The 259,936-nt window shown below is 42.7% G+C and overlaps 1 protein-coding gene, 1 long non-coding RNA gene, 1 other non-coding gene and 1 pseudogene across 3 annotated transcripts; 3 read left to right on the top strand and 1 right to left on the bottom strand.

Annotated features, from left to right (window-relative positions):
- Nucleotides 1-899: 899 nt before the first annotated feature.
- Nucleotides 900-218,959, bottom strand: PITPNC1 (phosphatidylinositol transfer protein cytoplasmic 1). The gene is made up of 10 exons (XM_070773829.1): nt 212,309-218,959; nt 133,017-133,165; nt 115,091-115,179; nt 114,035-114,042; nt 87,582-87,653; nt 41,087-41,182; nt 17,581-17,736; nt 14,253-14,316; nt 4,740-4,858; nt 900-1,092 (listed from the first exon to the last, which is right to left on the bottom strand). The coding sequence occupies exons 1-10, from the start codon at nt 212,384-212,386 to the stop codon at nt 1,087-1,089; spliced, it is 837 nt and encodes a 278-aa protein (XP_070629930.1). The 5' UTR covers nt 212,387-218,959; the 3' UTR covers nt 900-1,086.
- Nucleotides 169,995-170,741, top strand: LOC109573795 (coiled-coil-helix-coiled-coil-helix domain-containing protein 2 pseudogene; annotated as a pseudogene).
- A 175-nt stretch (nt 218,960-219,134) lies between the features above and the next one.
- Nucleotides 219,135-232,745, top strand: LOC109573796 (uncharacterized). Its single transcript, XR_002182979.2, has 2 exons — nt 219,135-219,203; nt 232,518-232,745. It is a non-coding gene; the product is annotated as an uncharacterized lncRNA (long non-coding RNA).
- Nucleotides 232,746-239,813: 7,068 nt separating this feature from the next.
- On the top strand, nt 239,814-239,931 carry LOC139177794 (5S ribosomal RNA). The gene has a single exon (XR_011562263.1). It is a non-coding gene; the product is annotated as a 5S ribosomal RNA (ribosomal RNA).
- The last annotated feature ends 20,005 nt before the right edge of the window (nt 239,932-259,936 follow it).

Genomic DNA, 259,936 nt, shown 5'->3' on the forward strand with positions numbered 1-259,936 from the left:
AAAAAAAGACATTTGCCTCACCTGGGTCTCTTGGTTCCTAAACCAAACCATTCAATGTCAGTCTGTTATGGTCATATTTATCCATGTAATTCTTAAAGATTTCTGAGGCCACAAGGGCACAAAGGGGAAGTTATTAAAAGACAGAAACAAGTGGCATTTTTATTAAATTCTATGAAAGGTATCAATAAGTTATTGTTAATTGCACTTGGAGCCTCTACAAGTTGATAATTAAAATTTCCAAAAAATTTAAAGAGTTAATTAGGCCCCAAATCCTGAGTCAGACTAACCAAAATAGGAATCTTAGTAACTTCTGGTATTCAAGTATTGATAAGGAGCAGTTCAAAATTTAACAATTAGGTGTGTTATGCCTGAGAAAATTTTTGAGAATTCCACGTTTGATGGGAGGAAACTTAACTTCATTATTTTACTGTACCTTGTAACACAGTGGTGTAAAGTTTTCATTTATTTACCCTTGAAGTCCATGCCAACCTCATCAAACGCCCAATAAACAAGGCTTCCTCCCTGGCGACCAGCTGCGGCCACAGATCTCTTCTGTCCTTCGCAAGTCTTGCATTTTACATCTAACGTGACACCCTGTGGCAGACTTAGGCAGTCATATTCTATGTGAAATTACTTAATCACATGCACACTCAAGAGATCAAAGGGACATGTCTGAGTGACAAAGCAGTCTTTTTCTATATCAGAAGATCCTTAAAAACAAACAAACAAGACCCAAAACCGAAAATATAAAACCCCATGAAATATTCATGTGAAGTTACTCTGATTTGGGCCGACATGGCTTATCTGAAGAGTGGATGCCAGGTAAATTCAGGGTGGCTTTTTTCTCAGGGTCTGGAAGTGTGAGAGTTTCTGGGGCAGACTTTTTCCGGGGCCGATCTCTGGGAACTGACAGGAATTCTGGTGCGTCAGTGGACAGAGGAGTGGATGGAGCGCTCGAAGGGGCACTGCGGACTGAAGACGGCAGCAGGGGGATGCTGGAGATAGAAATGGCAGGTGGGAAAACGCCAATTTTCTTATTGGTGGCTTCCTGAGTGGCTCGTTCAAATTCTCGGACTTCATCCATTGTCATGTCTTAAAGGCAAAAAATAGAAAGAAAAAAAAATGAGCACGTATTTGGAAGAGACACAAATGGATTCATCTCTCTGCCTTTTTAAAGGAGCTATTAGAATCCTATGATTAAGGGGGCTCTCCAGATTATTAGCCCAAATTAGCATTGAAATGCTAAACCCTGAATTTTTCCTTTTTACTGAGGCTGACCTCTGAAACAATATTCCTTTATGAACATCCATCCAAGATTTTCCAAAGCACTTTCAATGAGTACTTTAAGTATTCTGAAGACGAGTTTATCAGGCGAGCACAAAACCACACCAAGCTGTGTGTGTCTGTACATCCCTGTGCTGTGGACAAGGCTGGTATATGGAGCTATTATTAGACCTGGCCATCTTTTCTACAAAAGGAAGGTAATTAAAGCAATCAGTGGCCCCAAATGATACATATTAACAACTACTTTAGATCATGAAAAGACAAGTTTACCTTTACAGGGTAAACAGACAGATGATCAGAATTTCTCAACATGTTATCCTCTTGTTCAATAAATATACTTTTTGCATTCTAGGAGTTACTTGTTTCCTAACTATGCATCCATCCTGAGATCTTTGCAGGTGAAAAAACAAGTAAGATGGGACAGCAACAACAAACTTTTCTAATTATCCACAAACCAAGGAAACAAAACAGTTTCTCAAGGAAACATAAGAAGAAAAAGAGCAGAGAAGAAAAAGAGAGCAACACAAAATCAGTGCGAATTTCATTTAAAAGAAAAAAGAACGTTATTTGGCATCCAAGAAATAAATTCAGTAACGCCTTATTTAACGGGCATTGTCAGATGATACAGACTTGCCAAATGTCCGAAATGTTCTTATGTGAGAAAGTTAAAAAAAAATTCTTTCAAAGGCAAAGCCTTCCCTAATGTAAATACATTAAATAATGTATTACACACACTTACTACCAATTAGACATAATATATGGAAAGAATATCACTGTGCTCCAGTACAGTGGTGACTCATTTCTTAGGACTGATTTGCTTTATATAGTGCGGCATTTCTTCTCTCATTCTTAGGCACTCTATTATTACTCTCAGTCTGGCTATCCTTGGTATCCTTTGCCAATTTTGTTACTGGTAACTGGGAAACTAGGTAACTGGTCTTATTAAAAAAGCTCTGAGTGAAGGCCGACAAGCTTGTCCTGGTGTAAAAGGTGAAACCTGCTGACCATGGGCTTCTGTACCTGTTTTATCTTCCCAGAGACCCATGTTTTCACTTGTGTCCTTTCCCATGAACTTAGCTGGTGAGCTTTCATTGGATGACACTACACAAACCAGTATGAAGCATGCAGGCACTTTGGAAATATTAACTATGGAGTGAATATTCATAACATAGTATTAGTCATTAAGATAAATGACCTATAGTCATATCATAACATAAAGCAAACCAGAAATGTGTTTAAAAAAATCCTTAAGAGTATTTATTGGGAACAATTATTAAAATCTTCTGGAAGGGAAAAGTTTTTACAAAGGAAATTAAAAAATTATGCCCATGTTGATAGAATATAAAATTCAGAATATAGCAAGAACTGTACCTGTAAACTTACCACTTAGAACACTAAGGCTACTAGATAAGCTAAGAAATAAGATTAAGTTCTTTAAAGAGAGGTATTTCAAAATAAAACTGAGACTCAGAAAAGTTTCAGTGAATTTCAGCAAAGTTTATCTTTGAAAAATCAGGTTTTCTTTACAAGTGGCTGAATGGTGCGCTACTCCACACATCCAGCAGGGGGCAGAAATCCCCCAAAGTACAGAATTTTGATTCTACACTCCTGTTCAGTCTCTTAGAAGTTCTCTCCCTTGAAATGTGTTGAAACTGCTCAGTTGAAAAGGAGACTATTTCCTTATTGCTGGGGCCATGGATGTTCATTTTGCCCAGTTTCAATATAGTTTGTCTCTGCTCAGAAAGTACATCTAAATTTATTGAGCACCCATGTAATTTTGTGATGGACAGCAGCCTCTTGATTTCAACTTTTTCATTATGATAGAGAAGAAAAATATGGAAAAATCAATGACCCTTCCCAATTTAATGGAATTTCAAAGAATAAGGCAAGTGTGGTATGCATTTAAAGATAACCACATTGTGTAACTTCTGAGGAGATGGGCATTTCTGACACTGAAGTTATGGGAAGGGCTCTGAGTTGCAGCCAGAGAATGCACGGGCTTTCCCGTGGGGAGACCCATTCCAGGTATCACCATCTAAACGGTAAACTGACTTTCCAACAGTAATAATCAGAGTAAAATGGAAAGAAAACCAAACTAAGAGTCTTAAGCTGTAAGCTGTAAAAACTTAGGCTGAGGAAAGCGCTGTGTAGTATCCTTCGCTACGTGGCATCTTCCCCCTTCCTCTGGTTTCCTTTGTCATGCTTATATAGGGAGCAGCTTTCAGACAGCGGCTGAGAGGGGACAGGTATCAACATTCCTGAAGAAAAGGTAACCGAGAGTGATGGAAATTTAAGGACGGTTTCCTTACGAGCACTTCTAACTTTAGAACGGGAGAGAGAAAGGGGGAAGCCCTATAGGAACTGGCCAGCGTCTCCAGAGGAACACTTCAGTTTTAAGTCTGATCCAAACAGCTTCTGCAAATCCAATCACGGCATGCAAGAAGAGTTAGGGCCATTTCAGCCTCAAGGGCTGCCACATGCAGCCAGAAGCAGCACATAATGCCTGACACGGCACACTCCCAAGACATGCTCTCAGTTCACTCAACATTTCCAAGGTGCAGCCAGAGGTCTTCACAAATCTAGAGCATTCACAACAAGAGCCAGCTCTCAATTTTCTGAAACTACCCTGTCAATTTCTTACATAGCTGATATGCATTATTCTGGGGCTGACAGACAAGCGGGCTCAAGCTGGCACCCAAAGAGACCACAGCTCTGGCCAAAGATACATGAAAATGACTTGGTGATTACATTTTCTTTGTTATCTGTAATTCTTCCTCATAAGCGTGGATGACTGATGGAACTATATTTAAGATGCTGGCATGTAGACAGCACACTGTCGGCTCCCAGTCACCAACGTGCCATTAAATACCCTTGGGCTCTCTGAGGCTTAGGCCCCAGCTGGACCTAGCTCACCCCACCTCACTGCTCAGCCAGTGTGTATGCGTGGGCAGCAGCCCCATCTGGACAGGAACCTAAGTAAAAAGGAACCAAGGGTAAGACAGCCATAAAGAGCCGTGGAAAGCATTTCAAAGCAAATGCAAAGAAACTGAAAATACCAGATGAGCCAATAGCCCTCCCTGAAACGAAGGACTGAACGTTAACTATGTCTTTAAAAGTTACTGGCACTGATGTTCTAGCTTTCGTGTGACATCCGTTTCTAGCCCTCTGTTCTTCTGTGGTGCAGGCCACAAAATGTTTCCATTCTCTATACTCTTGGTTTTATGACCAAGACAACGTAACCTCTGAGTCAAGCGGCTTTAAAGAATAGAAATGTCTGGAAGCAAGAGGTAACATCGTCCAGTTAAGACCCAGCTCAGGTTCTTCGCCGACAGCCTCTGGGCTACAACGCTTTTTTGTGGAAGTTTGAGAACTGATGCGTTTGAAGTCATTTCAAAGATCGGTTTATGGGTACGTTTGGTAAAGAGTGGGCAACATGTTTTAAAAATTCTACATACACTTGTTTGGGCCTGGCTCTCTATGTCATCCACAGTGGAGGAATGCTGATTGCAAACTTTTATGTTGGTTTGTTCATGCATGTTTTTCTCGTATTCCCGAACATCATCCATTGTCATATCTGAAAGAAGGTCAAGACGTTGGCAACTTCCGTTATTAAAGGTGAACTTTCAATGGGGGAGACTTTAGGGGACGATGGCAGCTTAGCAGAAGCCAAAGAGAGGAGTAAAAAAGCGGGGAACTCACTAACTTTATGAAGAGTTAATCATAAAGTTAGCTAAACCAGCCAAAGGCGGAGTGAATACAAGGGAGTTAAGTCAAAACAGTCTTAGAGCTGAGAAGAATGGAGATTATTTAGGGGTGATTCTTGTACAGTGAGTTAGGTGGGTAGGAAGTATTAGCTAGGGTTACAGCCTGAGATCTCCTAAAAGCATGGTTAGAAGATCCCTGTAAGGGACAGGGTCAAGCTTGTGTGGTTTAATACTTACCTTTCATATACCTTTCAAAATAGATCTGGAGATTCTTTACAGCAATGCGTTCAACAACAGAAAGGACACTTTCATTGCTATTGTAAGAGACATGGCATTAAGGGCAGAGAAACGATGCCCACTGCTCCTGGTGAGATTTGGGTGCAGTGCTCACACGGAGATGTATTTTTGCACAGAACACATGGTGCCAGAGAGTGCAAGTCTACCCCGAACTTCAAGTCTAGCCTAACAGCATGAAAAGGGCTGCCACTACTTCCACCCACACAGTTCTATAAATAAAATGGCACATGACATTATGACTTTTTGGCCTGATTCTGCAGATTTTTCAGGATTTCAGAATAATAATTTCTTAAATCCTGTGGTTCTAAACAGGGGACAGTTCTGGTTGTCACGACAGAGGTGGAGGTGCTACTGGCATGTGGCCGGGAGGTGCCAGGGATGTGGTAGCACAGGCCTCCTCCCTCCCCGACAAAGAATTATCTGGCCCAGAATGTCCGTGGTGCCGAGAAGGTTGAGAAACCTTGTCTAAATCCAAGGGATAAAAAAACTTCAACAAAGAACCTGTTATCTTCGGTATGTGCAATGCATAAAAATAATAATTAGTGTCACTTTAAATGTTTCTGTTGCTTTATCCTGCACTCCCCACTCCACTCCTTGGAAATTTTACAACAATTCATTAGCAGTTTCCCCAGATGGGGATTCCTCTGCCACTCTCCTGGCAGAATTTAACTTCATGCCTCTTTACAATGAATGGTACACGCTCAACAATAGGTTAATCAAGCTACCATCTTGATCACTAATTAGCTTGGTGGGGATTTAGAGCGAGTATTTACAGCTGGAATTTTTCCCTTAGTATTTTCTGCATCATGTGGTCTGCTGTCTTTTTATATCAGCCCTTGTGTGTCACGTGAGAGTCTCTTCAATTCCAAAGGGCAGACTTGCGAGAAGTTTATGAATTAATTCAGTGTGGTCTGGGGCCAAGACGGAGGGCAGCTCTAAATCCAGACCTGGGTGATATTATTTAGATGGTGACACCCCCACACCCTGAAACCGTTAATTAAAAATGCCATCCATAAGCAATGTAGGTATCAAGAATGCTAAGCAACAGTCTGGCCAAGCGAAGAGCATGCTTTTCTTTTAGAAAATCAAGGTAACTGCAAAGCAGTAAAGAGATGCTGCTTTGTGAATAGAACAAAACATCTTTGTTAACAATAGTAACATCCTTTCAATACAACCACTTTAATTTCAATGCCCGGTTATCAAAAGTTCTTAAACCCAAATATACCTGGAATGAATACTGAGATCATTTTAAATTAAGAGTTCAAAATTAAAGAAATTTCTTTATACATACATTCATTAGACACTTTATTTCCCCCCTCACTGGCATGCTAGTGATTTTAAAAACAAAAACAAAGGAGGCTTCATTTCTTTGTTCTAGTGAATCTCAACGGAAATCATTCTTTACCTTTAATTAGCTCAATGTTAACAGGGGCTTAAACTGTGTGACTAGGGACTTTCAAAGATTTTTATGGATGTGAAGAAAGATTTAATAATGAAGATACTCATTATTAGCTTGTTCATAATAGTGAAAAATTGAAAACAACTCTGGGGCCTGATAGTATTATGCAGCAATTAAAAATGATGCATAAGAATATTGAACACTATAAAGAAATGGCTTTGGTATATTGTTAAATAAAATATTGGAGGTAAAAGAAATCATTTTTGCCAGAAAAAAAACAAAAGGATACACTTCTAAATGTTAACAGTGATTGTTTTGAGGAGTTGAAATTTTAATTTTCTCCTTTCGCTTATCTATATTTTCTAAATTTTCTACATCAAATCTGAATTATTTCTGTAAGAAAGAAAGAGTGTTAAAGAAAAAAAAAAGGAAAGAGAATGTTATTTCAAAATCAATTATTTGGGGTCCTTAGAAGATGGATACCATCAATTTGCACTTGTATAAGAAGATACACTTTAGAAAAGAGTACTTGCCGATTTTAGAATCATGATCCCCCCCTTTTTAAAATGAAGAGTTAAGAAACAGTTGCAGAAAACTTCATCTTAAAGAAAAAAAATCTCTCAATTAGACCACATAATAATGAACATTTCTAGGGAGTTTCCTGGTGATCTACTGGTTAGGATTCAGTGTTTTCACTGCCACGAACAGACAAAAAACAGAAAAAAGAATGAACCTTCTAGTACAGGGTGTTCTCTAAAAGATAATGATAATTTGGTCCCAGCCAATGCTGAAGGAAAATGTTTGTCTAAATCGTGAACTATCCTCTCATACCATGCATGCTTATGGAAATGATGTCAATATTCCTCAATAATTTATGGAAAGCCTAATCAAGTGAAAATGTTCGTATTCAGGTTATCTGATAGAATGCACTACATCTTGCTTCAGCAAAGTGTATTACCTTGAAATCTATAAATGAGTCAATTTTTTAGTAAATTCAATTACACATGCCCGATGATGGATTATACTTTTGGAGTTGATTCATCTTCATTACTAATTGATTTTCAAGGATCAGAGCGACTTCTCACAGTTTAGGTTCAGATCTCTTTGTCCCCAGCAAAACAGTGCTTATGTATATCAGATAAACTCTTAAAGGAATCCTATGTCAATTATTTTGCAAATAACTGAATTTAATTATCCCTTAATTTACAGATCTGAAAGGTCATATTTACTTTTTTCAAGTAGAGTTTCTTAAATGAAGTCTTCTTAAACACGTAATACTGGCCTAATGGCCTGATTTAAGAGACTACTGGACCTAGTTCCAAAGTTCTTCTGGTAAGGAAGCTGTATCCCAGTATCTCTGACACTTGGCCATCAGAGGGTGACTGATCATCTGGCGGCATAAATATTCTCTTTGTTGCAAGATTTCCTGTCTTTGTCCTCTTGCAAGATCGTTTCTGTCCTTCTTTTTCTCACTCTCTTTCAGGTGAGAGAATAAGCAGACCCCAGTCTTCTATTCCAGCATGTGAAAGTGAAAGTGAAGTCGCTCAGCCATGTCCGACTCTTTGCGACCCCGTGGACTGTAGCTCACCAGGCTCCTCCGTCCATGGGATTCTCCAGGCAAGAGTACTGGAGTGGGTTGTGACAGTCACACTAAATTGGCCTGGGTAGAACCCTCTCCTCTACCACCAGCCCAGCTTTATTATAGAAGCTCTGGACTCAGAGGATTTGTTAAGAAGCTCCTTCAATTTCTTAAACCATGAACTAAGCAAAATATACCTCTGTATGAGTCTTGGTCTGCTTCAACTATTTTCTGTTTTGTTATAAAATGTGGATTTCAATTATTATTTACTTACTGAATCACTCAACTAATGTGTGAATTATATTCCATAGAAATAATTCAAATAGTACTGGATTATATAGAGAAAAGAGTTTGATCTCTTTTAACTTCCTGTATCCTATTCCTTCTGGATATAACCACTGACAGGTTTTTTCCTATGAATTTGCATGTGTTACACATGCACATTACACACACACATACAGTCTCATTTATTTTCACATTTATGGAATCATACTATAGTCTACTATATGACACAAGTTGATCTGGCTTACTTTTTCCACTAATGGAAAATGAACATATTTCCATACCAGTACATATAGAACTACCTCATTCTTTTTAACACACAATACTTATCATATGAGTGGTATCATAATTTACTTGACCATATTTCTGTTGAAGGACATTTACATGGAGACTAGATTTTAGCTCTTATCAGCAACACTACACTGAATAGCTTTGTATTTATATTCAGGAACATGTATGTGCATTCCTTAAGAATGCGTATCTAGAGCTGGTATTACTGGGCCACAGATTATTTATATTTCCCATCATCAGTTTTTATGGAAACTGTTAGTGTGTTCTCCCACCTATACAAAACTGGATTATTATCGCTCGTTTTAAATTTTGCTATCAGATGGGCAAATGTCATATCTTCTTGCTATTTTCATTTCTTGTGATTAGTAGAGAAGACACTGGTTATTTGCATTTCTTCTTCCATGGTTTACCTATTCAGGTTGTTTACCTTTTTTCTAGTGAGTGCTGGATTTTTAATTTATAGGACCTCTCTGTATATTGTGGATATTAGTCCTCCGTTGGCTACATATATCACAAATAGCTTCTCTTAATCATTCAGCTTTGTTTATGGTGGCAATTTTCTTTCAATCATTTTATTAAAGATTTCACTGGAAGTGGAGGCAAGATTGTATATCTGAAAGGCCTTTAGGGTAGAAGTCAGCTGAATGTACAGAGATGCTCCAAATGCCACCAAACAAAATGTCTGCAGTCAGAAATTTTCCTTCATTATACAGTTTTAATAGAGAGTCAGATTCATGTTGATGTATGGCAAAACCAATACAATACTGTAAAGTAATTAACCTCCAATTAAAATAAATAAATTTATATTTTAAAAAATTAAAAAGAATTATATAATTTTCAAAAAAAGAGTCATATAGCTTAATTCAATGACCTAGCCAATGGCATATTATATTTTATTTCCTTCTACAAATATTTTCTCTCCATTTCCAGGCCTGTCAGCCTAAACAGAAGTAACTTTTTCTTTTGTTGTTGTTCTAGTCAAAATGGAAGTCTTAAACAAGTGGCTGGGTTAGAGGAAGCTCCAGCAATCAAGAATTATGTCTGATACCCCTTTGACTTCAACAAAATGGTGGCCCATCCTTTGGGAAGCGCTTTTTTTTTTTTTTTTAAAAAGGCTATAAATTCAACAGGTGCTTATTACAAACAATTTACTTTTTTTTTTTCCTGTAGTGAAAGTAGCTAATCCTCAAGGCTTGGTGTATACCCTTTCCTTGTAATTCAGATCACAAGATCTAGAATTGTAATCTACAGTTATGATTTTTCTGCAGTTCTTAATCTGGGGAAGTGGAGAGCAGAGTCACAGATCCCTTTGAAAATGTGATGGAGTACAACGGGTTCTTTCCAGAAAAATGAATGTAAGCAGATACACATAAAATGCTGCCTAAGAGACATGGGACTTAAATTCATGATTCAGGAAACCTGCAACCATTAAAAAACGCTGGCTTGGTGAAATCAACCAGCTAATGCTAGCCTTTGAGTCAGCTTCTTTCTCCAACTTCAGCTTGATTCTTTCACTGTTAGATTGCTCTTGGGACTCCAGAATGATCTCTAAGTCATTTTTGTGAGGGAGTTTCATCTGTACTAGCCAGAACAACCCCCTATTTTTTGGGAGGGTCAGGATTCATGAAATTCCACTCAATCACAGCCTCCCTTGGGCAACCCTCTGTGTTCCTCTCAAAATACTGTCAGATTTGTGAAGCAAAACCAAGCTTTGGTGAAGCTGGGCTGCCTATTTTTATTCACCTTTTCTTTTACCCCATCTTCTAAAATATGCAGTTGTTTTTTTCTGATTAGTGTTCCAGTCATGCAGGAGACACCCAAGGCTCATGGATAAAGACCAATCAAGGCTTTGAAAACCAAACCCAACTACTCCAACAGTAGAAACGGTTGTACTTTAGGACAAACAAGAGCAGAATAAAATCTGTTTAGGGAAATAGTTACTGGGACAGTCAAATGCTAAAATTCAGGAAGGATACAAAATTAATGCTTGGGCAAGAAATGATTACTGTCATTTATAGTGTCCTTTTTAAAAAAAACAAAACAAAATACAACTCAGTTAAGCACATGCACTGGAGAAGGAAATGGCAACCCACTCCAGTATTCTTGCCTGGAGAATCCCAGGGACGGGGGAGCCTGGTGGGCTGCCGTCTATGGGGTCACACAGAGTCGACACGACTGAAGCGACTTAGCAGCAGCAGCAGCAAGCACTGGAGGTGGTGAGTCTAATTAGGGAGAAAGACATCATACAGGGCTGCCAGTGTATAAAGATATATAGTTTGGGCACTGTAGGAGCACAGCCCAGGGTCAACAGAACTAAAATTCAGCGCTCAGCCGACAGCACCTGCTGAATCTGCTTGGAAGGGGTGCCTTTTTGTAAGGCTTACAAGGCACCAGAGTTTAGCAGTTGGCCCTGAAGACATCTACCATTTTCTAGTCTAATTAAATTTGGACTGAATTAATTAAACTGTCCTTTCAATCTGATTTAAAGTTGTTCTTAAAACTTTTGGGACTTCCCTGGCGGTCCAGCGGTTAAGACTCTGCGTTTCCAATGCAGGGGGCTCGGGCTCAATGCCTGATTGGAGAACTAGTGCTGTGGCCAAAAAACGAAAACAAAAACCAAAAACCGAAAAACAAAAAAACCTTTGGGATTCACCTGGAGGGCTTGTTAAAACACAAGGGGGTGTGCCAGGCTACACCCCCAGAATATCTGATTCAGCAGGTTTGGGGTGGAGTCTGATAATCTGAAACAAGTACCCCAGGGATGCTGACGTTGCAGGCCCAGGACCTCACTGGGAGAGTAAGTGCCATAAGCTATAGGAAAGGGTTTCTTTACTTTGAAGCCTTTCCATGTTTACTAGTGAAAGCCTCACTGAGCCTGTATAGACCAAAGAAAAATAAACAACTTCAGGTACCCAAAACTGAAGGGCTGTGCTGGTGGGCGATGACACACCCGTTTACCTGAAAGGCTTGCAGTACACAGCATTACCTTGAATAAGGAAGAGGTTGTGGGCAGGGTTCTTAGCATTTAGTTGATTGAGTATCTGCATCTGTGTAATGAAGAAGCTACCACTTTCCTGGCAAGCCACTCAGCTGGGGACAAGGATGCCAGTAATTTACATGAAATTGATGGGGCAGGTCTCAGACCCTTTGCAGAGTGAAAAGGCTGCTTGTTTTGGTTGGGGCTAGGACTGTATATACAGCGGGTGGAGGCCTTCTCCGGGGAGTACACGGCGCCCCTGATGATCTACATCCACTAAACCACATGCTGTTTTTCTGCACTCAGATACAGAAAGGGCTTTTTGTCAGTAGGCTCCTTGAGTTAATTCCTGTCTCCACCTCTCCATCTTAAGTAGGTGTTCTCTTTTTAAAGGCCTTCCTTTGATGCGTTATTCTAGCTTTGGGCCCTTGTAATAGTCTGAGATTTTTTTTTTTTTGGACTAAAAGTCTTTAAGTCTCTTGGTTGCTGAGGGCTTGGTTGAGATGGAAAAAAAATCGGTCCTTGTCCTCTGCACCCCAGCTGTTCCTTTACTAGAGGCCTGCCCACATTTTCTCGTCCTTTATCCTGCCTCTACTCAGACTCTCTTTTCTGGTCAATAGGCTTGCAGTGTTTTGTCTTCTTGGTTAGGGTGCAGCTACCCTTTTCCATGCTGCCTTTTCTGAAAAGTCCTCGAAGGCCTCATGGTATTCCAGAGAAATCTATTACGTTGCCCTGTCTCCTGGTCTTCAAGATGGTCGAGGTTTGGCTCTTCAGGCTTCAGTTCACTGACCAAACTTCTCACCAGTTTGAGCCTATTATTCTTTGACTATCCTTTTGAAATTCCCTTAGGACGCCAAGAGCGTGGACGAGTGCAAGTTGGGGGAGACCAGCAGTTGTTAACCTTTGGGGTGTCCCTCTAAGAATCTGTGAAAAGCTCCCCAGAAAAAACAACCAGAAAGATCTGTTTAGTGATCTGGGGAAGTAATCATGGGAGACTCTCCCTCCTCCCATCTCACAACAGACAACCACAAAGAAGTGCTGGGGAGACTTGTGACAGTGTGGCCAGTCGGTGTAGAGCTGCCTGTGAACAGCATCCCGGGTCCTGGGGAGGTGTGATTATTGTTCTCTGGTTGCTGAGTTGTGTCCAGCTCTTTGTGACCCTATGGACTGTAGCCCGCCAGGCTCCTCTGTCCATAGGATTTCCAAGGAAGAATACTGGAGGGGGTTGCCGTTTCCTTCTCCAGGGGATCTTTCCAACCCAGGAATCGAACCCAAGTCTCCTGGATTGGCAGGTGGATTCTTTACCACTGAGTCACTAGGGAAGCCCAGGGGCATGTGATTAAGAGAAAGCAAATGGTGATCTTTCAAAAGCATCTCTTCTAGAGGTCTGCATTTGGGCAAGCCAAGGAAGAGGCAAAGATGTATTTGCTTTTCAGCAAATCTGGGAAAACTGTGCAAAAAAAGAAAAAAAAAAAAAGCACACCCATAGCCTACAAAACCCTATTTTGGAAAATATGGTTCAGAAACAGCTAACGGTCACTGTCTTTGTCTGTTCAGTCCACTGTAACTTTTCACTTTAAATTTGATGCCTTCAGCTAAGGAGAGGGCATTGGTGAAACAATGATACAAAGGCACCAAAATGCAATCGAGGTTATGCTGAGAACAAATTCAATGTGACTTAGGAAAAGGCCAAAGAGAAGAGCATTTTCATTAGGCAATCAGATCTGACCCAAGTCACCAACTGGGTGTGTTTGTTTCTTTTTATAGTCAAGGACTCAAGCCTCTGATGACTGATTCTGGGAATGTAGGGGATTCACGTGGACAAAATGATAGCACTGCAGATATGGAAAGTGTGGTTCATCCATCATGGGATGAAACAAACCTTGTTTCTTTTCACTTACTGGAAATATACAGAACTGGTTTAATTCTTCTCAACTCATTTTTTAAAAAGCTAGAACAACAGTCTCAGTTAGAATTAAGGGGTCACCAATTTCTTTGCCCTTGAATCCCTGCAGAGTCCTTATATTTTTGGTGAGGGAGTGTTTCAAAGGACTCAAGTCAAAGGACTGCTTTCACCTGATATGGTGCTTAATGACAAGATCAAGGCAGCATTGATCTTGAGGTCTGGGATAAATTAGAGGGGTTTGAAGCCAATCCAACAGAGGATCATAGAACCCTGCACTATCAAGCATGCAGGCATCAAACATATTGAGGTCCTACTTAGTCAATAATTAAGTGCTGTGGTTATTTTAGACCAAGCTTCTATCATTACATTCTTCTTCATTATGTCCCATGGACAATGCTATTTTCAATACAGGAAGCAATAGCTCTGCCTTTGTTGTTGAATTTCTAGGTAGCAGTTGAAGCCAGATGGACTGAAAGTCCAAGCCAATGTGTTATGAAGTTGTTCTATAACTGATTTTGTGGGAGTTGACTTACCATACCACTCATCAACCCAAGCAAAAGCCTGTCTATGTCCAATCAGAAGAATATCTCGAACCACCTAAAAAAGCAAAAGAAGGAAGTTGACAGAATACCAGGTTTGATTAAAACGATCTGGAAAAGGAATGGTTTCCAATTCTAGGAAACCTGACAGTTACAAATTTCTGCATCCCTCTGTCCATATGGGATGACAATTAGAGGAAGACATACTTACTCTCAGCCCTTTCCCATGGTGTACACATACACTTGCTGTAAATTAATCTCTTTATCTTATTTGAAAGTTGGGCTGGAAGCTGTTCAAAATAATGACAACCACTTGGCAGTCACACAACAGTGACTGGAACGAGTCTCCAGGGCTGATCACCCTCGGATTTTTCTCTTCATTTATCTTTACCTAAAACAGGTTCTACTTTCCATTTGTGGAAGGGTGCATCTCACAGGCGCCAGGAGGTCATAAATGTTGGAAATCAAGCGCATTTGTTTGGATAGAAAAATCACTTCCAAGACCAAAGCACTTAGAACTCTCTCTTCTCTAGTGAAGTATCCTATATATTGGTAATTTTTTTTTTTTTAAGTAATTGAAGGTGTGGGATTCAAGATAAGTAAATATCTTTCTAAGCTTGGCTTTCATGTAGTAGAAGTCACGGGAGGGAGCAGTTTAGTCAGCTATTATGTTAACTATTATTGAAAGTCATGAAATAAGAAACCTGAACCAGAGTAGAACCTAATGGGAATGATGAGCTTGATTGGAGATGAAAGGAATGAAATTATTTCTTATGGTGGCACATAATGGCAATAGAAGATTAAGAAAAATAACTGTAAAGAGTTTGTGTGTTATACCATTTATGTGCTTTTATTTCATGGCATTCTTTTTTCGGCCTTCTATGGCTATAAATACAGCATGCCTTTTTACCTTTCTTAAATACTCAGTACTGTCCTTCCAACATTTCCTTCCTCCTGACAAACAAATCTAGCAATTGTCAAAAACCTCTTGTAGAAGGTTCGAGCATGTTTCAAGAAATGAAGGATTTTAATTCAGTGAATTTGCAGAAACAAGGGAAGCCTTCATAATGAAGTGTTTATTATTCCAGGCCTATGGATATCTAGTGAGGCTTTTATGATTTGGAAGGAGGAAACATATAATGAAACTAAGAAATAACATGAAGCCATGCACACTTGAGTGCTGAGTGTGTCAAATTCATGGGAATTAAAAGAACAGCATTGAGGCGTCAGTAAATACGCCCTATTGCATTAAGCACAACACAGCTGTCTGCTGGAAACAAGAATCCAATGATGTGCTAATGGCTCGCTTTCGAACATTTTTTCCCCCGTGAACTGTGACTAGATTCTTCAAAAACAAAAGGTGTTCCGAGAAAGGCATCCCTGGCACTTGAAACCCACGCAAATACGAGCCTCAGACTCTCATTAGTAGCTCGTGTGCCACAGCAGGTGTGTTTCGGGGGTGTTGATGACACTTCATTATATTTGGAAATGGGCGATGGGAATGCCTATTGCTAGAGCGTAATTCTTACAGGTATTTTAAAGAAACGGATTCTCAAAACTAGAAACACAATGACCCCTGTGGCAATCTGAATATGTTTTGTGAGAAGACGAGATAATGAAACATACTATGGTAGTGGCCCCAGTAAGAGGAGATCTTTCGGGGTTTTTTAAAAACAGGTGGGATGTTGTAGGAAGTCAAGAATATACTGCCAGAGACAGTCGCAGAGCTGAGGCTGGAAAATATTTACTCTTGGAGTCTGGACTTTCTTTCTTCTTAATAACTGGGACACAGCAGGAAAACAGCAGGTCCCAGAACTTGATTTCTATGCATGCCACTTGGCTCTCACCCCTGGCTGGGCAAAAACGGATTCTGGAGCTCAGCAGATTAGTACATTTCTCTGTCTCAAATTTGCTCCAGGCCCTGCTATTATCAGGAAAGCAAGTTCAATCTATTTCTTGGACCCAAATTCAAGATTTACACATTTTACTATCAATTGGCTCCCTAAGCTCAGTAGACAAATCCATCTAAGTAACAAACAGCTCAGTGCATTAAGGTTAAATTCCAGTGCCCCCAAAAGAATTTCAGAAAGCTATTCTTTATCAGTTTTTAAATGGAAAAATAAACAGATATCTAGCCTATCTGGAATGTAGAGACAACTTGGATAGTACTTATTCTCATGAAAATAGGAGTTACAAAGGGCAGTGCTCAGCACTGCATTTCCAATTAATTTCCATGAGGATAAGAGTTATGTTCAGTTCAGTTCAGTGCAGTCGCTCAGTCGTGTCCGGCTCTGCGACCCCATGAACCGCAGCACGCCAGGCCTCCCTGTCCATCACCAACTCCTGGAGTTTACCCAAACTCATGTCCACAGAGTCAGTGATGCCATTCAACCATCTCATCCTCTGTCATCCCCCTTTCCTCCTGCCCTCAATCTTTCCCAGCATCAGGGTCTTTTCGAATGAGTCAGCTCTTCCCATCAGGTGGCCAAAGTATTGGAGTTTCAGCTTCAACATCAGTCCTTCCAATGAACACCCAGGACTGATCTCCTTTAGAATGGACTGGTTGGATCTCCTTGCAGTCCAAGGGACTCTCAAGAGTCTTCTCCAACACCACAGTTCAAAAGCATCAATTCTTCTGCTCTCAGCTTTCTTTATAGTCCAACTCTCACATCCATACATGACTACTGGAAGAGTTATGTTACAAGCACCCAATAAACTTAAATCATCGCTAAATGGGTTCCTGCTACAAAATTAACATGTTTAGCCAAAGGAGGTATACAACTAAAACCTGTGTTTTGAGCTTGCCAATAATTCTTTGGTAACAGAGTTATTAAAAGGGCAGAAATGCTGGGGTACATCATCTAATGGGACCACTGGGGTTTCTTCTGTCTCTTGGGGCATCTTTTACTTCAGGTGTCTACATTTGCAGGATCTTTTGAGTGAGGGCTATCCTTGAGGGGACAGTGCACACGGATAAACCCTGTGCCTCTGCCTGGAACCTGAGTGCCCAAGCACCAAGTACAAGAACCTCTCTTTGAAACTAGGAGAGCCCAAGAGAACCATACTTTGAGAGCCCAACTTCCTGAGCATACTCACCCAGTAGACATGGAAGTCACAAAATGAGGGATGAAGTGTAAGATATCTGTTAGTAGAAGAAAGTTAAACAGTAGGCAAAATTCACTTTTATGGAAACAGTGTTTTCTAGATGCAGGTAACTTGTGTTGGTTCAGTGCCTATACATCTGTTGGGCACTGGGCACTCCGGCTCACAACAAAGACAGTTACTTTGCCCACAGCCCGGAAACTGCCAACCATTCACTTACCTTGTGTACAAATTGTTCCACTCTGGTTTGAAGCCCCCAGACCTCGAACTTCACGGTCACCAGCTTATAGGAACACATGATGGGCTGATGACTATCTCTCCAACCTTCCCTTAACTGTCCTCGTCCTGTCTTCTCTGACTTGAAGTGTTTAGGATCCTGGAGGAAAAAATATATCAAAGAAATGAAAACTTAAAAGTTCAACCATCATTTTTATGAAATAAATGAATACAGAAAGCTAAGTGAAAGAAACCAGTCACCATAATAAGTATCTCAAGGAAATGAGTGCTTCTGGGGAGGAAAGGGTGGTGATCTCGAGTGTGGCTCTGTAGCCATTTTTGAATCTTCAGTACCAACTGTGCCATGCTATCACCTGAACCAACCCAGGAACTGCCATTGAAATTATAGGTATAGGCCTGGGAAGATTACGAGGATAACGTTATATATGAAAAAAGCATAAGCATAGAGTTTGGTCCATAGCAAGTGCTCAACTGATGTTGGCTATTATTGTACTTCCCAAGGCAGTCAGTGAAGCCTCTGATGCTCAGCCCTACAGTCCAGGGAACAGACAGCAATGCCTTTCCAAAGCACCCTGGAATTGCTGGTAAAAGCTGATGTTTAAGACGATGGGACTATTTCCTGCCTGACTTGTGTTCTTACACCACAAAATGCCAGCAGGAACAAAGAGAGGAGACCAATAAATCAAAAGAATACCACGAGATTATAGGAGATAACCTCCAAAGATGGCCCCCACTCACTCCCTCCCTCACTGTGCCTGCGTGTTGTTTCTCTCACCAAGTTGTGGAGGGTACTTCCTCTCCTCATGAATCTAGACTGGTCTGTGACTTGCTTTGACCAAAAGAATGTGGCAGAAGAGACACTGTGTCAGTTTGGGTCTTTAAGAGAAGCTGGAAACCAGAAGTCTGCCACAATGCAAAATGTCTTGTTTGATTATCCTGAGACCATGATGGAGTGAGGAAGCCCAAGCCAAGCTTGCCACATGGAGGGCCATGTGGAGAGAGGCTCACTCATTCTGGCTGAGAAGCCATGCACATGAGCGATAAAGCCATCTTTAATATTTTAGCTCAAGCCTATACCATGAGGAACAGGAGATCCTGTCCAGCTAAGCCCAGTTGAGATGGCAGAATTGTGAGAACTACCACACTGTTGTTTTAAATCACTAAAGTCTGTTTTCCTAAATGGCTAGTCAGTCATCCTATTACTGGCTTATATATTCCTTCTTTTTTTTCCCCACACCAGGCTGCTTGTGAGATCTTAATTCCCCAACCAGAGATTGAACCCAGGCAGTGAAAGCACGGAGGCCTAACCACTGGACCGCCAGGGAATTCCCATAAGCTGCTAAATTCTGGGATGAACTGTTACTTAGCAAGAGAACAAAACAGAAACATCATGTGGATTCCAAGCAGATGTAATAACTGGATCTCCAAAGACAAAAGGGAAGGAATGCTGCTTTGTTCTTTCCCAGCACTCTCCAAAAGTTCGTACCATTAGCTACATCCACAAAAACTATACACAAGGAAATGCACACCTGCCAAGCCATTCCTGCAACTTCAAACACAAAAGCTGGAGTTAAACAGGGGACGCTGGTTTCTTTCCCCATCTGCCCTTTACTTTCCCACAAGAGGGACATGATGGTGAATAATGAGCTCACCACCAACTATCTGGAGGCTCAGAAGACATGGCTGCCACATGGTGGCCGAGCAGAATATACAAAGGCAAACCCTCATGAACCTGAGTGACGGTTGTCCTACTCCAGTTAGCAACTGGGTAAACAAAGGATAGTTGCAGAGCCAGCAAGCAGTTGGAAGCCAGAGGCCAAAGCTCCTGGCAACCCAGACATGTAAGGGACAAAGGACCCGCAAACAAAGCAAGTGCGGCTGTGGCTGGAGCTGCCTTCATTTGTCTTGGGTCCTGTGCAGTGGGCCTGAGAAAGGCCTGCAGGTGGAGGCCCCCGGGTCAGCTGGGTGCACCCCCACACTCGCCTTCCCAACACTAGTACCTGACTCATGGACTGGCCCCAGCTTGTTCCTTCAGCTGACCACTGCGGAACTTGAAACGATACCTATTGTGGAATCTTCGTGTAGATTCCAGACATCTCAAGAATAAAATAAGGCTCTGCTGTATTAAATGTGAAACACTGGTAGACTGCATTTCCAAAGTCGTTAAAACTTGTGGGGCCTCACAGCAAACTTCGGATCTGAGAAAGACCAGAAAAGTACTGCCTGCAGTGTGAAAACTATGGAGACACTTAAATTTGTGTGTGGTTCCTTTTCCTCGTGGAACTACAAAAGTGTACAATGATATCAGGCTATCATGAAATAAAGCTTCGGGCAAAGGTTAGAAGAGTGTATTGTATTTTCAAGATGCAGAATGGGATTTTTCAGTTGGAAGTGGTAATTTGACTTCATACCCTTGGTTTTATGGATAAGGATACTGAGGCCTCAAAGAAAGAAATGTTTTTTGTCCTCAAACCATAGGCGCTTAGTAACAGGTTTGGGACAAGAATACTAGCCTCCCCTAGTTCTAGCCCAATGTTCTTTCCACTACATTGAGTTTTAATGTTAAACAGAAAAAGAGTGTTTTTGTTACAGCCAGATGCCAAAGAAGCAATTAACAATTGGGCTTTTTATGGCAACAGTGTGTTGATTTTTTGAGAGTCTGGTGTCACATCCACAGCCGCTGATTTCATCTAGTAAATCTCATACATGGCCTATAATTAGGGATTCACTTTCAAAGAGCTGGAGGGAAGTAAGGGAGAAGGATTTACCAGAGGACTGCATTAATTCAAAACTCAAGATCAGAAATGAACATCCAGCTGAATGCCTCTGGATGACAATAAGCAAAATAAATAAATATACAAATAAAAAATTTTAAAATCCAGTCCAAACACTAGGTATTTGAAGTATTCTGGTCACTGCAAATGTCCCCCTTTACACAGTTTTCCTACCTTTCCCCTAAGTACTCATTTCTCTTGAAATATTACCTTCGAATCTCATTCTCTCACTTGGGTTTGCGAACATGAATACCTAAACTGTCCCACTCATACAGCAGTTGACCTTTCTTACAACTTAACAAATTTTTTTATTTTTAAAATTTCTAGTTTGTTTCTTTCCATGGCTATAGTATTTTGTATTCTGATTGTATTTCGTATCATATAGTAAAGTATTTCGTATAGTATTTTGATTCTGATTCAAGCTCAGTTATATCATTTATTTTTTAATAAAATAACTGGATTGTTTTATGTTTTAAACTTTCATTTCCAGGTTTTTAAATTTTAAAATAAAATTTATAAATCTCCAGCTTCATCTTGATGCCGAAAAGTTGGCCTCTGTGAGACGGTGCTGAATCAAATCTTGCAGATAGTTTTGGGTGAAGTAGAAAAGAACAGCTTTATTGCTTTGCCAGGCAGAGGGGAGCAAAGTGGGCTTGTGCCTCAAAAATTGTGAGTTTCCAAGGTGGGAGGATTTGGTGAGGAGTTTTATAGCAATGCTTTAAGGGTGGAGTTGCAATAAGGATGGGGTGTATGCAGAGCCCATAGTCCTTTAATCTGACCTTAGATAGTCTCCTGATGAGTTTCTTCAGTTCCTTTAATCTGGCCTCAGGTGGTCTTCTCCCTTGTTTCTGCATCCCCTCCCATTCCAGACTGTTGTTGTTCAGTCACTCAGTTGTGTCTGACTCTTTGTGACCCCATGGTCTGCAGCACGCCAGGCTTCCCTGTCCGTCACCATCTCCTGGAGCTTGCTCAAATTCATGTTCACTGAGTCGGTGATGTGACCCAACCATCTCATCCACTGTTGTCTCCTTCTCCTCCTGCCTTCAATCTTGCCCAGGATCAGGGTCTTTTCCAGTGAGTCGGCTCTTCACATCAGGTGGCCAAAATGTATTGAGCTTCAGCATTAGTCCTTCCAATGAATATTCAGGGTTGATTCCCTTTAGGATTGACTGCTTCCCCATCTATTGGCCATGAAGTGATAGGACTAGATGCTATCATCTTAGTTTTTTTGAATGATTTGCAATGGTTAGAATCTGCCCTTTGGGACTCAGGGAAGGTAATGGAGGTTGGAGTCTATTCCTTACACACAAGAAAAGGGGACAGAAAAAGGCCCCTCAAACCACAGAACTCCTGGAGCCAAGAGAAGCTAGAAGAGGCAAGAGGATTTTCCCCTAGAGCCCCACTGTCACTAAGAACTTCTGTTGTCCAGAAGTGTGAGAGAAACCTCGGAGGATGAGGAGTAAGGTTAAATCCCCATTGCCTCTGATCAAATTTGTCTTGGGTGGGGTCTCTGCATCCAGCATTTCAGAAGCTTCCCAGGTGCCGAGTTTAACCACTACTCTCAGGTACAAATGTCATCTCTGTGCTCCAAACAAGGAGCCTGAAGTTCAGAGATAACAGCTGACATATCCACAGTCTAGGACTTAAGCTCAGGTCAAATTGACTCCCAGACCTGGGCTCCCTGCATCTAGACTATGAAGATTCTCATCTGAAATTCTGGCACAATCTGTCAGAGGGGAGCTTCAGTCTCCTCATCTGCATGAAGGTGTTAATACTAACTCCGCTGTGGGACTGCTGCAGGGCTTAAGTTGGATAATGTCAGGAAGTCCACAGCCCAATACCCAACAGGTGACGCATGAGACACAGGAGATGTCCCAGAGTGATAAGAAGCATATGATACTGAAACATCCTTGAGAAATAACACAATTCAATTTCCTCAAATCTCATGAAGCTCCTCAGAAGAAAGGAAACAGGAATATCTTCAGTGCTGTACGATTACTTCATTGTTATCCTGTGGTTGAGTGTATAGAAAAATGATTGCCAAAAAATATGGCTGTCCACCATCATGCTGGTGTCTTTGTGCCAGTGAGAGGCAGTTGGGCATTTCCATTTTCTGGAAGCTGTTGCCCATTAGTGTCCATAACAATGGTGGTGGAAGAAATCCCAAGAAAAGGGTTTTTGCTTATTGAATGCTTATGACTAGGTTCTGGGCCAAGTACAAATGACAGTCTTCAATATTAGAATCAATTCCTTTCCCTCTTTCTCTTATGTTTCAGGAACAAAGTTGACAAAGCAGACAGCAAGGGAGATTGCTCCACTGTAGGCTGCTCCCTTAGAGGAAGGGATTGTACTGATGGCACCAGGCTCTGAAACTACATGAGGGCACACACAGGAGATGGTCTATCCAAACTGGGAGCTTCCCTGGCAGGTGGACACCCTCGGCGGCTATCTCCCCATGTCGGGATGGGCCAGCCTTGCATCAGACAATCTGAGCATCCTCGGGGTTATTAATAGCTTTCCTCCTGAAGAGCTGAGAGCTACACAGAGATAAATGCAATCCTTTCCTTTCAGTAATCTTCCAGGTAGGGTGGAGCTTGTTTCCCTAACGGGGAACCCAGCTGTATGTAAGTTTGCTAAGGTGGCCGTTCAAAGTACCACAAACGGGCTGGGTTGAACAGCAGAAATGTACTCTCTCAGGATTCTGGAGGCCAGAGGTCTGAGATCAAGGTGTTGGTGAGGTCGGTTCCCACCGGGGGCTGTGAAGAGGAATCTGTCCTGCCCCTGTGCGCTAGCTCTGGTGGTTTGGTTTGCTGAGAAGTTTGGTGTCTCTTGACTGGCAGATGTATACTCTGGTCACATGGTGTTCACCCCGTTCGTCTCCACATCGTCTTCCTTCTGTGCACGCCTGGCTCTGCATCTAAACTGGCCCCTTTCCTAAGGACGCAGTCGTATTGGATAGGCACAGCGAACCTCACTTTCACTTGATTATCTCTGTAAAGACCCTATTTCCACATAAGGTCACACTCTCAGGTATTGAGGGTCAGGACTTCAACATATCTTTTTTGGGGGGCACCCAGGTCAACCTCTTAACACCGTCAGAGAGGTTTTCACAAGGGAAATCTAGGTTCCCCTCTGACTCCTCCGTAGCGTGTTCATCCACTTGGTCAATGCTCTTGCTTTGAGGGCTCCGCCCCACAGTTGGCTAGCTGGGAATGTGCCAGTCTGCAAGTTCCTCTGGGTGGGGGCTTCTAAATTCATCCACAGCAAGAGCCCTGGCTCTGAATCTCATCTGCGCTCCCTAGGCCTGGCAGATGGCAAATTGGACGCTTGCTGTTAAAGCCCATCTGTATGGAGGGACCTGAGCTGGTGCCAGGGCTTCTCCCCGGGGCCAGATGGACCATACTGGCCATGCTTTCTTCAGCGCGGGTGCATCTTCTTTAGAAGGCTTCCTCCTTCCTCACCCCGGAGGTCAGTCACACCTTCAGGTTTCATCTATCTCGCACTTGGACAAAGCAGAACAAAGATGACGCTAAGGGCTTTGATTAGTGCAGCCAACATGAAACTGTGTCCCTGCGTTTGTCAGGATCTGTCTCATACCTGGGAGGTGCAAGGAGAAACCCGCAGGAGGTCTCAGCCTGGATGGAGCACAGCTTGCATCTCCAAGGCAATATTATTGGCCGACATTCACTGAGATATAAAGTCTCTGTGATTAATTACTCTTTCAATCTGAACCACAAAGGACTATAGCCAACAGGGGCTTGCCCTGTTAATTGAAATTAGAAGTCTTTGATAAATGTTAAATGAAAAAGGGCTAAGCAGTCACTGGCTAGGAAATGCTACATTATGTAACTACAATGCTCAGCCCTCAAGTAAGGATGAACTAACCCATCTGAAAGACATCAGATTTTTTTCCTGCATTTGGGGAACTTTTCTTGAAGACTCCAAGGTGGTGTTATTTTCATTCCCCTTTAGTGAATGGCCCTTCAATCAGGTTAAGATTTAGCCCCTAATTTGGACCAACATTTTTTTTGCACAGCTTGCAGGATCTTAGTTACCCCACCAGGGACTGAACCCCGGGCTCTTGGTAGTGAAAGCGTGGAGTTCTAACCACTGGACTGCCAGGGGATTCCCTGGACCAACATTTCTTGAATTTGAATCCTAAAAGGGATGCACAGAAAAATTAAAGAGCTTTCAAAGAAGTTAGTCCCCAAAGACCACATATTAAAGGCTTCTATTCATATGAAGTGTCCAGAACAGGGAAATCCAGAGACAGGAAAATTAGTGACTGCCTAGGGCTGGGTTGGGATTGAGGCTAAAAGAGTAGGGGGTGTGACAGCTAAAGCATACAGCGTTTCTTTATTGGGCTGGTGAACATGTTTACAATTTGATTGTGATGATGGTTACCCACATCTGTGAATACGCTAAAATCCACTGAATTCTATACTTTAAATGGGTGAGTTGTATGGTACATGCGCTGGATCTCATAAAGGTATTTAAAAGAAAAAAAAAAACCCAACAGAACTAAGGAACTTTCAGTGCACTTGAGAATTGACCAAAAACTTTACTGAAAGGTCACCTGCTATGCATCAGTTTAAAAAAATAAAACCCTAAATGCAAATTGTGGCCAGAAGCAGCCACTTCTTGCTTTGTTAGCAGTTAATACCTAAAGTGCTATTTTTAAAGCATTTGCTCTTGGCACTAGCGCGCACAGCACACACACAGTGATCTGTGCTAGTCCTCTGCAGAGCGACTCTCTTAAAGGAACTTGACTCAGAAGGTGTGTCTGACATGCAGAAAGGCAGAGAAAAAGGTGGCTGTGGTGGTGGGGGGAGTGTTTTGGTGGGTGTTGTGAGCCCTTCTCGGTTCTAATTCAGGGCCAGAAAAACTCAAGACTCTCTACTTGAAGAAGAGGAAGAGTGAGAATGGAAAATTTGAGCAAACCACAAAACCATTGAGTAGTCAAAGGCCTCTAGCCTTGAGGGTGATGCCTTTTAGGGGCTATGGAAAAGACGAAGGCAAAAGAGACTCCTGAGAGAGGTGGTCAGGAGAAAGTGGAGGATGGAAGGAGGGAAAAGTCACGAAACTAGTTAATGCTCATCAAATACTTGCTGGGAACCAGAGTCTGGATCCAGCACTTTGGGTACACTCTCTTATTTAATCTTTGTGATAGAAGAAATACATGTGAGGTGACTCAGGGTGCGGTCCCTAGATGGCCTCAGGATAGGGCTGGGTCTCAGAAAGATTGTTTAGTCGGCTGTCATGTGGGGTGGGGAGAAGAGAGAGGCTGGCGACTGAAATATACAAATGCTTGACAATGAGATCTGGAGAGCTTCCGGGTTGGTGAACACATCTCTGCTGGGGCCGCGGGTGGTGGGGGGCATGCCTGGAGAGGGCATGCAAGCTTGTACCTCCCTCCCTTATACTTGCTTGCCCTATGCATTTTATCCACGTGGCTGCTCCTGAACTGTAGTCTTTCTGAAAAAATGAGTAAATGTAAATCAACTGTTCTCCTGAGTTCTGTAAGCCTTCCCAGCAAATTCTCGAATGTGAGGATGATGCTGTGGGAGGAAGGGAAAAATAACCATAATGTGGTGGCCTTGGGCTTGTGACTGGCATCTGAAGTGCAAGTGGTCTTGTAGGACTGAGTCCTTGAACTTGTGCTACATGATGCTAAAGCCAGGAAGTGTCAGAACTGAACTGAATTATTGACACCTGGTTGGTATCAGAGAATTGGAGAATTTGTGGGTCTCAGAGCAAAGAGAAATTCCCTCACTACAAAACCTCTAAAGTAGTATGTTATTATCTTCATTTTGTATAATGTCCAAAAGAATGCCCCCTTCCTATTTCTAGACTCACTCTCCACAGCTCTGTCTCAGCGTCCTTGCCACAGGCTCCTTCCACAAGCCTCCTCCTTCAGAAATCTCCTGATGGGAAGCAGGCATCAATCAGTCTCTACATTCCCCTACAATCTTCTAGGGCCACTTTGCAGCCTTGCCCCAGACTCATGAGATGGCAGAGTTGCATGTGGATCTGCAGGTCCCCAGCTTGGCAAATAGCACCCCCTTTTTTTTTTTCCCCACCAGATACTCCATGGGGTTGCAAAGAGTCGAACATGACTGAGTGACTTTCACTTTCACTCCAATTTCTGTAATTAATTCTCTTGGAATACTCCCTTCACATGGCTTTGGGGTTAGGCAAGGATGCCCCAAATGACTCTGAGAATTCCCCTCCCCCATCTCCAAATACGGACTGGGAATGGGGGAGAGATGCAAGACAGGCGCCATGGCAAGAAGGCCAGCTGAGCCACCTGGGCCAGTCCTGGGTACCTGACCTCAGTGACAAGCAGCTGCTGGGGAATGTGGAATTACAATTTCTCCTTGGCCCCAGCTTTGGGCCTGGTTCCCAATTCCAGAGCAACAAGAGATGGCTCCCTATTATCCTGTTACACAAAGCGAATCTGCTCCTTCAGGCAGAGATGACTTTTTATGTATAAGATCACCTCTAAGCAAAACCAGTAAAGTTATTCAAGGGCCCACCGGGTGAGGATCCCCTGCCTCACTACATGTGACAGTGAGAGGCCAGGCACCAGCTCTCCTAATAGCCTGGAAGCCAAACTCTTCCCAGAAAGGAGTGCCGTTAGGACCTGGCTCTGTTTGCAGACTTTGAGCTGGGACTGCATGTTGTGGACTGTCCGCGCTCACTTTCATCTTAGCTGTGCTCTTTGGACACATGGTATGAACATAACTAACCGTATCATCTATCCATACTGAGGATACACAATTTGGCCCATAGAGAGCATAAGTTCCTGAAATCAAAAGCTGATGATAGACTAACAAATATTCTTGATGAGTTGCAACATGGCAACAGTGATCAGCACTGGATTAACTGTCCCTGAATCTAAGCTTGTTCCTCATACACGGTATTATTTTGGGAAACCTGGACCTCCAACTTGTTGAACAGAAACTGGGGTAGAGATAGTGAATAAGCTCTGTATTTGGAGGCAATAAAAGATTCCCATTTTTAAAGCTGGAACAGATTTCAAACTTATTTTAGCTTTGGAACTCATTTTGTTTTTCAAAATATCATATTATTTAGGGGACTGCCCTAGTGGTCCAAGGGTTAAGAATATGCCTTCCAATGCAGGGGATGCGGGTTCGATCCCTGGTTGGGGAACTAATATCCCACATGTTGTGGGGCAACTAAGCTCATACACTGCAACGACAGAGCCCATGGGGTCTGGAGCCCACACACGACAGCTAGTGAGAGGCCCATATGCTGCAACCAGGACCGGAGGCAACCGAAACTAATTAGCTAACTAAACAAAAAGCTACAAGCTGCAGCTTATACAAAACACTATTTGGAATCCCAATATATCAAGTAAAATCCCAATATATCAGGTAAAAATGAAGAGTGGATTCCTTGTACTATTTCAACCTTCATTATTTGAATTCCCTGGCGGCTCAGATGGTAAAGAATCTGCCTGGAATGCAGCAGACCCAGATTTAATCCCTGGGTCGGGAAGATCCCCAGGAGAAGGGAATGGCAGCCCACTCCAGTATTCTTGCCTGGAGAATCCCGTGGACAGAGGAGCCTGGCGGGCTACAGTCCAGGAGGTCGCAGAGTTGGGCACGACTGCGTGCCCACCACTTTCACTTTCACGGCATTGTTTCCTGGGCTCAAGAAGCCCCTTATGGGGCCCTAGGTTCTGTGGAGCAGAACTGAATGGGGGACCAGAAGAGCTGTGGAATGAGACACCCATGGGGGAATTTCTGATTCAGCAACTACTACCTGGGTGAACCTGGGCAAATTATTTAACTACAGGACTGCTGTGGGGATGATAAAAATAAGAAGAGGAATGCTGCCCAAACTGGAAGTTGGTGGGTGTTTTCTTGAGGGGCTATGACTTTTATTTTGTCTTTAATGGGCTCCTGTATTATTCAATTGTGGGATGGCCAGGTTTTTTTTTTTTCCCCAGACAAGGTCTGCTTTAATCACTATTATTTACCTATAAGATGGGGAGTCAACTTTCATGAAATCATTAAAGCTAAGGAGGGGGACTTCTCTGGTGGTCCAGTGGCTAAGACTCCATGATCCCAGTGCAGGGGGCCCAGATTTGACCCCTCGTCAGGGAAATTGATCCCATATGCCACAACTAAAGATCCCGAGTGATGCAACCAAGACCCTGCATAGCCAAAATAAATAAATAAATATTAAAAAAAAATTAAAGAGGATAACCAAGGGACTGGAAAGGCCCTTCCTCTTACTTTGTCTTTCCCAGCGATTCCCTACTCACTGGGTCGTTGAGATTTGGGGTTAGTGAATTACATTTCAGAAGGAAACAAATATCTAGAGTGTTTTTTAAAGACAGACAACAGTGTCTGTACCTTCAACTTTGCCTGAAGGAGCCAGCTTGGTGGGGCAGGAGGAGCACAATCTTTGACATTTGAATCAAGGCTTCCTGAAACATTGGCAAACTACTGAGACTTTCTGAGCCTCAGTTTCCCTATCTGTAAAATGGAAACAATATCTATTCTATTTTGTAGTTAGCATTAAAAGATATAATTGAATAAAACAACTTAGCAAGGACTTTTCTTTTTCTCGAAAGTTAGTTCCTGTCCCTCTGAAGTCGGGTTTAGCAATTCGGTGAGAAATCCATTAAAACTTCTAAGGCCCAAGTTAATGAGCTGGTAATTGTATGTCTTTCTTTGGGTCCCTTAACAGTAAAAGATGAAGACAAGCAACTTAATAGCACCTATTCTTTCCTGGATATTTTTGGAGCAGAAGCTGAACAGTTGTACTTGGAGTCTGCAAAAAAATTAGAAGTGGAGGAGGCAATCACTGGGTCAGGTCTTATTTCTCAAGGGAAAAAAATACCACTTCCATCATCCCAGTCACAGCTCTAGATTCTTAGAGCTAGTTGGGAAATGGCTTGGGCTAGACCTAGCCAGAGGATCTGATGGACACTGACTGTTGTTTTTAATTAAAGAAAATAAATTTGGATGATCCGAAGACGGCCCCCAACTCAGAAGCAACTTAGGAGAAAACTGCACAAATGCATATTATAAAAACACTATTGGCTGGCAAGGAAGGCATTGAGTATGACTCTACAGATGACAGATGGGATCAGATTCTCAACAGATGGAATGAAATTCAAAGGTACTGACCCCTCCCTCGGTAGGGGAATGGGCAGTCTTCCAGGCTTACGTTGCTGTTTCCTTTTGCCTCTACAAAATTAAGTAACGATAAAATGCTGTTAAAATGTGAGCATGGTAAATGCGTCTCTTCTAGGCAGAATTTCCTTACCTTGAATGGATAATAGATGTGACAAGGTACTGGTTCCCTTGGTCCCTGGGTGAGAAGACTGGGCTTCCTGACCCTGCGGGTGGTCCTCTGTGATGAGGAGCTCCCGACATGCCAGTCAAAACTGATCATTTTCTATGTGCATCATGCCATGAAAAAGGCTGGGATGCTCTGCTCAGAGGGTTTCTTCCCCCCTAAACCTGGTGCATTATCCTTGTTTCCCATCTTACTGCATCTGGTTAGGTAGGTCCAGAGAGGGTTCTGGGTATCTACATTTTTTGGAAGCTCCTAAGGGGATTCTAATCTGATTTGGGAACTCTGCTCTAAGGGTCAAGAAATTCTGGTGTTTTAATAAGACAAAAAAATAGCAGGGGCTGATGTAGGTGACCCAAGTTCTGAGCAAGGTGTGGATTTAATGTCTGCTTTCTTGAAAGACTTCCCTGGTGGCTCAGACAATAAAGCGTCTCCCTACAATGCCGGAGACTTGGGTTCAATCCCTGGGTCTGGAAAATCCTCTGGAGAAGGAAATGGCAACCCACTCCAGTACTCTTGCCTGGAAAATCCCATGGACGGAGGGGCATAGTAGGCTCCTACAGCCCATGGGGTCGCAAAGAGTCGGACACGACTGAGCGACTTCACTCTTCTTGAAAGTACTCAGGCAGGTTCTCCGTGAGATGGGACTGAGGAAGAGCCTGGTTGCATCTGTTCACTTTTGGTTGAAAGCCTTGGGCCCTTTGGACTCTGCTTCCTTCTTTTAAAGTCTTAACTCTTATTCTCCTAAAATACACTCGGGGACTTCCCTGGTGGTTCAGTGGTTAAGAGTCCACCTGCCAACGCAGGGGGCATGGGTTTGATCTCTGGTCCAGGAAGATTCCACATGCCGCAACTACTGAAGACTTCACACCCTAGAGTCCATGCTCCGCAACAAGAGAAGCCACCACAATGAGAAGCCCATGCACTGCACCTAGGGAGAGTAGCCCCTGCTCGCTGCAACTGGAGAAAGCTCACGTGCAGCAACTAAGACCCAGTGCAGCCATAATTAATTAATTTTAAAAAATTAAGTAAAACACACCTGGTAAAAGGCTTATGGCAATCAGTTGATAAAATGCTCAAACTGCCTTGGGAAGCATCCTGGACCCCAGGGCCACAGAGTGTCCTAATTTGGCACAACAAACAGTAAATGTAACCTCTAAAGCTTCTTAGGGGGTGAACTATCAGAGGCACATGCCAGTCTGAATTCAGGTTAAACAATAACAGAAGTAATAATAACACATTTTAAAAACAGCTGTACAAATGGCTGTACAAATGGCTCTATTTCCTGAAGGATCTTGCTATACATGCAGCAAACTCTGTCATCTTGTGAACTGGAGTGACTGACATCAACTCTCTGCTTCTGTTCTCCATTCATGCCAACAGGTAAAAAGCAACATGCAAACTGATGTCCACAGCCCCGCTCATGGCAGCCACTTTCCAAAGACACTTGGTTTCTGCTGAGCAACCACACCAGCAACACACCTGCAGATCTCAACGCCAGCGTCAAAACAGGGAGAAGGGAACACATTCGTTAAATGTTAACTATGTGCCGGGACTGGGTATGTTAATGCCTTGCCTTTCACATCATCTCACTGCATCTCATCTCATCTCTCCATCCATCCACTCATTTGAATGGAAGAAGAGATTCAAAATGGTGAATGATGAAGCCCAGTGGCTGTGATCACCTGGGAGGCCTCCCTAAGTGCATACCCACGGATACAACAATTTCACTTTTAGAAAGTATCCTACAGAAATATTAATACCAAAAAAAATATAGCATGAGGATGTTGCTGCAGTACTGTTAACAGCGAAAGGATGGAAACACTCTGAATGGCAATCAAACAGAGTATGGCATAATTGTATACTGGCACATTATACAGTTGTTACAAAGCCTGCCAGAGAGATGTGTGCTGCCCCAGAAAGACAGAAAGCTTATATCATTACTGAGAAAATGAATGTTGCAAAGTTGCATCCTATGAGCTCAATTTTATAAAATAGTGTTATGTTTAAGTATGAACACCACAAATACCAACTTCAACAACACCTAACTCTGTGATTAGGACACAGGACATTTGCTTTTCTGATGTTACACATTTATGTCATGTTCGGCTTTTTTTTTTGGCTGCACCCTGCAACTTGTGGGATTTTAGTTCCCCGACCAGGGATCAAACCTGTACCCCCTGCACTGGAAGCATGGAGTCTTAACTGGACTGTTAAGGAAATCCTGGACTTTTTTTTTTTTAAACAAGGATCATGAATTATTTTGTGAACAGATAAACGATAAAAGTAGACATTGTTTAAAGGCCCAGTTCAGATTTCATTACTCCTATAAAGTCCCTCTTGACCACTTCTGTTTATGGGGCTGCCCCCTTCTTGATTCACACAGAGATGGCAGAGCAGAGGAATTTTCAGGGCGTGAATCCCACATGGTGAGAAGGCCTTTCTCCTGCTGCCTGAGGCTAGGCTGTCATTTAGCCTCTTCAGCCTTTATCCTCCCAACCAGATCACGGGCTTCTTAAAGGTGAGGGTGTCCTACTTTTCACTGATTGTGTCAACACCCAAGGTCTCACATTGCGTCTTCACAGAGGATATGTTCTCGAAGATCATGGGAATGGCAGACTTCTCTGCAGCCTTGCTGGGACCAAGTCTTCCTGGCTAAGGTGATGGGATCACCACTCCCACACACAAAGGGAGCCACTCAAATATCATCGAAGCCTCCCACTGGGTGGGCTACCCATTGCTTTTCCAGTGCCATCCACCTGGATTAATGAGCAGGACATCATCCAACTTGCAAAAGGGAGGGCAGGGGGAAGGAAAGGCAGTTGCCCAGGAGACGACTCACACTGTCCTGCACGATCAGGAGGGCCTTTGTAATGACAACATGGTCAACACGTTGTTCTCCTCCTGGGACCACTGGAGGCATTTGTGCTGTCACCCAGGCTTCGGAGGAAGCAGGTTAAAAGAAGCTCCACTGAAGAATGTTCTTTTCCCAGGGCTTTCCTTCTCATCTACTGCTCTGGCCACTTTCAGAGGCCTCCACAAGCTTCCATCTCTAATGGAACTGGCCTTATGGAGACCCTGTGATGCAGCAGCTCTGGGTGACCCTTACCCTGACCCTTTCCTTGCAGACTTCCTGCCCCAGCGTTGGTGGCTGGCATCAGGGAGCACTTTGGTGGCAGGGGCTTTGCCCCACACCAGCGAGGGCAGCCAGCTCTTATTCTCCCAGAGGCACCCAGCACTGGTAAATTGGAGCCCATCACCAAACAGCTGTGTTATATTCTCAGAAAGAAACAGATGAACGGAGGGAAAAGAGAAAAAATGATAATAACAATACAACAACAAACTGAACTGCACCATGCACCCCAGCGGGAGGCAGCTGTGTTAAATCTGCCCATTTGGAGATAACTGAAAACTCTGACCACCCTCAACCGCCAAGATGCAGACTGACATGAAAGTATTTTTAATTTGAGGGAGCAGAGTTATTCGAAAGAAGCACTTTGCACTGTAGGGTACAGCTATGTATGACAGTATTTGCTCATTTCAACTCTTTGTTCCCTTCTGGGGGCCCGTTGTACCCAGCAAAAAGCATTTAATCTCTCACCCTTGACAGTTATTGGAAAAGTTAGACACATCTCTGTTCCCTTCTCTCTCCCTTAAGAGACAACCCAGCAGATAAATAATTTACACCGGTGAGACCAATGAGCTGGCTGCCAAGGATTTCTTAGTTCAGAAAAACTCTAACCTAGGGGCCTGGAGGCTGAGTTCCAAAGAGCCCCCCAGTTAACCAACTCAAAGGGAAAGCTCTAAATCAAATCCTGCCTAAGACTCCCTGTAGCCTCCTACCTCCAATTATACCAGGGCTGCTTGCTTCTCAGACAGTCTCACATTCTCCTTCACTGATACCCAAGTTTAAAACACTGTGAGTTCCTTTAATTTCTCCATTAGAATTATGGTGCTCTTTATCACTGGTAAATGGAGACTTCTTTTACATCTTCCAAAAGGAATGAGAAATTTCCTTTTTCTATTAAAAAAAAGGAAGATCAAATTCAAACGGTGGTGGAGACTGGTGAGATTATGGCCTTTGTAGCCTCAGTGCCTAGCACAGAGCCTGGCACACAGTAAGCACTTAATAAATGCAAACGAGGGACTTCCCTGATGGTCCAGTGGTTAGGACTCTGCACTCCCAATGCAGGGGGCTTGGATTTGACCTCCGGTTGGGGGAAACTAAGATTCCTGCATGCCATGGGACAAGGCCAAAAAAATCAAAAATCAAATCAAATCAAAGTAAAAACAATTGCCGTGAATCGAGGAGGAAGAGGGTTGGATTTGAGCCAACACAAAAGCCTCTGAGTCAGAGCTCCGTAAGCCTGACTTTTGGAGATTGTCTAGGCTCAACCAGTGCTGGAGGCTGGTTGTCGAGATTTGCTCCCTCATCCCAAACGGCAGCTCAGCTTAGCAGGTGTGGGCTCGCTGTCCGTGTCCTCCGAGCGCGTGCTATGACTTATCGTCTCCAGTTCCTCCTTCCTGGGCTGGGATCTTCACCTTGAAATCTTGGCAGAGCATCAAAGGGATGGACATCTTGGCAGAGGAAAGAACCCACGTGTCAACCACATAACAAGTACAACCTACTCAGATGTTGGCTTCACTTCGTCTTTGCTGCTTGGGTGTGCGGAAGTGACTTGATCCAAAGAGTTTTATGATTCTAATGGGCTCAGGGCCTTGGCGGGGCTGCGTGGAGACTCATAGAGGTGCCCTCTGTGCCTGAGAAGTCACACTGATTTTTTAACAATGCAGCGCTGCCCTGCAAAGTCCTGCTACATGTAGGAGAGCAAAAAACTTGAGATTGAGAGGCTCTTGGGAGCTGCAGTTCAGGTCCCTGATGTGGCTGGGAGACAGTGGCACAATGATAATAAAGACAGAGCTGGGCTGGGCTCTCAGCGGATTCTGAGTCTCAAGTTCTGCTAAAACTCTGGTCAGTGGGGGCTCTTATGCCACCAGACAGAAGGCACCCTGTGGAAAATTTCCAGCTCCGGTCACCTTAATGAGAGAGGCATTCTTGCCTCTCATGTGGTTTGGAGGTTTCCAGGGACAAATGGAAAAAGAAGAGAAAATGCTTCAATCCCCTGCTTAGTCCTGGGTGGCACTGTGTATGTGAGAGAGAGAGAGGGACACACGGGAGCTGAGTGGTGACCCATATAACCCTGGTCTGAATGGATAAACCTCAAAAATCTCAGAACAGATTGAGTCCACCAGCATTTCAGCCTTTTCTGCAGAAAATGTGTTTCCTATTTATGATGCTGACATAGTCAACTTATAAAGATGGATTGGAAGAAAAAGCTCATAAAGCTGTAGACTTCAGATTAAAATATATATATATATGGAACTGATGCACAACTGTTAGCTTAATGGTTACAAATGCATTTTCTTTGATAGCACTCATTCTGAGATTGTCACTGCTAGAAGAAAAAAAAATAAAGCCCATGGTTTTCACTCATTCATTCAACAACTGTTCTGTGAGCAGCTGCTATGCGCTGGTGCTATCCTATCTGCTGGGGTACAGTGATAAGGAAGACAGCCCTTGTTTTTGTGGAGCTAGCATTATCCAGAAACCACAGACCAAAGCTCTTGCTCCAATGGGTAGCGAGTGGGGTGCCCAGGAAGCCCACAGAGTAGAAGTCACGTTTGATGGAACTCTAAACACTAATGACTAGAAGATTTCCAATTGAGAGGCACAGAGGTGGTGAGGGTCAGAAAGGGGAGAAGGCAGAGGTCCATACTAAGGGATGGAGCTTTTAAGCAGAAAATGACAAGGTTTGATTTCATTTTAGAAGGAAACTCTTGTGGTGGGGAGAAGGATGTTAATTATTTACAGTGTACAGAGGAGAAATTTGTTTGGATATGGTTTGACTTCTAAACCAGTTGTTTCCCTCATTCTCAGTTCAGTTCAGTCACTTAGTCGTGTCCGACTCTTTGCGACCCCATGGACTGCAGCATGCCAGGGTTCCCTGTCCATCACCAACTCTCGGAGCTTGTTCAAACTCACGTCCTTTGAGTCAGTAATGCCATCCAACCACCTCATCCCTGTCGTCCCCTTCTCCTCCTGACTTCCATCTTTCCCAGCATCAGGGTCTTTTCCAATCAGTCAGTTCTTTGCATCAGGTGGCCAAAGTATTGGAGTTTCAGCTTCAGCATCAGTCTTTCCAATGAATATTCAGGGCTGATTTCCTTTAGGATTGACTGGTATGATCTCCTTGCAGTCCAAGGGACTCTCAAGAGTCTTCTCCAACATCACAGTCCAAAAGCATTGATTCTTTGGTGCTCAGCTTTCCTTATAGTCCCACTCTCACATCCACACATGACTACTGGGAAAACCATAGCTTTGACTAGATGGACCTTTGTCAGCAAAGTAATGTCTCCGCTTTTAAATATGCTGTCTAGGATGGTCACAGCTTTTCTTCCAAGGAGAAAGCGTCTTTTAATGTCATGGCTGTAGTCACCACCTGCAGTGATTTTGAAGCCCAAGAAAATAAAGTCTGTCACTGTTTCCATTGTTTCCCCATCTATTCGCCAGAAGTGACGGGACTGGATGCCATGATCTTAGTTTTCTGAATGTTGAGTTTTAAGCCAACTTTCACTTTCATCAAGAAGCTCTTTAGTTCTTCTTCGCTTTCTGCCATAAGGGTGGTGTCATCTGCATATCTGAGGTTATCGATATTTCTCCTGGCAATTTTGATTCCAGCCTGTGCTTCTTCCAGCCCGGCATTTCACATGATGCATTCTGCATAGAAGTTAAATAAGTATGGTGATAATATACAGCCTTGACGTGCTCCTTTCCCAATTTGGAACCAGTCTGTTGTTCCATGTCCAGTTCTAACTGTTGCTTCCTGACCTGCATACAGATTTCTCAGGAGGCAGGTAATGTGGTCTGGTATTCCCATCTCTTGAAGAATTTTCCACAGTTTGTTGTGATCCACACAGTCAAAGGCTTTGGTATAGTCAATAAAGAAGAAATGTATCTTTTTCTGGAACTCTCTTACTTTTTCGATGATCCAATGGATGTTGGCAATTTAATCTCTGGTTCCTCTGCCTTTTCTAAATCCAGTTTGAACATCTGGAAATTCTTGGTTCATGTACTATTGAAGCCTCGCTTGGAGAATTTTGAGCATTACTTTGCTAGCATGTGAGATGAGTGCAATTGTGCGGTAGTTTGAGCATTCTTTGGCATTGCCTTTCTTTGGGACTGGAATAAAAACTGACCTTTTCCAGTCCTGTGGCCACTGCTGAGTTTTCCAAATTTGTTGGCATATTGAGTGCATCACTTTAACAGCATCATCTTTTAGGATTTTAAATAGCTCAACTGGAATTCCATCACCTCCACTAGTTTTATTTGTAGTGATGCTTCCTAAGGCCAACTTGACTTTGCATTCCAGGATGTCTGGCTCTAGGTGAGTGATCACACCACTGTAGTTATCTGGGTCATGAAGATCATTTTTGTATAGTTCTTCTGTGTATTCTTGCCACCTCTTCTTAATATCTTCTGCTTCTATTAGGTCCATGCCATTTCTGTGTTTTATTGTGTCCATTTTTTCATGAAATGTTCCCTTGGTATCTCGATCCCTCATTCTCAGTCCCTGGCTAATGATACACAACCCAACAGCCTTGGAAACTCACTCTCCCCCTTCTGGTTGGTTTATACAGCAATCTGGATTCTAGAAGTCGAATGATGGTGGCTTTGGGTTGCAAGGGAATCCCACGGAACACACTTTTCCCATAGTTTTATTGCAGTTCCCAATTATGCTCTTTATTTTGTGGTCTAACTGCCAGAGAGAGTGAGAAGAAATTCTATGTGTAATATAGGTTGGTGACTGTTTGGGAACCAGTGCTTGATAGAATCTGCAGGGTCGAGCCTTCTGGGGCCCCTTTTCTCCCACATCCATTAAGTAACCCTAAGATTCCAGGACAGGCAGGGGTGGCTCTGGGTGTGAGAGCAAAATCCAGATCACCAATGAATGAATGAATGAGCAAAATCCAGACCTCCAATGAATGAAATCCAATTCATCTCCAATGACCTTTACTCTCAGGGCAGGATTTTCCAGCCTTGGCTTACTGAGGGTTGGGATTCTCTGGTGGCTCAGAGGTAAAGAATCTGGTTGCCTGCAGGGCAGGAGACTCGGGTTCGATCCTTGGGTTGGGAGGATCCCCTGGAGAAGGAAATGGCAACCTATTCCAGTATTCTTGCCTGGAAAATTCCATGGACAGAGGAGCCTGGCGGGCTACAGACCATGGGGTCAGAAAAGAGTTGGACACAAGTTAGTGACTAAACCACTCTTGTTGTGGGGGCTGTCCTGTTCATTCTAGAATGTGGTTAGTGGTTGGTAGCACTCCCAAGTTGTGACAACCAAAAATGTCTCCAGACATTGTAAGCATCCTTGTGGGGTAAGGATGCTTTCAGTTTAGAGCCACTGCTCTTGGAGACAGTTTTCCATTCTTATCTTATTTGATTTCTCAGCAGCACTAAGCATAACCATTCACTCTCTTCTCTTGAAACTTGCATTCCTTGGTGCTCTCTTCTTGTTTTCCGTCTAATTCTCTGCCCAGTTCTTTCCAGATTCCTGGGGCCTCTCCATCCTCTCCCTGATCTCCAAACACTACTGTCCTAATGTTGATACCAGGACCTGAACTCCCTTCCCATTTTACTTTATGCTTGTTCACTCTCATTCATCCTCAGAACTCTAAATTCTTCTATTTCCAAAATACTCCCCAATTTGTCTCCAGCCCAGATCTCTTATCTAAGCTCATTTCTGTTTGTTCTAGATGTCTCACTGGCATCACAATATCCATTCGTCTTTCTCCAAAACCCATTCCTTTTCTTCTCTCACCCCCATCCATCTGTTGTCCACGCAGTAAACCTTAAGGTCATCCTGCCTCTTCCTTTTCTCTTATCTTCATACCCAGTTTATGACCAATCCCTGTCAATTCTATCTTCAATAGATTCCTCAGAACCCTCTGTTCCCAGCCGTCCAGCTCAAGTTACCATATAACCTAAATAACCAACAAAGTAGATAATTCCGATGACCTCAGTGGTTTCCTGACTTCCACTCTGCTCCTGGACAGTCCATTCTCCGCCCAGAGCAAACTTGAAAAAGCATAAATCAGAGCATATGATGCCCCAGCTTTAATTTCTTCAGAGGCATTCTACTGCAGGCGAATAAAATCTAAGCATCTTAACGTGGCCTCATCCTCTTTCCCAACCTCCCGTCCTTCCCTTCTTCCTTCTGCTGCTGCTGCCACACTGCTCTCTTTCGCTCCCTCACAGATGTCACAGTGGGACTCCCATGCACGCTGTCACCTCCACCTGGAGCACTGACCCCAGCTCTTTTCTTCCTGCAGGTCACGTCTTCCGAGCATCTTTCCTGATCCCATCATCTTATGTTCAGTTTCCTTATCATGGTCTCTCCCTGCAAACTTCCTTAACTCCACATGTTTATTATGGAATTAGTTCTTTATTGTCTGGCTCCCATGCTAGACTGGAAGTGCTGTAAGGGAAGAGACCCTCTGTGTCTCTTTTGTTCATTCATTGCCACGTCCCCATCTAAATATTGTCTGTGACACGCAGTGAGTACTCAGTACATATTCACTGGATGAATGACTATTCCTCTCTCATTTCCTTGGTCAAACTGTATCTTGAAAAGAATACTTTATGGCCTGGGAAAATGAATGACAATGAAGCCTGAAAAAAATGTTCCTCGAATATCTGTGTCAATGAGGAAAAGCTTTCCAGTGGTGGTTCTTGGGAGCACAAAGCACAGGGAGATGAGTCAGGCACTGGCTGACTAGAAATGAGTCTTGCTGATTTTGTCATTAGTATTCTGTATCTGTGCTAAGACTTTCCACTGAATCAGGGGATCCCCGATGCCAGGCAGGACCACACTGAAGCCATCTAAGAGGAAGAGCTGAAATCAGTTCAGAGTGTTCTGGCAACACTGCCTTTCTAGAAGGCTTGAGCTACCAAAGGGACCAGGATGTTCAGGTAAGACAACAGCCCCCCAGGCTCAGGAAGCCACAGAGGCGACAAGGCAGTGGCTTCACCCAGCGCACTGCCTGATGCTTTCCCCATCACTGAAGCCCCGGGAGTACTGGTGGCCTTGAGATGAAACCACAGAAAAGGAAGACAAGGGGAGGCCAAATTTCTCTTCTTGAGCAGGTCCACAGTTATGCAGAGAGCACTTTTCTTTGTTTTTCTGAAATTTCATGAGTGTGGCTGGCTGCAACGTATAATGTAAATGGATGACGTTCAAAGGCTCAGCCTTTGAGTCCCACCAAGAGTCATTCCCATCAGCCTCTCTCAAGATTTGAAGGGACAGCAGCTGCAGAGCACATGCCTGCAATTAAGCAGCTAAGCATTCGCTAAGACTGGGTTAGACTCTGACATCCAAATGAATCCCAAAAGGTGGAGGCAAAAAAAGTCTGAACCACACTCAGAGCCCAGCATCTGTCACGGTGGAATTCATTCTTACCGGGTTTATTTATTACATCTTAAATCAGCCTTAATGAAGCCGAGGAAAGAGTTTCAAGGTCCATGTGTTCCCGCTCAAGGACGAGAAGAGGGCCACGAGTCCAAACATACTGTGACTGGCTGCATGTTGCTCAACAACAAAACAGCCCAGCATCTGTCGTTGCAGGGCTGGGATGTTACTTACACGGGGTCACCCAAGCTCCATCAGCAGCCGTTAATAAAAATGCTAACAGGCCGTAAGTGGGGACATACACTAACAGGATAAACGTTTGCACCGAGGCAAACAGTGGATTCTGGTAGGTGGGAATCATATAGAAAGATATTCTCTTAAATCTATTCTCAGTCAAGATTAAAAAAAGAGAGGGCTTTATGCAGGTCCTTTCAGTTTTGAGACAAAGCTTCTGTGCAGACACAAGCTGCCCAAGTTTCAAAATTCACTCAGGGATGACTCATTGAGCGTTATCTTTGTGTTAGACCCCAAAGATATATATAAAACACAGCCCCTGCAGAGGGGAAGACAGGCTAGCCCCAGGCCTGGCCAAACAGGAAGCCAGAGGTGGCCACTGTGTTTTATAGCCCAGTTATCAGTTGGGTGGTTCAGCCTTGCGAGTTATTTTGCTGCCGAGAATGATGGCAGAGGTGGGGAGACTGAAGACTTCACTGAAACTGAGTGGCAGCTGGGGTTAATGATGGGCTCCAAGAAGTAGGAACTCCACTCTGAGACTCGCAGTAAAGAATTCAGTAAGAGGTAACAGCAAATTTAATCAACAGAAAGACAGATGGATGTGCCCTGGGTCAGGGTGGACTTAGTAAAAGTTTGTTGAAAGAATAACTCTCTTCCACCTGACACCCCGTCTATTGCTCACCTCAGATTCTTTGTAGTAACGTTCTGGAATTTCATCACAGGCAATATCGATAAAGCAAACTTCTCTCTCCAGATCTTTGGCTTCGTTGTCAAAAATCTGAAAGAGCAGAGCAACAAATCAAAGGTTAGTGACGGTGGGTGAGATCCTCAAGGTGCCCGCAAGTTGGCCCAATGGTGCGTGAGGCAGAATAACTCCCCGCAGAGCATCTTCACATGGCTCAGTGCCCCTGGTGAGAGCTTTCCGCTGCCTCAGAATGTGCAAGAATCATGCGAAGCTTTTATTCATCGCTTACACTTTGTCACATCAGAGGCAGGTGTAGCATCAATCACCGCTTGGTGAGGGGAAGAAGATAAAACAAGCTGTTTTTAGAAGTTCAAGAGTGAAGAAATAAATCTCTTCCAAAAGTCTCTTCCAAAAAGGAAGTCTGCTGATTTTTGGCAGTTAATCTAAACAGGGAGAGGGAAGAGGCTAAAAAGGTTCTGGGTAGATAGGAGACAAAAAGCAGCGATACAGCCTGAGATTTAGAGAAGAAAAATAAGGTTTTTTTTTCCATTAAAGTGTTTACATATATTTAATTTTGGAAATAACATACACTCATTGCAGAAAATACAGATAAACAAAAAGAAGAAAATAAAGACTGTCCACAATTCCATTACCCAGTGTATTATTCTTGATCATTTAAAAGCACGATTTCTTTGGTACATACAGGGGTATGAAGGTGGAGCTTGAAAAAGTATTGAGATGCCTTCTTGTCAATCTAGGCTTGGTTCTGCTGGCCCAGAATGCCCAACACTTGCAAAGAAATAGGTAAGAGAGCCACGTATAGATATACACTCTGGTTCCTCTACTTTTCCCCACTGCCATTTTTTTCTGACCTTACAGGGATATCTTCTCATCACTTCTGAAGGATAGTAAAAAGTTCGCAAATCACTTCATCCTTGGAGAAAGTCTTAACCGTACCCCAATCTCACTGTTTAGCTGATTCCTACAAGGGAATCATCTGCTAACACTAATTAAACCTGACTCTCCAGAAGAGAACGAAATATTTTGGAAGAAGAGGGTGGTTGATGCCTAAGAACATTGTCTTGACACAAATTTGGAGCCTATTAATAACACGTTCTCCCCCAGGATAGCATCTGGAGGGCTCTTTGCAAGTTGAAACTGCTAGTCCTTTCCAAATGCTTTCTGAATAATATTTGTGCTGGTAATTATCTGCCCAGGCTGCTGTTTGCTCTGCCACCAGTTTCCTTCTATAATGGTCAGATACTGGACTCTTCAGATCTGGTCAAGGAGACTGACTCTCCAGTCTGAACTGAGGAGGCCACTGCATTTTCCTAAAGGCAGAGGAAGACTGGTTCCTGGATCAGCTCTGATTCTGACCACGGCCCAGTGAAGTCAAGTGCATGTAGACACTCGCAAAGTGTTTGGGAGGGATAGGTAGATTGCTTTGAAATGAAATGGGGAAATGGTGGGAAAATAAGTTCGAGTGGAGAAATAAAACACGAAATGAAACACCGGGTCTCAGGGTGTTTGTGTGTTTCACTCTCTCTCTTTTTGCTTGAGTCTCTTAAGTGTGTGCGAGAGAAGACGTGCCTCATTAAGAAAACCAAACAGAACGGAACACCCCAGAGGCAAATGAGCTGCTAGAGAGTAAATTACAAGAGAAGTTAGAGAGCTTTGACATTTATTGGTGGTAAAATTTATGGGACTGAAAGAAGGGGAAATGAACAGGGGTTAAGGGAGTTATTGACAGATTAGGTGGCTTTTCCTAATTTAATTCACATAGTTTTGGATCACCCATTATCACATTATTACATTATTGCCCTTCTGCTCCAAATTCACCCTTTAGTCTCTGCTCTAACAGACCAGACCCTGTAAGCACTTCTTGACAGCGAGGATGACACTAAGCCCGTGTATTAGAGGAACCCTGCAGGAAGAAGGGGGCTTCTCTTCCTGGTGTGAATCTTATTCCTGCTATACAATCTGTTGGGGGGAGAGGGGAATGAAGTGCCGCTCTGTCCCAGTTGCATGTCCAGAGTGCACAGCTGCTTGGTGACTTTGGAGTCCTGGCCTTCACTGTGGCCCTTCTGATGTAGGCACCCCTCTGCTCCAGCCGCACATTGCCAATGGTGCTCTGACTCTACATTCTTGCCCACTAGTCTCATCTCACTTGTACCCAGAGGGAACTTTTCTGCCACCCAGCAACTGTGGACCACCTCTGATCCAGGAAACACAGCAAACTTCTCTGCCATCCAGTGGGCTATGATCACAATCTCTGCAAGGAGGTCAAGCTCCAGCCATGGAGATGGGCCCTTTCTGAGTTTGTTCTTCCTAGTGTCCACTTCCTCAGCCTTAGGTATGCTTTAGACTTCTCTTTACATCTTTATAATTACTCTTATCAAAGTTTCAGTTCAGTCGCTCAGTCGTGTCCGACTCTTTGCGACCCCATGGATTGCAGCACACCAGACCTCCCTGTCAATCATCAACTCCTGGAGTTTACTAAAACTCATATCCATCTTGTCAGTGATACCATCCAACCATCTCATCCTCTGTCATCCCCTTCTCCTCCTGACTTCAATCTTTCCCAGCATAAGGGTCTTTTCCAATCAGTCAGTTCTTCGCATCAGGTGGCCCAAGTATTGGAGTTTCAGCTTCAGCATCAGTCCTTCCAATGAATATTCAGGATTGATTTCCTTTAGGATTGACTGGTTTGATTGCCTTGCAGTCCAAGGGACTCTCAAGAGTCTTCCTCAACACCACAGTTCAGAAGCATCAATTCTTGGGCACTCAGCTTTCCTTATAGTCCAACTCTCACATCCATACGTGACTACTGGAAAAACCACAGCTTTGACTAGACGGACCTTTGTTGGCAAAGTAATGTCTCTGATTTTTAATATGCTGTCTAGGTTGGTCATAACTTTTCTTCCAAGGAGAAAGCATCTTTTAATTTCATGGCTGCAGTCACCATCAGCAGTGATTTTGGAGCCCACGAAAATAAAATCTGTCATTGTTTCCATTGCTTTCCCATCTATTTGCCATGAAGTGATGAGACTGGATGCCATGATCTTAGTTTTCTGAATGTTGAGTTTTAAGCCAACTTTTTCACTCTCCTCTTTCACCTTCATCAAGAGGCTCTTTAGTTCTTCTTTGCTTTCTGCCATAAGGGTGGTGTCATCTGCATGTGTGAGGTTATTGATATTTCTCCCGGCAATCTTGATTCCAGTTGTGCTTCATCCGGCCCAATGTTTCTCATGATGTACTCTGCATATAAGTTAAATAAGCAGGGTGACAATATACAGGCTTGATGTACTCCTTTCCCAATTTGGAACCAGTCTGTTGTTCCATGTCCAGTTCTAACTGTTGCTTCCTGACCTGCCTACAGATTTCTCAGGAGGAAGGTAAGGTGGTCTGGTATTCCCATCTCTTTCAGAATTTTCCACAGTTTGTTGTGATTCACACAGTCAAAGGCTTTGGCGTAGACAATAAAGCAGAAGTAGTTTTTCTGGAACTCTCTTGCTTTTTCGATGATCCAACAGATGTTAGCAATTTGATCTCTGGTTCCTCTGCCTTTTCTGAAACCAGCTTGAACATCTGGAAGTTCACGGTTCATGTACTGTTGAAGCCTCACTTGGATAATTTTGAGCATTACTTTGCTAGCATGTGAGATGAGTGCGATTGTGTGGTAGTCTGAATATTCTTTGGCATTGCCTTTCTTTGGGATTGGGATGAAAACTGACCTTTTCAGGTCCTGTGGCCACTGCTGAGTTTTCCAAATTTGCTGGCATATTGAGTGCAGCCCTTTAACAGCATCATCTTTCAGGATTTGAAATAGCTCAACTGGAATTCCATCACCTCCACTAGCTTTGTTCATAGTGATGCTTCCTAAGGCCCACTTGACTTCACATTCCAGGATGTCTGGCTCTAGGTGAGTGATCACACCAATGTGATTATCTGCACTGTGAAGATCTTTTTTGTATAGTTCTTCTGTGTATTCTTGCCACCTCTTCTTAATATCTTCTGCTTCTGTTTAGGTCCATACCATGTCTGTCCTTTATTGTGCCCATCTTTGCATGAAATGTTCCCTTGGTATCTCTAATTTTCTTGAAGAGAACTCCAGTCTTTCTCATTCTACTGTTTTCCTCTATTTCTTTGCATTGATCCCTGAGGAAGGCTTTCTTATCTCTCCTTGCTATTCTTTGGAACTCTGCATTCAAATGGGTATATCTTTCCTTTTCTCCTTTGCCTTTCACTTCTCTTCACAGCTATTTGTAAGGCCTCAGACAACCATTTTGCCTTTTTGCATTTCTTTTTCTTGGGGATGGTCTTGATCCCTGCCTCCTGTACAGTGTCACAAACCTCTGTCCATAGTTCTTCAGGCACTCTGTCTATCAGATCCAATCCCTTGAATCTATTTCTCACTTCCACTGTATAGTCATAAGGGATTTGATTTAGGTCACACCTGAATGGTCTAGTGGTTTTCTACTTTCTTCAATTTAAGTCTGAATTTGGCAATAAGGAGTTCATGATCTGAGCCACAGTCAGCTCCCGGTTTTGTTTTTGCTGACTGTATAGAGCTTCTCCATCTTTGGACACAAAGAATATAATCAATCTGATTTTGGTATTGACCATCTGGTGATGTCCATGTGTAGAGTCTTCTCTTGTGTTGCTATGACAAGTGCTATGGCCATGCTCAGTAAATCTTTAATCCAATTTTCTGTTGATGGGTGGGGCCCGATTCCCTCCCTGTTATTTACCTGGGGCCAAACTATGGTGGAGGTAATGAAGATAATGGCAACCTCCTTCAAAAGGTCCTATGCATGCACTGCTACCTTCAGTGCCCCCAACCCTGCTGCAGGCCACCACCGACCCAGACCTCTGCCGGAGACTCTGGACACTCATGGGCAAGTCTGGGTCAGTCTCTTGTGGGGTCACTGCTCCCTTCTCCTGAGTCCTGGTGTGCACAAGGTTCTCTGTTTGTACCCTCTAAGAGTCTGTTTCCCTAGTCCTGTGTAAGTCTGGTGGCTCTATGGTGGGGTTAATGACGACCTCCTCCAAGAGGGCTCATGCCATCCCCAGGTCTGCTGCACCCAGAGCCCCTGCCCCTGCGGCAGTCCACTGCTGACCTGTACCTCCATAGGAGACACTCAAACACAGTTCGGTCTCAGTCTCTGTGGGGTCTCTGGGTCCTGGTGTGCACAAGGTTTGTTTGAGCCCTCTGAGCGTCTCTGGCGGGTATGGGGTATGATTCTAAACGTGATTTCGTCCTTCCTACCATCTTACTGGGGCTTCTCCTTTGCCCTCGGATATGTCCTCAAAGTCACTCCAGCACTGCACAGCTGCTGCTCCAGTGCCCATCAAATAATTCTAATTAATAATTAGAATAAATTAATAATTCCTTATATTACACCCTTCCTGTTCAAATTTTTTGTGGTGTAGGCCTCCTAATGAGGCCCTGATTTATACACTCAATTGCATATGAAATACTGCCCTTGGCTTTGAGGGCTGCAAAAATAAGGGTTGAGTTCCTGTTCTTCACAAATTATCATCTAGTGAGAGAGACAGACTGGGAAGCTATTCCCCAAAATACAAGGTGAATTAAATATTTGTTACAAAAGAAAGGACAGACTGTCAGGCGAGAAGAGGAGTCATTTATGTTGACTCCACAACTGTATGGTCAGGATAGTATTATTATTTCCACTTTTCAGATGAGAAAACTAAGGCTCAGGAGACGCAGGAGACGTGGGTTCGATCCCTGGGTTGGGAAGATCCAATGGAGGAGGAAATGGCAACCCATTCCAGTACTCTTGCCTGGAGAATCCCATGGGCAGAGGAGACTAGTGGACTATAGTCCACAGGGTCACAAAGAGTTGGACACGTCTGAATGACTGAGCACGCACGCACAGGAAGTAAAGTGCCTTGCCCGAGGTCACACTGCCTGTTGGCAGAGAGGCTCAGAGTCAGAGCAAGCCTCCAGACTTCCTGATAAGACTCCTCCAGTGATAAAAAGGCTGCCTCTTGGCACCCGACTGAGAAGATAAATATCAATCAAAAGTGCTTCCTATTTCTTTCCAGAAAGATGAAACTAGAATCTGGTTCTCCTCCTGCAACTGAAAAATGTATGTCCTGAGTAACTGTTATTGGGAACTCCCCAATGACTTCGAGCTTTTCTGTTGAGACTGCAGTAGAATCTACTTAGGTAGTTTTTAAGTTCCAACTCTGGACTCTTTCTTTAATATGACACTTATTCTCACACCCAAGTCCATGAAATAACAAGCACTTCTGAAGTCAATGTTTCAGGGTGCGGTTCTCACCACCTGAACAAAGCTACAAAAAAATCACTTTGAGGACCTCAACATTCTCTTCAGGCTTGAGATTACAAAGTATCTTAATTTCCAATAAATAATTAATCTCCCAATGATTAGAGCTTTTAGAAGATGCTCATAGGTGCTCAATACATGCTGCTGAATGACTGGAAGACATTTAGCTTCTATCTTCCAGAGAATAATCTATGGCAGGAATATTGCTTAGTAATTGATGTTAGGTTCTTTTCATAAGTCCCAGTTCTATCTGCTGGTAAGCACCCTAACTTTCCATAATTCCCAATATAGACCTCAATGGAGAGTGGAAACCTCTTAGTATTGGCTGACAGGTCCCACAGTGGAAATCAGGAGAGCTGAATCTGAACTGAGTTATCTCCCCTATGTGACCCTGGGCAAGACCCTGCATCTCCTTCGACTAGATGGATGGGTATCAGGGAACTGTGAAATATCCTGGAGCTGTACCCAACATCTGGGGAGATGCTTTCTTTCTGGCAACAGAGTTTGACCTCTTTCACCTGATTTCAGAGAGATCTGTGGCTCTAATGAGGTTGAGAGCAAGTGACCTAGATGACCACTAGAGTTCTTTGCAGTTAACATGTCAGTGATATTGAGTGACTTCCAGGTTTTGTTAGGCTCCTACATCCTGTTCTTTGCTCCTTCACCCCATATCTAGCTGATTTGGGTGGTGCACAGAGGGGAAGCAGGAAGTGGCCATGACATAATGTAATCAGAGGCCATGGCAGGGGTGAAACACTCTCATCTTCATGCTTAGCTTAGGGCACCATCCAGAATTAAGCCAACGCTGTTGCAAACAGAGGCTTAGCAAGGTCTCAAAGAAAAACAGCAAGAGTAACTATTCACTGGGGCTTCCTCAGTGGCAGCCGCCACAGCAGAAGCTGTCAGAACTCTGGTCCAACCACCAGCTCTTTGAGGTGGAATAAGAGCTCTGCTGAGACAGCTTAGGACCAAGACACATCCTCATGTTGGTGTGCATGTGTGCTACGTCACTTCAGTTATGTCGGAGTCTTTGTGACCCAATGAATGTGGCCGCCAGGATCCTCTGTCCATGGGATTCTCCAGGTGAGAATACTGGAGTGGGTTGCCATGCCCTCCTCCAGCAGATCTTTCTGACCCAGGGATGGAACTCGCATCTCTGAGGTCTCCTGTACTGGCGAGTGGGTTCCTTACCACTAGCACCAACTGGGAAGAAGCCCCTTAATGTTGGAACATTAAGCCAAAGCTCCACCAGGCTGTCACCTGACACAGGTGCTAAGCACCTTCACGTCCTTGGGAGGTTCTTGGGCAGCATTTGTCCCTTTCTGAGATGGGAGTTGGGTGTGGGACTCAAATGTGGTACCTTCTCTATACCTCCAATAATAATGCTCCCCTCTGTGGTTACTTATCAGACATATCCACCCACAAGTCATCTGTAGTGGGTTTCAGTGCCAATCTGACTGACTCTTCTGACCTCTGCCCCCTTCCTCCCCAACTAGGCAATGAGCACTCAGTAAACTCCTTCTTTTAATCTGAACTAAGCAATATTACCCAGAAGGCAAATTTCCTGAGTAAATACTATCTTACAGATTCCAAAATGAAAAGGGGGTAATTTTCTCTTTTTTGTAAAGCCTTATGAACATTAAATATCAAGTATTTTTAAAGTCTTCACATACTTTGATCTGGTGAACTTAAGCTTTGATAATTCATCTTAAGGATCTTAAATAAATGAAAAGCTTAACGCACAAAGATTTTCATTGCAACATTAATGTAATGGCAAGAAAAAACAGAGGGAAAGAGGGAGGAAAAAAGCAAACAGCCAAATTATTCCAGTATGGGAGAATGGCCAAGGAAATTATGATAAATCCATTCGATGAACCATTATGTGGCCATTAATAGCTCCATTCTTAAAAAAGATTTTCCCAGGAGGGTAAACATGGGTGTGGGTGGGATGGAGAAGGGGAGATGCCCCGTATTTAATACAGACAGATGCTGAGTCATGTGGTCATAACTCACACAACTCAGAAGGGAAAGGTACGCTGATAAATGTGGAATGTGTTTTAAGGACGCACTATATTTCTTCCTTGAACTGCAGTCTCTTTCTAGATTTATTTATTTCTCATTTTGCTTTTAGGCGTTTCTAGATTTTGTGGTCTCTCTTGTGACTGTCCAGACAGGGAGAGCACTGTGTACAGCAGCTTTTCAGAAATCCATGGTCCTGAGGATGATGGGTTTGTAGCCCCTTTTAGCCCCTTTCTCTATAACAGTAAGTTCTGTGGTTTATGATCCAAGTTTAGATGGGAACTGTCTGTACTTTCTGCACTATTTTTCCATAAACTTAAAACTGCTTTAAAAAATAAAGTCTAATATTAAAAAAAAATTGAGGTGGGGAGGGGGGGCAACCCAAGCTTCTTCCTGCCATCTGTCTGAGCTACCAAGGATGCAAGGTAGGGGTGGCTAATCAGTCATCCTGTTTTATGCTTCACATATGATTTAAGGGACGAAGAATCCCAGTTAAGCCACTGTTCTGCTCTTTTTTCAATATACTTGGGAGGTTTCAGGGGGAGGCAATTGACTAAGACACACTAACAAAGAATAGGTTCAGTAAGGAGGAACACTGGAAGCAGAATTATTGTTTTAACATTGCTTTCAATGCTCTGGATTTGCAAAGTGGCCAGTTGGTTTGGTGCAGAGGATGTGGGTCCCTGGTTAATACGTTAGGCATATGGGGCTAGAGTTGGTTCATGATTTTTTTATTGATTATTCTCTAATGGCAGCATACCTGTAGGGAGAGCCTGAAAAACACTTATGGCCAGGAAAAAAAATAGTCCCAGTTATTGATGAAGACAACCATCATTTCATTACCCCATCTCTACTCATATTCCTACTAAGAACATTTTCATGCCCACGCAATTCAGTGGTGACCATTTCATGAATGTGTAAGCTAGATGATCCAACCTCAGAATATGCAACTTGTCTTCCCCATTGCCATTAACATACAAATTAAAAAAAAGGATGGTTTTCTTCCATCTCTTTAAAAACATTTCTGCTTCTTTCCAACTCCCAGAATAAAGAGCTGTTGTTTATTCTATTTTGTTATAGTGGAAAAAATAATTGCTGAAGGTGGACATACTTAATAACAGTTTTCTGAAGAGAAGAGACTAGGCTTCAGCAATCAACAAATCAGCAAATAATTACCAAGCATCTGCTATGTGGTCAACAGGGCTTCCCTGGTGGTTCAGATGGTAAAGAATCTGTCTGCAATTCAGGAGACTTGGGTTTGATTCCTGGGTTGGGAAGATCCCCGGAGAAGGAAATGGCAACCCAATCCAGTATTCTTGTCTGGAAAATTCCATGGACAGAGAAGCCTGGCATACTACAGTCCATGGGGTTGCAAAGAGTCAGACATGACTGAGTAACTAACACACATGTATGTGGTCAACAATGTGCCTCTTAATGTGTGAGATAAGGTCCACTCTCAAGCAGGCTTATGATTTTGCAGCAAAGACTTGATTTGTTGCAAGATTTAATTAACAGCATCATGAAAGTGAAAGAAAAAGTGAAAGTGAAGTCGCTCAGTAGTGTCCAACTCTTTGAGATCCCCTGGACTGTAGCCTACCATGCTCTTCCGTTCATGGGATTTTCCAGGCAAGAGTACTGGAGTGGGTTGCCATTTCCTTCTCCAGAGGATCTTCCCGACCCAGGGATCAAACCTGGGTCTCCCATGTTGTAGGCAGAAGCTTTACCATCTGAGCCACCAGGGAAGCCTTAACAGCATCATATAAGATATTATATCTGTTACTAAGTAATAAGTACTAAAAGCTACGTATTATCAGACAAGAAGTACTTCACTCCGAATCCAGCAAGGGAGAATATATGTATATATATATGTGTGTGTGTGTGCATGACATTCTTTTTCAGATTCTTTTTCATTATAGGTTGTTACAGGATATTAGATATACACCATTCCCTGTGCTATGTAGCAGGTCCTTGTCGGTTATCTATTTTATATATAGTAGTGTGTATATGTTAATCCCAAACTCCCAATTTATCCCTCTCTTCCCCTTTCCCTCTGGTAACCATAAGTGTTTTTTTCTATGAGGAGAGACAAAATTTTAAAAATAAACTTTATAGAAAAGCTAGAGCTTCCCTGGTGGCTCTGACAGTAAAGAATCTGCCTGGAATGTGGGAGACCCAGGTTCAATCTCTGGGTTGGGAAGATTTCCCTGGAGAAGGGAATGGCAACCCACACCAGTATTCTTGCCTGGAGAATCCTATGGATAGAGGAGGCTGGCGGGCTACAGTCCATGGGATCACAGAAAGTCGGATACGACTGAGCAACTAACATTTCATTTCAGGGCCATCTCGTCATTCACACACACAGATACACACACACACAAAGACAACTCAGCACCTTTAGTAAGATGTTGGTCCTTGTTTTTTCAGACTCCCTGCCCCTGAAACCATCTTTTTTTAAATTGATTTCTGGGGGAATGCATAGTTCTATGAATTTTAACACATGTATAGATTCTTGTAACCACCACTCCAATTGAAGACTCAGATCAGTTTCACCACCCCAAGAAACTAATTTTTCATCACAATCTCCCTACACCCCAACTCCAGGCAACCACTCCTGTGTTCTCTAACCCTACAGTTTTTGTCTTTTCAAGACTGTCATACAAATGGAATCATGTAGGTTTTAACCCTGTGAGACTAGGTCTTTTTACTCAGGACAGTGCCTTTGAGATTTATCCTGTGGTTGTGGAAATCCAAGTGCATTCCTTTTTCTTGCTAAGTAGTATTCCACTGTATGAATGTATAGCAATTTGTTTATTCCCCTGTTTAAAGTTTGGGACAATTATGAAGAGAGCTGTTAAAAGTATTTGTGAATACATTTTTGTGTAAATACAAGTTTTCACTTCTTTAGGGTACATATTCAGAAGTGGGATGGCTGGGTTATAGGATGTTATGTTAATTTTTCTTTACGAGCAGATGAATCAATACTCCTGAAACGAATTGACTAGTATCTCCCCCAAATTCCTGCCCACCCCAAACCTCAGACTGTGACCTTATTTGGAAATAGATTCTTTGCAGATGTTGTTAGTTAAAGATTGGTATGGACTTAATGTTTGTATCTCCCTGTCCCAAATCCATTGAAAACTAATGTCCAGTGTGACAGTATCAAGAGATGCAGCCTTTGGGAGAATGAGGGTAGAGCTCTCATAATGGGATTAGCACTCTATAAAAAAGATCCCTCAGAAAAAAAAGACTCCATAGAGGTCCCCAGTGGAGAAGGAAATGGCAACTTACTCCAGGTATTCTTGCCTGGGAAATCCCATGGACAGAGGAGGCTGATGGACTACAGTCCATGGGGTCGCAAAGAGTCGGACACGACTGAGCGACTGAACAGCAGTAGCGTGGAAGTGCCTAGACCCTTCTTCCATGTGAGGACAGAGGGAGAAGTTGCAGTCTGCAACCCAGAACCCAACCATGCCAACACCCTGAAGTCAGCCTGTCTTCACCAAGTGTCATGAACAACTGTTTTTTTAACATCGACCAGTGGTGGAGATTTGTCCTTTTCCTCTCTCCACCTATCTCAAAGGTTGCAGAAAATTCAAAACCAACAGGCAGAAATCTGACGACAACAGTGGAAATGAAGGAAAGGGTAATGTAGGGCGTTGCTCATCAGGGAAGTTCAAAGCCAAAAGCTGCTGATAAACACACCTGAGGCTGAGAACACAGAGAGATGTAAGAGGAAAGGATGCCTGGGGAAGGGGCTGGGCAGAGGCCTAAGGGTCAGAGGACATAACACAGTGGACAGGAACTCACAGTGTGCTCCCTTTGAATACAAGAACACTTCTTTCTGTCCTAGGACATGCATCTAGAAACAGTGCCAGCAAAACTAGTAGAGAGTTGAGAGCCATTTGGTTTTGTGACCTGAAGTCCCACGCAGGAAACAATGGTGACCCCTGGTTCATCTGGGTGAGACAAAGGGTGAAGACAGTTTAAGAGACAGTAATCAAAGTGACACGGTGACTGCTGAGAAAAAGATTTGGACTGGCAAGACAGTGTTCTCATAAGGTGCTCTGATCACGGTAACTAATTAAGAAAGGAACAAAAAAGTACATTAAAACAACCCAGAAGGGTCACAAACGCTATGACTCAATTCATTTACTGAAAAGGCTTTAACGGCACAGAAACGCTTCTAAGTTACGGTTCCCAGGGCAGCTGTAACAAGGCTCTTTTTATAAGCTCCGTCTGATTTCAGCACAGAACAGGCTCAACCTGAATTCCTTCTATGGCCACAGCCCCCTTTGGACCCACAGGCTGTGTCATGAGATCAAACCAGGACTTCACACGGGCACACATGGATGCTGGCTCCTGGCACCTGAGCACACACACGGGTTCCCTGCAGTATGATCAATAATGCTTCCTAAAACAAGTCCCAGAAGCCGGGCTTAAAATAGCTTCAATTTCTCCTTGTTCCTTCCGATTTTAATTCACAGGGTGGTCTCCGGGAACTAGAACTGCTGGTTTTCCCACAAGTTGAAGTATGGCTATTTCATCTGGAAACACTCTGGGGCTCAAGATGGGCCAGCCTTCACTAGCCTCAGTGTTTGTCAAGGTGATGTTGATTCTGTCCTTCTTGAAACCTTTCTGAGCCAAACAACGAATCCTATGCACAGAGAGGTAACATTCCTGATACGCAAAAACCACCTGTACTTCTTTTTTTTCACTGAGAAGCTACTAACTCAGCCTGGAGGGAAGGGACTGAAATGCTGAGGTAGATGGCTTGCTGAGGCCTTGTCTGGTCTGGCAGCCATACCCGGAAGTCAAAAAACAATGCCGAGAGTCCCAAGAAGGCTGCCAGGACTCTTACTCTTTAGAGGCCACAGTTTCCTTCTCTTGTTCCCAAAATGAGCGTCCTGAGGTACTTCAGGACCTTGTGTCTCTTTCTAGCTCATTCCTGGCATGCCTTTCTGGAGGCACAATGAAATGGGCACCAGCCCAAACACACTGAGCAATCCTGATAGATCGCATCTACTGTCAGAAAAAACAAAATCGAGGAACAAACGGTTACATTTTCCTGGTAGGTTGTGTTGTTTGGTTTTTCCTTTTGCCTGGACTGGTGTTAAATACCTCCCCCAAGGCAAAGTCGGGGTACGAGGCAAGGCTTCTGGCTGAGCTCCACAGACTTGCCCTGGGCGGCTGACCGGGAGGCTCCAGAAGGAGCTCACGAGGCGTGGGTAAGGCAGACAGGGGCCAGCAGAGCGGAGGGGGCTGCTTCCTGAGCACTGTTCCAGCTCATGGCGTAATTAGACCAGAGGCCCTCGATAGGGCCTGTCGTTCCTGTGTGCTCCTTTATTATGGAATACAGAATCAGAAAATGGTGGCGAGAGAAAATACATTGCAGTGGCGATAAGCCCAGACTCCAGAGTCGGTGGACTGGGCTCCATGGCTCGGCTGGGCGACCTGGGGGCGCTGCTGAGGGTGACCTGACCTTACTCTCCTCAACTGTGAAGGAAGGGCAGTGTTGGCTCCTGCCTCACCCGGCTGCAGCGAGGACACGATGACATAGAGCAGTGATGACAAATGGAAATTAAAATGGAATAACCACAGTTAAGGCGGAGAAAATGGAGCCTGGTGGCCATGGAGAATCCGGTCTCAGACATGTCTCTGTACCACTGAGAACCTGAACTTTCTTTGAACTGTACCTGACCCAAGGACACTGCCAGCCATACTCAAAACAACACCTGCCAGCTGCAACCTTATGGTCTCAAGGTCTCCCTTTCCACCCATGCAACAATTCAGATCTCAACCAATCTGTCCTTACCAAACATGCTTACTCCTTGCCGGCTCCAATTACAATTCTTGAGAAACAATTCATGTAAACTCACTGTAACCTTGCAGCTTTTTGCTTTCATAAGCCTTCCCCGTTTCGTAGTCTGGCGGAATACAATTCAAATACTTCTTTGAATCTGTGACTCCCAGGCTGAACTCCAATACATACCTTTTTATTTCAATCAGGTCTCTATTTCTGGAATTTTGGTTAATGGCAGGTAACACCCACTTTATTTTGACCTGGTGGTAAGTACCCTGGTGGTGTTAGATGTTCGTATCACTAAGAGGGGAAAAAAAAAATCACAAGGCTAGTACTCATTTTTAAGGTATGAATCACTTTTCACTATGCAGGTGTGGCATAAATGAACACTCTTTCACTATTAAGTGTTTAAGACGTTCCCTTTTTTGTCTTTTCTCTTTTTTTTCACACTGTTTATATTACAGTAAACACTTGTAATAAAATGTTAACCTTTGATTGCTAATGACCTAACAAATCTCTTGTATACCCCAGACACTATTACTGAATTCCAGACCTTTGGTATCAACTGACTATTGGGTACCAGTCTCTGGTTTTACTCAAAATTAATATATTCAAAATTATGAACTTATGGTTACCAAAACTCCAGGAGATAGTTCAGGAGAGAGAAGCATGGTGTGCTGCAGCCCGCAAGGTCACAAAGAGGCAGACATGACTTAGTGACTAAACAACAATGGTTACCAAAGACGAAATGTGTGTGTGTGTGTGTGCGTGTAGGGTAAATCAGGAACTTGGGGTGGACACGCACATGCAGCTATCACTACTATATATAAGACTGACAACCAACAAGGACTTACTATGTAGCACAGGGAATTCAACTCAACATTTTGGGATAATCTATATGAGAGAAGACTCTAAAAAAGAATGAATATATATATATATTTTATATATATATATATAAAACTGAATCACTTTGCTGTATACCTGAAACTAACCACATTGTAAATCGACCACATGCCAATAAAATTAAAATTACCAAAAAATTAACGCAGTCAAAGTTACACTTATTGTCTTCATCACTACCCCCTTGGCTCCAAGATTTGAATCTGCCCTTCCTCTCTTCCTCTGATGGTCCTTGAATTATCCAAGGTAAAAACCTGGGTGCCATCCTAGGCTCTTCTTTCTTTCATATTCTTGCATCTAGTCAGGTAGTACGTGCTCAGAATTCTTCTATATCTGCCTCCATATCTCACCAATCCATCTCCCTGACAGACCTTTGTTCTCTATCTCACCTGGACAACTGCAGAATCCCTAATATCCTTTCTCTTGAGATTCAGGTTTCCATCATCCATCCATCTACGTATATCTACCCTTGAGTTTTCTTCCCATTATGCTAGCATGGTTTCTTTGTTGCCCCTGGAACATATCAGTTTATTGTGGGAAGGGCAGACCCTAAGAATCAAAATATCTGGGTCTAATCCTGTTTTCATGAGTTGTGTCAGCCCAGAAGCTGCTTCAGACCTCCATTTCGTCATCCAGAAGTGAGCTCTCTCTGTGTCCTGCCCCTTCACTGAGCAGTCAGCACCAGTTAAGAGAAACAGGCATGAAAGTACTTTGCAAACTCCAAAATGTTACACAAATGTACGGAGTTGGTATACCTGCCTCAACCTGTCAACTCATGTTGTCTGGTGTTCCTCCTTTCTCTCATCTTTGCTCCAGGCGTGCCCCACTCACCCCTGAGTGTTAAACTTCCTAACAACTCACTATTTCAACTTTCCACACCCTGGCTTTTGCTCATCTTTTTGCCCTAAGGCTCTTCCCCACCCTATCTGCCTGACTCACATCAACTCATCTTTCAAGGTCGTGCCAAGCCATACCAAGCCTTTCTTGATAATATTTTAGTAAAGCAATCACATGTATAATTCACTATTCTGCATAACATTTGGTTATGGTTAAATTCTAGGGCTCCCAGAAATCACGATGCATATCTCCCTGACGGACCTGTCAGGGGAAACACTACTTCTAGTAAGCGGTTTGTCTCAGCTGTTGCTACTTTGGTTAAATTAGAAGCTCATAAGTCATTAACACTCAGGGTTGAACAATTATCTTTCAGCTCCTGGCTTTTGAAATCTCTCCAAGGAAAGCGAAATCAAGCAAGTGGCAACAGATTCGTTGTGATTTTTGTTTTAAAAAACCATTAAATCGGAGAATCCGGAGGAATGTCCTGGCTGCACTGTTTTAGATAGCTGTCTGGACATGGAAGATGAAATAAACTTGACAGGTGACAGCAAAAGGCTTTTATTTCACTGAATTCTACAAATAAGGATAGGTAGCACTCCAAAGACTCTGGTCCCTCTAACTGTCCCGGCACTATGAGCCTATGTGGTCTCCAAGTAGGCAAAAGGCTGCGGCAAATTGTATCTCATTCATCAGTGCATCCCTCAGTCTTTCAATGTCTCATATATCATCAAAGCTCAACAGTTAAGTTTTTTCTTATTATTTTCTCCTGCTGTGGAACTGAACTGTTGGTCTAAATACCACCAACGTTGAGTTTTAACGTTAGCATTTGTTTGCTGGTACTTGGTTCATTTTGTTGACTGCTAGCAGATCACATCATTTTAGCCAACGAGTAGTAGCAGATGTCAAAGTTTAGAAAAAAAAAATTGTGCGAGGAAAAAGAAAAATTGAGAAAAAGCCCATCCATGAAATTTCCTTCTTTCTTGCGAATTGGAAAAAATAATTGCAAAATTTAATTTTAGACACTGAATCCCTTGATGAAAGAACAGTTTGAGATTCATGCCTCAAAACCAACAACAGCAAGAGCCTGAGGGGCAACAGTAAGATCTTTCCAGCATATTCTAAATAGCACTTCCTGATGTGCATGTAAATTACCCGGGGAAACTTGCTAAAATGCAGGTCTGGTTCAGAAAGTCTGGGGTAGGGTCTGAGGTTCTAACAAACTCCCAGGTGATGCTGAAGATTCTATAAACATCTGATACTTGGGAAATAGTTTGAGACAGGGAGTATGAAATTAAGAAACCGTAGTGGTGAGATGGAATTCCATCCTGGCAGTGGAGGCCACTGCGACATGATCACATTTGGGGTCTAAATGGATCTTCCCTCAGGCAGCTTTGTGGGAGATGGCTTTAGTGAGAGACTGTTCTAGAAAGAGGTAAGAAGCTAAATTAGGGTAACAGCAGGTAAAAAGGAGAAGATAGGGTGGACATACTATTTAGGAAGAAAAGCATCCAAACGGAATTCTCCAGCTCAGCAGCTTGGGTACAAAAGACAAATGGAGGGAAAGAATTTGGCCTCTGTTCCCTCAAAAACCATCAGATCCACTTCTGCTCTGAAGGAGCCTATTAGGGCTTCATCAGCGTTTGCAGAAGGTAGAGGTCAGCTCAGAAGTCCGTTGTTGCCCCTGCTGTGGGATTTTCCTGCTCTCTCTCTTGGGTCAGGCAGCCACAATTTCTTCTCCAGTCCTAGAAGGCATTAGCCTGAGCCTCGACCAATGAAGACCCCACACAGTTGCCCCCCAACTCCAGCTCCGTGATAAATACAGGCTGGAAAACTGAAAGAGGCCATAGTCTCCTCAAAGGCCAGAAAATAAAACAGGAAAATCACACATGTCAGGGAAGGACATTTTGAAAGTCCACCAAGACCCAACGTTGCTTCTATAGAATTTTCAAAAATACAAGTCCGAATTTAATCATGAGACCACAACTAGGAAAACCCAAGAAAGAAGGACATCCCCTAAAATGGCCTGTGTTTTTTCAAGATGCCAGTGTCATGAAAGACAAAGAAAAGTAGAGAAACTGCTCCAGGTTAAAGAAGTCCAAAGAAAATAACAACTAAAAGTAATGGGTGTGCTTGGATGAACACACAAATAGTGAAGGTTTTCTATGGTTGTTCACTATAAAACACATGACCAGGGCAATTGGCAGAATTGATGCTTTCGAGCTGTGGTGTTGGGAGTCCCTTGGACTGCAAGGAGATCAAACCAGTCAATCCTAAAGGAAATAAATCCTGAATATTCATTAGAAGGACTGATGCTGAAGCTGAAGCTCCAATACTTTGCTCACCTGATGCAAAGAGCCAACTCATTAGAAAAGACCTTGATGTTGGGAAAGACTGAAGGCAGGAGAGGAAGGGGACGACAGAGGATGAGATGGTTGGATGGCATCACTGACTCAATGGACATGAGTTTGAACAAGCTCTGGGAGATGGTGAAGGACAGGGAAGCCTGGTGTGCTACAGTCCATGGGGATGCAAAGAGTCAGACACAACTGAGCAACTGAACAACAACAAAAATATGACTCAATATCAGATAATAGTATTGCATCAATGCTAAATTTCCAGAATTTACTGCAGAGTGACCATGTAAGAGAAAGTCCCTGTTCTTAGGACATGCACACTGAAGTCCTTAAAGGTGAGTGACGTTTGCAACTTAATCTCAGAGAATTCTGGAAAAAATAATAATAATGTGTTAATATTTAGGGAGAGAGACAAAGTAGATGTAGAAAAGCTTAACCATGGGTGAATATCTAGAATCGTTGTGCTATTCTTGCAACTTCTCTGCAGATCTGACATTTTTTAAAATAAAAAGTTTAAAAGAAAGTCATAACCAATCAATCATTTTGCTAGTTTGGAGAAAGCTGCTAAAATGCCAGAAGCAACTGCCAACAGGAAAACTGAGCACAGCACCCACTCTCAAGAGTTACTGTACTTGCAAAAGAGAACACCGGCCTGCCTGTCTGCATGCCCTGGATGGGGCTGGCCAGCCAGTCCCATGGATCTCTTAGAAAACGCTACCTCAGCTCTGCGGCATCATGAAACCCCAGGGCTGGCTCCATCTCCTAAAATCTCAAAAGGCGGCACCCCACAGGAAGCAGCTTGTTAGGAAAAAAGCTGTCTTACAAGTGATCTTACTGGGCCCCATGATTGAGGCTCACCCTTCTGGGGAGTCGCTTCCATCTCCTTCACATTTCTTACTTAGAGCTCTGCAGGGCAAGAAGGTAGCAACTCTGAATTTTTGCTCAAATGGAGCTTCCTCCAGCTCCAAGTGGAAAGTGGACCTTGCTGACCACTACTTCCCTCTGTTGGAGATAACATACCCCATCCTGCACACGGGCCAACCGAGGACAGCCAAGGGGGGCTGGTTGGAAGGGTTTCCGCCAAGACCATTTTAAGGTCAAGCAACTGCCAAGTTTTCAAACAAGATAGCGGTTTGTTTTTATGCTTATCTGGATACTGCAGGAGAACCACCTGAGAAAGGATTGCTAAATAAGAATTCTCCTGTATCCTTCCTCTTTTTTTTTTTTTTCCTTTTGGTTCTTTCTCTTTTTATTATTATTTAATGAAAAAAAAAAAAAAAAAAAAAACCTCTCCTGGCCCAGAGCCTAAAATCTCTTACTCGTGATGCTAATCTCTCCTCCCTGGCTCCAAGCCACTGCTGCTGGCTCGGTGCCTGTTTAATATCGTGGTTGCTGATAGCACGTTGTGTCAGCGTTTCCATTATGAAGCTCAGCTTCAAAAATATTTTTGAAATGGACATATAGTCTTCCAGGCAAAGGGTCCTTATTCTACACCTGGTCTTCCAAGTCCAGCCTGCATTTACATACCTTTTCTCTTCATGGCCACTTGGCAAAATATAAGGGTGCTTCGTTGAGCTTTTTAGAAAAGATGGTTTTCAATGCAATGCTTCATTCTTTAAACATCTCTTTGAAGGTATTTAAATTTGGTTATAAAAGGGTCACTTGTCTTAGCAATTAGAAAAGGAGAGAGAGAAATACCAAGTTGGGTGTTTGAGGAAAGAGTGTTTTTCTCCAAGGCTTGATAAAGAAAACATTTTTATCTCTTTACTCTCTTCTCTCATTTCTCTCAACCCCATTTTTCATGGCTTACGTAAGATCTGTTTACATATTGAAGACTTTTTTAACCAACTACTAAATAATTCCCTCATTTATCCCCCATCGTCCATTGTTCCATTAATTCAGAGGAGCCTGCTTAGGGCAGAAAGCTTCCATCTGATGCTTTCCCACTGAGGTCCACTCTGGCCCTAGGATCTGCTTCTTGGCAGCTGAGGTGGAGTGTGGAAAGAGCAAAGAACACACAATCAAAAGACTTGGGGGGACCTCAGTCTTGTCGGTTATTAATTGTGTGGCCTTGAGCAATTTATTTAAACTTCTCTCGGCAGCAGTGCCCTCATCTGCAAACTGATTATAACCATACCTACCCTTGAGATGTTGTGAATGTTCACTGAGATAATACCCTTTAAATGTCAGGTACCATGCCTGGGTGCTGGTACCTAATAGGAGCCCTATGAATGCCAACTGAACTCACTTGATTTCCTGGTAACTGCCAAAGCCATTTTTCTGTCTAGTGCTGGAGGAGTTTTCCGACCTGGTTTTAAGAGCTGTTTTCCTGCCCATTACTTATTGTTTTATTGTCCATTATGACTCCCAGGCACAGCCCAAAACAAACACAAGGACTTACTGTACTACCTTCATAACCATTAACATAATAGAGAAGGAATGACAGAAATACATGAGCCCACTAATGCAATTTCTCCTAAATAAAATCTTCATTAAGAAAAGACTGGGAGGTTTTCAGGATGAATATGCAAAACAGGGGAAAGTCACAATAAACCCAATGAAGACTCTCCAGCCTGGAGGGCAAGGTCTGTCCCCAGGCTGGATGGCGGCTGCCAGCTGGCAGGCGGCATATATCCAAAGTATCACACAGACTATGGAAAATCCATAAACAATTCAGGACAAAGGCTTTTGCAGAGCAGTCTCTCTCTCCACGTGGTGAGATATGCTGAGTAGGTTTGGCTGTGGGTATTTTGAGATGTCCTTTGGCACTTGATCTCAGCTGAGAAAGGCACGTGACTAAGGTAGGGACAATAAATTGTTCAGACACTGGGCTCTAGGAATAGAGTTCTTGGTTCAACTGTGCTTCTTCAAGGAGCCCTTGAGTTTATCTTTAACTGGTTTCCTTTGCCTTTGTCTCTAGGGCTGGTCTCTTTCCCACCTAGATCTTCTTTTTCTCAGAATCTAGTCATTTTTATCCCTTTCTGTATGTGCCACCAGCATCTTTCTACTGGCTGGACATCCTGACCTTCTAATCCCAACGTAACTGATTGGCATGGCCCCTTTACAAGGATGACGTGCAAATTAGTGAAGCATTCCATAATTATTTTGGAGAAGGAAATGGCAACCCACTCTAGTATTCTTGCTGGGAAAATCCCATGGACAGAAGAACCTGGTAGGCTACAATCTGTGGGGTTACAGAGTCGGACATGACTGAGCATGCATGCACATCTGACTGGCACCAGATTCGAGATGACCCAGCTCTGTCCCACCACTCATATTAGAAGATATTTTATACAAAAACTGAAGATAGGGTTGGAAAGCAATCTCTCTGACTATCCCAGCTGATAAACATGCCTTATTAGGCTCTAAACCTCTGAGAAAATTCCTACTAATAGAGTTTTTTAAAAAACTGAGATGACAAAGGATATCATTAACATGACAATTCCTTTCAGGAAAATCTACTGTTCTGAAAAACTTAGAAAGAGAAAAAAAGTTGTTTTTGGACACTGCTTCTGTAACATGGGAACTACTATTTCCCTTTCCTCACAGTGAAAATTTAAACCTTTAACCAGGCTTTAAAAACTCAGGGAGCAGATTCCACACACACAGTCTCCTAACTTATTTTTAGAGCCAAAGAGAGTATATTCATTATATGAGAGCTTTGAGACCAAACCAACCTAGAATCAAGTTCCAGGTCTGGCATTTGCTAGCTCTTATCGTGTGCAGACCACTTGCTCTCGCGAAGCCTAAGTTCTCAGCTGTAAAATGGGGATAATAACACTTCTGAGGATTTAATAAGATCATGGGAGGTGTCCCAGGTGGCTTAGTGGTAAAGAATCTGCTTGCTAATGTAGGACACACAGGCGATGTGGTTTTGATCCCTGATTTGGGAAGGAGGAAATGGCAACCCACCCTAGTATTCTTGCCTGGAAAATCCCAGGGATGAAGGAGCCTGGAGCGTTGAAGTCCACGTGGTCACAAAGTCAGACATGACTGAGCACGCACACAGGCATCAGGACTCCTGGTCCAGTGCTCCCTTGACAGTAGGCCCTCTGCCTGAAGAATCTGCCTGAAGAACTGTGGATGGAGGATTGTGCTATCGTACAGGAGGCAGTAATCAAGACCACCCCCAAGAAAAAGAAACGCAAAAAGGCAAAATGGTTGTCTGAGGAGGCCTTACAAATAGCTGAGAAAAGAAGAGAAGCTAAAGGCAAAGGAGAAAAGGAAAGACATAACCATTTGAATGCAGAATTCCAAAGAATAACAAGGAGAGATAAGAAAGGTTTCCTAAGTGATCAATGCAAAGAAATAGAGGAAAACAATAGAATGGGAAAGACTAGCGATTTCTTCAAGAAAGTTAGAGATACCAAGGGAACATTTCATGCAAAGATGGGCTCAATAAAGGACAGAAATGGTAGGGACCTAACAGAAGCAGAAGATATTAAGAAGAGGTGGTAAGAATACACAGATCAGATCAGATCAGTCGCTCAGTCGTGTCCGACTCTTTGAGACCCCATGAATCGCAGCACGCCAGGCCTCCCTGTCCATCACCAACTCCCGGAGTTCACTCAGACTCACGTCCATCGAGTCAGTGATGCCATCTAGCCATCTCATCCTCTGTCGTCCCCTTCTCCTCCTGCCCCCAATCCCTCCCAGCATCAGAGTCTTTTCCAATGAGTCAACTCTTCACATGAGGTGGCCAAAGTACTGGAGTTTCAGCTTTAGCATCATTCCTTCCAAAGAAATCCCAGGGCTGATTTCCTTCAGAATGGACTGATTGGACCTCCTTGCAGTCCAAGGGACTCTCAAGAGTCTTCTCCAACACCACAGTTCAAAAGTATCAATTCTTTGGCACTCAGCCTTCTTCACAGTCCAACTCTCACATCCATACATGACCACAGGAAAAACCATAGCCTTGACTAGACGAACCTTTGTTGGCAAAGGAATGTCTCTGCTTTTCAATATGCTATCTAGGTTGGTCATAACTTTGCTTCCAAGGAGTAAGCATCTTTTAATCTCATGGCTGCAGTTACCATCTGTAGTGATTTTAGAGCCCAGAAAAATAAAGTCTGACACTGTTTCCACTGTTTCCCCATCTATTTCCCATGAAGTGATGGGACCGGATGCCATGATCTTCGTTTTCTGAATGTTGAGCTTTAAGCCAACTTTTTCACTCTCCACTTTCACTTTCATCAAGAGGCTTTTGAGTTCCTCTTCACTTTCTGCCATAAGGGTGGTGTCATCTGCATATCTGAGGTTATTGATATTTCTCCCGGCAATCTTGATTCCAGCTTGTGTTTCTTCCAGTCCAGTGTTTCTCATGATGTACTCTGCATATAAGTTAAATAAACAGGGTGACAATATACACCCTTGACGAACTCCTTTTCCTATTTGGAACCAGTCTGTTGTTCCATGTCCAGTTCTAACTGTTGCTTCCTGAAATGCATGCAAATTTCTCAAGAGGCAGATCAGGTGGTCTGGTATTCCCATCTCTTGAAGAATTTTCCACAGTTTACTGTGGTCCACACAGTCAAAGGCTAACAGAAGCAGAAGATATTAAGAAGAGGTGGCAAGAATACACAGAAGAACTGTACAAAAAAGATCTTCACGATCCAGATAATCACGATGGTGTGATCACTCACCTAGAGCCAGACATCCTAGAGTCCAAAGTCAAATGGGCCTTAGGAAGCATCACTATGAACAAAGTTAGTGAAGTTAGAAATTCCAGCTAAGCTATTTCAAGACCTAAAAGATGATGCTGTGAAAGTGCTGCACTCAATATGCCAGCAAATTTGGAAAACTCAGCAGTGGCCACAAGACTGGAAAAGGTCAGTTTTCATTCCAATCCCAAAGAAAGGCAATGCCAAAGAATATTCAAAGTACCACAACTGCATCTCACATGTGAGCAAACTAATGCTCAAAATTCTCCAAGCAAGGCTTCAACATTACATGAACCGAGAACTTCCAGATGCTCAAGCTGGATGTAGAAAAGGCAGAGGAACCAGAGATCAAATTGCTAACATCCATTGGATCATAGAAAAAGCAAGAGAGTTCCAGAAAAAATCTACTTCTGCTTTATTGACTATGCCAAAGCCTTTATGTGGATCACAATAAAATGTGGAAAATTCTTCAAGAGATGGGAATACCAGACCACCTTACCTGCCTCCTGAGAAATTTGTATGCAGGTTCAGAAGCAACAGTTAGAACCAGACCAGGAACAACAGACTGGTTCCAAATTGGGAGAGGAGTATGCCAAGGTTGTATATTTAACTTATATGCAGAATACCTCATGCGAAATGCCGGGCTGGATGAAGCACAAGCTGGATCAAGGCTGCTGGGAGAAATATCAATAACCTCAGATATGCAGATGACACCACCCTTATGGCAACAAAGTGAAGAGGAACTAAAGAGCCTCTTGATGAAGGTGAAAGAGGAGAGTGAAACAGCTGGCTTAAAACTCAACATTCAAAAAACTAAGATCATGGCACCCAGTCCAATCACTTCATGGCAAATAGATGGGCAAACAATGGAAACAGTGACAGGCTTTATATTCTTAGGCTCCAAAATCACTGCAGATGTTGACTGCAGCCATGAAATAAAAGATGCTTGCTCCTTGGAAGAAAAGCTATGATCAACCTAGACAGAATACTAAAAAGAAGAGACATTATTTAGCCGACAAAGGTCCGTCTAGGCAAAGCTATGGTTTTCCCAGTAGTCACGTATGGACATGAGAGCTGGACCACGAAGAAAGCTGAGCGCAGAAGAATTCATGCTTTTGAACTGTAGTGTTGGAGAAGACTCTTGAGAGTCCCTTGGACTGCAAGGAGATCAAACCAGTCAATGCTAAAGGAAACAGTCCTTAATATTCATTGGAAAGATTGATGCTGAAGCTGAAGCTCCAATACTTTGACCACCTGATGCGAAGAACAGACTCACTGGAAAAGACCCTGATGCTGGGCAAGACTGAAGGCAGGAGGAGAAGGGGACGACAGAGGATGAGATGGTTGGATGGCATCACCGACTTGATGGACATGAGTTTGAGCAAGCTCTGGGAGTTGGTGATGGACAGGGAAGCCTGGCGTGCTGTAATCCATGGGGTCAAAAAGAGTTGGACATGACTGAACGACTGAACAGAACTGAAGATGATCATGGTTATAACAGGTTAGCAGGATGCTAGGTTCATGCTCAGTAATATTCCTGAGAATACACACAGAACTATCATCATCATCATCATCACTAGCCATTATCCACATGACTTACCTCACGATGATGAAGGTGACAATGATTACTATTACCACTACAGCCATTCATTCTTGAAGAAGTTATTTCCTAGTTGGGGTCTGCTGGTTAACCCTCCACCCTCTTTGCCTTCCTTCTGCTGGGCAAAGGGGCATCAAAGAGCTGCTTTGTTCCACCTGTACTTTGCAAACGGGCCATTAGGTGGGGCCCTCCCATCACCCCCCCAAGTCAGCAAGTGGCTCTGATTCTAGACTTTGGAGCCTGAGGAAAAGGTTAAGAGGGCTACTGAATTCTGTGATTATTGCTTAGATTGGCCAAAGGAACCCACAGGCTCTGGTGGCTCAGACGGTAAAGAATCAGCCCGCAATATAGGAGATCTGGGTTCACTCAGTCCCTGGGTTGGGAAGAGCCCCTGGAGGAGGGCATGGCAACCCACTCCAGTATTATTGCCTGGAGAATCCCCATGGACAGAGAAGCCTGGTGGGCTACAGTCCATGGGGTCTCAAAGAGTCAGACATGGCTGAGCGACTAAGCACAATACAGCACAGGATCTGTCACCCAGCAAACACCACAGCCCCTGTGGGTTGGCACATGTCTGTAATAAGCTGGGTCACCAGCCTGAAGTACAAGAGATGTGCTCCCTCAGGATACAGAGCTCAGTATTGAGGCAGTGTATTTAGAATCGCTAATACAGTCACTTTCAGAAGATGCTTGAGAGAAAAGTCAAAAGCACATTAAAATTTCTAGAGATTATAGTGGTCACTTGTAGAATGATTGGTGCTTTGTGTGTGGGGGTCCCCTCCTCCTTTCTAGCCACATGGTCCTGCTGACCGGTGTTAGTTATAGACCACTGATCTGAACACCCCAGGCCCCTCATGTCAGAGAACATCATGGACCACATTCCAAGTTCTGCTTTACCCCAACTCATGCCCACATCTATAATCTCAGTGTCCACATGGACAACCCATGCAACACCACAGGCTCAGCCTCCTAATTCCTCTTCCACTTCTCCTCCAATGACCTTTACCTCCCTTCGATCTCCTCCCCCACTTCCTCTCCCTCCCCAAGTCCCACTCTGGACTTGAATCGTCTGGAATTAGTTCACTTCTGAAATCTGAAAACTCTAGGTACCGCTTTCTTAAACTCAAGACTCAATCTTTTCATTCCCAGGACCCTTCCTTCTTGACCTGGTTTAGTTCTCTGATCCCTGAGAGCCCCCACTGGACTCATGGCTCACAATGACCTTCACTTTCTCACTCCACTTTTCCATACCCTGCTGAACCCTCCCTGAAAGCAAACCTTGAGTCAATTTCACCATTTCCTCTGCCCTGACATGCAGGCTGCAAAGCACAGCTGGGAAAATAACACCAGTACTTAGGCTGGTGGCACAGCTTACTCAGAATTTCCCAGATCACCAGACTGCCAAACTTTCAAGTGATCCTTTTTCTCTTCTGGAGTTGGCTCCTTTATCCACTTCCCTTTAAGGTTATCTTTGACCTTCATCCTCTTCTCTGAGTCCTTTTCCCTGTCTCCTTCCCTTTCCATAGATGACCTTTCTTCTCACATCACTGGAAACTGGAGCCCATCAAGTGTGAGGCCACTGACTTTCCCTTCCCTGTAGACATAGCCTTACCTGCCCTTTGCCTGCCCTGCTCTCTGCCCTCTGCTTTTTATTTTCTTTTTAGGGGCTCATGAAGACCATCCACCCTCTGACTTCTGGGAACAGGCCCTTCCTCTTCTACTTCTAAACTCTTATTCACCTTCTGGCTCCTTCCTCTTAGTATTCCACAGTCACGAGTTAATTTATAATATTTTATCAATATTGTTCTCCATAGTGATTGCACTGTTCGCTATTTATTTTTTAGAACTCTTTTATGTTTCTGTGCTATAAACTAGGCTGTATTCCTAAATACCATCTTCCAATTTATACTAATTATGTCTTTAGTTGTGTCTAGAGTTTATGTTATCTATGGAGCCTTTCATTTCAGTAACTGAGCTCCTAAATTTCTAATCGCTTCTTTTTCAAATCTTCATTTCTTTTTTGGTAAGTTTTGTTTCTTAATTTCTCTTTTATTTTTGTTTTTGGCCACCACATGGATTGCTTGTGGGATCTTAGTTCCCCAACCAGGGGTTGAACCCAGGCCCTTGGCAGTGAATGCAGAGTTCTACCCATTGAACTGCCAGGGAATTCCCTCATCCTTTTAAAATGGACATTAATTCCTTATTTTCTTCTTTGAGCAGCACAAACATATTATTTTAATCAGAGCCATCTAGAAAGTTTTAAAATTTGCACTCAATTCGTGTTTTGATTATTGATTATAGTGGCTATCTTACTTTAAAAAAATATATAGATGCATATTTCTTAAAAAAAAAAAAATTATTTGGCTTCACTGGGTCTTCATTGAGGCGTGCAGGATCTTGGAGTCTTTAATTGTGCTTTAATAGCACACGGGATCTGGTTCCCTGAAGAGGGATTGAACCTGAGCCTCCAGCATTAGGATCCCAGAGTCTTAGCCACTGGACCAACAGGGAAGTCTCTGGCTATCTTTCTTAACAGTTGGTTTGGGGGTCTTTTTGAGTGGGAAGCTTCTTTTCTTCTTTTTTTTTCTGGTTGGTGCTACTATCTTTCTCCATCTCCAACTCATCTCCCACTCTTCACATCAGTTGTTAGGTTTTACCATCGCCTTTTAAGCTGTGGCCCAGGAAGCAATCATAGAAATGCTTTCAGCCTCCCTTTTACCAAGAGAGATGCTTTCAGCCTCTTCAAACACTGAATCTGGCTCTCATTCCTTGTTTGTATGAAGCACTTTTCATCCCATTGTCTTATAAGATCCATAAACATCTGCCCCCAGACTCAGAGTCCAGCCACTCCAGGCATTCCAACCCTCCTGAATCTCTGTCCTGTTTCCATGACTTAAGTGTTTAGAACAGAGGAGAGGCATTTGAACATGAACATGACTTTCCACCAAGATGGGCTTCTCCCCTCAATCCTGAGTCTCATTCTGATTCAATTTCTTTTCTTCTTTCCACAGCTAACCATTTCAGAATTCCTCTTTGGTACAATGCAAGCTGGGTTCTGCTCTACCATTTCACTCATTTTCATAAAAGTCACTAATGACTGGCTTATTTCTCAATCTCAAAGTGCCTTTAAATTCTATCTTCCTGAACTCTGCTGCTACTATCATTGATGACACTTTCTTTCTTGACTCTCTCTTTCCTGGGCCTTTGTGACTTCCTGGCATCCCAATTCTCCTCCTCTATCTCAGGGACCCCTCTTCTTACCCATCTTTATGGGATGCTCTTCCACTTCCTTCCCCTTACATGTCAATACTCCCACAAGCTCCATCCTTACCCCTCACATATCCTTTGGGTAATATTCTCTATTTCTATGGTTTTGAACTACCTCTGCTTTATGACTTTCAAATCTGTATCTCTCTGGATTTATAGGTCCAATTTCTTTCTCTCTCTCTCTCTCTCTCTCTATATATATATATATATATTTTTTTTTTTTTCCGCTGCTCTGGGTCTTCGTTGCTGCCCTTGGGCTTTCTCTAGTTGTGGTGAGCGGGGGCCACTCTCTAGTTGCAGTGCTCGGGCTTCTGACTGTGGTGGCTTCACTTGATGGGGAGCATGGGCTCTGAGCATGTGGGCTTCAGGAGCTGCAGCACATGGGCTCAGTAAATGCAGCTCTTGGGCTTAGTTGCCCCAAAGCATGTGGAATCTTCCCAAACCAGGGATTGAACCTGTGTCCCCTACACATTGGCAGGCAGATTCCTAACCACTGAACCATTAGGCAAGTCCTAGATCCAATTTCTTGTTATTTTCAAATTTTCCATAAGCACTTTAGACTCAACTGGACCAAAACTGAACTCACCAACCTCTCCCAAACCACTTAAAACAATTCCTTGTCTTAGTTGGCGACACCACCACTGATCCATGACAAAACCTTGAATCGCCAGACCCCAGAGCCAGCTGTCCCCAACCCATTCCTATTCCCTCTTCCTCTTCCTAATTAATCCTCTCCTATTTCTTCTCCCTCTTCCTAATTAATCCTCTCCTATTTCTTCTGTCAGTGCTTTAAATTTTGGGCTGCATTCTCCCTCTTCCTAATTAATCCTCTCCTATTTCTTCTGTCAGTGCTTTAAATTTTGGGCTGCATTCTCTCTCATCTGACCTATTGCGAATCTCCTGTTTTCTCAACTAGTCCCTCCTGGCACGACAATCCTGCCTTTCTTTTCAGTCTCATCCTCCACCCTGTGTTCTCTGGAGCACCTATCACATCACGCTGCTATGATAGTATTTGTCTCCCCAAACTGACAACTCCTGGTACAAAATAGATGCTCGATAAATGTTTCTTGTATGATGAATTAATGCGCTATTGAGATCATCCTTTCCTTTCAATGCAGAATAAAGGTCGTCTCGGGTTCCTGCTGGGAGGTTACGATGAAAGGATGGAGGAAGAGAATTGGTATTTACTAAACATCTATTACCTGGAGGAACTGGGATAGGTGGCTTATATCAAGTATTTGGTTCAGAACATTCATTGTCTTTCTTATAACTGTTCCAAGGGAATAAGGAAAAGCCAAGGGCAAGAATCTTTAAAACATAAGAATTTACTAGACCTCTAGGGAATAAGGAACACCCAAGGGAACAGTCTTTAAACCAGAAGACTACACGTCCTTGTCAGTTTAGAATAATGACTGGGAACAACAAGAGTAAATCCAGATCTGTTGAAAACAGCCACAGCTCCTCTGTCTCTCGAGGCTGTTGCAGATTGTCCCCGAGACTCTTCAAGTTCATTACCCCACCTGTGCAGCAGGAAAAACCTGTTGAAGTCTCTGAATGTTTTGACCCAAGAATCACTTTTTGACTTTGTCCAGTGTTACTCAACAACTGTTATCTGTAGGGCAATGGCTTGGTACAAGATAAAGCAAACAGATGGAAATGTGCTTTATGCTGGACATTCCTTTTTGTACACTGAGTAACGATACGTGGCACCCATTGTACATTCTGCCCCTCAACACCCCATGGTGCAAACTCACAAAGTGGGTACTAGAAGGCTGTGTTCAGGGCAGCTAGAGAACAAATCCGGCATAAAAACATAACTCTCAAAAATCTGTACCCAAAAGGAGTCACTAATTAATTTTTATCCTTAACTGAATGAAAGAGTATTTTTCCCAGTAGTAAGATTTTTTTGAATAAAATGTTAGAAACTTTAGAAACAAGAAGCAATGGAATGATATGAACTCTTAGCCAAAACAGAATATTGAAGTTATCCTAGATATCCTAGTTTGTTTTTTTTTTTTTTAGAAAAGCAGTGTTTTCTATTTCAAACTATTACAAAAAGTCTCAACAAAAGCACCATGTGTGCAACTGGTGTAGCTGGTTTAACATCATCTATTTCAAGAGACCCAGATGGTTCTAAACAAATTTAGCTGGATGCTTAAAACAAGGCTTCACCCATAGATCAAAATTAAGTTGCTAGAAAAATCAATCTTTCCCGTGTCCTTCATTGCTGAGGTCCTTCCCTAATATGTTTCATATTTCATTTCAATATTTCACTCTGGTTTTGACATGCCAACCAAGGTGAAGTTGAATTAATAACAAACTCAAACTCATGACAGATTTCTGATTTCCTCTGAACTTAGGTATACCTGAGTGATAATAAAAGATTTCAGCACCAAAAAGTCAATTATTTGGTTCCACTCCCGAGTATCCACCCCATGATGTGGCATTTAGTTGATGCTTTTCAACATCTACTTAATAATCTGATGGGCATAGCCAAAGAAGATTAAAATTACTCCATTTAATGGTCTGCATATTCCAAAGGTATTTATGACTGTCTCCTTAAAGGGCTGGAAATAAGATGAAAGATTTTCAGATGCAGCTCCATGAAGTTTTTATTTACTAAGTTTATGTCCCAAATGGCTGTAAAGCCTGATGGACTATAAACAAGTCTTCAATAGGTATTAGTCGGGAAATGTGATTTAAATTTAATTTAACAGCTTAGTATTGTTCAGACAGAAGTACTATCAGTCTCAGAAGATCAAGTACAGAATTTGGTGGGCAACAGCTGACACACTGCTTGATTCAAATACCGAGTCTGTGTACACACGGAGGAGCAGATGGAAGCAATGCTTTTGCTGCATCAAAAGGAAAAAATTGCTTTGAAATCATGTCCACTGGAAATCATTAACTTCTTTTCTATAAGGTCAGCTCCTATCATCATCCCCTTGCAACACTTTTTTCCCCTAAAGGCTAAAATACTAGTGGAGATTTAGTTCTAGAAGGTATTTATCAGATAGATGACATCCAGGGATTTTAGAGAGAAATCTGTTTTATAAACATGACGGCTCTGAACCTAAAAGTGGGAAGATTCAAGTGCTCCTTTTTTGGATCTCTATCAAGTCCTTTGCATCATAAGGAAGCAGATCGGTGCCCTGGAAAAAGTTAACAAACAACCTTCCAGGCCTGGATGACTGAAGAGCTTATTTATTCAATGACTTTTCTTTGGCAGAATCTGGTACTGTGTTCACACTTTACATGCAAACACTCTTCATGGCTTAACTTCGCTCACCAGACATCTCAACATCCTGTGCAAGAAGAGGTCTCACGCTGAATTCATTGATTCTAAGACACAACCAGTTACATTTTCAAAAAAGAAAACTGCTGCCGCTGATCGTTGTATGATGCCATTGACAGTTACACGTTTCATTTTTAGAGTTGTTAAAACATAAAAAATAATGGCCACCTTGGAGTTGATATCAGTTAACAATAACACACTGAGTAGGACTGGGTGGACTACAGCACTGTTTTGAGTGCTTTTGAAGATTAATACATTCAATCTTCACAAGTACCCAATGAGTAAGGACTGTTTTTAAATCCATTTACAGGGGCACGAAGAGCTGAGGAACATGCTGAACTAGCTGCTAAGTGGCTGGCCCAGGAATCAAACCCAACTAGTCTGACTCCAGTGCCTGCAGCCTTCATCTCTTCACCATTGTGCCTCTATCCTGCTGGAAACACTGATGACCACTGTGAAACAACAGGACAGGTGGCGGTCACCTCTTGGGGCCAAGATGTGCCCATCAGGATTTCTTTAGGTGAGTGAGAGCCAAGGAAGGATGGTTTCTGAAATCAGAACTTCCAGGCAGGAGGCTAACTGGTGGAGGGTCCAGAGCTCCAGCCAGTGAAGGCCCCTCCCAAGTAAACTCAAAAGCCCCCAGAAATATGTGCCTTCCCAACTTATGTCTGAGGATGCCCCATTCCTGGATGATGGAAAAGGAGTAGAAACTACAGGCTCTGGAAATGAGAACTTAGCACCTTCCTTCCAAAAGAACTCCCCTGATTAACCTGCCCCCTTGCAGATCTTGCACTTGCAAGCATCTAACTCTTAAGTAGTCTCCACAAAGCATAACAGAAGTTAAAGAGAAGAAAAGAACGACTGTTATGGAGTATTTGACATGCACCATCTCAATGAATTCTCCCAATCATCCACTGAATGGGCACTGTTCTCCGTTTCACTGTCGGGAGGGAGTTCAGAACAATGAAGTCCTATTATCATTGAATTCCCAAGTTCTGCTTTGGACCCTGTTTGGTCTGAGGCTGGTGAGTTCTCTGAATCTAGTACAGCATCCTGCTAAATGGGCCTGGCCAGCTGCAAGCTTTTGGCAGGTTCCTAAGGTGTCCTCATTCAAATGGCTCCAAGATCCAAAGGTTGTTGGTCATCATCTGTTGTGAGCAATCCATTCTCTGAGGTACCAAAACTGGGCTCAACAAATGTCAACACAAAACTCTAGGTAAATAAATAGGAAAGCTGTGCCTTTTTTTAAAGTGAAGTACATGGTTTCCCCACAGTAATTAGGTATCTTATGAGGGGGAAGAAAAGCCAAACATTTAGGAAACAATTGCAAAGTGACGTGAACTGAGGATGGATTACAAAAAGAGAAGAGGTTTGAGTCTCATAGAAGAGTTGGATGATATAAACCATAATGTAAAAGAATATGAAAAAGAATATACATGTATACGTATAACTGAATCAACTTGTTGTACAGCAGAAATTAACACAACATTGTAAATGTATCCTGGGCTCTAACCCTTTGGAGGGTTGTGCACTTAGAAATCTAGTCTGAATCATGTCCACCTGCCTTTTCAAAACTTCACAACACAACCTAGAGTGTGAAATTACAAGAGAGAAACTAGGGTTTCTGCAATTCAAAAAGTCCCCTCTTTATAAACATCTTTTGGGTGAATGGACTCAGTGTTGATGCTGACATGGTGACAATATTTATGACTAGGCTAATTATTTTGCTATTTCACTAATGAAATCGGGATACTACCAAAAGAGAGAAGACTGAAAGCTTCTGCTTCATGACTACAAAACAACAACAACAACACACAACTCATTGTGTAACTTCGAAGTAAGTTATTTGACATTTCATTGCAACATGTGAATAGTTTCTTAATTTTATAAGATTTTTTTAAAGAAGGAAAAACATACACATATAAATGTCTTTTTTGGCTGAACCATACGAGAGTTAGAGTATATTGCATGGTACTTCATAAATATGTCAGCATGCATCTCCTAAAAACAAGGAGATTCTCCTACATATCTGCAATATAATGATCGAAGGCAGGACATTCAATACTGACTCAATACCACACTGCACTAGTATCGAATGTATGGTCCAGACTAAAACGTCCCCAGTTGTCCTATCTTTTCTGTGTCCTGCACAAGCTACCCCTTTCCTTAATCCAGAATCTAAGCAAGGATTAGATGTTAAATGTACTTGTCAAATTACTTTAGTCTCCTTTAATCTAGAACAGTCCCCCAGGTTTTTGTTTTGTTTTGGTCTTTGGTGACATTCTTCTTTGAAGAATTTTGGCTAGTTGCTTTGTGAAGTGTCCCTCGATTTGGATTTGTCTGATTGCTTTCTTCCCTGGTGTCTCAGACGGTAAAGCATCTGCCTGTAATACAGGAGACCGGGGTTCGATCCCTGGCTCGGGACAATCCCCTGGAGAAGGAAATGGCAACCTACTCCAGTACTCTTGCCTGGAAAATCCCATGGATGGAGGAGCCTGGTGGGCTACAGTCCACAGGGTAGCAAAGAGTCGTCGGACACGACTAAATGACTTCACTTTCTTTTCTCCTGATTGGATTCAGGTTAAATATTTTTGGCAAGGATGATCCATATCATGATTTGTGATGCTGCATCCTCAGATCAGATCAGATCAGTAGCTCAGTCGTGTCTGACTCTTTGCGACCCCATGAATCGCAGCACTCCAGGCCTCCCTGTCCATCACCAACTCCCAGAGTTCACTCAGACTCACATCCATCGAGTCAGTGATGCCACCCAGCCATCTCATCCTCTGTCGTCCCTTCTCCTCCTGCCCCCAATCCCTCCCAGCATCAGAGTCTTTTCCAATGAGTCAACTCTTTGCATGACGTGGCTGAAGTACTGGAGTTTCAGCTTTAGCATCATTCCTTCCAAAGAAATCCCAGGGCTGATCTCCTTCAGAATGGACTGGTTGGACCTCCTTGCAGTCCAAGGGACTCTTCAAGAGTCTTCTCCAACACCACAGTTCAAAAGCATCAATTCTTCGGTGCTCAGCCTTCTTCACAGTCCAACTCTCACATCCATACATGACCACAGGAAAAACCATAGCCTTGACTAGACGAACCTTTGTTGGCAAAGGAATGTCTCTGCTTTTCAATATGCTATCTAGGATGGTCATAACTTCCCTTCCAAGGAGTAAACGTCTTTTAATTTCATGGCTGCAGTCACCATCTGTAGTGATTTTGGAGCCCAGAAAAATAAAGTCTGACACTGTTTCCACTGTTTCCCCATCTGTTTTCCATGAAGTGGTGGGACCGGATGCCATGATCTTCGTTTTCTGAATGTTGAGCTTTGAGCCAACTTTTTCACTCTCCACTTTCACTTTCATCAAGAGGCTTTTGAGTTCCTCTTCACTTTCTGCCATAAGGGTGGTGTCATCTGCATATCTGAGGTTATTGATATTTCTCCCGGCAATCTTGATTCCAGCTTGTGTTTCTTCCAGTCCAGTGTTTCTCATGATGTACTCTGCATATAAGTTAAATAAACAGGGTGACAATATACAGCCTTGACGAACTCCTTTTCCTATTTGGAACCAGTCTGTTGTTCCATGTCCAGTTCTAACTGTTGCTTCCTGACCTGCATGCAAATTTCTCAAGAGGCAGATCAGGTGGTCTGGTATTCCCATCTCTTTCAGAATTTCCCACAGTTTATTGTGATCGACACAGTCAAAGGCTTTGGCATAGTCAATAAAGCAGAAATAGATGTTTTTCTGGAACTCTCTTGCTTTTTCCATGATCCAGAGGATGTTGGCAATTTGATCTCTGGTTCCTCTGCCTTTTCTAAAACCAGCTTGAACATCAGGAAGTTCACGGTTCACATATTGCTGAAGCCTGGCTTGGAGAATTTTGAGCATTACTTTACTAGCGTGTGAGATGAGTGCAATTGTGCGGTAGTTTGAGCATTCTTTGGCATTGCCTTTCTTTGGGATTGCCATGAAAACTGACCTTTTCCAGTCCTGTGGCCACTGCTGAGTTTTCCAAATTTGCTGGCATATTGAGTGCAGCACTTTAACAGCATCATCTTTCAGGATTTGGAATAGCTCAACTGGAATTCCATCACCTCCACTAGCTTTGTTCGTAGTGATGCTTTCTAAGGCCCACTTGACTTCACATTCCAGGATGTCTGGCTCTAGGTCAGTGATCACACCATCGTGATTATCTAGGTCGTGAAGCTCTTTTTTGTACAGTTCTTCTGTGTATTCTTGCCATCTCTTCTTAATATCTTCTGCTTCTGTTAGGTCCATACCATTTCTGTCCTTTATCGAGCTCATCTTTGCATGAAATGTTCCTTTGGTATCTCTGATTTTCTTGAAGAGATCCCTAGTCTTTCCCATTCTGTTGTTTTCCTCTATTTCTTTGCATTGATCGCTGAAGAAGGCTTTCTTATCTTTTCTTGCTATTCTTTGGAACTCTGCATTCAGATGTTTATATCTTTCCTTTTCTCCTTTGCTTTTCGCTTCTCTTCTTTTCACAGCTATTTGTAAGGCCTCCCCAGACAGCCATTTTGCTTTTTTGCATTTCTTTTGTATGGGAATGGTGTTGATCCCTGTCTCCTGTACAATGTCACGAACCTCATTCCATAGTTCATCAGGCACTCTATCTATCAGATCTAGGCCCTTAAATCTATTTCTCGCTCCCACTGTATAATCATAAGGGATTTGATTTAGGTCATACCTGAATGGTCTAGTGGTTTTCCCTACTTTCTTCAATTTAAGTCTGAATTTGGCAATAAGGAGTTCATGGTCTGAGCCACAGTCAGCTCCTGGTCTTGTTTTTGCTGACTGTATAGAGCTTCTCCATCTTTGGCTGCAAAGAATATAATCAATCTGATTTCGGTGTTGACCATCTGGTGATGTCCATGTATAGAGTCTTCTCTTGTGTGTTAAGGGAAGCACATGATATCATTTGTAAAACTTTCTACTGCTTGTAATTAATACATAATGTCTGTAGTGACACTTTGAGGCAGTGTGAATTCCTGTTCCCTAGTATTGTTTCACACTCAATGGTTTGGTATCCACTGACGACTCCTGCTTGAATGAACTGTTACTCAGGTAGCTATGAAATGGTCATCTAGATCTTGATACTTGGTACTGCTTTTCTGGCTCTGCCCACTGGTTTCTTAACCATGGGATTCAACCTTGTCCCTCTGATTATGCTGCTTTTGACCAGTTTGGTTAACTGTCTTCCGAAACCATTAGTACCAATAGGTCAGCACAGCCTGGCTGTTTTTAGATATACCACAGCACCAATGAGCCAGGCCTAGACAGAAAGCAAATACTACTTTAAGCTATACCTATTAATAATAATGATTATTACCAATAGCTCTAGCTATCCAGAATGTAGAGATAACCTGCATAGTGACTCTCCTCAACCTGAAAGCTAGTCCTCATGCTGGATAGATGCTCTTCTTACCCACTTTTCCCCCCCACTACATCCAACTCTCAGATGGCAAACTGTACTACAAAGAGCAAAGACAACATCTTAAGGAATCAAATATGATCTGTTTTCCACTGTCCTCAAAATGATACATTAGACACAGACTGAGTAAGGACACTGAATTTCCATTTCATGGGCCATCGTGGATAATAATCCTTTAAAACTGCAAATGGGGGTGTTTTGTGCAAACTTCTTAGCATTACCGACTACCTATTAGAGAAAATTGCAGATTTTGTAGGTGGCTGGTTGTAACAATCTTAAGGTTAAAAACAGAACAGTACATCAGACATGTCTAAAAATAAAGCAAATGCTTTTTTCTTTTTATAATCCTCAATTAGAAACCATTTAAAGAAAGGATAATCAGCTTGAGAGGCTTGTAAATATGGATTCTACGGTTCTCACTGGCACCCCTGCTTTACAAATTAATTTTAGAACATTTCAAAATGTGTAAATAAATTATTTTATCCTACATCTACCCATATTGCCCTCTTGATGTTCAAAATACTAATATCGCTAATGAAAGGAACTTCATGATGACTATAGCAATAACAAATCCTCAATAAATAGAGCTCTCCTTAGATGGTAAAATTCCCTCTTTGTTGGTTGTCGGTTGGTAACATCCAGCGGGAACTATTTGTGGTCAGGAGGAGAACTCTTGGCCATGTCTCCAAGGCAATGCAAGTTGAGACAAGTCAAAATACTGAAATTTTCACTCAATTCATCCAAAGAAGGCACCTATCCAGGGGAAGAGACTCAGTTTCTCAGGTGGACCTATGTAGTTGACTAAATGATTTAATCTAACTCCCTAAAACCAAGCACAACTCAGTGATTGAAAGTGACTTGGTCTTAACCAAGGTGACAAGAAAATAATCAGAAGCTAGATTGAAAGCCATGGGAAGGTCCTTCTCAGGACCAGGGTGCTCTCCATCCTGGAGCAACCAGAAGTTTCTTTTCTCTGTCATTCCTCTTCTTAGATAACCACACTTATTTCCATCTCTGAACCATGACTTGACACCTCTCCCTGAACTCCATATCCATATATCCAACTCCTTACCTACCATCCGCTTGGAAGTCTCCCTGGTACCTCAAACTGACTGTGCCCTAATGGGGCTCTTGACTTCTTGCTTCTCCTGCACTATTCCCCACTCCCCACTAGGGTCCATGGACAAATCTAGAAAGCCTGCTGCTCCCTGCTAAGTTGCTTCAGTCATGTGCAACTCTTTGCACCTCTATGGATTATGGCCTGCTGGGCTCCTCTTTCCATGGGATTCTCCAGGCAAGAATTCTGGAGTGGGTTGCCATGCCCTCCTCCAGGGGATCTTCCTGACCCAGGGATCATCTGGATGCATCTCTTACATCTCCTGCATTTGCAGGTGGGTTCTTTACCACTAGCACCACCGGGGAAGCCCAGAAATCCTGAGGTCACCCTTACTTTGCTCCCATCTAATGCATCAATACCTAGTCAGTCTGCTTCCAAAACACACTGATCTTTATCCATTGCCCTCTCTCCAGATGAAGCCACATCATCTGTGAACTGGATTCTTGCCCTTGCTGCCAGCTGGAATACCTGCTTCTATTCCTTCTGTCCTCCCATCACTCTTGACAGAGTGGCCAGAGCAAACACTGAAAAACATAAGTCACCCAGTGTGATATGGTATCCTAAAATGGACACTGGGGGACTTCTCTTCCCAGTCCAGTGGCTGGGACTCTGTGCTCTCAGTGAAGGGGCCTGGGTTTGATCCCTGGTCAGGAAACTAGATCCCATATGCTGCAACTAAAGATCCCGCATGCCGCGACGAAGATGGAAGATCCCTGTGTGCCACAACTAAGACCTGGCACAAATAAAAAAAAATTTTTTTAAGTGGTAAACTGAATGCTGGAATAGAAAAAGGATTTTGGTCATCCTCATGTGGTTTGTTCTCTGTGTGTGCACATCCCTAGTTTTGGGTATTCAAGTTTTCTCTTCTTTGAAGGATACCAATCAGCTTAGATTTGGCCCCAGCTTCACAGCCTCCTTTTAACCTGGCGGTTTAGTTGCTAATCATGTCTGACTCTTGCAACCCCACAGAATGTAGCCCACCAGGCTCCTTTGTCCATGGAATTCTCCAGGCAAGAATACTGGAATGGGTTGCCATTTCCTTCTCAAGGGGATCTTCCCCACCCAGGAATTGAACCCTGGTCTCCTGCATTGCAGGCAGATTCTTTACCGATGAAGCTACAAGAGACTCCCCTTTTAACTTAATCACCTCTTTAAAAGCCTTATCTTCAAACATAGTTATAGTCTCAGGTACTCCAACATATGAATTTGGGGGGATACAACTAAGCTTACAACAGTCCCCTTGCCTGGACAACCCTTCAGAGGGTCGGCTCCTTCCCAGCCTCAGGTCTCACCAGATTTGTCACCTCTCGTGAGAGGCCTTCCTGATCATATGGCTTCTAGCTGAGCTCTCCTCCACCCTATTTATTGCCTTTTCAGCACTTCCCACAGTTGGAATTCCTTGTTTTCTTTCTTATTATGTGCTTTTCCCCATTCCATGAGTAGTGGAGACTTGTCTATCTGATTCCTGCATCCTCATTGCCTCTTGCAATGCCTGACACATAGTAGGTACTCAAAATTTGCTGACAAGAAATGATTTATTGACAATTCAGACAAAAGAAGAGTCTCATTAGAAAATCCTCCATAATGCAGTTAATCCCAAGGTAGGACCGTAACTGAAGCAAAACCTACAATTTGTATAGCACTTACAGTTTATGAAGTGCTTCCAGGTTATGAATTAACCTGGATGAATCCTCCACACTGTGATGCAGACATTATTTACTCTGTTTTCTTGATAGAGAAGCCAAGACCCCATTGCTTAAGTCATAGAGCTGGAGATTCAATATGAATCTTTTCATTTCACAAAGAACAACTCTGTGTTTTCCCATTATAACATAACTGAACTAGAAACTAAATTATCAATACTTCTTCTAGGCAACTTCGAAGGAGAGTTCTGTGAAGAACAGAACCTCGCTCTTCAAGGAATTAAACTGGACATTCTTTCCATCTGATCAGAGAAGTTTTGTTGCTGAGGAATAATGGCTAATGAGAAGAAATATGGTTCGCTCAGGCCCCTTCATTGTGTGTGTGGGGTGGTGGTGGTCGTTATAAATATGCTTTTTTGTAAACTTTTATGTTTTCAGAGGTATGAAGAAATGAAGAAATTTGGAGAACCTGATTTCCTAAGGGTTCACTTTGTTAGGTAGGCAGAATAGGGAAAAGGAGTACAAAATGGCGGTGGCTAAAAGACAAAGAAGAGAAAAGCCCATGAAAATAGAACAAAAGAAGGTCCATGGACTGGAGTGAGGACCTCAGGCAAAACAAACAACACTCCTGGCTGGCCCAATTTACATAGGACAGGCCCAGGGAGAGATAAACATATAAAAAGAGGAGCCAAAGCTAGCTCTCTCTCTCTCTCTCTTTCCCGTGCACTGGGGCGCTCTTCTCTTTGCATCTTTGGATCAATGTGCCCTCACGCCTCAGAGGTGGATTTTTCTGCTATCTTCTAAATAAAATAGAGCTGTAACACTGAGCTGTAACACTGATTTGTCTAAGAGCTATAACATGGTCCTTTCGAGACCTGAGAGCTATAACACGGTCTATCCAAGACCTGAGAGCTGTGACACGCCGAGGGGGCTTTAACGTCCGTCACTCCAAATCTTTGTTGTGACGAGACAAAGAACCGAGGAACATACACTTGCGTGACAACTTGGTTTGGTTTTACATAGCACTTCATATGGAGAAGGCAATGGCACCCCACTCCAGTACTCTTGCCTGGAAAATCCCATGGATGAAGGAACCTGGTACGCTGCAGTCCATGGGGTCGCTAAGAGTCGAACAACTGAGCAACTTCACTTTCACTTTTCACTTTCATGCATTGGAGAAGGAAATGGCAACCCACTCCAGTGTTCTTGCCTGGAGAATCCCAGGGACGGGGGAGCCTGGTGGGCTGCCGTCTCTGGGGTCACACAGAGTCGGACACGACTGAAGCGACTTAGCAGCAGCACTTCATATTTTCTTTAAATCTGTAGTTCTCAGCCTTAATGGCTCTTAGGTTACCCTGAGGAAGTGCAACAAATCCCAGTGACTGGACCCCCATCCCAGATAAATGAAATCAGAATCCCGGGGAGTGGGATAGTGGCATCAGGGAATCTAAAGCTTCCCAGGTAACTTTACTCTGCAGGCAGGACTGAGAACCAGTGGCCTAGATCCTCAAGTGGGGTGGGGATGGCCTATCTTATACCCTCCAAAGAGAATGAATCAGGTTTGACCAGAGGGTAGACTCTACAAGTCCACACACTTGCGACTGGCAAACTCTGTATTCCTAGAGACACAGTGTAGGAAGCACTGCCCTAGACCAGTCTGCTCCCAGGACCAATTAAATCAGAATCCCAGGATGGGCAGAAATCAGGCAGGAGCTAGGGTTAGAGTTTCTGAGTCCAAGATGCAGCCAAGGCTGAGCACCACTGCTTTAAGTGGTACCTGCTTTGTTTGGAGGAGGAAGTGAAGGCAGGCCTGCCCCCCCCCCCCCGTTAACTGCAGGGAGTGACAGTAACCTGGCAGCGGCCGACACTTGAATGATAAGCACTGACTCTCCCAGATCTAGATTTATGGCCTTGGACAAACAACAGAGCCTTACTTTGGCATGGTGCCGTCCTCCCAGCACTAATTAAAGCCTAAATAGTTCTCATCAGCGGGTGCATAAAATAAATGGGCCTCAATTTAAGACAAGTTCCCCATTGTGTCCTGGTTAATTTAAGCACGGTTTATAGGTTTTCACATTCATAAATATACTAGCTTTATTTTAACAAGGAGAAATTATTTAAATCTAGATATACCGATTTCTATTTTTTTTTACCTGCGGTATTGGGTCACGTAAAAAGATGACATAGGTGGTGATTGATAAGAGGATAACAACATGGACTCTATTCAATCAGTAATCAATATGATTATCAGTAGTGTTTCCAATTTAATTATTGCTTCTTATCGTCATCCATTTCATTAAAGTTCTGGCAGGTAGGGAGAGGAACAGGATGCAGATAGCAGTATGAAGGATGGTAGCTGAATGATAAGACTATATACCCAGAAAATGCAAAGAAATGGCCTGAGTTTATTAAATACTTTGGCAAAGCAGTGAGACAAGAGAAACATCCACCACTGCACTGCTTTCTTTAGCAATTCTGCCTCCCACCAGAAACTCTATACTCATCCCTGGACAGAAAAGAGCATGCCAGCACACGCCATCTGCTTAAGGCTCTAGCTTTGAACCCCTGGACAAAGCGATCTTTTAATAAAGTATTATTACATAAATACATATTCCTCATGTTCTGATTTGGAAACGTTAACAAGTGTGAATGAAAACCAATGAAGTCTTCCTTTTCTGCCTCCAGGGACCAAGCTTGAACCATCTGGGTGACCAACAGCTGCTGCTGAATATGGAAATTAGAAGGCGGCAAACTGGCAAAGAAGTCTAATTGAGCTGGAGCTGGCTTGTTTGGTCCAATGGCTCAGAAGCGAGACCTGGGGATATATGGATCAGAGCCAGGCCGAAGCTGGGCAAAAACACTTAGTGAACTTGGACTTGGGCAAGGTGGGTGCCATGACAGAGATACAGAGCTGGCTGCATGGGCAGTCTCAGCCAGCAAGTTGGGGAGAAGGAGGCAACACAGGGTGCGATAGCTGGCATTTCTCCCAGAGGAAGCAAACTGTGCTGACAAGGACTGCTCACAAGTGCTCCGGGGTTCACTGCTTTTCTTGCAGGCTGGCCTAAGTCTCAGAGAGAATTGGGCTTTGGCTTGGGTAGAGAATGCTGGCTCCAGGCATAGCTCCTAACTTTAGGATGGCTCACTTGGTATTTTAAATTCCTAGGAGAGTAGTGACAAAGCTAAATTCCTAGGAGAGTAGTAAAAAAAAGACCTTAGCGCCTGCCAAAAATGGGACACAAGACAATAAACGATAACCATGTGATTTTTTTTTTTTTTGGTTAGACTTGAGCAGAGGATAAACCAGATCACACTGTTCCTACCAACCTATCAGGCTCATGGTGGGGCCACACATCCATTCCAAACCTCTACAAAGGGAGTGGGTTATAACTATCTGTGAAGACAGGGCAGCACCATAGAGAAAAAGAGAAAGCAAGACAATCTGTCTAGAAAGACTAAAAGATGTTTTCACCCCTACTGCTTCCCTCAACCCCATGTTTTTTAGATTGTGCCAAGAAAAGCAATTAAGGCATGTTTGATCTCTATCATCCTTTTCTTGATGGTCTATGCTGCTACTGCTGCTGCTGCTAGGTCACTTCAGTCGTGTCCGACTCTGTGCGACCCCATAGATGGCAGCCCACCAGGCTCACCCATCCCTGGGATTCTCCAGGCAAGAACATTGGAGTGGATTGCCATTTCCTTCTCCAGTGCAAGCAAGTGAAAAGTGAAAGTGAAGTTGCTCAGTTGTGTCTGACTTTTAGCGACCCCGTGGACTGCAGCCTACCAGGCTCCTCCATCCATGGGATTTTCCAGGCAAGAGTACTGGAGTGGGCTGCCATATGGTCTACAGATACATCAAAATGGTCATACCCACTCCCATATTCAGTGACTGGCAATTGTTTAAAGAAATACATTTAAGTAGGGAATGCAGGGTAGCTATTAAAAATTACTGGGAAGGATATTTTGTGACATGTTAAAAACAGGATGTTGTATGATTCAATTTTAGTGAAATTGGTTGAAAAGTAAATTCATTAATATTTTGCAGGATGAACCAAAATGCTAACAGCAGTCATCTCTGAAGCATGAGATTACTACTGGTTTTGCTTTACTTTTTTTTTTTTCCAAGTTTTAAGAATCATGTGTTAATTTTCCAATCAGAAAGAGTCATTACTTTACAAGAGTTCAAGTTACACTGTGCAACACTACTTTAGACCACAAGACTTTGCTGGAGTTGGCCCCAGTGAAAGTGAAAATCGCTCAGTTGTGTCTGACTCTTTGTGACCCCATAGTCCATGGAATTCTCCAGGCTAGAATACTGGAGTGGGTCACCTTTTCCTTCTCCAGGGGATCTTCCCAACCCAGGGATCAAACCCAGGTCTCCCGCATTGCAGGCGGATTCTTTACCAGCTGAGCCACAAGGCAAGCCCAAGAATACTGGAGTGGGTAGCCTATTCCTTCTCCAGGGGATCGTCCAGACTCAGGAATTGAACTGGGGTCTCCTGCATTGCAGGTGGATTCTTTACCAACTGAGCCATCAGGGAAGCTTGATTTCAGGCTACAGACAAGGAGATGGGACTAAACGTTTCCTCTGAGGTCACCCATCACCAGGGGACGCTACGCACTGACGCTCCTGAACTCATGGGGGGACAAGCACCCTTGAGGGGAGCAGTCTTTTCTTCTCTGGATAGTTTCAGGAACTCTGGAGTTGGCATTCACCTGGGACAGATCTATCATGTGGTCAAATTTGGAGACCCGGTGGGTGCTGTTCTGATCTGAGTCTCTCTAACCAGGCAGGGGTTAGAAAACTTTTTTTCTGTAAAGGGCCAGGTAGTAAATACTCTAGGCTTTGTGAAGCACATGAGTTCTGTTTTAAGTACCCGTTCTGCCACAGACGAATGAATGTAGCTGTGTTCCAAAATACTGAGTGGATGAACCAGTGTCCTCTTTCCCACGCTGGTGTGAATTGTATCAATAGATGTCGGGTGACCCCTCCTGGGAACCACTCAAGCTCTGGTCCAGCAGACTCCACCTTGATTGGGACCATCTGAGTGCTGCACAAATGCATCCATGTCTTCTAGAAGAATCTGTTCTTGCCAAGGGGAGGAACCTCCTGGAAGATGTTTCTAGAAGCTGTTAACATGATGAAACACAAAGTAGGCCTGGCCAAAGCTGTAAACTGACAATGTTTATGTCGGACATGACTGAGCGACTTCACTTTCTCTTTTCACCTTCATGCATTGGAGAAGGAAATGGCAACCCACTCCAGTGTTCTTGCCTGGAGAATCCCAGGGATGGGGGAGCCTGGTGGGCTGCCGTCTATGGGGTCGCACAGAGTCAGACACGACTGAAGTGACTTAGCATAGCATAGCATGAGCCCTTAGATACTTCTTTCTGGCACTTAGGCACCTCCACAACCTCCTGCATCTTGTTTTGTATTTCCTTAGCTCAGTGAAGGCACCAAAGGGGTCACTTTGTCTGGAGACTCTCTCTCATTCATTTCGATACAGCCTCAATTTTCATTCACTCTCCACAAATGCAAAACGTGTAATTGAGGCAGAAATAAACAGGTGAAGCCTTGCAGCTTCTAGATACAGAGTCTTCCCTCATGGGTCCTGACTGAACCCACAGCTCAAGGTCAGGGTGAGGTTGCTGTAGGTCACATCATCCACTCATAAAAGGAAGGGAATTTAGAAATGTATTGTTCTGACAGAAAGAGGTGGGGTAAAAGCCAGGTCAGAAGTGAAGTTTAAGCAATACTAATCAACAAAGTTTTTGACTGAAATTTAGCGACAGTCAGAATGCTTCATGAGGAAAACATTCTTGCAGGAGGGTTACACTGATTTTTAAAGTGGGATTCGTGGGCACGTCTGAGTGTGTGTATGTGAACATATGCATAGCCCAGAAAATACGTACAGCATGCACACACACATCTGATCGTATTCATCCTTCTAAGTAAACGTCAATTGCCATGGAGAAAATGTGTGTTCAATCCAATGGCCAGAAATCAAATTCTAGACTCTGAGGTCCCCCTCATCCCTCTTGATCCCCGACAACAATCACTCCAGGTGACAGAGATTTCTGCATAGAGGCCCAGAGAAAGCACATAAAAATGAGAAGAAAAGCCAGAGGTTCTCTGAGGTCCCAGGCACAGATGGTGGGGCTGGCTCCGTCCAGGGGGGGGGAGAACACAGTGTGGACTGGGGCGGGGGCGGGTGGGGAGAGCAAGGGGGCTACTCACGCTGTCGTTGCTTCCTTTGTTGTCCTCATACTTCGTTTCTATGTGAATGGAGAATTTCGGCAGAAAGGAGCACTATGGGAAAAGAGAAAGGTTTCATCAGCATACGGGTTTTTTCTCTCTTCACATCTTCAGCCTAGCCTCTGCATGCTCTCCTGGCCTTCTGGTTGTGACCACTGTCCGAAACCAGAGATGTTAAGACACTAAGTCCATATCCAAATGTAAGCAAAGCTACTTTTGGCGATGTGAACACAATTTCACCCAGGAATCAGGCCAGAGAGAATAACTAGGCAATGAGATAAGTTGGCTGGAGAAGGCAATGGCACCCTACTCCAGTACTTTTGCCTAGAAAATCCCATGGATGGAGGAGCCTGGTGGGCTGCAGTCCATGGGGTTGCGAAGAGTTGGACTCTACTGAGAGACTTCACTTTCACTTTTCACTTTCATGCACTGGAGAAGGAAATGGCAACCCACTCCAGTGTTCTTGCCTGGAGAATCCCAGGGATGGGGGAGCCTGGTGGGCTGCCATCTATGGGGTCGCACAGAGTCGGACACGACTGAAGTGACTTAGCAGCAGCAGCAAGAGAAGTTGGCAAAGAGGACATTTCCTAAAGGAGTATATTCTGTGAGTCCGACCACAGGCTTTATAGAAAACCAACCCCCTGAAACAGAGACAGTCCCAGTTCCAGGGTGCTTCCCTTTAGGGAGCAGCTACTATGGCTGGATACCTGGGGGCCAGCCTTAACCATTATATAAATATTCATAATAAGCTGGAGGTGGTAGAGTAGAGCTTTACGGTTATAAATTATTCAATTCAGACAGACCTGGCTTTTAGTTTGGGGTTTATCACTTGATAGCCATGTGACTTTGGACAAGTCATTGAACTTATCTGAACCCCAGCAATATTGAAACAGAGACAGCAATGATTACTTAACAGTGACATTGTGAGGGTTAAATGAAACCATGTGCGTAAAACATATCAGTTCTGCATATCGAGCAAACATTTAACCAATCAGTATAAGGCTGCATGTGAACTTGACATGAAAGAGTCTGTCTTTCTGCCGGGGGAGAAAAACCCCAAATGCACATCACCCTGACACCCGCATCTCACTGAGCCCATTCCACGTATTCAGTAGATGAAGGGTTAGCATAGCTTGAGAAGAGGATTTTGATGGACGTCGATGTGGCCTTCCTCCTGCTGGCATTGGCCCTGAGCTGGGCATTAACCTTCCTGACCTCCAGAGATAGGATCGCAGACTACAAACTAAAAGGACCCAGCAACCCCACTGGGAGCTGCAGGTATTGGAGGAGTGAGGCTTGGGTCCACATGCTCCCAGTTCCAAGAAGTTGCCTCTTTTATTTATCCAATGTACATAGACCCGGCACTGGTCTCAGTGCTTCCAAGTTCTAATTCATTTATTCCTTCTAACTATCCCATGAAAGAGGAACCATTATCATTATCTTTTTTAAAAAAAAAATTGGAATATAATTGCTTTGCAATGTTTTGGTTTCTGCTGTACAACAATGCAAGGCAGCCATAATTATTTGTATATCCCCTCCTTCCAGAACCTCCCTCAGCCCTCCCATCCCACCCCTCTAGGCCATCATCACAGAGCACCAAGCTGAGCTCCTGGTGCCATACAGTAGCTTCCTGCTAGCTCTCGATTTTACACATGGTAGGATACAGACGTTAATGCGACTCTCAATTCAATCTCCCGGCTATGTCCCCAAGTCTGTTCTCCATGTTTGCACCTCTCTTCCTGCCCTGCAAACAGGTTCATCAATGCCATTTTAATAGATTTCGTATATGTTTTAATATACATTTGTTTTGCTCTTTCTGACTTACTTCACTCTGTATTGACAGGCTCAACTTTCATCCACCTCACTACAACTGACTCAACTTCATTCTTTTTATGGCTGAGTAATAGTCCATTGTATATATGTGCCACCTCTTCTTTATCCATTCTTCTGCCACTGGACATCTAGGTTGCTTCTATGTCCTGGCTACTGCTTAAGTACATGGCCCACGACCACACGGCTAGTAAAAAGTAAAGTCGTGATTCAAAGTCTGGTGGCCTGATCAGTGTTTATGCTCTTGATGAAGACCTCACTGGTTTTCAGGATGAGATTGCTGAACCTGTAGCAGCAGCACCCTGGAACTTCTAAGAAAGGCAAATTTCTGGGCCCAGTGCCAGACCCACTGAATCAGAAACTCAGGGGATGGGGCTCAAGCATTTTTCTTTGTCAAGCCTTGCAGCATGCTACTGCAGGTGTAAGCTGGAAGACCACCCCACTATATCACGTATGGGAAGGAAAGAGAGAAGATGCATTATCTAAAATCCCGTGGTCCACCATGCACACCCCTGCCCCACTTGGTCATCTCATGGTGGCCGTGATCCCCTTTCAGCTCCACTGAGTTCCCCCAAGTGGCATCTGTTCAAGAAAGCAGAGGCCTTCGATGTACCATTGATAATTCTCCTGACATCACACGTCTGTGTGCATTCAGCGTTCATCTGTCTTAATCCGAGTGAAACAAGCAAGCTGAACCGTGACTAAGGAAACATGGAAACAATCAATCCCAGTAATTGCCTTTATGGAGAACGAAGCCGTGCGATCATTCATTAACACCTTCTTTGCTGTCTCCTCTCAAACCTCTCGCTGCACAACTGCTGCCCTCACATTCAGACCCAGGGAGTTCTAAGGAGGGGCCGCCTGTCATGAGCCAAGAGCCCCACCACAGAGCTCTCAATAGCCTTGTGAACTTGAGAACATGAACCTGCAGAGACTTTTCAAAATAACAAGCTTCAGGTGAACCGATTTGTCCTTTTTTAACCCATCATTTGGCTTCTCCGGTGGCTCAGCCAGGGAAAGAATCCGCCTGCAACACAGGAGCCACAGGTGACAGGGGTTTGATCCCTGGGTCAGGAAGATTTCTTGGAGGAGAGCATGGCAATTCACTCTAGTATTCTTGCATGGAGAATCCCACAGGCAGAAGAGCCTGGCAGGCTACAGTCCATAGGGTCCCAAAGAGTTGGACACGACTGAAGTGACTTAGCATGCCTGCAACCCAAAATTCATGAGGCTCAATCCAACGTGTGCACAGTACCAAGCAGCAAAAGAACGGAGCTGTCCAGGGTGGGAGGTGGGTCTAGGTGAGTCAGAGTGGAACCCGTAAAGAGTTTTTAATCAGCTGAATCTCTAAACCACTTAACTAAGGTCAAACAAGTGAATTTTAGCATTCAAAATTCAAACAAGTGAATTTTGGATATTAAACCCAAAATACGAAATGCAAAACTCCTATGCAAATTAACAGATGTTGTTATTTTTGAGTCAAGGGACTTAGGTTATTTTCATGTCAGAATGGCAATCCTGCAAGAGGCTTGAAGGGTACTTGGTTTTGGCAAGGCAATGGGAAGACACGGACAGGCCAGCCCCAGGCTGCTCAGCTCTATCTCCTTCAGCAGTGGTTTGGGACTGATAATCCCCTTAGGATATCAACGGCTGATTCTCAGAGCCCTGTAGTATACGTTGCTTCATGTTAAAATCTGAAGCGTCTCTGGCTTGGGGCATTTTTGACACTATCACTAAAATCTTTCCAACTAGATGTCCATCTTGAGATCAACTCCCGCTTCTCCCAAGTAGGTTAGCTTCCCTAAAAATCCTAATCCTCAGTCAGTCAGTTCAGTCGCTTAAGTCACGTCCGACTCTTTGCGACCCCATGGACTGTAGCATGCCAGGCTTCCCTGTCCATCACCAACTCCCGGAGCTTGCTCAAACTCATGTCCATTAAGTCGGTGATGCCATCCAACCATCTCATCCTCTGTCATCCCCTTCTCCTCCTGCCTTCAATCTTGACCAGCATCAGGGTCTTTTCCAATCAGTCAGTTCTTTGCATCAGGTAGCCGAAGTATTGGAGTTTCAACTTCAGCATCAGCCCTTCCAATGACTATTAAGGGTTGATTTCCTTTAGGATTGACTGGTTGGATCTCCTTGCAGTCTAAGGGATTCTCAAAAGTCTTCTCCAACACCACAGTTCAAAAGCATCGATTCTTCGGTGTTCAGCTGTCTTTATAGTTCAACTCTCACATCCACACATGGCTACTGGAGAAACCATAGCTTTGACTAGACGGACCTTTGTCAGCAAAGTAATGTCTCTGCTTTTTAATTCACTACCTAGGTTGGTCATAGCTTTTCTTCCAAGGAGCAAGTGTCTCTTAATTTCATGGCTGCAGTCCCCATCCACAGTGATTTTGGAGCCCCCCCAAAATAAGTATCTCATTGTTTCCATTGTTTCCCCATCTATTTGCCATGAAGTGATGGGACTGGATGCCATGATCTTAGTTTTCTGAATGTTGAGTTTTTTTTTTTTTTGAATGTTGAGTTTTAAGCCAATTTTTCACTCTCCACTTTCACTTTCATCAAGAGGCTCTTTAGTTCTTCGCTTTCTACCATAAGGGTGGTGTCATCTGCATATCTGAGGTTATTAATATTTCTCCCAGCAATCTTGATTCCAGCTTGTGCTTCATCCAGCCTGGCATTTCACATGATGTGCTCTGCATATAAGTTAAATAAGCAGGGTGACAATATACAGCCTTGACATATTCCTTTCCTGATTTGGAAGCAGTCTGTTGTTCCTCTAATCCTAATCAAGTTTAAACTGTTGAGTAAGGCTTTTTTTTCCTTTCTCCCTAGCTGGCTCCCTATTGTATGTCACCACTGAGGTTATCTTAAACCCCTTCCCTTCTCAAGACCCGTGCTTGGCTTCACTCTTCCTTCCTTGCAGTTGATAATTTTGGTTCATTGTTTAACAATGACACAGATCAAGTGACAGGAACACCTACTTTTTCCCTCTCCTCCATTGTCGCAAATCTTCTTCTTTATGCTGCTTCCTATTCTTTGTGAATCAGAGAAAGATGCTGCCTTCTGTATCCCAGTGGGGAAAAAAAATAATATAATGATCAGAACTGAGACACAGAGGAGTCATCAGACCTGAGACGTATTGACTTGGGCAAATTATTTTCCCATCCCCAGCAGGGACAATTTTTTTCTACTCTGTAGGTGTGCTTAGAAGATCAGTGAGGATCATTCAGGTAAACCCAGCACAGTACCTGGCACAGAGTAGGTGCATGGTTAAATATATTTGTAAGTTTCTTCTCTGGAAACTTGTTTCATTCATTATTTGCATCCTCTCCCTGCTTCCTTCCTACTGCCTAAACATATAATGAAAAAGGTCATACTCTTAAAAAACAAACAAGCATCAAATAACCTCAGTTATGTTTCTTCTGATCTAAAACCAATCCCACTCCTCCTTGTCTTCACAACCAAACTCTATTGAAAGAATAGTTGATGCTTGCTGGCTCTACTTTTCCACCTCCTATCTTTTTTCTCAAGCAGCGCAATATGGTATGGAAGGACTGATTACCAGAGAATTTTCAAAGCAGCACTGCTTCTCCATCTACACCCCGTAGGCCTCCCTAAACTGTTTTCTGTGTGTGTGTGTGTGTGTGTGTGTGTGTTAAGTTGCTTCAGTCATGTCTGACTCTTTGCGACTCCATGGACTATAGCCCTTCAGGCTCCTCTGTCCACGGGATTCTCCAGGCAAGAATACTGGATTGCCATTTCCTCCACCAGGGGATCTTCCTGACCCCGGGAACGAATTCGTGTTTCTTATGTCTCCTGCACTGGCAGGCAGGTTCTTTACCACCAGTGCCACCTGAGAAGCCCACTGTTTTATACGACTCAGCAATTCCTCCAGTGACAGCAGCTCTCTTCCCTCCTCTGGTCCTTCAGTGAAAGTGGTCCCTCAGGTTCTGCCCTCCACCCTATTACTTGCTCCAATTGAGCTCATCTGTTCCTGACTTTTCCATGACCCATTTTTATGAATCCTCCGTAATTGACATGTCTCACCCGGCTGCCCTTCTCACAGGTCCAGATGCGCACTGGCTGTCCCCGACAAGGGTCCTCTAGGCACATCAAACTTGAAACATCCATACTGAATCTGAATGTTCTGCACTGTACAAGTTTCCGAGAGCTGTCGAATTACCATGAATCTAGCGGCTTAAAACAACAGAAATGTATCTTCACATGGTCCTAGAGTCCAGAAGTCTGAAATCAAGATGTTGGCAATGTTGTGCTCCCTCTGAAGGCTCTAGGCTTCCAGTGGCCTAGCTTCTCCCACCTCTCCCAGCTTCCAGTGGCCCCAGGGGCTCCTTGGTCTGTGGCTGCAACTCCAATCTCTGCCTCTGTCTCCATATCACCTTCTTCCCTCCATATGTCCCTCTGTGTCTTCTTATAAGACAACAGTTATTGGATTTATCCTACCTTAAATCTAGTGTGATTTCATCTCTCATCTCAAGGTGCTTAACTAATAACACCTGCAAAGATTCTACTTCCAAATAAGGTCACACTTGAGGTTTTGGTGGACATGAATATTAAGGGGGGCATTATTCCACCTACTATTTGATACACTCACCCATCACAAACAGTGAACTTCTGGGTCCTGCTGACTCAGTTTCTCTCCTTGAGGGGAAGACCTGGAGTCTTCTGCTTCTGACCTGAATCTTCTTTTCTGGCTTTGCCTGGTATTCATCCCATAGCCCGTCACAGAAGATCACTTCCCATTTCATTAAACACTCTGGCTCCCATGTTTTTTGCCCACTATGCCCTTAGCTTGATATTTCTTTCCTAAATCTTACCATTTCAAACACCACTTCAGAATGATTATCTGGTGTACACAGGTAGCATCCTGTTTGTATTTTTGTCACAGCATTTACCTCCTTTTCCATCACCACATTGAGCTGTCTGTTTGTCCGGCTCACCAACCAAATGACAAGCTCCAATGCTATTCCAGTAGAAGGATCCCTCCCCTACAACCCGCTGCATTAGCAATGGTGGGAGTCCCTGTCTCCTCAGTTATTCAGGCATCAAAGCATCTATTTTACTTCCAGGTTGCCTGCATCTGCTTTCTGCGACAAAGGGCTTTGCTTCAGCTGGGAAGATACCACCTAACCTAGTCATTTTCAAATATCTAGGGGGGTGGGGAAGGGAGCACCCCATCTTCCAACCATGGACTTTCTCAAAATACATGCTATCCCCTAGGGATTTGGACACATTTCCCAGAGAGGGGGATTCCATATCACTGAGGCAACTGTCAGAAGTGTGGGAGTGGGAAAAAAGTTGGGAATCCTGACATAACCAAACTTGCATGATGCAAGAAGAGAGATTATCAGGAGTGTCACTCATTGGCTAAAACTGTCTATCAGATCAGATCAGTTGCTCAGTCGTGTCCGACTCTTAGCGACCCCATGAATCGCAGCACGCCAGGCCTCCCTGTCCATCACCAACTCCCGGAGTTCACTCAGACTCATGTCCATCGAGTCAGTGATGCCATCCAGCCATCTCATCCTCTGTCATCCCTTTCTCCTCCTGCCCCCAATCCCTCCCAACATCAGAGTCTTTTCCAATGAGTCAACTCTTTGCATGAGGTGGCCAAAGTACTGGAGTTTCAGCTTTAGTATCATTCCTTCCAAAGAAATCCCAGGGCTGATCTCCTTCAGGATGGACTGGTTGGATCTCCTTGCAGTCCAAGGGACTCTCAAGAGTCTTCTCCAACACCACAGTTCAAAAGCATCAAAAACTGTCTAAGGGATTCAGAATACTCCTATGTTCTCCATGTCACTTGGTTGGCCCACAGCAACATGGTGGTTGTTGTTCAGCTGCTAAGTCATGTCTGACTCTTTGTGACTCCATGGACTACATGTAGCACACCAGGCTTCCCTGTCCTTCACTATCTTCCAGAGTTTGCTCAGATTCATGTCCAATGAGTTGGTGATGCTATGGAACCATCTCATCCTCTGTCACCCGATTCTCCTTTCACCTTCAATCTTTCCTAGCATCGTGGAGAAAAGACTAAAATACTCATGGTAGACAGAGTTCTAAGACGGTCTCCAAGATTCCCAGCGCCTGGTATAACTGCACATCTTGCATAATCCCTCCCCTTAAGTGTAGATGAGACCTATGAATAGAGACTTCCCTGGTGGCTCAGACAGTAAAGAATCTGCCTCCAACAGGGGAGATCTGGGTTTGATCCCTTGGTCAGGAAGATCCCCCGGAGAAGGGCATGGCAACCCACTCCAGTATTCTTGCCTGGAGAATTCCATGGATGGGGTAGGCTGGCTGATTACAGTCCACTGGATCCCAAAGAGTTGGACATGACTGAGTGACTAACACTTTCACTACTCTTCTGAACAGATTACCATGGGGATCAGATAGTGTGGAGTGGAAGTCGCTCAGTCATGTCTGACTCTTTGTGACCCCCTGGACTATAGAGTCCTTGGAATTCTCCAGGCCAGAATACTGGAATGGGTAGCCATTTCCTTCTGCAGGGGATTTTCCCAACCCAGGGATCGAACCCAGGTCTCCCACAATGCAGGCAGATTCTTTACCAGCTGAGCCATCAGGGAAGCCCCCTGGGAATCAGATAATGTTGTATTATATAAGACTTCATTTTAGAAGCAGATCTTTTATTTTTTTTGCTATTCTGGGTCTTCACTGCTGCGCCTGGCTTTCCCTAGTTGAGGTGAGTGGGGGTCACTCTTCATCGTGGTGTGTGGTCTTATCTTGTGGCGCATCGGCTCTAGGGCATTCAAGCTTCAGTAGATGCAGCTCGCAGGTCTAGCTGCTCCACAGCATGTGGAATCTCTTGGACCAGGCATCGAACCCACATCCTCTGCACTGGCAGGTGGACTCTTATCCACTGTACCAACAGGGAAGTCCAAAGCAGCTTGGTTTTGAGGAAGTAAGCTGCTATGTCCTAGAGTGCCATGTGGCTAGAACCTGAGGGAAGTGTCTAAGAGCCAAGAGTGATGCCTGGAGGCCAGCCAACTAGAAAACCAGACTTCAGTCCTACAACCACAAGAAACGGAATTCTGCCGAAAACCAGTAAGCTTGGAAGAGGACCTTGAGAGTCAGATGACATTACAACTATGGCTGAGATTTTGATTTCGGCCTGATGAGACTCTGAACCAAGGACTCAGTTAACCTGAGCCCCAGTGGAAACACTGAGAAAATAAATTTGTGAAGTTTTAAGTCACCACATTTGTGGGGCATTTATTATACAGCAATAGAAAACCAATATAACACACAACCTCAAGAATACAACCACTGCTTCCCTTCCTAATCACTCATTTGGCTCTCATCTAAGTAAAGTGTCACGGACTTTGAGATTTGAACATATCTAGGAAAACGGGATTGGGGAATTTGTACTCTTTCTAACTTAGTTCCATCTGTAACGTCATCCCCTCTGTCAATGGCCACTGCTAACTGCCCAGGGTGATATTTGCTAGAAACTGATGCCATGAAACTTGCCACTGATTGTTGTCCAGATGCAGCAGTGTGCACCTAGCCCACAGGGGGCAAGTGCGGTTGCTCAGTAGAAAGAATACAGGTTTTGGAGTGAAACAACATTTAATTCAAACTCCGGCTTCTTTTCAGAAGAAACTGAGACCTTCGGCGAATTCCTTAATCACTCTGAGCTTAAGTTTTCTCGTCTGTAAAATGGATACGATACCAATCTCTTAGCTGTGGAGTGAGATAATGAATGTCCAAAGCCAGGCCAAGGTCTGGCTGAACAGATACTACAGAAACGTTGGTGTGCCTCATTGTACTCCTCTGCATGAAATCCCACGGCCCAGATGGGGACTAAATAGAGATGGCATGTGTGTAGGGAGACTCCTCCACTGTGTGTGTGTGTGTAAGGATGCCTTGGGAGGCTGTGAATTTGTTGAAGTGGCAGCAACAGTGTTCACCTGATCAGTCCTTCCTGTGACATGGATGGCGGCAGCTAAGCCAAGGAGCAGGCTTGGGTCCTTCCAGCCTTGCTCTGACCCCTAACTTGTTGTATTTTGAGGACACATCAACACATCTTCCAGGTCCATCCTCTTTACTGTCTTCCTTTTCCTAAAGCAACTCCTCTTTCTGCACAGGGGCCCTTTCCTTTCACCTCTTCTCAGACTTCCTTGACCCCTTTGCCAATTTCACACAGGGAAACAAGAATACTACCAGAATTTCCATGAGTTACTAGATCTTAAAGCTTTATGCCTGCTGGTTCACTTAGCCTTATTTTAAAAAACTGAGGCTGAGAGAAGCTAAGAAATAGCATCAAAAGACAGCATTTGGGAGCCCCAGAGGGTCCCATGAGATGAGCCTGCTCACAGGCAGAGGGCTGCGGCAATGACTGCAGAGCAGCACAATGAAGCAGAGAGAGGGCCGTGAAATAGCCTCATCCCTCAGAGTCTAGGGGACATTAATGAGTTCATTTCAGCCCCTCCTCTGCCCTCTTCCTCCCCTGGGCCCATTCAAGATCTAGAACCTTCTCCCTCATGAAAAATCTCTTTCTTTCTCTTGTTGACTAGAAAAGCAGCTTGGCCAGAGGATCGTTAACAAATATTCCCTTTATTAGATCCAGGGTTTATTTTGCCTCTGCTGCTGCTGCTGCTGCTAAGTTGCGTCAGTCATGTCTGACTCTGTGTGACCTCACAGACGGCAGCCCAATAGGCAACTCTGTCCCTGGGATTCTCCAGGCAAGAATACTGGAGTGGGTTGACTGGAGTGGGTTGCCATTTCCTTCTCCATTGCATGAAAGTGAAAAGTGAAAGTGAAGTCGCTCAGTCGTATCCGACTCTTAGCGACCCCATGGACTGTAGCCTACCAGGCTCCTCTGTCCATGGGCCCCTAAAAATAACAAAGGTATCATGGAGAAATCGGGGAAAGGAGGAAAAAAAACTCTTGTCATCTCCTCTTTGATTTTCTAGCTTAGATCCTCCTAAGCCAGAAGAATCTTACTAGTGTTGCTCTCATCTGCTCCCCGCCAGGACTAACTTCCTTTGTACCCAGCATCTGAGCATCCTTAATTTGCCTTCCAAACACAATGTGATCCACTGGAATGAATCTCTTATTGGAAAGTGATCATCAGGTAGCTGTGAAATCTCCAGCATCTGAAACCGAATGTGCAGGAAAGTGATGTTCCCTGTTAACATTAAAAACATGTACTTGTATCTCTTGGAAGTGATAGGGGGGAATCTGCAGTCAGGAAGAAGAAATCCAGGAAAGATGAGTGAAGTACCTGGGCTCCTTGCAAGAATAATTCCCAGACACAGACACACCCCAGTTCAGTGTCAGGAAAGGAAAGCAGCATATGCAAAATGCACGGCAGAGCTCAATTTTCTATTCACTACAGACATGCTTTGGAAAAAAAAAAACGAAAGAGCTATTTTTAGTCCAGTGATTGATTAGGGTTGCTATGGCAATAAGAATCACTTACAAGAAGGAAAGTGAATGTAAGCGAGTCTTAAAGTGAAACAGGCAAGTGCACTGGAAATTTTATAGTCGGTTTCTGGGTGGTGCTGGGAGCCTGGCTGCATTGTCCACACCTGCCGAGGGAGAGAAGGGATGGTGGTTGCAGAGAACAGGCCAGGGAGACAAGTCTGAGGCTCTCTGGGGGCTCCATACTTCAAAAACATGCAGACGTGAAACTTCTGGAAGACCTGCATTATCCACTTTGAGATCATCATTATTGTCATACTATACCCCCACACTGCCCAGTACATGGTGGAAACTGCAAGCTAAAGGGTACTAATCCCTCCCATACCAGTGAAGCAAAAATCGTATTCTAAAAGTATGTTTCTAAAACTTCACCTCGTCTGGTGGGGTTGTTAAAAACAGATCCCAGACTCCTTTCCTAATGACTTGCTTTCAGAAAGTTGGGAGTCCCAGAGCCCAGACCTGAACCTAGAACTTGATTTTTCTTTTTTAAAACAGCTTTATTCACTCCCATATTATTCTCTCATTTCAAGTGTACAGATCAGTGGTTCTTAGTCTATTCATAGAGGTGTGCAACCGTAACTACAATCTAATCTTAGACTATTCCATCACCTTAAATAGAAGCCCCATACCCATTAGCAGTCACTCCAACCTCCTCCCCTACCTCACACCTGAAGCAACCACTAATCTACTTTCTGTCTCCGATTTGTCTATTCTGGACATTTCATATAAATGGAATAACATAGTACGTGGTCTTTTGTGTTTGGATTCTCTCAGCGTCCTTTTTATGGCAGAATAATATTCCATTGTATGGATATACCATTTTAAATGTACCCATTCATCAGTTGATGCGCACTTGTGTCCACTCTTTGGTTATTATGAATAACGCTGCCACGGACATTCTTGTAGATGCTTGGTGTGAACATGTCTTTTTGTTTCTCCTGGGTATATACTTAGAGTGGAACTGTTCATCATATGGTTATGTTTAACTTTTTGAGGACCTGCCAGATGCCATGGCTGCACCATTTTGCATTCCCACCAGTCGTGTCCAAGAGTGCCAGGCTCTCCATAACCTTGTCAGCACTTGTAACTGCCCAGTGTTTCTCAATCCCAGGAAGTTCTGGAATAACTTTGGGTCAAAATGATGATCCGAGGTAACCATTCCTCAGTCCAATCTGAGACACACAGACATGACTCAACACTGAGGTAATAATGTCAAAACTATGGATACTGTACTATCATCAGGCGCTGTCTCAAGTATTTGGTATATAATAATTCATTTATTCACTCCTTAACCCTCTCATACAACTCTGTGAGGGTCATTTTACAGACAAGAAAACGAAGGCAGGGAAAGGTTGAATAGTATGCCCCAAATCATACATTTACATGATGGCTCTGGAATGGACTAACTCAGGCTGTCTGGCTCTGAGTTCAAGCTCATGACTCCACATCCTGCTGCCTGTTGAGTATTAGGAAGGCACATGAGTGTTTCCATTAGAGTTTAGGTGCTCAGCTGCGGGTAAGGGTGGTTAAGGTCCCTCAGTATGTCCTGTGGCCAATGACAGCAGATAAAACATGTGTGTGTGTGCATCCATCTAATGTTCAGTTCAGTTCAGTTGCTCAGTCATTCTGACTCTTTGTGATCCCGTGGACTGCAGCATGCCAGGCTTCCCTGCCCATCATCAACTCGAGGAGCTAGCTCAAACTCATGTCCATCGAGCCAGTGATGCCATCTAACCATCTAATGATAGATGTGCCTACTTTAAATAAGCCCAAAGAGGCTTATTCAAATAGGAGGCACACAAAAGATATACTGGGGAAATAATTAATAATTTAAGAAATTTACAGTGGTACTCCTTTAAAATGTCAAATATCCTAGTACCTTTAAAATACAATCATTTTAAAAAATTCAAATGTCAATTTGATGACTTAAGATAACTCCTACTGTGGAAGTGCTCTTATTTTAAAAAATTCTTTTTTGGCCATGTGGCTTGCAGGATCTTAGTTCCCTGACCAGGGACTGAATCCAGGCCATGACAGTGAACACACCAAGTCCTAACCACTGGACCTCCAGGGAACTCCCCTGGAAGTACTTCAAAACTACTTGCCCAGAACCAGGAAGGGCATGAATTCTCAGGTGTGAAAAAAATATTACAGGTGAACAAATGTTCATTACTGCACCGCCGGTCCTATAAAGGACAAGGAAACAACCCCAAAGTCCACCAGTAGAATGCTGGTTAAGTACATTGCCGTGAACTCTAAAGGTTTTTAAAAAGCAAAGAGCAAAACAGAACAACCTCATTTTTGCAAAAAGCCGGGGAAAAAAGCATGTTAGCATATGCACAGAAACAACAGAGGAATAGATATCAAAATATTTTCATAGAGGAGAAAAGTTAAATTATGGGGCCCTTTAATTTTCTGTGATACAGTTTCTTGTAGGACTTGAATTTTATAATAAATATCTACTTTTTCAGTAAGCAGAAAAAAATCAAATCCAATTAAAAAAGTACATAAACACATCCATGATATCCCAAAGTGACTATATTATCTCTAATGGAAGTCACAAGATGACTAAAAATTTTCACTGTTTCAAGTGGTTCCTGTATCACACTTTTATGGAGTCTTAGAACGAAGTGGATCTGAGAGGTGATACAGTTCAGTAGTTCAAACCACTTTTTAAATGGCATCGAGTTCTTCCTTCAAATAATATGTTAGGTAAGTATCCGGTGGCTAGTGAGGCATATTCATGGAACTTCCTGGACCAAAAGAAGAAAAGTCTGGAAATCGCTGACCGAGCCCAGTAACACAATGCTTTATTTCTGGTTACCAGCCGAAATTCTTCCATGTCTGACAGCCAGCATTTTACAAGGAGGCTTGGAGTCAAGAAAATTAAATGTAAGAGTTGAGACTCTGGCTTGGGGCAGATAAAGTACTTATAGGCTTTTAAAAGATCATTTCCTTTTAGCATTTATCTGGAATTCAATGCATTCCTCTCTGACCATCTTGTTCCGAAACTCTATCAGACTTGATCTTCTCTCTAATGGAACCCCCATGAAGACATTGATTCTCTGGTACTATATTCTGTATTATCATATTAAATATACTCCAAGGCCATAAAGGGAATTTCAGCTTGAGAAGGGATCATTCAAAAAACTGAACTTGCAAATGCCTCGTCCTTTCAATAACAGGAGACTTACGTTCAGATTGTTCCAGTGAACCTAGTGAAATAAGCCTAATGGTTAAGATTTATTATCTTCTAGGAATTCAGAGCTGGAGCCTGTGCTATTTGTAAAACAGCAGACTGTGGGTGGTGAATCTGTATGTAGAGGCAGTAGACAACCTAGATTTTAAAGTACCTTTCAACTTTTAAAATTCTTCATGGGAAAATTTTTACCCTTTCATTTTGACTGAAGATTTGTCCCATAGTTGGAAGGTAATATAAACTCTTCTGTGCATAGAAAATCTTTAATAGACACAACAGTTTCAAGAAGGTGTATGTCTGGCTGTCCCACATCTATTCAGAATCTCAGTCATCCTGCAGGGACTGATATAAATAAAATAAGGGAGATATTTGAGCTTTCTTGGCTGTTCTGGGTTCCCAGGGTCATGTATGACTATACAATCTAGGTGGGTGGCCCTAATGACAGAGTAGTTAGAAAAAAAAATTGCAAAGAAGATAGGTCCAGAAAAATGAGAAGGGGAACCCAAGTGGAGAAAAAAGTAGAAGAACTTTAAAGCAAAGAGAAGGCAAAAAGGAACAGTATGTAAGTAAGACAGATGAGGATGAATTGGAGAGTGGTTTCCCCAATATAGGCTGCATCAGAAGAAAAATGTGGCCAAGAGGAGCAGTGGGACCTGAAAGAGAAGTGGGGGAGGGTGAGAGAGAAAGGGGGTGTGTGGACGGCAGAGCATGGAAGTACAGCAGGAAAACTGCTGTTTGTATTCCAGCCCACAGTGAGGAAACGAACACCAGCCTCTCCGCGGCTTTTCACTAGCCTGCACCCTACACCGAGGCTTCTGTTCATTCATTAGTTCCTCCATTGATGGAGCCCTGTCCCTCTTCTGATATGCTGAGTAACAGCCACTCACTGGAGAAGCAAGGCCAAGAGGGAGAGGGAGCAAATGCATGAATGAAAGTAAGTTTTCTCAATGGGGAATGGTTTGCTGCTGGCACTTCTATGAAATTGAGGAGGGAAACTAAATTCAGGCTCATTCAATCTACAGTTGGACCTGCCAAGGCAGAAATAAGCAGAGGATGATGGTGAATACCAAGAGCTACACATGATAAAGGCAGGACAAGGAGCTAAGGAGCAGGTGGAAAGAAACTGCATGTAAATGAAAAAGAACTGTATGTAAATAAGAGATTGGAACAAATCCGTGACTCCCCATATACAGGCTGGCATACGGCCAGGTAGGAAGCTTTCATATTACAAGCCTTCCCAGTTAAAAATGGTTAACAATCACCCGCTCTTAACCAACTGGGCACATTCCTCACCTAAATACATACTGTCATGTAGTTCAGGGTATCTTAGTGATTAGAAAGGCCGAAAGATGTGGGGACAATTTTGATTCACTTTATTTAACCACTGAAATGTACTACTTCAGTTTATCCATACTTATATGTGTTTAATTTTATTTTTGCAGAAAGAAATCTGCCCACAAAATCTTCCCGGCTGTATTATTCTGATCGCACCAACTTGAACTGAACACAACTCCATAGACATCAATAAACTGTATTAGAAGAGAAATCTGATTTTCAGTATAAGTAGAAAATAGAAAAGAAGGAAAAGAGTATGTCTTAGGGAAGTCTTCTTTGGAAAATGCCTTTCAACAAATATTTTTTCCTTTGGTGATTGCCCTCTGTTAAGTCATTCTTCTGGACCTAGCGATTACCATACCAAGTAAAGTAAGTCAGAGAAAGATAAATATCATATGATACTGCTTACATGTATAATCTAAAACAAAAATAAAAACAAAAAACTTATTTACAAAACAGACTCACAGACACAGAAAACAAAATTATGAGGACTTCCCTGGTGGTGCGGTGGATAACAATAGGCCTGCCAATGCAGAGGACACTGGTTCAATCCCCGGTCTGGGGAGATTCCACATGCCAAGGAGCAGCTAACCCTGTGTGCCAAACTACTGGGCCTCTGCTCTAGAGTTCGTGAGCCCCAACTACCAAGCCTGCGTGATGCAACTGCTGAAGCCTGAGAGCCTAGAGCCTGTGCTCTGCAACAAGAGAAGCCACCAAAATGAGAAGCCCATGATCCGCAATGAAAAGTAGCCTCCATTCACCATTTCTTTTAGAGAAAGCCCACACAAAAGCAACAAAGACTCAGAGCACTCAAAAGTAAAATAATAAATAAAAATTAAAAAAGAAAACAAAATTATGGTCACCAAAGGGGAAAGGGGGGGATAAATTAGAAGTCTGGAATTAACAGATATACAATAGTATATGTAAAATAGATTAACAACAAGGTTCTACTGTATAGCACAGGGAATTATATTCAATACCTTGCAATAACCTATAATGGAAAAGAATCTGAAAAAGAATATATATATATACACACATATATATGGGAATCATTTTGCTGTACACCTGAAAGTAACACAACGTTGTAAATGAACTATGCTTCAATTTTTTAAAAAATGCAAATAACTTTAAAACCCTACCTTATGGTAAAGAAGCATATTTTAGTTTCTGCTCTCCCCCCACCGCCCCATACCCAAAAGTAGCTGAATCAATTTTTGTACAAAGAAGAGACTGGGAGAGCTAGAGAAAATGGAAATGGGATAAACTGGACAACAACGCTGGTTGTTCCAACGTGCCTGCTTCCCCAGGCGCCAACTGATTGGGGTGCTGAGATGAGGAGACAAGTATGAACCCTGAGCAAGGACTGTAGCACATCTGCGAATAAAGCTGGTTTGTAACGGGGTCACTCGTACAACCAGCTCATTTTCTAAATTGAAATAAATCAGAATGCATAAACTCACTGTCATCCCCACGTACTGCTGCCTTGGCTGTTTGGTCTAACAGAACTGATTTAGCTTGAAAAGGAAACTTGCAGGTTCTGTGTTGCTTGATTCTTCAAAAATCCATTACAGTTGGGAGCTCTTAAAAAAACCTCTGGTGTTTTAGTCACAGTAATCTTTAGACAACATATTAACCCACTAAAACTTAAGAGAAAAGTAACATTTACTGAAATAGAATTAATCCAGTAGTCTATTTCAGTTCAGTTCAGTTCAGTCACTCAGTCGTGTCTGACTCTTTGAGACTAGTCTATTTAGTGGGCACATAATAGCTCTGACCCTGAGGGAAGCTTCTGGAGCATCTCTAAGTTTTAGAAGACTGGCTTTGCAAAATCCAAGGTCCTATGGATAAATAAGTGTGGGAAGTATTATATACTACGGCTCCCTTTTGGAGATTCACAATGTAGCTATTCTGTAATGACAAGATCTATTAAAATCTGTATAACCAGGTGTTTCCCTTACTTAAATGGCTATGAACCATCTTAGTGGTGGTTATGAATGGTTCTAGACTGTATCCAGCTAAGCTGAAGCTCCAATACTTTGGGCACCTGATGTGAAGACCCAACTCATTGGAAAAGTACCTGATGCTGGGAATATTGAAGGCAAAAGGAGAAGGGGGCGGCAGAGGATGAGATGGTTAGACAGCATCACTGATTGAATGGACATGAATTTGAGCAAACTCTGGGAGATAGTGAAGGACAGAGGAGCCTGGCGTGCTGCAGTCCAAGAGGCCGCAGAGTCGGACATGACTTAGCGACTGAACAACAATAACAATTCTATCTTAGCTTACATAGTAGCTTAGATGGCCAGATTGTCTTCTAATTGCCTTCCAAACAAGACCAATCCCAGGGTTCAGGTATAATAATGTACCTTCCTTAGACTTGTAACTATTTCCTAGTTATGTAATTTTGGGGTTTCTACTACCCTTGGCTGGGACTCAGTGAAAGGTGGGGGAGGAGAAGCTTAAGATGGATGAGAGGACTTGAGAGGAATGTACACACAGCACCCATCAGCTCTTTCATTTACTGGAGAAACTGATGAGGTCAAGATAGAAAGTGAAACTCCTATCCAAGACAGTTTGCTGCTTTCAGAAAAATCCCTCAGTCTCCCTAGTGCTACACCTGGGAAGATAGGAGTTCATCCTGGGTGACTGATGACCCAATTATGAGTAGCCCAACTCTCTTCCCTGGCTGGACTAACCCAACTTGAACAACTCTATTTCTCATTGTGGCTCAGTGCTATTGGAGGTTCTCATGCAACACTCATTTCCTACTCCCTGGTCTGTTATAATTGACTTTTTCTACCTCTTCAACTAAATAAGTAAAATGTTGGGTAGCACCGGACAGCCCATTATTATCTTTGGGGAACAGTCAGCCCTTCCAACTAAGAGAAAAGGTGCTTTGCATTTGTCATCACCTCTTCTTCAGATTCTTATTAAAAGATGTTTTGGTGGAGTGGGTGGTCACAGTAGCAAAATATATACAGCAACTGTATATTCTAGGTCACGGCTATTGACTTACTATAGGCTTAAGTTTTCAATTTCTTACAAATGAGAAGAAAGTCCTTTTTTCCCCCTGCTTCATTACTACCAAGGTTGAATTGATGCTGCTGAGCTATGTTCATACTCTAGAGTGGCCTTTTTTTAGCCCTAGAAAAACAAAATCGGCCACTTTGGAGAGCAGCCAGTCTCCTCGGGCACCTTCCTCTGTGACTTTATAAACTTCAGAAGAACCGGCAGGTTTTGAAGAACTGGTTAGATGATCTGTCTTCTGGAAAATTGTCGTCATGTCATTCTTTGTTTACTGTATAATTAAGATTTCTTTTTCCTATAACTGAGCTAAAGATATTTTTTTCCACTTCCTGTGCAAACGGCATTTTCACATAATCCTAAACACACACAGTCACTCATAGTGATGAAAAAGCTTTTACGTCTTAATTACTGTGATAATACTGAGGCCCGAGATGACCCTAAAGAGAAAGTTCTCTTGGCTGGATTTCTCACAAATGAGGGCAGCGTGAGCTCTCAATAATAGGCTGGGCAGTCAGAAATAAGACCCAGGGGATCCTAGGAATAGACATACACTGCTCTGGACTAATCCTATGAGGAAAGACACCTGTCTGGAGTATTATCAAGAGCCCCTCTGCCTCCCTGAGCAAGGGTGGAGTGTGGTGACCCCAGTTGGGAGTTTGGCTTTGGGGTAGCTTTGCTTTGGGGCACAGACAGGAAATATGGGTCTTGGAATGACATTAAGAAAAGATATTCAGGATTAAAAGATCAGGGGATAAAGAGCCCACTGAAAACGCATTTAAAACAGGCGAAAAGATGAAGACAACTGAAAGCATCTGTCCTAAATCCTGGGAGCAGACCCTGTCATTAGAGAGAAGAGTGGGCTCTTCCTCCCAGGCAGAGAGCGTGAGAACATGGCTGAGTCTTAGTCAGGAGGAGGGAGGCAGCTTCAAAATCAGAACTGCGGGCCTAAAAGTATGCACCTGCAGCCAGAGAGGAAAAAAGCCAGAGATCCTCACTGGGGAGATGGAAAGAAAAGCTGTGCTATATTTGGGATGGAAAATAAAAGTGGACTAGCCGGGAACAATGCTGCTTCCCTATGGGGAACTAAACCCAGACCTTGCCCTGAGACTCAAAGCTACCCTGACCTGCCCTCCATGTGTCTGGGCAGCCAGGATCCAGAAAGATCACTTGTCCACTGAGCCTGGAAAGACCAGGTGGTGGACTGAATGTTTGTGCCTTCCCTATATATGTTGAATCCCTAATTCCCAAATGTGATGGTGTTTGGAGGTGGGGCCTTTGGGAGGTAATGGGATTTAGATGAGGTCATAAGGATGGGGCCCTAACGATAGGATTAGTGTCCTTCTAAGAAGGGACCAAAGAGCTTGCTTTCACTCTCTCTCTGCCATATGAGGACACAGCAAGATGCCTGTCAGCAAATCAGGAAGAGAACTCTCATCAGGAAATGAACCAGCTGATATCTTGATAATGAACTTCCCAGACTCCAGATCTATGTAAAATAAATGTCTGTTGTTTAAGCCACCCAGTATACGGTGTTCTGTGATGCAGCCCAGGCAGACTAAGAGCAGGTGTCTGCAGGTGGGGTTCCACTCTCCCCATGGTCCAGCTCAAAGTGCACCTGCTCCATGAAATCTTCCCACCTTTCTCCCAGGCAGAATTTCTCTCTTTTTTGCACAACTCTCTGTTTGCACTTTGACTCTAACACTTAGCCGTAGTCTTCCTTGAAATACTGACAGCTATGTATTAATTTGTTCTCACCTTATTTTCCCCTGCTCAAGTCGCTTCAGTCGTGTCTGACTCTTTGTGACCCCATGGACTGCAGCCTGCCAGGCTCCTCTGACAACGGGATTTTCCAGGCAACAACACTGGAGTGGGTTGCCATTTCCTTCTCCAGGGGATCTTCCTGACTCAGGGATCAAACCTGTGGCTCCTGCAGCTCCTACTCTGCACCATTTAGTCCATTTCACTCCCTGAGCCAATCCTAACTGAGGCAGGAAGTACTAACGTTGTCCTAATGAGTCACTTAATTGGCCCTAACATGAACGTGGCCTGTCAGCTGCAGGATAGCTTCCGGGTTTCAGAACTCTCTCTCCTCTCTTTTCCTTGGTTTATCAATGTGCCCCTGTTCTTATAACCTGAGTTTTGTATATTAGTTTCTGAGACCACTTCTGCCCCACTGTCAGCCCCGCCCCATAACAGGTCTGCCAGATAAAATATGAGATGAGCCCTCTTTTAGTATAAGTATAGCCCATGCAATATTTGAGACATACCAAAAGTTTACTTGCTGTTAATCTGAAAATTCAAACAACTGGACATTCTGTATTTTTCCTTGCTAAGCCAGCAACTTTCTCACCCTAGCAGCTCATGACCAAGTAACCTGTGTAAGAGGGGAATGTTGTCTTCTTGCCTGTACATCTTCTTGAGGACCACAGTCCTGTCTATGAAGCTTATGGCCCCACTCCAGGGGCCAGGACTCTCCTTTTCACTCTGTAGTTGCTTGTCTGGCTGGATCCCAGTGCCATTCATTCTGCCTGTTGGTCTGAACCTCTGCCGTGAGCCCAGTTCAGAGCTCATCCAGGTCTGAGCGTCAGCCTGTCCTCTGAGCTGTTGCGATGGCCTGTCCCATTTTGCCTTCAGAAAACTCCACGACTTCCAAATGATTCCCAGGATTTAACTGGAATATCTAACTATTTCCCACCAGACTGTGACTCCCCCAACGGGCCAGGGATTACTGTTTAATGAAACCTAGCATATGGCATGATGCTTTACACATTGTTGGTACTTCATGATACATTACTGTTAATCTAAAGTTAAAAGATGGTGTTATAGGTTAAATTGTGTCCCCCCTAAATATATGTTGAATTCCTAACCCCAGTTCCTCAAAATGTGATCTTATTGGGAATTAGAGTTGTAGCAGATGTAATTAGTTAAGATGAGGTCAAACTGGCATAAGGCAGGTCCTTAATCCAATATGACTGATTCCAAAGAAGAAAGACTTCCCTGGTGGTACAGAAAATAGGAGTCCATCTGTCAATGCAGTGAACACAGGTTCGACCCCTGGTCCAGGAAGATTCCACATGTCACAGAGCAACTAAGCCCATGGGCCACAACTACTGAGCTCGAGCACCTAGAGCCTGTGCTCTTCAACAAGAGAAACCACCACAAGGAGAAGCCAGCACCCCGCAACAGAGAGCTGCCCCCGCCCGCCTCCACTAGACAAAGTCCACACACAGCAACACAGACCCAGTGCAACTAACAGTGAAGAAATACAATTACACAGGATGCTCGGGGCTGGTGCACTGGGATGGCCCAGAGGGATGGTATGGGGAGGAAGGTGGGAGGGGGGTTCAGGATGGGGAACACGTGTACACCCGTGGCGGATTCATGTTGATGTATGACAAAACCAATACAATATTGTAAAGTAATTAGCCTCTAATTAAAATAAATAAATTAAAATTAAAAAAAAACCAAAACAACCTAAGTTAATAATAATAACAAATACAATTATAAAAAAGAAGAGAGACACACAGCCAAGAGGATGCTAGCGAAGACACGGTCACACAGAGGGAAGACAGCTATGTGAAAATGGAGGCAGAGATTGGAGTCGTGCTTCCACAAGCCGAGGAATGCCAGAGGCCACCAGAAGTTAATAAGAGACAAAGAAGGACTCCTTCCCTACAGGTTGGAGAGGGAGCACTGCCTTGCTGACAACTTGATTCAGACTTCTAGTCTTCAGAACTGTTATAAATTTCTGTTGTTTTAAGTGACCCAATTTGTGATACTTTGCTACGACAGCTCTAGGGAACTACCTTAAGGATTACATTATGGACCCAAAAAATGAGAATCTAGAAGAAATCAAATAATACTAGAGAGTTAGAAGGGGCTGACTATGAGATTATACAACTATAACTTCTTTATGCGTTGTCTCCAAATTTCCTCAAACAGAAACATCATAATTTGTGTTCCTTTAAAAATCTGAACCATATGATTAGAACTGCATGAGTACTATGGGTCAGAGGTTGGGCAGAAGTAAAGGCTATGAGTCCCTCAGAAATCCTCTGTGGTCTGCACAGAGGTGGGCACAAGAGACCAAGATCCACGGTGAGAGAAACTGGCAAGAAAGGTTTGGGAGGTATATCCCTGTGGGGTGGCTTTGTCAGGAACCACGGTTTCCATTCTGTTGCCTTCTGTTTTCAGAACCTCAGGACTTTAATATACACACTTAAAAAATGAAGACAATATCACTAAACATTTTTCATACTTCATTTCTTTGTTAATTATTCCCACATTTCATTAGCAGTGTCATGAGTTTATGAAGAATAAGTGCTACTGGTTGGGTCAAGCCAGAGTGACCAAATTCTAAGGCAGCAAATAACTATCTCTGTGTAGTTATAGGGACAAGAATTCTCTTGGCCATGCAACTATGGATTACATTTCAAATGAGAAGTCCATGCACAAGCTTTTGGAGATGTAGGAAGTGGAATAACACCAGCTACCAATCAAATCAAATCAAATCTTAGACAATCCTAATGAGCCCAGTCTGCACTGAGACACACCAAGATATAGTCCAATTTATTTGTCCATAGAACTTCCACAGACCTTTCATTCTAGCACTGTATGATATATGATAATTTGTGCATCTTCAGTCATGTCCAACTCTTTGCAACCCTATGAACTACAGCCTGCCAGGCTCCTCTGTCCATGGGATTTTCCAGGCAAGAATACTGGAGTAGGTTATAATTTCCTGCTCCAAGGGATTTTCCTGACCCAGGGATAGAACCTACGTCTCCTGCATTGGTAGGCAGGTTATTTACCACTGCGTCACCTGGGAAGCCCCATGTTATATAATAATAATGATGTTTATGGCACCCCACTCCAGTACTCTTGCCTGGAAACTCCCATGGATGGAGGAGCCTGGTGGGCTGCAGTACATGGGGTTGTGAAGAGTCAGACACAACTGAGCGACTTCACTTTCACTTTTCACTTTCATGCATTGGAGAAGGAAATGGCAACCCACTCCAGCGTTCTTGCCTGGAGAATCCCAAGGATGGAGGAGCCTGGTAGGCTGCCATCTACGGGGTTGCACAGAGTCGGACACGACTGAAGTGACTTAGCAGCGGCAGCAGCAGTGAGTAGTCACCATGCACCAAGGACTAGGCTGAGAGTTCATATGGATTATTTGATAAAATCTTCCTATCACCCTCATGAGACAGGAAAGAGAGACTTAAAAGGAATTAATCTGCACAACTGTTAAAAGGAGGCAGGATTCAAAAGTTTCCAAAGTCTTCCTCTTGAAGACTGTACAATTGATGGCACTGGGAGTCCTGCTGGCGGGGAACCATTTAATTTCCTGCTCTTTACAGGCAATATGCTAACAGTCTTCCATCTGCTAGATCAGGGGTTGATAAACTATAGCCTGGGGACCAAATATGGCCTGCTGCCTGGGCAAATATGCCCATGCCTATATCTCTACATATAGTCTCTGGCTGCTTTCTCAAGGACAGAGACTGTTCAGCCCACAGACAGAAAGCATTTACTATATGACTCTTTACAGAAAAAGTTTTCTGATCACTGTGTTAGATCATTGAATCGTTTTATTAATACTAACAGATCTATTAAAACGGGATTATCTCAGTTTTAGAGATGAAGAAACTTAGGTTCACAGAAGTTAAGCTCTTGTTCTAGAACAGTGTTTCTCTGATTTCCAAAATATAAAAGTTGTATTTTTCCATAGAATTGCCTTTTGTCTGCCAAAGATTGGAGATGGTGCTAAATGTGTATTCCTCCATTTCATGAAAGAAAAGACATTTTAATATCCAAGAATGAGCATTCTAATTACCAACAGTTCTTTTAGTGGAATAAATTTAATTTTATGAAAAGCTTTTTCTCACCCCATTTTGTAAAGGGTGGGTGAGAGTGCAGTCATGGACCAGCATGAGTTCAAGAACTGGCAATTGAGGGTGACTTCCTTAAGAAATTCATCTAGTAAGTGGCAGAGCCAGAGGTCTCAAAACAGGTGACACTTTCGTATCCGTTGGGACTGTCCATCTACCTCTGACCCATGCATTTCTTCTGTCTTCACTAGAGTGGGGAACCATGCTCACGCCAAGGGAGTCATGCATCATTTTTCTCCATGTCTTTCTTACCATCTCTCTTTCCTCTGGCTGATTTTTGTTTGTTTTTGTTTTTGGCTGTACTACACTGCATGTAAGATCTTACTCCCCCATCCAGGGATGTGTGGAAGTGTAGGGTCTTAACCATTGGATTGTCAGGGAAATCTCAACCTTTGGCTGTTTTGATTAAAACTAAACACTCAGGACTTCCCTGGTGGTCTAGTGGTTAAGAATCCTCCTGCCACTGCAAGGGACATGGACTTGATCCCTGGTCCAGGAAGATTCCCACATGCCTTGGGGCAACTAAGCCCCTGTGCCACAAGTACCAAAGCCTTTGCTCTACAGCCCGTGCTCCACGACAAGAGCAGCCCCCGCAGTGAGAAGCCTGTGCGCCGCAACTAGAGAGCAGCCCTCACTCTCCACAACTAGAGAAAGCCTGAAAGCAGCCAATGAAGACCCAGCACAGCCAAAAATAAGATAAATAAGAAAATATGAATCTTTAAAAGAGACTCAGTCTTTTTAAAATTAAAGTAAAAAATACTCAGTCTTTGTTCTTTAATAAAACAAATAAAAAATATCCCCCTGCTTATTTTTTATCTTGCTTTTCCCCACTTTTTAAACTTTTTATTTTGTATTGGGGTATAACTGATTAACAATGTTACAATTTCAGGTGAACAGTGAAGGGACTCAGCTGTACATACACATGGATCCATTCTCCTCTAATCTCCCATCCCATCCAGCCTGCCACATAACATTGAGGAGAGCTCCATGTGCTATACAGGAGGTCCTTGTTGGTTATCCATTTTAAATATAGCAGTGTGAACACTCTGGAACCTGACTGAGCTCAGTTAACCATTTTCTTTTTATGACAGTTTGATCTGTTTGCCATTGAGGAAAATGATCCATATGAAAATACCAACACAATGACATTACAGACTTCTTTTTTAGTGTAAGCCACGATGCTAGAGGCTCTTAGGACAGGAAGAAATTAAATGACTTTATCAAGCCACTGAGACTGTCCAATCTGAGTAAAATAGTTTGAATGTATGTCTTTCTAGTTTCAAGGTCTTTCTATAAGGGATCAGATCACAGACTATAAGGAAAAGCCTCGCCCTCCATCGATAATTACCATCATCTCTTTAATACCACATTGCTAGAAATTGTTCTATTATAGTGAACTACCACAAGTAGAGCAGTCAAGCTATTTAAAAATACAAGCAAAAGTTAATAATGTAAAGTGACTATGAAGGCATTTTAAATTACATTCATATTCTTGAACAAATGAGAACATTCAAATTATTGCACTGTATATAACTATATAATGGCATATATTTAAATATTTCTGATTCTGAACTATTCCTCTATTTTTTAAATTACATTAATAAGATGAGAAGTACAAGGGAAGTTCCAATTACTCCTCTGATCTTAGGCTGAATATCTTTAAATGATTAAATGAAACTTACTGTGTATTCTGGTCCCAGACGTTCATTTGGGCAAGACGGAAAAGAAAAAAGAGAAAATGATGATTAAGACCACACTTATATCCAATATAAAGCCACAGAACTAACAAATATTGCTGAATTATAATTATTAAAACTGTGGCAAAGAAACCTTCTGAGAATTAAACTTTCACAAACACTAAGTGTCTCCATGTTTGCTCTTGAAACTCTTTCATATGATACTTCTGCGGTTGGGTAGATAAGGAGTGTAAGACAAGATTCAATTAGCCTATAGGTTTGTGGCTAATTAAAAACTAAAGAGTTGGCCTTAGAAAAGCAGAATTAAAGACTAATAATTCCAGTAGAGCATTTCATTAACCACAAAGGAAATCTTTTAAGTGGAAAAGCAGCTTTTAAAACCAATAAAAATAGCTTGTTAGGCTGATATTCAAATGGGACCTTGAATTTTCATGTGTTTGAGGTCAGGAACCAAACCTTTTAAATTTTTTGGCCAGTTTTTAGCTCAGTATCAATATTTTGAGTGTCGTTATTACTCCACTACAAGTTGAGGAGGAAACTGATTTTCATATTATCTGATTGCAAAGGAAGTGGTTTGGAGCAGAGGGACCCAACAGAACCTTTTATATAAATTATAAAAATAGTCAAGTTTTGTTCTGTGTGTGTGTGAGGGGGAGGGTGTCTGTAAAGCAAAGAAGTCAAAATAAACAACTTGATTGTGAACAAACCACACCTTAAAATTACTTAGGGATTATTGAGAAAAGAAGGAGAAATAAGGATAATGAAACCTCTAGAAATGTCACTAAGTAGAGCTTCCTTTTTCTTCTCTATATGCTATTTACAATGATCACTTCAAGAAGGAAGATAGAATGGTTTAGCTTAACCCCTACAACCTCCTGCTAGGAAGAGTGTTGACTTAAAAGTATGGAGACAAAGGGTCAGGGAGCTGTCACAGGGCTCCTGTGAGTCCCTGCTGGGATAATCCATGCTCAATCAGTGAATCTGAATCCCCCTATGTCCTTGCATGGATGCTTGTAACATATTGGGTGTACAAGGACTTACCCGTAATTGTGTAGGGATAATAGTTCCACGCCTTCTCTGTTACATAAAATATTTTGGGAACAACAGCTCTAGCCCAACTAGGCAGTTTGCTAGGAGGAAAGAAAGAAAACGACAATTAGAGTCTGTCCAGTGCCTCACCCTGCTACCTTATCTTTCCAGAGAAATTGACTGCTAGAGAAATCAGAGGACTTTTATTTCTGCTCTTCTCTCCACAGCAACTTGGTCCCTATCTCCCTGGTCTTCATCACTGTTAACCTGTCCTCTGTTGGTATTAGTATTTAGGCCACGTAGGATGACCATAGACAATAGAAGGCAGGAAAGAGGTTCAGAACAGATTGGTTCCCCAGAAGGAACCAACACTGCCAATACCTTGATTTCAGACTTCTGACCTCCATCCTGGGAGAGGATTAACGTGTGTTGTCTTAAAGCCATCCAGTTCACCGCATTTGTTACTGCAGCCCCACGAAACTAAGGAAACGACAGAGCCATTTCTCTGGAACAGGGACCCGGGCAGCCATTTGCAAAAAACATTCTCAAAACAAGGAAAACCCTAGGGCACAGGTCCCAAGACCATTAGTAACCGAGGACTAATTAAGTTTTGCTTTGCTTCATTCTGTTTTCCTTCTGAGGCAAACTTCACAGCTTTCTGCAGGCCCAGAAAATTCCTTATATATCCCTGTAATATGTTTGCATGATTTCACTGCGCCCCACACTCCACTCTGGGGCTTTCTCTTTTTCCGGCTGCTACTATCTGGTTTTTCTCCTGTGCTGGTGCCCACAGCTAAGTGTCTGGGACACCAACGTCTAGCAGTACGTCAGACCCAGAGAGAGGACGCAGACTCTTGGCAGTTGACAATAAAAAACATCAAGAAGCAGTTGTGAATTGCAGGCTGATCTAGCTAAGAGAGTGGGGACCCCAAGGTAACAAACCCCATATCCCCTTCTTGGACACGGGGTTTAAATGACATCCAGAGCCAGTAAAATACTGTGCACCTTGTATGTCTTCCCAAATTGCTTCTCTTCTTTCTGACAGTACCCAGGACCTGCTTTTTAAAACACAAATACATATCTCTGATGGTTGGCCAGACCTAACTCAAAGAAAGCTCTGAGCCGTTTATCATGGTTAAAATAAATGGGGAAATCAGAGGCCCCCCCTGAAGCCGGGTGGGCATCAGTTGAAGGACACTGTTCATAGGTGCGCTGTGAGAGGCATGCAGAGCAGTATTATAATTCACAGGCGAGTTCTTTTTGCTGCTGTAATGCAGAATGTCTCACTCTCATAAAATCGTTTCTGCAGTAAATGCTCATTTACCTTCCCTTTGCTCCACTAGGAAGGAAGAGACGTGCTTCCCAACAGAGGATTTTATAGCTTTTGCCTAGGATTTATTCTTTCAGTCACTGAAGCTGGAGGGTAACTGGGATTGACGTTGAGAGTGGGAAAGTAGCGCTGGGCTGGCTTGTGGGAAGTGGTCACGATCACCAGGTCCCCGGGTCCCCTCCTGCTTGCCTCCACACACCAGTGTGATATGCCATTGTGTCAATCAAGGAGATGTTGATTCTACTCATAGGCAAATTGGTTTCTCATGCTTTCAATGGATTGAAATGGGATTGTAGAAGCTCCCCACGGTAAGCTAGGCATTGTTCAGCTTAGACCAAGTACTTTTGTCTCCCTTCAAGCGTTAGAAACCATTCTCCACTGTTCTGTCTACACTGCACACCCCCCACACCCCGGACTCATCAGCCTCTTGATAGTACTTTGGGGTCCAAGTCTTCCTCCCTTCATAACTCATTCCCTGTATCATTTAAAAAGCCTCCCAGCAGAACCATATTCCTAAGCAACAATCATTTTCTGGAAGGAAGATGACAAACACCAGTCATTTTCCATTCATGTTGAGACTTGTCCTATTTGTAAATGATCAGGACTACAGGCTGTAGAATCTTTATCTTAGCTGTCTCATCTGCCAACGCGTGCAGAATATGCCACACTATCATCAAATACCCTTTCTAAGGCACCCTGAAACAACATTTAGCCAAGATGGCTGATATGATTTTATATGACTCTTCTACATAGTCTGGGAAGCAGGCCCTTCTGGAATAAGCCATTTATTAGGGCAGGCACAGGAGGCATTGGAACAAATTCCACGATATGTCATTTAAATATTTTTAAGCCTACTACAGACCTTCTCTTAGCCCCTGACTTCCCCAGAGCACATCATTACTCAAATCGTTTTTGTCTGAGAAAGTAAAATTCATTTTTCCCTGCAGCAATGATTTATCAGGGCTGCAAAGGAAATGGAATTAAATTAGACTCCACTGCTGCTGTCACTTTTATGATGTATACTGCCACACAGCCTACAATTCCAAGGAGAAGCCTGTCACTCAAACTTGCTACCTGGCGTCAAACAAGAATCTCTCTGCTGGAAAGCCGGCATGACTTGAATCACGTTCTGTTCGTCTACTGGCAGAGATCAAACCCCCCAAAATCATCTCACCATGGCTCAGGCTTGAGACACTGAGTAAAAACACAAAACTCTAAAATACTGCGTTTCTCTAAAACCTTTTCCTTGTCTCCCAAGGATAGACTTTTTATATTGTTTCATTTCTTATATCTTTATTTTGCATGAAATAGAACATATCAATGACAGCCAAGTGGTCAACTCGCCCCGGGTTACACGGGACTGTCCTGGTTTTAGCAGTAAAAGGTCCTACATGTCAAATTCCTTGATCATGAGCAAAATGGGAAGCTGGTCATTCTAGAGCAGTGGTTCTCATTTCAACAGGAAAGAGGTGAGGGAATTTCCCCCGCCAGGGGCTATTTGGCAAAGTCTGGAGACATCCTCAGCCGTGAGAGCTGGGGGGGTGGGGATGGGGAGCGATGCTGGCCTGGCATCTAGTAAGAAGAGGCCAAGGATGCCCCAAGGCAGGCATAATCTGAATTTGCCTCAGGTTAAGAATGTTTATCTACTTCATAAAGAGTTTTTGGAACTGAATCCTAAACCATCTCTCCCTTCTATGGTTTTACAATCCAGATTATCACCAAATTCTCCAGCATATCTAACCTCATTTTGCAATTTATGTTCATTTGGGAATATTTTTTGGCTTCAGGGGTTCTTGAACATCATCAGGCCAAATGTGGTCCAAATGGAGTCTAATTTCATTTTCTCAACAGGGGTCAGAATTATGACAGTCTCAACTAGACACTTTGAACTTAAACATTCCGGGCAGGGAGTCCTTCTGAGTTCACAAAATAACAGTGCTTTGGGAAGAACTTCCTGGGGTCCAGTGGTTGGGATTCAGCATGTTCACTGCCAGGCCTGGGTTCAATCCCTGGTTGGAGAACTGAGATCTTGAAAGTCACGTGATGCAGCCAAAACCCCCACCCCAAAACCAACCAACACACAAACAAAAAAACTGTGCGTCACACAAGATTTTCTGCCGAACCGCATATCTGAAACTAGCCACTATCTATGCTAAGATTAGGCTCAAAGAACTGCAGTTCATTTAAGTGACTTTTAAAAAATAATTTTATTTATTTATGGTTGCACTGGGTCTTCACTGCTGCGTGCGGGCTTTCTCTAGTTGCAGTGAGCCAGGGCTCCTCTTCGTTATGGCTGCTCTTGTGGTGGAGTGCAGGCTCTAGGCTCGCTGCTTCAGTAGCTGTGACGCACCAGCTTAGTTGTGATGCGGCATGTGGATTCTTCTTGGACCAGCAATCGAACCCATGTCCCCTGCATTGGCACGTGGATTCTTATCCACTCTACCATCAGGGAAGTCCCATTTAAGTGTTTCTTAAAAGGTCTTAGCTACCTTCATACCTCCATTTCCCACTGGTCCAAGACGGATATTCTGATCTTTTCTTTTTTGTGCCCAAATCTGACATTTAACAGTCGTTTGATAATAATCAATTGTCCCTCTCCAGTTGTGTATAAAGTGATTTCTGAGGTCTTTAAAATTCTTTTCCGCTGCTATGACTTACTCATTTGCTCCTTAATACATTGGTTTCTGGCTGGTCTTTTCGTTCTGATCTTAATGTAATTCTTTATACTGCAGCAAAGAGATGAACAGAGTTTCTGGACTACAGCCATTACCTGTGGGAGATAAGGCTGCTGGGGCATCACCCACAGAAGTTCCTTGAACTTGGACACTGCTGCCACTCTTCCTATAAAAGGACGGTATGTTCTGGATTCTGGGAAAAGAAGCCTACCTTGTGTCAGTTCTTGGAAGGCTCCGTGTGTGAACAGTGGGAGGCTAATGTGGCAGGGGTGCTGGGGAGCACCTAGGGGAGTCGACCACATGTGTCGGCATCACTGGGTAGGAGCGTGGCAGAATCACGGTGGAAACTGCTTGACAGAATGACCCTGAAGACCCCAACCAGGCCGAGACATCCCGCTTCTGTGGCTTTTCCATGGGAGTAATCAAAGGGACAGAAGGCATGGGGCCCGGCAGCATGAGAATGCCTGATGTGTTCTTAAGGATTGAGATGGGGACCAAATGAAGAGCGTGGACTGAAAGGTACATCTGAAAGAGGGCCCTCACGTGTTCTATTTTTTCTAATGTATATTAAAAATACTATTAATTTATTTAATATTATATGCAATAGACATGAATTGAATATTTATTTAGGATATATGACTAAGCATTCTAAAATATATAATGTTCTTGTACAGATGGCTATTGTGTACTGCCTGTTACCCATAACTAGAATGCAAGTCACACCAGGGTACAGATCTTTGTCCTCTTCACTGCTGCTCCCCCAGCCAGCACCTAAAATGATGACTGGCACACAGTAGGTGCTTAATAAATATTCTCTGAATTAATGAAGATCATCTCTGGATATTCAGAAATCAATAATAACCATGAGGAGTCTTTCAAAATAGCGTGGGAATAAGCTCTTAGGTCAGAATCTCTGGCTCCAACACTTCCTCTATGACCTGTTGCCTGGGAGGTCAGAATCTCTGGCTCCAACACTTCCTCTATGACCTGTTGCCTGGGCAGTGGGCTCTCCCACTGCCACATGAACTGTGGCTCTAGGCTCTTACTTTGGGGGAAGATCTGGGAGAACAGGAAGAAAAAATGAGAAAGAAAGACCCAAGCCACAGCATCAAGGCTCTACCAATGAGCTGGTAGGTAAAGTGACCATCTGGTGGCTTTGCTTATCCAGGTAAACAAGATTCATGGCATAGGGAAGCTGTCCCCTTTTCTACCCAGAGCCACTAGAAGCCAGGAGAGGTTGCCCTGGAAGGCAAGAGCCATGTAGTGGGAGAAAGGTCTTCGCCATGCAAATCATTTCAGGCATTAGGCGGAATCACCGTTAGAAGCTGGCAACCCTCCCTGACTGGCAGCTGCCAGCACAGCCTAATTAATCCAGCAGCCATAGTGGAGAAGAACATGACACTTCATGACTGATAAACAAGCCTAAAAATAGGCTCCATCTTTTCTCCAATTCCCCTCCGCCCCCATCTGCTTCTCTCGTGAGTTTCAGTGAGAGGGGACAGGAGTGAAGCTAGGAATGAGGTGAAAATGAAAGGGGACAAAAGAAAAGCTCCATCCTCGTAAGATTCTGGATGACAGGTTTTATTTAGAATCACTATTCCAGATTTGTATCTTGACTCTTTTCCCCAGACGCCAGTTGAAATCAGGATTTTTGCAGACAAGCCAAGAAACACCACTTATTTGGTTGACTGAACTGGACTGAAGGCCCAAGGACAACCACCAGATGTACTAATGTATTAGTACTAATGTAATGTTCTAAATGCATTAGGGCAGCCACCCAAATGTACTGCGCACAACAGTGTATAAGACACTATAGGAAGGGCCAGAGAATGGAGTAACCCCACAATCCAGGGAGCTAAGCGACAAGAACTAAAAGGATAAATGGCATTTGAAAAAGACACTACACTCAATTTAAAAATGGGCAAAGGATTTCAATAGACATGTCTTCAAAGAAGACATATAAATGGCTAATGAGCACATGAAAAGATGCTCAATATCATTAGTCATTAGGAAAACGCCAATCAAAACCCAAACAAGATACCACTTCAAACCCACTAGGATGGCTGTAATCAAAAAGACAGACAATAACAAGTGTTGGTGATTATACAGAGACATTGGAACCCTCATACATTGCTGGAGGGAGTATAAAATAGTACAGTCACTTTGGAAAACAGTCTGGAAGTCCCTCTCCCCACTCACTAGCAGCCAGGCTTGACCTGGGAACTCAGTGGGATGTTTATGCCTGGAATTTTATTTTATTTGGCCATACTGTGCATCTTGTCAGAGAAGGCAATGGCACCCCACTCTAGTATTCTTGCCTGGAGAATCCCAGGGATGGGGGAGCCTGGTGGGCTGCTGTCTATGGGGTCGCACAGAGTCAGACACGACTGAAGTGACTTAGCAGCGGCAGCAGTGCATCTTGTGGGATCTCAGTTCACCAACCAGGGATTGAACCTGGTCCATGGCAGTGAAAGCCTAGAATCCTAACCACTAGACCACCAGAGTTATTCCCTATGTTTGGCATTTTAGAACAAAGGCTAGAAAGAAAAAATGGACAGCTCAGGCCTACCCACGGCAGCCATGATGGTAATGGCAAAATGAAAAGGTCAGTTTCACTGAAGATGGTTCATCATTGTTGTTCTTGGCTTCTTGGAGCTGCCCTGACCTGATAGCTATCCAATCTCAAGCTTCCAGATAATTCTGTGGACCACTAACATCGTTCCATGAAATGTCCTTTCTGATCAAGAGAGACCTGGGGAGGAGGCCCTGATGACACAGCCATTGAGTACTTCCAGTGCTCCAGATAGTTGCTCTGGGTAATAAATCGATAAAGCAGTTTCTGAATGTGATTTGCCTTGCCATACAAATTGATGTAAAGAAGGGAATCTATTACTTTTGCCAGATCATGAGTTCAGGTCCATAGGACATCGATATTTCTGAGCACCAGAACAACTTAGTAACTTCCAGTCCAACTGTTAGAACCCACTTACCTGTGGTCAGTGAGGGGGTCCACAACACGCTGCAGTGACATCAGCATTATTTTGAGCTGAAGACATTTGAGAATCCAACAGTTGCAGGAAGACATTTTTTCTGAATTCTGCTTATCCTCATAAAAACAGAGCCTCCCAAAAGAATTCAACTGTTATAAATCCCCTCTCCAGGAGTTTTGCAACCAGAGAAGATTGACTCCTATCACCAGAGACAAGAAGTAAGCACCAGGACAAGAAAGCACCTAAACAGACATTGTCACAAACCTATCTTCTCTCTCCTGTTCTCCTGAGGCCCCATTTATTTTTCATACAAGACACTTCTTTTCCCATAAGTCCCTTTTCTCTCCCTCCCCTATTAAAATGGTATATAAGCCCCAAATTCTAACCACTCCTTTGAGTCATATTTTTCTGGATGCTCTTGCCTGTGTACACGGATAAAAACGTGTCTTTTCTCCTGTTAATCCATCAGTTTCAGTTTAATTTGCAGGACCCGAACCATCAATATGAAATGGATTACAAACAGCTGAGAAAAGAGAATTGAAAGGCCAAGGAGAAAAGGAAATTCCCATTTGAATGCAGAGTTCCAAAGAATAGCAAGGAGAGATAAGAAAGCCTTTCTACGTGAACAATGCAAAGAAATAGAGGAAAACAACAGAATGGGAAAGACTAGAGATCTCTTCAAGAAAATTAGAGATACCAAGGGAACATTTCATGCAAAGATAGGCACAATAAAAGAAAGAAACAGTTTGGACCTAACAGAAGCAGAAGATATTAAGAAGAGGTGGGAAGAATAAACAGAAGAACTGTACAAAAAAAAGTCTTAATGACTCAGATAATCATGATGGTGTGATCACTCACTGAGAGTCAGACATCCTGGAATGCATCCTGGAAGTCAAGTGGGCCTTAGGAAGCATCACTACGAACAAAGCTAGCAGAGGTGATGAAATTCCAGCTGAGCTATTTCAAATCATAAAAGACGATGCTGTTAAAGTGCTGTAGAAGGGAAGGGCAATCCACTCCAGTGTTCTTGCCTGGAGAATCCCACGGATGGAGGGGCCTGGAGGGCTACTGTCCATGGGGTTGCACACAGTTGGACACAACTGAAGTGACCTAACACAATATGCCAGCAAATTTGGAAAACTCAGTAGCGGCCACAGGATTGGAAAAGGTCAGTTTTCATTCCAATGCCAAAGAATGTTCAAACTACCGCAAAATTGTACTCATTTCAAGTGCTAGCAAGGTCATGCTCAAAATCCTACAAGCTACGTTTCAACAGTACGTGAACTGAGAACCTCCAGATGTACAACCTGGATTTAGAAAAGGCAGAGGAACCAGAGATCAAATTGCCAACATCCACTGGATCATAGAAAAAGCAAGAGAATTCCAGAAAAACATCTACTTTTGCTTCATTGACTAGGCTAAAGCCTTTGACTGTGTGGATCACAACAAACTGTGGCAAATTCTTAAAGAGATGGGAATACCATACCACCTTACCTGCCTCCTGAGAAATCTGTATGCAGGTCAAGAAGCATCAGTTAGAACCAGACATGGAACAACAGATTGGTTCAAAATTGGGAAAGGAGTGCATCAAGGCTGTGTATTGTCACCCTGTTTATTTAACTTATATACAGAGTACATCAAGCAAAATGCCAGGCTGGATGAAGCAAAAGCTGGAATCAAGATTGCTGGGAGAAATATCAATAACCTCAGATATGCAGATGATACCACCCTTATGGCAGAAAATGAAGAGGAAATAAAAAGCCTCTTGAGGAAGGTGAAATAGGAGAGTGAAAAAGTTGGCTTAAAACTCAACATTTAAAAACTAAGATCAAGGCATCTGCTCTCATCACTTCAGGGCATATAGATGGGGAAACAATACAAACAGTGACAGATTTTATTTTCTTGGGCTCCAAAATCACTGCGGATGGTGACTGCAGCCACGAAATTAAAAGACGCTTGCTCCTTGGAAGAAAAGCTATGACAGACCTAGACAGCGTATTAAAAAGCAGAGACATTACTTTGCTGACAAAGGTTCGTCTGGTCAAAGCTATGGTTTTTCCAATAGACATGTATGGATGTAAGAGTTGGACCATAAAGTAAGCTTAGCGTCCAAGAACTGATGCCTTCAAACTGTGGTGTTGGAAAAGACTCTTGAGTCCCTTGGACTGCAAGGAAATTGAACCAGTCAATCCTAAAGAAATCCACCCTTAATATTCATTGGAAGGACTGATGCTGAAGCTGAAGCTCCAATACTTTGGCCACCTGATTCGAAGAACTGACTCACTGGAAAAGACCCTGATGCTGGGAAAGACTGAAGGCAGGAGGAGAAGGGGACGACAGTGGATGAGATGTTTGGATGGCACCAAACATTACCAACTCAATGTCCATCACCAACTCAATGGACATGAGTTTGAGCAAGTTCCAGGAGACGGTGAAGAACACGGAAGCCTGGTGTGCTGCAGTCCATGGGGTCGCAAGGAGTCAAGACGTGACTGAGCAACTGAACAACAAAAAGTGGATGGAAGAAAAGTTTTTCCTCCTTGACACCACTCATAAGATGGACAGCTGGACTTACAAATAATGAAATCAGTTGACCTAGGCCCTACTTTGATCAGAATACAAGGACCATGTCTTACTTATTAAGAGATTCTTAATACCAGAACAATTTGTTACATATTGTCAATTTCAATAAATATTCAATTAATGAATTACAATTATAAAGCAGCCTCACCATAATGAGAGTCCCAAGATCTCTGCCTGCAGGATATGTGTTAGCCTGAGGTGGGTTAACTCTAGTTCGTAACTACAAAGTAGTGAAAAGTGTTCGTTGCTCAGTCATGTCCTATTCTTTGAGACCCTGTGGACTGTAGCCCGCCAGGTTCCTCTGTCCATGGGATTTCCCAGGCAAGAATACTGGAGTGGGTTGCCATTTCCTCCTCCAGGGGATCTTCCCGACCCAGGGATTGAACTTGGCTCTCCTCCATTGCATGGATTCTTTACAGTCTGAGCCACCAGGGAAGACAGTTTACTTTTATGATTACGAAAATAGGTATTTTATAGTTATGTCAAGCATCAATTTTTTTCTTTTTTGTTACTAAACCATAATCTTCCTGGTTCTGAGATAAAATAACGGACTTACTTAGATTTGTGCAAAAGGAGCTAAAAGTACTTTTTCCTGTGCTTTGTTGGTTACTCATTTATGTATGCTGGAGGAGAGTTGGAGTAATGTCTGAAACATACTTCAAGCGTAGAAAATTAGGATTCAAAAGGATCTGAAACGCTATTTTAACTGCCTACTTGATGTCTGAAACTGCCTGAGAAGTGAGTATTCTACTATGCTCAAACACTCCCAGCAACAGCACAATGTACTATATAAATCACCCTACTATGTTTTCTGATGGCTTGAATACTTAGATTTCTTCCTTAAACTGAGCCTAAATCTTTCTCCTGGCATTCTCACCCACTGGTCTTAGTCTAATTGGTCCTCTTGAGGTCATACAGAATACATGGGCCTAATTATTCTTCCACCTGATCACACCATTATATGCCCTAATATAGCTTTTCCAGGTTAAATGTCCTTGGCTTCGTCCAGTATTCTTCACATCACTGGGGTTTCTAATCCTAAGATTCATATGAAGAATTTTGGAAAAGTTCAGTAAGTAGGAGAGACTTACCCTACCAGACATCAAGACTATTTATAAAGCTATAGTAACTGGGAATTTTAGGATTATATCCTTAAATTCTATCTAAAAACAACCTTGTTGGCATTTTAATTAGATCTACTTTAAATTTATAACGGACCTGAAAATTGATTGGAACTTTATAATGCAGCATGTCCCATTCATGAATACTCTCATTTGTGCAGGTTTTTAAAAAATGTCCTCTGTTAATTGTTCATATTTTCTCCAAAAAGATTTTGTGTATCTGTAGATTTTTTTACTGGGTACCTTAAGTTTCCTTTTCTCTTATAAACGGAATTTTTAAAACTTATTTTTTCCACTTATTGCTCCCATTGTGTAATAGTGCTATTGATTTTTCTATTATGAATTTTATACCCAGCAATCTTGTCAAATTCTCATATTAATATTAATGAACAAAATCTGATCAAGTAATGAATTATTATTACTATTATGCTGCTAAGGCTCTTCAGTCGTGTCCAACTCTGTCCCATAGATGGCAGCCCACCAGGCTCTGCCCTCCCTGGGATTCTCTAGGCAAGAACACTGGAGTGGGCTGCCATTTCCTTCTCCAATACATGAAAGTGAAAAATGAAAGTGAAGTCGCTCAGTCCTGTCCGACTCTATGTGACCCCATAGACAGCAGCCTACCAGGTTCCTCTGTCCATGGGATTTTTCAGGCAAGAGTACTATACTCTGAAGTATTTGATTAGCTAAAGTTTCATGTAGGATTTTCATGTCTACATTCTTAATTGAAATTGATCTGTAAGTTTCTCTTTGTAATGTTATTGCTCAGTTTTGTTATCAAGATTCATGTAGTAGGCACTACTTGTTGCCTTCTCAGCCATCACCATGTGTTCCTCATCCCCTTTCTTAGAAACACCTTGAATATCTTACCCTTTTTAATCATGGAGGAAAATCTCACATCTCATTGGCTGAACTAGGTTACATGTCATCCCTAGCTGCAAAGGTGGCTGGGAAATTAAGTATCTTATCTGACATTTTCAACCCATTAAATGCTTAGAAACGTTTATATTTCTATATGTTGTGGGAGTTCACTTATTGTTTTTAGTTCAGTTCAGTCGCTCAGTCGTGTCCGACTCGTTGAGACCCCATGAACCGCAGCACACCAGGCCTCCCTGTCCATCACCAACTCCCAGAGTCCACCCAAACCCATGTCCATTGAGTTGATGATGCCATCCAATCATCTCATCCTCTGTCGTCTCCTTCTCCTCCTGCCCTCAATCTTTCCCAGCATCAGGGTCTTTTCCAATGAGTCAGCTCTTTGCATCAGGTGGCCAAAGTAGTGGAGTTTCAGCTTCAACATCAGTCCTTTCAATGAACACCCAGGACTGATTTCCTTTAAGATGGACTGGTTGGATCTCCTTGCAGTCCAAGGGACTCTCAAGAGTCTCTTCCAACACCATAGTTCAAAAGCATCAATTCTTTGGCACTCAGCTTTCTTCACAGTCCAACTCTCACATCCATACCTGACCACTGGAAAAACCATAGCTTTGACTAGATGGACCTTTGTTGGCAAAGTAATGTCTGTTTTTTTAATACGCTGTCTAGGTTGGTCATAACTTTCCTTCTAAGGAGTAAGCATCTTTTAATTTCATGGCTGCAATCACCATCTGCAGTGATTTTGGAGCCCCCCAAAATAAAGTCAGCCACTGTTTCCGCATCTATCTGCCATGAAGTGATGGGACAGGATGCCATGATCTTAGTTTTCTTAATGTTGAGCTTTAAGCCAACTTTTTCACTCTCCTCTTTCACTTTCATCGAGAGGCTTTTCAGTTCTTCTTCACTTTCTGCCATAAGGGTGGTGTCATCTGCATATCTGAGGTTATTAATATTTCTCCCAGCAATCTTGATTCCAGCTTGTGCTTCCTCCAGCCCAGCATTTCTCATGATGTACTCTGCATATAAGTTAAATAATCAGGGTGACAATATACAGCCTTTTCCTATTTGGAACCAGTCTGTTGTTCCATGTCCAATTCTAACTGTTGCTTCCTGACCTGCATACAGGTTTCTCAAGAGGCAGGTCAGGTGGTCTGGTATTCCCATCTCTTTCAGAATTTTCCAGTTTATTGTGATCCACACAGTCAAAGGCTTTGGCATAGTCAATAAAGCAGAAATAGATGTTTTCTGGAATTCTCTTGCTTTTGATGATCCATTGGATTTGGGAATTTGATCTCTGGTTCCTCTGCCATTTCTAAAACCAGCTTGAACATCTCGAAGTTCACAGTTCACGTATTGCTGATGCCTGGCTTGGTGAGATGAGTGCAATTGTGCGGTAGTTTGAGCATTCTTTGGCATCGCCTTTCTTTGGGATTGGAATGAAAACTGACCTTTTCCAGTCCTGTGGCCACTGCTGAGTTTTCCACTCATATGCTGGCATATTGAGTGCAGTACTTTCACAGCATCATCTTTCAGGATTTGAAATAGCTCAGCTGGAATTCTGTCACCTCCACTAGCTTTGTTTGTTGTGATGCTTCCTAAGGCCCACTTGACTTCACATTCCAGGATGTCTGGCTCTAGGTCAGTGATCACACCATCGTGATTATCTGGGTCGTGAAGCTCTTTTTTGTACAGTTCTTCTGTGTATTCTTGCCACCTCTTCTTAATATCTTCTGCTTCTCTGTTAGGTCCCTACCATTTCTGTCCTTCACTGAGCCCATCTTTGCATGAAACGTTCCCTTGGTATCTCTAATTTTCTTGAAGAGATTGCTAGTCTTTCCCATTCTATTGTTTTCCTCTATTTCTTTGCATTGATCACTGAGGAAGGCTTTTTTATCTCTCCTTGCTAATCTTCAGAACTGTGCATTCAAATGGGTATACCTTTCCTTTTCTCCTTTGCTTTTCACTTCCCGTCTTTTCACAGCTATTTGTAAGGCCTCCTCAGACAGCCATTTTGCTTTTTTGCATTTCTTTTTCTTGGGGATGGTCTTGATTGCTGTCTCCTGTACAATGTCATGAACCTCTATCCATAGTTCATCAGGCACTCTGTCTGTCAGATCTAGTCCCTTAAATCTATTTCTCACTTCCACTGTATAGTCATAAGGGATTTGATTTAGGTCATACACTTATTGTTTTAGCAATTTCTTATTGTCATGCTTTGAAATCAGCCAATAGCACCTACATGATATCAATTTTCTAGTATTTGAGACTGGTTTCTGGCCTACTTTGTATTCAGTTTTTATATACTTTCATGTGTGTTTGAAAGGCATGTTGGTTCCATGGTCTATTAATATCCACTAGGTCAAGCTTGTAATTCAGTTGTTTATATCTTCTTTATGCTTGTTATTAGTAAGTTGTCTACTTGCTCTATCAGTTTATTAAAGAAGTAGGTTAAAATCTCCCATTATAACTTCAGGGCACTTGTGATTTTGTTAGTGTTGCCATATCTTTTTTGAGCTAGGTTCAGGTTTAGGATTTAACACATTATTGTGATTAGTGATATATTTTGATTTATCATCTGACAAACACAACTTATGTTTTCTATTTACCATACGTTTTTGTAGACTTCTCTTTGTTCTTCCTCTGCCTTCTATTGGATTGATCATGCTTTCTAAAACCGTGCATGACCAAAACATATTATTTTACTATTCTTTTAGAGGTTACTTTTACATTTTGAATAGGCATATTTGCTTTACATTTTTAAAATTAATAAGCATGTCTTTCCTCTTTCTAGATAATATTAGCAAATAACAGCATTTCGTTTTTACTATGCCTACCGACTCAATGGACATGAGTTTGGGTAAACTCCAGGAGCTGGTTATGGACAGGGAGGCCTGGCATGCTGCAGTCCATGGGGTTGCAAAGAGTCGGACACGACTGAGCAACTGAACTGAACTGAACCGAACATCTTCTGTTATTGTTATCTGAATTATTTAAATTCCATGCGTATATTTCCAATTACTTGTTATTCATATATTTGCAACATTCTATGCTTATTCGGATTTGTCCAGATATTTACTATCTCTTCTAGATTCCCTCCTCATTCTTCTTGGTTTCAACTTCCTTTTACTTAAAAATACAGCCTTCATTAGTACTTTTTGTGGCTACACTGGGTCTTCACTGCTGCGTTCAGGCTTTCTCTAGTTGTAGCAAGCAGGCGCTACTCTTCACTGTGGTGCGTGGGCTTCCCATTGCAGTGGCTTCTCCTGCTGTAGAGCACAGGCTCTAGGACACACCAGCTCACCAGTTGCAGCTTGAGGGCTCAGTAGTTGCAACTCGCTGGCTCTAGAGCACAGATGGGCTCAGTATCTGTGGTGCACGGGCTTAGTTGCTCCACAGCATGTGGAATCTTCATGGACCAGAGATTGAACCTGTGTCCCCTGCATTGGAAGGCTGATTCTTATCCACTGTACCACCAGGGAAGTCCAGTAGTACTTTCAATTACTTAATTATTTGGTTTCAGTATGCAGAATCTTTGATCTTCATTGAAGCATGTGGGATCTAGTTTTCTGACCAGAAATTGAACCCGGGCCCCTTGCACTGGGGGAGAAGGCGGTGGCACCCCACTCCAGTACTCTTGCCTGGAGGGTCCCATGGACGGAGGAGCCTGGTGGGCTGCAGTCCATGGGGTTGTGAAGAGTCGGACACGACTGAGCAACTTCACTTTCACTTTTCACTTTCATGCATTGGAGAAGGAAATGGCAACCCACTCCAGTGTTCTTGCCTGGAGAATCCCAGGGAGCCTGGTGGGCTGCCGTCTATGGGGTCGCACAGAGTCAGACACGACTGAAGTGACTTAGCAGCAGCCCCTGCACTGGGAGCAGAGACTCAGCCACTGGACCACCAGGGAAGTCCTAGTAGTTCTTTCAGGGTGCATCTGTGAGTAGTAAGTTTTCTCAGTCTTTGTCAAAAACTTTTTTCTTTTGCATGATTGTTAATCAAATGCCCCATTTACAGGCACTGAGGCCTCACTTCCTGTCCCTTTATGGGAGGTAAAGGATCTGCCTGCAATGTGGGAGACCCGGGTTGAATCCTTGGGTCGGGAAGATCCCCAGAGAAGGGAATGGCTACCACTCTACTATTCTTGCCTGGGAAATCCTATGGACAGAGGAGCCTGGTGGGCTACAGTCCATGGGGTCACAAAGAGTTGGATACGACTAAGCAACTAACCCTATGAGCATTACACCCCCGACCCCTGGATGGCAGGGCCCACACTCAGTTCTGACATCCGCAAGCTTCCCTAGCATTAGCTCATCTGCTTTCCACTCCTGTTAGAGTCTCTTTATTTGTAGTATCTGAGGATTTTCCTTTCTTTGGTTTGAATTCAGTTTTATATGGTTATATTTCACCCTGTGTTTGTCATACGAGGTGCAGGGGGAAGGTCTATATTAATCTTTTTAGTTATTATTACTGGAAGTCCAGATATTCTATTTATAACAAGTTTCCCTCCTACTAATGGTTATTATTCTCCTTTAAAATAAATGTCATATATTTTGATAAAGAAAACACACATGACAGAGACAGCTGGACACCTCTTGTTCTGTTTCAGGAAAAGTTATAAAGTTTTCTAATTTCTTAAATTTCGTACATAGGGAACATTCCCCAGGCAATAACTTGGGAAAATGCAATTGTCTGGTGAGAAATGGAATTTTCTGTAGGTTTCTATCTATTTTCTCGCACTCTCCTCACTTCTCTTTGCTCTACAGAGGTGAGTGATGCTCAATATTTTATTTACACCCTTAGCACTAAGAATGTCAAAGCAGCATATTGAGAAACCTCTCTGTGAAGGAAGCCATCCTCAGACTAGACTTGGAGCTCAGCTACTCCTGCAAATCAACGGCTGATTGCAGGCTGAACTGGTTCCAAATCCTGGGAACTCACAGCTACTAATAGGTGAACAGGATAGATCTCATTTGCATTTCATCATGACTCAGGAATTCCCTGGTACTACATCCTTGGGCTGATTAAAATGTGTTGGTTAATCAGCCCAAGGCCTTCAGTGTCAGGATATTGACCTGAGAGATTTCCAAACACTCTACTGACAGAACACAAACACTCCCGTCAAGAAGAAATAGTCCCCTTCAGCCTGTTGGAGGGTGGAGGTCATGCAAGAATGTGAGACTCCAAATATGGCTCTCTCAGGAACATCTGTTTGTGGTCAAAGCACTGAGAATGGAGAAATATTCACAAGTGTCAGTGGATAAAATGGGGACACAGTCCAACTATTATGTTGGTAGTGCTTTCTGAATAATGAGAAATGGGCTAACAGGGAGGCCATAGATGGTAGTAGAGTATTCATGGAGAGGATAGCAAAGACCAGAATGGTCACACACTGGTTCACTAATATAGACTGTTAGTTTTAAGAAAATATACCCCATATGGCATGTGACTACAAATGTTCTGACCCAGTAAAGTAAAAGGAAGAAAATGACCTAGAAGGGAGTGTAAGGTAGGGAGAAGATCAGACAAGCCCCAGTAATCAATTATGTCATTAGTGATGAGAAAACAGAAAAGATTAAAAAATGTATTTTGCAAAACAGAAATGGCAGTCCTGATCAGTGCTGGTTGATCATCCTTGAATTTTTACCCTTCCAAAGGAGAGATGACATCCTTCACCTTGGGAAGAATGGAATTATTACTGAAAGTCCAGATATCCTATTAATAACAAATTTCCCTCTTACTCATGTTTATTACTCTCCATTAAGATAAATATGAATATTTTGATAGAGAAAACAGACATGACTGAGACAGCTGGCCACTTCTAATTCTGCTGCAGGAAAAGTTATAAAGTTTCTCAAGTGGTTGAGAGATAGAAACCACCCACACACTGTATCTTACTTAGGTCACAGGTGACTGTTAGTTTTGTCAATTCCCTTTGGGGACACTTCCACCAACAGGAAGTGGAGATCTTACTGAGTTAAGACCCCATTGGTACACGACTATCTTCAGCACTTACTTCTCTACAACTTACAGGCAAAGCTGCCTCTTTCCTTCTGCTAATCCCAGATCCAAGGGAGAAGACAATCCTTTAATCCTTAAGATCTGATTTCATCCTAACATGTGGTGGAAGGGTTGCGAATGGTAAGAGGAAAGTTTCTCCTGATGAAAATGCATTTGAGGACTATTTTGCAGAATGCAGGGGGAAGCAACTAGACTGGTGGTTTTGGAGGGCGGATATGAAGACTTTCTAACTCACCTTTTCATCCCAGACAGTCACAGCCTCTACTGAGTGCCATGAGGCCAGATGGGAGGGATTCCTGGGCAGGGAGGGTGCCTGGAGGTGGAGCGCCAGCTGCCAGGACTTACCTGTTGAGATATACTCGCTTCTCTGTGAACTGTCCATTGCCATGGTGAGGGTCCTCGAAGGGTTCATTCTGGACGACCTCCACCCCTTCTCCTCGGTCACTCTGTTCGTGGCTGTGCTTGCTGATCATGTACAGCTGTCCGATTCTGTACTACAAAACACACCGATGCAGACAGGTCAGCCCCACTACTCACTTTTAATGACAACCCCTCCCAACGACGGTGCTGCAAGCAACTCATGGCATCAGCACTTTCTGTTGAGAAAAGCAAGCAAGCACGTGGGCCTGATGTTACTTTTCCTCAGGAATAAGGAGGAGAACTAATTGTGAGTAGAATGCAGAAACGGCTTGTTCCTGTGAACATTTTGCATCACCTTGGCGAATGTTCACCAGGGGAGTGACGGTCTTCAAGGTTTGGCAGCCAATCAACCAACCATAGTTAGTAGCAGGGAGGTGGGCACGCTGGAATCTCCCTTTTCACACTGGCCTTACAGGGTTAGGTGGAGCTAAATTCCTATTTTGCTTGGCACAAGACAGACAAGGGTGTGTTATTTCTGTCCATTCTTTCTGCCTAATTAACTGCATTGCTGGGCACAGAGGATTAGATGTCACCTGTTTCTTTTGCTGCCTCTCTCAAAGTGTTAAAACTCTTCTGGAGGTCTCTGTCCTCTAGAATAGTGGTTCTCAAAGTTGGATGGACATTAGAATGACCTGGAAGCTTAAAAAAAAAAATCCAGATGCCCAGACTCCCCCTTGAGTGGAAACTGTGAACCCACCATTAGGCTCGTCCACAAGGGAGAAAATCTATACAGTATAAATCCTTTTCAACCAATTCCACTAACAGTGTGTGGCCTTCTAGCCTGAGGGCCCTGGAGCCACATGTGCGTATATGAAAGTGATAAAATAGAACAACACGTAATGTGAATATTTTCCATGCTGTCTGCTGTTTTGAGCTGTTCCAGTCTCTTTCTTGCCTCTCTGAAAACCCTGGAGCCAGCATGCATCTCTTCACCCAGTGAACTTCCGAAGTGACAAAAGCTAATTTAATGGAGGGGAAAAGAAGAGAAAGAGAGAGAGAGGCGAAGGAGGGAGTAAAACAACTTTTGCATGAAGTCTGCTCAGAATCAGAAGGCAGGGTGATGGGACCCTGCTGTGGTCCTTCTTGCAGATTCGGTGTGAAACAACACAGTGTCAGCATCATCGAGGCCCATGGGATGGGGGGAAGGGACCTGAGTCTGCAGCTAGCTAATGATGGCTCTGGGTTATCCCCAAAGAGCCAAGGTCAGCAGGGATGCAGGTCTCCTGTCTATGTGCATAAGAGAAATAGATTTTAAATTAAGGGGGCAAGGTGAAATGTACAAACCAACAGTGCAGTCAGTTCTAAAGCTGAGAGGACTCACATGTCTGAAGGTCCCTGTTTTATTCTGAGGCAGGTGCAGGGAGGGGAGTGTGAAGAGAATGGAAAAGACTCTGGTGTGAGGTCAGCCCAAGGGACCAGGCCCAGTCACCATGACAATGGAAAGAGCAGTCAGAGTCTGGCTCTTCTCAAAGGGCAGAGCTTCCTGTGCCACGCTCCTCCCCAGAAGGGTGTGCATTTAAAATGCTTTTAATGTATCTATGTCTGTGCTGAGGATGAAGGGAGTGAGAGGAGAAAGGAAATCAAAGATAAAATGTATTTTTAAACACATTTTGGGATTAGAAGCTTGTCTTAGCTTCCCCTTAGTAAGTCCTCTTTCCTTTGCTCATAAAGACTAACTAACCCTCTTTCCAGGAGGAAGACAGTGAGAAAAAGGTTACACCTGTGAGATCAACACTCCACCTTATGTGGATAGGCACACAAGCCTAGGACACAATGCCCAGCTGCCCGGGGGATGGAGATTTCACTAGAAGTTGCTTTGTACTTGGTGTTCAAAGAAAACATGTTTACTTTCAAAGGAATATTACTCTGCCATAAAAAGGAAGGAAGTACTGATACTGCTTCATGGCTGTTAACCAGTTGAATAGTGTTTCCCAAAAGTCAAATGTTAAGTCCCAGTACTTCAGAATATGACCTTATTTGGAGACAGGCTCCTCACAGAGGCAATCAAATTAAAATGAGGTCACTGGGATGGGCACCAATCCAACAGGGCTGGTTTCCTTATGTGCGTGCTAAGTTGCTTTGGTCGTGTCTGACCCTTTGTGACCCTATGGACTGTAGCCTGGCAGGCTCTGCTGTCCATGGGATTCTCCAGGCAAAGAGTACTGGAGTGGGCTGTTATTTCCTCCTTCAGGGGATCTTCCTGACCCAGGGACTGAACCCAGGTCTCTTACGTTTTCTGCATTGGCAGATGGGTTCTTTACCACTAGTGCCACCTAGGAAGCCCCCAAGGGGCAAGATGGACATAGAGACCCTCAGGGAAGAAGATGTGGTGAAGTGATGCAGGAGGATGGCCATTTACAAGCCAAGGACTGACCCAGAAGAGATCCTTCCCTCCCAGCCTTCCCAGAGGGAACCAACCCTGACTATTGACACTTGATCTTTGATTTCCACCATCCACAACTGTCAGCCCTTACAATGCTGGTTGGTTAAGCCACCCATCCTGTGGTGTTTGCTATGGCAGCCCGAGCCAACCAATTCAGTGAGTACGAGGTTTCCATCTGGGGTGATGAAAGGTCTGGATCTGGTTAGAGGTGGTGGTCGTACAACGTGGTGAATGTACTTGATGCTGCTGAATTGACTTTAAAATGGTTAACTCTGTGTTATCTGATTTCCACCTTGTGGAAAGAGAACGTTGCTGCCATTACAGTAAACAAAGACTATTTGTCTGCCATCATGCCATAAGCCACTGTAGCCTCTTGACTCCAACCCACAACAAGCCTCAGTGTTGAGCCCTGAGCAGAATTCAGGATGGAGAAAAACAGGTAACATTCTGTGTTTTGGACACTGGCCCTGATGCATACCTAAGGAAACATTTCAGAGAACCTAGACTCATGAACCTTCCCATTCATGGAAAAAAAAAAAAAGCACTAAAATCATTACCTTGAGATGTATGGTTTTTGTGTGTGTGTGTGATTAACATATCTTTTACTGCTACATGGTATTTTTTTTTTTTTTTTTTTACTGTTTGACTATGTGGTGTTTTTTCCCCCAGCCAAAACTCCTATATATCCTGGCTCCTCCCTTCTCAGAGCTCTCTCTAGTTCTCAGTAAGCTCCGCAAATACAATTTAACACATCTTTTAGGTTGCGAATTTTTCTTGAGTTGACAACTTCAATGTTTTTTTTAAAGTGTTGACCCCACTTCTGAAGCGGATACCCTTAAACCAAAATGCTGTCCAGGGCTTTAGTCAGGGGCGGGGATGCAGAAGGGATATCTATTCCTGGACCATCTCCAGGAGCTCCAACCCACTCACGCATGGAAATGCATGGGACCAAGGACAATGCATGACACAGAAAAGCCATTAGCCAGACTCGAGTCAGCCTGGCTGTGCTCAGCTCAAGTGCTTCCTGCTCTGTGTTGAAAGCAAAGGGCCAAGGCAGCCAGAGGCTGATTCACCGGCAGCCGGAGGAGGGCCTGGCTGCCCAGCCTCATTGATCATTCCAGCAGCTCCTGAATGAGCCATCGCAGGGCAGACACCAGAGTTAGCTCACTAAGATAGCGTCAGCCTGTGGGCGACCGACAGACGCTGGATTCAGTCACGTGGGTGATGGTGCTGGGGGTGGCGGGACACTCAAGCCCAGACACCGAGATGATCAAGGGCTCTGCAGCTGTCGCTTTCTTTGCTCTCAAGCAAATCAGGACTGTTCTGCTTGTTGTGGCCATCTGAGAAGGGCCATCCAGAAGTGGAGGTTTTAAAACACAAATTCACTCAAAGACACATACATCCAAAAGTTTCTCAACTGGAGGGGACAGGACAAAACAGAGAGTCTTTGAACCATATCTCAGAATCACCAGAGATGCTCCTAAAAATGCTAAATCCTGGGTCAATTCCAGCCCATGTTACACTCGCACTGTGACATACAGGGAGTTTGGGATCTTACTCAAACACAAGCTAAAACCTGAGAACCACTTCAGCAGAGGGTGAGGAAGGTATTCATTCACTTGCTCAGGACCAGATGGAGCCAAGACCAGAATGTTCCATTTTTAGAGGGCCTGTTTCTTCTTTCCTCTTTAACACGGCTGCTGCTGCTAAGTCGCTTCAGTCGTGTCCGACTCTGTGCAATCCCACAGACGGCAGCCCATCGGGCTCCCCCGTCCCTGCACTTCTCCAGGCAAGAACACTGGAGTGGGTTGCCATTTCCTTCTCCAATGCATGGAAGTGAAAAGTGAAAGGGAAGTCGCTCAGTCATGTCCAACCCTCAGCAACCCCATGGACTGCAGCCTACCAGGCTCCTCTGTCCATGGGATTTTCCAGGGAAGAGTACTGGAGTGGGGTGCCATTGCCTTCTCCGTCTTTAACACTAATTTCTCATAAAGCTTCATCCTTAAGTTAGATGAAGACCACCAGCTTCAAACTAACTTTTATGTAAAGTGAAGGCTGCAAAATCCATAGACTCAGAAGGACTGTGAAGATGTTAAAGCCAGAGAATCAATAACAGGATTGATGATGGTGGTGAAGGTGATGACAATGATGGTGGTGGTGAAAACGCTTCACTGACTGCCTATCGGTGTGAGGCACCAATTAGGTGCTTTATATTCATTTCTAAGACTCACAACAATTCAGCCAGGTAGGTGTTTACAGATAAGGGATCTGAGTCTCTGAGAGGCTAGAGACTTTCTCCTGCCATGTGGCTTCCAGGTGGCAGAACTGGGATCTGAACACCACAAGCCTGTACTCTTTCTTCTCCACCCAAGTTCAGCCCTTATTTCTCTAACAGGTGAACTGCTTTAATAAACCTGACCTCACTATGAAGAACAAAGAGGGATGGTTTGGAGCCACTGCCTTTGAACTTCACTATTTCAGAAGATGAAGAACAAAAGTCTGATATCATTCAAAAGATCAAAGATGTTTAAACTGTGTTCACATATGGAACGGCGGAGTAATTATGCTCTAACTTTGTAAAATCTATTGTTATAATTCCAGAGTTTGGGGTAATCATCATTACAGGCAATCACGATTAGAGACAGCTCTGCGCTGCAGGGCTGAGCCTCTGTGTGAGCCATCATCAGAATAGCTACCCCAAATAATTATCTCTGTAGTCAAAAAAAAAAAAAAAAACCCATCATGGGGATGCAGATCTTTCCCACTTGCTCGCAGCACTGAACATTTAATAGAGCCGCAGAACTTGAGGCAAGGCAGAGTTGCATAATGTGCCTGGAAAAACCAAGGAGTTTCATCACCTTGTACTTTGCAAATGTGACCACTCATGATCAAGATACTTAATTCAGTTCAGCCTCAAACCCTGATTTTAGAAAAGGTAACCCCCAAGTCAAAACTCCTGAGTATGTTAAGGGATTATTAAATGACCACCACCACCACCTGAACATCATTCTTGCCGGAGAAAGTTTTGGACCTGAAGAGTTAGGTTCAACAGAACTCCAAACTATGACTGATTTTCACTTAACTGCCCCTTCCCCCAGTTGCTGAGCTTCAGAGATCCCTGCAAGGCCAGACTCCTGTATTTCCCCCTCCCTAAAGAACCATGGGGTGTTATCTTTCTTCTAACCCCTCCCTTCCTGTCCCTTTCTCTTCTCCATTAGTACCGATACCATTTTCAAACATCATGATGTGAAAGGTGGGGACCATTGCTTTGCAATAAGTATTACCTAGTCTGGATGGATTTATTCCCTGATGATATGACTACTTCTGCCTTTAACATCAAAATGAATGCATGCCACATAATATCATAACCATGGAGAAATATCTGTCCATCTGATTTAACATGATTATTGTATATGTTTCCACCTGTGAAGTGGGCATGATTCCTGCCTCTCTCTGGCTGTGTGGAGAGAGCATAGAGGGTGGTATACCCTGGTGTTCCTGGGAGTTTCACACATTATTCACATCACCCATAATGCTTTTATTGGCTTTTTTTACCCCAAGTTTTCTCCATTGTCAATACACAGACCTCAAAGCACTGTGAAGCAATTGCCTCCCTATGCACAAGGAGCCCCCCGAAGAGTGTGTCTCAAAGATGAAACATCACCCAGGACTCCGGTGCATTGCAGTCTTCACACCAAGTGATGCCAAAGTTGTAATTACACACTGGAAAGGGGATACAATGGAGCCAGGTTTTAACAACCTCATCTCAGAAAACTAGAGGCTAGAGCAAGCTGTGTTCTAGACTCTCACAGCATGGGTGAAGCAGCAGAACAAATGCTTTAGTCCAGCAGTGGGCAAACTATGTGGCCTGGGGCTTGTTCTGTAAAATAAAATTTTATTGGAACAGTCATACTCATTCACTCTGTGGCTGCTCTCATGATATCAGAGTAGACTTGGGTAGTTTCAACAGACACCATGTGGTTTGCAGAGGTGAAAATATTTGCTATCTGGCCTTTTAGGGAAAAGGCTGCTGACCCCTGTCTAGTCCAGTGCTTCTGGGCCCAGTCTGGGGCAGCCTTAGCTGCTCACCTAACCAGTGCTGTCCAGGGTGGTGGCCACTCGCCACATGTAGCTTATGAGCATTTGAAATGTGGCCTGTGCAATGGAGGGACTGAATTTTAAATTTTCCTTCTTTTTAATTAAATTTTAAAACTGATACTCAATTCAGCTATAAGAAAACTTTTCCATATATGTGAGACACCTTCAGCTACAACAATCTACTGTTTCAACTGGAAATTTTTATGAAATCTCAATTCACATCAGATACCTCTGATAAAATTTTAGCATCTGGCTTGAGATTGCTTAAAAGTGTAAAATGGGTACTTAGTAACAACAACAAAAAACTTGACAATAACAAAAAAGTAATATAGCTCATTAATTTTTAAACTGATTGCATATTGAAATAATTTGAAGATATGAGATTAAGTAAAATGCATTTTTTTTTTTGGCTGCACCCCATGGCATGTAGAATCTTTGTTCCCCAACTAGGGATTGAACCCAAACCCAATGCATTGGAAGTGTGGGGTCTTAACCCACCAGACTGCCAGTGAAGTCCCTAAAATGTATTCTTAAGTAACTTCACCTGTTTCTTTTACATATGTGGCTTACATTTGTGGCTCACATATTTCTATTGGACGGTGCTGGACGAAGCCCTAAACTGGGCCATCAGTGACAGAGAGTCAGGCCTTCAGTCCACACCAAGACTTTGGAGGCTGGTTTGTCAGGCCAAGGGTTTCCATGTGTTTCCAAGCTAGTGAGGGAGAGCATGGACAGTCAGGGATACATTTGGAGGAGCCTCTCTTTTCTGAGGGCTGGTATTGCGTGGACCTCCAGAGAGGTGATAATTGTGCACAGTGTGTTATGGTGGAAGGCACTGCACTTTTAAAATTGAAAACTGGCGGCCAAAGTCCCGATTCTGCTGTTGATGAGTTTTGTAGCCCTATACAATTTGAACTGAGCCACAGTTTCTCATCATTAAAATGGGACTAAGCAAATACCTCATAGGACGGTGAGAATCAAGTGAGAAAAAAACTTACAAATTAATATGCTTCATTAAAATGTAAAACTACACTTAAGTAGTTATAGCTCCTGTTTGGCAACACATCTGACTGGGAGGTGAAGATCTGTTTCATTTGTTTCCACTTGGCTATAGTTCTATGAAGGCTAAAGAACAAGGCATCCGCCATACACACCACTATGATGCAAAATAGTGGAAAACCTGACAATCAGGAAAACTGTTTGTGACAATCAGCCCAAGACCATCGTTTCCTCCTGTAAAAGTTTTCTTAGATGGAAGTCAGATCAAACATCTCCCAAAATATTATAAAAAGCTAGGGAACATCCACTTATATGACATCCCTAGTCAAATTCACAGAGACTGAAAGTAGAATGGTGGTTGCCAGGGGTAGGGAGTTAGCGCTCAGCAGGACAGAGTTTCCCTTTGGGATGATGAAAAAGTTCTGGGGATGGATGGATGCTGTTGATGGTTATGTAACAATGTGAATGCACTCACTGCCACTGAACAGTACACTTAAAAATGGTTAGAATGGTAAATTTTATGTGATGTATATTTCATCACAATTCTTTAAAAAACCTGGAACATGTCATGTTGTCCCTGAGTGCGACTTACTTCACACCTCAAGGTGGCCATCTATCAGTGATTCTATTTTTATGATTATGCAAAAGTTTTTTCTTTCTTTCTTTTTTTTTTTTTTTTAAGGCCAGGGACTTTTATATTTGCTGGATCTTTGGTTTAGAAGCTTATTTGAAGGTATTAAGCCCAGGGGACAGAATTATAAAATGACTTCCTCTAGAGACAATGCTCTGCAAGATGCCAGATTTCTGCCACGCAGGAAGAGATGTCTGGCTCGCTCTGCCCTAAACCTAAATGTCTTTAACATTAGCATTCCGGAGGATTCTTGTTGCTGATGTTCCCAAGCAACACAGTACTGACAAAGACCCTGACAGAAGGGAAAGAGTGATTAACCGAATACAAACTCACTCTAATCCTGCCGACCTTGACGCAGGTCACTGAGGACACCAGCTTCTTATTGAACAGGACTGTCACAGTTCAGAGCCCAACTCCTCCATTTGCCTGGGAGCGACTCTGCAACAAGCCCAATTGCAATTCCTTTTTTCCATTGGGAAGGTGAGGTGTGTATTTTTACTTCTGAGGGCTGAATCTGATTTGGGCTCTGCAAAGACATGAGTGGCTAGCCCCATCAGTCTTTCTGGCTCTGTGATTCAATGTTCAGATTTCTCCATGTAGACAGAGAGGTTTAAAAGAAAAAAAAGTGTAAAGTTCTTCGGTGTTTCATCAGCTCTCTCCCTGCCAGGTCAATAAAGCACGAAAACCAATATCCGATGCCACAAAGAAAATACAAACCTGCAGCTCATATTTCAGGATATCAGTGCATCATCACATATTTATCTTTTCTCCCGGATCTTTATAAGCAGCCCTCAGAGGTGCCATGTTTACGTAATACCTGTGTCATTATGCCAGGGTGCAGGAATGAAAAAGCTGATAAAAAGATTTAAGAAGGAGCTGGGTTATCGACATTTAATTCAAAAATCCCCTTTTCATGACAAACTAATATAAACAGCATCATATGCTGGTGCTTAACCCATCCTAAGTTTTGGACTGAACTGGATAGAAATAGAGCAACTTAATGCCAGGGGAAGGGCTCAGGGTATGCTTTGTGCTGGTGCAAGCAAGCAGAACTCTATGCTTATAACTGTGCAAAACTGCAAATCGTTTCCAGTACACTGGGAGGTCCAGGAGCATGATCCACTTGACTGAGTACAGGAGAGTATAGTATATGAAAAATAAAAGCGCATACTTTAACTGCTCCTTCCAACACAGACTTATCCTTGGGGGAGGTATTCTAGCCTTGAGAACTCACTTAATGCACAGATTTAAAAGCCAAAATGATAACTATCAGCACATAGAGGCTATTTTATAAGCATTAGCTCAAGTGAGAGGTATCATTCCCCAGTATTGATAAATGAGAAGCTGAACACATTAGCTTTTAGAGAGCAGCATGTGAAACCACAGAGCAAAGACAGGAACTGCCAGGACTCAGTTCAAAACCACAAGGGTAGTCTGCCCTTGGGGCAGAACATGGGATTTCTCCAGGCATGGGTTGGGGGACACTCTGGGTGTAGAGTCCAGTTCCTTCTGGTTCATGCATTGAACTAACAGAGTACACTAGGCCCTATAGACACTGGAGGTAGAGCTATAAACAAGGTTGACCTGGTCTCCACCAAAGAGGAGCGTTTCCTGAGTTCCATCTCAAAGACACAAGGCTGATAAGCCCAAGAAACTTGAGGCTGACATCATAGCCATTGAACCATTTTTCAACAAACATGAAATCAAATGCAACTCAAGTAAATGGAGAGGTTTGGTGACAGGGCTGACCTTTACAAAGCAATCAAGTCTCTTTGTTTACTACCAAGCAGAAACCCACAGCCAATCACAAGACCAAAAAGGGAGAAAACTAAGATAGTACTTTCCTGGGAAATGTATCCTGTGCCATCTTCTTGCCACACCCCCTGTGTCACTGCTTAGCTCCTTAACCTTGGCCTCTCCAGAAGCGATTCTAGGAGAGAGGTCTATCCTTATGGAGGTAACAGGCTCTTTCCAGAACTGGAAAAGCCCCTGTTTCTGAAGCCTACTGCACCCACCCAGTGGCATCAAAGGATGCTATTGTTTTGGTTAAAGCTAGAAATACTTGTAGGAATGACAGCAATTAGTTTCAGTGTCTTTGAGACCTTCTGAGAACAGAAGGGCACTCTGAATGCAAAGAGTAGCCCTTATTGCTTCATGTACAACTGAACAATGAACAACTTAATGTTTTGAAAGAATTATTCAAGCCACTTCAAGCCTAGAACAACACGATCTCAGTAATATTTGAAGGTCACTGAACCTCTTTGCTTGCTTAAGTGCTAGCTGGCACGGCAAGTGGTTTCAGCACTCTGCTAACTATCTAGCAATGAGGAGAGAGAGTTATGACCAAATTAGACATGTGGATCAAAGTTGGGAAAATTCTAGCATCCGTCTTCACCCCACTTTGGGGGACTGGCCCCAGGTTTCACTTGCCTGCAATGGCGCCTGTAGCCCATAGATGCTCATAGGGTATGTGGTTGGCTGCAGGGAAGGTACCATTTTCCTAAGCAATCGCATCCTATAGGTGTTTCCTCCTTGGTAAAAGGAAGCAGATGACTGATGGAGAAAAGTATATGGTCGTTAACTCCTGCTCTCCACAGACAGTTAATGAAGAGAGGCAAAACGGAGTAAATTGGGTATATTTCCAGAAATTACTACATTTAAAAATCTATCATTCTGAGATACACACACCCCAATGTTCATAGCATCACTATTCACAATAGCCAAGATACAGAAGCAACCTAAATGCCCATCGACAGATGACTGGATGATGATACGGTATACACACAGACACACACACAAATACTACTCAGCCATAAAGATTGCTGGGAGAAATATCAATAACCTCAGATATGCAGATGACACCACACTTATGGCAGAAAGTGAAGAGGATCTAAAGAGACTCTTGATGAAGGTGAAAGAGTAGAGTGAAAAAGCTGGCTTAAAACTCAATATTCAAAAAATTAAGATCATGGCATCCAGTCCCATCACTTCATGGCATATAGATGGGGAAACAATGGAAACAGTGACAGACTTTATTTTCTTGGGCTCCAAAATCACTGCAGATGGTGACTACAGCCATGAAATTAAAAGACACTTGCTCATTAGAAGAAAAGCTATGACAAACCTAGATAGCATATTAAAAAGCACAGACATTACTTTGCTGACAAAGGTCCATCTAGACAAAGCTATGGTTTCTCCAGTGGTCATGTATGGATGTGAGAGTTGGACCATAAAGAAGGCTGAATGCCGAAGAATTGATGCTTTTGAGCTGTGGTGCTGGAGAAGACTCTTGAGAGTCTCTTGGACTGCAAGGAGATCAAACCAGTCAATCCTAAAGGAAATCAACCCCGAATATTCACTGGAAGGACTGATGCTGAATCTGAAGCTCCAATACCTTGGCCACCTGATGCGAAGAGCCGACTCACTGGAAAAGACCCTGCGAAAGATTGAAGGCAGGAGGAGAAGGGGACGACAGAGGAATGAGATGGTTGGATGGCATCACTGACTTGATGGACATGAGTCTGAGCAAGCTCCAGGAGATGGTGAAGGACAGGGAAGCCTGGTGTGCTGCAGTCCATGGGGTCGCAAAGAGTCAGACGTGACTGAGTGACTAGACGACAACAACAAATAAAGACTGAAATGCTGCCATCTGCAGCAACACGGGTGGATCAGGACATGATCCTACTAAGTGAAGTAAGTCAGAAAGAGAAAGGCTTTAAAGACAGAGACTGTATTTGCCTTTCTCAAACATATATCGCTCATGAGATCTATGAAACTAAAACAGACTCATGGATGGAGAACAGACTTGTGTTTGCCAACGGGGGACGGTGGTAGAGGAGGGATGGATTGGGAGTTTGGGATCAGCCATTGCAAACTCTTATATTTAAAATGGATTAAAAAAACAAGGCCCTACTGTATAGCATAGGGAACTATATTCAATATCCTGTAATAAACTGTAATGGAAAAGAATATGAAAAAAATATGTATGTGTGTAACTGAATTACTTTGCTGTACATCAGAAACTAACAGAACATTATAAATCAACTACACTGCAATAAAATTATAAATAAATAAATAACTTTCTGACACATCTCAGGCTTATTCTAGTGACCTGGAGAGAGATTCTATCAACTGGTATTTTAAGGCTGAGTGGTGGCCCTGCTCTTGCTCTCTAGGCAGTTGGTAATCCTTTCGTCTCTCTGCATATCCTGCTAAGGGAGGCAATGCCACGATAAAATATAGTTCACCGTGTATTCAAAGACTGGGGAGAAAAAAGGACGTAGAGACAAAATGATGAACCAGAATGTTATTCTTCACAGGATTCTTTTTTTCATCTTTTTAAATTGTGGTATATAAATACTTAACAAAATTTACCATTTTAGCAATTTTTAAATGTACAATTCAGGGGCAGCAAGTGCATTCACAATGTTTGTGCAACCATCACTACCGTCCATTTCTGAATTTTTTCATCATTTCAAAAAGAAACTCCATCCCTATTAGAATAGCAATTTTCATCCTCCACCCAGTTCCTAGTAACCTCTAATCTACTTCCTGTCTATGAATGTGTCTATTCTAGACACCTCATATAAATGAAATCATACAATGGGTGTCCTTTTTTGATTGGTTTACTTCACTTTAGCATCATGTTTTCAAGGTTCATCTATGCTGTAGCATGTGTCAGAATGTTATTCATTTTTAAGGCTGAAAAACATTCCATTGTATGTGTATACCATGGATACTTCTTCATTCATCTACTGATGGGTATTTGGGTTGCTTCCACCCTCTGGCTATTATTGTGACTAATGCTGCTATGAACAGTGCTGTACAAGTATCTGAGTCCCCGCTTTCAATTCTTTTGAGTTCACACTTATACGGGGAATTGCTGAGTCATATGAAAAGTTGGCTTAAAGCTCAACATTCAGAAAACGAAGATCATGGCATCCGGTTCCATCACTTCATGGGAAACAGACGGGGAAACAGTGGAAACAGTATCAGACTTTATTTTTCTGGGCTCCAAAATCACTGCACATGGCGACTGCAGCCATGAAATTAAAAGACGCTTACTCCTTGGAAGGAAAGTTATGACCAACCTAGATAGCATATTGAAAAGCAGAGACATTACTTTGCCAACAAAGGTCCGTCTAGTCAAGGCTATGGTTTTTCTTGTGGCCATGTATGGATGTGAGAGTTGGACTGTGAAGAAGGCTGAGCGCCAAAGAATTGATGCTTTTGAACTGTGGTGTTGGAGAAGACTCTTGAGAGTCCCTTGGACTGCAAGGAGATCCAACTAGTCCGTTCTGAAGGAGATCAGCCCTGGGATTTCTTTGGAAGGAATGATGCTAAAGCTGAAACGCCAGTACTTTGGCCACCTCATGTGGAGAGTTGACTCATTGGAAAAGACTCTGATGCTGGGAGGGATTGGAGGCAAGAAGAAAAGGGGACGACAGAGGATGAGATGGCTGGATGGCATCACTGACTTGATGGACATGAGTCTGGGTGAACTCCGGGAGTCGGTGATGGACAGGGAGGCCTGGCATGCTGTGATTCATGGGGTCACAAAGAGTCGGACATGACTGAAAGACAGATCTGATCTGATCTGATCTGATGATAATTCTATGTTTAACTTTTTAAGGAACCACAAAACTGTTTTCCACAGCAGCTGCACCATTTTATTTCCAGCAGCAATGCACAAGGATTCCAATTTCTCTGCATCCTTGCCAACACTGGTCACTTTCTGTTTTTTGTTTGTTTGTTTTTCAATAATAGCCATCCTAATGGGTGTGATGTGGTCACATGACATTTTAAAGTCAATGCTCATTTCTTTCTTGTATCTCACTCTTGAAAGGCTCATTTTAAGTGGTGCTTGGGCATGTCAAATCGGTCTTCCAAAAAAAAGCACTGAGCCAGCCCTAGGAGAGATTTCAACTCTACCATTTATTTACGTCAGAAGACCTTTCTGATAAAGCACTGATGAACTGAGATGGTTACTTTTCAGGGGGTTGGAGGGTGTCCCTTTGAAATGCTCTGTCTGCAAACAGAAGATGAAAATGCAACAAATCCCTTTAAGTCAAAAAGGCCCCAACATATTCACAATAGTTACATCACTCTACAAGGGCACCACAGAGAAGCAGCTATGAATTATTACCTTAGGGAGTCTGGGTGTGGGGGTGGTAGGCATGACCTGAAAAGGCACTTCTATTTCTGTTATAGAAGCTGCATACAGCATTATTTAGATGGCCCAGCCAGGAATGCAGCAAATTACAGAATCACAGTTTAGAAGGCAGCAAACAGTCCTGTAGAACTTACTTACGAATCAGATGTGTATGACTTATAGTCAAAGATTTGACGCAAGAAAAAAGCCATTCTTGGTAATTTGCCTTTTTTGTGTTTTTCTTACAGTTTAAGTCACTCTTTATTTTATTCTAGGTGACAGCTACTCTTGAAAAAGTAATCCTGGAAATGACTTTAAACTCTGCAGTAGATTTAAGTAGTTTTGTGTACTTGCTAGTTGTTTTTTTTAAGTACACAATTCAGTAGTTTTTAGTTTATTCACAAGGTTGTGCAACCGTTGCCGCTATCTCATTCCAGAGTATTTTCATCATCCCCAAAAGAAACTCCACACCCATTATTGCTAACTCCCCATCCTCCCCTCCTCCCAGCTCCTGCAACCACTAATCTACTTTTGGTCACTACAGATGTGTCCATTCTGGACAGTTCATATAAATGGAATCGTACAATATGTGTGACCTTTTGTGACTGACTTCCTTCACTTGGCGTACTCTTTCTTTCTAAATTGAAGGATAGTTGAGTTGGGCTTCCCCCGTGGCTCAGTGGTAAAAAATCCACCTGCAATGCAGGAGACACAGGAAACAGTGGGTTCGATCCTTTGGTCAGGAAGATTCCCTGGAAGAGGGTATGGCAACCCCCTCCAGCATTCTTGCCGGGAAAATCCCATTGACGGAGGAGCCTGGTAGGCTGCAGTTCATGGGGTCGCTAGAGTCGGACACGACTGAGCAACTTCACTTTCACTTTTCACTTTCATGCAATGGAGAAGGAAATGGCAACCCACTCCAGTGTTCTTGCCTGGAGAATCCCAGGGACAGCGGAGCCTGATGGGCTGCCGTCTATGGGGTCGCACAGAGTCGGACACGACTGAAGCAACTTAGCAGCAGCAGCAGCAGTATTCCATATAGTGCATTTGCTTTATCTATTCATCTGTCAATGGACATTGAGGTTGTTTCCATGTCTCGGCTATTGTAAACAGTGCTGGCATAATGCTTTTGCGATTCATCCATGTTGTACCATGTATCAGTATTTCCTTCCTTTTTAACTACCAAATAATATTCCACATGTGTTCATTTATCACTTGACAGACATTTGGGTTATTTCCACTTTTGGGCTATTAATGAGGAATGCTGCAATGAATGTATGTGTACGAGTCTTTGTGTGGACTTGTTTCCATGTCTTAGGTAGATACCTAGGGGTGGACTTGCTTGGCCATATCTATGTTTAACCTTTTGAGGAACTGCCAGACGTCCAAAGCAGGTGCACCATTTTACATTCTCACCAATAATGTCTCATACTTACGTTAAATAATTTTAAGTTACTTGTGGAAATAAGAAAATCAAACAATTGACTTCAAAAACCAAGAGTAAATTATGGGACAAGTATGGCCTTGCTTGCTCATGTCACCACATTTGACACCTGGGCACATTCAATCAACAGATACCCTGGGCAACTCTCCAGCCTGACGGTGTCTTTTCATTACTCTGGTGGGACAACAAAGAGCCAAACACGACACTACAGACGATTAGGAGCTAAGATAGCAGATCAAAGCACTAATTATATGACACACGTGGAAAGCGTGTGAGGGTCAGAAAGGGAGTGGCATGGGCTATAGATATCCAGGAGGGCGTCACACAGAAAATGGGGCTTGGCCTGTATGTGGAGAGACATTAGCCTGTTAAGAAGGAAGCAGGAGGAAGTCACAGCCTGCAAATAAATTCTGGACATTTACTTGCTCACAGCAAAACTTCACTATGTTCCAGGACCTTTGAAGACAGATCACAGAAAAATAAATCTAATTCAAAAAGATACATGCACCTCTATTTTCATAGTAGCACTATTTACAATAGCCAAGACATGGAAGCAACCTAACTGTCCATTAACTGATGAATGGATAAAGATGTGGTGTGTATACACACACACACACACACACACACACACACACACACACACACAGAGGAATACTACTCAGCCATGAAAAAGAATGAAATGCCATTCATAGCAACATGAATGAACCTAGAGATTATCATACTAAGTGAAGTAAATCAGACAAAGACAAATATCATACAATATATGTGGAATCTAAAAAAATGATACAAATGAAGTTATTGATGAAACAGAAATAAACTCACATAGAAAACACACTTGTGGTTACCAAAGGGGAAAGGTGGGGGATAAATTAGGAGTTTGGGATTAACAGATACACAGCTAATACATGTAAGATAACTAAGCAACAAGGATTTACTAGTGTAGCACAGGGAACTATATATTCAATATCATGTAATATTCCTGTAAGAAAGAATCAGAAAAAACTGAATCACAGAAATGAACACAACATTGCAAATCAACTAAAAAGGTGGTTGTTTGGGGAAAAAAAGAGAGAAAATGCTGCTACACAGTGCTAGCTAAGGCTGGGTAAAAGGACCCTGGGAAGTAAAGTGACTTTCCTCACTCCTTCATGCTGCTGACAGTTTTAGGTAGATGTTAGGAGTCCCCCCCGCCCCCCCCCCCCCCCAAAGATGTGGGAGATAGCAGTCTCAACAAGAGCAAGCAGAGAGGAAGAGGTCTCGGGGGAAGCTACCAGGGGGTACAAAATTAGAAGCTAAGAGTGCAAGGGTTCTCACTCTACTCCTGGAAACTCTTCCTCCTACACAAATTCTGACACATGGCAATTAAAGGAAGCACACACACCCCTACAAGTCCTTGAGGTTTTAAAGTAAAAATTAACGAGTCCACCTAATTTGGACTCAGAAAACAGGTGGGTGGAAGAAATTCCTGCAGCTGACAGCTGATGTGACAGTTATTTCATGAAAAGGAAAAGAACTTCCCTGCCTGCCTTCGGATCTGAATGTTTCCAAAAGTGATTCTAAACCTTAGCCTGAAACTGATACACAGGACAGGCGCTGAATATAGATATTCTGTGGAGAAAATCCCTTCAGCTTCCCCAGTGAAGATGATGTGAGGGAAAAGGAGATGAAACATCCCCTTCTCTTCAACCTTCTTGAGAGCCCAAGAAAAGCAGCAGGCTCCTTCTCTGCTCAGGCACTCTTATCAATTGAAATCAGACTTGTAAAGGCATTGTGGAAAATAAGAATCGCATACTGAAAGGTTTCATTAAGCTACTGCAATTATCTGAATCTAAATACACTAAAGTAGTAAATGCTACCCTACCCTGTTGGCTCCCTCTCTGCCCAAGAAATGCAAAATCTACGACCTCCACGTATATCCTTAGTGGACTACCTTAAAGGACAACATAAGGCAAACCACAAACTCCTGTGCTCCCTCCTAGAGTGAGGTGGACTGTAACATTGAAAAATTGCATCTTTTCTGGTTTTCCTCCTCTCTGGCGAGCCTCCTCTCCATTCCCAGAGGAAGACATTTCCAGAACTGCTGACAACCCCCAGAGGAGGAAGGCCTTCCTTCCTCCTCTTGGGCAGATGGTATTTGCATACTGACATATTGTAAATCTAGTCACCCAGGTAACCGGCTCCGGTTAGCAACAGCGCGATGAAGGTCAGCTTGATTCCTTCTAAAATTAGAAGTCAGACCAATTGGATTTTTAACTGTTCAAGGTAGGATGCCCAGTTAGATGGCAAATCTGATTCTGAAAGTGAATTTTTCAATTGGGAGATTCAGCACTAGTTAATAAAGGTAAGTTGGGGGAGGGAGAGGAAAAAAGGCAAGTTCGAGCATTTCAACATGATAATAACATAGGTTTGACATGTAGAAGATTTCAGTTCTGTGATTTTGCTGTTTCTGTGAATAATTCTTCTGACTCCAGACTCTGTTAGTAGAGCTGTTCGTGGCCTTGGATCTCCCTTAACCGTCATAGGCGATTGGTCATTAACGACTGGTAATTCCATGCCTGCCCTCTCAGGCCTTCTACAGTTGGCTGCCCCCAACTGCACTCTGGTCCCTTCTCTCTCTGCCCCATCTGTTCTTCCTTCAAAGTCAAACAAACCCTTTTTTCCCAATCTCTTTTTTTTTCTGCCCACATGGATCCCTCCTAGCTGGGATTTGCCCCCTTCTCTTCTTGTGCTCCCTTCTCTTCAACAATATGTGAACCGAGAACTTCCAGATGTTCAAGCTGGATTTAGAAAAGGCAGAGGAACCAGAGATAAATTGCCAACATCCACTGGATCATTGAAAAAGCAAGAGAGTTCCAGAAAAACATCTACTCCTTCTTTATTGACAATGCCAAAGCCTTTGACTGTGTGGATCACAAAAAAGTGTGGGAAATTCTTCAAGAGATGGGAATACCAGACCACCTTACCTGCCTCCTGAGAAATCTGTATGCAGGTCAAGAAGCAACAGTTAGAACCTAACATGGAACAACGGACTGGTTCCAAATTGGAAAAGGAGTACATCAAGGCTGTATATTGTCACCCTGCTTACTTAACATCTATGCAGAGTACATCATGCGAAATACCGGGCTGAATGAAGCAAAGCTGGAATCAAGATTGCCTGGAGAAATATCAGTAACCTCAGATATGCTGATGACACCACCCTTAGGGCAGAAAGCAAAGAAGAACTGAAGAGTCTCTTGATGAAAGTGAAAGAGGAGAGTGAAAAAGTTGGCTTAAAATTCAACATTCAAAAAACTAAGATCATGGCATCTGGTCCCATCTCTTTATGGCAAATAGATGGGGAAACAATGCAAACAGTGAGACTTTATTTTCTGGGCTCCAAAATCACTGCAGATGGTGACTGCAGCCATGAAACTAAAAGACACTTGCTCCTTGGAAGAAAAGCTATGACAACCTAGACAGCGTATTAATAAGCAGAGACATTACTTTTCCAACAAAGATCCATCTAGTCAAAGCTATGGTTTCTCCAGTAGTCATGTATGGATGTGAGAGGTGGACCATAAAGAAAGCTGAGCGCTGAAGAATTGATGCTTTTGAACTGTGGTGTTGGAGAAGACTCTTGAGAGTCCCTTGGACTGCAAGGAGATTAAACCAGTCAATCCTAAAGGAAATCAACCCTGAATATTAAATGGAAGGACTGATGCTGAAGCTGAAGCTCCAATACTTTGGACACCTGATGGGAAGAACTGACTCATTGGAAAAGATCCTGATGCTAGGAAAGATTGAAGGCAGGAAGAGAAGGGGACAACAGAGGATGAGATGGTTAGATGGCATCATCGACTTGATGGACAAGAGTTTGAGCAAGCTCTGGGAGTTGGTGACGGACAGGGAGGTCTGGCATGCTGCAGCCCATGGAGTCGCAAAGAGTTGGACCCCACTGAGCAACTGAACTGAACTGACCATGGAGAGCGATGCTGGATGGGCTTCAAGGAATGCATGAAGTGTTCACAATTTTCCCCATCCCCCACTATTAACTTCTCAAAGGATCCACATCTCCTAAAATGTTAAGAGTCACTAGCTATCTAATTACAGATGGTGGGAATTCCCTGGTGGTCCAGGGGTTAAGACTTTGCACTTCTACTTGCAAGGGAGTACAAATTCAATCCCAGGTCAGGGAAGTAAGATCCAACATTCTGTGTGGCGAGGCCAAAAAAACAGTAATAATAATTACAGATGGTATCTACATCAGTATTTCCCAGAACGACTTCAAGGAATGTCAGTTCCATAGGATGCTAAACAGTGGGGAGAAAAAGAGTTTCACACTCACAAAAGCTTGGGAAACACTAGGCCAAGCAAAGTGGAACAGGTGTTTCTAACATGGGCTTTCTTTGCACCTTAGCTGTACTGATGTGTACTGCAAACCACTGATTTCAGAGAAAACTCTTTCTCAGCAGACACTTCTCAATGCCCGCTCGGTGGACCCAGGAAACCCGGGCTTTTCTTCTAATCACAACTACCAAGTCATGCACTGCTTTGTGTTGGGTCTTTCATTACTCTTTTGAGCTCTTTATTTTTTATTCCATGTTTTTAACAATCTTTAGAAATCCTATCACTGTACTTATCACCTTATGCTGTACTCACTTTATATCATTTTATATCCATCTCTCCTTAACTGAAAGCCACCTACGAGTGGAGTACACACCTGGATATCATATCCCCAATGCCAAGCTCCAGACTTAGACACTCACTATATGCAAATGACTGACGATGAATGAATGACTGATTGAGCTTATCTGCCCAACTGGATAACAAGCTCCTTTAGAATATAAGCTACACTTTAGACCTCCCTGTGTTGCATTTAGAAAACAACTTTTCATATGGCAAAAGAGTCAATAAAATTATGAAAATTTAAATCCATTCGAGAATATTTATCAAACTTATGCCCTGGGCACGAAGGATATTAAAGTGATAAAGTACAGCCCCTGCAATCAAGGCGCTTACATTCTGGTAAGGGAAATAGATATATAAACAAAAAAATGATGATAAAATATAAATGCTCAAAAAGGAAGTGCAAGCTGCCTGGAACACAGGATGGAGCCCTCAGATACATGTCTGCCTGTGGGAAGCCAGGAGGGGTCAGCACTGTGATGAGGAATCTGTCATCCAGGCCTGACCACCCAGGTCCTTGTCTGGTCATTTTGGGGGGAAATTGGCCAAGAGGCTGCTCAAGTTGAGGTAGCGTTCACCCTAGCTATGGTCTCAAGTACAAGAGGGGTTCCAACTCGCCTCCTCAATTGAAACTGGTGGGCCCTGTTGCCCAGGGGGAGCTGTACGAGAGCCAGGCAGGCAGTCTGCCTTCACTGTCCGCAACTCCACAGTCCATCAGGGTCTTTTCCAATGAGCCGGCTCTTCGCATCAGGTGGCCAAAGTACTATAGCTTCAGCATCAGTCCTTCTAATGAATATTCAGGGTTGATTTCCTTTAGGATTGACTGGTTTGATCTCCTTGCAGTCCAAGGGACTCTCAAGAGTCTTCTCCAGCACCATAGCTTGAAACCATCAGTTCTTCAGCACTCAGCCTTCTTTATGGTCCAACTCTCACATCCGTACACGACTACTGGAAAAACCAGAGCTTTGACTATATGGACTTTTGTCGGCTTTTTAATACGCTGTCCAGGTATGTCACAGTTTTCCTTCCAAGGAGCAAGCGTCTTTTGATTTCCTGGCTACAGTCACTGTCTGCACTGATTCTGGAGCCCAAGAAAATAAAATCTGTCACTGTTTCTACTTTTTCCTCTTCTATTTGCCATAAAGTGATGGGACTGGAGGCCATGATCTTAGTTTTAATGCTGAGTTTAAGCCAGCCTTTTCATTCTCTCTTTCATCCTCCTAAGAGGTTTTCTAGCTCTTCTTCCCTTTCTGTCACTAGAGAGGTACTATCTGCATATCTGAGATTGTTGCTATTTCTCTAAGTAATCTTGACTCCAGCTTGTGCTTCCTCCAGCCCAGCATTTCGCATGATGTACTCTGCATAGAAGTTAAATAAGCAGGGTGACAATGTACAGCCTTGACGTACTCCTTTGCCCATTTGGAACCAGTCCATTATCTGATGCCCAGTTCTGTTGATTCTTGACCTGCATACAGGTTTCTCAGGTGACAGGTAAGGTGGCCTGGTATTCTTATCTCTTTAAGAATTTTCCACAGTTTGTTGTAATCCACACAGTCAAAGACCATGGACTGCAGTCCACCAGACTCGCCTGTTCATGGAATTCTCCAGGCAAGAATACTGGAGTGGGTAGCCATTCCTTTCTCCAAGGAATCTGCCAGACCCAGGGATAGAACCTGGGTCTCCCATACTGCAGGCAGATTCTGTACCATATGAGCCACCAGGGAGGCCCAGATGCCTGTTAACATTTCCATTACTCAAGAAAAGCTGGAAATCTAGATTTTTATATTAACATCCTAACTTCTAAATGCTGGCTGAAATAAAAAACAACAACAACCTACAACACTCTATAAATATGAGAAATTGAAATATTTATCCACATTAGGTTGTAACCTCTGATTATGTGTAACTCAGTTACAATAAAGAGAGAAAACAGATGTGCACAGAATAATATTGGCAAATGTTATCTTCAGAGCCAAGCTGTCTCATTCATGTTTGAGTCCCAGGACAATCATGGCAATAGAGAAGGTATAAGAACACAGTAAATGTTTTAGCATAGCTCCATTTTCAAAGGCTTTCTCCATATCCTTCACCGTCTCAGTAGTGATACTGGCCAGAAAGCACAAATCAGAAAACAATGAGTACACTTTATTAGAGCAATAATAATACTAGTGTTTCCTGAATGTTTAGACTAAGAGCTTTACATAACAACTATACCATTTAATCCTGAAGGCAACCCTTTGTTGTAGACAATTTTACCAACTCAGTTTTCAAATGAGGAATCTGGGGCATAGAGAAGTTAGGAAAATTATCAGAGGTCACACAAATACATGGAGCAATTGGGAGTCACCCCAGGTCTTTGCCACCAAGAGTCCTGGGCTGGGCATCACTCTAACTCTGAGGCAGGAAGGGGTGGTCAGCACAGGGTCTGGAGGGAAGCAACAGATTCTCCATCCTGGCAGGTAGAGCTCAGAAATGAGGAATTAAAGTGCACAACCAAGTAGAAGTCTGGGAAAGAATTCAAAGAAATACAAATGGCTGATAAACAAGTGAAAAATGTTCAACTGCAAGTATTCGGTATGACTCCAGAATTTTGCAATGGGAAGACAGGTAAAAAAATTTTTTTTCACACAAACTAATACATTTCACCTATTAGATTAGTAAAGATGAAAAAGGCTTGCCAGTGTTGGTGAGGTGGAGGGGACAGATCCTTGACCACACTAGTGGGAGAGCAAAGGGAGAAGATGATTTTGTCTGTTAAATTTTAAGATGTTTGTTATCATTTGACCGAGTTACTCTATCTAGGAATATATCCTAGAGAAACTCTTTTGCATTTGTGCAAAGATTTACATGCTTCAGATTATTCATTGCTCCATTTATGCAATAGCACAAAGCTGGAAAAACTCCAATTGTCTATCAATGGGACCAGTTAGATAAATCAAGGTAGATCCAAATAGTGAAATACAATACAGCCATTAAATCATGAAATAGATCTCTATTTGCCAAAATGGAAAGAGGCCCCAGATGCATACTTAAGTGAAGAAAAAACAAAGTGAGCTGCAAACAGCAGGTAAAGCAGAAGTTTCAGTAAAATGCACGTGCATGTACTAGTATATGAATTGGTAAGAAAAATTTAAAAAATTATCTGTCAGTTGTTAATGATAATTACCCAACAGGGGATTGTGGGAAATGTACTTCTGGTAAGGTTTGAAGTTTTTATAAAAAGCATGTCTTTTTCAATTAAAGAAAGAAGTTAGTATGGAAAGGGTGACCCTATGTTCAAATTTTGAGGCAGGATTCCAATTCCTGGGGTGGACAATAGAAAAAGGAAGCGACTTGAGGGTGTTTCTGGGAAAGGGCAGCTGCACAGGGTGTGCACTGCACAAGAACACCCTCTTGAGTTGTACAGGGCTTGGGGCTTTAGATAGGCTCTTAGTGGCTCAGATGGTAAGGAGTCTGCCTGCAATGCAGAAGACCCGAGTTCAATCTCTGTGTGAGGAATATCCCCTGGAGAAGGGAATGGCAACCCACTCTAGTATTCTTGCCTGGAGAATTCCACGGACAGAGAAGCCTGGCAGGCTACACTCCATGGGGTCGCAAAGAGTCCGACATGACCGAGCAACTAACTGTTAACTGAAACAAGAACTCAGAAAGGTAACCAAAGCAAAAGTCTTGATATCTATTCAGGACAGGTTATTAAAAGGTGGCCCAGAGAAGAGAGGGTAGAAGTTGCCCCAAATAGGCAGAACCTCCTATCTTTTCAAAGTAATTTGCAAAGTTCTGCATAAAGTGTGATTGTGTCTTATTGAAGTAAATCTACCTTCAATTTGAGTGGATTGGGTTCTAGAATTTCCTTTTCAGGTTAAAGTGTTTTAAAGCTCCCACAGAAATAACGTCACTAGGTCAGGCTGGGAAAGACTAACTGATCCATAATTTTCCTAAATAAAAGCCCAACCACCATTCTAATAATGTTTTTAAAGAAATGTACTGAGTTACAACAGGGTGTGAGGAAATGAGGAACTTAATTCCTCTTCCCTGCCCCCAGGTAAGTGTGAATGTTCCCCAAAGTATGTTCTTCTTACAACTAAAGGATGTGAATATATGTTCTACTTTAAAATATTTTTTCTTTTGATCAGAGAGCTCCATAATCAAACAAGTCTGGGAAAAATTGGTTCAAACCAAGTTGAATAGGTTTTATTTACTTTTTTTAGTTCTTAATTGTGGTAAAATATTCATCACAGAAATGCATTTCCTGCATTGGCAGGCAGATTCTTTAACCAATGTGCCACCCGGGAAGCCCACGTGTCGTTCTTTCTGTGTATCTGCTATTGATATTTTGCCCTCCGTTCAAGGCCCCGCTTCCATTCCACCTTTTCTGGGAGGTGAAAATAGATCTTTGAAATGGGGATGATTGGGCCCATCCCCTTGAATCCTACAGAGCTGGGCTATATCCTTAAAAAAACAACGAAATCATATTATCATCTAGTTATTAAGTTGATTTGTTTTTCCTATAAAAAAATTAGAATATGTAAAAGGTTTTTTTTTTTTAACTCATCTAGAAGTAAACAATAGTAACATTTAGGGACATATTCTTTTTAGTCTTTTGAAATCTTTTTAAGCTAAATTAAATTGAATATATCACTTTGTAAAGTGTTTTCTAACTTAATATATTATTGTCAGCATTTCCTATATCTTTAAATATTCTTCAAAATATTTTTGGAGAAGGAAATGGCAACCCACTCCAGTATTCTTGCCTGGAAAATCCCAGGCAGGCTACAGTCCAAAGGCTCACAAAAACACAACTGAGCACAGCATGCATTCTCCAAAAATTATTAATGGCTGCATAAGGTAGCCCCCTGTACGGACATAATTTAATGAATTCCCAACTACCAAAAAAGAATTTAAAATTTGTTTACTCCAGTGCATTACACATAGTAAGTATTCAGAAGATATTTGTTGAATTGAATTTTATTATCAATAGCAATAGCCAATTCCTCTGAATTTACTCCAGCATTCAAATAGCAAATAAATTATTTATTTATTGGCCGCAATGTGAAAGCTTGTAGTCCTAACCACTGGGAAACCAGGGAATTCCTGAAAATAAATTATTGAAGTGGAAAAAAGTTGTTTTAAGCTTCTTTGATAACATGGACTCACAGAATTTATAAACTTTAGTCTGAAAAGCAAATTAGAACTGAAGAAAGCACTGCTTTCCCCAGCCCACGATGGCCACCACATCTTCTTCCAAAGACTGAAACCCATAAGTAAGGCAGTGATGTGAACAAAACCAACAATATAGTAAATCTACAGAGAGAATGCATGTTCAGAAAACGTCTATAGATCTTCAGTATCGCCTCATCTAGAAATTTGTGAAAATCCTACTTCATTTTTTTTCATTTATCCTTTCTTCAGTATATCTCATCACATTAAAATATACTGACTTTTTTCAGTTGGTAAAAGCTAGTTAAATTGCATTTATTTACCTGCTCACAATCAAGTGAACTTTCAGTATCACTAATTAATCCACCTGTCACTTAGTTGTATCTCCCAAGCACGATGATTTAAGGAAGGAAGGAGAGGAAATGGAAAGGAACTGAATGGGACTGAGATCAGCCCAGTGCCCATGAGGGCAGGAAAGGGGCTTCAAGGATGGGGTAACAACAGAGGGCCAACGACTGGACAAGGCAAAGGGCCAAACAAGCCTTGAGGGACGCCCCAGTGCTAATTAGGCAAGGAAGTCGCGTTGCTGGCCAGAATACAAAGAAACAACAGCAAATAAATTTGGGAAGAAACGTTACTCCACAAGTTTACACATGGCCCAGCTGACATTTGTGTGAAAAGGTACATATGCAGAGGTTCAACCATATCCTTTTCTTCAACTACTATTTGAAGATCTCCTCTAGAAGCCTAAGAAGCACCAAAATTAAGAGCTCAAAACAGGATAAATCAAGGTAGAAAAGATCTAATGGTATACATGGAAACCAGCAAAATAGTTATGTCTAAATAATGGAAGTACAAAATACTGCCTGAAAATAAAAATTGTAGCAGACAATGCCAAAAGTACTAATAATTTTCTGAGTGCTACATATTATAGTAGGTGATAGTGGCTTGAAGAAACATAAATGAAGAAGGGGAGGAAGAAAAAACGTACTGCTCCACGTACTGATTACACTGACTTTGGTAATCAAAAAAAGCAAAGGTTGAGAATGCTTTTGCAAAATTTAAAGGCAGAATTAAAACAGGATGTGAATTTTCAAGTCACCAGAGAAAATATAGTGCATAGAGCAAATAGCCAATGTTAAAGGATAAGTAAAAATAAAATAAGATGAACTAAGATCATACTATTAATTTTAAGAAGATACTATACTTCCATATTTAAAGGAAATAACTTTCATACCGGGTTGAAAAAACACAATCCAGTGACACTTTGCTTATAAGAGACAGGACTAAAAGAAAAATGGTTTCTAGACAGAAATGGTCACAGTAAAAGGATGATCAAAGATTTGGCAAACAACGAACAAAATGAACTGACTTCGATTCATTATAACAGAGGCTATATTTTCTTTTTATGTGCTCATGGAACATTTATAAAAAACTAACCATATAGTAAACCACAATAAAACCTAAATAAATTCCAAATGGAACTACATTGGACTCACTGTCACACCTTCCCTCATCCTCTAAAAAACTCACTTAAAACAGCAGAAGTCTAAATCAAAACCGTAATTCTTGGAAACTTAACAAAATCCTTTTTGATAAACTTTCGGTTATGGTAGAAATGAAAACTACAGCCAAGAACAATTAAAAAATAGAAAATAACAATGAGAACACTACATATTAAATATTAGGTGATACAGGAAAAGTTGTTATCAGAGGCAAGATAAACCGATGGGAACATGACTATTATCTAACTCTTAGGTTGCTTAAAGCAACCTAAATCCAAATTCAGATGCCATTTAAATACTGTATGTATTCACTGTGTGTACATACAAACATATACACATTAGTGAGAGAGGGGAAGGAAGGGAGGAAGGGAGGGAGGAGGAAGAAAAGACGCTCCAAAATATTGAGTGAAAAAAAATTTAAAGAGTAGCATCTCTGGGTTGTGGAATTTCTTGCTTTCTGAGTTTCCTAAATATTCTCAATGAGAATGTATCACTTTTATAATCAGAACAAAATTAAACAAAAGCACAACAGAACATAATTTAGTCACTGGAGGGTAGGAACAAAACAAAACATCTTGCCAAAATAATCAAGGCACTTAAAATTATCTCCTTTTCTTTGACTTTTAAGCACTAGCCTGTTGATGGTTATTACTAGCCTGGTTTTATTGTTTCAGCACAATTCCATCCTCCGGTCTTGTGCCTGAACCTGTATGGTGTGCACAGGTTGACAACTCCTAACCACTGCTACCTATTTAAGGGAAGTCAAGTGTTCAGAAAAGTGGGAAACCACAGACAGTCCACTGACTGCTATGTTTTAAGGTTAACAGTGTGACAGGACAGCACCTGCATTACAGAATTGATGGGAAAAAAATAAATGGCTGAAGAGAATTTCCTCTTTTGTTGTGTGTTGTTTTGGGGTTTTTCGGTTGCTTGTTTGTTTTAAAAAAACAAATAGATGGGAGTTAATGTAAATGACACTTCAAATATCAGAAGCAACCCCAGGCAGCAATTCAAATCCACATAAAAAAAAGTGTCAGTAAAGGTAATAATGTAATTTAAAAAACAGTACAAACACATATTTTTCCTTTCTTAACTGATTTAGTGCAGGATATAGATACAGATATAGATATAGGTATAGTTACAGATATCTTCTCAGGTGGCAGAGCGGTATAGAATCTGCCTGCCAATGCAGGAGACACAAGAGACACAGGGTTGATCCCTGGGCGGAGAAGATCCCCTGAAAAAGGAAATGGCAACCCACTCTAGTACTCTTGTCTGGAAAATTCCATGGACAGAAGAAACTGGTGGGCTACAGTCCTTGGGGTCTCAAAGAGATGCACATAACTGAGCAAGCACTCATGCATAGAGATATACATACAGATAGACAGACAGACAGATAAAAGATAGATGTGTGTGAGTTCAGAAGTATCGAACCCACTGCAACCCTCTGGACTGTAGCCTACTAGGCTCCTCTGTCCTTAGGATTTTCCTGGCAAGAATCCTGGAGTGGGTTGCCATTCCTTCTTCCAGGGGATCCTCCCAACCCAGGGGTCAAACCCACATCTCCTGCATCTCCTGCGTTGCAGGCCGATTCTTTACCACTGAGCCACCAGGGAAGCCGTGTGTGTGTGTGTGTGTGTGTGTGTGTGTGTGTGTGTGTGTGTGTATACTTTGCTTTGCTGTATACCTGAAACTAATACAACATTGTAAATCAACTACACCTCAATAAATTTTTTTCAGAGAAAAGCAGTAGTATAAAACAGTATATCTAGAAGTGTACTATGTTGGGTCTATAACAGAAATGTAGTATATTTGACAATAAGTGCACAGAGGAGATGAGTATGAACAAAGCTATATGAGAGTAAGGAAATGGTACCAGATGGTAACTCATATCCAAGACACCAATGAAGAGAGCCAGAAACAGTAAATAAGTAGGTTACTATCAGATCAGATCAGTCGCTCAGTCATGTCCGACTCTTTGCGACCCCATGAATCACAGCACGCCAGGCCTCCCTGTCCATCACCAACTCCCAGAGTTCACCCAGACTCATGTCCATCAAGTCAGTGATGCCATCCAGCCATCTCATCTTCTGGCGTCCCCTTCTCCTCCTGCCCCCAATCCCTCCCAGCATCAGAGTCTTTTCCAATGAGTCAACTCTTCGCATGAGGTGGCCAAAGTACTGGCGTTTCAGCTTTAGCATCATTCCTTCCAAAGAAATCCCAGGGCTGATCTCCTTCAGAATGGACTGGTTGGATCTCCTTGCAGTCCAAGGGACTCTCAAGAGTCTTCTCCAACACCACAGTTCAAAAGCATCAATTCTCCGGCACTCAGCCTTCTTCACAGTCCAACTCTCACATCCATACATGACCATAGGAAAAACCATAGCCTTGACTAGACCAACCTCTGTTGGCAAAGTAATGTCTCTGCTTTTGAATATGCTATCTAGGTTGGTCATAACTTTCCTTCAAAAACGTTTTTATTGAAGAATGGTTTATCTACAATATTGTATTAGTTTCTGTTGTACAACAAAGTGAATCAGTTATACATATTTATATATCCATTCTTTTTTTTAAGATTTTTTCCCATATAGGTCATTACAGAGTATTGAGTAGAGTTCCCTGTGCTATACAGTAGGTTATTCTTTTATACGTCAATTTTATATAGTAGTATGCATATGTCAATCCCAATCTCCCAATTTATCCTTCCCCACATTTCCCCCTGATAACCATGCTTGTCTTCTACATCTGTGACTCTATTTCTGCTTTGCTGTAAGTTCATTTGTATCATTTTTTAGATTTCACATATAAATTATATCATCTGGTATTTGTCTTTGTCAGAATTACTTCACTTATATGATCATCTCTGTGTCCATCCATGTTGCTGCCAATGGCATTATTTCAATCTTTTTTATGGCTGAGTAACATTCCATCATATATAAGTACCATATCTTTATCCATTCATCTGTCAATGGACATTTTGGTTACTTGCACGTTTTGCTTATTGTAAATAGTGCTGCTATGAATACTGGAGTGCATGTATCTTTTCGAATTAAAGTTTTTTCCACTTATATGCCCAGGAGTGGGACTGCTGGATCATATGGCAGTTCTAGTTATAGTTTTTTTAAAGGAAAAAACTATACAGTTTTTTTTTTCCATACAGTTACCCATAATGATTGCACCAATTTACATTCCCACCAACAGTGTAAGAGGCCCTTTTCTCCACACAAAGAGGGACAATTTATAATGAGAAAAGGGCCAACTTCTCAGGAACATACAATTATAAATATGTATGCACCTAAAAGAGCTCTGAAATACATAAAGCAAAAATTAATTGGAGAAATAGATTAATATTTGGAGACTTCGAAACTCCATCTCAATAATGGACAGAATCGTTAGGCAGAAGTTCAGCAAGGAAACAAAAGACTTGAACACCAAAAATCTACCAGACCTAACATAACCACAGAACATTCCATTCAACACAGCAGAATACATTCTTTTCAGTGCAGAAGGAACAGTCTCCAGAAAAGACCAAATGGTAGACCACAAAACAAGCTTCAATACATTTAAAAGGACTGAATTCATTCAAAGCATGTTATCTGACAACAATGGAATGAAATTAGAAATTTGAGAAATTCACAAATAGGTATGAATAAAACAACTCACTCTTAAGCAACCAATGGGTCAAAGAAGAAATCACAAGGGAAATTAGAAATAAAAATTAAGACAAAACATATCAAAAAGTATAAGATATAGTTAAAATAGAGAAAAGCAGCAGAGAAAAATCAATGAATCCAAAAGTCGGTGCTTTGAAAAGATCAACAAAATTGACACTCTTTTAGCTAGATTGACCCAGAAAATAGATGACTTAAATTACTAATATCATTAAACACTGCTTTGCTAGAATATGTTTTCCAGGTCCTTTTGCCCCAGGGTGGAGAATGAGTTCTAGAAAGATTTTTAACTATTTCCTTATAACTTTTTAGCAGAGGCTTAAAATTGTGTTCTTCAATAGTTTTGCGCATGTAGCTGCCAGTTCCTGGAACAGCAAAACAATTATTACCTCTGTGCCTTTTTAGTTGCTTTAGAAAAGACCTGTTTGGCACCAACCTCAGAAAACAGGAAGAGACAAGTGACTTTTTTGTGTTTTGTTTATACTGTGTTGTCATGTTTTCATTTCTGTAAACTTCCAGGCAGATACAAAGTAAAATAAAAACAACTTATGTTGAATAGAGTGGTCAAGTGGTCCTATTCCTCTGGGGACAGATGCTCCACAGACTCCTAGATTGAAGAAAATACCAGGGTTGTAAAAAAGTTACCAGAAACCCTTTTCCTTTCAAATCAGAGTCCATTCCCTTTGCTAAGCTTTCGTACACTCCTGAGTGAGAGGAAGTGGTTCAATGTATGATAATTTCTCCCAGTTCCTGCCACCTTCTGTCCAGTTCTACAAATGGGAAATCCAAGGTGTCATCTTTTATACCTCCCTACTCCCCAGCAAATCCCAGAGATTTATTTCTCAATAACTCTCACCTCCACTGATTCTCTTCATCCCACAGCTGTCGCCCTGGTCAAAGATACAACCATTTCTGGACCCCATAATAGCTTCCAGAAAGGAGTGCTTGAATCCACTCCTGTCCCTCTCCATTTCTTTCCCCTCACTATAAATCTGTTTCTTTTTTTTACCACTCCTGTCCCTCTCCATTTCTTTCTCCTCACTATAAATCTGTTTCTTTTTTTAAAAATTTTTATTTATTTATTTTAATTGGAGGCTAATTACCTCACAATATTGTAGTGGTTTTTGCCATACATTGACATGAATCAGCCATGGGTGTACATGTGCTTCCTATCCTGAACCCCTCACCCACCTCCCTCCCCGTCCCATCCCTCAGGGTCATCCCAGGGTTGCTTCCCAAGACTAAACCCTTCAACTGCTCTTGGAATCAATCCCCAGGCTTCAGCATGGCCCATGACAGATGCCCACCCTGATGGACTGGGTACCTCCTCTAACTGGAGCCTGTACCCTCCTCTCCTTTATAGTTTTGTGTTTGATATACTGGCTTACTCCCCTCCTCCTAGGGGCTTCTGAATGCGTGGTTCTCTCAATCTCCTTCCCTTTGAATAGTTAACATTATCTGACTGAGCTCACCAAACTTCTCCCTGAGTGCCTAAGACTAGATCCATTCTCCCAGTCACAGCCTCCTTACAACCTACTGTCCCTTCCTTCTTGAGAAAAGGTTAAGGTGGGACCAGGATTGACAAATGCACCAGCTCTCCAGTGGCAGACATCACTTACTGGTCAACAGCCAAACTGCCCCCAGAATCCTCTTCAATGGCCCCTAAAGATTGACCAGCCTGATGGTTTTATGTTTTAGTGCTTTTGTACCTGAGCCAATCTACTCCTTAAATATTCAATGTCCTAAATTTTTCAAACTCCTTAAGTAGTTTGCATTGTTACTCTCTCAAGCTACTTTCATAGATTTAAACCAAATTTGCATTACAATTTAAAGCCGGTTCCTGGAAAAGATTGTACTTTACTAAATTCCAGAGAGCTGAGAACAGCCTAGCGACTCTTAAAAAAAAAAAAAAGCACAAAATAAATCCTACAACACTGATTATGAGTTCATAAAAAAAAAAAGAAAAACACTAAGGAATAAATATTAATAATTCATAAGCCTATGATGCAGCTATGGTAATAGGATTATTTACTTAATCACACAAACTTTCATCTTATTACTTTACTGTTAGTCCATACAGTGTTTTCAGAGTGCTGAACGCTATGGTTCATCTAAGGGCTTCAATTACAACATTAAGGGCTAATGTTTACTGAACAAATTTCTTAATGTGCCAAAGACTGTCTAACAGCTTTCTGCACACTAATTCATTTAATCCTCCTTAATAACTCTGAGACAGGTGCAATTATGATCACCCCTACTGCACAGATGAGAGAACTGAGGCACAGGCAAAGCAGAAGACCAAAATTAGGATATTTTTAGACATGCTAGGATTCAAAAAGTTTCTCTCTCTTACACATTTTCTTACGAGGAACTTCCAAGAGGATATACCTGTTAGGGGAAGCACACTGACTGAAACTGCCCACCCTGGCCAGGCACCATAGTAATTATTTGCAAGAGTTGTTCTACAACAGGAGGTCCTGGTAAGGAACACGGAACTAATAAGCCACCACCAACCGGAAGAGTTCAGGAAAGGTCAAAAGGAGGCTCCACATGTCCGACCACCTCCCAGAATCCTTCTCTCTGGCATCCATCTTGGCTGAACAAGGCGTGCACCACCAGGAAGGACTCTGAGTCAGAATGATTGGCTAAAGACACCCCGGAAACTAATCCCATCACCATAAAACCGAGACTTCGAGCCACGTGGCAGAGCTATTCTTCTCGGTTCCCTCACCCTACTGCTCTCCACCCTGGTGTCCTTTCCCAATAAAATCTCTTGCTTTGTCAGCACATGTGTGTCTCAGACAATTCATTTCTGAGTGTTAGACAAGAGTCCAGTTTTGGGCCCTGGAAGCAGTCCCCCTTCCTGCAACATACCCGTTCAAGAAGCTACAAAATAAGGGAATGGAACAAAAAGAGGACAAGAAATTCAATAAAATGATGAGCCAAGGCAATGAAATGATAAGGACACTGACTAGTGACTTGGGACAAAACGATGAGGACTCTGGGAAGTAAGAGGATGTCCTTTAATCACATAATGTGATGGAAATACATTAGTTTTTGCCCACATGAAAAAGAAAGATAAGTAGAAACTCCAGGAAAACAAAAAAGCTGTAGTGGATAGTACAGAAAAGAGAATTCATTTGGACCCTGATACATGAATACTGATTTTTTTAGGTGGTCAGTGCATTGTGGTTTTAATGACATAGAGAAAATAATATAGCCCTTGTGCCTGGATCTGCAGTGAAAATGTTTACACAGAAATAATCATATAAATGTTACTTACTGGTGTTCAAGTTTTAGAAGCAACCTAAAGCTACTTTAATTGAGACAGAATTCACAGATGATAAAATAACTCTGCTCCCTCCCGCCTCCAGCTGAGGGATCTTAGTTCCCTGACCAGGGACTGAACCCAGGAACCGCGACAGTGAAAGTGCGGTATCCTAACCACTGGACCACCAGGGAATTCCCAAAACTAACTCTTTTAAAATACTAATTTCACTAGTTTTGAATACACATACACAATGTTGTATAACCATGACCCCTGTCTAATTTCAGAACGTTCTCATCACTCCCAAAAGAAGTCCCACACCCATGAGCACTTAATTCTTACTCTCCCTAGCCTATGGAAACCAGTAATCAGTCTCTGTCTCTTTGGATGTGCCTGTTCTAGACATTTCATTTAAATGGAATCACACAGTGTGTGACCTTTTTTTTTTTAACATGTGGCCTTTTGGGTCTGTTTTCTTACACTCAGCATGATATTTTCAAGTTTCTCCCATCTTAGAGCATGTATCAGTACTTCATATGTTTTCATGGCCAAATAATATTCCACTGTATGGATATGCCATATTTATCCAGAATGTCAGCAGGTAAAAATGAGAGAAAAGGTACTCAACATTACTAACCATCAGGAAAATGAAAATCAAAATCACAATGAGACATCATCTCAAACCCTTAGGATGGTTACTATCAAAAACACAGAAAGTGACGAGTATTCACAAGAATGTGAAGAAACTGGAATCCTTGCGGTGGGAATGTAAAATGGTACAGCTGCTATGGGAAACAGTATAGAAGAGAGGTTCCTCAAAAAATTAAAACGACCATATTCAGAAGCAATCTCACTTCTAGGTATATATCTAAGAGAACTGAAAATACAATCTCAAAGAAAAAAAAAATTATTTCGGCTATGCTGTGTGGCTTGTGGGATATTCGTTCCCCAATCTGGGGTCAGACCTGGGCCCCCTGCGGTAGAAGTGCAGAGCCTTAACCACTGGACTGCTAGGGACTTCCTTCAAAGAAATATCTTACACCATGTTCACTGAAGCATTATTCACAACAGTCAAGACATGGAAGCATCCATCCAGCAATCCATGGATGAAGAAAATGTGTGAACATACAATGGAGTTCTATTCAGCCTTAAAAAAGCAATTTTGCCATATGCTATAATATGGATGAATCTGAGGACATTATGTTAAGTGAAATAAACCAATCACAAACTAGATAAATACTGCATAATTCCACTTAAATAAGGTATGTGAAGTAATCAAACTCATAGAAGCAGGAAGTAGAATGGTGGACACCAGGGTTACCAGAAAATTAGTTATCGTTTAGTAGCACAGTCATGTCCAACTCTTTTGTGACCCACACACTGTAGCCTGCCAGGTTCCGCTGTCCACGGGATTTCCTATGGATCTTCTCTAAGGGATCTTCCCCACCCAGGGATCAAACCTATATCTCCAACATTGGCAGGTAGATTCTTTACCACTGAACTAACCACCAGGAAAGCCCACCCAAGAATGAGTACAGAGTTTTAACCATGCAAGATAAAAAAGTTCTAGAATTGTTGTACAACAACGTGCATAAAGTTAGTAATAGTATGCTGCTGCTGCTGCTGCTGCTAAGTCGCTTCAGTCATGTCCGACTCTGTGCGACCCCATAGACAGCAGCCCACTAGGCTCCTCTGTCCCTGGGATTCTCCAGGCAAGAGTACTGGAGTGGGTTGCCATTGCCTTCTCCGTAGTAATAGTATACTATATACTTAAAAAAAAAAACAAAAACCCTTTTTAAGAGGGTAAATTCAGGTTGTGTGCTTTTTTACCACAATTAAAAAAAAAGCTGACAGAGGGGAGGACATATAGGGCTGAAGCAGGCATGGCTGTTAGTGGTGGGGAAATGGGCCTCGTGCTCAGCAGGGGGGCAGATCTTAGAGATTAGGATCTTGTCAAAAGGATCCTTCTGGCCGCCATAAGGAAAACAGAGTTTCCCAATAGTCTTTCTCAATCACCAGAAGGTAAGTTCCTTGAGGAGCAAGTGGGGTCTTGTCTCTGGTATTAGCTAAGCTGGAGTTGTCAGGTTCAATGAAGAAAACTACAGGACATCCAATTAAATCTGAGTTTCAGACAAACAACACAAATTTGTTTAGAATCAGTATCTCTCATGCAACACTTGGGGCATATTTTTACTAAAAAAAATTATTTTTTCTCTGTAATTCAAATTTAACTGGGCATCCTATGCTTCATCTGACAAATCTATGGATAGCCAGTACATAGGGCGAATGAAAGAGAAGGAAACAGAAACAACTGGGAAAAAACAGCTCATGGAACACTGCTGGTAGGACTATGAGGTGTAAAGTCTTCTGGGAAGGCACGAAGGCAGTGTCTTCCCAGACTGAAGATATGCGTATTATGGAACAGCAATTCCACTTTAGGAATCCATCCTGGGAAAATGTTCACAACTGCACCAAAGACATAAAGAAACACACAAATGAATTTATGGAAATAGAGATTTATCTTATTTGCAATAAGCAAAAAACGGAAACTTCTAAAATGTTCATCATTAAGGGAAGAGTTACATTTTGTCATCTACCTGATGAACTGCTGCAAAAAATAAAGTGGCAGATAAAAGTGTACCTGCAAAAAGACTTCCATTATAAATAAAGTTTTTTAAAAAATGAGTTTATCACAATGTGTCTTGTGTGGACATTCACATTAAAAAAAAAAAAAAACAAACCTAGGTAAGTCTTTACTCCCAAGTTTGTAAATGCACAGAATAAAGTCTGAAAGGATAAACAGCACGTTTTTGATGTCAATAAACTCTGCAGAGAGGGACAGAATTGGTAAGGTTGAAAGAAGACTTTAAATATACATGGGAGCTCCCAACTTCCGCTCTTGCTCTTCGCAGAATCCGCCAGGGTCTCAGAGTCTCCCGCCTGTCGACGCTGTTTGGCAGTGCAGTCAAGATGCCTCGTGGAAGCCGAAGCCGCACTTCCCACGTGGCCCCTCCTGCCAGCCGCGCGCCTCAGATGAGAGCAGCGCCCAGGTCAGCGCCCGCAGCTCAGTCACCAGCAATGGCTCCACCATCTGCCGTCGGCTCCCCTGCTGCTGCTCCCCGGCAGTCAGATCTGATGGCCCAGGTCTGCTGCTGGTGTGGCTGTGGGTTCTGCTGTCGGCCACACTCTGGGTCACGCCATCACTGGGGGCTTCGGTGGAGGAAGCAGTGCTGAACCCTCAAGGCCTGACATCACTTACCAGGAGCCTCAGGGAACCCAGCCGGCACAACTGCAGCAGAATGGCCCCTGCTTCTATGAGGTCAAACAGTTTTTGGAGTGTGCCCAGAGCCAGGGTGACCTTAAACTTTGCGAGGGTTTCAGCGAGGTGCTGAAACAGTGCAGATTGGCCAACGGATTAGCTTAATCAAGAAGTTCCAGTTGAAGACATGAAAAATCACCTCTCGGACCATGTTGATTTAGCATTTAAAGTATAATTAGTAGTGAAGATGTGAAGTGTGAGACCACCCGTTAAACCTCTCCTTAATCATTAATAGCTTTTGTGCTTCATGATCGCAGTGGAAGAGAGCATTGTCACTATATAGAAGTTCACTGAGATGGTATTGAGTTTGGGATTGGGCAGAAGAGGCGGTTGTGGCCTCTTAAGTATGCTTTTCTGATGTTATTGTTTGTGAAATGATTAGAATAAAATGATTTTCTTTCTAAAAAAAATAAATAAATATACATGGGCTATTTGTGTTTCACTTTCAAATTTAAAAAAAAAAAATTACCCACTCATCCACTTTTGACATTATCACCCTCAACCTTCTCTTCTTTGTTCTAAACAGAAATAATTCTGCTAATCTCCTATGAAACACAAATTCTTCCAATCACCATGTATGAGTCTGGGTTAAAATCACTCAAGAAGTCTAACAGAAGTGAAAATGTTTTTTTTCCTAGAATGAATTGCACCTAACACTTTCAGGAGGGCTCAACCAGAGGGGAACAGTGAGCATTTTCCAAGTATCTTGCTGCTGCTGCTGCTTGGTCGCTTCAGTCGTGTCTGACTCTGTGCGACCCCATAGACGGCAGCCCACCAGGCTGCCCTGTACCTGGGATTCTCCAGGCAAGAACACTGGAGTGGGTTGCCATTTCCTTCTCCAATGCATGAAAGTGAAAAGTGAAAGTGAAGTCGCTCAGTCATGTCCGACTCTTAGCGACCCCATGGACTGCAGCTCACCAGGCTCCTCCGTCCATGGGATTTTCCAGGCAAGGGTACTGGAGTGGGGTGCCATTGCCTTGTCCATCCAAGTATCTTAGTGAACTGGAATTCAAAGGCTGACTCAGAAATTCCACAGTAAACTGGGGGAGATTAAGGCTCAATATTGGGGTAAGACTAGTCAAGAATGGACCCAATCTATCTTGGTTTTTGCAAAAACAAGCAATAACCTTTATATGACTCAACTCAAAGCAAGCAAGGAATGGGACTTAGATGCCTCATGGAACTAGTTAAAAACCGACATATTTGATTATGTAGTTAGAGGACTGAAAATATTTTTTTGTATAATTTTCATGGGGAAATTACCACATGCAAAAATCTGTAGTTCAATAGTAGGAGGAAATAGAGAAGAAAAATAACGGGGAAGGGGAAAGGTCTCCCTCAGAAAAGTATTTGTTAGAGGGGTGGTATTTTGAAAATTTGTTCTTTTTTTTCTCCCCCAATTTAGGTTGTGCTCTTTGGTATTTTTTTCTCTATGCTTGGCAGGACTCCAAAAACACTCTCTATAATTCCTACAATGTTTTCTTCTCAGAATTCAACTCCCCCACAACACCAACAATTCATTTGTATTTCAGAATTTCCAAATCTGAAGCATAATAATTAAATGAAAGATGGTCAATACACCAACAGGCAGATGAAAAGATGCTCAATCATTAATTATTAGAGAAATGCAAATAAAAAATACAATGAAGTACCATCTCATACCGGTTAAAATGACCATCAGTTAAAAAGCCTACAAATAATGAATGCTGGAGATGATGTGGAGAAAAGGGAACCCTCCTATGGTGTTGGTGGGTCTGTAAATTGGTGTAGCCCCTATGGACAACAGTATAGAAGTTCCTCAAAAAACTACAAGTAGAGTTGCCACATGATTCAGCAATCCCACTCCTAGGCGTGTATCTAGAAAAGACAAAAACCCTAACTTGAAAAGACACATGCACCCCAACATTCATAGCAGCACTGTTTACAAAAGCCCAGACATGGAACCCATCAACAGATGAATGGATGGAGAAGATGTGGAATATGTAATCAACAGAATACCACTCAACTGTAAAAAAGAGTGAAATAATGTCATTTGCAGCAACGTTGACGGGCCTAGAGATTATCATACTAAGTGAAGCAAGTCAGACAGAGGAAGACAAACACCACGTGTATCAGTTGCACGTGGAATCTAAAATGTGACGCAAATGAACTTACTGATGAAACAGAAACAGACTCATGGACACAGAAAACAAACTTATGGTCACTAAAGAGGTAAGGGGGTGGGGGAGGGACAAATTAGGAGTTTGGGATGAGCAGACACAAATGACTACATAAAAATAGATAAATCACAAGGTCCTACTGTATAGCACAGGAAACTATATTCAATATTCTGTAATAAATCATAACAGAGAATAACATGTATATAAATGTAAACTTCAATTTAAAAAAAATGGCTGATACAGAAAAAACTATCCCATATCCAAAGACATTCATGTCTTTTTTTTTTTTTTTAGACATTCATTTCTAAATGCTGATTATATGTGTCCAGTTTTTTAAAATACCAACAAAAACTCTACATCAATGTCACTTTGACAACATAATAGAATTAGCTAGAAGGGTTCTCCCTGAAGGTTGCTGTATGTTACGCCTATAGCTGCATCAGTCAGGGTTGGTTTGTAACTTGACTGACCAACAGTCAGGGTTGTCTGTAATCCTGTGGTAACAAAGAATCCTAGTATCTCCATGGCTCAAAACAGCCGACGTTTCCTTCTTGCTCAAGAAGGTCAACAAAGCTGCTCTGATCCTCCTCATCACCAGGACAGGGCAGTCACCTCCTTGAACTTTGCTGGTGACCATACAAAAGGGAAACAGAATTCTTCAAGCGCCCACACCAGTAAGGAAACATAGAATGTGACACTATGTCGCTCTTGTTACAGCTCATTGTCCAGAACGAGTCACATCGCCTTACTCAGCCACAAAAGACCAGGAACACGGTTCTCTTGTATGTCCAGAAAGAGAGTACTAGAAATATTTGAAGAATAGCAACAAACAATATGGAGAAGGCAATGGCACCCCACTCCAGTACTTTTGCCTGGAAAATCCCATGGACAGAGGAGCCTGGTAGGCTGCAGTCCATGGGGTCGCTAGAGTCGGACACGACTGAGCGACTTCACTTTCACTTTTCACTTTCATGCATTGAAGAAGGAAATGGCAACCCACTCCAGTGTTCTTGCCTGGAGAATCCCAGGGAGGGGAAGCCTGGTGGGCTGCTGTCTCTGGGGTCGCACAGAGTTGGACACGACTGAAGCGACTTAGCAGCAGCAGCAGCAGCAACAAACAATAACTGATAGCTTTTCAAAAACACTAGAAATAAAACTATAAGATAGGCTTGGATTTTTTTGTTTTGGTTTTTTGTTTAATGTAATTCTGTTGTCAAAGTGGATGTAATGTTCTGGAATTCCATTTGGGTGACAATACCAAAATGTCAGCCTCTAGGCTGAGAAAGCTTTATCCCCCATCGAGGTTGTCTTTACAAGTTCAGGTTTGCAGCCCAGCTCCACATATCATTCTATCTTTTGTAAGCATTTCTTGAGGCCTAATAAGTAAAAAAAAAATAAACTTTCACTATTTGATTTTTGATAGAAGTTTGCTTTTTAAGAAGGAAATGTGACTAATTATTAGGATCTGCTGCATTAGTAGTAGTACCAACCTTTTCCTGTTTTATCTCATTATTTTGGCATAACAGGATATCAAGCCAGAGAAATGTCTAGCTTTTCAGATTATCTAAAACAATCTGAGCTAAAATCCAGATGCATTTAGCCATTAATTTTTTTTAAATTAGAAATGTGATTTGCCAGTTCAGTCAAATGTCTAAATGGAAAGCAGGCAGCTGTTGCCTGCTGTTATCTAAGATATCATTCTTGCTTTCTTAAGACAGAGTTTATGTTGATCAATATATAGTTACAAACTTCTAACTCACATTTAATTACATATCAGTGTATGCAATGTACAGTCCCCCAAGTCATTGGTCAAGACAGTCACTAAAAACAGGTCACATCATTCTAGACTTGAGTTCCCTCATGTTGGAAGAATTCTATAGATATATGTCATTAGATTGTCTTCTCCTTTTTCATTTGTCTTGAGCAGCTAAATGACGGGACCAGTCATCTATCTGACTAATCACTATGAGTAAAAGTCAAGGTCATAGCCTTGATTCTGACATGGGCTAGAGCTTAACATGTGTTCTCCCCAGTAGTCGATGATAAAATAAGAACTCAAGTGCAAGCAATTTATTTGGGAGGTGAAAAGAATGGAAAAGTGATATATGGAAGGGAAGATATAAGATAAATGGTGTGTTTCAAGCCAATTACTACCCTGGGCAACTGAGTTGAACCTCACTAGCAGAACCTGCAAAAACTACGTAGATGCACACCTTAGACTCACCCACTCCAGAGGTGAGGGAGCTGGGGTATTTATATACCAGTCCCTGTCCGTCATTGTCTGGGCTGCTCCTGGGAAGCAAGTATTGCTTCAGGGGCAAGGCCAGAAAAATCCTCAGGCCAAGAAATGCAAGTTCTGTAATTCAGAAGTCAGGCCAATGAGCATTGAAGTGGTAAAGATGAAAGAATATGGGCCAGGTACCAATCACATCTGCTATAGGACAGTATTAACCCATCAGGCAATGCCCACCAACTCTGAGTCTAACTCCAGGCAAATGCCTTGTTATTGGTCACTAGAAGCATCAGTATTGAGTCATACATGCCTGCATTTCCAAAGGTCAACTTGTAATGTTAAAATAGTGGCAGTCCAAGATGAAGATATTTGTAATACACTTTGTAGTAATAAAATTAATGGTGAACCATCAAGAAGGGCTTCCCAGGTGGCTCAGCAGTAAAAGATCCAAATGCCAATGTAGGAGATCCCTGGGTCAGGAAGATTCCCTGGAGAAGGAAATGGCAACCCACTCCAGTATTCTTGCCTGGGAAATCCCATGAACAGAGGAGCCTGGTGGGCTATAGTCCATGGGTTCGCCAAAGAGTCAGACACAACTTTGCAACTAAACAACAACAGCAAGAAAGAGTTAAAATGCACAAAGAGCAAATTGCCAACATCCGCTGGATCATCGAAAAAGCAAGAGAGTTCCAGAAAAACATCTATTTCTGCTTTATTGACTATGCCAAAGCCTTTGACTGTGTGGATCACAATAAACTGTGGGAAATTCTGAAAGAGATGGGAATACCAGACCACCTGACCTGCCTCTTGAGAAATCTGTATGCAGGTCAGGAAGCAACAGTTAGAACTGGACATGGAACAACAGACTGGTTCCAAATAGGAAAACGAGTACGTCCAGGCTGTATACTGTCACCCTGCTTATTTAATTTATATGCAGAGTACATCATGAGAAACGCTGGACTGGAAGAAACACAGCTGGAATCAAGATTGCCGGGAGAAATATCAATAACCTCAGATATGCAGATGACACCACCCTTATGGCAGAAAGTGAAGAGGAACTCAAAAGCCTCTTGATGAAAGTGAAAGTGGAGAGTGAAAAAGTTGGCTTAAAGCTCAATACTCAGAAAACGAAGATCATGGCATCCGGTCCCATCACTTCATGGGAAATAGATGGGGAAACAGTGTCAGACTTTATTTTTGGGGGCTCCAAAATCACTGCAGATGGTGACCACAGCCATGAAATTAAAAGACGCTTACTCCTTGGAAGGAAAGTTATGACCAACCTAGATAGCATATTGAAAAGCAGAGACATTACTTTGCCAACAAAGGTTCGTCTAGTCAAGGCTATGGTTTTTCCTGTGGTCATGTATGGATGTGAGAGTTGGACTGTGAAGAAGGCTGAGTGCCGAAGGATTGATGCTTTTGAACTGTGGTGTTGGAGAAGACTCTTGAGAGACTCTTGAGAGTCCCTTGGACTGCAAGGAGATCCAACCGGTCCATTCTGAAGGAGATCAGACCTGGGATTTCTTTGGAAGGAATGATGCTAAAGCTGAAACTCCAGTACTTTGGCCACCTCATGCGAAGAGTTGACTCATTGGAAAAGACTCTGATGCTGGGAGGGATTGGGGGCAGGAGGAGAAGGGGACGCCAGAGGATGAGATGGCTGGATGGCATCACTGACTCGATGGATGTGAGTCTGGGTGAACTCTGGGAGTTGGTGATGGACAGGGAGGCCTGGCATGCTGCAATTCATGGGGTCACAAAGAGTCGGACACGACTGAGTGACTGAACTGAACTGAGCTGTTTTATATCAAAAGCAACATTTCCCAAAGTCAAAACACTCAAACCCCACTCTATCACATCATCGTTTTACTATCTTTTCAGCTTTTATCACTATCAGAAATTACTTACTCATTTATTTCATGTATGGATTTACTTGTTTGCAGTTGTTTCAACCACTTAGATGTGAAAAGAGAGACCTTGTCTGTCCTGTTCACTAGTATAATCCCAGGATCAACCAGCACGTGTATGTAAATGTGTGTTAGTCGCTCAGTCGTGTTCAACTCTTTGCAAATTTAGCCCGCCAGGCTTCTCTGTTCATGGAATTCTCCAGGCAAGAAAACTCAAGTGGGTAGTCATTCCCTTCTCCAGGGGATTTTCCTGACCCAGGAAATTGAACCTGGGTCTCCTGCATTGCAGGCAGATTCTTTACCTTCTGAGCCACCAGGGAAGCCCTGGACCCTCAATAAACAGTAGTTAAATGAATAAAAGATTGCCTTTCCAGAGAGATCCCAAAGCCCACAGGCATAGCATAGGCTCTGAAAAGTTCTTTATCATAGGACATAGTTATTTAACCTAGCACATCTCACATTTATTTAACTATGGAACTTTTTATTTTTGGGTCACACTGCAAAACTTGTGGGACCTTAGTTCCCTGACCATGGATTGAACTTATGCCTTCACAGTGAAAGTGCAGAGTCTTAACCACTGGACCACCAATTCCCAACCGTGGAACTCTTTTATCCTGGAAATTAATTTTCCCTGGGAATAATGATAAATGCTAGTCAAGAGATGACAAAGCCAGCAAGACTTAGAATGACTTTAGTGAGTGTAACATGGTTAATAAACTGAGGGATACACTAGAAATATTCACTGCAGGAAATTCAAGAGACTGAAGGAAGTAAAGGCCACTCCTTAAGAAACAGAAAAAATTCACAATATATGGAAGTCAAATCATTATACTATTCACCTTAAATTTACACAGTGTTGTATGTCAATTATAGCTCAATCAAATTAGAAAAACAAATAAATAAGCAAGAGTCTGGTCTTCCATCAAAAAAAATAAAGTGTCTCACGTGGCTACCAATGGGGGCTTCCCTGGTAGCTCAGCTGGTAAAGAATCCGCCCGCAATTCAGAAGACCCAGTTCAATTCCTGAGTCAGGAACATCTGCTGGAGAAGGGATAGGCTACCCACTCCAGTATTCTTGGACTTCCCTGGTGGCTCAGACAGTAAAGAATACCAATGGCTAGACATTTCTAGACAATGCCAAAGTACAAATTCCATAATAAAAGGTGCTCAGGTAAATTTCAGAGAAGGCAATGGCACCCCACTCCAGTACTCCTGCCTGGAAAATCCCATGGACAGAGGAGCCTGGTAGGCTGCAGTCCATGGGGTCGCTGAGGGTCAGACACGACTGAGTGACTTCACTTTCACTTTTCACTTTCATGCATTGGAGAAGGAAATGGCAACCCACTCCAGTATTCTTGTCTGGAGAATCCCAGGGACGGGGGAGCCTGGTGGGCTGCCGTCTATGAGGTTGCACAGAGTCAGACACGAATGAAGTGACTTAGCAGCAGCAGCAGCAGCAGGTAAATTTCATCCAGTGGTAACTCTTGCTCTGACAAAGGCTCTTTTATGTTTCAAATTTTCATTTTCTATGATTTGATTTGTTCCAAAGCAAATTGGGGGTTTCCCAGGTGCTACACGTGGTAAAAAATCTGCCTGCCAATGCAGGAGATGCAAGAGATACAGGAGATGCAAGAGATGCAGGTTCAATCCCTGAGTCGGGAAGATGCCTTAGAGAAGGAAATGGCAAGCCACTCCAGTATTTCTTGCATGGAAAATTACATGGATGGAGAAGTCTGGCAGGCTACAGTCCACGGGGTTGCAAAAGAGTTGGACACGACTGAGCATACACACACACAAAGCAAACTGAGCCTAGAGACAGGGCAGGCTGACTGACTACTGATAACAGCAGACTTCTCACCGGCAGACGTTTAGTTCGGGTTTTATTCAGTGATAAATCTACAGAAGTTATACAGAATACCTGATACCACGGAAAGAGGTTAAAAGTATAGTTTAGTGGGAGAAAGCAGCTGATGATAAATGTGTGCCATATGATCTCATTTTAGTATTTAGTATTGTATATATAATCTCCCTGGAATGTCAGCTCCATGCAGACAGGGGCTTTCGTCTGTTTATGCTCTATCCCTAGGGATGGCACATGGCAGGAATTCAATAAATATTTGTTAACTTCAGAAATAGATGTTTGCATAGAATGGAAGGTTTATACACGCAGTGTATATGCAAATATATTCAACAGTGGTTAACTCTGGGTATCAAGTCTGTGGGTACTTTCTGGGAGACCTGTATTTTTCTCATTCTTACAAGGAAGATACATTGCTTTTGGAGTCAGAAAACAAAGACATTTTTTACAGTGATGGCTCGGCTGCTGCTACCACATTTTCCTCCCCTTTTCAAGCCCCATTTCAGTACTTTAAGGTCACGCTCACCCTCTCCTAGCTCCACAGAGTCTAGAAGCATCAGGCAAATGAGAAGCTGCCTCCACTTTAGATGGGTGTGGACCTGCATTTTAATCTAGCTTATTCCACTACACCAGTACTCACTCTACAGATTTATCAAAGCAGGATATTTAGAAATTCTGCATATCATTTGATCACTCTCTAAGTTATAGAGCACAGAACTACACTTGAAAGCTGTAAAGGTGACTTAAAACTAGAGCTCTTATGAGACTGCACATTCGCTGCTGGGACTCAAGGGGAAGGCACTGACGTTGCGCCATTCATCTTTCCAGTGACGGGTGAAGAGTATTTAGAATTCACAGTTGGTAGTTTTGCACCTTCTCTGATTCTCAAAAACTGGGGCTCTAATACTTGCCTCCTTGTGATGGGGTCTTCTAACTCATGGAGTATTCCTCATTGAGAATGCAGAGCTCCCACCTAAGGAAGAGGGTCCTTGTTCCTAGAAAATCCTATGTCCAACCCTTGGATCTTACAAAACATCCACATTAAAGAACAGCTATTGAATTCCCCACTGGGTTCTCTTTTTAACAAAAGGATTCCAAATATGATTGGATATTTTAAAATGAACTGTAAAACTGGCAATATCTACTAAAGCTGAATATACAACATTTCAACTCCTGAGAATATCACCAACAAAATACACAAGATGTTCCCTAAAGGCACTACTTGTAGTAACTCCAAACAGGAAGCTACCCCAGGTCCCCAGAAGAAGAATAAATAAATTGTGGCATCTTCACACCATGAAAGACTACACAGTAATGGGAACGATCAAACATACAACAACAGGGCACGTCTCACAGAGACAGTGCTGAGTGGAAGAAGCCCGCTACAGAAGATCACGTACTCATGATTCCATTTAGTTAGGTTCTCAGGGCGTAAATTCTGTCTACAGTGTTGGAAGTCAGGACAGTGGTTATCCTGGGGTGATGAGAAGACAGGAATGAGGCATAAGGATCCTATTTCTTAAGCTGGGTGTTGGTTATCGTTTTAATTTCCATATCAAATTGCTACAAACTTGGTGGTTTAACCCAACACAGATTTATTCTCTCAGTTCTGGAAGCCAGAAGTCAGAAATCAAGATGTCTACAGGGTCAGGGTCCCTCTGAAGGCTCTTTGGGACCATCTGTTCCTTGCCTTTTCTAGCTTCTGGTGACTCCAACTGTTCCTTGTGGCTGTATCTTTCAAATCTCTATATTATCACGTGGTGTTCTCTCCCGTGGCCTCTTCTCCTCTTCTGTCTCTCGTAAGAACACTGGTAATTGGATTTAGGGGCCACCCAGGATGATCTCAAGAGCCTTAATTTAATCTCAAAGACCCTTTTCCAAATAAGATCACATTCACAGGTTCAGGAGGACATCTCTTCCTGGGAGCCATCATTCAACCACTTCAGTTACTTGGGTGTGAAATTTTACCCAGTGATGTATACATGCACTTTTCTGATTGTATGTTATATACCCACATGAAGACAGCTTTTAAAGACAGCTTACAACTTCTAAGAAATACATTTGTTATTCACCATGAGGCATCTTGCACACATCTAAGGAAAAAGACCACAATCCCTGGCATTTCATTGGCCACAATGCCTGCAGAACTTTTGGCTTTTTACAACCTCCCATCCCACTTCTGGTTCTCAGCAGAATGTACAGAAACCTCACAGCAACTTCCATGTATGTTTTTTATTAATTGACTTCCCCCCCATCCTCCACTACCCAAAGTGGTGAAATCTTTTAACAAATTATAAGCCAGGGGCCATCAGAAGGTCTGGGTTCTGCACTGTGTCATCTCAGGGAACCAGGCTGTCATTTTAGACATGTTCATAAACTTGGGGATTCCTGGTGTGTGGACTTGGGTGCCTCCAACCCCAGATGGCAGGGGAAGCAGCCAGTGTTCCCTGCCCAGATGACCCAGAAAACGTTCTTAATGAACCGTCCAGCGTGACTCACACTGGCTCCCACATCTGGCAGATCTGGGTTACATCACTCTTAGTCCTCAGTGTCCTACGGGTTCCTGGGAACGCACTGCCCAGAGTCAAGTGCACCAGCTGCAGCAGCTGGCTGCATTCACACGCCTCTCTGCGTCATCCTGACGGCCACACACCATGGGGCTGGCTCCAGCTCCCTGTTCCAGAGGCTGAGTCGGCTGCCCCCCAGGAGGCCGCCTCCTCTCACTTTCCCATGGGCCTAAGAAGTCACCATGGAAGTAAAATTCCATGCCAGAGGTGTCCAGGGGAGGACTACATTCTCTGCTTTTCTACACTAATAGCTCCTGGCACTATAATTCAACATTAGCTGTGTTAATCTGGAGAGAGGAAAAAAACAAACATAAAAAACCAAGCCATTCACATTTCTCAAATAGGATTAGAAGAGAGAAGTAAGTATAAACTTTGAAAGAATTTCCAAGAAGAAATACTGATTTAAATAGCATGTAGCACAAGATAGATGGTGGCAAAGAGGTGACAATTTTCATGGAGACGGGGGCTTCTGAGTCCTGCTACGTTCTCTCCATCATTTAAAAAGCCCCAAGACTCTCTCACAGTCTACCTAGCAAGACATTCCTGCTTTCTGATTAACTACAGAGCTTTTGAGATCTTTATTTTGTATCCTTTTAGTAACTGATCAGAACTGCCCTGAGGCTGCTCCTGGGACAGAACTCACAGCAGCACTGTGTGGGGAAGTTCTTTATCCTCTTGCTCATTATGGCTAGAATATGATGTAATTCACACTTATGGAACTACAGTCCAAGCCTGTCTCACTCCCCACCAATTCCACCTATTCATTTAGAGTCATGGCATGTTAGAGCTAGAGAGAACTTTTTTTTTTTAACAAAATCTTTAATTTCATTCTTCTAACTGGTTTGCCAAGCCATATTCTAATTTTAAAGCCAAAACACAAGAAACCTGTGATCCTGACAAGTTAAGTAATTCATCAGCCCTGTTTAGATAAAGTCAAACACAATATACGACCCAGGTCTCTTCACTGCTGGTTTCAAAATTACATCATAAGGCCTCATTAATGGGGGGAAAAAAAAAGTCTATTAAAAGACTCAAATTTGGGTTGAGATTTACAAATCTGCAGATGTGTTCTAAAGAAATAACTAAGAAGAAGACAGAAAGAAAAGGGTGGAGAAAATATTCACTTATATTCAGTCATTCACCTGATGCTTTAGAATCCTGGCTGCCCAGTAGACTCACCTGGGGGCTTTCCCAAATCCCCATGCCCAGATCAGGCTTCAAACGAATTAAATCAGAATCTCTGGATGTGGGGTTTGGATGGCAGTAGCAACCAGGTGACTCCAATGTATAGCCAACTTGGAGTGCCACTGATATACTGGAGGTTAGACCAAGTATCGGAGAAGGCAATGGCACCCCACTCCAGTACTCTTGCCTGGAAAATCCAACGGATGGAGGAGCCTGGTGGGCTGCAGTCCATGGGGTCACTGAGAGTTGGACACGACTCAGTGACTTAAATTTCACTTTTCACTTTTACGCATTGGAGAAGGAAATGGCAACCCACTCCAGTGTTCTTGCCTGGAGAATCCCAGGGACGGCAGAGCCTGGTGGGCTGCCGTCTATGGGGTCACAGAGTCGGACACGACTGAAGCGACTTAGCAGCAGCAGCAGCAGATCAAGTGTGGATGTGAGAGCTGAACTATAAAGAAAGCTGAGCACTGAAGAATTGATGCTTTTGAACTGTGGTGTTGGAGAAGATTCTTAAGAGTCCCTTGGACTGCAGGAGATCAAACCAGTCAATCCTAAAGGAAATCAGTCCTGAATATTCACTGGAAGGACTCATGCTGAAGCTGAAACTCCAATACTTTGGCCATCTGATGCGAAGAACCAACTCACTGGAAAAGACCCTGATGCTGGGAAAGATTGAAGGCGGGAGGAGAAGGGGACAAAAGAGGATGAGATGGTTGGATGGCATCACCGATGCAATGGACATGAGTTTGAGTAGGCTCTAGGAGTTGGTGATGGACAGGGAAGCCTGGCGTGCTGCAGTCCACGAGGTCACAAAGAGTTGGACATGACTGAGAAACTGAACTGAACTGAACTGAGACCAAAACAGCTATGTAGAGACCAAAATCATAGAATCATAGTTTTCAAAAGAAGAAAGAGGAAAGAAAAGAAAAAGGAAAGGAGGGAGGGGTCGTTTATATGATATGATCTTCAACTTACTTTGTCATCCTCTGTGCTTCAGAAGGCTAAGTGGATGTGTGGTCAAACCGAGAAGATTTACATTGGTGATCTCAGCCTGGGACAAGGTCACCTTTCCCCACCACGCCTGTGACTATAGAAGCATGCAGGCTACAACTGGAGAAAAGGGGGACATAGCAAGCAATCAGGTCCTGTACTCCTCACAGGTTCTCATGATACTTCTTCTCTGTAAAAAGGGCACCTATTACCATATGATCCAGCAATTCCACACTTTGATATATACCTAAAAGACTAAAGTGCAGGGAATCAAACAAATGTCTGTACACTCAAGTTCACAGCAGCCAAAAGGCAGAAGCAATCCATCCATCTATCAACAGAGGAATGGATGAAGAAAATGTGTTCTATACAGATAATGGAACATTACTGAACGTGAAAAAGGAAGGGGCATTCTGACATAGGCTACAACATGGATGAACCTTGAGGACGTTACACCAAATGAAATAAACCAGTCACAGTACAGATACTGTATGATCCCGCTTATATGAAGCCCTAAGAACAGTCAAATCACAGAGACAGAAAGTTGAATGATGGTTACGGGGGGTAAGGAGGACATGGAGTATTATTGTTTAATGGGCACGGAGTGTCCGTTTTGCAAGATGAAAGCTTGCAGGGATGGTGGTGGTAGTAGCCGAACAATGTGACTGTGCTCCAGGCCGCTGACTTGGTTAGACTGCTTAAGATGGTATGTTTTAGCAAGTGGGGGGGCACCCAATGAGTGCCTCTCATTTACTTCTCTCAGGTGTTGGCAAAGGTTATTGAGGACAAAATCACAAAGGTAGATGTGTCATCTATAAAACGGTGGAGTCTGAGGTTCATGTCCAACATGCCCCAGGCCGCTGAAATCTGTTTGGCAGGACTGACTGACTCAAGAAAGAGTTAGAGAGCCTCGTGACTCCTCCAGGGACACACTGAGGGCCAGCTGGCAGGCCTTGTGTTTCATTTTATATAATCACTAAGTTGCCAGTTTCCAAACAAGACGAGGTTAATTCTGATGTGCTCTGTGTCTATTAGGTGTCAACTGATGACTAATTCCCAAATAACTTTATCAAGGAGCCTTTTTCTAATTCCCAAAGGCAGTACTGCCATTTATTTGTTAGTTGAGAAATCTCGTTTCCTTTGGTGGGCTGACTCAAATGCATTGTGAAAGAGGGACTTATTTTCCATCTTTTCCTTCCTTTGGCTTGGTATTCTAGGGGCAAAGAACATATTCAACAAGGAGAAAATTCCGTCGCCAATGGCTCTTTCTGAGCTGCTCTGTAATCCACAGCTTTCAAGTGAGTAAGCTTTCTCCTTGACTAACATCTCTGCGGCAGACAGAGAAGGAAAAAATGTGCAGCTCTTTTCTGATCAATGGTCCTAACCCTTTCCTTCAGCCTGTGAGGACTCTATACAGGGGAAGACCTGTGAAGACGTTTTCTAGGGGAAGTCACCTGGGCCCTAGAGGCTGGTCCCCAAGCCAACGTGTTTGAGCTCTGGCCAGGCATCTGAAAAAGCTTGTCATGCTTCCCTAGCCTCGGACCGGCAGCCCCAGAGCACCACTCACACTTGACCCAGAAAGTCTGTCCCAGTGATTCATCAGGAAGCCCAAAGTTTGGCAGCTGGAAAAATGTAAACTTTCTGCTTTAAGAATTTGCAAATTAACAGTTCTACCAGAAGTCAATCACTCAACAGGAGTTGGATTAAGTACGTGGACATCCTTCTACTGAGCTCAAGACACAGTGAAACGCTGACTTGTTTCTTTGGCATAATGTTTTGCAAGACAAGATAAATTTCCCTACATCTGAGCAATAACAGAAAAGGGGAGAGGTTCTTGTCCATGGATGGAAAAGGAAATCTAACTTAAACAATATGACTTATTTGTGATAAGTTCTAACCAGTGTCCATATTTTTATGGGTTCTTTTCATATTGATATTTACGAATCAGTTCCATAATACTCCATAATATAAGACATGCCACCCTGGGGCCTCCAGGAGACAGCCTGAAGAGCAAAAGGGAAGCTGCTTTACGAGGTGTTCCTAATGGCTACCACCTGCTCAGAATGCATAGACATTTTTCAACTATATTCCTCATTACATATCTGAATTCAGACACATAAGCGTAACCTTCCTGCCTCCCCGACTCCCACCTCAGGTTTGCCCCATGAATGGAAGGGAGAAGATCCCCCTTGCTTAGACAGAAAGAAAAAGACTCCCTTGCTTATAACTGCCATGGGTGCTTCATGATTTCCACAAGGCTCTCTGGAGTCGACAGAACTCTGGAACTATGAAGTGGTCCATTGAGTATGTGGACAGCAGCATCCCAGCCATACATACCACCCCAGATCAATGTCATCTTCTTGGGTCTCTATGTGCAGACATAAGGCTAGCAAAACTATTACACATATTGACATGGGAGGAGGAAGAAAAGGTGTATTTTTCCACCGTTACTCCTTAAAAAGCGCCCTAAGCACTGTATGTTAACTTAACAGCCGATTCCTTTCTTTGCCCCTAAGACAGAATTCAGCTCATGAAATACCACCATCAATTGATATTGAGTGTTCATTATACATACAGCCCAACAGTGAGATAATATACTGTGTTTCAAAACACTGTTAAGGCTCTCACTACATTCTTGGGCTCACCGAAATAGTGGAATGACCATAAATTGTGTAAAAGGAGAAATTTCTTTGTACATTCCAGAATAAATAAAATAAAACCTCTACCAGCAAAATTTAGTGCTTAATAACTCGCATACTGAAGTTTCCGTTTAATCAACTGTGACTTTTGTTATTTTATTTAATATATCTAGAAAGAATCACCGAAAGAGGAATTTTAATATTGCTTCTAAATTCAATTAGAATGGTTACGTTTTTATGGTAGAGTAACATTCACAGGGCCATTCTTTAATACACAAGTTATTAAATCCCACAGTCCCTTAATCCACACTGCAGACTAATCTAATACATTTAAGCTGTCCTTGAGAAGCCATCTCACAGCACAGGGCTCGCAGAGTGTGATCGCTTTCGCTTTTCTGACCCAAGAAGTCATTTTTTTCCCCTCTTGACATCTTACGAGTCATCTTTAATGATGTTTTTTCTGTAGTTCTAATGTCTCTCAACTCCTGACATGCCAGACTGACTTGGCAAGTCTGTTCTTCTCCCCCAGAAACATCCATCAACTGCAGCTATTGCTGACTCCCAGGCACATGGTCTGGCAGATACCCTATTAAGAAATAAACCCACAAAGCCAGATGAAAAGCCAGACGCTTTCTGGCATGCTCCACACACTTCCCACTGTGCCTGTGACAGATGCTCTTGGTAGCCTGAGGACAAGGAAACTCACATACACACAGAATCTGGCCGAGTGGGTGGAAGTAGGTAAGTCACCGTGTCTGTCTGAGCCTCTCTTCTTCCCCTATTTGTAAGATGGGACTACTGATTTTATCTACCTTCGTTAACGCAATGACCAAGAATCAAAAGACACTCTGGTACTTAGGGTGGCATGTGAAGTTTTTATCAAAATCTTTAGTCTGATTTCTTAGGGAACTGGACTAATTTTTACAAGTCCAGACAAATAGGCAAAGTAAGCACCAGCAAGTTCTAAATCAGGGTTCTACTGCTTTAAATATTTTTTTCAGAACAAGGTCGGATGTAAATTAACAATGACAGCAGCCCCTAGAGGATTAAGCCAGTTTATCTGGTAACTGAACTAAAGAAGAATTCTTTAATACAAAGTCAAAATGGTCCCAATTTAGAATGACAAGATAGTTCAACAAAGGCTTATGCTTTTAATCTGGAAAAAGTTGACTATAAATGATCTCAAGCTAAACAGAAATCGAATTAGGCGAAGCTGGACAGTGAGAACTAACACAAGCATCTACCTCATATGCATTTTCTGAGCTAGGTATTATGCCCATGTTTCAAGCAAGGAAACTGAATAAAGAAAAGGGTTAATAGGGATAAAGGGAGAATGGCTATTTTATGACAATCAACAATGTTGGCTACATTATATTACTCTTCCATTACTAAGACAGCTATATTTTGAAAATTAAGATCTATATGCTATTCAAGTAGAAAAATCAAAGTATAAAGTACTAAGTCTGCACAGGTTACCCACCAATTCAAGCTGTTGGTACTTCCCTGCAAACTTTCCATTCTGCCCTCAGACAGGTAGGTAGGTGATGGACAGATGACAGATGGATTTATGGTCTTTGAAATCAAGCCTATAGGTCATAAAACGTTTTCCATAACATTTGTACCAATTAAACCAGAATCACACCCCCAAAGACACAATTCATCTTAATATTGATCAAAAAAGAAAAAGAAAATTATTTTTAAAGATGGAATAGCTTTTTAGCTCTTTGACCACTTTACAACAAGAAGAAAATCTTTTATTTTCATAGTCACTGTGAGATTTTAACTCTCAGTGCTCAACTTTGAAATTTTTTATGTGTTGGGCAATAAAACTTCTTTTTAGAAGAGCTATAATTTGAATGGAACTCTTAACAATAATTTATCATTTAAAAAATAAACTTTAAAAAATAGAGTTTTAAAGTTTTAAAATATGGTTATCTGGAGTAGGGTATTCTAGACTTCTGTGGAAATACACTATAGATAAAGAGGGCTTTTTTCTCCTTTGGATCTATGTGTTGGCAATGAAACTTCTTACAAAATTGGCTTAAAGTCTGATTTCTGCCCCAAATGTGTTCATTTAGTACTATGAATCCAATATATCTCTGCAGATGTTCAGTAGACAAAGCATCAAGAAAGGGGCAGGGAGAGCTGGGGTATAAGCATGGTGCCCTCACGCCCACTTCATCCTGATGCCAACCCATCAGTCCCATGGGCAGGAGCTGTAAAATTATTGCCCTCTCTTCACTGCAGTTTCTATCTGAGGCTCTTGTCACTGGTGGAAAGCAAGCTGGCAATCCACAGAGGCATAAGATAGAGAGACATGGCATGGTGTGGGACACGGTGACTTGAGGACAGAAAGTCAAAGCCATGGTTCTGAATTTTGCCATAAATGAATGATGTGACCTCAGTAAGTGACTTGACCTGTTTGCATTTCAGTTCCTCATCTGCAAAATAAAGCAAGTGGATCACCCAATTTTTAAAATTCTTTCCAACTGTACAAATCTTTATTACAAGGATAAGTACAATTTACAAAACAGCAATTTTCAAATCTGGGCCTCATTTGCAACAATTCTTGCCTACCGGGCTTCTGCAACCTGAATTTCCTGAAGCCAAACAAAACAAAAAACCCCAAAGCACCAAATGATTCTTAATGTCTTCCTTCAAACATTTTGTTGCATCTCATGAACTACGAGGGAAGTATTAATGCCAAGTCACAGGCATATGGATTCCAGTATGTCTTAAGGGGCCATATTTGGGATGGATTAAAGAGACTAACAGTAAGGAGCTACTATATAGCACAGGCAACTATATTCAGTTTCTTGTAATATGCCAAAATGTGAATATAAATCACTCTGCTGTACACCTGAAACTAACACCACATTATAAATTATCTACACTTTAAATAAGAAAAAAAGAGACTAAAACCCACCATTTGACTTTCAGAAGTTTAATATGTAAAACCAGAACATTTTTTCAGCTTTGTTAGCCTAAATGAAACAGACTTGAAAAATCTGATGCTAGGTAAAAGATATGCAAAATCTGATCCTGTTGTAAAGGAGGTAATGTATCTTTGATTACTAAAAATAATGATAGAAAATTTTCAAAGCAAAGGAGGAAAAAAAAACAACTCTTTATAGTATACTTATGCTTTGCCTTCCACACAAGTCTAGAAATATTCTACTCCAGATAACCATATTTTAAAACTTTAAAACTATTTTTTAATTTATTTTTAAAGTAACTGATAAATTATTGCTGCTGCTGCTAAGTCACCTCAGTCGTGTCCGACTCTGTGTGACCCCATAGACGGCAGCCCACCAGGCTGCCCCGTCCCTGGGATTCTCCAGGCAAGAACACTGGAGTGGGTTGCCATTTCCCTCTCCAGTGCATGAAACTGAAAAGTGAAAGTGAAGTCACTCTGTCGTGTCCGACTCTCAGCAGCCCCATGGACTGCTGCCCACCAGGCTCCTCTGTCCATGCGATTTTCCAGGCAAGAGTACTGGAGTGGGGTGCCATTGCCTTCTCCGAATTATTGCTGAGTTCTGTTCAAATTGTAGCCCTTCTAAGATATTCTGTGTTAAAGATCACTACAGATTTAACAAAGACTTAAAATAAACAACAGCTAACTGATGGTCAATCAGTACCTTATTGTTAGGTCAGTAGGAAATGATTCAGATCCTCTAAGGTGTAAAGGGGGAATCACAGTACTGTAAAATGTCACAAAACACAAATAGTTTTACTTCTTCCAAAGGTACAAGTAATCCTTGTAGTTCAATGAAGCAGAATTGCAAACTTTTCAATTCACCCTAAGCCTTATTCCAAGATCCTAGCCAATTTTCTCCTCTGCATTGATCTGGCTCCTCTTTTGGCCCTTTCCATGTAAGTCTTTGAATTGTTATTGGCCTGGTTACTGTATAGAATTGTAAATCCCTTGAAGGCGGTATCCAAATTTTACACTTCCTTGGTAAAGTTTAACTCCTAAATGAACTGCCCTCTGAAGACACCCAATTCAAAGTTTTATCCCTTTAGGAAAAAATTATATTTTCTTATACAGGTGATATCTTTAGCAAAGACTGAAAACTTTTCAGCAAAATTCATTTTCTCCTTCCTCCATAGATTAGCACTGTCACTGGCCACTTAGATACCTATCGGGATTTTGTTCCCTGCCTGCCTTGTGGTTGGCAGTTGGGAGTAGCTGTGTGACTGTTTCTCTGGTAAGGGGTGTGAACTGAAGTGATATGTGCCACTTTGGGAGCAGAGTCTCTTCCACTCCCCTTCTTCCTTCTTGTGACAGCACCCAGCCTTGACCATGTACAAGAGGACAAGGCCTTGGGGAAAGGAGGAGACATAGGATAGAAGGAACCCAAGTCTGTGAATATCTGAATGGAACAGAACCCCCTTACATATCTGGAATACCTATGTCAAACTGCTAAATGAGAGAAATTCACTGTATCCATACTGTGGATTTCTTAGCAGTATGGATTTTTACTCTAATACATGTCAAAGATGGAAAAGCTCTATACAGTCAGCAAAAACAAGACTGGGAGCTGACTGTGGCTCAGATCATGAACTCCTTATTGCCAAATTCAGACTTAAACTGAAGAAAGTAGGGAAAATCACTAGATCATTCAGGTGTAACCTAAATCAAATCCGTTATGATTATACAGTGGAAGTGACAATAGAGTCAAGGTATTAGATCTGATAGAGTCCCTGAAGAACTTTGGACAGAGGTTCATGACACTGTAGAGGAGGCAGTGATCAAGACCATCCCCCAAAAAAAGAAATGCAAAAAGGCAAAATGGTTGTCTGAGTAGGCCTTACAAATAGCTGAGAAAAGAAGATAAGCTAAAGGCAAAGGAGAAAAGGAACAATATACCCATTTGAATGCAGAGTTCCAAAGAAAAGCAATGAGAGATAGGAAAGACTTCTTAGTGATCAGTGCAAAAAGTAGAGGAAAACAACAGAATGGGAAAGACTAGGGATCTCTTCAAGAAAATGAGAAATACCAAGGGAACATTTCATGCAAAGATGGGCTTGACAAAGGACAGAAATGCTATGGACCTAACAGAAGCAGAAGATATTAAGAAGAGGTGGCAAGAATACACAGAAGAACTGTACAAAAAAGATCTTCATGACCCAGATAACCATGATGGTGTGATCACTCACCTAGAGCCAGACATCCTGGAATGTGAAGTCTAGTGGGCCTTTGGAAGCATCACTATTAACAAAGCTAACGGAGGTGATGGAATTTCAGTTGAGTTATTTCAAATCCTAAAAGAAGATGCTGTGAAAGTGCTGTACTGAATATGCCAGCAAATTTGGAAAACTCAGCAGTGGCCACAGGACCTGAAAAGGTCAGTTTTCATTCCAATCCCAAAGAAAGGCAATGCCAAAGAATGTTCAAACTACTGCATAATTGCACTCATCTCCCAAGCTAGCAATGTAATGCTCAAGATTCTCCAAGCCAGGCTTCAATAGTACATGAACCATGAACTTCCAGATGTTCAAGCTGGATTTAGCAAAGGCAGAGGAACCAGAGATCAAATTGTCAACATCTACTGGGTCACTGAAAAAGCAAGAGAGTTCCAGAAAAACATCTATTTCTGCTTTATTGACTATGCCAAAGCCTCTGACTTTGTGGATCACAACAAACTGTGGAACTGTGGAAAATTCTGCAAGAGATGGGAATACCAGACCACCTTATCTGCCTCCGGAGAAATCTGTATGCAGGTCAGGAAGCAACAGTTAGAACTGGACATGGAACAATAGACTGGTTCCAAATAGGGAAAGGAGTATGTCAAGCCTGTATATTGTCACCCTGCTTATTTAATGTCTATGCAGAGTACATCATGCAAAATGCCAGGCTGGATGAAGCAAAAGCTGGAATCAAGATTGCCAGGAGAAATATCAATAACCTCAGACATGCAGATGACACCACCCTTACGGCAGAAAGCGAAGAAGAACTAAAGAGCCTCTTGATGAAAGTGAAAGAGGAGAGTGACAAAGTTGGCTTAAAACTCAACATTCAGGAAACTAAGATCATGGCATCTGGCCCCATCACTTCATGGCAAATAGATGGGGAAACAATGCAAACAGTGAGAGACTTTATTTTGGGGGGCTCCAAAATCACTGCAGATGGTGACTGCAGCCATGAAATTAAAAGATGCTTGGTCCTTGGAAGAAAAGCTATGACAACCTAGACGGCATATTAAAAACCAGAGACGTGACTTTGCCAACAAAGGTCTGTCTAATCAAAGCAATAGTTTTTCCAGTAGTCATGTATGGGTGTGAGAATTGGACTATAAAGAAAGCTGAGCGCCAAAGAGTTGACGCTTTTGAACTGTGATGTTGGAGAAGACTCGAGAGTCCCCTGGACTGCAAGGAGATCCAACCAGTCAATCCTAAAGGAAATCAACCCTGAATATTCATTGGAAGGACTGATGCTGAAGCTGAAACTCCAATACTTTGACCACCCGATGCAAAGAACTGATTCATTGGAAAAGACCCTGATATGCTGGGAAACATTGAGGGCAGGAGGAGAAGGGGACAACAGAGGATGAGATGGTTGGATAGCATTACCGACTCAATGGACATGAGTTTCAGCAAGCTCCGGGAGTGGATAAAGGACAGAGAAGCCTGTTGTATTGCAGTCTATGGGGTCGCAAAGAGTCGGACACGACAGAGCGACTGAACTGAACTGAACACATGTGTATTTAGAGTGGAAAGGATGAGAAAATACGAGAAGCAGGAGAAAAGCCACCTGGACCCTACACCACCTAGTAATTATTAACCTCTTGACTTTTCTGTGTATCTACAGAAGAACCACATACATGTATTTTTCTACAGAAATACAGCCTCTCTTACTTCATATCATCTTCTATCTATTAATATTTTTCTTTCTTGTTTTTGGCTGCACCTTGCAGCTTGCAGGCTCTTAGCTCCCTGACCAGGGATTGAACCCAGGGCCCCAGCAATGAAAGTGCGAATCCTAACCACTGAACCACCAGGGAATTTCCTAATATTTTTCAGTATCAAAAATATATACGTTTAATCTTTTTTAAAAAAACTTATTTTGTATTGGGGTATATAGCCAATTAACAAACAATGTGATAGTTTCAGGCAAACAGCGGAAAGACTCAGCCATACACACACAAGTATCCATTCTCCCCCAAACTCCCCTCCCATCCAATTGAGCAGAGTCCCACATGCTATACGGTAGGTCCTTTTTGGTTATCCATTTTAAATATAGCAGAACATACATTTAATCTTAATGGCTATATAATATTCTACTGCTTGGATTTATCAAAATAAACTCAGCTAACTTTTCATTGTTGGCCATTTGCATTTTTTCCTCTTAAAAATTCTGTTATAAACAACACTGCAGAGAACATTTGCACACAAACCTTTACATATCCAACAGGTTTCCCCCTCCTAGGTCTCTCTATTCTCAGCATAAATCTGCAAAGATGTTCCCTCTTTCTCAGGGCCTGCATTAAATCATATGTCTGATAAGTATTTATAAGGCTGCCTTCATTCATTATATTTTTGAAAAAACTCCTATTTATGTTTTGTCAACCAGAAAAACCAAACAAGGTCCAGCTCCCGCTCGGCACCTGGAATGAATAATTGACTTCGTGCACATATAAGACAAACTCTCCCTGTACAATGTAGTCCTGGCTAGTAACATGCATGAAAAGGAAAGCAGTAGTAGACCCTGTTTCCTGCGACAAACCTTGATCTACATCTGTGTTGCCAATTACTTGTTCAACAAACCTGTTACTTTTTTGGAAATAATAAATAATTCAGAGAAAGTCGTTTTGAATCCTCTGACATCTGTTGCTTGTATGACTCTGAATTATTCATCAGTGAGCATAAACAGCATTAATTAAAGAAAAGGACTGAGGCAAACCATGGAAATAGAAAAACGAACACTACAGAAGAAAATGCCTTTACTCAACCCATGCTTCACTTGTCACTGACAAATATCCAAAGAGCCCGCCAGTCCTTGTAATTTAAAGGAACTGGTACACTTAAGAATCAGAAGGCAGGATCTAAATGAGGAACACTATTTCATGTTTCATGCTTTTTTCCCTCCTTCAGAAAAATCACCTTCTTTGATTTGGTCTCTTTCAGCACTCTGCCTGCTCATTCTCTGGGTCTGAAAGAGTGCTGTGGTATTCAAAGGGAAAGGAAATTTACTAATTGAGGTGCAAAAGAATTGCAAGAAGGGTCCCAGATCAAGTCATCCTATTCTCATTTGTACACTGAGATTCAAAAATATTAATGGTAGAGGTCCCCCAAATTAAGAGCAGCTCAATTCATCTGGCTGCCACCACCTGATCATTTATTTCCATGACGACACTGGCACTTCCTCTCAACAAAGCACTTTCTTGTGGTAAAGAGCAAAAGAAAAACCTTACAGCCTGGCTGCCTATTCTACCCGGGTGGCCCTGGGCTAATTCTTCCCCTAGTCTGTCTCTCTGCATCGGGAGAGTGATGTTAGATTCAGTAACATCCTCCTCTGTAGAAAAGCCTACGGACTCTGTGTGTGGAGGGAATGTGTGAGCAGACAAGAAACGTGTTAGAGAGTTTACGCAACACTGTTGGTCAACATACGCCTCCAGAGGTGGGGCCCTGGGTGTCTCGGTAACTGCTTTTTCGGGGACCAGAAGAAACAGGCCTCTCTGGAAATGCAAGGTGGCGGTTGGGGGGAGCTGCAGAGGCTGGTTTCAGTCAGAAATTTTCAGAGAAACCTATTCCTTTGTCTGGCTCTGGTGACTTGCTCAGTGAGGTTTTCTTGACTCCGAGGTAACCTGGCCTCCTGCTCCCCTCGCTCTGGTACCAACTGCTGGGGTTGTTGTGGGCAACAGAGGAGAAACACTGAGCAGAGAACAGAGCGGCCGGAGAAGGAAGGGGGAGAAAAAAAAAAAAAACTAGACTGAAAAAGTCACAAGCCCTGTTTAGGGTCTTTTCAAAACCTCTGAATTCAGAGGCATGACAAGCAATTGGCAAGGTCTTCTTGGTGGTAGCCACTAATGAATGGCTTCTGTGCAGAAATGACCACTCCAGTCTCTCCAGATTGGGTGCACAGAGACCTCCCAAGGCTTCCAGAAAAAGAGAGACACAGAAACCCTCCTCGCACTTTTGAATCCTCTTTCAGTAACACCCTTTCAAAGGATGTCACAAATGGGGACAAACCTCCCTTGTTTTTTCCCAGTTTAGTTTGTTGTTTTGTTCCTGCGAGAAGGAAGGTTGGAAGAGGGAAAGGAGATGGTGGGGGGAGTGTAGAAGAGGGGAGAAACTGCTGGCTCTGTCTGGCTCGGAATGGCCCTTCATCAAAGGGGGCTTGTTCTTAAAAACGGCAGCGGACGGGTGGAAAAGAAGCCAAGATGCTCAGTTTCCCAAAAAGACTTTGAACAGGGACTTCTGTGTCTCTTTCAGGCACTACCCAAAATGCAACTACGGATTTAGAAAAGATCACTTAAATAGCACTGGATTTGAAGAAATGAACTAAAAAAAGATGTCTTTTAGAAAGACAATAGATGGATTTGCTGGGTAAGAGGTCCTTCCACCGAAATCTAAAATACACTTAGGATGGATGAAGCCTGTTTGTAATATCAAAAAGTTTCCCAGATGCCCACACAGGCTTTATTTCATTCAAATATTCAAAAAACAACACTGACCCAGAGTACTTTCTCTTTTGGAAGGGGGGGGGGAGGGGGAAGGGCGCTACCTCCTTCCTTTCTAATCCAAGCAGGCTTTTAGCTAGAGGTAAAGTGAGAGTCTTAGGGATGAATACAAGGTGATGGTTTCATCACAGCCGGATGCCATAGCTCTTAACAGGAAGAGCCTGGAGGCACCCAGACTGGAGTCTTGGTTTGGTGACGATACTATGATGCACCTCGAAATTGGGAGTTGTCAAAACACTCTACATGCAAGTGCTGAGAAAGATTTTAAGGGGGAGGAGGGGAGCACCAGGGTTCTCAATCTAGGAGAACCCACAGGGCAGAGGGAAGCCAGGTCACCCAATCCTTGAATGCTATCTGAATGGTAAAAATAACACCTGGAGTCACCAGTGGAGATACCAACGGGCAGCTCAGGAAACCTTGCCTCAGAGGCAAAACCCAGTGTTTCTAAACTTTACCTGGGCATCTCGTTACATTGTGGGTTGTGACTCAGAAGTTCTGGGATGGGGCCTGAGATTCTGCATTTCTAACAAGCTTCCAAATGATGCTCTGCTGCTGGTCTACAGACCACACTCTGAGTTGTAACAGTTCAACCCAGGCAACACATTAGAATCACTGTAATTCTGAAAGAGAAACCCCTGACCCAGTCCTTCCCATGACCAATTAAATCAGTATATGTGGCAGTGAGGCCAACCACTGGGATTTTTTTTTTTAAGTTTCCCAGGTGAGTTTTATATGCAAGCAGGGTTGGGGACCCACTAGCTGGACTATTCTGACTCTCCTTATCAACTAGGTATGTGGACCCAGGAAACTTAATCTCTAGGAATCTCAGTTTGATATCAGAAAAAGGGGATACGCTGGCCGAAATGGACTGGTATAGAAACAAGCGTTTCTGAAAGCACTTTGAAAGAAGATAAAATATAATACTTTATTCGAGTTCTTAATTTCCTTGATTGGAATGAGTTCATAGTCCCTGACTAATCAGATTTCACAAATATCAGCTGCGTGCTAATTCTATGGAATAGAATGGTTTTTAGCTGAGATCTCCCTGTTGTTCTGTTAATGCCACAAAGCCCAGTGCTTTGGGATTCCTTCTTAAATGACAATCCTGAGCTCCCTGGGTGCAAGAAAGGTCTTCTGCTGCCAATTTTGGACTTTCTGTGCAATAAACAAAGCGTCGAAGGGCATCAGTTCTGCCAGCCACCAACAGATGGCATCAGTGGTCGTGCAAGGTCCTTTCAGCTTTGGCCTTGGCCTTGTTCCTTAATCTCTGTCACGTTTGCTGTCTATGAAATGCAGTTTCTTGTTAAAAACTAACTGAAAGTTAGAAAAGAAAGAAGAAAAAGAGTCAAAATGCAAGTGTCTTTGGATAATAACACAAGAGTTATAAAGGAGTAAGAGACCTCGACATCACTAACTCACTAAGAAAACAATTTTACCAGCAACAGGTACCCAAGCTAAGGCTAGTGTCATGTTGGATTTAGAACAAGCAGGCTTGCAGAACCCCATTAGTGAGAAGAGCCTCTTGTCCCTCGCTGATATCACACTGAAGTTGCTTCTCAAATCCACACAGAAAACAAAACAACCCACGACCATAAGGCAAGGCTATAACCTCAGCAACACTCACCAGAACAAAGACCCTCTGAGAACCAGAGCTCCGTTTCCTCTGTGAGCCGAGAATACCATCAGCTGTTCCTAAGAACCTCCCACCCCTTATCAACCATGGGCACATAGATGTCCACATCAGGGCAGCTGAGTTCTCTGTGCAGGAACTAGAATGAATGCCATCGTCTTTCAAAAGTAACATTCAGGAACCCTGTGCATGGCCAGAATGGTGTATGTTATTTAAGATCCGTGGTTCTCAGCCAAGGGTGATTTTATTCTCCAGAGGACATCTGGTGGCACTGCTTCCACTTGATGGCACAGGAGACATTCTGGGGGTCACACTGGGGAAAGAAGGGAGGATGCTACTGGCATTTAGTGGGTGGAGGCCAAGGATGCTGTAAGTGCTCTACAAAGGACAGGGCAGCCCCTCACAATAAGAATGAGCCAATGCCAATGGTGCTGTGGTTCAAGAAAGCCTCCTCTAGAGGCCAGGAATTTCAGCCAAGAAAATTTAAATTCCAAAAGTCAATTTCCTACTGTCGTCACCAAAAAACATCCTGACTGGGAAGACAAAAGCTAATTAATGGGAACTCCCTCCTGGAGACAAAAATCAACCCTCCCAAGCTTTCTTTGTCCCTGTTTTTAAGTACAGAGTGTTCTTGTTTTTGCCAACCTCCCCCCCTTCTGGACCTCATTTTCACTGGTCTTCTCAGGAACTATGCTCCCTCCACCATGACCTATTCTTGAGCATCTACACTCTCCCTCACCACCTCCCTCTATCTGGTTCAGAGAGGCTGTTTCCCCCTCTTACCTAGAGAATAAAATAAACAGGACTCAAATACCTGTTGAGCCCATACGGATATAAACAAGTAATTGGATAAATAAATAAATGGAAGAGAAGGAACAAAACATCCTCACAGAAGAATTCCAAGTAATAAATATAGAAAAGAATGAAAAAAAATAGAAAACCACTAGCAGAGCACAGTGGTAATAACGGCTGCTGCTGAGATCCACTGGTTAAAGTTCAGTTTTTAAAGGAGAAACAAGATACTTGCACAGCCTCAAAGCATCTCTCCAAAAGCATTTATCAATCACTTTGGGGCTTTTAGCACCTGTGAACAACCTTGTTTTCATACTCCTCTCTCTATTGGGTACAGCTTTCATTACCCTCCCCTTGAATATAGGCTGGATTCAGTGACTCACTACTACTGAATGGAGTAGGTCCCAGGGACAGCTTTCTAGAATTTACAATGACTTCTGGCAGATCTTAGAGATCAATGAGATATCTTGACACAATATCCAAATGCATCACACACCTGGGTGTGGCTGGCAGATGGCTTTGTTGCACAGATAGCATAGCATTCACCCTGAGTGACATTAATCTGCAGAGCAAATCTGGCTGGGGCACAGGCAAAGCAAACCTTATAACATGCCTCAAGTGACAGGTTGGTGTAGCAAAAGAACAATAGCTGGTTCCCAAATTCAGAATTTTTTTAACAGGCATTCACTTACTGACCACAACCATTTCAAAAGCCTTGGTGACAACATCCATTAAATTAATACCCCAGTCACTCTGCAGCAGAGTAAATATGAAACAGGTACAACTGAAACCTCTCCCACCAGTCCACACCTCCCTCCCCCATCTTGTATCTGGAAATCTGAGGTCAGGGGAAAAAACTGGATGCCTCAGAGTTCTTTTCAGCTAAAATGCAAACAAGAGCAGGTTCAAGAAGCAATCAAATGAACCTTAGCACAAGAATGCCAGCTTGTTATTTTGCAAACAGTAGGGTCAAAGCCCTGTTAATAGGAGGAAAATTATTGGGGGCAGAAAATTAATATTCACTGCTGAGTCCTATTTGCCATGAGTTGACTCTGGAAGCAAGCATTTGAAAGATGGATCAGGATGAAAGCATTATCATCTCCCATTCTACCAACACCAGGGGCCACCACTCCTCCCAGAGCCAGAGAACCCCCAGTGGGGTCCAACTAAAGCCACAGCTACCAGAAGGCACAGGCATCTGATTCGTCTTTCTGGTGTCCAGGAGTAGGTTTTTCAAGGGAGCAGGCTGAGGACACTGTATTTGGAAGGTCAAAGGGGTGCTTTGAAGAGGGACACTTGGAAGAGTGGTGAATTGTGTTAAAGAGTACGAGTAAGAAAAGGCGGATGCCTGGCCCTATTCTCTGCTGAGTAAGGCCAGAGCGCCCTACATGTGTGCCTCTACCGGGTAAGGGTTGCTCTAAGTGCTGACTGCTAATGGGTCCCATCTGGTCCCCTAGTCTGTAAAACAGCCTTTGGCCTACAGGAGTATCTCCACCTGGAAGGTTATATCTACCCTGAGGGAGGCCCAGAACCAATCAATGGCTGACCTGGGAGAGGGGAGCAAAAAGCTGACCAATGGGCAGCTGGCAATGGGAGACAGAGCTCCTCAACAACCCAGCTAAAACTCACTTTTTCCCCACTGCCCCGCCACTCTGTGCAGGGCTTAGTTGCTCAGTCATGTCTAGCTCTTTGCAATCCCATGGACTGAAACCCGCCAGGCTCTCATTCCATGGGGATTCTCCAGGCAAGATTACTGAAATGGGCTGCCTTGCCCTCCTCCAGGGAATCTTCCCAACCAAGAGATCAAACCCAGGTTTCCGGTATTGCAGATGGATTCTTTACTGTCTGAGCCACCAGGGAAGCCCCACCCTGCCACTCTGCCCAGCCCGAATCCCTAGGCCAACACATCATCTCCATGCAAATCCCCTGACTTCTACAGAACCTGACCCAAGATACTGGGAATTAAGCTTCCTTGAAGTTTTGGGGCGGGGGAGAGGTTTGGTAGATCCTGGGAAGAGAATTTCCAGTTTAAGGGCTCCAGCTCTCCCTTGAGGACAACTCGGCAGAGACGACTAAGACCCAAGCCCACTGATGCCCCAAACACTAGAGAGAAAGCTTGTGTCCTGGTGCTTCCTTATTGCAATTGGACAAAGGCTATCAGGAGGAGATGCATCCCCCATATCTGGGTGACAGAGCCATGTCCTAAAAAGATCCTACAACACAAGGCTGATTTTGCTAGTTACTGGACACCATGTACCCAAGCTGGGAAAAACTAAATACTGGCAAATCCAATCTCACAGATCACTTATAAGGCAAAAAAGAGTTATGTCAGCTATCAAGTCTTTTTCAACAAGGTATTTAAAATGAGATTTCGCACTGGTGCTAGAATCGCAGCACAGATGATCTTTCCTTGGTGTTTTCCAAGGCTGTTTTCTCTTTACAGGATCAGCAGGTAACTTTCCTTTACATATACATACACTCCCTCCTGTCTTCCCTCCTTCACCTTTCTTCCTGCCCTGTGCTCCTCTTGGGGCTTCCTAGGATTACCTCCCCAGTTCTCATCTTAGGGCTGACCTCTGGGGGCCACTCTAGACAGTGTACATCCAGCAATGTAAAATCTTAAAATCTTAAATAGTTCCAGAGCTCATATTCTAAGTGAACAGCCCAAGAATGTAACCTAACTAGTTGTAACTTGTAAAGTACTTGATTCTTGGGCAAAGTAGTTAAAAGCCAGAGAGTTGTAAAGAGTGGTCTGAAACAACCTAAGAATTTTTTACAACTCATAACAATGTGCTTCTTTGGTGCAATTTTAAATTAGCTTTTAAAATTAGCTTTCATAAATCTTGCCTGCTCCATTATATTTCAGATGTTGAATTTAGGACAGTGTTCAAAGATTTTTATGGGGCCAGTTCATGGTTCTAATTCCAATTTACCATTAATCCTTTACTGACTTTCTTTTGGAGTTCTCCAGCATATGGGTCCTTAAGGACTAAAGAAACCAATGGTTTAATCAAAGAGAAAATGTTCTGTTTCCTCCATTTAGAAATTCATTGAAATAAAGATGAAGTCCATCCTGAACAGCAGGATGTTCTGAGAAAGCCATCAGTCTAAATGCCTTTATGAATAACTATTATGTTAGAAACTCAAAAGATCTTACATCTCAGCCAGATGAATAATCAGGCCACTAGGGAACACAGGGAAGAAAATTAATATAACGCGGGTCTACACATTTTTTTTCTCTGCTTGTCTGAACACATGAAATATCTCTTCACTTTTACTACCAAATACATATTCAGGTAGCTTCTCTTGCTATCAGTGATGCTTCTCAACTCTAAGTTAAGGACTTCTGGAGGCTGAATTTGCTTCCTCTGACCTCCAAAGCACTATGAGCATGCGTGTGTGCTAAGTCACTTCAGTTATGTCAGACTGTGCGACCCTATGGACAGTAGCTCGCCAGGTTCCTCCGTCCATGGGATTCTCCAAGCAAAAATATTGGAGTGGGTTGTCACACCCTCCTCCAGGGGATCTTCCTGACCCAGGGGTCAAACCTGCGTCTCTTACGTCTCCTGTATTGGCAGGTGTGTTGTGTGTTCTTTACCACTAGCACCATCTGGGAAGCCCCCAAAGCACTCTATAAAGTACAAAATTATTATAGGATGAATACAACAACATCCTGCTTAACTTGTAAGAACTGATGGTATGGGCTCAGGGAAAGCTGAATTGATATTGCCATAATTCAGGAAATACATGCCACAAATTCAATTAAGAAAGTGATTAAACAGTATTGTAACCAAGTATTGAAAAAAAAAACAAAATTAACCCAAATCCAGCTTTCAGTTCTCTCTCTCTACCTGTTAATCAGAGGTACAAAGAGAAAAATAGACGAGTGTTTATCTCTTTAGCTACTATAAACTGTCACTTGCTATGCAAAGGCATTTATAAGTCCAAATTACTATCGTCTTAAAAAACACAAATGCTAAATACAAGTAGTATATTACGTTATATACATGTGTGTGTGTATATATATATATATATATATAACTACAATCTATGTATTTGACTATAATTATTCAGTGACAGGGAAGCCTGGCGTGCTGTAGTCCGTGGGGTCACAAAGAGTCCGACCCGACTGAGTGACTGAACTGAACCGACAGATTAGGTGATCCAACTAGTGTTTTTTTCCCTGTAACATGCTATTTAGAATACACTATTACATCATGTAAATAATTTCCCTGGCTCCACCCCAATTGCATAAAAGCAGTCAATGGCAACCCACTCCAGTATTCATACCGGAAAAATCCCATGGACAGAGGAGCCTGGCAGGCTACAGTCCAAAGCGTTGCAAAGAGTCGGACACAACTGAGCAACTAAAGCACAGCACAAGCACAGTAGTCTCTTTTCCAGCACAATGTGGGTTTGGAAAGTGCCTGCTATGTGGTGTTCTTGTCCACATCACCACATTTAAGCATGCAACAGAAAAAAAGGAAAAAGCAAAATTGTAACTAAGCTCCCTCCTCCCAACTCATAATCAACAAAACACTTCCTTGTGAAAGGACCAAACACATGAACTTCAACGATGAGAGCTGACAACAACACAGTGATCTTTAAATTCAAGCAGTACACTGCGAAAGCGCATGGAATGTTACCCAGTGAGAAGTGGAAGAGAAACTCCCCAGGGACAGCGATGGGCAGGAAATCCAAGGACCAGGTTGAGTGTTGACTGTGTAACTGACTAGTTCTGTGATGATGAGCAAGTTATAACATACTTTGTGGCTTCATATTTTTCATCTACAGCTAAAACACTTGATTAAATGGTCTAAGGTCCATGCCAGTTCAAAATTCTAAGATTTTTAAGGCTATTTCTTCAATACCTGCTGCTGCTGCTGCTGCTAAGCCACTTCAGTCGTGTCCGACTCTGTGCGACTCCATAGACGGCAGCCCGCCAGGCTGCCCCGTCCCTCTTCAATACCTAGGCATGGCTAAGACTCCACGACACTGATCCTGACGCCCAAGGCTGCACTGTGGTTGCTGGAGAGATTTTGCTTGTCACTCTCCAACACAATGGGATAGGTTTGGAGAAAAACAGGAAAGACATGTCCTGAATGACATGTGTGTGGTCCCCTTAAGTGAAAAAAATTACCTATTTTATGTGTTCCCAAAGGGTATGGAGTATCTTTCTTCTAAGACAGACCAGACTAACTCAGGCACTGCCCTGATAGCTGCATACTATCCTGTGTTATTCTACTGACACCTCTTATCTATTTGACTCAAGTAGGAAAATTTTAGAAGCATTTTCAAAATGAGAATACAGAATATGTTTTACTTCTAATTTGAGTAATTTGAGGTATCCATGGGATTTGCTCTTATACACACAGTTTTAGGCAAGAGAATGAAAGAGTTCCAAGCCCTAGAACACAAATAAAGGCTAACCCCTGCAGCAGGGTGCTGAGGCTGGAAAATACCCTGGCACCTTAAACTCCTTACTCACCTCTAACAAACAATGGCAATCCAGAGGCTGACAGAGAAAGTATGGAAAATCAACAAGTACTAACTTTGACAGACAATTCTGGGGGCAGAATACCTGCCACAGGTAATAAATCACTTCATTTAGGTTTATCTTTTTAGCAGTGCACAGTGGATTATACCCATACATCACTTTGGCCTCTCTTTTCTGCCCTGTTGACAAAGGACAAACTGAGAAGGATGGTGGGAAAACTGGGAGAAAAAAGGGAGGAAAACAGAAGAGCTCTGTCCCTTGGCCTGTACAGTTTAAGAAATAATGATGATGATGATGGCCATGTGCAGTGCCACTGTTTTCTAAGTATCAGCTCCATCTGTAAAATCTTACAGCACTTTCTGGATGTACCAATGAAGTGACTACGGGTTGGAAAATAAAGTTAGCTTTCTTCCCAAATCCCTTGGTACACACTATATATCTACAGTCTCAACAGGATCACAAGCACTTGGCTTTTCTAACAATGGGTGAGTTTATGGGTTTCACCAATGATACTGTTTAGAAACTGGTATCCCGAGAAGCACTGCAGCACAGAACTGAATATGGTAACGGGGACTTTCTGGTGCAGCGTTACGGTGGCAAATTAAGACAATGTAAAAAAAAAAATTTCTCACTACAAATATTTAAGAACTGGGTAAAATATGAAAAAGGAAAAAGCCAAGTGAGAGCATATGAGTGGATTCTGAGACTGCTTTGGTAACTTACAGACTTGCATTTTAAAACCCAAGTGGATAAAGGAGTAAAACCGTGAGCTGCCATGAGGCAGAGAGTTGAAACTAAAACCCTTTAGGAGAGGCAGGATCCTCAACGGTGGCTTCCTCAATGAAGACTGGGGGAAAGCTCACCCCCTAGGAAAGGGATCCAACAGGACAAGCCTGTGTAAAAACCCGTCTCCTCTGAAATACAGATATCCAGACCTGAGCCTTGAAAAAAATAATCCAGAAAGTTCCAAACTAAAAAATTAGCAGAAACATTGGCCCCAAACCAGGGATATTCCTGAGAGCTTTAGAATAAGTGATGTAAATTGTTCTGGAGGGGCTCTGTTATCAGGCCACATGAGATTCCCACACAGAAAAAGTAATCCCCACTCAAGATCAGTTTATAAGAAAAATGTAAAATTACAGTATACCATAAGCAGAAAACAGCAACCACAACAAACAAAATTGTTAGAATGCCAGAACTTGGGACCATAAAACTCAAATCTGAAAAAGAGAATACAAAATACAAAATAAGTATGTCTAAAACTATAAAAGACATAAAAGTAGGGAATAAAACCCTGGAGGGAAAAATATGAAGAACATTCAGATGTAAAAATAAGCCAAACAGAGCTTCTAGAAATAAATATTAAAATCACTGAAAGTAAAGTCAACAGATTAGGTTAAACAGATTAGACACAAATAAAGAGAAAATTAAGTAAAATGGAAGACAGATTTGAGGAAATTGCCAAGGTGGATCACAGAAATAAAAGAGGCATGAAAGAATAGCTTGATTCCAAAAGCATTTAATGCAAGATTCAGATGATGCAAATAGACTGTGTCAGTTTGGACCCTCTAATAAGCAGATGCCAAGAAAAAATGTTGGGAAGAGAGGGATAGGCAAAGAGAAGCCTCAGACCATGATGCAGGGGGGGACCTGTGAAAGGAAAGGGAGAAAGAAGGAGTGCTGGATAGGATGAGACACAGAGTAAAGCTCAGTTCTAAGAAAATTCTGGTCACGCAACGGAGAGACCTTGAGCCAAAGTCATGCATTAGAAGAGTCCTACATCCTGACGAAATGGGCCAGCACTAGTACCCACGTCTTACTAAGCCAGCAACTGGGAACAGCCCGGGGCAAGTGTGGCTTTTGAGTAAATCTTGAGACAGGGCATCTGGGGTCTCTCAACTATGCTTCACAAAGCAGAAGACCTGGAAGGCATATTTTCATGGTTGCCAAAATGAAGGGGAGCAATATTTTAAGAGATAATAGTTAAGGATTTTACAGAATTGTAAAAGCCATATATCCTCCATGTAGAGAATAATAGCAAGTTCCGAGCAGAATAAATCAAAGCAAATCTACACATGCGATAGTTAAATGGTAGAATATCAAAGGCTATAAAATGCCAAAAACAAGGAGCAATTTGAACTAAATGAAAAGAAATTGGTAGTAGGTAGGATAATTGGAGTTAATTTCAGACTGCTTTCTAAGAACACAAATTTAAGGATAACAAATCCAGCAGAAGGAAAACGGGAGGAATTGATAAAACTCAATTCAGTAAGAGACAGGAAAGGAGAAAAAGAAAGCAAAGGAAAACTATGGGAAATAGAGAACATGAAGTAAGAGAAATAATTTAAAATATCTACAGTTACTATAAATGCAAACAGATTAAAATAGCTGGTTAAAATTTAGCCACATGCTATTTATAAGAGGTTCTTATAAATAAAAACCTCTTACTTACTTTACCACTAAGTAAAACCAATTACTGGTTCTTACACAAGACTTACGGATCTCATCAATGAGATGAGATCCTATTCTCATCTGTAAAATGGTATGATAATGACAGACTTATTTTTGAGTCTATAATACACTTTTCTTAAAATAACACAAAGAAGTGAAATGAAAATGTTAATTACTCAGTCATGTCTGACTCTTTGCAACCCCATGGACTGTAGTCCACTGTAGCCCCCAGGGCTCCTCTGTCCATGGAATTCTCCAGGCAAGAATACTGGAGTAGGTTACCATTCCCTTCTCCAGGGAATCTTCCCAACACAGGGATTGAACCTAGGTCTCTTGCATTGCAGGCAGATTGTTTACCATCTGAGCCACCAGCAACACAGCAAAAATGTTAACATTTGTGTAATCTTTCTGGTGGGTACATAGGTGCAAGTTTCATTATTGTCTGTATATTTTAATCTATTTGAATTGTTTCAAAAATAAGTGTTGGCAGTCCAGTGGCTCCCACTGCAGGAGGCATAGGTTCAAGTGCTGCTGGGGGAACTAAAATTCTGCATGCCATGCAGCATGGCCAAAAAAGAAAAAAAAAATTTAACTGTTTAAATCTATTAAGTCCAATAATCAAGTAAAAATATAAGACCACAGTAAATGACAATGTTCTTATACACCATTTGGGAGGGTATGAACTATACACCTTTCCTAGAAAACAATTTAAAAATGTAGATACTCTTTAGCCCAGTGATCCTTGTAATTTATCCCAAGGAATTAATCAGAGGTGTGTACAAAACATGTATGTATTAGTTTATAACTGAGTTACACGTAATGGTGAAAAATTCAAACAACTTTAATGTTGTTGGGAACTGCTTCCCTAAACTGTAATGCATCTGTATAACAGAATAGGATGCAATCATTAAAATTCAGGTTAAGGTTATAAAAGATTGCTAATGACAAGTATATATTAATAAGTGAAAAAAGAAACAAAGCATTAGGCACAGAATGAGCTTGTTTTAATTAAAAAAAACAGATGTGTATATACGTAAACAGACAAAGGACCACCAGGGAAGCACTTCTGGATGGTAGAGATTCTGAATGACTGTTTTCATTGTGCTTTCCTCTGTTTTCCAAATCGTCTGCAGTGAGCAGACGGTGCTCTGCAGTTACTGGGGAGTCGGGGGGGAGGGAGCAATCATTATTTCTAAAGTAAGTGGCAATAATTCCAGTTTTTACTCTAATGCAGGGATCCACAAACTATATCCTGCAGGCCAAATCCAGCCTGCCACCCTGCCTGTGAGTTAAGAATGGTTTTACATTTTTAAATCCTTGAAAAAAATCAAAAGCAGAATAATATTTATAATTTGTCATTCTAATATTTGTATTCAATCTATACAACAACACTGTGAAGTTGGTACTATAGCCTGTTTTATGGATCAAAGAACAGAAGCTCCGAGATTGGTCAGGTAAGTAGTCAAAGATCTCATAGTTACCAAGTCTGCGGAAATTCAAACCCAAGGAGTCTTACCCCAGACTTTACCTAACCTGCTCCCTCCATGTGAAAAATCCTCCACCACTGTGAGGGCAGATCTGCATGGGTGAATCTCAGGGTGGAAGAGCACAGTGTTTCAGTGAAGCTTCGTTTGAGAATGGGCCCTGCTTCTACCATGATAATGTGCTGTGCTCAGTTGCTTCCTTCATGTCCAACTCTTTGTGATGCTATGGACTGTAGCCCGCCAGGCTCCTCTGTCCCTGGGATTCTCCAGGCAAGAATACTGGAGTGGGTTGCCATGCTCTCCTCCAGGGGATCTTCCTGACCCTGGGATTGAATTCACATCTCATATCTCTTGCACTGGCAGGTGGGGGTTCTTTACCACTAATGCCACCTGGAAAGCTCATGATGACAGGAAACACAAACTCTGAATTTCAATTAACCAAAATGTCATCCTCCTCAAAAGAATTCCAGGGCAAAAAAAAAGAATTCAAGCACTTCTCTGGTGGCCGAATGTTAAAAAAACACCTGCCAATGCAGGGTACACGGGTTTAATCCCTGATCCAGGAAGATCCCACATGCTATGGAGCAGCTAAGCCCATGCACCACAACTACTGAGCCCGCACTCCTAGAGCCTGCGCTCTGCAACAAGAGAAGCCACCACAGTAAGAAGCCTGCTTACTGCAAGAGAGAGGAGCCCCCACTCACCACAACTGGAGAAAACCCCCATGCAGCAGTGAAGACCCACCACAGACAAAACATTACATAAACTAAAAAAATTTTTTTCCATTTTTTCATAACTAGACCTGCATTACAGAAAATTGTACCCTTTCATTATTATTATTCTGTTTTCAATTTCATCAATAAAAAGTTGTGGAAGTTTATTCAGTCTCATTATGTAAGGGCATGGCAACCCACTCCAGTATTCCTGCCTGGAGAATCCCCATGGACAGAGGGGCCTGGGGGGCTACAGTCCACGGGGTCACAAAGAGTTGGACATGACTGAGCAACTAAGCACATGCACACCTGGAACCACAGAGTAACCAAGAACCCTAATGGTTCTCTCTTTCAAGCTATTCTACAGCTCCTTCTACTGCTATGTCTCTCTCTCTATATTTATCCATCACCTCCCATCAAAGGGTGCACTAAAAAAGAAAGTAAAACTTAGTCCAGTCAAGGTTATTGCTTCTAGCAAAAATGTGTTCAAGGGAAGAGATTGACTTTTATGTCATTTCTAAAGTTAACTTATCTGAGTTTTTTTGTTACCAAAATAACTGAGAATTTGGCCCATCCTGGGTTTGTTCATTCATTCACTTAACAAACCTTAGCATAGCTTACAGATCAGAAGATACATATCAATACAACAAAACACATTTTATAATAGAAAGCAGTTTTAAATGACTACAGGAAATACAAATTAAAACCACAGTGAGACATCACCACACCCATTAAAGTGTCTATAATCAAAAGGATAGATAGTACTAAGCATCAGCAAGGATGTGGAGAAAGCAAAACCCTCATACAGTGCTAGTTAGAACGTAAAACATAAAATGCAACGGTAACTTTGGAAAATGGCCCAGAAGTTTCTTTGCAAAGTTAAACATAATGACTGAAAAATTCAACTCCTAAGTATCTACCCAAGAGGAATGGAAACAGGCATCCATACCAAGATGGGTAAACAGATGATCAGAGCAGTATTTTCATAATAGTTCCAAACTGGAAAGAACTCACAAGTCCATCAACTGGTAACTGGATAAACAAAATGCGGTTTAGCACTTGGATAAATGGAACACAATGGAACACTACTTAGCAATAAAAAAGGACCAACTGTGATACACTCAACAACATGGATGAACTCAAAAACAGCATGCTGAGGGAGAGAAGCAAGTCTCAAAAGACTGTATACTGTACGCTTTTAAAAGGCATTTCTAGAAAAGACAAACTATAGAGACAGAAGCAAATCAGTGGTTACCCAGGATTGGGGTGAGAGCAAGGACTATCTATAAACAGGCAAAAGGGAACTTTGCAGGGTGATGCAAAGTTCTACAACTGAATTTGCGGTTGTGATTGCAAACATGTATGGATTTACCAAAATTCATCAGTACACTTATGGGTGGACTTATGGCATGCAAATGAGGCTTCAATAAAGCCATTTAAAACAAAACCACAGGAGCAAAGGGGCAGCTATCTGCTTGAACTGGGAAAAAATGTAGGAAAGCTTCAGAAGAGAGAAATTTTGAGGTAATATTCTGATAATGGACATTTAACTGAAACAGGGATTTAACAGTATGCAGAGGCTGGAACTGGATGGTATGAAAACTTAAGTAGGATTTAGGGAAAGAAAAGAAAGAGGTGATACTAAAAGTTAGGCTAAACTTAGGTAAGTGAGAAAATAGAAAGGTGGTAAGAAGTTCGTACTTCGTCTCACAGGTCACGGGAAGTCATTAAGGAATTTCAGGTCGGGGGTGAGTGACTTGTCACATCTGAGTTTTAGAAGGAACTGAAGGAAATGTAAAAGGGAAAAAAGCAACAGGCAATGTCCAGGTTAAAGACATAGAACCAACTACTTAGTTTCCAATGAGGTGCTGGGAAAGAAGACAATTTCTAGGTGTCACTAAAACAAATAAGGATGAGTGCTGAGTGCTCAGTCGCTTCAGTCGTGTCCAACTCTTTGTGACCCCATGGATTGTAGCTCGCCAGGCTCCTCTGTCCATGAGATTCTCCAGGCAAGAATACTGGAGTGGGTTGCCATGCTCTCCTCCAGGGGATCTTGCCAACCCAGGGATCAAACCTGTGTCTAGGTGCATCTCCTGCATTACAAGTGAAATCTTTACCACTGAACCACCAGAGAAGCCCATGAGAGGAGCAAAAGCAGGTTTGGGGGAAAGAGATGACATAAATATTGTCTTAGGTTGATTGTGTGATGCTGTCAAGATATTCAAGTACAAATATCCAGCATACAAACATGCAGAAATGGAAAGACTGGAGGTGATGCTGTGGCTTGGAGAAACCTTAGCAAAGAAATAGTCACAGAAACCAGTGAACTAAGATTCCTACGGACTCAGACAAACAGCAAGAAGTTATGGCTCAAAATCAAAAAGGCTAATTACAGAAAACTCCTTGGTGGTCCAGTGGTTAGGACTCTCACCTTTGGCAGCCTGGGTTTGATACTTGGTGGGGGAACTAAGATCCTCACAAGTCTGAGGGCCAAAAAAAGGCTAATTATAGCGTCTACTCTGTCCTCCTTGCAAAGGCATTAAGAAAATGCTTTTCCTTCTCCTGTTATTTTTTTTTAAGGGTTAGAAACATTTATTTGTCAAAATATCTTTTAGGAATATGGAAAGAGTGGAGTAAAACAAGGCTAAGTTTCAGCTAACGCTGTACCACGACCATAGGTCAGACATAACACAACCCAAATCCCAATGGTCCTAGTAATTTCAGAAGATTGGCTTCAATGTTAGAGTCCAGAGCTAACAGAGCAAAGTAAAAGGTTGCTTGCCCTCTCACAGCCATTTTAAAAGGAAAGGAGAGGAGTTCCCTTGTGGTCCCCTTGGTTAGGACTAGGTAGTTCCCAGTGGTTAGGACTCTGCTTTCACTGCTGGGGGTCAGGTTCCATCCCTGGTCAGGGAACTAAGGATTCCTGCACGCCATGCGCAGGAGCTGAATGAAAAAATTTTTTTTTCATTTCAAATTTTAAATAAATAAAAATAAAGGGAAACTGACATGTTGCAGGTAGACAAGGAGGAGAGTTCAACTCCTAAGGAGAGTAAGATGAGAGGGATTCCACTGCACAGGAAAAAACGGATGGCCAGTGTCATCCTTACCTAGGGCAGCTCAGTGGCTGAGAATATACAGAACGGATCAAAAGGCTATAGAGACTAGTATCAGGAGGAAAGAAAAGTCAACTTAGAAAAATTAAATTAAGAAAGAAAAGATAGTTGGTCACAGACCCCTTTTTTTAACCTAAACATGAAGGAATGGAACCATCTCAGCAAAAGGGGCCTTTATGGAATAAGTTCTCCTACAGGACTGCAGCCCGAAGGCTCAGTCTGCCATTGTCCTACCTCCAGTTTGTAAAGGGCTGAGTACCACTCCTCGGTCCACATCCTGCTCCGGCTCATACCGGGCCACGTCATACCAAAAATTCCCCGCAGCTGGTGAAGCCTGAGACAGCACACCCTCCGGCCCATTACAAAGCCCTCTCCAGCTGTGGGAGCACAGCTGCGGCAGGAACGGGGGAGGTGGGCATCCTGTCCCTTTCATAATAGAATCTAGTGATGGCAGTGGCAACAGTCATAGCACCTGAGGTGGCAGCTGGGTTTGAGTTTGGCTATTGGGGGGTGGGGGTGGGGGTCTGTCCAGGGATCAACAGGAGAGAAAGGACTTCCCCGCTGGTCCAGTTGTTACGATCCTGCACTCCCACTGCAGGGGACACAGGTTCGATCCCTGGAGAAGCAACTAAGATCTGGCATGCGGTGCAGTCCAAACAAAAAACCCTGGAGTTGAGGTGACTGGTCACAGCTGTGCTCTGGTCTTGAGGCACATGGGACACGTAGCTGTACAAGGAAGCTGCTGCCGCCATTGCCTCCTGAAAGCGGGCTCTATATGGGCTTAGCCTAGTCAGTAGCCGAGTGCTCCCAATGCATCCTCCTCATACATGGATTCCCTATAGCCCAATGGGGTCCGCTCCATATTTCTCATTGTACTACTCAGTAAAGTCGGCCATGATATCCCTTTGATCTCTTTTGACCAGTGCTCCTCTTTTCCACAACCGATAGCAGCCACCCTCCTCCCACACCAGGGGCGGTTGGAAGCTGGCTCGTGTACAACGCCACGCGCATTCATTTACCTTGAAACTCTGTGAGTCAAGGTCCTCTGCCCGTTCCACATGTAGGAAGGCATAATCTTTCACGACGTCACATTTCATTCCACCACTGGACCATACTCCTCAAACTTGACCCGAAGCTCTCATTTGGTACAAACAGGACATACGATGCCTGTTTGCAGCTTGGTTGACGCTTTGTTCCTATTCTTGCCGGCTTCCTCATTAATGTTCACTCCCTGCAGCTTTTACTGGTGCAGGTTGCATATGGCACACTCAGCTGCATCTTTTTCTTTATGTCCACAAAGAGGGTTTTGTTTGGTTGCTGTAGTTTTGTTGTTTTGGCAGGGCTTGCGGGATCTAACGGAGAAGGCAATGGCAACCCACTCCAGTACTCTTGCCTGGAAAATCCCATGGATGGAGGAGCCTGGTAGGCTGCAGTCCATGGGGTCGCGAAGAGTCGGATACGACTGAGCGACTTCACTTTCACTTTTCACTTTCATGCATTGGAGAAGGAAATGGCAACCCACTCCAGTGTTCTTGCCTGGAGAATCCCAGGAACGGGGGAGCCTCATGGGCTACCGTCTATGGGGTCGCACAGAGCTGAACAGGACTGAAGCGACTTAGCAGCAGCAGCAGCCGATCTAAGTTCCCTGACCAGGGATGGAACCCGGCCCGTGACAGTTTGCTGGCCCTCACTGTTGGCGCAAGCGCAGCGCCCTTCCTAACCACAGGACCCACCGCCAGCGCATTCCCAAAGACATAGTACTTAATGATGTCACATTCTAGCACCTTCCCATGCTGCTCAAAGAGTGAATGGATCCCTTGCTCTTCCTCCCAGAGCAGGTTTCCGATGAACAGCGTTACCACCCTGACAAGAGCCTCACGAATGCAGCAGTGGCGGCGGTTCCTTCGTCAGAAAAAACTCTACAAAATGGCGCCCTGCCCTCGAGCCTCGGTGGTGTGACATGAACGTCTTATGCGCCAACTCACGTATGCGCATGCGCCAGTGCGCACTGGCGCCCCTCACCCTTGCAGGAGCCGTGTTGCTGTTCTTCAGTTGACACCCAGCTGACCGCCAACCGATTTTTGCAGTTAGAGATCACAAAACGAACAAAGCCAAAGATGATGCCCCAACTGAGGACAGATATATAGACTGGAGAGCAGAATGCTGAACATATCAGAGGCAATCTGGACCATATAGAATCTGCTATCTAGAAAGCAACGTGCATGCTTTAGTTGTTTCTGAAACTCTTACTGTGACTATGAGTACTAATCTGCTCTTTCAAGTTAAGGGTAGGTGGTTCAATCCATCTATTGCGCTAAGCTCATCTACACCAACCAAATGCATATCAGTTCTACTGTCTTGTCAATATATTGTGCAGGTTGGTACCTTGGAGATCTACTTGAACTTCCCAATGCTCCCAAATGGCTAACACATGGAGAGGACAAAAAATTTCACACATTGTTGAATACAGGGTACTAGAAAATACAGACAAAAGAACAGTAGGCTAAATGCCAGAAGATCCAGATTCTATATTCTTCCACCATGGACAAGTTAATTATATTCTTTTTTATGTACAAGTGGGAATAGGATGCACAAATCAAATTTTGAAAATGTGTTTCATAATACATGGTAATACTGCTTGAAAGTTAGTCAGTACCACACACAACCTCCTGTCTATTTAGGGGGCAAAGGAGTTAAAGTTGTGCTCTATTATTTTAGGAGAGAGGTGTCTTTGATGATAAAACTTGAAAATAATTTACAAGAAGTCATGCCTAGAGGTGGACTACTGTAATATATATAACAGATTCTCCTTCTACACATGACCTTTAATTCTGCTCACATATATTTCTAGCCTTTTGGGTAAGAGAATTTAGAACATGGCCTAGAGGACTTCATTCCTCAGGCCCCCACCCACAGTGGATGTGGCCCTTCTCCAGCACTGAGTCACCCTCTTCCCCATGCCTTCTGCTTGGGTGGCAGCCCACCAAGCCTGAAACCCAGTTTCATGGTCTGTCTTCCTGGCCAGAGAAAAAGTTCTCTGCATGCAGGGTAGAGCTCATTTGTCCCTGTCTTCTCAGCACATGGCATCATGTAGGGTTCAAAAAATGATCCCCAAGTGAACGAATAGCAGGAAATTAGGAGAAAAGATGCCAAATGGCACATATTAAAAATAATTTTTATACTATCCTATTTTTTAAAGTAAAAATTGTATACACTTGGGAATTCCCTGGCAGTCCAATGGACAGGACTCTGTGCTTCCACTGTAGGGACCCAGGTTCAACCCCTGGTTAGGGAATTCATATCTCACACATACACACACACACAGACTTAGGGTGTATGAGGTGATGCTTTGGGATACATATACACAGTGAAATGATTACTACAGTCAAGCTCATTAACATATTTCCTCTTGTGGTTACCTTTTTGTGTTTGTGTGTGATGAAAGGAAAAATTAAATTTTAAAAGGCTCCTGTGCATTAAGCCACAGATAAGTGGATACACAGCATGTGGTACCTACCTACAATGAAATATCCAGCCTTCTAAAGGAAGGAAATTCTGACAGATGCTACCACATGGATGAAACTAGGAAGCATTACGCTTGGTGAAATAATCCAGACAAATTATTCCACTTATACAAGTAGCTTGAATAGTCAAAGTCTAGAAACAGAAAACAGAACGGTGGTGTGAGGGGATATGGGGTGTTAGTGTTTAAGGGGTACAGAGCTTTTGTTTGGGTTGACAAAAAAGTCCTGGAGATGAGTAGTGGTGATGGTTACACAGCATTATGAATGTACTTAATGCCACTGAACTATACACTTAAAAAAGGTTAAAATGTAGATTTTATGACACATCGGAGAAGGCGATGGCACCCCACTCCAGTACTCTTGCCTGGAAAATCCCATGGTCGCTAAGAGTCGGACACAACTGAGCAACTTCCCTTTCACTTTTCACTTTCATGCATTGGAGAAGGAAATGGCAACCCACTCCAGTGTTCCTGCCTGGAGAATCCCAGGGACAGGGGAGCCTGGTGGGCTGCCGTCTATGGGATCGCACAGAGTCGGACACGACTGAAGTGACTTAGCAGCATGACACATATAACCACAGTATTTTTAAGACTCCTATGCAGTATTCTAAGGAAGGATACAGGACTGTGGCCTCTGGCCATTTTTAGATGGCTATTTCTTCATAAGTTGCATTCTTAAATATCTAATTGATAGCAAAGGGAAGAAAACACATTAGGCATTCACACACCTCAGTGTCCAAAGGTCCAAAGTCATTAATCTGGAAAACTACCACAAAACTCGTGAAACTGATTCAAAATTTACTTCTAAACCATGAGAGCAAAAAAAGAAGTTGATTTTAATTCGGTTTTCTGGGCATGCAAGTGTTGTCTTGGTTGACTTGTTATTTTAATTGTTGGTAATCACTGGCTACCAGTAATAACCTCACTGCCAGAAAGATAAACATTTAAGCAATTAAAACATTCAAAACCAGAACTAGCAGAGAAAAAAAGTTTACGTTTCTAACACTTTCCTTTTAGCATCAATTGTGATTCATGTATCAAAAGACTAACCTTTTAAAAGGAGATGAATTGGCTTGCATATTTGACTATTTTGGTAACCAGCTGCATAGAAAACTATTTTATCATCCCCCTTTCCCCACCCCCAGACAGAGAAATTTGTTGAGCTTGAGATTTCTAGATTATAATACTAAAGTTCTTGATGTTAGATGTCCTGTCAAGGTAAAAACAGGAAGATTTTTTCCTTTGATATCTGTCAAGAAAATATAAAGGTATAGTTATTACTTTCTTTAAAAAGTTCTTTTCCCTTTAAAGAAAAGTGTGTTTATTCCAATCGTGGTTTAACAAATAATCACATGTCCTCAGCAAGCCTTCAAAATGAGTGATCAGAATGTAAGAAGCTGACAGACTCCAAATTAAATCGACACTACCTAATCTAAGGCGTCAAAAGGTGTGTATCAGCATCGTCCAAATCAAGTCTTTGGGGGTCACTTTTAACTTCTTCCAAACACCAAGTCTTTCCAAAATCAAACATGGCGGCGGAGAAAAGGCAAGAGAAGGGGCTTTGCTATGTCAATGTGGACATTCCTTAGGAGGTCAGTGCAAATCGAAGAAATACAATCAAATGGTTTTAATCGTGTGGGTGACAAGGCACAGGTGACAGGTGGGAAAGAGCGAAGAGATAAAAGTGTTAAGCGCTTAAAAGAGGTGATGCACCCACCTTTGCAGTTCAGTAAACACAGACTAATGGTAATTTTTGTCTTTGGGTGGTGAGACAGGACTGCACCAGAAGATCTTATCCCTTGGGAAGGATGAGAATCACAGAGTCACAAAAAAGGGCAGAATGACCCCGCGGCTCTAGACAGATCCAGTGGAAGGGAGAAACAGAGGTAACATGAAGATGTGAGTAAAGCATGCAGGAAGCACCTACAAAGGGCAGCTTCCTGGGTCCTGGAGAAGCCTGGTACCCTCTTACACAAGTTGGGGTAGCCGCCCTCCCCATACTGGAAGCATCTGGTTCTGGAAGAGAAAATGACTTCAATCTGGGTGGAAGAACCACAGACAGACACATAGTCAGGGACACACAAAGACCAAGGTGATAAAAAGAAAATACCCAGGTTAAGCCCATAAATCATTTTCAATAAGCCTTTCCAGAAAAACATTGTGGTGAGACAGTAAGTCCTGAGGATGTGACATACTGGCATGGAGAGTGTGGGTAACAATATGCTATTGTATTTGAAAGTTGCTAAGACAGTAGATCTTAAAAGTTCTCATAAGAAAAACAAAAACAAACCTAAAAAACCAAAAATAGCCATGTATTTTCAGATCCCAGGTGAAAATTTCAGAAAATAGACACCTTCAAAAAAAAAAATGAGACTTCTCTCTGTGGTTTTGAAGACAGAGTTTCACATCCACTACTCCAAAGACCCAGAAAGACTTACTGTGCTGGGCAACTGGGGTGTGCAAGCTTTGAGACTTACACAAATAATCAAGTCTCCTTTAGAGATCCTGAAGTATCTTTTTAAGAGATTCTATGCTTCTATTTCTCCTAGTTTGTTTTTTTTTTTTTTAATCTTAATCGGAAACGAACTTTTCTTTACCAAAGACTCCAATTCTGTGTGATATCCTGCTTAAGCTTGCTCATTTTTTCTCTATTCTATTTTTTGGAACTCGGAAGAATTTCCTCCTTCTCTAAGCTGAAAAGCCTCCAGAAAAGGGGTTGGTTGTGCCCTAGTTTTAGAAGGTGATGAAAAGGCAAGTCGTTAAAGCAACATGGAGAAAACTACTACTTGTGGACTCAGGGAGGAAAGAAAAAAAAATAGAATCAGTCAAACAAAGATACCTGAAGTCTGATTGGAAATTCTGGGGCAATCTAAGCCTCATCTCCAAATGCCTAAACAATAGCCTCTATTTATGCACAGTTCAAAGGGACTCATTGCATCAGAAGGCACCTTGCGAGTAAGAGTGCAGCTAATTCTCCCAGCAGTAGAAATCCACTCCCATGAATAACAAAGCTTCGCTCTGTTATTCATAATAAGGATTAAGCTCAGTGGGATAAAATACACAGTTGCCAGGTCATCTTTGCCTAGGGCTGAGTGTGGAAAACCAAGTTCCCATTTCTTCTCCACTAAAGCCTGGTGGGTGGTACAGGAACCAGTTCTTCAAATGTTCTGTGACAATTTCTTTCACTGTTTTAAGGAGAAATCAGTTAACAAAGAAAGTGCTTTGAGAGACAACTGAAGGGCACTAAGCCAATATTACTACTGTCCTCAGCCCCACTTGTGAGCACAGACCTCCAAAGGAACACACTGTTACCTTTTAACAAGAAGATCCCACAGTCCATCCCCTCACCTGCAGGGCTACCTCTAAAGCATCAAGGGCCTGGTCCCCTATCTGTTCCACACCTAGGTTTTCCTTCTTGTTCCCGCTCTCTGCCCTGACCCCTGTTTCAGCAAAAACTATATGCTGACACCTTGTGCACACATGACTTACAGCTTCCCACTTAACAACTTTCTTTGCCAAAGTCTATATTCATCCTTCAAGGCTTGCTTTAAAAGGGCTTTCCCATGACCCCAACCCACTGGCAGCTCTTCCTTGCATGTTGATGATACTGAGTTTGCACTCAATTAAAAGTTTAATGTTCTTATTGAAGTAATTCTATGTGGAATAAATAATATGTGATCTGGGATTTGCTTCTAAAACAAAAAAAATCCAAGAATAGGAGTGGAGGGTGAGGTATTACCAGATACTAGATTAGCTATAAGCTGACTGCTGTAGTTGCGGGGTGGGCCCATGTGGGTTCATCAGAGGGGTCTCTCTACTTTTGTTTCTGTTTGAAAGTTTCCATAGTAAAATATGAAAATATTTAGTGTCACAAAGCTAGCTAATGACAACCGACATTCGAAACACAGGATCGCCTGACGTTAAGGGCTGCTAAGAGCAGAGCCTCTTGACTGTGCTATTGTTTTTCATGAATTATTTCATGGTTGCTGTTACTGCTTTTGTTACTGCTTTCACTGTATCCAATTGTATTCATTATTCATTTGACATGAAAAGCCCGGCTGCTCTCCTCAAGGAGAGCTGGCAGTGTAACCCGGGACACAGGTAAACAGATAAATCACAGTGGAATCGTAAGTGAAACAGCCAGGACAGAAATCGAGTGGAAACAAACGGGTTTCTATGGGAAAACAGAGCAAGTAAGCCTGCTTTAGGGAGCTCAAAAAGGCAGTGCAGCCAGGAGGTGAAACTCAAGAGCTAAGCAGGGACGTCCAAGGTGAATGAGTCTGGGGCCAGGAGTACAACTCTGACAGAAGATATGGCCTGGACAAAGACGTAGTTCTGAAGCGGAGTGGTGAGGAAGGAACAGGGTCAGATGTGGAAGATGCCCTGGCAGGGTAAGTGGGGACCCAGACTGTCAAGACTTCCCTGGTGACTCAGATGATAAAGAATTTGCCTGCAGTGTAGAAGACCTGGGTTTGATCCCTGGGTGGGGAAGATCCCTTGGGGGAGGGCATGGCAACCGACTCCAGTATTCTTGCCTGGAGGATCCCACGGACAGAGGAACCTGGCGGGCTACAGTCCACCGGGTGGCAAAGAGTCGGACACGACTGAGCATGCATGCAGACCAGAAGGGGCTTCTAGCCAAGCCAATGGGGCCAGATTTCACCTCTTAGACAATCAGGAACAAATGCGGAAGTAACATGATCGTTGTTGGTCTATTGGGAAGGTCACTGTCAGCTGTGTGCCTAACAGGTTGGCATGGGCTTTTGCAACAGACCAGAGCCAGGCTTAGGGTGACTGAGTGAGGTACAAAATTTACAGGGACACCAAAGAATTCAGCGATCCGGATGAATATTATTTTAATGCAATTTTCTTTTTCAGAAATCAAAATTAAAGCCAAAAAAAATCCACGAGGGAAAACAAAATCCAAACTGTAGGTAAAGACAGAATGTTGCTGTTTGTTTTACCACCCTGCCTTATTTGTAATGGAAAACACCACCCCCACCTCCACAAGCCCCACCCTCCACCATGCTGGGTGGGTTTACAAAGGTGCACAATGATACAGGAACAGATTGGATATATATATATATATAATATATAATATAGCTGTATTTGTTTTGTCATTGTTGTGGAGCTTTTTATTAACTTTTCCTGCTCGGTTCTCAATATGGGAGGATATTTTGATAAGTGGACATGGGGCGCACAGTTTCTTTGTCTGAAGGCGCCTGTAAGAGCTTGGCAGGGCTCTGCCATAGACTGGGTAGTAAATGAGGATAGGCAGCCCGGAAGCAAGAGCAAACGCCCAGAGGGTGAAAGAGGAAGAGGCCGGATTCAAGCAATGTTTCTAGGGCAGAAATGAGAGAATGTACAAACACAGTAGGAATATAAGCCTAAAGGCTCAGCTGGAGTATAATGTATTCTCCCCAGCTACATCATAGACACTTCAGGGGCAAAAATTCCATTCTCCTAGCTTTTTGTATCATATTGTGCCCAACTCAATAAATTCCTATTAACTAATTAAGTGGAAAAGAAGAGCTTAAGTCCAAAGCACACAAACTGCCTCTCGCTGAAGAGCAGGGTGTAGTGATGAATCCCCATTCATGATAACTAAGACCCCCAAAGTCTGATAAGCTTTTTGAGTGACATTCTCCTGTCGTTCTCCCATCTCATTTTGTATCCTTAGGACTAAGGAGGAGAGTAACTGAAATGAGGGCTCTGCTTTGTTATCTCTGCAGCTACGATCAGATTAGAAGAAAGGCTGAAAAAATGGTTGCTTACACCTGGCTGGGACAGTGGGAGAGAATGGATGGGGGGAGGGAGCTTTACAGTTTTGTATCAGATAGTAACCAGATTCCCACTCCAACCTTCCTGCCCATGTGATTTCCACTTGCCCCATATTAGCTTCAGTCCTATGTTATGGAATATATCCTCTTCTCTGTGGAGCAAATCAGAGGCCATTCAGGATCATGGACACGTTATCCAGATAAATCACTAGGCGTGGAAATGGGCTCAAGAGAGACTCAATGATGGAGGAGGTTTTAATAAATAGAAAGCTGTTATGAGACTTTCCTGGTGGTCCAGTGGTTAAGACTCTGTATTTCCACACCTGAGCGAGTGGCTTTGATCCCTGGTGGAAGAATCACATAGGCCCAGAGCAGCCAGAAAAAAAGCTGCTGTCAAATCTAACTTCTGGATGGTTTTGGAAGGCTATCTTGCTATGAGAGGGAGGTACAGAGATATCAACTTGCTGCCCATGTCCCAGCCCAGGCAAAGAGCTATGACTAAACAGGAAACTGGTTACTTAGCTGTTGAACGGATGTATGAGCGTTCAAAGCGCAGGCACCGGGCTACACTCTGAGACATCCTATGAAGTGAAAGCACAGCTGTGTTAACCCTGACAGATGTGTAAAAGACTCGTGTAAGAGGCAGGACCTGCTAGGGTCGCCTGAAGAACTGAATTCTCTGTGAATAACTATGAATTATTTCAAGCCATGGTTTAATGGCCATCTACCGTGCACCCAGTAGCCTCACAAGTATAACTTTAAGCCATGCCAAAGTCCTGCAAAGGAAAGCGCTATTTTTTTCCTACAAAAGGAAGCTCTGAGAGGTCGAGTCCTGAGCTTGAGGTCACAGAGCTGGTCCTAAAGGAACTAGAATTTATTTATTTATTTATTTTTTTTTTTTTTTCTAAAGGAACTAGAATTTAAACCCAGAGCAAAGCCGGGCTTAGAGCAAGGAGAAACTTTTCCTTTTCGACTCTCGGTAACTTACTCTCGGTTAGTGGGAGGTGAATAAGTTTGAGTTCACCAGTGCAGGGTCAGGTCCTGCACTCAACATTTGGATATTTTATTCAGCATAGGATATTTTATATTAATGATGTTTTTACAATATATCAGATTAAAAATATTATTCATCATGATTATTGAGTTTGGGGGGTTCCCCCTCAATTTGGGGTCCCAGGGGCATGTCTCACTGGCCTCACCCTAGCTTTGGCTGCCATCCAGGCTACGGGTGACCTGTGATAACCTGAATACAGCCTACAGACGGCTCTCATTTTAAGCAGATATATCCCTCTTCTCCAGCCTGCCTGATAAGTTTTACATTCAAAGGTATTGCCTACTGGGAAAGAGGTTTTCAGTGCTGTGTGTGTGTGCGTGTGTGTTTTTTACTTACTTGTTTGTTTCGTTTTTTCCCTGTTTATTTTACTTCTTCCCTTTACCTTCTTTCTCTATTCACCATTGACACTGACTGGGATACTTACAACCAAGAAATGTGGCAAAAGGTGATAAATTGGATAACAGGATGTAAAAAACTCTATACAACCCATGAACATATTCAAATGTACTCAAAAGGGAAGCATCTTAGAATAACGGTCTGTCCAAGGCCTCTGCTGCTGCTGCTGCTAAGTCGCTTAGGTCGTTTTCGACTCTGGGCGACCCCATAGACGGCAGCCCACCAGGCTCCCCCGTCCCTGGGATTCTCCAGGCAAGAATACTGGAGTGGGTTGCCATTTCCTTCTCCAATGCATGAAAGTGAAAAGTGAAAGTGAAGTCGCTCAGTCGTGTCCAACTCTTAGCAACCCCATGGACTGCAGCCTACCAGGCTCCTCCATCCATGGGGTTTTCCAGGCAAGAGTACTAGAGTGGGGTGCCATTGCCTTCTCCGTCCGAGGCCTCAGAGTATATTTATTTCTACAAGAAATTAGCTTCCATAAGGATCAGCTCTTCACACATCTGCCTCACAGAATTGTCTCTGAGCCCTATTACCAGACACAAAATTAAATAAATATTATGAGCTGAGGCTGTGGGTTGTACTGGTAACTGGAGAGAGAAAAGTCATCCTTATTCTTTCTAAACTTTTGTTTCTACAATGCGGTACTGTTGTGACATAACATGAATATGAGGAGGATAAAGGCCACGCCAACAACAAACACAGCTGTTTTGAATCCTAGTCTGTATTTTTTTAATTAACTAAATACAGTGCTTGGTTTTTTGTTTTTTTTTTTAATCAACATTAGGAAGCTCATCAATTGCACAGAAGAGAAACTGACATAGAAACTGACACTGTCCAGGTATTCATGCCTAACCAGTTTTGCATTTCAGCCCTGGTTTAAGTTAAAGAAGCACTCATTCAGGACCTGCTGTGTGTTCAGACAGGACCAGGAATTTATATCACAAAGACAAAGGACCAGGTTTCCTGGGAGAGGCTGATGCTCAGGCCAGGGCATCACTACTTGGATCCATGTTTTATGGAAGAGAGGCCAGTCCATTAGTTTAATTAAGAAAAAAAAAAAAGTTTGATCAATGTCCATGTATACTTTCTACAGGACCGGGCAAGAGAAATTTATAGGAGCAGAGGGGGTAGGCCTCTGGCAGGATTACAATAAAATCAAATGTTTGTGTCTTGGAGTTTCCTCTCCTTTTTCAGCACTTTCAACCTCTGAACAAAACAAAACAAAAACAAATAGTAGCAATAAACCATCAGCGGGACTGCTTTTTGTTGCTGGGGTAGAGAATTATACTTCTGGATTGCTTCTCCAGTTCTCCCAACTTGACCCAGCTAATAAACATTTAAAAGGGAGGAAGGGAAAATACCTCTCAGCTCAGAAAATCAATGTTAAGGGTCCAGATTCTAAAATCCACACAGTCTATGCATTAGAGAGGTACTTAGGCCATCACTCAGGAACTCGGTCTCCCCATCCATATTCTAACACAGATTTTTAATTAATCTGGTATTTCAACCTGCATGAGCTTAGGAGGTACATAGCAAAGGAGTGCCCACACACTGTCTGTGGCTGCTTATAATTATCACGACGGGGGCTATTTAATTACCTCCAGGGCAGACAAGACCCTATTCATTCACAGACAGACCTATTCATTCACTCACTTTCATTCACTGATTCAACCAGCCCTGCCTCCTCAGGGCTACTAATGCTCACTCAAGTTCTTGGTAATACCACCCTCCCTGACGTTAAGGGAGGTTTACAGAGCTGCTAATGTTCCTGTAAGACTCCCACTCTCTCTCTCTCCCAGTGAAACCTCCTAAGAGATCAAAGATTCTTAGGAACCGCGTTAGTTTCCTGTAGCAGCAATGAGACAGTACTACCAACCATGTCACTTCAAGCAATAGAAATGTTACTGTCTCACGGCTCTTGCTTCCCTTGTGGCTCACCTGGTAAAGAATCTGCCTGCAATGCAGGAGACCTGGGTTGGGAAGATCCCCTGCAGAAGGGAAAGGCTCCCACTCCAGTATTCTGGGCTGGAGAATTCCATGGACTGTATAGTCCATGGGGTCGCAAAGAGTCGGACACAAGTGAGCGACTTTCACTTTCACTTTCTTTCACGACTCTGCAGGTAGAGATCCCTGTGGCTTCATATCCCCAATTTCTGCCTCCACTTTCACAAGGCCATCTTTGTGTCTGCGTCCTCTTTTCTTATAAGGAAACCGGTCATTCTATATCCAGAATGATTTCATCTCAAGGTTCTTAACTTCTTAACTGACTACATCTGCAAAACCCCTATTTCCAAATAAGGTCACATTCTGAGGATTCAGACAAACATGAATCTGGAGGAGACTACTGGACCCCTACAGAAGGCTATCACTAAATAGCCTTGATAACTGAGTATCCCACCTCTACAGAAAGGCCATCAGCATGAATCCCTGAACCTCAACATCCCTGAAGTCCAAGGATCCCTGGTTCCCTTTTATCCCCACTCCTCCTCTTGCCTTGACTTTCCACACATCAGAAAAGTGTTAGTTGCTTAGTCGTGTCCGACTCTTTGCAACCCCATGGACTGTAGCCCACCAGGCTCCTAGGTCCGTGGAATTCTCCAGGTAAGAATATTGGAGTGGGTAGCCATTCCCTTCTCCAGGGCATTTTCCCAACCCAGGGACTGAACCTGGGTCTCCTGCACTGTAGACAGATTCTTTACCACTGAGCCACCAGGGAAGCCCTCCACACATCAGAGACAGAAATCAAATTATGTTACTCCCCTGTTTATAATTCTCAGTGGCTCCCGCAGTAAGAAGGCAACATCCGAAACTCCTGGCCAGACCCCCAAAGCCCTGTATGGTCTGCCCTCTGCCTTGGTCTGCTCCATCTCCTCGGAGAACCAGGTTCTGTTCTGAGCCCCAGTAGCAGTGCCACCTGTGGTCTTGGCCCCTCTGCCCCACGTTGACAACACCCATGCCCAGCCTGTGCTGTTCTGCTGGCCGTCAGACTCCTCTTTGGGAGCATCTTCTCCTGCAGCTAGGTGGTCCCACTGCCCAGGGCTGGCTGGCCCTCTGATGATGCATCTGCCTGCAAGCTTGGTGGATCATAGCAGCCACCACACTCGCATGTGATGTCACCCGTGTGTCCAGACCTGCTTCCGCAGCTGGAGCTAAGTCCTTTGCCTTCCCTACCGCACACTTGCCGTTCTGTCTCCTCTCTAGATCTGGCTTCCGTTGGTCTGGCTCAAGCAAGGAGGAGACAGGAAGACTATAAAAAGCAGGAGAGGGAGAACCACTTAGTGCAGAAGCAACTGGCTCTTTTGCCAAATATCTGCGAGGCTTCTTCCCGTGATTCATGCAGGTCTCTGCTCAGATATCTCATCAAAGGCCTTCCTCATCACTTTTCCCATCCCCACTCCCTGCTTCTTTATCCTGCCTTTTTAAAGTCTCTACCTGACATTATATTTGTATGTTTATACATTATCATCCAAAGAGACAACTCACTGGAACAGGCCCTGATGCTGGGAAAGTTTGAAGGCAAAAGGAGAAGGGGGCGGCAGAGGATGAGATGGTTGGTTAGATAGTGTCACCGATTCAACGGACATGAATCAGAGCAAACTCCAGGAGATCGTGGAAGACAGAGGAGCCTGGTGTGCTGTAGTCCACGGGGTCGCAAAAAGTCGGACACAACTTAGCAACTGAACAACAACAACATTATTATCTTGGTCCTCCCATGCAGAAGGCAGGACGTTTCTAGTGGTGCCAGGCATTCCGTGACTTGTGGTTGCACATCCCTAGTGCCCAGAGTGGTATCTGACACATAATAACTACTCAGTAAATAGTGGTAAGCTAAATGAGAACAATAGTAAGGCAGAACTGAAATCCATAGGATACACTGTAACTGCTGACCTTTACAACAGATCTCTCAAGCAATCAAGGCAGAAATGTATTTATTTTTTTCTTCTGATTAAATGAGATGTTCTGGAAGCCTTTAACAAAGTTTCTAGAACATAGAAAGCCCAGCAAAATGTTAGCTATTATGATAGAAAATATTCTAGAAAAATGCACATGATTTTGTTAAACCTTCCTTATCAGGCACACCCAGCTTGTTTCCTGAGAGTTTCAGACAGCTAGAACTTTCCTGGAGGGTTAATCCATTGGGGAAATACAGGGGTGTGGTTGGTACCACTTAGAAACTGAAAATATCTGAGCCAAACAGAGGACATTTTAAATATAGGTATTGCTGATGAAATAAACATACAGCCCCTTGACCAAAAAAAGTCACCACTTCAAAAGATAAATGAAGAAAAGGTTTCAGACTGATTCACGTGGAGCCTTTGAAGACATAAAATGTGTGAAAATGTGTGAATTATGCATTTCTCGGGATATATGCTTTTAAGATTAGTAAGGGACAAATCTGCATTAGTATTCAAGGCCACAGAAACCAGTCTGTTTTACAAATTACCATGTAATTAAACAGAAGGCTCACAAGATCTATTTTAAGCACATCCTTCCCTTAGTCTTAGTATTCTGCTCACCATCTAAGTCCCCTCTAGCCAAAACCACAACTTAAAAACTGCAAGCTCATGGCACTGTCAAGGAATATTTTCTGTCCCCTAAAACTGCCAGACGAGCCGTGTTCCCATCATGAATAAGGGTATCAAGAGGTTGACAGGAGGTTAAAAGATGGGAAAAAATATAGTAAGAAGGGTAAAGCTTGAGGGTGAGACAAGACAGGAAACAAACCAAAAAAAGTGTTATTTATATTAATGATAGTTAAAGGGGCAGTTCATCATAAAATAGAAACATCTAATGAACGTCTTTAAACCTTCCAAGTTTTTTTATAGTACAGAGCAGCAGAAAGAGTTAACAGTTCTGAGATGTTACCATTTATAAACTCCCCTGCATCTGAAACTGTCTTAAACTCTATATAAATCATATCTTTACACCTGTGAAAGGTACTCCTTTTACAGGTGAGCAGAATGGGGTTCAGATCAGAAAAGTTAAGTGATTTGCTCCCAAGTAGTGGGGATGCAGAGCTGCAACTGTGTTTGTTCCAAAGTGGGACTCTTTTGGCTGCACTGATAATTCCTCAATGATTCTCAAGCGCTCTTGCGTCACCAAGTTTGCACAGGTTCAATGCCAAACGGAAAAAAACAAAGCCAGTGTAGTCTGTTCTCATAAGGCTAAATTTACTCACTGTTTAAATCCTGAAATCGTTTCATGTTCAAACATACTTCCATAAAATAAAGGATTATTTCAACGTGAAAATTTCCCCCAATCATAAAAAACAAATTTTAACATGAAAAATTAATGAAAAGAATAGCAGAAGTTTTTTAAATAGCCTTACTCTGCAACATAAAAAGTTGATCTTGCATCAAGTGCCAAAATTTCTTTTGAAATTTTACTGACCCATGAAATAAAAGACTGGCACTATTGCACAATAGTCAGTATTTTTCAATTTACCCATCAGGGGTTTATGAGGTCATTTTAGTTGGTCAGTGCCTGCACTCTTTCTTTCTATGTCAATAAAATAGAGTAAAAAATTGAAAACACCAGGAAATAAGGACAGGTAGCACAAAGGTTAATGAATGCTTCATGAAATGCTTGTTTTAATTGTATACATAAATGCATGCTTGTACTGAGTTAGGATGTAAATTTTACTTCTTACTGGGGGTCACAGTCAAAAAAACTTTGAAAGCCTTTGTACTGTTTTTCTTAGAGTAATGCATATTCTTTATTGAACATTTGTAAAACAGAAAAATTGTACAAGAAGGAAGTTTAAAATCATCTATAATTCCATCACTCACAAATGACTAGAATTAATAGCTTTATCTCCTAAGCATGTTTTTATATTACACAAACACTAGCTGGACACACAAACACTAAATATTCCTAAGTCCTCTAACATGGCACCATGATTTAAATAGAAGCCTGATCCTCAGTGGCTCTGTGCCATAAATGAGGGAGAACACACATTTTTTGTTTTTATCTTGGCTGCAACATGTGACTTGTGGGATCTTAAGTTCCCCAACCAGGGATTGAACTAGGGCCCATGGCAGTGAAAGCAGCCAGTCCTGACCACTGGAGCACCAGGGAATTCTGGGGAGAGAGGAAACACTCTTAAACAAGATGAACTGGTGTGATTTTGGATGCTGAGGCTGAGCCATCTATCAGTTTCTGTGATTATATCAATTGATAAGGGGGAATTGATTTCTATCTACCTGCTCACAGAAGGAATGCAATCTTCCACCTTAAGTGAAAGTCACTCAGTCATGTCTGACTCTGCGACCCCATGGACTCTTCAGGCCAGAATACTGGAGTGGGTAGCCGTTCCCTTCTCCAGGGGATCTTCCCAACCCAGGGATCGAACCCAGGTCTCCTGCATTGCAGGAGGATTCTTTACCATCTGAGCCACCAGGGAAGCCCAAGAATACTGGAATGGGTAGCCTATCCCTTCTCCAGTGGATCTTCTGGACCCAGGAATTGAACTGGGGTCTCCCGTATTGCAGGCGGATTCTTTACCAACTGAGCCATCAGGGGTAATCTTCCACCTTAAAAGTCAGCATTTGACTCCACCATGAACATTTTCAACAAGGATTCAATCAAAGCAGATTATATATTTGCTTGGAATTTGGCTTCCAAGTGTTAAATATGGTATATTTTTAGCCTTGGGAGTGATGGGATTTGTGTTAACAGGTCGTGGTGAGAATAATCAGTTCACAGCCAAGCTCCGGGTGCAGCCAGTGTTCACGTGCAATAGAAGATGACTTTGAAACTCTGGCAAACCTGGCTCACATGCTCTTGTGAGAGAAATCGGAGGTTTTAATAGTGAGAGATTGTAAATTGTGGGAAAGCAGTACTGTAGCCAGGATCTCACAGTGCCACAAAGCCTTACGTATTAACGTGAACTATGACCAGAAGAATTTCTCCCCGCGGGAATCAAGACTAGGAGAGTGGTCCGGTATGGCACCTCCAGAGTGGACCCCATGCTTGCATTTGCTACAAAGAAGAGACACCCGGAACCCGGAACAGGGTGCGGAAAACGTCACTGGCAAGTAAAAGTGAACTTCACCATGAATAGGAATTCCAACATTATCAATTAATTTGTTTCCTATCAAACATGGGTGTCCTTACCAAGCAATGAAAATGAGGAATCCAATTTTGAGGCAATGAATGTGGAATGTTTAAATAAAAACTAAGTTGTAAGAAAACACTGTGATACATCAATAAGGAAACTCTAAACACAAATTTATATTCAAATGAGTTTTTTTACTCCAAAGTGTAATTTTCACACTCACAAGGTTACAGGAAGTTTATGATGATCTATGCAGATGTCAGCGAATCAGGGGTGGCAGGCCAATGGCCTATTTGGTAAATAAAGTTTTATTAAAACACAGTCACACTCATCCCTCTCACCTACTGTTTATGGCTACTTTTGAGCTATGACAGCAGCACTGAAGGATTGTGCCAGAGACCTTGTGGCCTGCAAAGCCAAAAAAAAAAGTTATTCGCTGGCCCTTTAAGAAGAAGTTTGCCTAATATCAGAAATTCTGCTGAAGCAACGCAGGTTTTGAATAAGCTGTGGCCAGTTGAGGGCTTGATCCTCCTGAACAATGATCACAACTAGTGATCCTTCTTTTTCTCCAGAGATCATTTATTAAAGGCCATATAAATAGCTGTAAAACATAACAGGAACACCAGTGGGGTTTGGATTGGTGTTAAAACCAATTTCAGAGAAGTGTGACTTTCAGGGTTGCAAGGAACCTACTCAAAACCTCTTCTGTGAAACTGATCCGGATGTTTCAGCCCAGAGTCCAAATAAGGACAAAGACACTCAAGAAGGAACATTGCGACTCTCTGCATGTGAGACTCCGACGATATCTTCCTTCCAGGCTGGAGGATACCAATCTGGAGCCTGCTTTTGAAGGCACGATGGAAACATTCTTCGTTTAACAACTTTCTTTCACTTGTCCTTAATCCCAGAACCACAGGATGGAAACCCACAGAGATACAGTCGGGCACACACTCATCTTGTTCAATGCAGGTAAACCACATAACCCTATAAGTTGAAAGTATTAGTGACCATATTTCACCAGCTCTCTATATCAAACCCATATCCTCACCTTTAGAAAAGAAAGTCGTGCCTGCTAATTGGGGGTCAGGGTGCTCCAGGGGAATATTACCTCCCCCAGGCAAAGCCCTACAAGATGATGGAGAGTATTTCCGCAATCCATCATGGTTCTTCAATCTGTCAGAAGAAAGACCTATATTCAACTTGTATTGCTTGATTCGAAAGCCAAACTCAAAATCTCAATGCCGTTCTGACAATATTTTTATTAAATAAAATCCTCCCATGTTGTTGGGGGCTTTTAAATCAATCTGCCACAAAAAGCTTCTGAACAAGTTAATAACACAGACGCTGACTCACACTCTCCAGCAGGCTCTCCTCCATGAAGAATCAATGGACTTTGTTCAATCTATCAAAACAGTTAGCAGTTGAGCAGTAAAACAATTAAAACGCAGCTCTTCTTTGTATTCTTTCTCACTTGAAAAAAAAAGGCAAGGATGCTGAAGTCTTGGGAGCAACAGAATTAAGACAGAGCTGCCGAGTTCAAATCAGAGCTTCATTCCTTAGAGCAGAGCTCACATTTACTAAGTGCTCAGGACACAGCAGGCATTGAGGCGCGTCTACACGACCACTCTTTCTCAGTCCACTTTTTAATTTATATTTATTTATTTGTGTTTATTATGGAAGCAGAGTTGATTTACAGTGTTCAGGTGTTAATTACAGGTGCACAGAAAAGTGATTCCATTATATATACACACATATATATATATGTATATGTATATTTACACATATTCTTTTATAGATATATATTCTTTTTCAGATTTTTTCCATTATAGGTTATTACAAGATAATGAATACAGTTCCTTGTCTCAGCCCACCGTTTTGAAATTTCTTTTTAATTTTTAAAAAATTTTATTGAAGTATAGTCGATTTACAATGCGGTGTTAGTTTCAAGTGTACAGCGAAGTGAATCAGTTATACATGTATCAACTCTTGGTAAGATTATTTTCCCACATAAGTCATTAAAGAGTACCAAGTCAAGTTCCCTGTGCCCACTTTTAAAGATGAGCACACTGAAGCTCAGAGGTTGAAGTGACTTGTCCAAGGTCAAGCACCTAGTAAGAAGTGGCAGAATTGGGATTTAAACTCAGTCTATATCTGAAGCCTTATTTTTTGTTTTGTTTGTTTGTTTTGGCCTCACCACATGGAGTGCAGGCTCTTAGTTCCCCGACCAGGGATAGAACCCTCACTCTCTCTACTGGAAGTGTGGACGCTTAACCATTGGACCTCCAGAGAAATCCCCTTATTTTGTTTTCTCCTCCCAACTCTATGTAATGGTAGCTGGACAATGTCAAAGGTCTGTGAGCTCCTCCCTTCCCAGGACAGGCCAGGGGACATGCCATTTTGTTTTTTTCTCTGCCTTTCGAAGCATTATCGGTACAGCCTTTCTTCAGATGATTTTCTTTAAGCCTTCTTCATTACATTCACAAGTGAGTCATACTTCCTGCAAGTTACACCAGCTCACCTTTCTGGGTTCCAAGCGTTCACAGATATTAAGCTCATCTCTTATCCTGTGAATCTTAACTACAATTTGAGGTCATTTCCTGTTGGCCTCGTGTATCATCGATATGTGGAATTCACCACTCGATATTATCTCTGAAAGGTCTCTAATTGCCTTGCCCTACTAGACTATGATTCCCATCAAGGAAAAATCTGCTGGCTCACTCACCTCTGTATTTCCAGACCTTGATAAATACTGACTAGATCAATGGACAGTGTAACTTTGCCACATTTCAAGGCAGTAGAGAAACTAAGGCACAGGAAGATTAAGATAGCTTCTCTAAGGTCACAAAAAGACTGGGACTTCACTTAAGGCGATTTAAGAACTGCCATAACCTGGATAAGGTGTCATCTGTTAGAGCAAGCTGGTTTTCCCCCTAATATCACACTACACAAAGAGGTTAGGAATAACATAAACGGATTTTGAAAGCTACCATCCTCTTTTCCCAAGTCTTTGGCACCAAGATAAAAAGGCTTTCGATCCTACATACAGGCTGTATGTGTGACTGTATCCAACACAGGGGGAAAACTAACAGTTCTTTTGCCACCTGCCAAGTCTTCACAGTGCCATAAAGAAGAAAGCCCACGCTCAACCTGCCTGGAAGGGGAGAAGCCAAGGAGGGGTGTGCAGAGGTCTCCCAAAGTGCCGTCTTCCCCTTTGTATCCAGAAAGACCTTAAAAGAGCCCCAGCCAAAGAGACTGGAGCTGAGTATGTTCTAGTTAACATCATGGATAATGCATTATTCATGGATGATAAAATTCTCATCATTGGGATAAGAATGGGCACCCACATGAGGCAGTTCTGATCTTCCTTCGACTACATACAGACTATGTAAGTGAAGGATTACTGATTTTTTTCTCACAGGCACGTGTGATCCTAGTTCCCCCACCAGGGATTGAACCCATACCCCCTGCATTGGAAGCAGAGTCTTAACCACTGGACTAACAGGGAACCCCCGAGGACTACTGATTTGATTAGAAGAAATATTGGAAAATATGTCTGAATATTAAGGCACTAAGTGCTTCTCTGGGGAGAAAATATATTAAATGTCAGGAAATGCAATGGGAATAAAAACACAAGTAGAAAATTGAACGGATTCATGTCGTGGGTCTCCAGGAATTTAGAAATCTGGCTACACATTGAGATTTTTTTTTGCTCCATTGCTTCTGGCTGCATTCAGAGGCATGCTGACAGGCCGTGACTTAATAATTCCTGAGAATCTTCCTTTGAAGGTTTTCAAATCGCATTTAAAACAAAGCATGCCATTAAAAAAGACTCACTGATCACTGATCAATAAAATATATTCCTTTCCACAGAGAGCCTTTTTATAGCTCCAATGTGAAAAGCATTGCTTTCCTGCTACCCCCTTGGGGATCAAAGGCAGACTGATGTCAAGCGCTCAGAGCACAAAGGGAAAAAAGGTCTCCGATAACTTTGTGCTTTATGTACAGCCAGAGGTGGATCATTCTGGTATAAAAGGATTTTTTTTTTTTTTAATGAATCCATTGACTCTCTAATGCAGGAAAAAAGAGGGTCTTCCCTTTCTCAGAATTCTCCTGATCCCATATTTAATGTCAAAACTAGAAAGTATTCCAAATAAGGATGAAAGACTGACTTCACTCTTAGCTCTAAAACACGTACTGAATCCACAAAACTTGAGACAAGGACGCAGAGAAAGCTCCACGAGTCTGGCACGGCAACTTGAGATGATGTTTGCTGGATATAAATCTGTCTTTCCTAGGAAATACACCCTATCTACGCTCTAAGAATTAGGAAACTTCTAGAATCTGTGCCAGTGAAGCAGAGCTGACTGACCAAGTTGGAGAAGCGTCTACTTCTCCACCACACGTAGCTATCTTCTCCCTCACCCTTTGCACCTGCTGCCTGTCTTTTCCCACCTCCTGTTGCCATCTTTCTTTTTAAAAAATATTATTTATTTTTATTTGTCTATTTGGCTACACCAGATCTTAGTTGTGACATGTGGAATCTTTAGCTGTGCACACAAACTCTCAGTTACGGCACAGGACTTCCCCGACCAGGGATCGAACCCAGGCGCCGTGCACTGGGAGCATGGAGGCTAAGCCACACGGGAAGACCCTGACAACTTTCTTGTTTCCACCTTTTTCCTCTCCTTTTCTCCTTCTTCTTCAAAGCAAGGTTTTACTCGTGGTTACAAGCCACAGTAAAGTCTCTGCTTAAATTCACTGACATCAATCTAGTGTTAATCTGGGCAAAGAGGTGCTGTCCTCTGCTCCTTACTGATCAGCTGGCATAAAAAGAACGGGTTACTCAGTAATGCCAAGCTAGAGCCAAGTAGCATGAAGTTCCCACAGGCTGATAGACCTCCGAACACAACCCAGGGCATCAGTCATGCCTGTTTTCTCTGGTCAAAGGCATTCATTTTCATCATGCTTATATTAAGTAGAGTCCCCAAAATGACTGCCATCCCCAGTTGCTAATGTCTTTCATTTTTGCTTCCTCCTCCTCCAGCAAGACTTTTTCACAGAACATGCAGAAATCTGCCTACCTAGCCAAAGAATGAAAAATGTGATGCTCTAGTGATAGGAACTTTTTTTCATGAAACACTGAAATCCCATTTCCCTGCATTGTAATTTCTAGGTCATTACTTACTAGGCAAAGTTAGAATATTCCATTTAAATGTAAAATTGTCTTCTCCTAGGAACAGCAGAGCAGCGCTGCCATAAACAAACCAATTGAACAAGTTAGAAATTTAGTCTCTAATAAAAATAGGTATGGGCTTCCCTTGGTGGCTCAGACAGTAAAGAATCCGCCTGCAATGTTGGAGACCTGGGTTCGATCCCTGGGTTGGGAAGATCCCTGGAGAAGGGAATGGCTACCCACTCCAGTATTCTTGGAGAATTCCATGGACAGAGGAGCCTGACAGGCTACAGTCCATGAGGGTGCAAAATAGGTATGGGGGGCTTTACAACTCAGCTCAGCTCAGTAGCTCAGTCGTGTCCGACTCCTTGTGACCCCATGAATTGCAGCACGCCAGGCCTCCCTGTCCATCACCACCTCCCGGAATTCACTCAGATTCACGTCCATCGAGTCAGTGATGCCATCCAGCCATCTCATCCTCTGGCGTCCCCTTCTCCTCCTACCCCCAATCCCTCCCAGCATCAGAGTCTTTTCCAATGAGTCAACTCTTCACATGAGGTGGCCAAAGTACTGGAGTTTCAGCTTTAGCATCATTCCTTCCAAAGAAATCCCAGGGCTGATCTCCTTCAGAATGGACTGGTTGGATCTCCTTGCAGATCTTAATCTACTACCCAATCATCTCCTGATAATGAGGTTATGTGCTTGGTAGCCTTAAGATTCAAATCATCTCTTGGTGAGATTTATCATACCACTTCCCAAGGGAAGAATACCCTAATATGTTGCCTCTTTCCATTGACTAAGCTGTTGGAACCTCCATGTCTACAGGAAACCAGAGAGAACTTTTCACAATACTGAGTACAAAAGTATCCTCTTAGCAGGACAGTTGATGAGAAGTTATTTTTAAAGTGTACAAATGGGTTTCCCTAGTGGTTCAGTGGTTAAGAATCCACCCTGCAATGCAGGGGACACAGGTTCAATCCCTGGTCCAAGAAGATCTCACATGCTGCAGAACAACTAAGCCTGTGACCACAACTGCTAAGCCAGAGCTTAAGAGCCAGTGAGCTGAAACTCCTGAGCCCGTGTGCCACAGCTACTGAAGCCTGAGTGCCCTAGAGCTCGCGCTCTGCAACAAGAGACGCCACCTCCGTGAGAAGCCTGCGCACCCCAACTGGAGAGTAGCCCCCACTCACCGCAACTAGAGGAAGCTCATGCAGCAATGAAGACCCAGCACAGCCATAAATAATTAAAATTTTAAAAGAGTGTGGTGCAGCAAAAACTGAACTTTTCACATATTCATGCTCATGTTAGTCGCTCAGTCCTGTCTGACTCTCTGCGACCCCCTGGACTGTAGCCCACAAGGCTCCTCTGTCCATGGAATCCTCCAGGCAAGAATGCTGGAGTGGGTAGCCATGCCTTTCTCCAGGGGATATTCCTGGTTCAGGGATCAAACCCAGGTCTCCTGCATTGCGGGCAGATTCTTCACTAGCTAAGCCATTTTCAAATATGGTAGGACCCCATCCAGGTATATCAGCATCTCGGTACCAAGAGGTAGGGGGCTGAAGAATCTAGGCAGAAATATACTGTTATCTCGCCCAGCTCCCCATGACTATTTTGTTTTCCCTAGGTTTAAGTTATCTATAGCTGCAACCATAGGTTCTTAATCTGACAGTGACTGAAATTATACAAAATTTCACTGTAAATAAAATAGCATTCATATGAACAATGAAAAGGGGTGCACACTTACACACAGAAAGGGGCAAAGCATTATTTGGAAAGTTAAATGAGTTTTTTAGAGTTAGTACCTGTGTTCCTAAGAGTCCAGTCACTGTCATGCTATTTCACATAAACATACATGACACTGATATTGGCGTGCCTTCAATTCTGCAATCATTCTTCAACACGCAACTGAGAGCAAAGAATAGCAGTATTTTTTACACATGAGTATAAAAAACATTCAGGCTTGTTTTTCAAGGCAAGAGTCATTTTTAAAAGTCAGTGTTTTCCTTCTAGAAGACGTGACTATTGCGTATTTATCCTATCTAAGTTGGGACTTTATCATTTTCAACCAAAATTCCTGGCAAATCAGTCAGAAGAAAGAAGAGGACAACATGATCTTCAAAAAATGTTATAAATCTTCAAAGAGAATAAAGTTTGAATGAGTTTCTGGGTTCGAAAAGATGTAACATTTTAGATTTCATTTATTAAGGGCCTTGTAAGGCCATTACATAACCATGTTCATAGAACTGTAATAGCCAACATTTCATTAGCTCTGATTTTTCAAGAGAGCCAAGGCAATAAAAAGAAGAGATATTAAAAGTTAGCTACATAGTACATTGGGGGACCATAATTAGTTTGATTTGGTCAAAGGATAGGACAGGGGCAAAAGATGAGGCTGGGAGAAGTCTGCCCTGGAGGACTTTAAATGTCAGGCAAAAAGGCTTAAACTCACTGTAAAAGAGGGTGTGTTGACCGTAGGGATTTGGAGAAGAATGAGACATGAGTCTTAGTATTAAGAAACTTCATATTTAATGGAAGTGACACCCAGAAAGGTTCCCGAGCTAAAGAAAAGCAAGAGATGGAAATCCCCCTGGTGGTCCAGTGGTTAAGACTCCACGCCTCCAATACAAGGCCTGTAGGTGCACTCCCTGGTCAGGGAATTAAGATTCCCAGGTTCCCAGCAGCCAAAAGAAACAGAAAGGCAGGAGAGAAATGAATTATGGCTGAGGAGACAGGAAACCTTCTCTGAGAATGTGGCATCCCATCTGACCCCTGAGGGGCAGGCAAAATTTTGATACCAGTGGATGGCAACAAAAGAGCATAGTAGATGGGGAGGCCAGGCAAAGACTGGGAGTCAGAAACACAGAGAGGAGAACTAGAAAACGATGAGAATTTCAATTTGGCTGCACATGAAGATGCACGGGGAGCACCCTACAGAAAGAGGTTCCCCTGCGGTTCTTTATGGCACAGCATTCCTCGTGACCTTGTCATTATTCCTGGCCATTTGTGTTTCTTTTCTGTGGTTTTCTGCCTGTTTCAACTCCAGACCAGGGAGTGATAAACTTAAAGAGCAAGATAGCAAATATTTTAGCATGCAGACACTGTCATACTCTGCCACTGTAGTAAGAAAGTGGCTATAGACAGTGTGCTAGGGAAACAATGAGACTGTGTTCCCATAAAACCTTATTGATTAAAAAAAACTGAGTGTAGTTTGCAGACCTCTGCCCCAACTTGCACGGCAACTGACAAGGGCTGGGGCAGTCTACATACACAGCCTGGTGTGACAGCCAAGAAATGTCTGAATGCAGAAGACAACCAATAGGGCTGCAAAGTTGAGTTGAGAGTCCATCCTACAAGGATATGTGCTAGGGAGTTGGATTTATTATTCAAAGTAGTGGGACAACCTTCAAGGTGGTCTGGGTTTGTTTATTTGGCTGCGCCAGGTCTTAGTTGTAGCATGTGGGATCTAGTTCCCTGAACAGGGATTGAATCCAGGCCCCCTGCATTGAGAGCTTGGAGTCTGAGCCACTGGATCAACAGGGAAGTCCCTGGGGGTCTCTTTTATAAGCATGCTAATCCCATTCATGACGCAAATCTACCCTCACGACCTAATCACCTCTCATAAACCCCATTTCTAAATACCATCACATTACGGATTAGGTTTCAACATACGAATTTGGGAGGGACATAATCATTCAGTCTATGACACTAGGCATAACATCAACTTATTCCTGAGATCAAGTTGTCTCCTTGTATTAGAGTTTCAGTTTCTGGAATACAAGGTCTGATGAGCTACTTGAGTGCCCCTAGTGTTGGGGCATCTTACCAATCTCCTCTTCCCTCACTCCTGCTTTGTAACTGACATCCTGTCCCTGAGCCCCACTCTGACTTGGAGCACATTCCCACATGTTTCTCTGATGCTGCCAGGTCAGCTGCCTGCATCTCCCATCTGTCTGCCTTCCAAAGGCCCTTCTTCACCTTCTACATGGCCATCCCTGTTGACACCCATCTACCTGAACCACACTGGTGGTCCAGTATAGAGCCTGCTGTGTTTTCCAGGTGTAACTCCCTGTAATCACAAGGAGAGAACACTTTCATCTCCTTCAAGGTTCTAGGTACCACCTACTCAACTTTGTCAGTCAACTTTCGCATAATGCTATAGGATGAGATAGGGTATGGTTCTCATCACCATGGACACAGTTTGGTCTTAGCATAGCTATTCTGCACTAATATGCAGGCTCCAAGAAAGGGAAGCCTCCCTCCTCTACTCTTGGTGCCCTGATTCTGCCAACTGCTACACTATAGTCGCTCCAGACCCTATATAAGAGAGTAATAATAGGTTGGTGTGATGTTGCTTTAATGAACACACACACACTCTTATTTACTACTAGCAAAAGCTTCATCATCTCAACCAGATAAAGATCTGTTTAAGCCTCACACTAATATTTACAAATTTATAGAGATACTAATCGGATACTCAGTTCTCTAGCTCTTGGCCTTTTGCTTGTTTAGAACAATTCTTGCTAATAAAATATCAGAAGCCCTAAGAGGCACATTCCACTTGCAAATTTTACTACTTCTTTCCTTTAGGTAATGACTTTTCAAAGAGACACTAAACAAATAGAATATTTAAAAACTGAATTTTTCCAAATGTAAACTCTTCTACATTGCTCATAGGAACATAAATATTACAATTACTTTGGGGAAACATGTGCATAACTCTACACTCCTAAGCATATTCCCCAGAAAGACTCTCACACGTGGGAAGAAAAACACATGCTCAAGTATGTTACCAGCCACAGTGTTCAGAAAAGCAAAACTCTGGAAACAACCCACTGTGCATGGATAGAAGAATGAATTAAATACATCACGGCAGATTCATATGAAGGATATTATACAGCCATAAGGAGAAGGCAATGGCACCCCACTCCAGTCCTCTTGCCTGGAAAATCCCATGGATGGAGGAGCCTGGTAGGCTGCAGTCCAGGGGGTCGCTAAGAGTTGGACACGACTCAGTGACTTCACTTTCACTTTTCATGCATTGGAGAAGGAAATGGCAACCCACTCCAGTGTTCTTGCCTGGAGAATCCCAGGGATGGCAGAGCCTGGTGGGCTGCCGTCTATGGGGTCGCACAGAGTCGGACACGACTGAAGCGACTTAGCAGCAGCAGCAGCAGCAGCAGACAGCCATAAGGGCTTAGCTTCCCAGGTGACTCAGTGGTAAAGAATCCACCTGCCAGTGCAGGTGACACGGGTTTGATCCTTGGGTCAGGAAGATCCCTGGGAGATGGAAATGGCAAACCACTCCAGTATTCTTGCCTCGAGAATCCCATGCGCAGAGGAGCCTGGCAGGCTATGGTCCATGGGGTCGCAGAGTCAGACACAATTTAGCGAGTAAACAGCAGCAGCAGCAGCAGCAGCATACAGCCATAAAAATGAACGAATCAGGGCCATGTGTTTCAATTTCAGGATCAAAATGTTGAGTAAAATAGATTGAGTTCTGCAATATAAGGGGGAACATAGTCTTTTCAAAAATGATGCTGAGTCTATGGCCATACCACCCTGAATACACCCAATCTCATCTGATCTTGGAAGTGAAGCAGGATCAGGCCTGGGAAGTACTTGGATGGGAGACCACCTGGGAATACTGGTGCTGTAGGCTTTTAAAAAATGATGCTGGGACAAAATGGGTATCCATATGCAAAAGAATGAATTTAGATCACTACTCTATATCACATTCAAAAATCTGGCTCAGACGGTAAAGAATCTGCCTGCAATGCAGGAGACCCAGGTTTGACCCATGAGTCGGGAAGGGAATGACTACCCTCTCCAGTATTCTTGCCTGGGGAATTCCATGGACAGAGGAGCCTGGTGGGCTACGTCCATGGAATCGCAAAGAGTCGGACATGACTGAGTGACTAACACTTTCACTTCACTTCATATTCGAAATCCACTCAAAATGGACCAAAGACCTGAATGTAAGAGCTTAAATGATAAAACTCTTAGAAGAAAACATAAGTATAAATCTTTGTGACGTTGGATTAGGGAATGATTTCTTAAATATTACACCAAAAGCACAAGAAATCAAAGAGAAAGTAGATACCTTGAACTTAATAAAAATTTAAAACTGTTGCACTTCAAAGGACATTATCAAGAAAGTGAAAAAGCAACCCAAAGAATGTGAGAATATTTTTGCAAATCATGTTACCTGATAAGGGTCTAACATCCAGAATACAGAAAGAACTCTTAGAACCCAACAATAAAAGGACAATGTAACCTGAATAGAAATTTCTTCAAAGATTCGCAAATAGCCAATAGGTCCAAGAAAAGATGTCCAGTATTACTCGTCATTCAGTTCAGTTCAGTCGCTCAGTCGTGTCCGACTCTTTGTGACCCCATGAATCGCAGCACGCCAGGCCTCCCTGTCCATCACCACCTCCTGGAGTTCACTCAAACTCATGTCCATTGAGTTGGTGATGCCATCCAGCCATCTCATCCTCTGTCGTCCCCTTCGCCTCCTGCCCCCAATCCCTCCCAGTATCAGAGTCTTTTCCAATGAGTCAACTCTTTGCACGAGGTGGCCAAAGTGTTGGAGTTTCAGTTTCAGCATCAGTCCTTCCAATGAGCACCCAGGACTGATTTCCTTCAGAATGGACTGGTTGGATCTCCTTTCAGTCCAAGGGACTCTCAAAAGTCTTCTCCAACACCACAGTTCAAAAGCATCAATTCTTCGGCGCTCAGCTTTCTTCATAGTCCAACTCTCACATCCATACATGACCACTGGAAAAACCATAGCCTTGACTAGATGGATTACTTGTCATTGCTGCTGCTGCTGCTGCTGAGTCACTTCAGTCGTGTCCGACTCTGTGCCACCCCAAAGATGGCAGCCCACCAGGCTCCTCCGTCCCTGGGATTCTATAGGCAAGAACACTGCAGTGGGTTGCCATTTCCTTCTCCAATGCATGAAAGTGAAAGTGAAGTCGCTCAGTCGTGTCTGACTCCTAGCGACCCCCATGGACTGCAGCCTACCAGGCTCCTCCATCCATGGGATTTTCCAGGCAAGAGTACTGGAGTGGGGTGCCATTGCCTTCTCCATACTCGTCATTAAGGAAATGCAAATCAAAACCATGCTGAGCTCTGACTGCACACACACTAAGGATGACTAGAATAAAAAAGACAGAAAGTAGGACCTTTCCTAGTGGTCCAGTGGTTAAGAATTCGCCTTGCAATGCAGGGGACATGGGTTCCATTGCCGTTTGAGGAAATAAGATCCCACTTCCATGGAGCAGCTAAGCCTCTATGGTGCAACTACTGAGCCGGAGCACCACAACTAAAGTTCACAAGCCCCAACCAAAGAGCCCACATGCAGCAAGCAAGACCCCACACAGCCAAATACATAAATATTTTTAAAAATTATTTTTTAAAAAAGAAAGTAACAAGTGTTGGCTAGGATTCAGAGAATCTAGAACACTCATACACCACTGGTGGGAATGTGAGTTCAGTTCAGTTCAGTCGCTCAGTCATGTCCGACTCTTTGGGACCCCATGAATCGCAGCACTCCAGGCCTCCCTGTCCATCACCAACTCCCGGAGTTCACTCAGACTCACGTCCATCGAGTCAGTGATGCCATCCAGCCATCTCATCCTCTGTCATCCCCTTCTCCTCCTGCCCCCAATCCCTCCCAGCATCAGAGTCTTTTCCAATGAGTCAACTCTTCACATGAGGTGGCCAAAGTACTGGAATTTCAGCTTTAGCATCAGTCCTTCCAATGAACACCCAGGACTGATCTCCTTTAGGATGGACTGGTTGGATCTCCTTGCAGTCCAAGGGACTCTCAAGAGTCTTCTCCAACACCACAGTTCAAAAGCATCAATTCTTCGGCGCTCAGCTTTCTTCACAGTCCAACTGTAACATCCATACATGACCACTGGAAAAACCATAGCTTTGACTAGACAGACCTTTGTTGGCAAAGTAATGTCTCTGCTTTTGAATATGTTATCTAGGTTGGACATAACTTTCCTTTCAAGGAGTAAGCGTCTTTTAATTTCATGGCTGCAGTCACCATCTGCAGTGATTTTGGAGCCCAGAAAAATAAAGTCTGACACTGTTTCCAACAGTGCATCAACTGTGGAAAAGACTCTGGCAGTTCCTCAGTAAGTTAAACAGACTTTCCATAAGACCCAGCAATTCCACCTCGAGGTATATCTATCCAGCAGAACTGAAACCGTGGAAACAATCCAAAGGTCCGTCAACTGATAACTGTAAAGACAAAATGTGATATATCCCTACAATAAAGTAATATTCAGCTATAAAAAAGAATGAAGTGCTGACTCACACAACATGAAGGAATCATGAAAACGCCATGCTAAGGCAAAGATGCTGACACAGAGAGCCATGTATTGCATGATTCTATCTGTATGAAATGTCTGAAACATGCAAATCTGTAAAGATAGAAAGTAGATCAGTGGTTGCCAAGGGCTGGGGAGGTGATTACCAGTGGGTACAGGGTTGCTTTTTGAGTGGTAGAAATGTTCTGGAATAAGAGTGGTGATGGCTACACAATTTTGTGAATACACTAAAACTGCTGATCTGTACACTTACTGTAAGAGTGAAGTCTATGTTATATGAATTATATTTCAAGGCAAAAAGTTAATAGAGAAAAACCCCAGCAAGCTGTTAAAGACTACCTCCTCTGGGATGCCACGTGTACGGAGAGCCTGGGATCAGTTGGGGGCACACAGAGGGCTAAATGAACTTGCTATCATTCTACTTATTAAACTGGGCAATGAGTAGATGGCTGTATTGCTTCATAACTATTCAATAAGAAACAAAACATTTAAAAGAGCAATTAATATACCCTTTTCCTGTTTTTCAGACCACAATCAACACAAAAATTGGATCTGAATTTATTTTATTTTTTAACTGGTGGATAATTGCTTTAGAATATTGTATTGGCTTCTGCCATACAACAACATGAATCAGCCATAGGTATACACACGTCCCCTCTCTCTTGAACCTCCTTCCCCACTCCCAGTCCATCCCATCCCTCTAGGTTGTCACAGAACACCAGATTTGAGCTCCCTGCGTCATACAACAAATTCCCACTGGTTATCCATTTTACGTATGGTAAAGTATATGTTTAAATGCTACTCTCCCAATTCATCCCACCATCAGCAGATGAATGGATAAAGAAGTGGTACATACATCCACTGGAATATTACTCAGCCATAAAAAGGAACACATTTGAATCAGTTCTAACGAGGTGGATGACTCCAGAGCCTATTATACAGAGTGAAGTAAGAAACAGAAAAGCAAATATCCTATTAAAACACATATATATGGAACCTAGAAGGGTCATACTGATGAGCCTGTTTGCAGGGCAGCAATGAAGATGCTTCCCCAGTGGCTCAGATGGTAAAGAATCGCCTGCAGTGTGGAAGACCTGGGTTCTATCACTGGGTTGGGAAGATCCGCTGGAGGAGGTGCATGGCAACCCCCTCCAGTATTCTTGCCTGGAGAATCCCCATGGACAGAGGAGCCTGGTGGGCTACGTCCATGGGGTCTCAAAGAGTCGGACATGACTGAGCAACTAAGAACATAAATGGAGATACAGACATAGAGAACAGACTTGTGATCTGAATTTAAATGACCATAAATTCATAGTCAACCTTAACTAAGAAACCACAGTGTGCAAAACACCATTAAAAAGAAAGAAAAAGAGGGAGAGTTTTTTAGAAAGAGGCATGACAATCACCATCCTCCAAAGAGCTTATAATCTAAAGCCACCAGCTCCAGGGAGCCAAAAAACCAGCTTTCTCATGGAAAAACTTCAGCAAGGGTTTTGTCATTCCCAGCACCAGCTATAATTATAGAATCAATTTCATACAATTAAAATATCAATACTTTTAGAGTTTCAAATTTTTATCCTGAGAAGTTGTTTCATCTCCCTTTTATAAATCTGCTTTTAAGGACTCAGGCTAAGGAATTAAGAGCAAATAGAATTGTAAAGAACTTGTTTCCAAGACTTGTTTTTCACTTGAAGTAATGTATTTTTAAGCCCCAACATAAATGATATCTATAGATTATCACATATTTTTATCTAGATTCTATTAGTTTCTGAATATTCATATAATGACATCTTGAAATGCCTTTTTTACAAGGTACAGTCTAGATAAACACAGAAGCTTTCTAAAAACAATTAAGGCTTCCCTCAAGATTTATATCACTGTAAGGTTATCAAAAATTGAATCTAGTTTCCAGTTTTACCTAAGATCGGCGAATGCAAGTAGTTACAACTTGAACATACTCTTTCCACTAAGGAGGTGAATATTTTTATTTTATATCACAGTTTCTACAGATATATACTCCAGAAATATATCATTCCAGTAACAAATTCAGGAACATATATCCCTTTTAGGATCAACTATCTAAATTAACACAAATAACTTGATAAAGAATGAGGGGCAACCTCTTTTTGGCTGTGGAAAGCAAATGGAAATTTGTAGCCAAAGTGCTGTGCATCAGAAGCCAGCTCCACCACTGATTCTTTGGGTGACTTTGGCAAATCCAGTGAGCCTCAGTTTCAACATCTATAAAATGTAGATAAAAGGATCCACTTTGAAGGATCTTAGAGAAGGAAATGGCAACCCACTCCAGTATTCTTCCCTGGAGAATTCCATGGACAGAGGAGCCTGGCGGGCTGCAGTCCATGAGGTAAAAAGAGCTGGACATGACCGAGCGACTAATGCTTTGAAGGATGACTGCAAAGATGAAATGTGGTAATAAACACAGTGGTCCTGGCATACTAGAAAGTTCCATAAATGTTGGTCCCTCTGTTTTCCCTTCTCCTGTGAAAAAGCAAAGCCTTGCTAAGTAAATGTCCCCATAGACAGATATATGATTTTATTTATTTATTTTTAAGTATATATATATATTTATTATTTGGTTGCACTGAGTCTTAGTTGAGGCATGTGGGATCTAGTTCCCTGACCAGGGATCAAACCTGGGCCCCCTGCATTGGGAGCCCAGAGTTTTAGCCACTGGACTACCAGGGAAGTCCCAGATATATGATTTTAATTAAACGTTTGTACACTAAAAAAAAAAAAAAATAGGCTTCACCATTTACTAAATTTTCTCCTCTGCATGGTAAATTATAATCGTGGTTAAACTGTTTCAGAAAATATCTCATGAGAACCTTATTTAAAAAAATTAAAACTAATGAGGAAGTAGCGAATAATCCATTCTTAATCTTATTAATATAATTGAGGGCTTCATCTCAAGTGCTTACTGGTTTCTTCAACCAAGGTAAGTAGTGATGACCTATATTTTAGGATTTGGATGTGACTGAAAAATCGCTGTGCTGTTGGATCAAGACAGAAAGCCATGCTTATCACATCTGGCACTAAGTTAAGAGAACTAGCTAACACAGTAAATAACAGAAGCATGAACCAAAAACGTTTTGTCAAACTTGAAATCAGCAGATGCTGTTCGTCACATTTACATTTCAAAGTCCTACGATAATGGTTGTTGTTGCTATCAGGCTGCTTGTTTTTGTAGATTTCAAACAAAAATCTGGATGCAGAGACAGCTTTGCCAGGAGGTCACGTGGGTAAGACCAGGGTGAACCGATCACCTTGTCGGTCAAAACTGATGCCGCTTCCAAAACTGACGATGCTAATACTCAAGCACAAGGTGATGAAGTAACTACTTTCCATATTTTCAGCACTGCTCCTCCAATATCTTGAGCCCAAGCCAGCCCACACCTGTTGTTGTTGTTTAATATTTATTATTTATTTATTTAGCTGCACTGGGTCTTGGCTGCAGCACGTGGGATCTATTTTTTTTTCACCTGCGGCATGTGGGATCTACTTCCCCAACCAGGGACTGAACCTGGGGCCCCTTGCATTGGGAGCACAGGGTCTTAACCACTGGACCACTAGGGAAGACACCCAACACTGTTTTTATATGACCCATGAGCTACGCATGGGGTGAAAAAAGGCAAGAGAAAAATATTTCATGACATGTGAAAATTACATGAAATTCAGATTTCAGGGTCCATAGATAAAATTTTACCAGAAGACAGCCATACCCATTTACGTACTATCTCTGCCTGCTTTCATGTTGCAGGGTCAGAGTTTAATTGTTGCAACCTTATAGCCTGAAACTCTAAAATATTTCTATCTGGCCTCTTACAGAAAAAGTTTACTGACCCTTGCTCTAGAGTACCGTGTTCAGTATTTTTGAAAGGTCAGTAACAGAGGAAGTCCACGGGATTGGGGAGGAAGTCTGTGTATACAAATATATGTGTATATACGTGTGTGTGTGTATTAACATATATATATATATCAATCGCATATTAAAAAGAGGTTTATTTAAATAAAGAGCACATCAGCTATAAAAAGAATCAGATTTAAAAAAAGAAGGATTATTTTTAGGAGGAGGGTTCCAATTACACAAAATAAGGAAGGGACAGCCATGGCTAAATAAAATGAGCTGAAATCTTGCCTTGTGTTACTACAGGAAATCAGCTTGGTGCTGCTTGATAAAGGGGAAAGGTTATACATAAAACGGAAAGAGGAAGAATGTGTTACGACCAAAAAAAAAAAAGAATGTTCTAAAATACAAAATACGGTAAAGGGCACAGTTGTGTGATTTACTCTCATTGGACTTCATAAAATAGTTTTACAAACAACATCACAAAGCGCAGCCACCTGTTAAGCTGTTATTTTGGCCCATCTATTTCCAATGACAATCTTGACACCCAAGCAAGAGACACACCACCATAGCAACACAAACATCACGATGTTGGAGAATAAAAATTTAGGAAGCAATTTATAGCCTCTGCAGGGCTGGAAATAAACTAATCCTTAAGCATTTGTTACTATGACATAACGTTTCCACAGGACAAACTTGGGTCCCCCTGGACACCTCAGGATTCCTTCCCACGGGCTATTTGGAAAGTACAGACTCCAAAAGTGAATATTGTACTAGATGGATTTCTAAAATAAAGGTACTTAAAGGTAATGAGACCATGTCATTTCATGCACAGCTCAGGGAATGAATGATCACCAGGTGTTCAGATAGCACCCACACAGGGACAATGATTATTGTCTCTTACATTTGCCAGATGGGCTTATATGTCACGTGATCAGACCCTCATGGAGGCAAAAAGACGAGTATGGGAATACTACTGAGCCATAAAAAAGAACAAAATCTTGCCATCTGCATCAATGTAGATGGACGTGGGGGGCATTATGCTAAGTGAAGTAAGTCAGAGAAAGACAAATACTGCATGATATTGCTCACATGTGGAATCTATAAAATACAACAAACTGGTGAACAAAAGAAGAAGCAGACTCACAGATACACAGAAAAAACTAGCGGTTACCAGTGGGGAGGGGCAACACAGCAGTGGGGGAGTGAGAGGTACAAACTAGGGGGTAAGAGTTAGGCTCAAGGACGTAGTGCACAACAGGGGGCATATAGCCAATACTTTGTAATAACCATAAAGAACTGTAACCTTTAAAATCATATGAGAACGAAAACATTTTAAAAGAGGGGTATTGAGAATTGAGGAAACTGAGGCACAAAAAAAATCCAGTCTTCTTAAATCAATTCATGACAATCAAACAGCAAAGCCTCAACTAGTCCTTCTAACTCCACACCATACCACAACACCCTAAGCCAGAAACCCCAACTTAGGGCAACAGAAGGACTCTAGCTGCAGGAGATAAATGCAAAGCGAAGGGTAGCAGAAAATGAAAGAAAAATCACGTTTGAAAGTGATGCCTCATTTTAGCAATGTTACCCATTGTGAGAGGCGGCGCAATTACCAGGACTTAAAACATGAACTTTGTAAGGTGTGGCTGGGCTGCCTTTCAGAAAGACCCAACCACAGGGAGAGAAAGCTGATCTTCCAGTTTGAAGATGAGACACACCCAAAAGGTACGTCATGGGGCTCAGGGTGGCAGCAAAGTGCATCTCCATCGGGGTGAACAGGTTCTACCCCAGCCTGGAGATCTGAGAGACACCCAAGGTGGACACTGAACCCAGTGATCAAAACACTGGCCTGGCTTCCATCCTGGAACCACAATCCATTAGCCCTGGCCACCACTCCTAACTCTTTTTTTTCCTTTGCTCTTAAGCATTCTCAAAGAAAGATGCCTGCAAGGTGCATGGGCCGTGCCTTCTCCAGATCCACAGAAAAGACTGTCCAGAGGCCCGGACGACACTGGATGTAGCTGTTCTGCAGATGAAAAACAGATGACTCTGGGATGAACTTCTGTGAAGCTAGGGATCTGGCTGCTTTTGACATAAGAACCATTCTTGAACCCCTTTGGGGGCTTCCCAGGTGATGCTAGCGGCAAAGAACCTGCCTGCCAGTGCAGGAGACGTAAGAGGTGCAGGTTTGATCCCTGGGTCGGGAAGATCCCCTGGAGGAGGGCATGGCAACCCACTCCAGTATTCTTGCCTGGAGAATCTCATGGACAGGGGAGCCTGGCGGGCTACAATCCATAGGACTGAAAAGAGTTGGACACGACTGAAGCAACTTAGCACACATGTACCTGAATCCCTTTAAAATATAAGACAGTTTCTGACAGACATAACCAACATTAAAAAAAAAAAGCTGATTAAAAGAGCTTAGGCAGAAGGCTGAACACTATGTAAATAACGGCTGATTTTAAATATACTTGACCCTTCTGGAAGTGTGTTTCTTGAAAAGGCTTAAGGGGGATTATTCCATTTGGACAACTAATAGCCTAATTACTATTTTTTAAGAAAACAACAACCAAACTCCTTTTCAGCCAATCTTGGCAAGAAATCTCTAAGAAACACCCATCTCTGCAGTACCATAAGTCATACTGCTAAAAAACATAATTACACTCAGCTGCATCCAAGTTTCCATCAGACGCAGTCCAAAAGAGGTGAACTATTGAACCCTGAATCTAAAGGTTTTTCATTTTGGGCACGATGCCTTTTTAAGAGCAGGAAAAACTTAATATCAAAAAAAGGTATTCATCATAACCTTCAATAGTCCAAGATTTGGGTCTCCAGCGTACACAGTACACTCTGTACCCCAGTGATTAAATACAATTCTAGTTACCACACTCTTTGCACTTGGGGGATTAAATAACTCTATTTCATATCTTTAAACGTGTTGAGCAAAAGTACGGTCTATTTTCACAGCACTTTTCGGGTATTGAGAACACCACTTTTATCCCCCATGTCACTTTTATGGAGGCTGAAATAGTCGGGAATGATGATAAATGTTAGGTGACATGAATGGCTTTGTCTTTTCAGCTCCAGCATCATCATCATCATTATTTTAGACCAGGGTAAGCTCAGCAAAATGTTCCTGATGTAGGCACAAGTCACAGGGTTACACACCATAGGGAACTTAACACGTTTCAGAAGACATGCCCAGGGGGCTCAAGTTCAAACTTTAGACTTCAGTGATAACGCCTGTTCCCGGAACTACGTGTCCACATAAGCAGGTGATTACAAGTCTTGTTTTCTCAAGCATCTATCATGTTTTTTCTTATTTGGTTAAACTGCTAATTACTACTTTAACAAGAGTTATTTTCTGGGTTTTCAGTGCATTGGAGATTAAACAGACATCTGTAAGGTGTCCCAGGCACACTGCAAAATTCTCAGACTGAAGACCAAAATTTTTATACCCACCATTACTTTATTTTTTTAAAAAAAAGTTTTGGTCACACCTCATGGCATGGAGGATCGTAGTTCCCTGACCAGGGATTGAACCCTCACCCACTGCCGTGGAAATACAGAGTCCTAACCACAGCACCACCAGGGAAGTCCCAACATCCCACTCCTTTCTTGGACAGTCCAACACACCAACTGCTCCTTGAGAGTAGCAGGACCATAATCTTATAAAATCGAATGAAATCCAGGTTGTTGGCTAGTGATTTTGACATCACTAAATGGATTGACAACAATGAAAATGTTATAAAGGTAACTTACTGATAAGCTGTCATAATGACAATTTTTTTTCTCCTGAATTAAACATCGTCTTTTTTTTAAAAAGAAGCTAACATTGTAACTATACTTCTTTATTTAGAAAAAGTGTCCAATTCAGGTCTGTTTCCACCTGGTATAGGAATAAAGCATTATTATTAGTCAACTATTCTACCTTCTACTTTAATAGAACACTTGTCAGTGCCAACTCTGTTGCAAATACTTCTAAAATATGCCAGTACTTTTTCCTTCCATAGCAAGTATTTCAAACAAAAAATGTGATTTCTGTGTTAAGTTACAGTATAGGAGGACTCCTGAATTAAAACTGTCAAGCCCTTCAGATGTCGCTGCAAAGGCATAGGTCACTAATCAAGTCATTAATGCCACCCCAAATATGGACACAGGTCCATCTTGTCAATTTCCTCCTTAGAAAGCAGAATTCCAAAAAAAAATTCTAGTTAGCTTCCGTTAATTCAAGTTTTATTGAGTTTGTTTCAGGAAATGATATGTGAGTTTAATGACAAAGTAATATAACCAATGCTTTAAAGGAAAGAAAAAAAAAAAAATGCTGACCAAATCCCTGGAGTAGTGAGCGCATAAACAGAAAGAAGAAAGGTGGTTGCCATGGGCTGGGGAGAAGTGGATGGAGAGTTATTGTTTATAGGTACAGAGTGTCAGTTTCACAAGATGAACAGTTCTGAAGATTAATGGTGGTGATGGTTGGGCTACAGGGTGACTGCACTTAATGCCGTCACACTCTACACTTAAATAAAATGGTCAAAGATGGCAAATTTTATGTAATGCATGTTATACCATAATTTAAAAAAATTATTTTAAAACTGAGTGTACACATCCAATTAAGTGGTGCTGTGCTGTGCTGAGTCACTGAGTTGTGTCTGACTCTTTGTGACCCCATGGACCATAGCCTGCCAGGCTCCTCTGTCCATGGGGGTTCTTCAGGCAAGAATACTGGAGTGGGTTGCCATGCCCTCCTCCAGGGGATCTTCCCAACCCAGGGATCGAACCCAGGTCTCCTGCATTGCAGGTGGATTCTTTACCATCTGAGCCATTAGGGAAGCCCAAGAATACTGGAGTGGGTAGCCTATCCCTTCTCCATGGGATTTTCGCAAACCGCGGTCTCCTACATTGCAAGCGGATTCTTAACCTGCTGACCTACCAGGGAAGCCCCCAATTAAGTGGGGTCCCCTTCAAATGGTTCATTTTAGGGCATTCCATGTTTATTTCTCTGGTGTCGATATAGAGTGAAACATGCTTGAATCTCTGCTGTGGAACGTAGGTCTGTTTGCATTTTTTTGTTCATTATTTTGATGATGGTAAGCGTCTCTGGAGGACAATTTTTAATTTTGAAAAGAATATTTTAGAGCTCCATTGTAAAAAAAAAAAACAATCTTCTCAAGCTGGAAAATTCATCTGAGCCCCCACAGGAGGTGTGACACTAGAGTAACAACATGAATTTGTGCGTGTGGTTTGTAAACTGCCTCCGAGGCAATGCTGGCAGAGGCAAGACACACGTGTCCAAGGGGCAGCCATCTCAGCAGGCAGGGAAAGTATACCACACAACACATTTCGATCATTTTTCATACTCCCTGATTTGGTTACCTCCATGTGAAGGGTTTTAGGTGTTCAATGAAATGTGCCAGAAGCATGGTGGCTCTTGTCTGTTCCCACTGTTATTTCCAGACACTAATTTTGAGAAACCCACAGGAGCCCATCAGTGAACATCTCTGCTGCTGATGTCTATGAAAAGCCAAAGGTTGTCACTGCCATTAAAAGGAATAATTTCTGAAAGTGTAGGGGTGGTTCTCTTTTTAGAGCATGAACTATAAAAGTTATTTTCAAAGAGGAGTGTGATTCATTTATCAAAGTTAAACTGGGGAATGTCGCTTGGTTTAATACTTGGGTAAAGTTGATTGTTCAATAGGAGATAAAACTTATGGATCACACTGTTAGCTCACCTGGAACAAGAAAACTACCTTACCCCAATTATCTCCTTTGATAAACCTGAACAAGTTATTTAATCTTTAAGAAATGTGTGTGTGTGTGTGTGTGTGTGTGCTTATTGGGATAGAACTAAATAACCTCTAATGCTCCTTCCAGCTTTGGGATTCTGGAGACGGCAGAACTGGGAAAGCAAAGACTCTGGGCTCTGCATGTCTGACCAGCGTGGGCTTGGATCCAGGTCTGCCACTGACTAGCCATGCAAGCATCCATAATCCACATCTGTAAAATGGGATGATAATATCCAACTCACAGGACCATTACAAGGACTAAAGTAAGAAAGCACTTGATATATGTAATTGCTCTCTTTGCCTCCTTTGCATGTGGAATGTGACTGTGAGCAATCCAAGCATACAAAACTGAAACTGACTTTTTAAACCTCTTACTTTCCACACGAAAAGTTTCATGGGGTATGCATTGCCAAGCCACAGAGTGCTATTTTATTACGTATGTAAAAGCAAGGTGACTGTCAGGTCACATTCAGCCAAGATCTTGTGACACAGAGTGACTGCCCAGCTCCTCACTGCTGCGATTGAGAGGTCAGGACAAGCAACTTTCACAATCTGTCTAAGATATGAAGACGGAGATGGCTCAGATAGGCAAAGCGAACAGTGCAATTCTGCACTTTCTAGGGACTCTTCAGTCCTCCATGATACTTTTTAGGAAGCATAGGCACAATATTCATTAAGAGGCCCTACCACCATCTCTATAAACCATTACACCAGTTGGAAACACTCTCTTAAGAGTCAAAAGATAAGTGAAACTTGGCCACTTTAAGAATAAGTAAGTATTATTAAATCCCATCATGATGGTTAAAACTAGAAAATATTGGAGAGCTTTGGAGAACTCTAGATAATCCAGCAAATAAGACCCCAAAGCATTTGAAGGCTTCAATAACTTAATTATGGGTCTGTGCTAAGTCGCTTCAGTCGTGTCTGCCTCTTTGTGACTCTATGGACTGTAGCTCACCATTCTCCTCCATGGAATTCTCCATGGAATTCTCCAGGCAAGAATACTGGAGTGGGTTGCCATTCTCTCCTCCAAAGGATCTCCCCATTCCAGGGACTGAACCTGAGTCTCCTACATCGGCAGGCCGATTCTTTACCACCAACGCCACCTGGGAAGCCCCACCTTAATTATATTAGCATACAAGTTCATGGTGACTTCTCTTTCCCTAGTTGGTACAATTACTTCTGAATAAATACACAGATCAGTTAATTGGAGTGTAAAAATACACAAACTAATGCTCAGAAACACCTGGATCTGACCTTAATACAGCAAGTATAATCAGACCTAAACTCTGTGTGTGTGCGTGTGTGTGTGTGCGCATGTGCAAGTGTAGGTGACATAGGGTGGGGAACAGCCTTTGGAGATTAATTGCTTAAATTAAGTGCTTAAACGGCATTCTTACAGGTTGTCATCAAATTACATTTGTTTGGCCAATCTTACTTCTCTAGATGATTCATTCTGGGAAAGAAACAACACCCTGAAGATTGTCAGATTAATTCTAAAGAAATTAAAGGATGATGATGTTTTCTCTTTGCTCAGGAACAACAGGAATTCTAGAAGGCCATGCTTCACCCAAACTTAAAAGAAGCAAAAAATATATATATATATTTTTTTAAAGTGAAGAACCCTTAGGTAAATCTGATCAAGAACTTATGTTAGCTAACTTGTTGAGATGGATGAGTCGACTTCCACTAAAGTCTAAAAAGGAGTTTTAAGAGCTGGCGCCTTTTGTCAGCGTGCTGGGAAATGAAAAAATGACTCACTTTATACTTGATGTCAAAATCTTGGTGAGCTCCGGCTTTCGTGTTTCTGAATCAACAAACAGTACTGTATAAGGTTGCTCAGGCCATTAGCCAGGAAGTGGCTGGTGACCCTCGACTCCTTTCTCTGTCATGGGTAAAGCTAGTGTGTCCTGGGCAGAAAGGGGTTCCTTCTAACTCTCTGTCATCTTGAGAGACTTGCCCAGCCTCACGTGGCACGACAGAGACTACTGACACACAGTTTAAACAACCATTTAGCCTGTTTTATAATGAAGCCCAGGATGGAAAGTCTTAAGGACATCTGCCAGAGATGAATAAAGCAGAGGACTCAACTCCCATCTAGAACCATCTCCTCCAGAATGCGTGGTCCAGGATTCATTCTGCCAACACGTCACTTTCCGCCCAACATGCAGAGAAAGTAGAGGAACGCACTTGGAGCCACAGCCCAAGAGGCCACTTGGTACTGACTATTCCTTCTATTCACGATGGCCGATGCCAGCCTCTGTCCCCTTTTCGGGGCAGAGTGGCTGTTCCTGAAGATCATGAAGTATGTCGATGATTAGCCCTCGGTACCCTAAAGACCTGCTGCTACTCAAGTCGTGATTACTATTTTTTCCCATAAGAATAAAATTCTGACCTAAATTGTGGTCATTCTAGTCCACACCTGGCAGGCAGCTTTTCCCCCGACCCTGCTGCAGAAGAGAACAGTCTCCTTTGGAAAGGTATCTAAATTTAGGATAACCAGAGTCATCTTGCAGACAGGGACCATAACTTTTCACTGTACACATTCATAATTCAATTTCCGTACTATCAATGTCTCTCTCTCTCTGAACATAGACGTCTATTCTGCTGGAAAAATCCATAGATATCTCTTTTAAAAAATGGCTGTATTGAGATGTATTTTATGTATCAACTCAATGGTTTTTAATGTATTTAATATTCACACAGAGTTGTGCAACCATTGCCAATATCTATTTTAAGATGGCAAGGAAACCTCTCCAATGTTCTCTGGACTATAAGCTCTAAGAGGGTAGGGATCGTGTCTGCTTTGCTTGCTCCTCTATCCTGGGCACCTGGTCTGACATCTGGCCAAGCACCTGGCAGAGTAGGAGTTCAGTAAGTGTTTGTGATAGCAACACTTCTATGCTGCCCCAGTGCCAACCTGAACCTTCCAGATTTCTAAGTTTCCCAGGTATGAAAAATAGCTACTTTCCTCCAACAGAAACTATTTTTTAAACTTTTTATTGCATATTGGAGTATTGGAGTATGACTGATGAAGGGCTTCCCTGGTGGCTCACCAGTATAGAATCCGCCTGCAAAGAGGAGCCGCAGGAGACGCAGGTTTGATCCCTGGGTCAGGAAGATCCCGTGGAGAAGGGCGTGGCAATCCACTCCAATAATCCTGCCCCGAGAATCCCATGGACAGAGGAGCCTAGTGTGCTACAGTCCATAGGTCGTAGAGTCGGACACGACTGAAGAGACATAACACGCACGCATGGCTGATTAACAATGCTGTTTCAGGTGGACAGCAAAGGAATTCAGCCATACATATGCATGTATCCATTCTCTTCCAAACTCCTGTCCCATCCAGGCTGCCAAATAACATTGAGTAGAGTTCCCTGTGTGTACAGTAGGTCCTTGTTGGTTATCCATTCAAAAAATACCAGTGTGTACCTGTCCATCCCAAACTCCCTAACTATCCCTTATGCCAATCCTTCCCCCAACTCTAGCAAGCATAAATTCATTCTCTAAGTCTGTGAATCTGCCAACAGAAACTTTCAATTCAGCTCATTTCCCTGTGGTAGGCAGAATGGTCCCTAAGGTTCCTACTCCTTGGCGTATACACCCTGTATATGCACAATTCCTTCCCCCTTGAATGGGGGTGGGTCTGACCTTATCAGGCCAGTCTTTCTGAAAAAGAGTAGATGTCAGAGACAAGAAGTCAGAGATTCAAAGTTGCAGTAAATACTCTCCTGTTGGCCTTGAAGGGGCAGACGGCCACAATGTGGAGGGGGTCCCATGTCAGGAAATAGCAGGTGGCCTTTAACAGCTGGCTCCTAGCTGACGGGCAGCAAGAAAGCGAGGACTTAGTCCTACAGTCACAAGGAACTGAATTCTGCCAACTACCATGTGACCTTGGAAACTCCAGGTTCCAGGAGAAAATGCAGCTTGATATCAACCCTGGGAGACCCTCAGCAGAGAATCCAGTCACACGGTCTTCTGACCCACAAAGACTGGGAGATAATAAGTGGGTATTGTTCGAAGCCACAGAGTTTGTGAAAATTTGTCGCACAGCAATAGATACTGAGTATACACTCCTCCAAGAATTAGGAGGAAGGCAGACAGATTACATTAACTCCCAGGAATGACCAGCCTCAAATTTCTAAGAGGCATTGCTGTGGAATTTTAAAATGAGGAGGCTTTTTAATAAAAAGGAATCTCTAGTTTGCAACATTTCAAGAGGTACAAAGCTGACGTGGAAAAAAAAAAAGTGTGAAGGTAAACATCGAGGGTCAGATTTCCTAAAAGGTTCCTATTTTTCTCAGCTTCTTTCATCTATGCATGCAGCAAGCATTTGCTGTGTGCCAGACCCAAGGTTTAAGCACCAGCGTTGCCCTATCCAATATGCCAGCCACCCGCCATATATGGCCTTTGAGCACTGTAAAGTGGCTACTGCGGACTGAAATGTGCTGCTAATGGAAAACACACACCAGATTTCAAAGACTTTACATGAAAGAAAAATAAGGGATTTCCCTGGTGGTCCAGTGGCTAAGACTCTGCACTCCCAAAGCAGGGGGCCTGAGTTCAATCCCTGGTCAGGGAACTAGATCCCACATGCTGCAACTAAAGATTCCGCATGCCACAACAAAGATCGAAGATCCTGAGTGTTGCAACTAAGAGCCAGCACAGCCAAATAAATAAAATAATTAAATATTTTTAAAATTTTAAAGAAAAATAAGTTAAAAGATCTTGTCAGTATTTTCTTCCGTGGCTCACATGTTGAAAAGACAGTGAAGGAGATGGATGACAAAGAAGTAAAGAAATAAGTACAGATTAAGATAAATGTAAAAGCAAAAAGATAAACACTACAAAGGAAATATGTGTGAAGATAGCGAATGAGAGGGGAAAACTATTTTATATGGAGTGGACAGGAAAGACATCTCTAAGGAGGTAACATGCCCACTTGTAAACCTGCAAGACCACCAGAACCTCTCAAGCACGACAGCAACAGGGTCTGAGGACTTTGAGAGGACTAACAAAGGGAGTTGGTCAGTTGCAGGGTCATCACATTACACTATACCCATTAGGTTCCATGGAAAGTGCGTCCCCTGGACATGTGCGCCCCTGAGCTCCTGTTTGTATAAATTGTTAATAAGTTTTTGTCAGGCTTCCCTGGTGGCTCAGATGGTAAAGAATCCGCCTGCAATGCAAGAGACCTGGGTTCAGTCCCTGGGTTGGGAAGATCCCCTGGAGAAGGGAACAGCTACCCACTCCAGTATTCTGGCCTGGAGAATTCCATGGACGGAGGAGCCTGGCAGGCTACAGTCCATGGGGTTGCAAACAGTCAGACACGACTGAGCGGCTTTCTTTTCAAGCTTTTCTAAGTTGGAGGGTGTGTATGTGCTCAGTCGTTTAGTTGTGTCCGACTCTTTGTGAACCCATGGACTGTACCCCTCCAGGCTCCTCTGTCCATGGGATTATCCAGGCAAGAATACTGGACTGGGTTGCCATTTCCTCCTCCAGGGGATCTTCCCTACCCAGGGATCAAACTCAAATCTCCTGGGGTTCCCACATTAGCAGGTGGATTCTTTACCACCGAACCACCTGGGAAGCCTAAGTTGGAGGGTGGACAGTATGAAAAATCAAACTTCCAAGATAATTTTTTCAAACTTTACGTTTTCCAGATACAAACTGTCTTCCAGTTTTAACAGCTACAGCACACTTGGACTCTGTCTGCCCTGTAGCCTACAAAAAATCTCCACTTAGGAATACAACATAATTCCTGATTTCAAGCACGAGACACAAAGGCCAGACAGTTGGCCATCTGCAATCTGAAATTCTTTTTTTTTCATCTCCCAGTGAGCTGAATTTGCTAAAGATTTGTAAAACCTTCTGACTTCCTGCTACGAATCAGGTGTTTTCTGTATCTGTCTTTTTCTCTGAACAGAGGCAGAAGTGTTAGATAGTTTTCAAAAAAATGTTCTGAGTTACTTGACTACACAGACCTCCAGGCAACAGAAAGCAGGGCAGAGCCCAGAAAGGCTAGCCAGGGCACCTGTGTCCTCACTCAGGCACCTAAAGCAATGAAGCTCGACGTACTTTTCCAGTAATTGCCGCCCCTGAAAAACACATTTACTGCCTGTCACTGTGCACACACTTTTATATTTTTTAAAAAAACCATCTTTGTGAGCCCTCCACCCTCCACACACACACACACACACACACACACACACACACGTGTACACATACACACGTGTACACAAACACTTCCCTGATTGACACTCTGGAGCAAGGAAGTGTTGAAAATAGACTATTTAAAAAAAAAAATACTTATAAAAAATAGTATCCTCCATTCACCTGAAATGAGAGGCTTCTGAAATGAAGATGCCTCCCTTTCTCTTAATATCAGTTATACGCAATCAGACACAGGGTTCTGAAGTTGATTTTTAAGAGCCTTCGGAACTCGCCCCATGCCTTTATAATGAACAGTAAAAGTTAATTACTACCCACTTTTAATAGGGTTTTGTTAACAATAGCATGCTATTTTTTTTTCTTTCAAGGCCCAGAATCTGTTTCATAGGAGGCATTCACACTCAAATCACAGGGAAAATGCAGTGTTCTTTCTCCAGAAAATCACTTACACTGACCAACCAGGAAGAGAGCATCTGCTCCAGTCGCCTGTTCCATTAGTGGTGAAAAAGGTTTGCACTGATCCATTAACCACCTCCCCCCCACTTCCTGGGTGACCCTCATGACCAAGAAGGGAGCTTCAGGAGACAGCTGGGCCGCCATGGTAGCTCAGACAGTAAAGAATCTGCCTGCTAATGCAGGAGATGGGTTTGATCCCAGGGTAGGGAAGATCCCCTGGAGAAGGAAATGGCTAGCCACTCCAGTATTCTTGTCTGTAGAATCCCACGGACAGAGGAGGAGCCTGGTGGGTTACAGTCCGTGGGGTCGCAAAGAGTCAGACACAACTGAGCAACTAGGTATGCACCCACTGGAAGCCACTAGCAACACGATTCCCGAACTGTGAATCAGGCAAGAGAAGCTACCAAGATAGCCCAGAAATCGACCCTGGCCTGGGTCCCTCCCAATGAAACTAACGGGGGGAAAAAAAAAAGTCAAAATAGTGCTCATTCTTAAAAAATATTTTTTTCCAAAATTATGTTTATGAGGAACCTTGGAGAAGGTCTATGAGATTAATCCAGGGGGTCTTTCTCCTTTACACTTCAGGGTACCACCTTGTACAGAAGACAAAGTGTCGATGAAAATATCGCACTTAAAACCTCTTTTCTTAAAGAATTTCTGCCCCAATAGGTTTGCAGATGCATTTCACAAAAATCCTTTAAAACGGAGCGAAAGGAGCACTGCTGGTCATTTTGGCATCTTCATTTATGTCATTCCAGAGACGGCACCACCCGGATCCCAAATCTGTTCTCAGAAATGTGCGCAAGAAGATTCTCCAGGGACTTGGGGGAGCCTGGATAAAGTGCACTGGCTCCCTGCCAGGACAAAGAACACAATGATATTCTGTTAAAAAGCTAAGTGCTTCTTTCCCCCCGCCTCTCTCTCTCTTTCTTCTTTCTTGGAGGGGTTGTTGTTGTTCAGTCTCACTAAGTCGTGTCCCGGAGAAGGCAATGGCACCCCACTCCAGTACTCTTGCCTGGAAAATCCCATGGACGG

This window comes from Bos indicus, chromosome 19, assembly GCF_029378745.1.
Source record: "Bos indicus isolate NIAB-ARS_2022 breed Sahiwal x Tharparkar chromosome 19, NIAB-ARS_B.indTharparkar_mat_pri_1.0, whole genome shotgun sequence".
Classification (NCBI taxonomy): domain Eukaryota; kingdom Metazoa; phylum Chordata; class Mammalia; order Artiodactyla; family Bovidae; genus Bos; species Bos indicus.

What these genes read in the sequence shown, in the direction of transcription:
- PITPNC1 (XM_070773829.1), bottom strand. Translation starts at nt 212,386, where the DNA reads ATGAAATGTGACGTCGTGAAAGATTATGCCTTCCTACATGTGGAACGG. An exon ending in AAGCGAGTATATCTCAACAG is followed by an intron (nt 115,180 to 133,016) that starts GTAAGTCCTGGC and finishes CTTTCCTCCTAG; the next exon opens with CAAACTGCCTAGTTGGGCTA. An exon ending in TTGGGTTGATGAGTGGTATG is followed by an intron (nt 4,859 to 14,252) that starts GTAAGTCAACTC and finishes ACCTTCTTTCAG; the next exon opens with ATATGACAATGGATGATGTT.